The sequence below is a fragment of the Eschrichtius robustus genome, chromosome 20, assembly GCF_028021215.1.
Source record: "Eschrichtius robustus isolate mEscRob2 chromosome 20, mEscRob2.pri, whole genome shotgun sequence".
Classification (NCBI taxonomy): Eukaryota; Metazoa; Chordata; class Mammalia; order Artiodactyla; family Eschrichtiidae; genus Eschrichtius; species Eschrichtius robustus.
Window position 1 is genome coordinate 49,981,042 of NC_090843.1, and position 264,069 is coordinate 50,245,110.

General features: G+C 51.0%; 3 protein-coding genes across 8 annotated transcripts; 2 read left to right on the forward strand and 1 right to left on the reverse strand.

The window, feature by feature from the left end:
- Positions 1-13,593: 13,593 nt before the first annotated feature.
- On the forward strand, positions 13,594-161,494 carry KSR1 (kinase suppressor of ras 1). Of its 4 annotated transcripts, XM_068529954.1 has the most exons (21): positions 13,594-13,993; positions 96,225-96,365; positions 119,873-120,020; positions 124,141-124,600; positions 126,842-126,846; positions 129,393-129,453; positions 133,188-133,271; positions 134,873-134,934; positions 135,029-135,135; positions 136,824-136,992; positions 139,314-139,355; positions 141,851-141,902; positions 142,733-142,781; positions 143,579-143,958; positions 146,258-146,354; positions 149,479-149,612; positions 150,321-150,452; positions 151,698-151,833; positions 153,219-153,352; positions 156,158-156,238; positions 158,161-161,494. In XM_068529954.1, exons 1-21 carry the CDS (start codon positions 13,763-13,765, stop codon positions 158,237-158,239), a joined length of 2,784 nt encoding a protein of 927 aa, XP_068386055.1. In that variant the 5' UTR covers positions 13,594-13,762; the 3' UTR covers positions 158,240-161,494. The 4 variants fall into 4 exon arrangements, with proteins under 4 accessions (XP_068386055.1, XP_068386054.1, XP_068386053.1 ...); XM_068529953.1 differs by lacking the exon at positions 156,158-156,238; XM_068529952.1 differs by lacking the exons at positions 13,594-13,993; positions 96,225-96,365; positions 119,873-120,020; ... (1 more) ...; positions 126,842-126,846; positions 156,158-156,238 and adding an exon at positions 128,822-128,840.
- A 16,750-nt stretch (positions 161,495-178,244) lies between these two features.
- Positions 178,245-195,954, forward strand: LGALS9 (galectin 9). 3 transcript variants are annotated; one of them, XM_068529826.1, is made up of 11 exons: positions 178,245-178,333; positions 184,561-184,652; positions 187,312-187,513; positions 188,352-188,462; positions 189,836-189,931; positions 191,555-191,590; positions 192,150-192,200; positions 192,867-192,908; positions 193,376-193,464; positions 193,562-193,724; positions 195,491-195,954. In XM_068529826.1, the coding sequence occupies exons 1-11, from the start codon at positions 178,295-178,297 to the stop codon at positions 195,635-195,637; spliced, it is 1,068 nt and encodes a 355-aa protein (XP_068385927.1). In that variant the 5' UTR covers positions 178,245-178,294; the 3' UTR covers positions 195,638-195,954. The 3 variants fall into 3 exon arrangements, with proteins under 3 accessions (XP_068385927.1, XP_068385928.1, XP_068385929.1); XM_068529827.1 differs by lacking the exon at positions 189,836-189,931; XM_068529828.1 differs by lacking the exons at positions 189,836-189,931; positions 193,562-193,724.
- Positions 195,955-197,315: 1,361 nt separating this feature from the next.
- NOS2 (nitric oxide synthase 2) lies at positions 197,316-228,765 on the reverse strand. Its single transcript, XM_068529595.1, has 26 exons — positions 228,666-228,765; positions 225,801-225,885; positions 224,890-225,012; positions 223,685-223,833; positions 220,143-220,305; positions 219,257-219,348; positions 218,173-218,314; positions 217,942-218,081; positions 216,860-217,034; positions 216,665-216,766; positions 213,353-213,547; positions 212,201-212,283; positions 211,541-211,685; positions 210,567-210,671; positions 209,567-209,616; positions 209,067-209,241; positions 208,176-208,308; positions 207,215-207,293; positions 206,246-206,427; positions 203,927-204,090; positions 202,750-202,957; positions 201,017-201,104; positions 200,444-200,565; positions 199,979-200,127; positions 198,809-199,003; positions 197,316-197,878 (listed from the first exon to the last, which is right to left on the reverse strand). Exons 3-26 carry the CDS (start codon positions 224,926-224,928, stop codon positions 197,759-197,761), a joined length of 3,195 nt encoding a protein of 1,064 aa, XP_068385696.1. The 5' UTR covers positions 224,929-225,012; positions 225,801-225,885; positions 228,666-228,765; the 3' UTR covers positions 197,316-197,758.
- Positions 228,766-264,069: the final 35,304 nt, after the last annotated feature.

Below are 264,069 nucleotides of genomic sequence, written 5' to 3' on the forward strand. Positions count from 1 at the left end.
AAGACAAACTTGGAGCTGGATGATAGGAAACACCGGAGCAGTGGCTGAGAAAGTCCCACAGAGCTGAGCCAGGCTTGCTTGGAAGCTGGCTGGTTCTTTGGGGCCCTTAGCAGGAATGCTAACTGCCCATCCTCTCTATGTCTCTCTCCTGTGATTTGCAGAGGCCGGGAATATGAAATCTCAGAGTTGCAATGCAGATGACTGGGTCTGTGGGCCAACCCCTCCTCCTACAAGGCTAGAATATCCTCTGCAGCATTGCAACCTGTGATCTGGAAACAAGGTGGGTGGGAGGACCCAGTGCTAGTTGAGCATTGACTATGCAGCAGTTATCTTCATCCTAGGGGCTTGTGTATGTTATCTCATTCATTCATTCATTCCTTTGTTTCGTTTGCCCTACCACCTTACGAGAAAGATTCCTCCTAATTTTACAGATGAGGAAGCTGAAGTTCCAAGAGGTTAAGTATGTTTCCTAGGATTTCTCCACTCATAAGTGGGGGAGTTAAGATTCTCTTTTCCACTGTTCCCTCCACTGCAGCACATTTCCACTGTGCTCCAGCCCTTCCCAACCACTTGCTGCAAAGAAATCAGACCACTGCATGGCCACAGTCTTTCATCCTGAGGAACTTGCAAACAAGCAAAAAGAAATGCATATGGTGTATTCCCCATTGACGTTTACTCCCAAATAACCCCAGTTTCTTATGGCACCAAGAGCCTTTCAGGTCCAACGCAGGGATTTTGTTGTATCCAATAAAATCTAATATAAAATTATTTTGGACATTCCTTTGGGCTTAATTGACTCAACCAACCCTCTTGAGATGGTACTGAAGAATCAGCAAGCTCTTTGCACACTGCCATACGTCTTGGTCCATCTGGGCTGCTATAACAAAAAGACCATGGATTGGGTGGCTTAAACAGCAAACATTTAGGGAGGCCCCCATCTGTGCACATTCGCTCCAGAATAAGATCTGGTGTAACCTCTGGTCAGCCAAGGCCCATAGAAGTGTTTCTTCCAAAGGCAAGAGGGGCTGGTGCCCCAAAGTCTAATTTAAGACATTTCCTTCCCCAACACAGAGAACAAGGAAACTTTGAAGTTTATATTTCTTTTCCCCTAAGAAAAAGTTTCAAAAGTCTCAGATAAATGTTTTAGACAAGGCTCAAGGGTAAAGCACTGGGCTTCGGGCCCCCTTCCCCTCCTTTCCCCTCTAGGGATCTCTGCACGTGGAAAGTTGTCCACAAGCCCAGCACCCTTGGGGGGAAGGCAGAGGGGTAGGAGAGACTGCCCCCTCTCTGGGGCAAACCCCAGGGTGTAAGGTTTAAGTTCTTCTATTAGTCATTTTCCTGTTATACCCACTTCTGTGCCAGGCTTGGTAAAGGATTGTACTGCTTCTCAGATGACAATGGAGGCTCAGAAGGAAGTAATGCAGGGTCACACAGTTAGTGACAGGCTGAGCTGGGATTCCAACCCAGGCTGGCCGGCCCCGGAGCTTCGAGCTTTTATGTTGAACCAGCAGCCTTTCCTGTCCTAAGTCTTTTCATCCAGCCAGCCCAGGGCTCCCTCACTCTTGCCCTGAAGGAAGCTTCCTCTTGTCTACCCTGAGTCTCTCTTGCTGTCCCTCTTGCTTTGCTTCCTCTGCCTTAGGCGGAGACGCTCACTCCTCTGGCAGTCTCGCGCACTCCTGACCACAGCCATCTCTCAGCTTCTCTCTCCTTCCCCAAGCAAGAACTCCATCCTCAAGGCCAGCAGTTTCAGATAAACCCTTCATTCCAAGCCTCTCCCTGCTATCACTTTGTGTTTCAACACTGGCTTCCCTCCACCTCCTCCCAGAGTCCTCCTTGGCCCTGATTGGGTGCCGCCGTGCCCCCTACAATCTGTGTGGCTTTTTCCTCCATCTTAGCAATTACACAGGCTTCATCATCTAATGCTTTCAATCCTACTTATGGAAGTCATATAATTCAACCTGTTCTTTCCAACTGCTCTGTTCTAGTTCCCAGAGGCCCTGCATGGGCATGTCCTATAGAGGTGATATTTTCTCTCTGGCTAGGGTAATGGCAAGGATGCAAGTTCTCAGGCCTGAAAGGTGGGCATTGAATTCTGCTTTGGCCACTTACCAACTCTGTGGCTTTGAGGGAGTTTCTGACCCTCTTGGAGGGTCAGTTTCCTTGTCCCTAACTCTCTTCTCCTTGGACTCTTATGAGGAGTAATTGGTATAAGCGTTTCATTCATTCCAAAAATATTTCCCTTTTGAGCGAGTGACATGCATTGAGTATCAAGCACTGTGTCCCCACCTTCAGTTTAGTAGCTTACAAGTAAGCAGATAAGGTACCTCCTGGCTGTGTCTGACACGCACTAGGGACTTAGAAAATGTGTGGTCCCTCCTCCCTCTCCGGACCCGGAAAGGTCTCTTTACATTTATTTCACTGGAAAATTTCCCATTTCTCTGCAGTTTCCCAGGAACAAGCCATCTCTGGTGTGGTTTTGCAAATTAGTACATCCCTCTGCAGATGGCAGGCCTGAGATCAGAGAAGTACACCCCGGCTACGAAGTCACATGGCAGGCTGCTGGGTGGGTGTCAGGGATGGCACCAAATTGAGTTGGAAGACTTTGTTTCCCCTCCCCTCCCTGTCCCTCTCCGTCCTGCTTGGATAGTTCCAGGCCTTGCTGAGTTCCTGGTCTACCCTCTCATCTTCTCCATCCTGGTGTGCCTACTTTTTTCTCCAGCCTTAGTGAAAAAGAGAATTGATTAATTTGTGTATCTGGGAAGCCCAAGGGCAGGGCAGGCAAGGCTCAAACAAGGTCTTAGGGCACTCTCTGTCTTTTCTGCTGCCCTTCTACAGTCGCCAGCTGACCTTCATGTAGCAAGAAAGATGTTCCATGGCAGCCCCAATTCTGTTTCCTACTCACTTAACACCTCTGTGGGAAAGACCACCTTTCCCAGAAGATTCAGCACAAAACTCCAGGGACGGCCTCTGACTGCTCCATTTCAGCCTCCATAAAATGGGACTAATAGCTGCAGATCTGTAAATAAGTGTAAGGACTAGTATCTTTCAGTAGCCCCCTCCCCTCTTAGGCACTCACCCCCTCACCTGCCTCACTCTAGTACCATCTAGGGGAATAAGAATGTCAGTAGAGGACTCCCCTGGTGGTGCAGTGGTTAAGAATCTGCCTGCCAATGCCAGGGACATGGGTTCGAGCCCTGGTCCGGGAAGATCCCACATGCCGCGGAGCAACTAAGCCCGTGCGCCGCAACTACTGAACCTGCGCTCTAGAGTCCACGAGCCACAACTACTGAAGCCTGCGCACCTAGAGCTCGTGCTCCACAACAAGAGAAGCCACCGCAATGAGAAGCCCGTGCACTGCAACGAGAGTAGCCCCCGCTCGCCACAACTAGAGAAAGCCCACGCACAGCAACGAAGACCCAACGCAGCCATAAAATAAATAAATAAATAAATAAATAAATAAATAAATAAATTTATATTAAAAAAAAGCATGTCAGTAGAAAAAGACATAAACTCTTCTCAAATGGTGGCATTTCAGGGCCCACGGTTATCAGGGTGGGGGGTGTGCTTATGGGATGGAGGTGGCACAAGGGAACCTTTTCAAGTCTTTGCCTTCTGCCTGGGACTAGGTCAGTGTTGTCTCTACTTCCGGTAAAGCAAGTCCTCCCGGGATATTAAATCCAGCTTGAGAAAGATCTATCTATTAATTAAATTGGCTCATTTAATTCAACAAAGAATCACACACCTTGGGAGCACTGGGCTGTGAGGCCAGTCCAGTGCAGGAGGCAGATGAGGAAGCGAAGAGCTTCAAGGCTGGGATGTCTTAAGATGCCAGGGGCAAGTTCTGAGGACTTTAGCAGCTTGGAAGAAGTGAGCTGGACCAGTGAGGAGGTGAGGGAGGGCTTCCCGGAGGAGGTGGCACCCAAGTCCTGAGTGGTGAGTTGGATCGCATGAATAAAGGTGAGTTGGTTGGCCTCTGGGCAAAGGGTAATTTGAAGGTCGTTTGGCTTGTGATTTGATAGGTCCAGGGACTGAGGCTACATTTCTGGTTATTCTGTGAATGTGTGGGTGACCCCTGACAGTCACCCAATTTCTCTGGTTTTAAACCCATGGAGCTACTAACCACATCTGGGAAATGTGCAGTTCAAGCAAACTAACATAGGTCAAAGAACTCTGAAGAGTTCAAGAATGATGGGACAATAGAGACGCAATGCATTCTCATTACCATTAATTATATTAGAGGTGGGGGAAGTAGCTCTTGGCCCTCAGATCCCAGGAATTTTTGAAGCTGGAATCAGATGTTTGCTTGGTTACCTGGAAGCAGGCAACACAGCAGGGGCACTGGAAAAAGAAAGAGTTTGGCTTCAATGAACTTATCTAGAATTATGCAATCAGAAAATCTAGAAAGAAGCTGTTTTCATTTTAGCATACATCCAGATTTTGTGTTTTATGGTTTTGATTTTGATTTTGATTCATGTTTGTGGGAATGGGTACCATCATCTTTTTCAATGCTTTGACCCTGGAAAGGATAGTACAATATCTTAAATTTCTAGTCAGTTCCCACCCCTTTCCAAACAACCTTCCAGAAACAGCTCAACCTCAACTCAACTCTCTAACTATGTTCATCACTCTCTTTTGCAGGCTGTGATCATTGGGAAGCTTCTGGGGTCAAAAAATCATATCATAGCTCTGGAAATTATTGATACCAAACAGTGTCATGTGCCAGGCTCAGAGGTTAAAGGTTTTCTATGCATTGTCCCCTTAATCCCTTTGACAGCCCTACCCGGGCAGTTTACTCAGGAAAACCTTGAGCCTCAGAGAGACCAAGTGACTTGATTGAGGTCACATTGTGAATGAGGGTTAGAAATGGAATTTAAACCCGGTCTGCCTCACTCCACAGCGCTGACCCTTGACCATTCCTAATGCTAGCCTCCTGGAGGCTAGAACCGGAGGGGGCAGAGAGATGATCTCATTCTGAGTCTTCACTTAACAAAATTACCTGACATTAACATGGGACCTCATTTACTTCCAAATCCCTATGGCCAGATTCTCTGCTCATATGTGATATATGTGAGTATAAATTTAATAGGAAAGGAGGTTTCTTTCAAATGACCCAGTAGAATATTTAAGTGCCTATCAAGAAATTGTCTTGCAAAAGCAAAACAGTGTTCTTAAATTACTGACTTTATCTTGCTCTGTGACATTTGCAAGTTTCCTGACCATTCATTCAATAACGATTTATTTAGCGCCTGCTGAAACTGTGCAACTCAGACTGGGACTTGAACCCACAGGCTGGGACCTGAACTCGGCCAGAACCCAGACTGGGACTTGAACCCATGGTCTTTTAACTGAGACCACACATCTGATCTCAGGACTTAATGAAGCTCAGATTCTTGATGTCTCATCACAGAAAGAATTCAGTGAGAGACAAAGTGGTAGGTAAGAAGTGGATTTATTTAGAGAGAAACACACTCCATAGACAGAGTGTGGGCCATATCAGAAGGCGAGACGCTCTGAAATATGGGGTGGTTAATTTTTATGGGCTGGGTAATTTCATAGGTTAATGAGTGGGAGGATTATTCCAACTATTTCAGGGAAGGGGCAGGGATTTCCAGGAATTGGGCCACTGCGTGCTTTTGGCCTTTTATGGTTAGCCTCAGAACTCTCATGGCACTGGTAGGTGTGTCATTTAGTATGTTAGTGTATTACAATGAGCATAAAATGAGGCTCAAGGTCTACTGGAAGTTGACTCTTCCGCCATCTTGGATCTAGTTAGTTCTAACCAGTTTTTTTCATGTCCTATGGCTATGTCATTCTTTTAAATGTTGTGCCCTGCCCCCTTCCCTCCTGTTTTACTACTATATACCATGCAGTAAGTCCTAGGGATATAGGAACGGGCAAGGCTTCCGGATAACAAGTGCCTATATAAACAAGGAGACAAATCCCTAAATCAACCAGGTTGACAAATGGTGATAAAGTTGATGAAAGAAGCAAACAGGGCAGCATGACACAGTGACAGGGCAGGGAGTGGCTGCTCTGGAGAGTTTGGTCAAGGAAAGAAAGCCTCTCTCGGGAGGCGGCATCTGAGCTGAGAGCTGAAGGATGAGAAGGCCCTGTGCATCTGGTCAACCAGAGAGCAGACACAAAGGTGACGGTCCACATGAGAAGAGGGAAAGGCTCAGGGCTGGGCTCTGGATCGAGCCAGTGCAGAGGATGAGGGGACCGCAAGCAAGAGTAAGAAAGAGCAGCCTGAGGGGAGGAGGAAAACCAGAAGCAGCAGGGGCCAGGAAGCCAAGAGAATGGTTCCAACAAGGAGGGCGTGGCAGCTGTGCCGGAGAGGCTGTCTCTCAGATTTGGGAACGTGGAGGCCACTGGTGACCTTGAGAAGAGGAATTTCAGTGGAAAGTTTGTCAGGCTGAACAATGGAGACAAAAGCTGGACTAGGGAGTTGGAGAAAGCATGTGAAGTGAAGACAGCTCTTTTGTTTTGCTGTGAAGGTCGGCAGAGAAATGGGGCAGAAGCTGGAAGGGCGTTTGGGGTCAAGGGAGGGTGTGCTGGCCAAGCTCCCATCCAAGATCCCTTCTCTGCCTGTGTTCTGCTCTGGGTTCTGGGAGGACGACCCTTCTGTACCGCATCACCTGGGCTCTCCTGTTAGAATGTGCCCGGGTGGGGTCAGCCCAGGGGAGGCAAAGGCAGGAGAGCCGAAGGCTGGAAGAAAGGGAGGTCTGTGTTCTGCCCCTCCCCCCAACCCCCTCGCTGCTTCGGCACCTGGTCTCCGGGCAGGAGTTGTGTCCCCTGTGCCTGCAGGTCCTTCTGGGCTGCCCCTCCCCCATGGCTCTCAGAACACTATTTCTTCCCTTGGTCCTTTCTGAGCTAGGAGTTACCACCCCTACCGAGCTTGGCTTGTCTCTGGGTACCCAATATCCTTGTTTCTTCCCTTAACTTTGTAAGTAGCCCTCTCTTTGAGGTCGGTTGAATCATCTACGTGAATTCTGTTTCCCTGCTAGAACCCTAACTGAAGCAGAGGTGTGCTTTCCCTCCCTCCCTCCCTCTCTTCCTCCCTCCCTCCCCCCCCACCTCCCTCCCCCTCCCTCCCTCCCTTCCTTCCTTCCTACCTTCCTTCCTTCCTTCCTTCCCTCCTTTCTTCCCTACCTCTCTCTCCCTCCCTCTCCCACTCTCTCTGTCTTTCATGAAGTAAGTGACTAGAACATATCTGTGTACAAAAGAGAATAACAGGGCAGAAAGGGAGCAGATGCTGATGCAGAGGAAAGCAGGATACTTCCTGGAGTGGAGGCCACAGGCCTGCCGGAGGGGATGGATCCAGAGTCCAAGCAGAAGGTGGTAGGCCTTAGACTGGTTACAGGAGGAGAGGCAGGGAGCAGAGGCACAGGGCAGAGGGGCTGGTAGATTTGGTCTGATGGCTTCTAGCTTCTCAAGGAAGGATGAACCAAGTACATCCACTGAGGAGTGCAGGGTAGTTTGTGGAGACAGAGGAAAGCACGGAATAGCCATCTCTGAGAACAGGAAAATGAACTTTCTAGGAAAGGTTGGTAGGCTTGCCAGGCATGAAGAGTGCCAATTTGAGGTTTGTGGTCATGAATTTAAAGCGCACCCGTCAGCTGCTCTGGCACAGGCCTGGAGAAAGTGGAGCGTGGGGTTTTACGAGGGCTGGGACTTGGCCAGGTGCGTGTGGTGGGAAGGGGAGGGCAGTTTATGCAGGGGGTTCGCTGGGGAGCAATAGTCGTGGTGGAGTGTGGGATCTGCGTGGGGTGAGGAGGGAAGGAAGGCCATGAGCACGTGATAGTGGAAAAGGTGATCATGGAAGTGGACGGGGGTTATGCTGAAGCACAGGGGCGGAGAGGAAGCTGGGGCCCACAGCGGAAGACCTGAAGTGATGGGGAGATTTTGGTACAAGAAACCACAAGGTGGGGGAGCACACGGTGGACACTGATGGCTTCAGAAGGACAAGGATTGGAAGTGGAGGAGGATAAATGGCTTGGACAAGGTAACTGGGAGCCAGGAGGGCACCCACATCACCTCGGGGCCTTCCCTGGACTGGTTCCTCCCTGCATCTCCAGGAACAGCCCTCTCCTGCCAGGTGGCCTGAAAAGCCCATGACAACTTGGGTGTCTTCAGTTTCAGGGCTGAGAAGGCCATTTGTCAGCTTGGCTCCTTCCTGTGACCTGACCCAGAGCTGGTTCTGACCACACGGCGCAGGTGGTGGTGGTGTATCCTAGAACGAGCACCTAAGGCCACAGGGGTCAGCATCCCTGAACAGAGGCCCTGGTTTCTTCACCTGTAAAGTGCAATCCATCCTTTGTTTATTCAAACACATATTAAGCACCGCTGTGTGCCAGGCCTATCTGCTTTATTTCGTCTACCCCTCTCAGCCACCCTGGAGGGAGAGATTATTATCCTCATTTTTGCAGAAGAGGAAATAAAAGCTCAGGGAGATGAAAAACTCACCCAAGGTCATATAGAGTCTATTTGAGCCCAAGAAGGCTCACTATCCAGTCAGGGAAACAGGCAGAGAAAGAACCAAAGATATGTGAAGTTGCAAAGTTTGGTGGGAATACGGAAGTCAGAAAGATTGCTCCTACTGTGGGAGAGGGGTGGTGGGGCATGTGAGCTAGATCTACACGATGAACAGAAAGGTATCTGGGGACATGGAGAGAAAGGACTGTGGGCACAAGTGACAGCCTGAGCAAAGGCACGGTGACATGACTCTCCACGGTGTGACCCAAGATTGTTGAGTAAAGGCAGCAAGTATCAGCAGTTGAGCAGGGTTCCTAACCTCATCTGCAGCCCAGGGGTTCAAGGATACGCTTAGGGGGACCCACAAACCTCCTGAGGTTGTATCACAATTGTGAGTAGACATGTGTTACTCTTTTTTTAAAAAATTTATTTATTTATTTATTTATTTATTTATTTATATTTTTGGCTGCTTCGGGTCTTAGTTGCAAGGGATCTTTGTTGTGGCATGCTGGATCTTTCGTTGCGGCACGCTGGCTTCTCTCTAGTTGTGGTGCATGGGCTCTGTAGTTGTGGGGCGCAGGCTTAGTTGCCCTGTGGCATGTGGGATCTTAGTTCCCTCACCAGGGATCGAACCCACGTCCCCTGCATTGGAAGGTGGATTCTTTACCACTGGACCACCAGGGAAGTCCCCTTGTATTACTCTTTTCTGGAGAGACAATTTTATTTTCATCAGATTCTTAAGTTGGGGGACATTGACTCAAAAAAGCCTTGGGTAGCAGATGGGCTTGGAGAGGTCTGTAGGGCCTGGGAATAAAGGACCTCATAGGCCTTCTTTCAGGAATTCATACTTTGCTCTGAGGTCATCAGCGGCCCATGGGGAGCAACACGAGACGGGCCTCAGGAAGACAACACAGGCTACTATGAGCTCAAATCAAAGTCCTTTTATAAACGATAAAGGGATGTACTGTTTATTGCTCTATTCGCAGAGTCTGGCACAGTGCTGAACACATATTGGGGGCTCAGTAAATATCTGCTGAATGAATGAATGAATATGAGCACAGGAGTATGTAATAACAGAGTTCATCTCTCCAGGGCAACTCCACAAATGCCCTGGACAATTTGACTGAAGGTGAAATCCAGGAATCCAAAGTTCCCCCTGCACTGTTCTAGGTTCTAAGACAATACTGCCTGAGTCCTGAGCTGTGGGTAGAGGTGGGAAGGGGGGGTGGGCGTGGCACATGAGGGTGTGGCCGGACCTGACTGAAGGGTAGGGCTCCTCCCACCCTTCAGTGCCCCGGAGTATCTTTGGAGGAGCAGAGGATGGCCAGGACGGCCGAAATGATTTCTTTCCTCCTTCCACATTCAGCCCATCGGCTTGTGCTGTTGACTCTGTCTCCAAAACGTGTCCTCCATCCCCCCACCTCCCCCTGCACCTCACCTGGGCCGCTGCAGCAGTCTCAAATCTAGCATCTCTGCTTCTGACCCTGCCCCTTTACCATATCCACTCTCCTTGTGGTGGCCAGAGGAATCTTTTATTTCTTTTGGCTGCGCCGCGGGCTTGCAGGATCTTAGTTCCCCAACCAGGGATTAAACCCAGGCCACGGCAGGGAAATCCCGGAATCCCAATCACTAGGCCACCAGGGAACTCCCCAGAGGAATCTTTTAAAACACTTTGCAAGGAACGTGGTTTTCTTTCCATGTACTTAGAGAGCTATGCTTCCAAAAATTTAAAATACATTCAAGTTACGTGGAGATCTTGCTAAAATCCAGGTTGTGATTCAGTTGATATGGGTGGGGCTTGAGACTGCATTTCTAACAAGCTCCCGGCGATGCAGTAATCTTGGACCACATTAGGACTAACAAAGACTTAGAGAAAAATCCAAACTTCCTGTCCACGTCCTAATTTATCTGGCCTCTGCCCAGCATTCCCACGTCATCTCCAACCCGTTTTTCTCTTGCATCATGCTGTAGCAACACCAGCTGGCCTTCATTCTGTTCCTGGAGTGTGCCAACTTGCTCCTGCCTCAGGGCCTTTGCACGTGGTGTTCCCATTGCCTAGAATGCCCCTTTCCGAGAGCTCCAGACGGCTGGCTCCTTTTCTTTATTTAGATCTTAGTTCAATGATCAGTTAGACAGTACTTATTTGACCACTTCATCTAACGAAGCACCTCATCCCCTGCGAATTTGCTATCACTATTTGCTTTTTTCCCCCTTCATAGCACTTATCATTCTGTGAATTTATTTATTTTGGCAATATATTTGTATTGTTAGTTACCTGTTAACTTGTTAGTTACCTGTCTTCATTCTCACATTTGTTTCACGCGAATAAAAACTTGGTTTGTCATGTTTGTGGGTCTATTCATGAATGTGCTTGTATGGCTGCTGGGGTGTTGAGATGCAGGTAGGGGAGTCCAAGCTGGGGAAACTTAGAGTGATGCTAACAGAGGTGCCTGAAGCAGAGGGGAGGGAGGAAGGAAGAGGCGAACTTTCTGTACTGAGGGTGTCACAGAAAAAGTCTCAAGAGCTGAAGCCAAACCTAAGAATCATCACCTGATAGACGAATTCATCTCACTAGAGGAGACTCACTCTGGAAGGTGGGGAAGGAATTTATTATGAATTTATTTATTGAATAAATAAAAATAAATATGTGGAACCCTTACTTTGTGACCATCATTTGCATAACTATCTCTGTTCATCCTCACAACATATAATCTCCATCTTGCAAATGAGGATCAGGGCTATGAGTTAGGAGACTTGCCCAAGGTCATACAGTGATTCAGAGACCATGCTGAGAACCCCAGTCTCTAAAACAGCTCTGAAACGTCACACTCCCTGTCCCCTTGCAGGCTTTATGCTGTGCACAGCACCTGTTACCCCCTAACCCACTGTGCATTCTCTTTATTTATTTTCTGTCTTCTCACACCAGAATATAAATTCCCGGAGGGTAAGGATCTTTGTTTTGTTCACTACTGTTTCCCAGAGCCCAAAACAGGGCCTGCCACATAGGTAGACACTTAATGAATACTTATGGAATGTTAAAAGGATGAATGAAGGGATTATCTTAAAATCCTTGCTTTCTGTATCTCTAAGAGGCAGTTCTGTGAACGGGTGGCCGACAGGACACCCAAACCCAGTTGAGAAGGCTGGAGTGCGTCTGAGATGAAGCGGGAAGGCAAGCTGTGGCTTACTGAATGCTCTCCACCAACCAGAAGGAAGACTGTGTCCACAGAAGAGGGACCGGCTGCATGGCCTGGCGGGAGAGTAGCCAGGGATCTGGGGCTTGTCCAGTCTCCAGCCCTGACACCATTGCCATCACGGCATGGGTAGGTGTGGATGCCACAGGCTGGCAGTGGCCCTTCGCAGGATATGGCTTCCACGTAAAGTGGCCCTGCAGAAAAATGTGTTGACCAGGCCCCATTTACAAGCTTGCTGTAACTGCAGAGTAGGCATTTATCAGGAAAGCTCTTGTGAATTAAGTCAGAGTGAGCCAGTCACGCTAGCCTGGCAGCTCTGGCTGCTGAACAAACAGAGGTTCTGAACCAACCAGGCTGCAGCCTGGTTATGGATCGGCCCTTGAGATAGTTCTCCTGTTCTGTGACCTTTGTCTGCGCCAAAGATTCTCAAAGTTCAGCCCCCAGACCAGCAGCATAAGCATCACCTGAGAACCTGTTAGAATGCAAATTCTCCAGCCTCATCCTCAACCTACTGAGCGGGAGGGAACCTCTGTGAGTGGGGTTCATCATTCTGTGGATTAACAAGCCCTCCAGGAGATTTTGATCCACTCTCAAGTTTGAGAGCCACTGTTACACAGTTTCTCTTTCAGGGCAGAGGACCTGTCTTAAGAACTCATGAATTGGATTGCACAGCTTTCTGGAGCCCCTGCTGTGTGCCATGCTCTGTATTGGGCTCTGTGAAGAGGATACCAAGATAAATTAGCCAGCCGCTTCTGCACCCAAGGAGCTTAGGAGAGAGGTTTCTTCTGGTTGGCAGATGTTGGAAGTATGGATGTGTGGGACCTTTGATCAGAGTCTTGTCTATTCAGTTTAGGCAGATAATTGAGCTCAGGGGAAGTGGTAGGAGGTGGGAGGGGAGGGTGAGGGATGGGGTGGGTATTTCGCCCATGCCCACTGCTCACGTGTGGAGGCACGCTTAGGAGATCCGAGGCTGAACAGTAACAACTGCTAACGTTTTATCTAGTGCCTACACGTGGCAGTAATCAATCTAGGTGCTGTACACACATTAACTCATTCTTCACATGAACCCTATCAGATAGGTACTGTTATCACCCCATTTTGACTGATGGGGAAACTCAAGACACTCAGAGGTGAGCCAACTTTGCCTAAAGTCACAGCTAGGCAGTGGTAGAGACTGTTTGAACCCGGACCGTCGGTTTGCTCTAGAGCGCTCCCAAACACACGACAAATCAAGGCGTCACCCCAAGCGTCTGGGCTGGCATGCTGGGTTGAGGTGGCGGAGGGATGGGACCCTTACATTGGTGGGTAAATAGCATCTAGAAGAAAGCCCTACGTCTTTCCAAGCCCGAGCTTTTCCTCTGGCGTAGACAATCGGGAGTCCAGTACTTTGCGAACCACCTACAGGACAAGTACCTTAGGCCCCTTCCCACTAGATGGCGGCCCCTAAACCCACACAGAAATTCTGAAACCTCCACTGTCCCCGTCTTCCAGGGTTCCGCTGCGGTCGAGGAATTGCAGGATGCGAACCTTCCTCCCGTCCAAAGGGCCGCCGGCTCCTACCTCGCCCCATCCGGGGGGTCGTGGGAAGTCCCCAGCCGGGCGGAGGGATGGGGAGGAGGCGGGGGGCGGGCGGGGAGATGAGGCTCCCCAGGCTTCGGGCGCCGGGGGAGGAGCTGGCGCGAAGCAGCCACTCCCGGGGCGCAGAGGCGGGGCGCTCCCGCACGGCCTGTGCCCACAGCGGAAGGGAAGGCCGGGACCTAGGGGCGCGGGCGCCGCCTGGGACCCCGAGGGCGGGGGCGGCGGCAGGTGCGCGGCGGGGACTACAAGTCCCAGCATGCCCAGCTGCTCTGACCCGGCCCCCGCTGCCACTTAAAGGCTCCGGGAGCCTCAGCCGTCGGGTCGCGGCGGCTTTCGCTTTGGCGCCGCGGCTGGGCGGGAGGGAGTGGCGGGCTCGGCGGCCGGCGGGCTCGCGTCCTGGCTCCGGCAGCGTCGAGGGGCGCTCCTCGGCCAGCCCTCCCGGCTCAGGGCTTCCCTTCCGAGGCGCCCGCGCCCCCGGGCTCCCCGCCTCGGCCACCCCGCGGCCCCGATGCCGAGGCATGGATAGAGCGGCGCTGCGCGCGGCGGCGATGGGGGAGAAGAAGGAGGGCGGCGGCCGGGGGGACGCGGCGGCCGCGGATGGGGGCGCCGGGGCCGCGGCCAGCCGGGCGCTGCAGCAGTGCGGGCAGCTCCAGAAGCTCATCGACATCTCCATCGGCAGCCTGCGCGGGCTGCGCACCAAGTGCGCCGTGTCCAACGACCTCACCCAGCAGGAGATTCGGACCCTGGAGGTAAGGGGCCGCGGCGCCGGAGAAACGGGGGCCCGCGCTGGGTCTGAGGAGGCAGGGGTCGGCGGCCCGGGAAGCGCCCCAGCGCCTCCCTCGCTGCTCCAGGTCACTCCTTCCCCAGTTGCATCCTTGAGCCCGGTCACCTCCTTTGCGTCGGCCGGAGGACCCGGGACCAGCCCCTCACCTTGGGCGGGATTTGGGGGGAGGGGCGTAGTGGGACCTGGGAGGGAGGCTGGAGGAGCCCGCCGGCGGGATGAGCGGCGTACGGACATGCCCTGTCGCCCCCCCCTCCGCCCCCACCCCATTTCCAGCTCGCCCGGCTCCAGGACTCATTCTCCCACTGAGTCACGTGCTGGACTTTTCCCTGGGTGACTGAGCCCAGCAGCTGTGGACCGGGGTGACTGGGCGGGAGGAGGTCTCCCTGAAGTGTGAGCGCAGGCCCGTCGTTCTCTGCCTTCCCCTCACGCCCGAGACTTTGTCTTGTCTCTTCCTTTGCTCTCCTCCAGGTTCTTGTCTGCCGCTTATCAGTGTTTGATGAAACTGCATTTTTGCCTTTCAGACGTTGGGTGCTTCTCTTTCGCACTGCCACAGCGTTTCACTGCTCTACCCACCGACACCCCCTCGCCCCCCCCCCCCCCGCTTTGGACTTTGGTTTAGGAACAATTGTGCTGAGGACCAAAGGCTTTGATGGGAAGATGACACTATTTAAGGGGTTTTCTGGTGGAGACAGCCTCCAGCGTAAAGAAGAAATAAGATATGCGGGCCCTACTGTCTCAAATTATAGCTGGGAAGTGCAGTATTAAAAGGATTTGAAAGAATCAGCCGAAAGGGTTGTTGGGTTCTCCGAAGGGGGAGTCTCCCCCTCCCTCATACATAATAGAGGGAAACTAGTGCATTCCCAACTTGCTTTTGTCCAGAGGCTGGGAAGACTGTGAAATTCCAGGCACCACTTAGTAGCTGCTCTGCCTCTTTCCACCTGGCACTGTCACATCTGGCCTGCTGCAGATCTGGAGATGTTTTGTTTTATTAGAACCTTAACTCTTCATCCTAAACCCTCCACACCCTCTTATTGCTGATTGCCTCTGCTAGCCATCATAGGGCCAGCGGATGATTTGTGGCAGTTATTACAAGACCCAGTCCTCTGTGCACACCACACGCCTGAATCCCTGTTTGATCCAAAATGCTCGGGAGTGACTTCTTCTTTTTTATTAATTTATTTACTTTTGGCTGTGTTGGGTCCTCGTTGCTGCGCGCGGGCTTTCTCTAGTTGTGGCGAGCGGGGGCTACTCTTCGGGCTTCGCATTGCAGTAGCTTCTCTTGTTGGGGAGCACGGGCTCTAGGCGCACGGGCTTCAGTAGTTGTGACTCGCGGGCTCTAGAGCGCAGGCTCAGTAGTTCTGACACACGGGCTTAGTTACTCTGCGGGATGTGGGATGTGGGATGTGGGATCTTCCTGGACCAGGTCTCGAACCCATGTACCCTGCATTGGCAGGTGGATTCTTAGCCACTGCGCCATCAGGGAAGTCCCCTTGGGAGTGACTTCTGTCCTTCAGTTTTATTTTCTTAAAAGCTACAAAACCAGGGACATGGGAAGCATCTAATCAGTGCTGGCTATTATTATTTTTGTTACAGTCGCTATAGCAGTTTTGACCAGGGTTTTACTTAAAAAACAAACCAACCAGCAACCCCTCCACCCCGCCCCAGTCCCTCCTGCATGCATGCTGCTGTTTTCCAAGTGGCTAGAGAAACTGGTTTCTTGAACACAGCCGGGTGTGTTTGCCCAGCAAAGTTCAGTTTTTAAACTGACACAATAGGGGGCCTGTGTGGCTTCGTTCTGGGAGGAGGGTTCGTTGTCCGGCAGCATGTGTCTTGTTGGACCGCTGTGTTGTTGGGATGAGAGAACGTTCTCTGTTGGCCTCTCTTGGATTGTCCCCATGTCGCTCTGAAGTGCTCTTGGCTTGCAGATGGGACCCAGGAGAAAAAGTGTGGCTCTTTCTCTGGAAATGGCGCCTTGCCTTCTCCGTACGCTGCCTTCCAAAGTCTCTCATTTTTACCAAGGTGTGGCATCAGGACACTACAGAGCATCCCCTTATTTAGGTCTCTGACCTGGTTTATTTGGTGGCCTCCCTTCTGAGTGTTTTATTGGATGATCGGCTCTGGCAGCCAGAAACCCATCCAAAGGTCCAAAGGGGATTTGCAGTGGGAAGGGGAACAAGTACCCAGCTCCCTGTCCTCTCCACTATGCTGTAGGTTCAGGTCCACCCTACTCCCTGAAAAGGCAGGACCTGGGCTGTTTGGGGGAATGGGACTTTATACCCCAGGATCTAGTTCCCTAGGCCTCAGCCTCCTTACTTGAACAGGGGGGTTGGAGTGGGTCTCTGCGGGCTCTCGTGGCTCTAAATTCTGTGGTTTAGTGAAGGGGCCTCAGTTGGGTTGAATCAAATGTTTGTTATACACACCTCTGTGTAAGAATATCCATGATTAAGAATTGTTCTAAAATCCAGATTTACCAGACTGATAAAATAGGGGGAAAGTTTATTACTCAAAGAATCCTGACCTTTGGGGCAGTGTGGCAGGCGGAAAGCCCATGGCTTGGAAATCTGGCCCTGGTTCTATCTGTCTGACCTTGGTCAAGTCCCATGACTTCTGAATCTCAGGCTTCCCCATCTGTAAAATGGGCATGAGACTACTTAAGCCCGCAACCTTGTCGTGAGTCTGTAAGTCCGCATGCTTGCTACCAAGAGATTCTGCCCGTGAACTTTCCTAGTGAGGGTCCAATGCATTCATGCCACAGGCCACATTTAGGGGAAGGCACTTTGACAACTTGCTCTTATTTCCTAGAGGTGGGTGAGACAGGCCAGGAAACAATCCCAGCAGCCTGTGCTGAGGTCAGGCAGGGTAGTGGTGATGTCCATTCTAGCTTTCTTTCCTGTTCTGCAGGCTCCTCTCACATTCCAGGCCAGGGCCCCCAGAGACAGGACTTGCAACATTGGATTCCTGGCTTTTGAAGAAGGGGCTGACCAGAGGGCTTGGCTTACGCAAGCCCGCCAGACTTACAGAATCTGAGGAACCCCAGCCCACCCTGGTCCTCATTGAGTAAGCACTCAGTGAGGTGCCTCGGGAAGTCCCTGACCTCCGGCCCCACTGCTGGTGCCTGATTGTAGGTCGGATGATGTCTGGGGGTCAGCGTGTCCGGCTGCCCTTCCCTCCTCCACGCAGTGGTCCAGCTTGGATCCAAAAGAGTGGAAGGAGCCAGGGCTTAATGTCTGCCTCCTACCTGCCAGTCAGTGTGCTGGACCCTTCTCAGTCTCCGAAGGTTTCCTGGAAATCCGCCAACCTTCATCACACGTGTATTTTTTTCTCTCGACATGAGAAGCGGAGGGGGATAAAATCTGAACCCAGAGTCTGAATATGTAAACAGAAGTTGGGAGGCCACTCCATCCCAGCAGAACCTGCTGCCCTATCTCCATCAGGCCCTGAGAACTCCACCGAGGCAAGGTGGAATGTTCTCGTTCCCCAGATGTGCTCACACAGGGATACCCCGGCTGGCCTCACAGCTGGGCCTGGAGCCCCACGCCAGTTCATTCCCTCATTTGTGCATCCTCTTTGGGCTGACTCTGTGCCGGGCAGTGGGGAGATAGTGGTGCCTCACGAAGATGCACGTTTTGTGGGCACTGTAACTTTGCCTTATCCTGCCAGCCTCCTGGTACTTTCCAGAGACAGGCCTTGCCACACCGAGTCTTCCCATCTGGTGCTCTTATGGAGAAAAGTCCCTCCTAAGCAAGCTGACCTAGAGAAAGGGGTCCCCAAAGGGCCTTGACCTTCGCTCAGCTCTGCTGTGGCAGAGGTCAGAACCCTGTGGTGTGGAGGGCCTGAGCTCTGCCTGTGGTCCCCGCCCCTGCCCCTCGGAGCACCTGGATGGTGGAAGTGCTGGGAAAGGAGAGGGGTGCCGTGGGTCCTCACAGAGCAAGTACTTGGGGCGTGCATGGACGTGCATTCCCTCAACAAACCTGCAGTTATTACTGATTTGCCTGATGAGCTGCCCACTGCCACCCCCTTGGCAAGGATTCTGAGGCAGGTAGGATGCTTTCAGTCTAATGGGGGAGGGAGGCAGGCGAACAGTAGTGACTCCAGTACCATGGCCTGCTGAGAGCAGTTTGGAATTGGGAATATTACCGGATGGTTGTCCAGTCCAACTCCTGCTTTTCTGGGAAATATTCCCAGAGTCTTGGTGGCAACGTGTCCCACATCACACGCCCCTGGCAGAAATGAGAGTGAAGCCTGGGTTCCCTCTCCCCACCCAGCCCCTGCCTCGGAGTGGGGCTTTTCTCTGCTTTTGCTCTACCCCGTAGTTTTAACCTCCTGCTGGAGGCTTTCACTCCAGCTGTCCCCGGAGGGAGCCAGAGCTGGGGCACTGTTTCCCTTGGTGTCTGCTTTCGCCTTGGCAATTTTTTTCCTGGTGAAACTTGCCACCGGCGATCCTCGGAGGCAGTCTGGAGAGGGACCTGTAGTTCCCAAGACTGGGGAGGCCTGCGGGGCGCTGGAGGGAGGCCTTATCAGATCTGCAGCCCAGGTTAGCCTGAGTGCCAGGAGGCCTCTGGTTTGCTGCCTGGGGACAATGATGGGAATACCTCCTTCCCCGCCAGGTTAGCTCAAAATCCAGGAAAGCCGCATTCCCCACCGCAAGTGTTCTGGACCTGCCTGGCCGCTGTGGTCCCGAGAGGGACTGCAAAGGCCCTGGTCCTTGGTGGCTGTGTCTGCAGTGGTTGTGCTGGTGGTGGGAAGTAACAATGCCTGTGGCCAAGTCTCTCTCAGCTATGCTTTTTAAAAAGGACATCCTTTCAGAAAAGGCTGATTGGAATCTTTTTCTACGTTCAGTTCAAAGGGAAGGCTGCGTAGAGGTGCATTCGGGGTCATGGGAAGGCCCTTCGAGCATAGTGAGGGCAGACGTGGAAAGAGAAACCCTCTCGGTCACCTGTTCTGTGCTAGGCTTTTGGCATATGTTCCCCATTTAACGCTTACATGGACCCTGTGAGGTTTTCTCCCCATTCTGCGGATAAGGACGTTGCGGCTCAGAGGGACTGAGAGACTGAGTTAGTAGGTGGTGGAACCTGGGTTGACCGGTCTTCGGTACTCATGTTCTGAACTTCGCAACAGCTTCTAGAAACCATAGTGGAGGGGACGGTTTCTGGTCAGGATTGTGACGGCTGAGCCCAAGGAAGTGGCCGGTAACAAAAAGGGCTGGCCCAGGGCCACTTGGTGGCTCAGTTCCAGGTGACCGGGCCTTCTGGTGGCCACGCCAGGCTGTGCAGCCTCTGCGCTCGGGCTGGGGGCCGCTTCCCTAAAGTGCAGGCCAGCACGTCCTCAAAGATGCGTCCCTGTCAGCGAACTGTGATGCAATCGCTCTGGGTTGGTCTCATTCTGAGAAATGAGAAGCTGCCTAGAGATCATCTTACTCATAATTGTTTTAATGGATACCTGCCTTATCCTCTATGCGTCATTCCTCTGGTAAGCACTACATTCTTTAACTTTCCAGTTGTATTAAAATATTTTAAAATACACATAATGATATGTGCTCACTATTAAAAAGAAAATTCAGTTGAATAAAAGAATAAAAACCACCCATAATGCCACCTCTCAGAGTTAATTCTTGTTAACATTTGGCTATATAAATTCTTCTAGTGTTTTTATCCTCTGCATTTGCATACAAATGTAGATGGATGGGGACTTCCATGGTGGTCTAGTGGATAAGACTCCATGCTCCCAATGCAGGGGAACCAGGTTCCATCCCTGGTCAGGGAACTAGATCCCACATGCATGCTGCAACTAAAGAGCCTGCATGCCGCAGCTAAGACCCGGCATAGCCAAATTAAAAAAAAAAAAAAAGTACACGAATGTATTCGTGGAGCTCACCGTGCTCATTGCCTTGTAAATGTCTTCTGTCTGCACCAGTACCCACAGATATGCACCATCACTGGTCGTGGCTGCATCGTGTGGTCATATCATAAATTCATTGAACCTGTCCCCACTTGTCAGCCATTCAGGCTGTTTCCATGTCTTGCTGTTATAAACCTTGCTGCAGTGAGTGCATGAGTGCGTTCCTAGAAGTGGAATTTGCTGGGTCAAAGTGTATTAACACATTTAACGGCAGCCCTATTCTTCGAAATCTTTAGGGCCTGATATGTTTCCCCCACCCCGCTCCCCAGCAGGAGTGCCAGGATTTACAAAATGGCAGCCTTCACGCGTTTACCCCTTTGCCATTGGATCTGTGTCCACCTTGAGGGCGAGGAGTGTGAACAGGAGACAGGACGTGGGCCCTGTGGCTGAGGTTCTGGGTTCTGGGTCAAGGATTACGGATTCTAGTTTTGTGGTTACCCGTAGCAAGGGGGGGCCGTGCACTGACCATTTAGAAAAGGGATCTTTCCTTGCTCCCATGCAGCAAAGCGGGGGCTGCATGTCAGGGCTCTGTGTCCAGGGACTGGTCACCTCTGGGCAGTGCACAGCCATATGGTGAAGTTTCCGTCACTTGAGGCTCATGAAAGGCATCTCAGTGAACTGTAAGCTCGGTTTCATCACCAGCCACAAATATTGGTCAGAGTACTATTTGGGGTGCCTTGGCTTTGGGGTTGATTTAATAGAGTCATGGGTTCCTAAGGTAAGTGGGCTACTAAGGTCTTGGAATTCTCATCTGGTCCAGCCCTCTCATCTGCAGGTGAGGAAACAGTGCCCAAAGGGGAAGTGACTTGCCAGGAACACATATTCGGTTACTAACCTGAACAAAACAAAGAGTGGAGGAGAGACAGGTGCTTATAAAGGAGCACTGAGTGGGGAGTCAGACCTGAGAGCTCACGCCCTGGAGTGAGACATTATACCACCTTGACCAACGGCAAAACAGCAGCCTGCTATCCCACCCTGCTATGTTGGGGGAAGGGGGAGGGGGTCCTCAGCCTCAAGGCATTTCCTGCAGGAGGAAGCAAATGGATTTGTTTTCCCAGCCCCATTTCAGTGTCTTAGGGACCCTGGGGACTGGAGAGATTCTTGGGGAGTAGTCTGGGGTGTCCAGTGGGTGGGGCCTTTTTTGAAAGCCAGCTTGCCCAGTGGGCTGGCTCAGCCCAGGTGGCCTGTCTGAGTCTTTGAACCTGACCTGACCGTACTTTCAAGGGCTTCTCATCCTTCCAGTGAAAGATCCTCTGGGACTTGGGTGGGTGAACATCTTCTCCTATAAGGGTTGGGTTTATGTCCTAAATTTGTGCAGATTTTACATTCAATACCGTGATACATTATACAGTGTTTACCATTTTGCTTCCAGAAGATACAGCCTTTTAATCCAGTGCCTTTGTGTCCATATGACATTCTCCCCTGTTCCAGACCCCAGGTGGGCATGCAGAACCATACCCTGGGGACAGATGTTGGGATCAAAAATGCTTTGTCATTTATTCCCAGTTAACGATTGTTTCTCATCTGCATTGAAGAAGTTTTAATTCAAACTGCCACCACATACAAAACCTATATATTTATATATATCTGTATTTCTCTGTCATCCTGGCCTTGGTGGGAAACTGTGTGTTTTAACTGGGCGGATTGCCTTTGAAAATAATGGAGCTGAGGTCATCCTGTTTGCTTGCCGTTTTTCTCCCCCCTTTCATTTTTCCGCCTTCAGAATAATTGCAAGAATGAATTAAGAGTTGTGCTTAAAATTTAAAACAGGGCCAAGGGAGAAAACATAATGCATTATGTGGAATAGATCAGCCATGGTTAGGAAAAATAACTTTTCATACAGCATAAACTGTAGACATGAATCTGCAATATATTGATCATGAGGGTTTTGCTTTCTGCAAAGCTGATGAGATAAGCTGCTTATAGAGTGGTGGAGCTTTTCTTTGACAAGGCACCTGGAGGTATTGAGTCCCAATTGAGCCCATTCACTTGGGTTGGGTTTTGTTATGGATTAGCAGAACCAGCTTCATTCATGGTACGCAGAGTTTTGCTGGCCAGAAAAAGAAAGTTACAGGTCGTATTTAAAAAGTGACCTGAGTGTTCTCACGCATGGGGCACGATTCCCCCCTCCCAGTCTGGGACCCTTGAAAGGGCTTAATGCAGCCTTTCTTATACTGTATTCTGTGAGATGCTCTTGTGAAAGAAAGCTTCAGGTAGCTGAATCAGCTATTTCCCTCCTGGTGATTCCTGAAGATGAAGATTAGTGTTTTAAAGGCTCTGAGAAGTCCTGTAGCAAGGATTCCCAAACTTACTTGTCCAGGGCATCTTCTCTCCTCTGAACATAGTTGGGAAAACATGAACGGGGAAGAGACAAGAAATGGTAGGTGTAGTTTCAACTACTGTTGTTTTTATGATACTGAGGTTCCATTTGAGGTTCCAGTTAAAATCGGGTAGGTTGAGGAGAGGCTAGTGACCCCATACACTTATCTAGCTGTGCAAAGTTGCCTTTTGTCAAGGGAGGTACTTTCCAAAGGGAGACAGATTGTGTTCTGGGTACCACACTACCCACTTAGAGACAGATTTCACTTAATCCTCCCAACAAGATGAGGCAGACGTACCCAGAGAGGTTTATATGTCTGGGGTCCTCGCGTCCTACCTCTTCCTGGCCCCACTGGCCAGTTAGCCCGGTGCCAAGGGCACACTCACTCAGGGTCTGCCAGGAACCTCCTGACCCCATGGTGGGCAGCAAACAGTCCAGGAGAAGTGCAAATGTCTGTGGGTGTGTTTGAGGCTGGGGCTGCGGAGGGCAGGGGAAGGGCTGGGCTGCAGACGAGGAATGCTTTTTGAAACAAAAAAGGAAATACTGGCTCAGAATGGAAAGGAAAGGAAGCAGCTTCCTGTTTCTGGTGCTGGCTTTTGAAAGGAGGAGCTCTCTCTAGCTCCTTGGCCAGTGGAGGCCTGGGCTGGCTGGGACCACTCCGGGTGCACTAGACAGACACGCGGCTCCCACACTGCTGCCCGAGGGCTCAGAAATAGGGGCTGGGTCCACCCCTTTTCATTTTCCCCAGGTAACTGATCAAATGGATGTGTGGTTTTCAAAATGAATATCTATACATGTTATTAAGTAGGTGTGTCGCAATACGTGACCTTTCCCGAGAGCTTACTCCGTGCCTGGCCCCCTTCTTAGGAGTTTTATGTGACATTTACTCCTTGCAACGACCTTGTGAGGAAGGTTCTACTGTTATTCCCGTTTTACAGGTGAAGAAACTGAGGGTGCAGAGAGGTTGACTTGCCCAGAGTCATACAGCCAAGGAGAGACTAAGCTGTGACTTGAGCCCAGACCATTTTAATTACCCACTGGCATGGCCTGACTTGCATTTACAAACTCCTCATCCACCTAGAAAATCTGTTTGCACAGAATAATTTTTTTTAAAGACCCGTGGCTTTTGTCTGGCTCCAGAGGGCAAGCCCCAAAGCCTGGGTCAGACCCTTGGTGATTCTTAGGTGAAATGCCTGCGTCTGAGTTTTCATCTTTAAAAAAAACTTTATTATGGAAACGTTCAAACATGTACATTGTTGAGCCACAACTGCTAAGCCTGTGCTCTAGAACCCACGAGCCGCAACTACTGAAGCCCGTGCGCCTAGAGCCCGTGCTCTGCAACAAGAGAAGCCACCGCAGTGAGAAGCCCGCGCACTGCAACGAAGAGTAGCCCCCGCTCGCCGCAACTAGAGAGAAAGCCCGTGCGCAGCAACGAAGACCCAACGCAGACAAAAATAAATTAAAATAAATTAAAAAGATTAAAAACTAAAAAAAAAAAAATTCCCCTGAAGCTTACTGTGGCTTCTGGCAGCCCACACATTACAGGAAGGTCATCTGGTTCTGTAAGCTGACGCTCCCGCTGCACCGAAAGCTGTTCTCACGTGGCAGAGTCAGGGAATGTCCACGGCCTTGCTTATTCCCACAGCCCCGCCTGAGACCGACCCTACAGAGTCACACTGCGACAGTCCTGACCTCCAGGCCACTCTTCTCCATATTCTAGTATCTCCTCTTCTACTTTTCTTTCTTTTTTTTTTTAATATAAATTTATTTATAATTGTTTATTTTTGGCTGTGTTGGGTCTTCGTTGCTGCGAGCGGGCTTTCTCTAGCTGTGGCGAGCGGGAGCTACTCTTTGCTGTGGAGCACAGGCTGTAGGTGCGTGGGCTTCAGTAGTTGTGGCATGCAGGCTCAGTAGTTGTGGCTCACGGGCTCTAGAGCGCAGGCTCAGTAGTTGTGGCGCACTGGCTTAGTTGCTCCACGGCATGTGGGATCTTCCTGGACCAGGGCTCGAACCCGTGTCCCCTGCATTGGCAGGCGGATTCTTAACCACTGTACCACCAGGGAAGCGCCTCCTCTTCTACTTTTCCTCGTTGCTTTATCCACACGTCATGAGATGAGTGTATTTCAGCTAACATTTACCAAGCGCCACTGTGTGTGCGCCCTGGGAGGAGAGTCGGCGAGCACAGGCAGACCCTGTCTCCAAGGAGCTCCTGGCAAACCCTCATCTCTGCGATTCTGGCCTAAAAATGAGGTCCAGTACCCACGAAGGGGCTTCCTTGCCCTTCATGGTTCTTCTCACGGTTCTGCTCCGTCCTCCTGAAGCCTGGTCTTGCCCGCCACTCTTAACATTTCTTTCTTCTGTGGTCTCTTGCCCCCAGCAGGCACGGTTTTCTTTGTTGCTTTCTGTTTGTTTCATTTTGTTTTGTTTGGGCTGTATTCTCCCAAGTGTTTCTCAGCATGTTGCTTTTGGCCAGCTGCTTCAGATCTTTGAATTCGGCCTCTCAAACACAGTCATGATGTCATTATGGGAAAGGATGGTCTTGGGCACTTAGTAGGACATTGAGGGCTGCATCAGGACTTCAGGGTGTACCTGGGTTCTGTGGGGAGAAGGTCACAGTCACCTCCTGACTCTATTCCTTGCTAGCTCTGTGACCTGGGGCAAGTTCCTTAGCTCTCTGAGCCTCAGTTTTCTTGTTCGTTAAAAGGGGATAAGAATAGGTTTATTTTAGACTCTTGTAGGAGTTACTGAGATACAGAAAGTGTGCTGGATGGTACTTAGAAGGGATTCAGTACTTTTTTTAACCTCCTTTCACTTAGTATTATTCTAGAACACTTGTTCATGTTTCTCTGTTATCTTCCTTTTGGCCCTTTTAATCGCTGCATGATATCTCATCCAGTGGGTATGCTGTAATTTGCCAAAACATTTCCCCTGTTATTGGACATTTCGGTTGTTTCCAGATTTTTGCTGTTATAAACAATGTGACTGGAATCATCTTTGTACAGGCACCTCTTTATTTTTGTTCCTATTCTGAATTCATTTCCTTGGGATAATTCCCAGGAATGGAATTACGGGGTCAAAGAGCATGGATATTTTTTGTGATGGGAGTTGCAAAACTATCCTCCATTTTCTGTTTTTTGAATGATAGCTCTCTTAAAATTTGTACTCCTGGTTGACTAGCTCAGTTTTTTCTTTGTAATCCTTTTTGGTCTCTGTGCCTTTCCTCTCCTACCTGGCCTTTTTTGGGGGGCCTTGTTAAATCATTTCCCATCTTCCTTTTTTTAAAAAAACATCTTTATTGAGTTATAATTGCCAAATAAAATTGTAAGACATTTAAAGTGTGCAAATCATTCCCCATCTTGAATTTGCTATTTATTTCTATCTTCTGCCCATTCATTTATTGACTGTTTATTGAGCATGTACTGTGTGCCTGGTTTTAAGTACTGGGAAAAGAGCAGTGAAGAAGACAGAGCGGTTCCTTTAATGGAAAGAGAAGGATAAAAAACCAGCCAATAGATAGAGAAAAGTGGCCTGAGCAAAAGAACACTGCAAGTGGGTTAGTGATGGGGTGGGGAGAAGGCTGCTGCTTTAGATTGGGTCGTCAGGAAAGCTTCCTTCCGAGAGAAGGTTTGAGCTGAGTCTTAAAAGATGAGAGGGCAGTAGTAGCCTTGTGAAAACCCGGGTGAAGAATATTCCAGGCAGAGGGACCAGCATGTACAAGAGCCCTGAGGCAGAAATGAACTTGTTGTGTTCAAGGACCAGAAAGGAGGCCAGTATGCCTGCAACACAGTGGGAAGTGGTGGTCCATGAGGGCTGTGGTCCGCCGTGGCCTCAGGGAGGTTGCCTGGGGCTATGTCCCTCAAGTTGGGCCTCAAGAATTAATGCACTAATTCAACAAATAGTTGTTGCACCCCCCAGTTATGTGCCAGGCACTGTTGTGGGATATGAGAGTGAATGGGAAAGTCAGCTCAGCGGGGGCGTTTGTAGATGAGTGAACTCATGGAAGGCGCCGGTGAGGTGTGAATGGAGGCCCACTGTGCCGCCCGGCGGGCTCATCGCTGCATCCTGAGATGTGCGGGGACTCGGGAAATATTTCTTGATTTGAACCAAGCTGTGCTCTGCGCTGCCAGCCTTCACCGTGGCAGCTGAAACTCAGTTGTCTGCTGTTAGGTCTGGCAGTCTCAGCCTGCCAAGGAAGGGGCCCCAAGAACTGAGGTTGCCAGCTCAGAAGTGGGGCTGCCGATATCAGGTATGAGTATCTAGGCACCCCTTATGGGAAACTGAGCCTGTGAAATAGACGTGGGAAAGCCCCTGTTTACCATGCTGCTCTGCCCTGCCCCAATCTTCCCTGAAGGGGGGACTGATTTGTGACTCTCGTTGGAAATGTAGACTTGGGGACTTTGTGCTTGTCATCATTTTCTTCTCTTAGGGTGGGGCAAAGAGAGGGGGTTCCCAAACTTTGGGACAGCCTATACACCTAGTGAGCTGTGACCATGTGGCAGTTCCAGGAAATGGACCTGGTGGAAGACGTTGGCTGCCATTTTGTTTGGAGGTGACTCATGAGGACAGGTGCTCTGATGCCATTGAATTGGGGCCAACTTTAACCAGGCTCAACCTGCTCCTTGGGCTTCTTGCATGTGAACTTGTGGCCAGATGGGGAGGGAAGGCTGGATCCTAGGAATATAATAACTCGGGCTCCCCACGCCCTCCTCTCCCAGTCACGGCAAATATGAGATAGACTCGCCCAATTTTTATAGGAGATTTCTCAGTTGGCTCCTCGGTAATGGCAACCTTATTAGCCCACTCTGGCTGGGGAAGTAAGGCCCAAGGTCACAGTAATCTGTGGAGCTGGGGTTCAGATCTAGAATCGTCCGATTTGACACTTGCGTTCATTTCATTGCATCCCCTCAGAAACCCGCTTGACCTTGGGTCTTGTCTGGAGCAGAGAGAGGTCAGCTTTGGTAACGCTCAGCATTTTGGAAGAAATAATGCTATGTGGAAAAGGGTCTGAAAATCTCTCCATGTGCATGCCATTTGGACGGGATTACCTCAAAGTTGTAAAGAGGATGAGATGACCACAGCGTCAGAGTCCAGATTAGCAGGTGACCATTTGCAGAGGTGGACGCTCCTGAATGAGGAGGAAGATGGAGAGAAAAGCATCCTGGGTGGGGAGGAGGGGGAGGCAGGTTCAGAGCGAAGGCTCTTCGCGATTCCATCTCAGAGAACTTGGCTTCTGTTTTGAAGCGCTCTGGTTAGAAAGGATAACGTAGTTGTTAGCACTGGGCAGCACTGGGGCCTGAGGGCCAGGACGTGCAGGCACGGTTGTCTTTTAAATGTTGGCGAATCTTAGGAGAAAGAAGGTGACGAGTCCCTGGGGAGATTCCCCCTGGTGGCCGTGACTCATCCTGGCCGAGGGGACTGAACAGAGCAAGGAAGAATCCATCAGTGAATGGAAACTTGTCTTTTTGGGGGACTGGAAACCTTTTCTGTTGTGGTTGGCCTGGTGGTTTATGAGGAGAGGTGAGCATTTGAGACAGAGCGCTGGGCCACTCTTGCAGCTGCATCTTTGACAATTTTGAGAGTTTTAGGAAGTAGTTCTAAAAAAAAAAAAAAGAAAAGAAAAGAAAAGAAACCAAAAGCTAAATACATCGTTACTCGCAATACCTGTGTGCAGACTGCCATGTGGGCTGTGAGTTGCCATGTGATTAATGGAAACTGGCTCACTGGCACCAGTTCATTTGTACCCTCCCCCACCTTTTGTGGCCCCTGAGCTGGAGGGGGCTTCTGACTATTCTCAGAAAAAGACTTAGGTGGCCTCAAATGACCAGACCTTGTCTCGGGCATCTAACAGCTAAAACTAAACTTCCTCTCTGGACCTGTTTGCTTTAAGCAGTTTCCTGGCCTGGCAGGATTTGTTTTCTTAGCACCCGTCTTGTCAAAGTCCCAATCCCGCTTGTCACAGCAAACTGGCCCCAGTCACCCTGTGGCTGCCAGACGAGGCAGTCAGACACGCTGTTCCCCTGGGGAAATGGAGCTGAAGCGGTCCACTGTCTGGGCTCGCCGCTCCTGTCTTCTCTTCCCCATTTTGATCACAGGATGGGCGCTTGGCCTTATTCTAGAAAGCTCTGCTGGTTCATGGGCTGCTTCTATTTGGAGGAAAGGCCAGGTGGTTGAGCAGCACCTGGTAGTAGTAGGTGAGGGGACAGGTTCTGGTGCTTGATGACCTGAGTTCAAACTCTGCTCCCTTCCTGGCTAAGCTTGTGTGTCTTTGGGCAAATTGCTTGACCTGTCTGAGCAACAGTTTTCTCATCTGTAAAATGGAGATTATAATAGAATTGCTCATAGTAAGTGAGATGAGCCATGTAAGGCACAATGCCTGGCACAGAGTAAAAATCTTTTTATATATTATATTACTGTTTTTGTTTTTTCAACACGTATTTAATTAGCATCCACTCTGAGTTGGACACCCATTGTGGGGTGGCCACTCTTCTAAACGGGGAAGTAACTGAACAAAATTGACAAAAATGTCAGCTCTGTGGAACTTGGGTTTTGATGTTAGGAGGAGACGTTCAGACAATAAGTCAATGAGTGAAATATATTGTTTGTTAAATGGTGAATGTGCTATGGAAAAAAATGAAAGCAGGAAGAGGACCAAGGCGAGGAGTGGTTTGATTTTAAATGAGGGGTCAGGATGGCTTTGCAGAAAAGGTAATGTTTGAGTAAAGATCTCAGCAGGGTGAGAGGGACTCCCTGGGGAAGAGTTTTGGAAACTGAGGTCCAGAAAGTGCAGAGGTGGAGGGAGTTGCCTGCGGTGCTGGGGCTGGGTGAGGCCGAGAGGTGCCCCGGGTGAAACACCTAAGCGGTGCAGCCCTCAGGTGACCTTGAGCCAGGCATCTAGGAGCAACAGGGAAAGGGGGGGGATGATGAGAACAGAAGGTTGTGAAAGGTACCAGGGCTACATGTGGGCTCCTCAACGGGCCCAGCCTCCATCCAGTAGAATCCAAAGGGATTTTGAAACTCAACCCTCATTTCTTATTAAAAAATGGCGTTCAGGGGTTGCTACCCGCTCACCTGCTACCAAAAGCCCTGTCGCTGACTTACTGAAGGTGCACTGCTTCTGACCACATGGGCGGGTGGCAGGGCCCTGGCTGGGGCCCCCTGTGGCCCTGCCACCCATTAAGGACATCATCACGCAGGCGAGCTGCTTTCATTCATTTCACAGCATTTGCTGCGCAGCCATGGTGGTGGATCACGCCTGTACCTCCTGGTATTACCTTGCTCATTTGTAACCCCAGGACGACAGCTACTCCTGGAGTCAGTCCATCCTTCAAGGGAGCTTTCTTAAGGCAATCACAGCCATTAATTATGAAGACTGGGTAGAAACATGACCATATTTATATTACGTTAAGTGAAAACATAAAGAGTGCAGAACTACAAATGCAGCCTTTGTAGTTATGTAAATATGTAAAACTATGTCTGCAGATGGAAAAAACTAGAAGAGAAAAGAGTTGTGTGTGTGTGGAACTGTTTTTGGAAAAATTCCATTATTATCGTTATTATTTTCTCTTTTTAAAAAAAAATTTATTTATTTATTTATTTTATTTTATTTTATTTTTGGCCGCGTTGGGTCTTCGTTGCTGTGCGCAGGCTTTCTCTAGTTTCGGAGAGCGGGGTTACTCTTCGTTGTGGTGCGTGGGCTTCTCGTTGAGGTGGCTTCTCTTGTTGCAGAGCATGGGCCCTAGAACGCAGGCTCAGTAGTTGTGGCTCACGGGCTTAGTTGCTCCACGGCATGTGGGATCTTCCCGGACCAGGCCTCGAACCCGTGTCCCCTGCATTGGCAGGCGGATTCTCAACCACGAGTGCCTGCCACACTGGAAGCACTGAGCTGGTGCTCATATACCAGAGACCCCTGTCCCCAAGGTCACAGTCTGATGGCTCGGCCCCCTCCCTTCTCAGCGGTCAGGATCAAAAAAGCTAGCCACGTGCTGTGATGCAAAACTCACACCTTCTGGAATAAAAATGAGACTCGGTCCTGCAGCTTCTCCCCCAGGGCCTTTGTGCAGCTAGTGTTGGAGTTGGCTGAGAAGTAGAGAAGTTTCCAGAGCTGACATGCCTCCTGAGGGAAGAAGTGCTATTTCTAGCAAGCAGTCCTTGTGGGAGCAGAGCCTGCCTGGTACCCGGAGGGCTCCCCACATCTTGGCTGCCTGACTTGATCCCAAGTCGAGATCCAGCCTTCGAGGGAGCACCCAGTCCTGGCTGCGAGGCCCTCTGGGTGAGGGACCATCCCAGAAAGGAGAACCCCAGCTGTGGGCTTTATCTTCTGGGTGCCACACACTCAGCACAAACACGGCCCGTGAAGCTGCCCAGGAAGCCGGTGGATGGCTCAGAGAGACCCGGGTGGCGATGTTGACAACCACTGACGACCTCACCGCCCGCCCACTGAGAAAAGTCCTCTGGGTGTCTGGAGGATCATGGTGGTGGTGAGGGGGACATTTGTGACCGGAGCAAACATTTACTGAGCGCTGTCTGTTCTGGGCTCTCAGACAGCACCGAGCATGCCGTATCCACCAGTCCTTGCAGGGCCCCCAGGGTTGGTGTAGGTCTCACCTCTGCTGCATGGGGGGAACTGAGGCCCAGAGAGGTGAGTAGAGGTGTGTGAGCCTCCTGAGGTCACACCCATGGGTTCAGAGGTCTAGCTGGTTACAGAGCCCAGGCCTTGGCGTTTTCTGTGTCACCGCACACTCATCTGGGGAGAAGTGCCAAATCTGACTACGCAGTGAAAAATGCCACCAGCGCAGTGGTTAAGAATCCGCCTGCCAGTGCGGAGGACACGGGTTCAGTCCCTGGTCCCGTGGGAAGATCCCACATACCGCGGATCAACTAAGCCTGTGCACCACAACTACTGAAGCCTGTGCGCCTAGAGCCCGTGAGCCACAACTACTGAGCCCGCATGCCTAGAGCCCGTGCTCCGCAACAAGAGAAGCCACTGCGATGAGAAGCCCGCGCACCGCAACGAAGAGTAGCCCCTGCTTGCCGCAACCAGAGAAAGCCCACGCGCAGCAACGAAGACCCAACACAGCCAAAGATAAATAAATAAATAAATAAATAAATTTATATATAAAAAGAAATGCCACCAGGACACCCCTCTGCCTCCCCCTCCCCCTCCCCGCCCATCCCTCCCGGAATGCCCTCACCTCTCTGCTAGGCAGCCCCTCCACTTGCCCACACCAAATGCTCTGGGACAGCCTCCGGTTCTGCAAGAAGGGTGAGTAGCGCGCTTTTGCTTTAAAGGAAGGATTTCCTGTCTCTTTAAGGACAAAGACTGCGTGACCTCTTTTTCCAGAAGCTTCGGGACCTCATACAGTGCTTGGCACAGAGTAAGTGCTGAGGAATTAATGAGGGTGTATTGTGATCGGCGCTAAATTAACCTCACAACATTCCTAGAGAAATAATGTGAATCAATGGAAAAGGCCGTCTAGTGCAGGAGATGGGAATATGGCCTCTGGGGTCAGACAGCCTGGGTTTGAATGCCTGTGCCATGGACTGTTTCTAACTGTGGGCAAGTTATTTTGCTTTTCTGGGTGTCAGTGTCCCCACCTGTTCCGTGGGGACAATCAGAAGAGCCTGTGAGGGCTGCTGCGAGGATTAAATGAGTCGTCAGGTAAAGTGCGTGGAGCGGAGCTTTGCCCACAGTAAGCGCTTGATAAAAGCGAGCCATCGTTGTTGCCTGCTCTTATGTTATTGTCATGCATGAGAGTAAGGAGAGCCCCTCAGCTGGGGGTTTGGGTTCTTACCCTTCTCTGTGGCTTCAGGTTCCAGACCGAAGGCCACCAACCTCCCCGCCCTTCTCCGCCCCGTCATGGGGTTCTGCTGGTAGCGTGGATGGGGGTTATCTCTCCAGGGAGATTAGGTGCATGGGGGGGCGGGAGAGTCTTGGGAGAGCCAGACCCGAGTCCCGGCTGTGTTGTCACTCTGTGACCCTGGACGGGTCCCCTCGCCTTCAGGGAGCCATTTCCTAACGTGGGAGATGAGAACATTATGGGGTCATTCCCAGGGTGACGAGAGTGAGATCAATGCCCTAAGACGTGGGGTACCGCAGGCGCTCAGCAGACGTCCCCCCCCCCCATCCTGGAGGGCAAGGGCCCCTCACACTGGCCTGAGTTCCCCAGAGCCTGCATCCATGGGGACAGGATGAGTGGATGGCTGGTTTCTCTCTGCCCGATCCACCCACCTCTCTGTGCTCTGTCTCCGCCCCTCCTGAGGCAGGTGTGGCGAGGTCAGAACGGCCCTCTCTGAGTGCAGGTGACAGAGATGGCTGCTCTGAGCCGCGCTGGTCCTCACCCGGCTTTCCCTGTTCAGACCCCCTCCTTTCCCTCACAAACGCCCTGTCCTCGGGCTTCCCTGCAAAGGGGGTCGCCCCAGGCCTCTGCTGGGGCTTCTCCTGCTGGGTTCCGCTCGGAAGGAGGAAGGGCTTCAGGGGGACGTGAGCTGCAAGCCCGGGAGAGAATGGCAACCCTGGTTTCCGAGGCCTCTGCAAGCGCAGGTGCGGTGAGAGCCCCGCGCCGTCGGGGTGTGAGGGTCACTGTGTGACGGAGGGGGCAGCCACACGGCGCAGCCAGCCGCCTGATGTGGGGCAACTGCCGGCGTTTGGGGTGAGCTGTGCCGCTGGGAGCATCAGGGTCCGGCGACATTCTCTATAGGACACTGGCCGTGCAGGCAGGCTTGGAGGGTGTCGCGGAGAGGCATCCAGAGACTGGGAGCCTCTTTGCCTTCCTTGGTGTGCGCGCGTGTGTGTGTGTGTGTGTGTGTGCGTGCGTGCACACGTGTGCACCTGTGTGGGGGTAGGTCTCAACATAAATAAGACCTTGGTGTGAAGTTCAGGGAAAGATTTAATGATAAAAGATTCCTTTAAAAGATGTTTAAGTCAGCTCTTGTCAGCCCTCTGCTGAGACCCCTCCAGAGACTGTCCCCTTCTACTTGGTGTAAAAGCCGAAGTCAAGGTCCTGGTTTCTATCCTTCTTCCCATCGCTCTCTCTGCCCCAGCCCCATTGGCCTCCTTTGTGTTCCTTGAACACGCTAGGCACATCCAGCGTTGCCCTGCAGCCTTTGTCCCTCTTGGAATGCTCTTCCTCAGTTGCCCATAGGGCACGCTTCCCCCCGCCCCCCCGAGTGAGTGAGGTCTTCTCTGACCACCCTCCCATCTGTCTGTCCCCTGCCCAATTTCATTTTCCCCATCCACACACACTGTGTGGTTTTACCTGTTGATTGCTGTCTCCCCTGTCTAGAACGAAAGTTCCAGAAGAGTAGGGACTTTTATCTGCTTTATTCACTGATGTTTCCTAATACCTAAATAAAGTAGACTGGAATCATAGTATTCAAATGAATGAAAGAAAGAACAAAGTAAGTTATAAAGAAAACTGCCAAAGCCTAGTGCAGTTCGGCCATCAGAGCCCAATAGGATCCCTTGAGTAATTTTCCAGTTTTGGAAAATTGGAGTCGTTGTACCACCAGTCAAGGACTCGAATCATCTCTTAGTGTGTGTGTGTGTATGTGTGTTCTTCTTTTGTGTCTACCAGGTTAATGCTGGGTGTGCCCCAGGCTTCTGTGATTACATTTGTGTTAATCCTCTGATGTCGATTTACAAAACAAAACAAGCTTTGAAACAGTTTTCATCACCTCTTTAGCTGTTGTTGCGGACATAATATCTCTTGGCTTTTTTGTTTTGTTTTATTTTGGTCAGATATACCAGAGGTATTGGACTGAATCCTTGACCAAAGTCCTGTAGATTAGACACTCAGTTTTGTTTAAAATCCAAGTAGGTTTTTTCTTAAACTAGATATTTTCTTTTGAGGTCTTTAATGGAATTCTCACACATTTTGTGTTCAATGTGCTGCTGTGAGTTACTTCTTGGACCACTGAGCTGGGAGGCTGGAGACCTGGGTCTGCCATTACTGGCTTTGTGATCTAGCATCCTTGAGACTCAGTTTCTTCATGTGTGTGACTGAGGGGCTTGGACTGGCTGATTTCCTCTGAGATCCCTTTCAACTCTAATGCTATGTCTCATGGACCAAACTAATAGAGATTATAATGTAAGTTCATAGCACATATGCAGCTTATGTTAGCCAATCAAAGCACGCTGCACTTGGTATACATGATACTACCTATGTCCTGGGGCCCCTTAATCTTGGATCAGCCTCATGCTTTGCTGTCCACGTGGTTGGGGCCTGTGTGGCCACCATCCTCCTGCCTGGCTCCCTGGTAACCGGCAGCATGATGTACTGAGGCCATGAGCATTTGCAAGGCTGGTGTACCCCGTCCCACCCTAACTCACCCATGTGAGGGTTTACCTTCAGCCTCCTGCTTCATCCAAACTGTAGATTTTATCGCCAAAGCTGATTTGGTTTGGATCCTGAGTGCTGCCTGTGTGCATTGATTGAATTCCTTATGTTGAGCCTCAGTTTTCTCGTCTGTCAAATGGGGTCAGTAATTTCTCTCAGAATGGTTTTGAGGGTTCAGTGTGACAATACAGGTCAACTGCATAGTTGAAAGTGTAAATATCACTGATGGTGATGATGATAAAGAAGAACTACTCTGATGTGGGAGTAAAGACTATCTGCAAAGGCGGAAAAGATAACAGAAGCTTGGGAAATCTGTAATCTACAAAACTAATTTTTTGAGTCAGAGCTGCGTTAATGCTACTTGGCTATAAAGCAGGTCAAAAGTCAGATGGGATGCCAAGGAAACCTGGGGAAAGCCAGGATTCATTTGTGTACGCAGGTGCCTCAGGGTACATGTGGGTAGCAGGCGGGGAGACACTGGCCTGGGGTGGTGTGGCCCCTCAGCCCCTCCTGGGTTTGCAGGAGGAGGTCCTGCTGCCATACACCAGCAAAGAGAAGGCTCATCTGTCTCTCTGGGTTGCTGAGGCCGAGAGGGGCCGGGCACTTCCTTCTGGGCTGGTTGCTCTAGGCTGCAGGCACAAGGAACCTGTTATTTAGGTTCCTCAGATGCAAGTTCAGTAAAGTTCTGTGAGTGTAGGCACAGGGATTTGGGGTTAAGGACCAATGAGGATTTTAAAAGAATTTGGCCCCAAGGATGTTAATTGCAACATTATATATACTGATGAAGAATTACAAATAACTTAAAACATCCATCATCCTAAACATACAATCTCGGGATATTGTGTAAGTGAAACCAGAGTACATTTAGTTAGATCTGTTGGCCTTTAATAACACCGAAAACTTGCTGTGAGGAATTACTGCTTGAAAAAGCATTCACAATATACCATTAACAGAAAAAAACAGGTTACTAAACAATATGACTCAAATTAATTATTAAGAATGAAATACGTGAAGGAAAGAGAAGGCTGTGCACATGCTTGTTAATGGTGGGTGGCTTCCCTCTGAATAGTGGGATAATAATTAACCTAATTTCTTCCTGGTGCTTTTCTTTTCTTTCCCATCTTTTTTTTTTTTTCAGTAAACGTGCATTTCTCACGTATGGGGGAGGGGAAATCATGTTACAAATATAAAAATGTTTTAGTTGGATTTTCATGTACTTTTAAATGTGACAAAAATTTCTCATGTTTTATTTTTACGCCCACTGTAAAGTTTTAACCGTTTGGTTACCCAGACCTTGTCCCCAACTTAATACAAATATCTGCTCAGATGATGTGGCTTGAGCCTACAGATCAAGAAATAGTTTTTTTTTTTTTCAAATGTGTGAACTAGGAGCTTGAGAATGATGAGGGATACATGGAAAAGTTCACAGAGCAGCTCGTTGATGGGTTCTTTGAAGTGAAATGATGGGTTCTTAAAAATAATCTAAAACCAGGAAAGAGAACGTTAGATCCTATCAGCTCAGTTATGAGTGACATAAAAATAACAGACAAGTGCTTTTCCCCTGTGAGTTTACGTGTCATTTCATTCTGAAATCATTGGAATGATCTGGTTTAGGCGAAATTCTTCTTAAGGGAACCATTTTCGAAGGTTGAGATGCATCAAAAAGGCTGAGTTGCCCAAACCCCCCGCAGAGCTCACTCCCGCATCCCAGTGGTCATGAGTGATGGCTGCTGATGGCGTATAGTCCGGTTCCTCCCCAGGAATTGCCTTCAGCCGAAGGGAGCGTCCTCTCTCAGGGTACCGCCGCCCATCCAAAGATGGGCTACAGAGGCTGGCCCCTTGCCTCCATCTGGGACAATTCCGATGGTTCAGCTCCAGAGTTCCCGAGTTCCCCACGGGTCTGGCTGGGGCCTCTGTTGCAGCCGAGTCATACAGAGCCCAACTGCCCCGGCCTGCCTCCCTGCAGGCAGACCTCCATTTCCGAGTCTGCTTCTCGAGAAACCCTACCTCAGAGCCCCGATTTTACAGTGAGTAGGTCGTGGAGAAGGAAGTAGGATGCTTCTCCCAAGCGCTCCTGGCTGGCATTGCCTCTCAGGATTGTAGTCTGGTATCTCCTTGCCCTCTTGCCCCGTTTAGAGCAAGTGGCTTAGATTCTCGGGGTCCCCAGTGAAAACTGAAGGCTGCAGACATGGGTGGGGGCCGGGGAATCTGCTCACCTCTCCCGGTGCGCCTCCACCCACATCTACCTCCTGGGCCTGTTGACAGTGGCTGCTCCCAGAGGCTGGGACAAGCTGCCTGGCTCCCCCTCCAAGGGCTTGTGGGTCTGGACCTGAAGGGCGTCCACCTGTGCCCGGAGCAGATCTGTGCTTCTGCTGAGGCCAGAATCTTTGGCAGCTCTTTGCCTGGGGCTGTCCAAGCACCAACCTTTCCTGCTGCATAGATCTCAAAAATGTTACCAAATCAAGTGGCCTTCTCTTGATAAGCAGACGGACAAAAGGAGGACTGTTGCTTCCTTAGCGTTTGGTTGGGGGCCACTCCTCCTTCCTGCAGGACCCAGTCCCACCTCTTCAGCATGGCATTGCCTGCCTCTTGAGCCTCCTGTCTGTTCCCTGTCCCCACCCCTGGAATCGTAGTGCACACTGACCTGGGATCTCCCTGAGTGCCTCACTGTTTCATGCCTTTCAGCCTCTTCTCCCTGGAATGCCCGGAATTCCCCTTGTCTCTGATGGCCCCTCTCATCTGTTTCCTCTTTCCTGTCCTATCTTCCCCAACAGGGAATGTGCTGGGCCCTGAGCAGCTCCTTTTCGAGACTTCCCCTGTCTTTGTTGCTTCGTGGCCCCCTGCCCTAGGAATGCTGGAAACTTCTCTCCTGCCCTTTCCTTGCTGTATTGGCATGGCCCATTTCCTGGCTGGATCTCTGGTCTCCAGACTTGCTCTGGCATACGTACCAGGAAAGAAATATTGATCATGGGTTCCCAACATAGGTATTTTCACGTACAAACTATATGCACATACTCTGTGCTATTATAGCATGTCTATTACAATAATACATCTACAAAAATAGACAATTGAAAGGATGAGATACAGAAAGTTCTGTTTCCTTCATGCAGCCCCCTCTGGGGGCCTCTGGCCTGGAATTCTAGATTGAGAACTCCTTGGTTGGCGGAGGGAGGGTCAGGGATTGTGTCTTCCCTGCATCCGCAGTGCCTGGTACAGATGGGGCGGGCTTTACTTCACGGAGAGAAGGTAGTCTTTGGGTATGGGAAGCAGACAGTGCAGGGAGGTTTGGACCTTCTGATGGTCCTGGTCGGTCCCAGTGTTGGAGGTCTTTGTGGGGAGCTGCCGCCCCTCCCCCGCCCCTGAGGGTTCTGTCCTGTTCACAGATTCCAGAGGGTGATAATAACAATACTGATACCTCTCATTTATTTGGTAAACATTTATTGAGCACCTAATGTATGCCAGACGGTGTAGTTGTTTCTCCTGCTGTACTGGGAGTGGTTCCTCGCATGTGTAAACTATGTCTCGTGTTCTCAAGATTTTTTAAGAAGTTTATGTGACAAAGTCCCTTTAATAATACTCCCCTCCCTGTGGGATTTAGGGGTTTACCCCACTTTGACAGATGTGCAGACATCCCAGAGAGGATAGAGAATTTCCCAAAGAGGGCTAGTGGCAGAGCCTAGATTAGAACCTGCTTTCCATGGCCAGCCCACTTTCCTAGCCCCGTAGCACCGCCCCTGCCTGCTGGAAGGGCTGGCTTGGCCTCCACAGCAAGGTGAGGGGGGAGAGGGTCCACGGCTCCTCTGGGCCCTTGAGGAGCTGGCTCTCCATCAGTGGGGGTGAGTGTGCCGGGTCTCTTCTTGCGTGAATCCTCCTGGCCCAGGCTGTCACCCTGGCTTGGTGTCAGCATGTGGGTCACCGGGGCCCTTGGTCTGGAGCTGAAGCAGAGAGAGAAACTTCTTGGGTGGATCCTGGGCTCTTGATTTATTTGGAGCTCCTGGGGAGATTCTCCCCCTTCTGAGGTGGGGAGGGAGCAGGAAGTAACAGGCCTGATTGCCCCCTTACAGGAAGAGGAGATTTAGAAGAAAAGCCCAGATACCCCCATCCCTACCCCATCCCCACCTGCTCTAGGGGTCGCTCCTGTGGACAGGGCTGTGTCTCACTCAGTGCGTGGTGAATGGGCTTTGGAGCCTCCAGACCTCAGTTTGCCGTTTGCTAGCTCTGAGACCTTGGACAAGTTACTCCCCCGCAAAGCCTTGACTTCCTCCTCAGTAAAATGGGCTAACAACAGACTCTCCCACAGAACCTCTATGAGGGCTAAATGAGGTCCTGTGTGCAAAGAGTTTAGCAGCATGCCGGGTGTGTACATTAAGCTATGGAGTAAACATGCTCGGGTTGTTAGCTGTTCTAATTACCTTCCGTGCTCCCAGCGTGCCTGGCTCGCGGTGGGGAACTATTTGTGGAACAGAATATGTGAACTCAGGTTTGTTAGCATTTGTTAAATAAGGAAGTATTAAAATTTGGTTGGAGTTGTTTCTGGCCTTCAATAAGTGAAGCAGGCATGGTGGATTTTAGGATCCAGTTTTCTTAACTCCCCCTGGCTCTGAGGTTTTATGATTCTTCCGCATAGCCCTTAAGATTTCCTTCAATGTAAACACACTGACAAGGGTGGTATTTTTACAACCGGCGTCTGGTTTGGCTCCTGGTGTCCACCGCTGGCTTGGGTCTGGGATCTAAGGCTGTTGAGCTGGTCGGTCTGGTGCCTGGCTGCTGGCATGAAGACATCAGGGTAAGTGCTTTTTCCCTCCAGATGCGGTTATGACTGCAAAGTGGCCAGAATGTGGAACTCCCCCAGCGGCTTTGCTGGGGGGTGGTTTTCCAGGAGGTTGACTGCTGAAGACACAGGAGAGGCCATGCAGCTGACAGTGCCTGGAGTGTCAGGACGGGAGATGGGAGCCTGGAAGCCTGCCCGTCTGTGTGCCCACAGGCTGCAGGCAGCGGCCTAGGGGACACGGGGTCGGGAGGCTCCAGAGCTGGAGGCTCCCACGCTGACTGTGTCCATCACTCCCATCCCGGGCCCCTCCCCTGATCCTCCCTGCCCTGTCTGTGACTGAGGTGGGGAAGGGGCTGCAGGAGGGTGTGACCAGGCCAGGCAGGTGGTCCTTGGGTTGGAGCAGCCTGGGAGCCCCTGGCTGAGAGAGCAGGGGTGGAAAACACTGACCTGCACCTGGAGACTTGGCTTGGCTTCCTGAGTCTGCCACTCCCATGCTGTGTGACCGTGGACCGGAGCTCTGAGCTTCTGAGTTGCAGCTTCTTCAGCTGTAAAATGGGGAAACTGGCCCCTTGGGTACTTTCCCGATCTGTGATGCTGAAACACCCTGGAGAATTGCCAGTGACTGGTATGGGTTTTTTTTTTTTTTTTTTTTTTTGATAGGCAATTCATGCCTGTGGTAAAAGATACTGAAAAGTTATAAAAGGATAGAGAGTCAAAGTAAACCTCCCTTGTGCCCTACCCCACTGGCTCCCTCACCCCCAGTTTCCCTTCTCAGAGGCATTCACTTTGAAGTTTTTAGAGATTTTCTGTGCATATGCACCCATAAGTGTACACACATGTTCCCACCTTTAAAATTTTTAGTTTTGAAACAGCATACATCCAAAAACATGTACACGATGTATGTACGGTCTCAAGAATGAACACCTGTGTACCCACCACTCAGGTTGAGAAATAGAGCATTCCCAGTGCCTTAGGTGGGAATCATTCCATTTACTGTGTTCCTCATCCCATTTACTCAAATGAGCGTGCTATTTATGTTCTTCTGTACCTTTTTTTTTTTTTACTTATTTTATCTGGGGTATTGCTGGACCACCAGGGAAGTCCCTATCTTCTTCTTTTTAATAGCTGTATAACATTCCTTCTATATGGATGTGCCATTATTTTATTTTATTTGTTTAACAATCCCTCTTGATGGATATTCAGGGTGTTTCCAATCTTTTGCCATTACCAACAATGCTGCAATAATTCTTCCGGCTTCCAGGAACTGACATTAATCAAAATATGCTGTAAGAGGTCCCATTGCGTCAGCCTCCCTGACCTGTCACTCGTTTACAAAACAACATGGAAATACTCAAAGCAGGGAAGCTCTGCGTGGATGGCTCTGGTCTCCTCACACCTGGATGGCCTGTGCCCCTCTCCCTGCACCTTCCAGGAGCCAGCGTTGCCTGTCTGCTGCCACGCTTTCCCGGAAGCCCCTCGGGGCCGGGTCTCTGGGAGAGCACGGGACCCCCCCGCTGGCGGCTGCCACGGGCGCTGGAGAAGTGTGCTGATGAGAACTCATCTGCAGGCTTCTCCCCAAGCAGAAAAGTTCCTTTTCTTTTGATTAGGCAAAGTCGCTGCGAGGGGCCAGGGTCTGCGCTTCTGCTTTTCTCCGTCTTTCTGCAGATGGGAATGAAGCAGGGGAGCTGGTTTGGGGGTTCAAGGCCAGGCCACTTGTGTTTTTGAGGCGATCCTTTGCCCTTTCCTGCTCCATCTGCCTCTCCCTCCTTTCTTCTTTCCCATTTCTCTCTCCCTTTTTGCTCTTTTTCCTTTTTCTGCATCCCCACACCTCCCGCTTTGGACCAAAATTCCTGGTAAGTGAGCGCGTGCTGTCATCCACACGTGCAAACGTTCTGGCTCTTCTTTCCTTTCTCTCCCAGTTCTGAATGTGGACGGGCCACAGCGTAGAAATTGAGGGGTAGTAGATGCTAAGGTCAGAGGTCACTGAATTGGGGGTAGCAGGCTTTGGCTCCTTTCTGCTGCTTCTCTCTCCTGTTGAGCACATCTTCTGCCCCTGGTCTCTTTACTTCCTCCTTCTTCAGGGTGTGCGGCTGTGAAACGGGGAGGGCAGACCTGCCCAGGAGGAGGCCCCAGAGAGTCAGGAATATGGATGATGATGGCCTTTGGGTTTGGGGGGCGAGGGGCTGGGAGGCGGCAGTGTCCTCAGGGAGAAGAGGAGGTGCAGGCACCTTCTCAGTGACACCGTTCCCTGGGCAGAAAGGCGACGACCCAGAAGCTTCTCAAATAAAGTTGGTTCAAAGAGGCCAATAGGCCTAGTTCTGGAAGCACATTTGTATTTGTGGGTCCGTGTGCATCTGTGTGTTCAGTCCCCTCTCTGGAAAGTAGTAAAAGTGCTGATCAGGTGTGTGGATTCCAGAATCTGGTCACCTAGGTCTGTCCAGGCTCCACCTCTTGTCAGCACACTGGAGGGACCTTATAAAAATCTTTTCTACGCCTCAGTTTCCGCATCCATAAAATGGGGCTGTTGAAGCATTAAATGAGGTTTTCCTTGTAAAGCATTCAGCACATAGTAAATGCTGCATCAGTGTTAGCAGTTATGAATATCTTTTAGGTGGTTTTCAAACATTTCAGGCAAAGCAATCCTCCTTTCTTTCCCTAGTGAAATCTTCTGTGGAAAACCAATTTATAAAGAAAATGGAACGGAGTGGTAGTGGTTGAACGGGTGGGATGGGGGTGGTGGAAGGTGGGCAGCAGAGGCCCCAGGGTCTTTCTTCTGGGCCCCTGAGCCTCTTTCCTGTGATCCAGGGAGCGGCTTGCAACTCTTGGACATAATCAAGTTGTGCACATTGGTACTACCTTTTTGGATGGTACTTTGACAGTACTTATTAAAACTGAAAATTCCTCAGGATTCAGCAATCCAAGTCCTGGGAATCTGACACCTATAGAAACCATGGCCTGTACACATACAGGTATATGCACAAGGCTGTTCAAAGTAGCACTGTGATTACAAGTAAAAGTTTAGAGACACCTAAGTCTAGTAGTAAGGGAAAGAGTGAATCAATTATGAAATCCTATGTAACTGTAAAATAGACTGTCTCGGAAAGAGTTTCATGACATGTTAAGTGTAAAAAACATCAGATGCAGAATGATATATCTGGTGTATTCCTATTTTTTAAAAGCATGTGTGTATGTATTTATACCTCTAGCTGTAGATACACACAAGTGCATAAGAACCCCATCATTCACTGGTATAGGAGCCAACTGGGAAGGGTACCCACCAAACTGTGAACCTGACATTCAGGGGATGAAGGGGAGGCTGGTATTTCTTACTTTATGGAGCTCTTCCCGGTCCCCCAGAAGACTAGTACTTTGGGTAAGTTTGCTTTGTAGTTGGTGTCTTCCTCAGAATTAAAAAGAGGTCACCTTGGAGGTACGAAAACAGCTCCATGCTAGGTGGTGGGTTTGCCCAGCATCACACAGGTCTTTGCAGGAGGAGCTGGGCTGCAGGTGCGGGCTCTGATGCTACGAAAGCTGGCCTGCTGAACGGGGGCTCCTGGCTCCTGCTTGTTTTTCCCCTCGGCAGGCTGGCTCTGTGGGCTGCGTTCCTGATGCACTCTGCTCGCCATCTGTTGAGGAAGCAGTTGTGAAGCTGCTGGCATTGCCTCCCCACCATGCCTAATTTAACAAGCCACCCTTCTCTCAGTAGGCCTCTCCCAGGCTAGGGGATCACCTTCAATTATTCACGGGGGTCAGCCACCTGATGAAACTCCTTTGCTGGAGACAGATGGTACAGACAAGCAGATGCGTGGTAGTTGGGAGGAGAGGAGAGACTCCTCGCGTGCAACAGCAAGGAGGGGGTGGCCTCAAAAGAGAATTTCATGAAGCATCTAGGAAGGTAATTTTAAACACTGATAATCTTGAGGCCGTGGTTCAGAGGTGAACCAAGCTGAAGACAGCTGGCCCAGCACACGGCAGGCACGCTTTGCTTTCCTGTTAGTCTGAGGAGGGAGAGGTCAGTTTAGCTCACCTTTACATTGCTCTGAGATCTGTTCAGAGCTACGCCTGCTTGTTCCTGGTGCCGGCTTACTACCCTAGGAACCATCTGGCGTCCATTGGCCAGCTCCTTCTCCAGAGTCACTGGACCTGAAGCCGAACACTGGCCCTTCCTCTGACCCATCATGTAACCTTGGACAAGCCACTTCTCCTACCTTGGGCTGAATTTCTAACACTCCTATGATCTCTCATAGCTCTAGAACATTCAGCGAGTAATGTGCTGTACATGTCGTTTGCAGGGAGAGTGTCATGATCTGGACAAAAGGCCCTGAAGTTGAGGCACCGCGCTTTAGTGGATCTGCCAGGCGGATCCTGAGCGGCCACGTCTGCACTGAGACTGGCCTGGAATCGGGAGGAGGTGGGACACGTTTTGAGCCTGAGTTCCCCACCTGAAAAATAGAGCTTACAGTACTTGCCTTGCAGGATGATGAGGATTTGTGAAAATATGGTTAAATTCCTGGCACGTGGTGGGTGCTCATTAAATGGTATTATGCACTTAGCACTTGGCATTCTCAACCCTGCTTTTTCTCTTAGCTGGAAAATATATTCCATGGGGGGTGGGGTGGGCATTGTCTTGCTTTATAGATGCCACTTCATAGAAAGCATTGGCCTCACTAACCTTTCCCAAAGCAACGTGTGTTCCTCCATCACTCTGATTATGGCTCCCATTGAGCATCTACTGTGTGCAATGCACATGACGACTCTGATCGCCTTTAATCTTCGTGAAACCCTGTGAAGTAATAGGGAATATTATCCCCATTTTGTAAATAAACAAATCGACGCTCTGGGAAGTTAACTGATGTACCCAAGGTCACACAGTCAGTAAAATGGTGAGGCTGGGAATGGAGCCATATCTTTCAGATCTTAGAGTCCTCGTCCTTAACCATTATGTGTGCTTTTCAGAACAGGGGGAGCATTAAGGGATCAAGAAAAAGCTCTTGGACTGTCAGACGGGAAGTCATACCCTTGAATCCCTTAAGGTGGTAGATTTTCTTTTGTTATTTATTAATTTATTTATTTATGGCTGTGTTGGGTCTTCGTTTCTGTGCGAGGGCTTTCTCCAGTTGCGGCGAGCAGGGGCCACTCCTCATCGTGGTGCGCGGGCCTCTCACTATTGCGGCCTCTCTTGTTGCGGAGCACAGGCTCCAGACGCGCAGGCTCGGCAATTGTGGCTCACGGGCCTAGTCGCTCCGCGGCATGTGGGATCTTCCCAGACCAGGGCTCGAACCCGTGTCCCCTGCATTGGCAGGCAGATTCTCAACCACTGCGCCACCAGGGAAGCCCGGTGGTAGACTTTCTAATCACAGACGTTAACGATCAGCTCCACGCAGTGCTTCTGGCTTGTCAGACCCTGCGGTGGCGGAGCCCGTGTCCCACATGGGCCAGATGATTCAGTTTTGTCTTGTTTATTTGCAAGTGACCTTGAATTCCCTAAACCCCAGAGAAATGTGTTCTTAATTTGCCCTGTTCACAATGCTGTTTTTTTCCCCCTCTAACTCAGATTTAAATAACCCTTCCTTCTGTGTTGTCATGCAGTTAAAAAGCAGCATCATAAAAAATCCCAACCCTCAACTCTCTGTAATTATGGGGTACAGTGGTGAGGGAGGGGCACTGAATAGGAAATAATGGGATCTCCAGAGCATTGTAAGTTGCACTGGGTGTATTCAGTAGCAGGGTTGAAGACTCTTGCCTGCTGCTGGGACAGTTAAAAAGCAAAGCAGCCCCTGCTTCAGCCAAGATGGTTGCCTGTTGAATTTTTGCCCTTTAATTTGGGACACCTGAGGGTCCCATTCTGGGTACCATGGACGGGGGCTCTCACCGCCTCTTCTGTTGCCTGGCCGAGGCGAAACTTGGGGTTCTTGGGGAGGTTTGGTTTTGTCCCCACCATTCGAGGCGGCTGCCGTCAGTCTCAGGCTTTGATGTCTGCCAGGGTTTGGAGCAGCGGCCCGGAAGCGCTCATGGGTCTCTGTGGAGTGGAAGCCACGCTCCCTTTCCCCCTCCTCTGTCTGACTGTGCGGTGGGGTACAAAGAGCTACCCCGAACAAGTAGGGATTTTTTTTTTTAAGGCCCTCAAACAAAGACCTACATTTTGAGAGTGAAATTGCCACGGGGGTTATGTGGGGAGTATAGAGAATCATTCCTGGGGAGGTGGGCTGGTGGGGATGAGGGATGTAGACAGCGCGTTTGCCTGGCTGTCCAGGTACGTAGGCCTGTGGGAAGGGAGGAAGGGAAGGCAAAGGCAGGTGGCAGTAATTTGGACGCCCGCCTCTGAGTGAGGTTAACAGAATGCATCTATCCCAAGTGTTAAAAAAATGAGTGAGAGGGATGGGTTTCACCTGCCTGGGGTCGCTGTGCCTGGTCAGCGGCCTTAACTGGACCTGGGATTGCCACGCGTCCAGCCGGCCTCGACTCTACAGGGTTAATGTTTTCTTAGAGACCTGTTCAGGGACCAATAGATTAGATTCCGGAGTGCTTTTGACTTACATTTAAAAGCAATCAAGAGCGGGAAGGAGATTTCTGGCATTTGCGTGCTGTTTAAAAGCTGAATGGATAACAAATCCTGATGGAGCTGTTCTCTCTCGAGGTCGATGGCCTCGTTATGGAGACTGCCCTGCGCGCACCAGTGGGCGGTGTCCCTTCCAGGTCATCCAGGAAGCCAATTTTGGACCCTGGCTGCTGACTCAGTGTGGCCTGCTGGGTGGCTCCCTGCTCCTGGGAGGCGGCCCTGGCAGTGTCCCTGGGCCCAGCCCATGAGCAGGTGCCCCAGGTGATCCTGCCTAGACACGGCAGCAGGAGGGACAGAGGGAAGGAGCTCCGGGCAGAGCGGGACCAAGGAGGGCGCCGCGGGTAAGCGGGTGGCCGGCGGGGAGTGAGTGGTGCAGTTGTGAGTTGTCTCCAAGTTGGGGAGGCCTAGTTGTTTCCTTTATCTGTGGGGCAGGGAAAGAAGTTGGAAAAGCTGAGCTTGGTTTTGGAGAAGGTGTCTGCCGGGAGCTCGGTCTCAGCAGAGCAGAAGCTTCTGGCCTTTTGAAAAGAATGCGCAGCTTAGAGGCGGAGAGGATGGGGTGTAATCAGGGGCCGATCCTCTTACCCCCGCCGGCCTGCCCCCGCCCAGGTCTCTTACTCCCCTGGCCTTATCCAGTGTCTCGTTGGTAGAAAAACAGTCTATATGTGTCTGTGTATCTAACTCAGGAGGCCAGGGAGCCCCTCACACAGAGTGGGTGAGGTGCAGCAGTCAGCCTGGACCAGGAGTTCGAGGACGTGGGGCCTCGTGTCTACCTGGATGATGACTTAGGCCTGGTTCCTTGGTCTCCCTGGGACACAGCCCCCTTCTCTGCCCTCAAGGGTAGAGATGGGCAATGAGAGGACGGCTTGGTGATTCTTTCCTTCATTTTTTTTTTTTTTAATAATAAATGTACTTAATGTTTGGCTGCGTTGGGTCTTCGTTGCTGCGCACGGGCTTTCTCTAGTTGCGGCGAGCGGGGGCTACTCTCCGTTGCAGCGCGCAGGCTTCTCATCGCGGTGGCTTCTCTTGTTGCGGAGCACGGGCTCTAGGTGCGCGGGCTTCAGTAGTTGTGGCACGTGGGCTGTAGAGCACAGGCTCAGTAGTGGTGGCGCACGGGCTTAGTTGCTCCGCGGCATGTGGGATCTTTAGGGACCAGGGCTCGAACCCGTGTCCCCTGCATTGCCAGGCGGATTCTTAACCACCGCGCCACCAGGGAAGTCCCTTGGTGATTATTTCTAACCACCCTTCTAGCTCTGACATCCTATGAACAATGCTGTCCAGTAAGACTGCCTCCACCAGGTAACACATGACTGCCAAGTGGGTATTTTAATCAGTGTGACTTCAGAATAACAGGGCCAGTTCTCACAGAGCGTTCATTGCTTCGTCGATCATGCGATCCCCGTGGAACCTGAGTTGATGGCGGGGCTGCAGTCGGTTCGGTTTTCTTGGAGCTGTCTGACAGTGATCACGCACAGACATTCTCTTCAAAGCCTAGAATCATCTTATTTATTTATTTATTTATTTATTATACTTTTTTTGGCCGCACCGCACGGCATGTGGGATCTTAGTTCCCCTACCAGGGATTGAATCGGCAGCCCTTGCATTGGAAACGTGGAGTCTTAACCACTGGACCGCCAGGGAAGTCCCTAGAATCATCTTATTTTTTCAGGTGGGCTCATATTCGCCCGTTATGGTTGGTGAAATTTTGTTTCCCTGTGTTGCCCCTGGAAGCCCAGAGGGAAGAGTTTGGAAAAATGTGTCCTTTTTGGAATGGGATACCGTTGCCTGTAAGGCTAATTTATGGCTGGGTCTTATGTGGGCAGATAGTAAATGTTTCTGGAGCCTTCTGGGCTCTGCGCACTGTCCTGTGAGGAGCCCCAGGCTCTGGCTTACGGGGACCTCATGGACCAGTGGTCAGGCTTTGCATTTTGCTCTCAGGGTGGGCCTGTAGCATGAACAAGTCTTATCCTGAGCAAGAGACTGAGGCCCAAGGGTGGTGTTTTAGGTTTGTCCAAGGGGATGCCTCATCTCTAACCACCCAGATATGACCGGAAAGAGACAGCCATGATGCTTTTGTTTGTCTCCAATTCTGTTTAATAAGATGTGGGGGGGAGAAGGATACATATGAGATACTTCTGGTTAATGAAACCCCAATTTCTCCCAAAATAAGAAAACCTGATGCCTTCTTTCTCTGTTTTGTTGAGGCTTGTGGCTGATTCTGCTGGATTTAAATCTGTCACAGCCAGATTTCCTGGTCCTCCTTCCTTGTCCCCCTGGATGGAGGGGAGGGCCCCGGCATGGTTTGGGTGCTGCCCAGCTGGGCCTCTGGCTGACAGGGCCCGAGAGCAGGAATTCAGGTGGAGACCTTGTGGGTGCCATGGTAACCAGCACGCGAGGCTTGGGGGACCTGAGATTAATGATTAAGCCCTTCATGCTATTTCAGATGAGTCAGTGGCCCTCAGCATTCCCAACCCCCAGCCAAACTTGGGTACCTTTTACTTTTGATAGCCTTTCCCACGGAGTGAAGATGAAAAATGTCTTAGAAGAATACTGAGGGTCTAGTAGGGTGGAGGTCGGGAGCGTAGCTGTCTATGGGGCTGGTGAGTGTGCTGGTAGCCACAGGCACGATGGGTCATCTTCTAAAGGTTGAGAACGCTGGACGCGGCCACCCAGGCCTGCCCTGAATTTTAGCTTCTGTTCAGAAAGTTTTAAAAGCCCAGGTGTGTTTTCATTTTTCTGTAAGCAGGAAGCATCGGATGCTGACTGATCTGGTATTTTCTAGGGGGGGCAGTAATTTTTTTAAAAGTGAATAGATTTAATAAAAGAAAATCAAATAAATAATAGCACTGGTGGTATATGCCAAAAGTGAACAACATTTGAGAAACCCTGCTTGACTATAGCAGCGTTTATGCCAGGAGGAAACTTAGTGACCAAGAGGGAAGTGCACCTTTCTGGAAAGTCAGGCACAGTTAACGCATGCATACACACAAGACTGTCAGGGTGGCAGTTTCTTTCAGGGATGGGCAGACAAGTTTGTACAGGTTTTGCTGCAAGAAAAGGGGAGTGTGTGTGTGTGTGTGTGTGTGTGTGTGTGTGTGTGTGTGTGTGTGTGTGTGTGTGTATGTGCTGTTTTTCCCTTCAGCAATAGTATTACTTTCCCCTCAAAGATGCCTCCTGACCGGCAGGCTCTACTTACACGCAGCTTGGTGTGACAGTTCTGTCTGGGTGATTTTTAACCACAGGGAAGCAGTCCGGGAGTTTCCAAGGAAAAAGCCCAGTTGGCCAAACCCCATTTTTAAACTGTGTCTGATGTCCAGTTTTCCAGACAGTCTGGTGGTTCTCAAATTTTAGTCATTACCAGTGTCACTTGGAGACCTTGGTGGGAGACAAAGGCTCCGGACCTGCCCTACCCACCCAGCGGGGTCTCTGTGTGCCCCAAGTAATCCCAATACACACCAGTGTCTGAGCTCGTGGTCTGGTCACAGGCTGCGGGTCCCAGCTCTGGCTGCCTGTGAGAGTCACCTGGAGAGCTCTTGAGGATTTGAGGCCTGGACCCCACCCCAGAGAAGCCCAACCAGAATCTGTGGGGCTGGGGCCTGGCATTAGGAATTTTTAAATGCTTCCCAGGTGCTTCTGCTGTGTGGACCGGTGGAGTCCCACTGGCCTCAGTAGAGACTTTGGGGGCAACTTTTTTGTTGTTTTTTGTAATTAATTAATTTATTTTTGGCTGCGTTGGGTGTTCGTTGCGGTGCGTGGGCTTCTCGCTGCAGTGGCTTCTCTTGCTGCGGAGCACGGGCTCTAGGCACGTGGGCTTCCGTAGTTGTGGTACGTGGGCTTCAGCAGTTGTGGCTCACGGGCTTAGTTGCTCCGCGGCATGTGGGATCTTCCCGGACCAGGGCTCGAACCCGTGTCCCCTGCATTGGCAGGCAGATTCTTAACTACTGCACCACCAGGGAAGTCCTGGGGGCCACTTTTAAACCACACCTGGGAATGCTCATGATGAGGAAGCAAAGGGCTGCATGAAGCCTTTACAGAAATTAGTGTGTCTGCAGAGAAAACCCACAGGTCTGAGTTCAGGTTTTGGAGGACTTCTGCGAAAAAATGGAGATAGGAGGCCAGTAACCCAGGGTGAGAGGGAACACACATCAACCTGTTAGAACTGGGTCAGGGGGGCTAACAGCTTCAAAAAATGGGACAGGCATCGAAAGGGCTCTTGAGGATTTGTTCAGAGCGAGAAGAGCAAGGGCACGGTAAGCTGCAGCTCGGCCAAGGCAATGCAGCGGGGAGCCCCGGGGGTGGAGGGGAGCAGGGCGCCAGCTCACGTGGCCTCTCTGTTCTGTTAGGTCCCTGGGCAGCAAGGGTGCCCCAACCAGGAGTAAGAGAACTGAGGCTGAGATTGGATTGGAGACGGCCAGAGAGCACCGGCTGCTTTCTTTTTTTTTTCTTTTGGCCACACCTTGCGGCCTGCGGGATCTTAATTCCTGGACCAGGGATTGAACTGTGAACCCGTGCCCCCTGCAGTGGAAGCCCAGGGTCCCAGTCGCTGGACAGCCAGGGAAGACACCCCTCTTTTTTTTTTTTTCCCAGCTGCTTTCAATGAGGCTACCCCGTCTCATCCTGGGCACTTGGGGACCTGGTCATCCATCATTGTTGGTCAATGTAAGGAGCTTTAAAGGGAGAGCCAGGCTCCTGAAGACTGGGTTGGGGGTTGGGGAGATTGTCCCTGCTTTTAAGAAGTTAGGAAAAAGTGAATTCTAGAAACCATAGTCTGGTGAGCTTGGGCTCCATTTCCAAGAAACTTTCCAAAAGCATGACTAAGCAGCTGTTTTGTGAGCAGGTATAGAGCCCAGTCTGGGTCAAGGTGATAGACACTTTTTTTTTTTCAGAACAAGACATGCCAGGCTGGCCTTTCCTGTTCTGGTAGGTAGCCGACTGTCAGGTCGGGGAGCGCCTGAGGCCTCTCGACAAAGCATTTGGCCAAGCACTGGTGATGTCTTCTTCATGGGCTGCCGGCGTCTAATGCATCAGTGAAAATCTTCGTGGAGAGATGCGGAAATAGGAACTGGAGGGGGTGCAGCTGTATGTATGGCTTCAGAGTCAATTCATCAGCCACCGCTCAGAGCAGAGGGGGCCCCTGAAATTCGACGTAGAAGGGGTCTGGTGAGGCTTTCTCCTTGGAAGGGGGGGCAAGGGGGATTTGAGAGTGTGACAAGCATCCAGTTCATTTAAGTTACCTGTTATTTGAGGGTAGTCTGGGGGGGTTGGTGGAGATGGAAGAGGCTGAAGTCATCTGCCGTGTCTGTACCACCTCTGCCCTCACCTTGCTGGTGGATCTGGGTCAGTCTGGAGGAAGGCACATTCTGCATCTTTGTAGCACTTGGATAAAGGCATGATTCCTAAAGGCCCCAGGCGGGGAGCAATGAGCCAGCATGGGTGACCATCCAGCTTATAAGGAGTACAGCGGGCCTTCCATAGATGTGGGTTCCATGTCCATGGATTCAACCAACCACAGATGGTGTCCTGTGTTTTCCATCCCCGGTTGGTTGAATCCATAGATGCGGAAGCTGCGGATTCGGAGGGCTGAGTCCGGGACTTGAGCATCCATGGATGGAGGGCTGAGTCTGGGACTTGAGCATCCATGGATTTTGGTACCCACAGTGGGTTCTGGAGCCAATCCCCCGTGGATACTGAGGGATGACTGTATAGGGTCAGTAGGCTGACCTGCCTGAAGGAGGTTTCCTGTAGTGCTGTGGGTGTAAAGCTTTGCACTGTGTCAGAAGGCTCCTAGAAATGGTACCCTTGAAGCCTGCCCTTTAGCATGAGAGTCAGAAGTGGCCCTGGTGATCTTGGAGATGATGAAAGTTGAGGCTGGAGAGGTTAAGTGACATTCCCAAGGCCACCCAGCCAGTAAGTGACGGCTGTGCAAGTGCACATGGAGCAGTCTAGGTCTGACAGTGTGAACAAGACGGATTTCAGTTGCCGTTGTGCTCCAGAGGCGAGGAGTGCCTGCCTGCCAGCAAAGCAAAGGTGGGGGGGCTTGGGCCACGCCAATCAAGGTTTGATGTTCAGACATCATCAAAGCTCCATCCACCTGGACCAGCTCGGCCTCATCTGACATTCATGTTCTATTTTGGGTACCACACTTTAATTTATTTGGTTCCAAGTTAGAAATTGTTTTTAAAAGAATATTGTAAAGTTATAGTAGTACCATTGTAACAACTGAAAAGTTAGGAAAAATTGAGAGCTACATTTTGGAAGGATGTTGACAGACCGGATGATTAGGGTTATGGAGGTATGAGAAACGGGAAGAAAAGGCCTAGATTGTCCTTCTGCAAGGAGGAGGGGAAAGGGGGCTGCTGGGTGGTGGTTCTGACCCTGCCAGGTCTTGGCACCAGCCTCTTCACGTGGCTTAACTCTGAATCCCTGACACGACCTTACTGAGAGATCACACTTAATGAACCTCCAGGATGCAGAATTCAAACCAGAGGGTATACATGTTATGTAATAATAGTCGCTGACATTTTTTTGAGTCCTTCCGATGTGCCAGGCATTGTGCTAAGATTACAACTTGTGTGAGCTCCAAGATGCAGAATTCAGACCAAAGGCTGTGCAAGTCTATAATAATCATTGCTGATGTTTGCAGAGCCATTCCTATTATGCTAAGCAACTCTTGTACATTATCTCATTTAATCCTCATCGCAGCCCCACAAGGCAGCATTTAGGTTTGTTCTGGTTGCTTTGGAGGCAGGGCATTGACCAAGGCTATAAAGTACATCATCATCATCATTGGGAGTTATTGTAATTTTCATGCAATGATCACTGAGCACTCTCTATATGCCAGGCACTGCAAAACACTTTGCATCATTGTCATTAATCCGCATAATAACTCTATGGAGATTAGGGGATTATTATCCCCATCTCAAAGTGGAGGAACTGAGTATCAGGTTGGCCCCTATGGCATTTCCATGCTAATTTCATGCAGATTACTAAAAGATGTCCCTCAAGTGGACCAGGCCAGGGCGCATGGTTTGGTGAGGATAAGTGGGCTGGTTTCCTCCCACCAGCCTGCCTCCTGGTCTGGTGCCTTTAGTGCAGGGCTCAGACCGCACAGCTGTAGGCAAGGGCCCTGAGGATGGCCAAGGCTGAGGAGCTGGTTAAAGCCACATAGGAGGAAATGGCAGAGCTGGAATCCCAGGCCAGGTCTGCTGATTCTGGAGCTCATGCCCCTAACCAGTGCCGAGGAGAGAGACCCTTGTGCTCATCAGAGACTTCCAGTATGGATGGGACCATCCTTGGGCTGGTTCTTGGAAGTGATCCCAAGAGACAGGTGGCCATCTGTCAGGATGGAGGATGGTGGCCTCAGTGACTACGAAGGGCCCCTCTGCCAATTCTGAGAGCCTGTGATCCAAGTAAGGCATTCGTGTAAGCTTAACGTCTTCAAATCTGCCATTTCTCCTCCATGTTCCCTTCTTTTCCTTTTGCTTAAAATCAACTCCACCCTCTCCTCCCCTCTCCCCCCCACCCCACCCTCCAGCCTGGGGTGAAAAGGCTACCTGACTCTTGTGGGGGCTGGGTTGGGGATGCTGGCGGGGGTGGGGGTGGGGGGCGGAGGGGGTGTGGCTCGAGCTGTGTGCAGCCTCACAGTTGGTCAGTGCAGCCCGCAGGTGACCGCGTCGCTGGCCGTAGCCCTTCTCCAGGAAGACCCTCATTTATCATCTCTCAGTGCTTGCCCACACTTGAGCGTCAGCACATTCTACCTACACCATCTGGCATAATCATGACACAGATGTTGTTTGACTTTAGGCGTTGGGGGCTGGAGTGCAAATGGCAGGAATTCTGCAGCAGCCTCCCAGCCTAGTCTTGGACTCCTGCCACCGGGGAGGCAGGAATGACCTTGGGCCGAGCGACTGAGTGACTCCCTGCTTTCTTGGGAAGAAATCTATGCCTGGCTGTTCCCGTGTCTTCTCTTGGGCGGCGACGCTAGCAGCAGCGCTGGTGGTGATGGTCACGCAGCGAGTCTCTTCCACTCATAGGCAACATCGCTGCCGGCTGACCCTTCCCATGTGCCAGGCCCCGTGCTGAGGGCTTTACGAGCACTTGCTGGTTTGATCCTCACAATGACCCTTTGAGGTGAGTACAATGATTATTCCTGGCAAACAAGAAACCTGTCTCTTAAGTTAGTTCCGAGTAGTATATCTTATGGGAAGAGGATGTTATTTTCTCTTGAAGAGAGACTATGCTTCTTGTAAGTCTGAAGCAGAGGTTTTCAGCTGGGGGCCACTTGCCTTCTAGGGGACATTTGGCAATATCTGGAGACATTGTCGGTTGTCGGTTTGGGTAAGGGTTTGGTATTGGCATCTCATGGGTAGAGGCCAGGAATGTTGCTAAGCATCCTATAAATGCACAGGACAGTCCCCACAGCAAAGAATTATTCATCTCCAGTGTCATTAGTGGGAGGTTAAGAAATTCGGATCTAAAGAGAATAAGAGGGACTTCCCTGGCGGTCTAGTGGTTAAGACTCCACGCTTCCACTGCAGGGGGTGCGGGTTCCATCCCTGGTTGGGGAACTAAGATCCCACATGCCATGTGGCGCGGCCAAAAAAAAAGAAAAAAGAGAATAAGAAACAGTATTCATTCTTTCACCCAGTTTGAGATCATTAACTCCTGCTCAAACCCCAAACCCTGCTTGTGGTCATTGGTGCAGTTCACCGCCTCTTTCTGTTTTTCCCACTGATCACGTGGGAGGGTTGCACTTTCCTACCTTCTCTTAGGTGGAGATGTGACTTGCGTTGGCCAAAGAACTGTCAGCAGGAAATACGACGGTACTTTGATGTTGAAACCTTCAAGAGCTCAGGTGCCGTTTGCCACATTTCTTCCCCCTTACGATGGCAACCGTCAATGCTCCCAGCTTGTAGAGGCTCCATCAGCCTGTGTCCTGGAGTCAGGAGGCCCAGGGGAGAGCTCCTGGTCGACTCACATGGACGTGCAGGATGAATGAGAAATGATCTTTGTTATTTAAACCACTGAGATTTGGGGGTTGTTTTATTACCGTGGCATAGCCTATCTGATCCTGACTGATGTATTCTAAATAGAACAAAAATAAGGAGAAGTTAGGATTTGAATCGGGCAGGTGGTATGTGTTTTTGTTTCTATCTGGATACTGGTGCTGGCTACTCAAGCATCAGGTGTTTATGGATTGCTTACTCTAGTGAAGTTATTGTGTTCAGCCCTGTGGGAGATTTAGAGATGCTGGCAGGTTGATTGCTTCATAGAAGGAACGGGAGGGAGTTTAGAAGATCTGTCTGGCCCATCTAGACCTCTTTGATGTCTAAAGAGGTTAAGTGACTTACCCAATCGTCTGAGTCTCCTACTGGGATCAAGAAACCCTACCCAGACTGTGGCTCTGTGAAGCTGTGCTCACCCAACTCAGTGAGTGGTTTTCAATCAGTTACTGGTCTCTGAATGCTTGGAGGACAAAGTCCATCTATACTTGCCTAGGGCCTCGTGAAACATCTAGCACAGTGATGTTTTTGAGTGAGTTGGGTTGGGTGGGGGGGTGGATAGGGTAGGAAGTGAGCAGTGCCATGATGGGGCACAACTTGGAGGGCTCTGAGAGCTCCGGGGGAAGAGATGACCTGAAGTGGCCGGCGGGGACACAGAGCCTGCTTTCTGGGGCGGGTACCAAGTAGGATGGGGCCTGAGTGGAGAGGAGGGAAGAGCTGGGCGTTTCTTACTTTTCTCTGGGTTTCAGATATGCAGGAAGCACCCCAATCCTGGGGTCACCATGAAGAAGGAATACTTTAGGGTGGGGTGTCCTCCTTTAGCTGGTCCCGGAGAAGGCTTCTGGTCTCCCCGGCATTGCCTGGGCGGCTATCGCCTTACCTGCGCAGCACGTGCCCGGGGAGGGGGTGTCACCTCCAGGAATTGCTCTGAAGGCTCAGGAGTTGTGCTCATCTCCCTCAGAGGCTTGGGGAATGATCATTTAGTGCCAGGAGCCGGCTTATCCTGGCGCAGAGCCAGAGCCCTTCCCAGCAGCGCAAAACAAAGTCAGCTGGACTCCCGCTCCCAGACACCTCAGCGTTCCCGTCCACAAAAGGGGCATCGTCCGGAGAGCTCACCCGATCTGCCTTTTGCGGAGGTTGTCGTATTGGAGGGTTCTGCCCCGTCAAGCCAGTGAAATGCCCTTACGGTGAGAAAGGGGGGAATGACAGATTAGTCTCTTGCCGCTCAATTCAGATCTGCCAGGCACTCGAGCCTGGAGGGGGATGGGACAGGAGCCTTGGGACAGCTCTGACAGCCCCTGCGGGCTGCGCTGACACTTGTCGGTGGGAGTGTCCGTTTGTGATTGCTCTGGGTGCTGGCCGGAGGGGTCTGTCCTGCCTGCGGCAGACCTAGCCTCTCCACTCTGGGTGCTCCCGGCCACACAGGTCGATCCTAACTCGTGTGGTTTCCACAGCGCAGCCCCCTTGCCTGGCAAGACTGCCTTTCCCGCAGTGCCTGCAGGCGCACGGGTGTGTTTCCTGTAAGTCCGTCCCCTCCCCCTTCCACTGCCCTCATTAATCCGGGAGGGATTGGATCTTAATCTGCGAAGGTGCCAGCAGTCTCCACCTCAACTGTGTGATTCACACAGATTCAGGCAGCCAGGGGGTTATTATTATTGTTATAAGAGAGTCAATACAGCATAGAGGCTGAGAGTCCTGCTTGGAGCCAGACTGCCTGGGCTTGAATCCCAGCCTTGCCACTCCCTAGCTGTGCCGTCTTGAGCAAGTTATTCATTTCCCTGAGACTCAGTTGCCTTATCAGTATAACTGGGTGATCACTGCACCTAGCTCAGCTGGGTTGTTGCGGGTTTTGGATGAGCAAGTCTGTTTAGTATATGTGCAAAATGCTCCCAACAGGGCCAGGACACCATAAATGTGCTAGCTGTCGATATTTTTGTGCCAGGTATTGGTGTCACCAAGGGGTTGCCGTCAACCATGCCTCCGCCCAGTTCTTTGATGTAAACAATTGTGTTTACAGTCTTACTGGAAGCACCATGCAAATGTAGTTCAAGCCTCAGCCCCACCTACCGCGGGGGTGTGGGACTCCAGACCTGGGGGTGACCAGGACAGCCACCTGCATGGTTTTCTTGGTACTTCTCTCATTTTTTTCCTCTTTCCCAGAAGATAGCTGCCTTTAAAAGAAAAAATGCTGCATTGCACAAACAGCATAATAATGTTAAAACAAATAATTGCCTTACTGCCCCTGACCTAATTTGAACTGTTTTCATATCTCCAAGTCTCCCCCTGTCCTTGTCTGTAGCAGATATGCATCTAGTAATAGTTAATGGACTTAAAGAGCAGAGACACTTTTTGATGATGTTACACCCTGCACCCCCCAAAATAAAACACGCCGGGAGGCAGTAGAATAGTAATACATTTGGGGCCTGGGGTCTGGTGGGCTTTGGCTAGCGTGGCCTTGGCCCTTGCTGACTGGGCCATCTCGGGCAAGTTAATTTGACTCCGGGGAGCCGTGCTCTCTCTGTCCTGTAGCAGGGGAGTAATGCTAACCCAACGGACTTTGCCACAGTCATGGAAAGAAGCGGTATAGGTAAAAGTTCTAGCTTTGTGTGGTGGTTTAACAAAGCATCTTTTTTGTTAGAAAAGCTGTGCATGTTTAGAGTTTTAATGGCTGCCTGACGTTTGGTTGTCTAGTTAGAGCCGGATTTGTCCCCTCTGGAGGCAGCAATGTTGGGGGCTGGCAGCTGGGAGACCCTGGAGTCAGACCTCCCCCTTTGTAGTCGGTAACTTGGTGTTTGTTCAGCTAAGACGCGGCCCAGAGCCCTGCTGAGGGTCAGCCTTTATCAGCTGTCTCCCCTCCATGCCCCCCAACCTCTAGGCTGGATCTTTCTCTTCTGTGGGTCTGGGTGTTGGTTCAGCTCCCTGGGGGATGGTGTTTTGGGTTCTGCAGGTGTCATGGAAACCCCCAAGCCCGAGGAAGAAGGAGGGGAAAACTTTTTCATAGGCAGACAAACAGGTATTTCCTGTCAGCCCCCAGCTGTCCGAGAAATCAGCCCCCTTGGTAATTCAGAAAAAGGAGCCCCACCCAGGCCACTCCCCAGCCCTGAGGGCCTGCAACTCCCAGGATTTAATGAAGGAGGACAGCTGCACTGTCCAGTAGAACTTTCTGCGGTAATGGAAACGTTCACTCTGCTCTTTCCAATATGGCAGCCGTTAGCCACACATGACTGTTGAGCCCTAAAAATGGGGCTTAGTCCAAATTGGCATGTGTTCTAACTAAAAATACGTGGCAGACTTAGAAGACAGCACAAACAAAAGATCTGACAGCAGCTCATTCATTTTTATTATTGATTTTGTGTGTTTTATATTTTATGTGTTGAAGTGATGTGTTGGGTATGTTTGGTTCAATAAAATACTGTATCGTTAAAATTGATGCCATCTTTCTCTTTTTTCACGTGGCTACTAGAAAGTATAAAATTCTGTAGGGACTCGCGTTGTACTTTGGTTGGACAGTACTGTTCTAGAGTGTAGACTGGCAGCTGCCGTCCTGCCCGACGAAAGGCTGACTTGGCTTAGAGAGGGCAGAAGTGAAACCCACCTGGGCACCCACCTAGGCACCCACCTAGTCCCCCATGTGCCCAGTGCCTCCTGCTCCTGGACCTGCCAGGTGGGTGAGAAGGAGCAAGTGCCCTGGGGCAGAGAGTCCACTGTGGCAGCCACCCTGGTAACACCTCTGGGGTCTTGGCACAGGAAGTCAGGTCACTGAGGGAACTTCTCAGTGGGGCTGAGTGGCTGGCTTAGGGTGGACCTTGGGAGGTGTGGACATGGGCTCCAGGGTGTCATACTGGACATGACGTCATGAGCCCTGTTTGGAATCCTGGTTCTGGGCAGTGAGAATAACGGCTACCATTGACTGGTTGCCTGTGATGTGCCAAGCCCTGTGCTGGGCACTCTGCCATCCCACTGAATCCTCCCACCTGCTGGGAGGTGCCATGGTGCCCATTTTGCAGATGAGGATCACTGAGGACCTAAGCAGTAACACTGGGCCAGAGTCCTGCTGTTTGCTAAGTGCCAGAGCTTATAGTGACTCAGTGTCTTGCTCTTTGCCCCACACCACTGCTCTCTGGACTTGGTCCCTCTGTTTCCTCTGACCCTCAGTTTCATGACGAAGACAAAGGGGCAGATGCTTCCTCACAGGAGGTGCAGGAAGGGCAGGGGTAGACTTTCAATTTATGGTGCCCATCCTGGGAGAGGACATGTGTGCTTGTGTCCACTGGGCCCTTCTTTCCTGTGTTAACTGAGTTTGGGCCTGAACTTTGAACAGACCCATCAGACAACCCAGGTTCCCAGAGGCCGGGCAGCCAGACCTGAGGCCCCAACACATCTTCTGCAGAGCGAAGGGGGAAGGCCCAGGTTTCTGTGTTCCAGGCCCTTGGGTACAGCCCTGCTTCCTAGTCAAGTACCTTTTAAACACTGAATAAATATTGGCTTAAGAGGCCAGAGCCCTCTATTAGGTGTGTGTTGGGGAGAAGGGGCAAACCCCAGCCTTGGCCTCCACCCCACTGGTCCAGGGGCCGGGAGTAGGGGTCATATAATCTGAGCTTGGGGGCCTGAGGAGGCCAGCACCTCCCCCATCTTCCTCCTGGCAGCCAGGGAATTGGGCAGTCTGTCTCCACAAAAGTCCACCTGGGCCACTTCCTCACTGCCTGCTCCACCCTGACCAGAGATAACCTTTGTGGTTTTTCCTCTTTCCATGGACTTGCTGTCCTTCCTTCTGAGGGCTGTGAGTTGTGGCAGAACCAACAGTCTGGGAAGACCACCCCTGAGTAGCCTGTGAAGGTGGCAGAGGCTGCCCTCCTTGATCTCAGTGACCTTGTACAAGTCACTTCACCTCCCTGAGCCTCACTTTCCTCGTCTGTAAAATGGGAATGTTGGTGGTGACGAAACACACCCCAGAGAGTTGTAAGGATTAAGTGAGAACATGTAAGAGGGCATGGTGAAGCATGAGAGAACCACGTGAGGGGTCATTTTGTATAGTTTCATGGACATCTGCCAGACAAAATGGAATTGGAAAGAAAGAACATGGGAGCCTAGAGTAAATCTGAGCCCTAACACTGAACAGCTGAGTGGCCTTAGCTTAACATGACCTCCCCTCAGGCCTCAGTGTTCTGGTCTGTAATATGGGGTTGTTGAAGAAGGTTGGACTGTGACTCTGTGTGCCTGGCGTGTGCACGGTGGATGCTCCGTAGCCTCTCCGTTCTCCCAGATGCTTGGGCAGTGCTGTGATCTGCTTAGCTGAAGGCTGTCGAGAGAATGCTTGCTTAGCTTCTTTTTAAAGTGTACAAATACTGTTTTCTGCCTGGCTCATTTCTTTGCAGCAGATGAGTTTTAATCCTTTGAGCATCCCGCAGTGCCTCCCCGGCACACTCCTGGACCAGTGTTATCTCTGTATTGACAGCTGTTCTGTCCCAGTAACAACATGGCATCTTAATAAATGACAGAGCACCTTCACGTCCCTGATCTTCACAGCTGTCCTGACAGTGGGCAGGACTGCCATTGTCCCATCTTAGAAGACAGGGTCTCAGAAGGTGGGGGTGATCATACCTGTGTACACACAGCCCTTGGAAAAATAATCTAGAAGCTCTTAAAAGAGACCAAAAACCTTGCCATCAGCTTCTTTGCTGTTGGTTTCTTTCTTAGAAAAAGAGTGAGAAAGGAGGGATAGAGATTTTAGTACATCTTGCCGGTTCAGAATGGTTGGCTGTGAAGAGGTGGGCAAGAAGCATGGTGCGGGGATGGCTGGCTGGGGCTGGAAACTTGTCATCAATAGACCACCTTTAGGGCAGATACTTTAGGGTAGGTACTATTGAGGGTAGATGCCATCATGACGACTCAGCCCCAGGAAGGGTCTCTGCTTTTATTTCCCTCCCAGTCTGAGTGCTTTGAGGACTCTGGGGTGCTGGCAGGTAAGCACGTGGGAGTGGCTTTGCTGCGGGAAGGGGGTGGGGTGGGGAGTGGGGGGCAGTGGAGGGTGTGTGGGGGACCACAGGCTGCCTGTACTCTGCTGGGAAGAAGCTTAATGCCCATCAATGGGTGGAGGTGTCAGGAGGCACTTGGAGACTAGAACTCAGGAAGGAAAGTCAACAGCCTGCCCCCTGGAGCTCTCAGAGTCCACTCATCAGGGGCCTGTGGAGAGCTGGGCAAAGTCTCCAGCAGGACCCCACGGCGGGGTGGGGAGTAGTCCCTGGGCCAGCAGGGCTTGGCTGTGGCTCGGTTGAGGTATCTCAGTAGAGAGAATGTATGATTTAAAGATGGCTTGGTGGGCTTCCCTGGTGGTGCAGTGGTTGAGAAACCGCCTCCCAATGCAGGGGACACGGGTTCGAGCCCTGGTCTGGGAAGATCCCACATGCCACGGAGCAACTGGGCCCGTGAGCCACAACTACTGAGCCTGCGCTCCCCAACAAGAGGCCGCAATAGTGAGAGGCCCGCGCACCGCGATGAAGAGTGGCCCCCGCTTGCCGCAACTGGAGGAAGCCCTCGCACAGAAACGAAGACCCAGCACAGCCAAAAATTAAAAAAAAAAAAAAAAAAAAAAATAAAGATGGCTTGGTCATCCATGGAGGCTTAAGAAAGGGGAGGGGTCCTGAGTCAACCTTGGCAGTGCCCAACAAAGTTGCCCAGGGGAGAGGGCACCCCGGCCTTTAGACTTCTGTGCGTTCCATCGCTGTGCTGCTTAGCTGCAAGCATCCTTCCCCGCCCCCGACCCTTTTTTTCCCCTCGATGCCGCTAAATATGGCAGTTCTCAAGCTAGGTGCTAGGTAAGGACAATTCACCTAGGAGACATTTGCTTAAGTGTGTAAGCCTGCTCACCCAAGGGGAGAATACACTGATTTATGCAGACTTTCTAGGATAGTAGAACCCGAGGTGGCAATTTCTTACTATAAAACAATAAAGTGGCTTTATGCAGGGTATAACAATCTTGTGTGTATTCAGTTAGCTTGGGCCCCCTCTCAGGGCTGGGAGTGAGCCAGACCCTGGACCCCAGTCTCCTTGTTGAGGTGCTGACCACGGACTGGGCTGTAGCCTTTGCTCTGATGACCCAGCCACATGTCCATCTCCTCCTCCCGTAGTGACTTTTCTAGTACTTCCTTGTTTAGATAACCATCGCTAATCTGTGGAGTAAATGTGTGTCCCAAACTGTTTCCTTCCTCCAAGGAGCTTACAGTTCTGGTTTGAGGAGATAGAGATGAATATGCTGGAGACATCCAGGGAAGGATGAAATGCTGTATCTTTGTCACAGCACTGATAGGGGCACCCCTCCGTCTCTGAAGAGAAGACTGGGTTTGTTATCTAGACATCATTCCTTTTCACTTTTTAAACTGTTTCTATTGCACAGTATAACACAGATTCAGAAAAGTACACAAAACATAAATGCACAGCTCGATGAATTATCACGAGGTGAACACCCTTGTAACCACTGTCCAAATCAAGAAAGGAAACCCTGCCAGTGTCCTAGAAGTCTCCTGACCCTACCCCCTTCCTTTACTACCAACTGTCACACTGGCCTGACTTTTTTCTTTTTTTCAAAACAAACAACATTTTATTGAAGTATAGTTGATTTACAATGTTGCATTAATTTTTACTGTACAGCAAAGTGATCCAGTTATACATATATATTCTTTTTCAGTTTCTTTTCCATTATAGATTATTACAAGATATTGAGTAGAGTTCCCTGTGCTATACAGTAGGTCCTTGTTGTTAATCTATTTTATATATAGTAGTGTGTAACTGTTAATCCCAAACTCCTAATTTATCCCCACCCCGTTCCCCTTTGGTAACCGTAAGTTTGTTTTCTATGTCTGTGAGTCTATTTCTGTTTTGTAAATAACAATTTGTATCATATTTTAGATTCCACATGTAAGTGCGATCATATGATATTGGTCTTTCTCTGATTTACTTCACTTAGTATGATAATCTCTAGGTCCATCCATGTTGCTGCAAATGGCATTTTTATTCTTTTTTATGGCTGAATAATATATATATATATATATATATATATATGCCACATCTTCTTTATCCATTCATCTGTCGATGGACATTTAGGTTGCTTCTGTGTCTTGCCAACTGTAAATAGTGCTGCTATGAACATAGGGCTGCATGTATATTTTCTTTTTTTTTTTGTTAAAAATTTATTTATTTGGCTGTGTTGGGTCTTAGTTTCAGCATGCAGGATCTTCTTTGTGGCATGCGGGCTCTTCGTTGTGGCACACGGGCTTCCTTCCAGTTGTGGTGTGGAGGCTCCAGAGTGCGGGCTCAGTAGTTGCGGAGCACGGGCTTCGTTGCCCTGCGGCATGTGGGATCTTACTTCCCCGACTAGGGATAGAACCCGTGTCCCCTACATTGGAAGGCAGATTCTTAACCACTGGACCACCAGGAAAGTCCCCTGCATGTATATTTTTGAATTAGAGTTTTCGTCTTTTCTGGATATATGCCCAGGTGTGGGATTGCTGGATCATATGGTAGCTCTGTTTTTAGTTTTTTAAGGAACCTCCATACTGTTTTCCATAGTGGCTGCATCAGTTTACACTCCCACCAACAGTGTAGGGGGGTTCCCTTTTCTCCACACCCTCTCCAACATTTGTTATTTGTAGACTTTCAGATGATGGCCATTCTGACTGGTGTGAGGTGGTACCTCATTGTAGTTTTGATTTGCATTTCTCTAATAATTAGCGATGTTGAGTATCTTTTCATGTGCCTGTTGGGCCTGACTTTTATAGTAGTCACTTTCTTGCTTCTTAACATAATGACCTGAGCACTAAAACATACTGCTAAGCACTGTGATTTAGTTTTGCCTGTTTTTGAACTTTCAATAAGGAGAATCATTATGCAGTCTTTGGTTCCTGGCTTCTTTTGCACAGCACTATGTTTGTGAAATTCATGCATTTTTGCATGTAGCTGTCATTTATTCATGTCCATTGCTAGGTATCACTCCATTGAATGATTTGCACAATTTTTGTATCCATTTTATTGATGCACATTTGACTTGTTTACCATTTGGGAATGTCACCCAAAAATGCTTCTGTGGTCACTGTTGGACGTGTCTCTTGGTAAGCCTGTGTGTGTGCGCATGTGCGCGTCTACATGCTTTCTGGTGGTGGAATCACAGCATCTCGTTCTGTCCGCCCATCGACCTTCTCAGTGTATGGGGAGGGTTGGCTGAGCTCAGCAGTATGGGAAGCTTTGTTCACTGTCCTGCCTCTGTACCCCTTGGATTGCCTCTGGGCTTCTACTGGGGCCACATCACCTTTCCAGGCGTTGTGGGATCAGGGCACTAAAACTCGTGTGTGCTGCACATGGGTAACTCCACAGGTGGCCTGTGCGAGTGGCGTGTAGCAGCCTGGTCAGGGGGGCATGCAGGCAGTGTGTGGGCACAGCCTGTCCATCACAGTCCTCCAGGTGGACCTGAATGCCCAGCCCTGTAAGCTTTGGTGTCTGCAGGCCACGCTTCCTCCGGAGTGGCTTGGGCGCCCTTCCAGCGTATTGAGTGGAGAACAGTTAGGGAGGCTGAGGCCTCAGCCGAGTCTCCTGGCTGCTGCTTGCAGTGCAGCTAAGCTCTTAATGTTTTGTCATAATCAAAGCAGAAAGGTCCCATTGTGGCACTAACCCCTTTGCCATAAAGTGCTTTTTGTTTCCTAACAAAATTCCAAGTTGCAAAAGCAAGTCAGCTTAGCAAAGACACAATACCAGTTAATGGCCATTTGCCACTTGCAGCAGCTAGGCAAGCTCCTAGTAAGTAATGGTCAGCCAGCCTGTGTTTTATTGGGGCACCCCAATGACACAAAAACACTTTTTGGGCTTATTGGAGGAACACAGTAAGGTATTAGGAGTCATATTATCAACCTGGGATTATAATCTGATATTAATGTGTCACTTAGGGTTCACTTGGCTCCATGTTTAGAAAATCTAAATAACACTGGGTTGAACAAGGAAGGGAATTATTTTTCTCATGACACAAGAAATCCAGAGGCAGGCAGTCCTAGGGCTCCACGTTGACTCCTTACATGTTTTTGCTCTGTCATTCTCAGCACATGACATTTTCCCTCATGGTCTCAAAATGGCTGTTGTATCTCTAGGCGTCACATCTGCATTCCAGGCAAGAAGAAAGGAAGAGGGAAGCTGACTCTTACCCATTTTAATGAGGGAAACTAACTTCCTGGAAGTACCAAGCAATAGGCTTCCCCTTACATTTCATTGGCTAGAACTGGGTCTTGTGGCAACTGCTGGTTGCAAGGGTGTCTGGGAGCTGAGCACATTGTTACTCTGAACAAAATCAGGGATCCCCACAGTTCAGGAAGAACGGGGAGAATGGACATGGGAAGGCAGCTAACAGCAGGTGCCACAATTTCATAGATGCTGTAGGAAACAAGTTTCACATAAAGTAAAACTTTCCTTGGTTACAAACTTATTCCTGTGAGCACCAAAGTGTATTTTCATCATTTTAAATGGTTCAAGAAGGCACACACATTTTCTTCAAAACAGTCTAATGACACTTTTTCCCCGTGTGGCTGGGAGTCTAAGCACCTCTGTTGAGGTGTGGTTTGACAGGCTGCTTTGCCCCTCATATAATGGTCCCAGAAAATTATGCTTTTTAAATCTTGGGTCTGCTTTGTAGTTTTTTTCCATTTCTTCTGTTATTGCTATCATGTCTTGTGGTCTCTGTGCATTTACCTCTAGATACCATGGTTCTCACCTTTACATTTTCTGCTTTCTATATTCTGTGAATACACACCTGGTTACACCAGGTAACCAAACATGATAGAAGTACCCAGGGATGGAGGGAGGCAGCTCTGGGTGAGAGAATGAAAGACTCTAGGTTAGGTAGGCTATGGAGTCTATTTTATCAGCTCAGAGGCATTTGATCTCTTCTGGCCTACAAGATAAGAGAATTAATTTTTATTTATTTATTTTCTTTTTTAACTGTTTTTTTTGGCTGCGTCAGGTCTTAGTTGAAGCACGCGGGGTCTTCGTTGAGGCATGTGGGATCTTTCATTGCCACGCGGGCTCTTCGTTGTGGCGCTCGGGCTTCTCTCTAGATGTGGCACGTGGGCTCCAGGGTACGTGGGCTCTGTAGTTTGCAGCATGTGGGCTCTAGTTGAGGCGTGCAAGCTCAGTAGTTGTGGCGCATGGGCTTAGTTGTCCCTCAGCATGTGGGATCTTAGTTCCCCGACCAGGGATCGAACCCAAGTCCTCTGCATTGAAAGGCAGGTTCTTTACCACTGGACCACCAGGGAAGTCCTGAGAATTAATTCTTATACTTAAAAAACAACAACAACAAAGGGGCATTTCCAATCATATCCTCCAATCAAGGTGATATTGGACAGTTGGTTTTATGTGGCTGATTTAATGCTAATTTTCCTATCACTACTCAAAGTAACTCCCTCCTTGCCTCACCTGTCCCTGGGAATGTAAAGCCCCATTTTACAAGCACAACATCTGTAAAACCTGGTTTTATCTAACTAAGAGACCTGTCACATCCAGGCAGAAACCAAAGGAGAAAATCAAGGAAAGGTGGCTGTGTGACTTTGGGTAAGTTACCTAACCTCTCTGTGTCTATTTCCTCATCTGTAAAAGGAGGATAATAATAACTGCCTTGGAGTCATTGTACGAGTCAATTAGAATGAGTTAAAAAATGGACTAGTGCCTAACACACAGTAAATGCTCAATAAAAAGTAGTATCGTTAATATTGTCATCATCATCCTAGCTGGGTTATATTCAGTATGGGGTTGGGCCACCTGGGAAACTGTTTGGAAGGACACCAGTCTGAGCCATATTTACCTGATGACAGAGATAATTCTATTGTTTGGACAACACGGGGAACCAAGAACAGACATCTTGATGTGTCTTCCTGTTGTTCCCTTTCCACGACAGTGCAGAGTGCAGTTTCTTTCTTTTTCTTCCTTCCTTCCAATAATTATTTTTAATATCTGATTATAAAACTACTATGTGTTCATTGTGGAAAATTTGAGACACATAAAAGAAAAATTTTAAATCACTCTTACACATTTATGTGTGTGTGCGTGTGTGTGTGTGTGCCCGTGTGTGTGTGTAGACAGAGAGAGAGGGACATTTTTAAAAGGTGGGGGGCTTCCCTGGTGGTGCAGTGGTTAAGAATCCGCCTGCCAATGCAGGGGACACGGGTTCGAGCCCTGGTCCGGGAAGATCCCACATGCCGCGCAGCAACTAAGCCCGTGCGCCACAACTACTGAGCCTGCGCTCTAGAGCCCGCGAGCCGCAACTACTGAGCCTGCGCACCACAGCTACTGAAGCCCGCGTGCCTAGAGCCCATGCTCCGCAACGAGAAGCCACCGCAGTGAGAAACCTGTGCACTGCAACAACGAGTAGCCCCTGCTCCCCGCAACTAGAGAAAGCCCGTGCGCAGCAACGAAAACCCAACACAGCCCAAAATAAATAAATAAATAAATAAATAAATTTATTAAAAAAAAAAGAGAGAAGTAAACAAGACAGGGCCTGGGGCCCTCGAGGAACTTCCAGTCTCAGAGTCAGACTAGTCTCTGGGGGAAGACTTAGAAAATCAATTGTTAGCGACGCTCTCAAGGATGGGGAGGAGGTTGGTCTTGCTTAGGGGTGGGAGGGTGGGCTGGATATGGAGCCACAGAGGCTGTGTAGGGGGAGGGGCATTCCAGGTGAGGGGGCCTTGGGAGCAAGGCCCTGGTGGTGTGAAACAGCTTGGCTGGATTAAGTCAGCAGCAAGATGAAGCAATAGCTACACCTTTTCATTTCTCAAGCCATTTAATGCTGGGTGGGGAAGTTCCACTTGTGAAATTTGGCGTGAACTTTAATATTCTTCAAGTGAAAAGAAAAGGCCGAAGGTACTTGTTTTGAAAGCCCCTGAAGGTTTTCTTTCTGTACTTCCTCTGGGAAGCAGCAGAACATCAGAGAAGCCGTGTCTAGTAATTCTGGTGTTTGCAATCCACCCGCGCACCCATCCATCCATCACCCAAGCGCCTGGTCTGTACTAGGCCTTGTGCTGGGCACCCAGAGCCCGCCTTTGTTGGGCCCCCATAGTGTGTGGGGAGAGGTGGACGTCTAGGTGAACAGTTGACGTTCTGGGCTAAGTTCTGCAGGAGAGTGGAGGTGGGGCAAGAATTCTGTCATCAGGAGTGGGGCAAGCTCAAAGGTGTGATGCTCAACGGGGAGGAAAAGTGTACTGGGACCTCCTTTCCCCCCAAAAAGCATAGTCTTAGCAGTGCCGGGGAGTTTCCACATCCCTCAGCTGTGCAGCCCTTTGAGGGAGCTGCCATTCCTTGGAAGCAGCCCTGGCTGGGGGCTGTGGTGGGACACGTGTATCATTCACCCTGCATAACATTTCAGAGCCAGGACATCGGGGCTCAGGTGTGGGGTGGTTTGTTCAGGGTCACGTTGCCTAGAAGTGGCGGGACTGGCATTTCCCTCAGGCTTACTTGACCCTGAAGCCTTGGGCTGCAGATCTCGCTTCTGGGACCTGCAAGCTGCTGCTGGGGGTGGGGATGGGGTTGGTGAGAGTAATGGCCGACTAGGGGCCACCCCCCAGTAGTAGCTTGTGATGGTCAGCAAGTGGAAACCGGCCGGGGTTCCGCTGCAGAGGGCAGTCCTGATGACTTGGACATGAGGTTTTTGTTTAATCAAAATCATAACTTACCTGGACAGCCCCCCACCCCTTAACAATCCCCAGTATCCCCCCACCCTTCAGTTGTGGGAATGCGGAGCCTCTGCCCTCCTCCGTGCCCCGGTTTCCCACTCGCCAAACGCGGGTCCAGGCCTGCCCTGTGGCTCAAGCGTGAGGCAACGCTCGGGTTGAATCAACCACTCCCTTAGGGCTCCCAGAAGCAGGAAGACAGGAAATCCCTTCAAGGTTGTTTCGTTCAGCCCCCGTCCTCCCCACGCCCATCTTACAGCCGAGGAAACTGAGGCTCTTTTAACCCCAAGCGTTTGGCGCCTCTGTGGTGTCAGCACGATTTCCTCTCTGACTTCCCGGCCCAGGCAGGTGTGATGCCAGGAATGAGTAACTGGGATGGTGATAGTCTGGGCCACACGGAAAGTCACAAGACTCCAGCTGTCCCCAGACTGAGGCCTCCCTTCTCCGCACAGCCCTGCTTTGGACACCCGACCCAGGCAGGGACTGAGGTTCCTGCCCCTTGGGTCCCACAGTGGGAGCGGCCAGGTTGTGGGGGAATTTTTGACATGGTTCAAACCAAACCACACTGAACAAAAAAGCAGGAGTGCTACTGAGCTTTAGGATTGTTTAAACCCTAGGCCTGGGTGGGGGATGAGGACAGAGGGGAGGGACTCAGCGCAAGGGCCACAGGAACCTCCGTGGTACAGGCTTTGAATCTGGGCTCCACCGCCTCGGGAGAAGTTCTTTCTCCAGGGCAGCCTCAGTTTCCCCATCTGGAAATGGGGATAGTAACTCAGGTTCACAGGGCTGCCGTGAGATAAAGGAAATGAGGTCCAGTGATGATGGCGATGGTGCTTTGCAGGTGGGAGAAGGGAAGAACCCTCAGCTGATGTTAGGCCCTTTGCCGAGCTTGTCATATGCAGTTAATCCATTTCACCCTCACACCTCCTCTGAGGTCGGCGGCACTGTTCCCACAGTACAGACACGGAAGCCAGGTTCCGAGAAGTTACGATACTTGCCCGAGTTCACACAGCAAGTGGAGTTTGACTCCCCAGTCCTTTCCACCTTGCCACGACAAAATTTCCATTCCTACGGAAGATGGCCCTGCATTATGGCAGCAGAGGAATTTAGGTCACACCCTGGGACACAGTCCTGGATCCAAGTGGTATCTGTATCTCGTCGCGGGCCAGGCAGTGGCAGAATGCAGGAGGTAAATATTATCCTTGGATGGTTCGTGTACCTGTGGAGGAGGGAGAATTAGACTTTTCCCCCTTCCCTGGACATTGCGTTTGGAAAGCTTGAACCTCTGAATCTGTGGCCAACAGTGTGATCAGAAACTAAACAGGTTAATATTTGGAAGGGCTTTGGGCTGTGCCTGGCACATACTAAGTGTTTGTTAGATAAAATTAAGGTAAATAAATAAATAAGTAAAATGCTAATGCCACCTCCGTTGGCCCCCAAGTCTCCCTGTCTCAGCTGGCTTTTGCATCAGAACGTGCACAGTGAAGCTTTGTTCTCCTGCCCCTTTGTCTGAAAGCAGCCTCTCTGGCTGACTCACAGGCAGGAGGCTGTGCTGTGCTGGCCCAAGTTTCCCAGGCTCCGGGCTGTCTCCAGCTCCTGCTGTTTTCCACCAGGGGCTCCCTGAGGGGGAGGTGACCCCCTGTTCAGTGGACGGGAGGGGATGCCACCCGCGCCCTGGGAAGGCGACCTGTTTCTCCTAACCCGCCCCCGGGAGGGGGCATTCTTAGCTGGCTGAGAGCAGGTAGAGAGAGGGAGAGCTTTGGAAATAGTGGATTTCCCATTTGCCTGTCTTCCTAACTGGACTCTTAGAGAATTCTGCCTTAAATCATTACATCCCTGTGAGAAGAGAACAGGCACTTAGGGGCTACGTGGCCTCTGTCTGCTCCCTGACTTGGGCAAGTTCTGGGTCATACTGTGAAATGGGATACCCGGCCCCGAAGCACCACCACCAGAACAACGTTGACCACAGTGGTTCTTTTTTTTTTTTTTTTAATTTTATTTATTTATTTATTTATTTATTTATTTATTTATTTATTTATTTATGGCTGTGTTGGGTCTTTGTTTCTGTGCGAGGGCTTTCTCTAGCTGCGGCAAGTGGGGGCCACTCTTCATCGCAGTGCGCAGGCCTCTCACTATCGTGGCCTCTCCCGTTGCGGAGCACAGGCTCCAGACGCGCAGGCTCAGCAATTGTGGCTCACGGGCTTAGTCGCTCCGCGGCATGCGGGATCCTCCCAGACCAGGGCTCGAACCCGTGTCCCCTGCATCGGCAGGCAGACTCTCAACCACTGCGCCACCAGGGAAGCCCCCACAGTGGTTCTTAATCCTGTCTGCACATTTGAATCACCTAGGATGCTTTTAAAACTTATGGATGTTGGGGGCACGACCCCAGACCAGTTGACTTAATATCTCTGGGGTGGGTCCTGGGCATCTGTTCCTATTTTTCCTTCTGGTGAGGGAACCCACAGAGAGGGTTGAGAGCTTCGGCTTAGAACATGAGAAATGAACAGACTGTTCCGAGTCACTCATCACCCACAAGAAGGATGAATGAGTTGGCAAAGACAGCTCCAGTTGAGGCAGATTGGGTTAGAACCAGGTCTTCTGTTGTGGAACTCAGGGCTTTCCTCAAACACTGACTGCTCTGTGGTTATGGGAAAGGAAGGCAGTGGTTGGGATTATGATAACTGATAATAAGATATCTGCTCATCACCCAAGCTGGTTGGGAGACCACCTTAACGTCACCCCTTCCAGGAAGGCTTGCCAGAATTTCCCAGCTTGCGTTTTATCTTCCCCTCCTCCGTACTTCTTTTATCTCGCACGCTGCAGTCAGCCTTCCGTGTCCACGGGTTCAGCATCCGACTGAACCACATCATTTTATATAAGGGACTTGAGCATCCTCGGATTTTGGTATCTGGGGGTGGAGGGTGTCCTGGAACCAATCCTCCACAGGTACCGAGGGACGACTGTATTTACTATCGCCATCTTTTCACATGACATCACAATTATTTATTTGCTGGGCTGTGAGCTTCCTGGGGCAGGCTCTGCGTGATAGCCATCATTCTAAACCAGTGAATGGACAGAACAGGTGCTCAGTAGGTATTTGTGGAGCAGGAGGGTAGATTCCCACCTAGGAGCCTTCTGTCGCCCTTCGTGAGCCCCTGGGTTAAGTGAGTCGAAGCAACTGCTTTCTGTGTTTGAGACAAGTCCAGATAAAAGATGCACGGCCAGGCAGAGTTGGGAAAAACAAGACTGGGAGGGGGCGGGGGCTGTGTACTTGATCCCGACTTACCTAAAAATAAACAGCCACGGCTTGTCCTGTGCAGCCCCAGTTCTCCCTCCCCGCCGGCCCTCCCGCCCAGGTCCCTTTCGCAGTGGGCAGATCCAGTGTGTATGTCACAGCTGGAATCTGGCTTGTGTTTGGAAATAAACAAGTTGGCCCCTCTCTCTGCCTGGAACTTTCCTTTATCAGGAGATACAAGCCACTGCCCGAGAGATGAGAGGTTTCCTTCCAGCAGCTGGAGAACTCTGGGGAAAAGAGGGAGGGCTCAGAGTGGGCCAGGCACCTCTAAATTGTTGTCTTCTGTCTTCATGTTGGTATTTGGGGAAGGCTTGAGCGAGTGGGCTTGATATGAAATGGTTTTAGCGGGGAGGTGGATGCGGAGGACTCCCCCTACACCAAATGCTGCAGGAGGGAAGAGTCTGATTTCATCTTGCGAGGAGATGTGATACAGGGAGAGTAATGTATGCACCCACTCTGAATGTTGGCTGCCCAGCTAGATCCTTTTTGCAGGGTGACCCATCCTCACATAGCAGCCAGGCAGCCTTTTGGGAAGAGGAGCTCAGGCTGAGGGTCCTCCTGTGTTTCTGCTGTAACTCACTGAGAGTATTAGGACGCAGGCAGGCGAGGGCGAGGGGGTGGGGTGGGGGGATCGTTATGAATGAGAATGGGAATGAAAGTGTTTCCTGCCACTGTCGTGTAAGGTAGGAATCAGTGGTTCAGGGATAAATATGGCATGGCTGGGGGGAAAGACCCCACTCTCACACAGGGCCAGGGGGAGCATGAATTGGTACAGCTACTCTCAAAAGAAAGTTGACTATATGGTAAAGTTAAGGATACCCGTGTCCTACAACCAGAAATTTTACTTCTAGTGTCTGCATTAGAAAAACTATCACACAGATGCTGAAGAAGAAAAAGATAGGGATGTATACTTCAGCAGTTTTTATTATGAAAAGCTGGGAGCCTCCTCAAGGTCTATCAGGAGGGAAATATATCAACAAATGATGGTGTATTTACATAATGTATAGCAATGCAGAGGTTAAATCTAACATGAGTCAGCCTGGTTACATTTAAGAGAAGGATTGGTGGAAAGTCAAGTTACAGAATGTGTGTAGTCATCATAACCATTTCTGTAAGTTAAAACAATCAAAACGATGTACCAAAACTATAAAATCCTAAACAGGAAGAATACCCACCAGCTTCACCATAGTGGCTGCCTGTAGGGGCAGGAGAGAAGTTAAAAGGCTCTAGGAGGGAGCGTAAGGGGAATTTTAACCTCATTTATAATGTTTTGTTTCTGACTAAAAATGTCTGAAGCAAATGTGATAAAATGTTAACATTTGTTAAATCTGGTAGTGAATGTATATTATGTTGCACTCTAGTTTTTTTGGGTGTTTGAAATATTTTATTTAAAAAGTGAGAGACACGTTCCTGTCGTTTAGTTGCTTATAATCTAGTGGGGAAAATTGACAAATAAGCAGATATGAATGTTGATATTATTGATCGAGACTGCTTTGGAGGGAATATTAGTTAAAATTAAGTTCAGCTTCATTCACAACAACATCAGCAAAGTAAAATAATCATGACTCAAACAAGTGTTTCTTATACACAAAAGAAGTCTGGAGGTAGGTGGCCCAGGGTTGGTGTTGTGTATCCATAAAGTCATAAGGAAGTCAGACTCCGTCCAGCCTACCCCTCTCCCACTCCATGTCCTCATGATCCAAGATAGCTGCTAGAACTCCAGCTGTCATGTCAACTTTCCAGGCAGTAGGTTGGATTGAAGGGCTGGAGGAAGGATGTGTTCTTTAAATATGCTTTTTGAAATTACCACATGACTCTTTCATTTACATGTCATTGGCCAGACATTAGTCATACACCTACGCCTAGCTGTGAAGGAGGATGCAAATGGGCCAACTAAACCTCAGCACTCTGTTAGGAAGAATGGAGAATGGGAAGTGAGAGGCAACTAGATGATGAAAGGCAAGAGGGAATGAGAGTGGCTCAGACCTGCCTCTGGTTCAGGAGTTTCTGCTTTGGGAGGCGTCAGTGTGTACGTGGCGGTGGGAGTCCTGGGAAGGAGGCTGTTGAGCCATCAGAGGTAGAAGGACACCTGGGAAGCCAGAGGCAGGTGTCTGGGAGGAGGAAGGCCTCCCTGTGCCAGATGCCCTCGTGAGGTCAAGCAGGGTGAGCATGAAAATAAGAAGGCTGAGTCTGAGGGCTTCTGCAAGAGCAGTTTCAGCGCAGTGGGGACACTGAGCCAGATGGAGGGGTGAGAGAATGTTTCAAGGCCTTTGGGCCTGAAGGGAAGTGTTTTCTTAAGGCCAGAAAGACTTGAATGAAGTTTGGGGGCTGAAGGACAGCAAGACCCCCATCCCCAAACCCACAACTGCCTTCTTCAGGGGGAAGGAGGTGACCATGGGAGGTGATGAGTTCCAAGGGGGAGGAGAAGCAGGTTGAGGGAGTTCAGGCCGGGGCCCTCCACTGTCTCTGCATAGCGGCTTGTAGCACGTGAAACCAGTGAGACCCAAAGAGCAAGCAGTTAGGCAGGAGCAAGAACAGGAATTCTAAGCCATAGGAAGGAGGTTAAAACCCCAAACTTTGAATGGCCTCAACTCCCTTGCACGTTCAGTTTTCTTCAGTAGTAGCTATAGAAGCAGAGGAAGATGAATTACCCAGGATCAGGAGGCAAAGGCTGGGTCTCAGGAAAAGGCAGGAGGCTGGAGGGTCCCTGGGCAGGGAGTAGGGGTGATAGTGTGGAGTTCACTCGAGGTTAAATTATATTTGGGGCACTCCGTCCTAAACAGCAGAGAAGCATGGGACACATTGTAGGAATATTCCCATTAGCAAAGGTGAAAAAGCTAAAAAACCTTGGCCCGTAAAGTTGTAAATCTCTTAGCATTTTCCCACCATTGCTGACCAGCTGATCATCCAAGACACACAGAATTGGGTGCTCTCAGTCACCCAAATCTGTGCTTCTGAATATCTTGTTTTGCATTGATTGGCAGGCCCTTTATTTAATATCAAACAATACCCACTTGTTACTTGGGAGCCAGGGGAGCTGGGTTCAAATCTCAGCTCTGCGTCTCACTAGCTGCATGACTTTTGATGGGGCAACATAGAGTCACGCAGGTTGTGTGCTGCACAAGAAGATGAGAGGATGCTGAAATCCAGACTTTCCCCATCTGCCAGGCATGTACCCTGTGCAGGGCTGTGCCGTATCTCTCCAGAGGATGGGGCACCCTCTTCCAACTTGCACAAAGGCCCTATATGGGCTAGTTCTGGCCTTGACCTTGGGCGAGTTACTTAACCTCTGTATGCATGTCTCTTCTTCCGTTGTGAGGATAAATGAGTTACTGCATGTAAGGTGCTTGGAACTGTGCCTGGCACGTGGTAACCACTGTGTAAGGATTAGCTGCTGTGATTATACATGATTGGGAAGTGAGCTGAGCCTCCTGGGTCTCTTTCTCTGAAGGTGTGTCTTGTTGAGTTTGCCAAAGCCTGGCATTTGGGAGGGGTTGGGGCTCTGGATTGTTTATAGTTTGGTCACCGAGCTTACATTTCTTTCCAAAGGATTCTTTCCAAATCTTAAGCTTTTCCAGGCAGCTGACCTTGGCATTCTGGTGCCTTCATCATCTGAAAGAAGTTGGGGTATTCGGGGCCAGGGATACCCCAAGTAGGCTGACAAGAGAATTTTGCCTAAATTCTCTCCTTCATTGTTGAACTGGAGAAATATAGACGGGTTCCAGAGAGAATGGGAGCGGTGCTCTCCAATCCAGAACTGTTTCTGTGCAAGGTGGGGTCCTTACACCTGCTGCACACAGGTCTGCTTTGGAACTGGGATCTGACTTTCTTGTCCATTTCCTCATTTTGGACACAAATCAGACCATTTAAGCAGCATGAGAACAGCATTAATGCTTTAGCTATGACCAAAGTCTTCATCCTGGTCATCACCATCTTTAGAAGAGAGACATTTTCATATTTTCTTGATTTTAGGACAGATATTTTTTCATAGTTTACTGTTTCTGAAATTGGGATGCATTATACACTGGCTTTAATATAACACTTGTTTGTATTCCCCAAATGTTCTTATTACATAGATGACGTATCTTATAAATGAGCATTCCTATCTCACCTGTGTGCGTCCAAAATGGACTTTGTTTCCTAGTTGGTAGAAAGGGCTGTAAATTTATAAACTTCTGAGAGAGAGTTGATGGGGGCCCCTGGCCAGGGTATTAAGTAGGTGCTTTGTATAAGTTAACTCAGTTCATCTTGGGACTTCCCTGGCGGTCCAGTGGTTAAGACTCCGTGCTCCCAATGCAGGGGGTACCGGGTTCAATCCCTGGTTGGGGAACTAAGATTCTGCATGCCACACAGCATGGCCCAAAAGAAAAACAAACAAACAACAACAAAAACAGTTAACTCAGTTCGTCCTTGAAGGAGACTGAAGCTCAGAGGGGGTTCAGAACTTTGTTGAAAGTCACACAACTAGAAAATAATGGATCCAGGATTTAAACCGAGCTCTATCTCTAAAGTTCAGCTATTTTTTCCTCCACAGACAGACCTGTATTTCTTTACTTTTGACTTCTGCTATTTTCTAAGTCTGTAATGCCCCCTTCTCCTCCCACTGAAATCCCACCTAACATATAGTGTTATTCTTTCATTTGGAATAACATTATAAAAATGTCACATGTTCTTTGTAGCAAATACAAAAAAGTAAAAACATCAGAGTAAGAGCCTATGTTTCCAGTGTTAAAGTTTTGATATATTTATTTTGCTACAAAATATAAATTGACCTCAGTAAAGCTGAAAAAGCGACTTCCTTGGTGGTCCAGTGGTTAGGACTCTGCGCTTCCAATGTAGGGGTCACGGGTTTGATCCCTGGTTGGGGAAGTTCCACGTGCCTCGGGGGTACAGCCAACCCCCCCGCCCCGCAAAAAAAGAAAAACAGTAAAGCTGAAAAAAGAAAAATAACGCTTTAAAATTAAAAAAAGATAAATTGGGGTATTATACTGAAAATAGGTTTTCTTGAGTTGTTAACTTGCTATATCATGGACATTGCCTGTGTCCTTAAATGTTCTTTGAAAATGGGATTTTTTTTTTTTTTAGTTGCTGCATAGTTTTTTTGCTATATAAACATATCAGAATTTAGTTACCCACTTCCCCATGGTTGGCTATTTTAAGTTACACTTCCCTGAATAGCCTTCTGTTCAAGCTTAATTGTTTCTTTAGGATAAATTCCTAGAAGTGGCCTTGCTGGCTCAAAGCATGTATATGCCTGTTTGCAAAGCTGCTGCTGCAGTGTCGTATTTCTCGGCTGCCCTCCAGGAAGGCTGTACCGCTCAGAGCTCCCACTGCAGCTCAGCCATGGGGCCTTTTGGAGTCACTCTTCCAGCATCGCCAAAACCCCGTTTGTTTTCATTTTGTACTTCCTTGCTTATTATTAAGGTGGAGAGGTTTGTTATGATTGCCTGCATCTGTAACTTTCTTTTGAGATAAGCGTATATATTTCCTTGGCTTATCTTCCTGACCCTTTTCTGGACTCCCACTCATTCTCCAAGATCCAATTCAAAGCCCACTTTGGCCATGAACCCTTGCCTGCTACCTGTCGTTTCAATGAAGCTCGGAATTATTTTTATTTTCTCACCCCCAAATTCTCACAGCAGCTCGTATCTTAGAACAACTTGTCAAATACCCCTTTGCGTTGTAACTTGGTATCTTTGGCCCCTATTAGAATCTAGTCTTTAGGGTGGGAAATGGGTCTTACTCATTTCTGCATTACCTGTAGGGCTTGGCATAGTGCTGGATAACCAGTGGGTACTCAATATTCTTAAATGGATGGACGGACACACACTGTGTTTTTTTTAAAATTCTTATTGGAGTATAGTTGATTTACAATGTTGTGTTAGATTCAGCAAAGTGAATCAGTTATACTGTACATATACATATAGCCACTCTTTTTTTTTAGATTCTTTTCCCATATAGGCCATTACAGAGTATTGAGTAGAGTTTGCTGTGCTATACAGCAGGTTCTTATTAGTTATCTATTTTATATAGAGTAGTGTGTATATGTCAATCCCAACTCCCAGTTTATCCCTCCCCCCGCCATGCCCTGGTGACCATAAGTTTGTTTTCTACATTTTTGACTCTACTTCTGTTTTGTAAGTAAGTTCATTTGTACCCTTTTTTTTTAAGATTCTACGTATAAGTGATATTATACGATATTTGTCTTTCTGTGTCTGACTTACTTCACTCAATATGACAACCTCTAGGTCCATCCATGTTGCTGCATATGGCATTATTTTGTTCTTTCTTATGGTTGAGTAATATTCCATTGTATATATGTACACATCATCTTTATCCATTCCTCTATTGATGGACATTTCGGTTGCTTCCATGTCCTGCACACACTGTTCTTAAAAATTAAATTAAAAATTTCGCAATGAATGCGAAATAAATAAATGAATTTAATGCTATCTCATCAAATTGTTTTCTTCCCTTCCTCCTCTTTCCCTTTGGAATCAGTGAGGTTTTGCTCCATCTGAGACCCATCAGGGCAGGTGGAGTAACCAGCCATGCCAGCCTTTGTGGGAAGGCTGGGTGTGGCAGCCCTGAGCAGGGTTCTGTTTCAGATAGGACATCAACGTTGGCTACCTACCCAGACTTTTTCCTTTTGCTGGAAGAGAATCACCACCCGCCCCCTGCATTTTCCTCTTTTGACAATTTAAAATGTATTATTATTATCAATCGCCTTATAAAATTGGTACCTGGTAATTATAAAGAACATTTGGAAAACAGAAAAGCAGGAGAAAATGATTCCCTGTAGCCTCCCCACTCACACTCAACTCATTTGGCGGTTGACGTTTCTTTTAGATGCGTTTTCTAGGCAAAAATGTTTTGTGTTTTTTCCCCCTGCATCTATCATGCAGTTCTTTTTGTCCTGCCTTTGTCACTCAATAGAATAACACAAAAAACTTCCCATGTTTCTTGTAAACTTGTTCAATGGTTTTGTAATACTTTAAGTGGTTTTACCATAACCTACTCAGCCATGCTTCTGTTGTTAAGTCTTTGGGTTGTTCCCCTCGTGTCACTCTTGTGAACAGGGATGGACAAGATCAGCCACAGTGTCTCCCCGTGTTTCTTTAGGGTGCCCCCAGGCTCGCTGACCTATACCAGCCCCTCCCCCTTAGTCTCCTCCCTTTGGGGCTAGTGCCCCGTTTGCCTCTTGGTTTGGGTTTCTCAGTATCCGTGTGTAGCAACCTAATTGAGAAATGGCTTCCTTTTTCAGGAAGAAAACTCAAGTGCTTGAGCCTCGGGGAGACCGCACAAGAGTGCCGAGTCATGCCCAGTGAGGGTCAGGGCCTGGGCGCTGCGCGGCAGCCCTTCCTCTCCTCCTAGGCCCGGGGTTGCAGAGGGTGCAGGGGAGGGGAGGCTGAACCTTTCGAGGGGCCACTGGCCTCAGACCTGGCCAAGCTGCTCTCCCTGACTGTAAGTTCTGGTCCCCGCTCTCCAGGCCCCCTAGGAGTTAATAGTAAACAACTGGGTCCGTTCTCGGGCTGGTCCCAGACTTGCATCCCGCGTGGCAGATCTGCTCGCTGCATTCCCTGGGCCAGTCCAGGGGGGCTGCTGGGATGGGAACCGCCCTGGAGTCATCTTTGGGGCCCTGCTCCTCTGAAGAGCAGCTGTCCTAAAGCCAACCGTCCCTGCAAGGGGCTGCAGTCACAAAGGTGGCGTGGGCCAACGGTCCAGGGCCTGGACGCAGAGTAACACTGCCCGGGTTCACGTTCTGGCCCTGACAGTTACTTTATCTCTGTGTATTACTTTCATCCCCACGTGGGGATAGTAATAACATCTCCCTCCTCCCGTGAAATGAGTTAGCATGTATAAATTTCTTTAAATAGTCCCTGATTTGCTAAATAAAGATAGAGAACTGGAGGCCCAGCCAAGCTTGCTCATACAGCAGGTTGAACCCAGGCCTTCTATTGTCCAGTAAGCGGGCAAGAGCCCTGGACGGGAGCCCGGGGGCCTGGGTTCTGTCCTGGCACTGCCTTCTAACTTTCTGTGTGACTTCCGCCAAGTCACTGCCCCTACCTGGACCTCAGTTTTTCTGGTCAGGTATCCATCTGTATGTGTGAGATGATCTTGAAGGCCCTCCTCGTCATGGAACATTCTTGGATTTTGTGGTTTAAAAGGATTTGCGGTATCTCAAGAAGGGTCCGGTCCTGCCGGTAGCCCCTCCTGCTTGCTTCTCAGCCGGGCCTGGCTGCAAAGACTGGTGGGCAGAAGATCCAGAGCCCTTTAGGATTTTCCCCGAGTTTTCCCTGTGCAGGTGAGCTCTGCTCCATCTGGACGGGGAATGAGAATATCTGGGTCACCTGGAAACGGGCCATGGGAGAACCAGCCTCCTCGGGAACGTGAGCCGTGTGCCGTCCTGCCTGGCGTTGTGTCTGCCGCTGCCTCTGCTCTGTCGGGCTCCAGCACAGCCTGGCCCTCAGGGCTCACCCCTTGCCCCCCAGTTCTGTGTGTGAACAAAATCAGGCCTTAGGCAAGAGTCTGTGTGTACCGCTCTGCCTTGAGTGGTTACATCAGAAGGCCAGATACGCAGAGCTCCTGCGATCAGGGACCCAGCAGTAGGCTCTTGCTCTGGTTCTTTCTGTGCACAGGTAGGAAGGAGTAGGATATGGTGGGCCGGGCCCCTGAGGAGGGAGCTGTGTGCTGAGGAAGGGGGTTGAGGCTGTTGGATTCTCTCCTGGGTTCTGCTGGTTCCCCAGGCCTGCAGGCCAGGTGGCAGAGCCTCGCCTGGGTTGGTGTGCGGTGTGTCAGTGATGTGTCTCTCTGCACAGTGGGGAGGGTCCTTGTCTGAACTGTGGGTTTGGGCTGGGGTGTTCTACTGTAAAGTCAAGCCCAGCGTGGGGCATCGGGCCCCCCTCCCGGGTTTAAGTTGGCTCTGGCATGACCAGCTCGGTGACTTTGGGTTGGCTCCCTGAGCATCTGGGTCCTTGTGTAAATGAGAATCCTCCTACCAGGATGGCCGGCATTGGCCTGGCTCACAGGAGGTGCCCCAAACACCTCAGTCACTCGTGGAGGTAACGTAGCCAGGGGGCAGGGTGTGGACTCAGCAGCTGAAGTACCTGGGTTCACATCCTCGCTCTGCCACCTCCTAACTGTGTGACTTGGGACTGCTCCTTGTCCTCAGTTTACCCCTCTGTAAGATGGGGACAGTGTTAGGGCCTCTCTCGTCGCGTTTTTTGTTGTTGTTAATGTATTGAAGTCTAGTTGATTTCCAATGTTGTGTTAACGTCTGCTGTACAGCAAAGTGATTCAGTTACACACATATATATACTCTTCTTCATATTCTTTTCCATGATGGTTTATCACAGGATATTGAATATAGTTCCCTGTGCTATACAGTAGGACCTTGTTGTTTATCCATCCTATATCTCACCAATGTTTTTATGAGGATTAAGTGGCTTAATGTATATCTAAAGCACTTAAAGCAATGCCTGGCACATGATAAACCCCTTGTCAGTGTTAGCTATTATTATCTGATTTCTTCAATAAGTTGTGGTCAGTTGATTTCTTGGGCGGTTGGCAGCCCCCCTGCTCTGTTTATTTTGAAATGGGGCCCCTCTTTGTTCAGCCATAGCTCGTCCAGGGTGGCAGGTGTGCATGTGTGTGTGTCTTTGATCTGTGTCACCCCTGCCCCTGGCCTGGAGGACAGCTCCCATGACAGCCCGCGTGCCAAGCCCGGTGGCTGCCATGCCTGCCCCTCCCAGGCCCTCCCGGGCTTGCTGCCTCAGGTTGCATGCATCTCAACAGTTGTCCTGGTTTGCTTCACTCTGCTGTTCGGTCTGCTCACTGGGGTTCCTGTCACCCGGGCCCGCTTGTGTGTTACCTGCTCTTGACCTCTCAGGAATAGAACAAGGATCAGGAAGGCCAGCCGCTGGGGTGAGGGTGTCCCAGCCTCACCTGACCTCGTCTGCATTTGCCCCTTTCTGGGGAACACATGAGTGTAGCTTGGGATTTGCCATGTAAATGGACTCACTCGGGAACACGAGCAAGAATCTTAAAGGAATCAACGAGTCAGAATTTAACTACTTTCAAAGATAACAAGACACATTTTGTGATAAAAATGGCTGACCATGAGTATTAACAATCTACCAGGCCTCGTGCTAAGCGCTTTACATCTCCCACCCATGAAGGTAGTACTGTTATTCCCCCATTTTACAGATAAGGAAACTAAAGCATAGAATGGCTGAGGAACTTAAGGCAACTGGATGGCAATAGAGCTGGGATTTGAACCCAGGTCTGACCATCCCTCTCCCTACCGCCTCTGGCCGGCATTCCTGGGATAGCTCAACAGTGACATTCTGCTATCTGAGCCCTTTCTCACTCTCCACCAATGATAGTGTCGGTGATGTCAGCCCAGTTACAGCTGAGGGGACTGCACAGGGCTTAAGGGCAGAGATCCTGTATCTTTGGGCCTTTGTGTGCTGGAGAGGGTGGTCCCAGAGCTGCCGTCACCTCAACCCCACTGCAATTCCATTCCCGGGTTCCAGGTCTGATTTCTTTCTTATGTCATCTAAACCCCACATTTCCTTATCTTCCTCTGCCCAGATAAAATGGTCTCTTAAGAAGAGTGCTGGGAAGATTTTATGACAGAGAAGGCTGTGGGTAGTCGAATGGCCTTGGCAGATCCCTGGTGAAAAGAGGCGTGAATGCCCTTGCCAAGCGCCTCCCAGCCTTCCTTTCCCGACAGGCATCTGAGGGGTCCCAGCTGGGAGTGGCCCCAGTGGGACTCAGTGTTTCAGGAGTGCTTGGTTTTAATCTATTAACTTAAAATAATTTTGTCCGCTCTGGGGGCGTTGGGGGAGGGGTGAGAGCACTGACAATTGGACTCGAAAAGCCGGGGTGTGAAGATGGTGCCTTAACACAGTAAACATCCTGTGGCCTGAGGCACGTCACTTCACCTCTGAGCCTTGGTTTCTCATCTCTGTAAATGGAGGTGAGGATGGTCCTCATGGGTCTGTGGGGAGGGTCGGATGGGATGATGTCTGTAAACTGTGACGTGCCGTGACCAGGTGTGAGGCATCCGCACAAGTACCCATAAGCTACCAGGTCATCTCATTGGTGCCCTTCAAGCTAGAATGGACAGTCATGTCACTGGTGGGGCATCCTGGTCTCACCTGAAACTCAGCTTGGTAATTCAGTGTCAGAGGTGTTGCTTAGACCTTGATAGTACAGAATGGATTGTAAAAGCGGGGGTAGCGCTGACCCGCCTTCTCGCTCAGAGCTGTTTGTTTCTACAGTCGGTTCATAGCCCTGTTCCGTGGGAAGCCTGCAGACACGTCAGCAGATCAGTAATCGACCCCTGCCTTTGGACACTCGCGTTTTGAGGTATCCCCCAATCCCCTGTCCCGGGCTCCCTGTCAGCCATCAAAGCCACGGCCTTACCCACGATTAAGACCCCAGAGAAAGGAGATGGGAACAGATATTTGCTGGGTGCCTGCGGCACGCCAGCTGCTGAGCATGTCTTATCGTTTTGTCTTGACAGTGATCTTTGGAGGCCGATTCTTCCCCCTCATTTACAGTAGAGGAAATAAAGGCTCAGAGATATTGTCAATGGCCCACAGTCCCTTAGCTGGTAGGAGGTGGGGGTGAGGTTTGAACTTCAGTCTATCTGACTCTCCATCCCCATGACCTTTCCAAGAAAGATAGGGGAGAGCTCGCTCTTTCTCTGGCAGGAACATCTGGGCCTGCTCTCCTTTAAGGGGTGGCAGCTTCCTGCTCTGCATGCGGGCCGGAGGGGGCTGGCTGGAGAAGCTCCTCCTGGGCCTGGCCGCTCTGGCAAGTGCTGCCTCTTTCTATCTGACCCCCTTCTGGGGGCTTTGGGAGGAGCTGGAGCTGGAGCAGCTGGGGCAGTGACTTTTGCTCCTGGCAGGTGCAGGGCACCCCTCTGCCTGGGAGGTGGGGAAGGGGCAGAGCTCAAGCCGGGAGACACCTGGGCTGAGGTGCCTTTTCCAAGTCGGACCTTTGGGCCCGAAGGCTTCTGACAGGTAGCTGGCCCCTCCCCCATGAAGCACCAAGTTCAACTAAGTCAAACACATGTTGACTCATTTGCTGGAGAAACTCAGCTCTCAGGCTTCCTGCATTCCAGGGTGCTGGTATGCCAGAAATTCCCCAGACAGGCAAGCAGGGAAGTCTTGTCTTTATAGTAAAAATGCTAATAAAACATCTCTAGAATCTGCTCCTTCCTTTCCACCCACACTGCCACAGACTAAATTACCTTTTGTTCTCATTTGCTGAATTGCATTGGCTCCTGAATTGACTTTTCCTGTCTCTGGTTTCTCCACACCCACTTCAGTCTGTCCTCTACATGGTTTCCAGAATGATCATTCAAAAATCCAAATCTGACTACATTTCTTCCTTTGCATTCCTCCCCACGCCTGCAAGATTGATTGCAGATGCCTTAGTGTGGCCTTCCAGGACCTTCCAGAATCTTCTGGGACCTGCATGAGCTGGCCCTGCCCTCTGGCTGACTTTGCCCTCCCACCCTTCCCCATCCCTTCTAGTCTCTAGCTACTTGCTATATAGATCCGTCTTTTTAAAAGGTTCTCTTGTGACTCTGGCCCTTGCTCATGCTATGTCCCCCACCTGGGTGCCATCCCTGCCCCTTACCCTCTGTCCGTGTGCCACACCCCATGCTCCACCCTAACCTGTTGAACTCATCTCGGGGATTATTTCCTCTTTGGTGCTGCCCCACCCCACAGACCTAGTCCCCTTGGGATCCCACAAACCTCTGTGGCAGCACCCAGTGGCTGTCCTGGTCTGGAGGGCCCGAGGAAGCCCCGCCCGCACACCCGGACCTTGGTGAGGTTGGCTGGGCTCTGCCGGCACACCCTCCCTCTCCATGCGGGCTTGGGGCCTCTCCACAGGGTCTCTCCATCAGAGTGGTCAGGGCTGCAGGAGACCCGTCCTCTGTTCTGTCCGTCAAAGCACCACAGTCCTGCCCAGATTCAAGGCGAGAGGACGCAGATCTTGGGAGGAACAGGAACTTCTTGGCCATCTTTAATCCACTGTGGTGGTCTGCACTTGCCTCCTGGCCTCAAGTGATCCTGTGACTGTCAAACGGGGAGGAACAGCTCTCACCACGCCCGGCCAGAAGCAGGGCTTCTCCAGCCATTCTTTTTCTCTACAAATGCAAGACGCTGCACATCCTGCTTCACCCCACCCCCACAGTGTGCACCCCTGGAAATTGGATTGTCTTGTATCTTCTAGGGGCGGGGGGTGCAGCTGGGGGTTGTATTCCCAGGCACTCAGCATCCACTACCTCAGGCAGGTGATTAGAACAAGGATTCTTCATCTCTCTACCTCTCCCGTCAGGTTAAATGTCCATCGTTACTTCAGGTCCTGTGTAATGGATGTGAAGGTACGATAAGGTATCACATCTGGGGGTATAGTACACTAGGTTCCTTTTTCAAGTATAGGTAACTGTCTAAGCCTCAGTTTTCTCATTTGTAAAATGAGATTAATAATAGTACCAGAGGATTAATGTGGCTATTAGATGAGACAGGACCCATGAGGTTCATGGCACAGTGCCTCACACATAGGAATATCCAATTAAAAACACCAGTGGACAGTTGTGGTGAAAACGGTTCTGGAATACAAAAATTACCTCAAAGTCATTCATAGGCCTAAACCAAAAAAAAAAAGAAGGGATAAAACTTCTAGAACATAGAAGAACATCTTTGTGAAAGTGGGCTCGGCAAGGATATTTTTTAGCTAGGAAGTAAAAAGTACAGACCAAAAAAGAAAAAAAATTGATAAATTGGACTTCATAAAAATGTAGTTGCTCTTTAAAATTTGGAAAGACTTTTTTTTAATTTTATAAATTTATTTATTTATTTTTAATTTTGGCTGCGTTAGGTCTTTGTTGCTGCGCGCTGGCTTTTCTCTAGTTGCGGCGAGTGGGGGCTACTCTTCGTTGCGGTGTGTGGGCTTCTCATTGGGTGGCTTCTCTTGTTGCAGAGCACGGGCTCTAGGCACGCGGGCTTCAGTAGTTGTGGCACGCGGGCTTCAGTAGTTGTGGCTTGTGGGCTCTAGAGCGCAGGCTCAGTAGTTGTGGCGCACGGGCTTTGTTGCTCCGTGGCATGTGGGATCTTCCCGGAGCAGGGCTCGAACCCGTGTCCCCTGCAATGGCAAGCAGGTTCTTAACCACTGCACCACCAGGGAAGCGTTGGAAAGACTTTTGGAGGAATGCTTCTGGATGGCACATGGTCCCAAGAAGAATGGTGAGATACCTTCTTTTTCTTTTTGTAGATTTTCTGGAAGCAGACAGGAAGCCTTAGAAGGTTCAGAAGGAGGTTTGAGACAGTGCAGCCTTAATAAACGTTAGCAGAAAGGACTGCTTTCGGTGGCAAGTAACAGAAGGTGTGACTTCCACAAGCAGGCCCTTATGTCTCTCCTACAATAAGAAGTTTGGAGTAAGGTGGCTCATGTGTTTATCAGCTGAACAGTGGTGTCTGTGTGGTTCTCTGGATAACTCTTGGCAATTCTAATCTTCAAAGCAGGAAGGGGGGCTATGGGAAGCCCCGGAGACCGTCCCACTTGTGAGGAAAGCAAACACTTTGCCAGCATTTCCAGCAGACACGCCCTTGTGTCTCGTTGACCAGAACTGTTATACATAGCTAATTTCAAAGGAAGCTGGAAGTGGGGCCCAGATCATCACAAGAGCCGTGCTGGGACCCCATCCTAGGTCGATTACATGGACGTAAAGTGAGGGTTGAGAACCGCTGACTCAGACCAGTTCACCACCGGGCACAGTGCTGCCCCAAACAGAGTGGGCCTGTGAGTGCGGAAGAAGTCGGGCATGGGTATCAGATAGGTAACGAGCAGCACCTAACGCAGCGCCCGTCATGCCGGGGGAGTTCGCCATCACATTAGTCCACCCCTGGTATTCGAGGAGCTCACCTGTCCTTGCCCCTTACCCCTTGCGTAGTCCTCTATCCTTTTCCGTGATGGTCTCAGTTGCTAGGCAAACAGTCATGTTCCTGGAAAAGAAGACCTATCTCCCCAGTATATGGCACGACCTCCTACTCATAGCAGGTGCTTTCAGAGTTTGAAGTGTCTCACCTCCCCCCATCCCTCCCTAAGGGAGTAGGCCCATAGGCAGAAACCTACCTTTGTCATTAGGTGCAGCCTCTGCCTTTTTTCCAGGCCTCTGCTTGATAATTCACGCCCAGGCCCCCTATGGTGTGCAGTGTCAGGAATTCTCTGGGATTACGTCTTATAATTGAGGGGTTGAGAGCTAAGCCATGCTCTGTGGGCTGCTGAACTTCAGACAGGCACGTGGAGTAAGTGTTTGAACTGGGACAAAGGCTGTGTCTAGTTTGTGGGGGACACCACCCCTGTGTCTCCTGACACCTGCTCTCCCCCCGGTTTCCCAGCAGACACACCGAGCGTTGGGGCCATCAGGGATGCTCAGAGGGTGGGCATACTTGTTCCCCTTCGTTACCTCCCTCGGTCCGGTCAGATCTCTCTGTGGACACGTCTGTCACCCCCACTCGTGTGAGTTCCTCAAGCTTATGCACTAGGTTGCTTATGGCCATGGCACAGTGCCTCTCATTGCCAGGCGACGGGAACAGCTTTCCCAACGACGTGTTGAATGAGTAGATGATGCACAGAGGCTCTCCTTCCTTCCCGCGTGCCATCGCTCCAGGCCCAGGGCAGTCAAGGGTTTAAAGCGGGTGTCTGGCTTTCTAGTGATTTAGTCCAGTTTGTCCCCACAGGCCCTAAGGACCGCTAGTTCTAAAAAACCCATGGGGGTACTGGGGGCTCATAGGGTTGAACTGAGGCAGGAAGCAAACCTGCAAAGGCAGCCCTGAGACGGTTCCTTGACTGGCTTTTGAAAGCCAAGGTTGCTTTCTGAAGAGCACATTCATTTGGCCCACCCTTGGCTTTTCAGGTGGGAGCTGTCTTAGGATATTTAGGTCAGGGGAATGCCTTCCTCTTGAAAACCTTTCCTGCTGAGTCTCAAGACCCCAGTGGAGCTTGAGACGGGATGGCAGGTGTTGCCGAGGAAACTCGGGTCCTTGGCTGGTCACCCTGGCCGGGCTCAAGCTCCATCTTTCCCCAGAAGCCTGTTGAGTGCTTCTAGGCCACATCAGTCCCTCCTTTCCTGCCTACTCATAGTTAGCCCCAGGGCAATTAGAATGGGGGATGCTATCTAATGGGGATGCTAATTGCACAGAGGAAATTAACAAACTCATCAGTGCCTCTGGGCAGGGTCTCCTGCACCCACTGCTGTGCTGGCCCCTGGTACTGACACCCACCAGTGAGGCCAAAGTCTGATCCTGTTTTGTCTCAACCTGGGTTTGAAGCTCCCATCTGCAGCTGGTTGTCAGGCTCCAGAGTCTGCAGCCCCAGTGGAGCCGACGAAGGGGGTGGGAGGCCCTGAGTTCCCAGCTGTGGCCCTCTCACCCCCGGCCTCCTTGGGAATGGCTCCACTTGTGGTCTGGGGCGGACTTGTTTGTTTGTGCTTGAAGTTCCCCGACTCTGAGTTTAACGTCAGGGCAGGGTTGCTGGTGGGAGGCTTGGCGGGGAGATTGTCTCTGCACAAATGCACGCGTGTGGCGGCTTCCCCGGGAGGGCATGGGCGCGGGACAGAGGGCGTGAAGGATGGCTGGTTGCGAAATGCCCAGCTTGGGAATTGAGGTCACTTTCTCCTCTGCTCCCCCCACTTCCCCTGGCATGCTCGCTCGCTCTGCCCCTTGCCCACTAATGGCAGCCCCACTGGGTACCCTCGAGACCTCTGCGAGGCTCGGCGGTGCCAGGGCCGAGGGCTGCCGCTGACACTCTTGGAGCTGAGCGCCTGGCCTGGCCTGTGCGGGGAGCCATGAGCTGCGTCATGACCTCCAGAGGCCTCCTTACAATCTCACAAATCATTTTGCAACACGTTGGCCGTGGCAGCCAGACCAGGCTGCTTAGCTGGCTGGGTTGGCAGGAGGTCCCCAGAAGCCCACTCCAGCTTTGGGGAGGAGGTAAGAGAAGTGAGGGGAACAGCCCGAGGCCTGGGCAGAGCTGGCCGGTGCCGGGGAAGGAGGAGAAGCTTCAGGGACCGTACAGGGCAGGCTGGAGTAAGTCCCGAGAGCTTTGGCGACTTCCTGAAGTTTGGGATGGGTTAGACAGGGACCTGGCCCTCGCAAGGACTGCTGTGGACGTCCTCTTAAGAATATATAGTGTGGCCCACCTGGGACGAGGGATCAGGGTCCCATAGGTGTAGGTGAGCTGGAAGCTGGTCCAGAAACTGTCCTGCTGCCTGGAGGGCTGAGTGAGCCGAGGGGAAGAGGGTGGACGTGCGGAGGGGCCATCCAGGTGCATCTCCTCATTCTGCAAAGCATGCCGGGGTCTCCTCGAAAGGGGCGGCCCCTGGTAGCAGTCAGGGTGGTGGCTAGTTTTAAGGAATTCAGAGCTGGTTTGGAGCCAGGGATTGGGTGTAGCCCAAAGGGTGGATACTTGCACAACAGGACCAGAGGTGGTGGCCCATGATGGCTGGATACCTTTGGAGAGTGTAGGGCAGTCTGTGACTTTTATTCAGAGGACTCACTGCCTGGAACAGTCTGGACGTGGCTGGATCTGGGGCTTGGGGCCACAGGAGAGGCAGACCCTGCCCACTGCCATCCAGCTTGTGCTGGTCAGGACAGCTTAGATGAGCAGCGGGGCCAGGGAGTCGTTATTTGGGGAGATGGTGTGGAATATAGAAAGAGGGCATTGGGTTGAGGTCTGAGTCCCTTCATGATTCAAAAAAGTTACAGAGTTCTCAGAGCCTCAGCTTCCTCACCTGTAAGATGAGAATAATAAAATACACCTTTAAGTCTCCTGGGTTCATTAGCACGTGTGGTTTGACTATTGGTGAGTGACCCTGAGTGACAAGCTGCACGTGTCTTCGTGCTGAGGCTGGACTCAGAATTGCCTGCTGCTGTTTGTAGGCTGGGCGGGCGGGTGTCCCTCAGCCGGTGAGTGAGCCAGGCAGGCTGCCCAGCACCCACATCTCGACATAGTTCTTTTCTCCCATCAAGAGTCTGGAAAGATCTGTGACTTTTTTGGTTATACAGAACTATTTTGTGGGAAAAATGATATGCTTAGGAGCTTTGCGGTTGTGCGAAGGTTGGGACACCACTCTTGTACTGCAGTGCTTATTACCTCCTGGAATTTTCATTGAGAATCCAGGGAGAGAAGGGGATAAGGTATTACATAAATAGAAGAGATTATCATCACTACCAGGGTTGATAATGAAGTGTTGATGTGATTTCCATAATTGAGAGAGCCCACTGCTGTACCTGGGAGTCTGGTGTCCATCTCCGCCTGTGCCTGGGATTCATTGCCCATTTATATTTCACCATCTGTCACCTCTGACCCGCCTGCCCTGCTTGAGATGGGAAGTCCTGGAACCCTGAGAAGGCAGTGATCTGCTCAGGGTCCTGCAGCAGCCAGCGGGGTTAGGGTGACAACCGTCTTGGCATCTGGTCACTTCTATAGCCTGGATCACAGATCACCCATAGAAGAGACCTCCCCATCCCAGGCCCTGTGTTTTAGGGTACAGCTGACTTTGTTTGCAAAACCAGTTGTCTGGAAAGACGTGTTTTCTGCAAAGGTGCAAAACCCTGGGTGAGAAATCCTCCACGCACACAGCCGTCGCGTAAGGCCTCTCATGTTCCTGCGCCCTTACAGCTCTGGGAGCTGCTTCCTTTTCCCGGGGGAGTTTTTCTCTTTCAGTGGCATGTGCTTCGGGAGATCTGACTGCTGTCTGCTCTTCAGGGGTGTCTGACTGGCCTCATCTCCACGGAAGGGAGGCTCAGGGCAGCCTCCGTTTGGGAGGCCTGTTTGGGCGTCACGCCAGCGCAGCCAGGGCTGGCAGATGATATTTGAAGTTGATCGGGGTGCCAGGCTGGGGTACAGGTGCTTGTCTGGGCAGGCGGCATCCCCAGAGTCGACGCAGCTCCACTCCGGCCACGTCGTCTGGTGCTAATGGTGGAGGTGTGAGCGCTCCAAGGAGAAGGGGGGCTCAGCTTTCTTGGAGTCAACCTGGGAGCGGGGTCTTGGCCCTCAGACCTTAAAATAAACATCCCGGCTCTGTGAGTATCACCAGCGTTGTCCTGGAGGCCATCGCCAGCGTCTGGGTCTTCTTTAGCCCCATCTCTGAAATGGGCATGACCTCACCTGTGTTCTCCCTATCACCCAAGAAGGTTGTAAGAGAACCTGAAGACTTAACTGGATGAGGACACCACACACCCAGGCTTCCACTGAGCATGTGTTTCCTTGTGCCGGGCATTTTCTGAACATTTTACATCCATATTTTCTCATGTAAGTCTTCACAATAGCCCTTGGTGGGAGATCAACCCCATTTTAGAGGTGGGGAAACTGAGGCTGACAGATTAAATCTGTGTTCACCTGCTGAGGGAGGGTGGTGGCGAGGGGCTTTGAGGCCAGGTCCCTCTGTCTCGAGAGCCGGAGTTTTTCCTCAGAGGTACACTGAGTCTTGGATGTGCTTGGTGTAACCAAGGGTAATGTACTGGGCCTGTATTTTTGTCGGTGTTGTTCCAAGCACTTTCATATATATTTGGACCCCAACCTCCATAAAATGTTACCCTTTTTATAGTGAGATTGAAGCTGAGCTAGGGGGGATTTCCCCAAGAGCCTTGACCATAAATGTCAGGACTGGGACCAGAGCCTAGATCTTTCAGCCTTGGACACTTAGTGAGCGCCTGCTGTGTACCGTGTCTCGGTGATACCCACCGACCATTTGCAGGCTGACGTGACACTCTTCTGCTCCTTCTTTAAATCAGCCTGAGTGTCAGGGCAGGGACGGGACGCACACCCACGAAGCAAAAGAGTATCAGGGGTGGAGGAAGACTTTCGTTCCAGCCCCAGGTCCTCGCCTGTGGCCAGAGTGCTGATGACTCTTTCCCTCTTGCTGCTGGTCCCATCGCTGAAACCCCCAGGTGCTCTTCTTTCTGAAGAATTTATATCTTGCGGTTTTGTGGTTAAGAGAAAATGACGCTACCCATGAAAAGCCCTCACGGAGGCCCCTGGTGCTGGGCCGGCAGGCCCTGCTACGGCTTGCCTGGGAAAGTAGCCCCTGGGTGTTTCTGCAACTGCAACCAACTTTCTAAAAAGTGAGAGCAGCCTTATTTTTGCTCAGGTGGGAGCTGCTGCATGCCAGGCACCTCCTGCAGCAGAACCCAAATCTGCAGGCGTCGTTTCTTCTTCACGAGCTCTAGGACACCGGTCCCGTGGGCAGTTGGGTCGCAGTGCACCCCGACTCGTCCCCTTGCCTGGTCCCCGCACAGGTGGCCAGGCTTATGGGTTGTCAAGTACGTGCAGTGAGGAATCCCTTTAAATTCTGCATAGTCCTACCTAGGGGCCCCCTCTGGGCTGCCTAGTGGGGATCTCTAACAGCCTTTAAAAAAAGAAACCGCTCGCTCCGCTTTGGGGGAACTCCCCCTGGTTTTTGAGACTCTCAAGCTCCTGAGCCATCACTTGCCTGATTGGCATTTGTTTTCCACTGTCACTTTAATAAACATGTGTGCCCGTCGGGGCTCCAAAACGTATCGTGTGTTCATTTGTCCATTCATTCAACTAAGGTTTTACAATAGCAGACCGCATGCCAGGTGCTGTGCTGGCTCCTGGGGGTCTAGTGGTGATCAGGTGATCAAGAACATAGACCAGACCCCTGGCTTCAGGGAGTTTCCCGTCTAAAGAAGGAAGCAGACAAATAAAATACTAGAACTGTGCTGTGTGATCTGATGGAGGAGAAGGGCTGGGGCTGTGAAGAACAGGGCTGAAGGGCTTGGTGAAGTCTTCCTGGAGGAATGGGTATCTAAGCTGGGTTGTGGAGGCTGAGAGGTCATTGGGATGAGCCTTCCTGGTAGAGGGCCAAGGGCTGCGGGCCTTGAGGCTGAAAAGGGCGGGACATGTTGGCGGAGCTGAATGCAATAAAGCCCCCAGATACTGGCTCGTTGTCAAGGCCAGGCTGGCTGATCTTGATGTTGACCTGGGATGGCCAAAGTCTTAGCAGAATGGATGGGTTATTAATTGGCTCCTAGGGGTGCAGCCCTCGAAACACTTGGGCTGGTGACGGTCGGCCCTCTTTGCTGCTGATGTTAGTGCCAGCAGCCTGAGCTCTTTGGTTCATGCAGAAAAGAATGGTTTTGACTTCGCACAGTTATTTGATTTATCGCCTTGTCTTTGGTCAGCAATTGGACGCTGTGGTTTGAGAGCAGTTTGGAGTGGAAGGAAGCCCTGGCTGTGAGAAACCTTTCAACGTGGGGATAAGGCCCGTGTGTTTTCTTCCCTCCTTCCTTCCTCAGGCATCTTTGAGCCCATGTTACGTGCCAGATGCAGTAATAGGCATGTGGGGACAGTCAAATGAGGTGGGCACGGTCCCTGCCCTGATGTAGAATAATGGGGGACTAACCTATTCTTTGGGGATGGTTTCCATACTATAATTCAGTCCTCCCAACCAACTGCAAGCTGGTATCATCCTTGCTGTTGTACAGATGAGAGAACCGAGACTCAAGAGATGTTAATGCACTTCCCCGAGGTCACACGGCTGTTAAATGGCAGAAACCAGATTTGAACCCAGATTCTGCTCAACTCTGAAGCCTGTGCTGTGTCCACTGCCCTGGGAGCTCACATCTATTGGGGGAGACCCAGTCAGAAGCTCGAACATGAACCCCTCTGTGATAGGCGCTACCAGAGAGGTGTAGACAGTGCACTCGGAAGGGGAGATGAGGGATTCTAATTAGCCCGGGAGGTCTTGCCCAGGCCAAGGACATTGTGGCTGGAGGAGGGAAGGATTTCCTGCCAAAGCAGATTGAGCAGAGGCCTGGGAGTAGGGAAGTACAGAAGGTATTTATGGAATCCCTGGAGCACCCAGGTTGGGTGGAGTGAAGGTGAGCCTGGAAAAGAAAGTTGAAGCCCTGAACTTGGAATTGGCCTCTGGTCACATTGGGAGAGATGGGTCAGAGTGGGACATGAGTGCCTCTACTTAGCCCCGTAGAATGAAGGCAGCACCTGTATCTTCACATTTGTTAGCTTCATGCTCTAATGCTCCCAGGGGCCTAGGTTCCATAATAGGACAGCACATAGTACACTTCTTGTGTGGCAACCCAGAGTTGCCAGCCTCAGCAGAGAGCATTCCATTAGCAATGTCTGCTCAGAGGTAGAAAGCCTCAGCAGAGAATGTTCAATTAGCAATGTCTGCTCTGGGTACCTGAAGGGTATGTGGTGCAGGAATGCCACTGGGTTTGCCTTTGTCTAAGTTTCACTAAACATCAAAAGTGTACAATGAGTGGAATTATTTTTGTTCTGACTTACTGTTTCCTCTCTAGCAATTGTCCCCACTTGCCGCTGAGCTCTGTAGATAGCAGGACTTAACAGAGCTCAGGGCTGCAGGAGAGGGCCCGTGCCCCTGAGTCTAGCAGATTGTGAGCCTGGGACCAGATACATTTCTGGGGGAAACTTCAGAAAGACTGATGTAGAAACAATGGTTTTGTTGTCGTTATGGGTCTCATTTCACACCTCATATCCCTCTAGCCATAAGGGTTCTTTACCTGGGGTCTGTGGATAGAATTCAGGGGGTCCATGAATTTGGAGGGGAAAAGAATTGTACCTTCATTTTTTTTCATTAACCTTATCTGAAATTTAGTATGTTGTTCAATTTGAATGGAGGCAACAAGGCACAGCCATCTTAGCAAATATGTGCGGCTTGGTCACCAGTAGAAATCACAGCTGTTTTCATATCACATGACAGTTGTGGGGCTATCTGCAAAAGCAGTTTATACTTGTCACAACTTCAAAGGTATGAGACCCGTTGCTAGATATTGCTTGATGCTTTAATAAAGAAGCTTATAGTACTCTATCACAATTTTAAGTAATATTTTGGTAAGTATATTTAAATATAATAGATTTCATTTGTAATCCTAAGCGTTCTGTTTTATGGATTTAAAAGCATTATTCTTAGAAAGGGGTCAGGGACCTCCCCAGACTGCCAAAGGGGACCATGGTCCAAAAATGGTCAAGAGCTCCTGTTTGGAAATTGCGAGGCTTTCTAAATATTTGAAATTTTAAATTATTAAGTATCGGTAATTATTTTTTAGCATTGCAACTGTGCTAACAAAAAGAATCCTTACTCTATAGAGAAAATATACTGAGATATTTACAGATGAAAGAAAAAGGAATGAATTAACAAGGGCAAAAACCCTGAGGGGGGCAGCAGGTCCTGGGAAGTGGCTCCAATGGCAGGGTTCCTTTGTCCAAGACTTTGAAGGTGGTGCTTGCCTTTGGGGGAAGCTCTCAACGGGTGCCTGGGTCGCTGGGTCTCAGCGGAGCCTGGTCCTCTTTGGGTTGTGCGCTTATTTTCCATCTGTTCAAGTCCATTCCTCCTTCTCAATCAGCCCCCGCTGCGCCCGCGCTGCAGGTCTTGCCCCTCTGCATCCGTCAGCACCCGGTTGGTCGGGGCCCAGCGTTTGTCAAAGAGAATACTAGTCTGACTTTAATTTACCCTTATTTTTTTGAAGTTTTAGCCTTCTGAAAGTCTTTTGAGAGCTGTGGACACGCTTCCCTGGAAAATGCACAGATTCACATGTCTGAAATTTGCATACATTTCAGGGATGGGTCTTGGTGGACCCAAGTCAGAGACCTTTGCCAGCCATGCCACAGCCCACAGGCCTGGCCAGCACTCACGGTGTGTGTGCTATGTGCCAGGCACACACTGAGTGCTTCATTTCTTCTCTGCCCCCCCAGAGAGGGAGGTTCTATTATTACCCCCATTTTCTGGAGAAGGAAACTGAGACTTTCCTGGGGGCGGGGTGTTAAGTAGCTTGTCCAAGGTCACAGGGCTAGGGTGTGTCTGAGCCCCCGGATCCCAGCCCAGGCAATCTGATTCTAGGCTGGAAGCAGCCTAAGTGGAAGGTTACTCATCCTCCCCAAACCCCCATGTCTTCCACATCGTCAATCACTGACGCGCCCCTCCTCCTCCCCTTGCCCCAAGCAGGAAGCCCTGCTTCCATTTAACCCGGTTCTGTCTTCTGCCCAGTCTCGACAGTTACTCTCTGAAGAACGTGGTCCCGAGAGGGGAGGCCGTGCCAGCCAGCCTTGGGTGGGGTAAGAGGTGGTTCTCTAGGGTTTCCTGCTTCACCCTGTTTTAATGGCAGCAGAGGGGGCACCTGGCAGGACCCTGTCCTTATCACACGGCTCGTGTTTGCCAGAGCTCCCCATATCATGCTTGGGGCTGCCACGTACACGTGCCCCGAATGAACCCACTTTTCTTTTCCTGGACTTCCCGCAGGCAAAGCTGGTCCGGTACATCTGCAAGCAGCGGCAGTGCAAGCTGAGCGTGGCTCCCAGCGAGAGGACCCCGGAGCTCAACAGCTACCCTCGCTTCAGCGACTGGCTGTGCACCTTTAACGTGAGGCCGGAGGTGGTACAGGTACGTGGGCCAGGCTGTGGGGATTGGGGTCTGGGGGTGGGGTATGGGGGGGTAGTCAAGCAAAGGGACCACGCGCAAACCTGAGGACCAGCTCCACTGTGGCTAGTGCTCTATACTCAGGAAAGAGATGTGGGGAGATGGCAGCAACAGGAGGGACTCAGGGTACATGTGGCTCTAGTATGTGTCCTGGGTGCCATCGCTTAACGAGCCAGACAGCCTGACCACACCACTCATAGGTTCGCCGTGAGGACGGCAGCCGACATTTCTGGAAACGTCGGCTGTGCAACAGACACTGTGTTAAACACTCTGTGCAGAGAATCTCACTTCATTCTCACAAAACCCTGTGAAGGAGTTACTATCATTATTGCCATTTTATACTTGAGAAGATTAAAGCACAGAAGGGTCAAATAACTTGTTTAAAATCGTACAGCTAGTAAATGATAGCTTTGGAATTTGGAAGCAAGGGTCTGAGTTTAGTTTTCTCCTGTAACTGCAGTAATATATTATTTTCCTTCCTTTGTTCTCTCTTGCCATCCATCCAACCTACCCACCCACCTACCCACTAACTAATCAACCAGCTTGCATGGAAAGGGTCAGGGGTCCAGGACAGCTCTCACGGAACATCAATAAATCAATGCTTGGCAGGTGTGATTCACCCAGCCAGGTCTTTTAAATCCTTTATTTCTCTTCTAAAATTAAAAAGGTGGACTCTTGCTATTGTTTTAAAAGTAATATGAATTCATTTTATACTTTATTCATTTACACTTTGGAAAACAGAAAAGGGAGGGGAAAAATCACATACATATTCCCACTACTCAGAGAAAAATCTGTGATCATTAAGATTTTTGGTTTTTTCCTTCTAGTCTTTTTTTTTTTACCCTAATAGTTAAGTCTTTAAAAAATCTCTAGTGGGTTAGACCTGTGCTGTCTAGTAAGGTAGCTAATATTGTGACTTGGAATGTGGCAAGTCCACACTGAGATGTGTTATGATTTCAAAGATATAAATTCAAAGATGTGCTGAATGAAGACTTGATACAGAAAAAAGAAAAGGAAATATTAACAACTTTAAAATTTTAATCTGTTGAGATGACACTATTTTGGATATATTAAGCTAAATAAAATGTGATTAAAATTAATTTCATAGATATTTACTTTTTAAAATGTGGCTGCTCAAAAATTTAAATTTAAGTATGTGGCTTGCATTATATTTCTCTAGGGCAACACTGGTTTAAACCATCCTGAATAAACAATTTTATATTTTGCTCTTATCATTTGACCTGCTAACCAGCCTGTTTTTCCCGTATTTTCACACTTAGTAACCCCCAGCCTTTTTTTAAGTGGACGCATAATGTTGAAGTGTATGTGCTGTAGTTTACCAGGCAGAGATTAATTCCAGTTGTTGACTATTATATATAACAGGTGGTTAATATTATTTGGGAAGCTATTTGTGTATTTAAGAATTTTCCCTAGGAGAGATTCCAGGACAGGAGGTGACATGAGCATAACAGGTTTTGGGAAGGGGGTGGAAGAAGATGGGAATGAATGGGGGGGACCCACAGGGGCGCTCTCAGCACCTTACATGCTCCCGGCCCTGGCCCCGGCCCCAGTGGCCCTCATATTTGTGGCATATGCCGGCTTTTAAGAAACTGGCAGAAAAGAGTTGGTCCATGTGAAGGTTGAGGGAAACTGTTTTGTGAGCTGGAGGTACCTTGGGCATTATTAACAGTTCCGCGTACGTGTAACACATAATATGTATAATGTATATGTATAATAACACATAATATGTAATATGAACTTCACCTCTCTACATCTCTCCATCTGTCTCCCCACCCACCCATCCCCACCTGCCTAACAGTTTTCTGCCATACAGGAAGGAGATCCAAACATATAATGGTTAATCCATGGTGACAGATTTAAAATCATGGGCTTGGAGACTAGGAAGAACTGAATGGTCCCTCCAGCTCCCCAGGCCAACCCCTAAAATTTCTCTAGGGGCTCCCCACCCCTCCCTAAAATCTCAGGATGAAGCCGTTTCCCCTCACACTCATGTCTGTAGCTTAAGCTGGAGATACTGGAGCCCCACGAGGGCAGTGACTTGCCCAGCATCTCATCAGTGTTATCCCTACTTGGCTGTGAGGACCACCAGGTTCAGAGTGGCCGAGGGGCTCTATGAGGGTCCCAGAGCTAGTAACAGGGACACACTTGAGGTTCAGACCTGGGCCTGCTGGACTCCGAACTGTGCCTTCTAACTTCCTTTCTTGGGCCTGAGACATCTCTGGCAGATGGCTTTGCTCCTCAAGGGGTTTCCCTCAGATCTCCAGAGATGCGAAGTGTGCAGGAGACCCAGCCCCACCCATGTCAGTCTTTGAGACAGGAGCCAGCTGTGCCCAGGGCAGAAGCCAGTACCACGAAGGCTGGCTACAGAGGCTTTTTTGGCCTCTGGGGAGCACTCTGGTGGCAGCCGGTACAGGGGTCTCCCAGCCGGGCCCAGAGGTAAAGCAGATCCTGAGTCAGGTGATGTTTGAATCACAAAGTCATGCGTGATAGTCAGAGCTGGGTGGTAAATGAGGGGCGAGCTCCTTTGTGCTCATTGGTCAGGCAGGCAGGAGAGCCCAAGAGCCAGGTGTATTTGGGAGCCAGGATGCTACCTGGCGTGGAGCACTGGGGCAGAGTCTGAGCAGAGAGCTGTGTGGGGATGGCGGGCTCAGGGTGAGACGGCACGAGCGTCTCCAGTTGCTCAGTGACTCTTGCCCCAAGACATACTGCAGACCCGTCCACCTCCCTCCATGTCTCCCTTCCCCCGCCACCATGGTCCAGGCCCCCATCCTCTCTCGCCCAGACTCCTGCAGCAACCCTGGAACTGTCTCCCTGCTTTATCATTCACCTGCTTCATTGCATTTTCCACACAGCAGCCAGAGTGCCCGCGAAGAAACGTAAATTGGATCACGTCACTTTCCCGTGCTTCCCACTTCTTTCCGAATAAACACCAGATGCCTCACACACTTTGACCTCTGCCCGCCTCTCTCTGGCCTCATCTCGCTCCCCCTCCCCTTCGCTCCCTCTGGTTTGACCTTTGCACCCACTCTCCTGCTCCCTGGAGTGCTCTTTCCTAGGCTCAGCCCGTGGACATCATTCTAGTGTGTCAGGTCTGTTGTCACTCCCTCCAAGCAGTCTTCCCTGATGATGTGGCCTAAAGGTCACGCCTATCTTTCATTTTCTACCAATGCACTTTGGCTGATGTTCTCAAGGACACCAATCACTTTCTGGAGTTTCTGTAACTTATTTGTTGCTCGTGGTCTGTCTCCTCTCCCGCTGGAGTACAAGCTCCGTGAGACAGGGACCTGCCTGCTCTGGTTGTTGGTCACAGAATCCCCTTTGAGTATGGGGCCTGATGTGATGACTGTTTGAGAAGAAGGGAGGAAGGGTGGATCTCATCATGACATGGTGGATGTACCCTGAGTCAAGGGTTTGGTCCTGAGTGGGTGGTGACACGGGTTATTCCAGGGTCTGGCTTTTCAAGCCTGTAAGATAGGCCACCGTTGGGACTATAGCCCCACATAGTCATGCCCAGCTGCCCATGAGTCAGCCTCTGGAAAGGCCCCTGGGAGAGTTGGTGCTCCCAGGGGAGGGGGCCTTCTCCAGGAAGGCCGGAGCCCCAGGGAGCCCTTCTGACATACGGACCACCTTTCATTTATTAAGGGGTTGTGCTTCCAAAGGCCTGACCAGTCTCTTGCTGGGAGGCCTCTGTAGTGTGATTATGGGTCTGCACCATGACTAAGGGGCTCCTGGGACCCCGCAGGTTCTCCTGCTCAGTTTGCCTCAAAACTGACATATAGAGAGCACACCTGGCGTGTAGTACAAGTGCTGTGTATGCACTGAGTCCTCGCTCTCTGCCACGTCTCTCTCCTGCCTCTTAAAAATCCCTGGGTTCTTGGCCTGGCTCTGGGAACCTGGCCAAACCCTTAACCTCCCTAAGCCTCAGTTTCCTTCTCTGTAAAATGGGGGAGTAACCCATGTGCCATGTGTTCGCTGAGGCAGTTGTGAGGGTCAAGCACTTCGAGGCACTGTGGTGTTTGCTGGGGTGGAAGAGGGAAAATTAAGGCAGTTTCTTCACCTCATCCTCAGCTGCCATTATTTCTGAGTGAGAGTCAGACCCAACAGAGACTGTTGGAGGCTTGTACACCAGGCAGCTGTAAATAGCCATTAGGGGAGTGGATGGAAACAGGGGCTGGCTGGGGGGCAGCTTTCTGAATCAAGAGGCAGTGGGAGTTGGCCGAGGACTTAAGACAGAAGGCAGCACATGGGACCAACTGGAGCCGGGCCCAGTGTCCGCCTCCCACCTCCTGCTGCTCCCAAGGGCCACACATGGGCATCCTTACCACCATTGGCATCCTCACCGCCATCGTCACCATCACCGGTGGGCTGGAGGAAATGAGGCCAGAGGGGCTGGGGAGCAGGAGAAGGGCAGGCCAGGCTGCCTGGGTTTTAAGGACCACAAGGAAACACTGGCCAGGTGTCACTCCATCTTCCTCCAGACTCCCCAGACCCTTCTTCTCAAGATTAGTCTTTTTCTTCCCCCCAGATCTCATGTCAGTTCTTGGGCTATGGGCCAGAGTGTCCTGAAGGTTGGAAAGACGGCTGTTTCCTTTAGAAATCCCAGCCCCTTCTGACCGGGGAGGAGCTGCCTTCACTCGCTGTGCTCCTTAGAGTTTCTCCTTGCCATGGGGGGGGGGGGGGGCGGGGGCGGGGGCAGAGTTAGAGTAGCTCCGGACCTGGCCTCAAGGCCAGCCCTGGGGTGTTGGCCTGTCTTGTTCTGTTTCTTAACCCGGGCAGTTGTATGGACTCTGGCACCCACCCCACCCTGCCAGGCCTTGATGCATCCTGTGTGCTTTCAGCCAGAATTGGTTCTAGAATAGGTGCAAATTTCAGAAACCAAAGTTCCAAACAGCACGAAAGCCCCATGCCTTTCCAAAGTTGACCTCAGAGACAGAATCCTTTGACTTCCGAATGTCATTGAAATCATTGTTTATTTTCTTAAATAAATGTTTTCTTTTGGAATAGTTTTAGATTTACGGAAAAGTTGCAGAGAGAGAGCAGAGTTCCCGTATGTACCCCTTACCCAGCTTCCCCCATCATTAACATCATACGTTACCAGGGTACATTCGTGGAAACTCAGAACATGGCATTGGTACATGACGATTAATTAAACTCCAGACTCTATTCGGATTTCACCAGTTTTTCCATTACTGTCCTCTTCCTGTTCTAGGTTCCAATCCAGGGTACCACATTGTTTTTATTCACATCCAAATTTCCTTTTTTTTTTTTAGATGCTGAAATGGGATCATAGAATATATATCATCCCGTGGGTTTTTAGTCTGAATCTCATCTCTGTGTTAGTCCATGCAAACCCACCTCATTCTTCTTTAGCAATAGAGTAGGAAGAGGTTGGATTTCTCTGTGGTATCTTAGGAATGGCTGTGTTGGAGGGGTGCCCACCTGTGCACATAGAGGCCCACACAGAAGGCATCAGCTTATGCCCAGAAGAAGCCAGGTGCCCAGCAGCATGGCACCTGGCATATGGGAAGCCCTGGCAGATATTTGCTGGTGAAAAGTGACTGAGGAATGAGCGAAAGTCACAGTGGGATGGAGGCTGGGGTTGCCAGACTTGAAAACGGGGTCTCTACCTGTCCTTTTTCTGTCTGGCTTTTTGGGGAAGGGATCAAAATCCATGAAGTCTGGCAATTTCCTTGTGCTGAGCTATGGGGGTGCATTGGTGCAGTCAATACCCCCAAGGTGATTTGCCCCAGGGCTGCTCCCCGAGGCCTCTGGGGATGGTCTTTGTGTGATGGGACTTGTCTCTTCAGCCTCTTTCAGTTCTCTGCTGATCTTGAGGCTTCATGGCTTCGTGACCGGGGCTCTAATTTTTCCCCCAGGAAAATACCTGCATCATACGTGTGTGTAGCCATGTATCCATGTATAACCTCCTCCTTCCTTTTCAAAATCTCTTTCCCAGGATCTGGGCCTCTAGGGTTATCTAAATAGTATTTCAGCTTCATCCTTAGATTGTGGTCACCAGTTTGTGGCCATACCGTTTCCAGGAAAGAATGCCCTCCTGCTGGATGAAGAGAGGGGACGGACGTGGAAGTGGCCGCAGGGCGGTGTGGCACTTCTGGGTTTCTGGTGTGGACGAAGGGACTCTGCACTCTTCCTCCTCTTCCCACCGGGGACACATCTCAGCCCTCGGCGTCTCCAGAGCCTGCTGCAGGCACTCTGACCTGTGTGACACTGACTCCTCTTCTCCCTCCTCTGTGGATGCTGGAGACGGGCAGCTCTGGAGATGCCTTCCTCTATTCACCCAACCATCAGTCCTTTGTCTAGAGTGACACTGTCCAATAGAACTTTCTGTGATGCTAGAAACATTCTCTTCTGCCCTTTGCAGTGTTGTAGCCACCAGCCACATGTGGCCCGGCGGGGGACACTTGAAATATGTGTAGTGCGACGGAGAAAGTGAAATTAAAATTTGTTTCTATCATACGGAACTTTAATTTAAATAGCCATTTGGCAGTTGCTGTGATTGGGCAGCACAGGTCTGGAGCCCGTGCTGGTGGGGCCGTGTGCTGAGAGCCGGGATGCTAAACACGCTCTCCCCAGTGCCAGGAGCTCTCAGGCTGGCGGGAGATGCACGATCAACAGCTGGCACCGAGTGCCCTGACGGAAGCCAGCCTGGGGTCTGTGGAAGCAAGCGGGCAAACTCACCGTGGGTGCTAGCGGGGGGCTAGCCTGGCGGGAAGGGGAAGGACACACTAGACAGAGGGAGGGTACAGTAACTGCAAAGACCCCGGGGTCTGGGTCTCAAAAGCTGGTGCCGTCCTCACGGGAAGCGTTTGCAAAGGGCTGGTCCGGGAGGAGATCGGTGAGGAAACAGGGTTGGTTCGTGGATCTCTCCATGAGTGGAGCGTAGGGGTTGGGGTTTTATCTGGGAGATCATGGAAGAGTGTGTGCATGAGAGAGGAAGACAGAGAACATTAGGATTGTTTGAAGGAAAGTAGAACTCCTCCTAGTGAGAAGGCTGGATTCATCGGGGCTGGGGGTGGGTGGGTGGAAGGTGAGACAGTGCCCCTGGCTGGTGAGGAGTGGGGAGCAGGTCTGGAGGGTTGGGGGGCCTTCGGGACGAGGGAGTGAGCAGGAGACTGAGTTTAGAGGCAGGGCCCCTTCCCGGGGCATCTAGAGTCACACTCTGTGACTATTTCCATCCCCTTCCCCATCTATAGGTTAAAAACTAAAAATCACAGCTTCATGTTCTGGCTGCAGCTGGGGAAATGATTTCAGAGCCTGCTGGCATGGAGCCATGTTTTTTTTCTTCAGCAATTTCCCTGTTGGTAGTTGTTAAAGGAAGTGGCAAGCGCTGGCTGGGATCAGTGCTAGGAGGGAGCCTGGGTGATGCGGAGGCTGGATTCCACAGGCCGCAGGGTCCCCGAATAAGGTCTCGCTGGTGGCGTGTTTTGAACTGAAGATGCAGGCGGGTCCGGTAAGGGGTTTTTGTGGTGGCCCCGACTAGGCAGGTTTCTCTTTCCCCTTTCCTCTGTCCGTGCATTCCCATGTGTAAAAGTCAGGCCTTCTCTTGGGGATGGGGAAGAAAGCTGCCTGACCTCTGCCACCATCTTGGTTTCCCATTGGCTGGGAGTGGCTCTGGCTCTGTGGGCCCCGGGATGTAGGCCTTGTGGAGCGGGAGGCTGTGTAAGATTAGACCAGAAGAATGAACAGGTATTTGGCTCCCGGGTTCAGCTTTAATAGACATGAATCCTGCCACCCTCGCGCCTAGCGTCTCCTCACATCCCTCTTCCCGTCCCCACCCTCTCCCTTTGGGAGCCAGAGGCCCCGCCATCCTGACAGCCTGGCTCTTTGGCATCTGGAAGCCTCCTCGGAATGCAGCACACACCCTCACCCAGCCACATGCAGGGATCCAGGCCAACAATCGGCCCCACCGGCCTGGGGCTGCCGCCAAACTGAGGAATTGAGATCTTGGGCGCTGATCTCGGTACCAGCCCAGTGCGGCGGGGAGGTGGAGGCCTGGGTGGTGGACTGCCATGTGGGCATCACCCAACCAGTCGGGAGAAGACCTAAAGTCGGGATATGGGAGGAAGAGGGCAAACTACAAGGCAGCATTTTATAGATACCATCCTCTTTAATCCTTATACCTTGGGTGGGGGGTGGGGGCCGTGGGAGAAACACTATGATCCCCACTTTATAGCTGAGCAAACCGAGGCTCAGAGATGTTGAGTGACATGTTAGCGACACACAGCGAGCCGATAGGCAGGTCAGGATTCAAACTCACGTTCTTGTGACTCCAAATCCAGGCTTCCTTCCCCTGACAGATTTTGTCATCTGACGTCTTACCCAGAATAGCTCAGCCTGGGGCTATTGTATGTAGTTGTGTAATTGAATTGATCTTTATTTCTTCCAATCTTCCTCCCTCTCCCCTCCCCCTCCTGCTCCCCCACCCTCTCCCTCTCTCTCAATCTTTTTCTTTCTTTTCTTTTCTCCTGCCTTTCTCCCCTCCCCCATTTTTCCTTTCTCTTCCTCCCTCCCTCTATCCTTCCTCCTTTCCTCAATCCCTTCCTTCTTTCTTTCCTTTCCATCCATTTATTCTACATCCAATGATCACTTACCTTGTGCCAGGTACACGGATTAATTACCACAGGGGATTCATTGATGAGCAGAGTGCAGTCTGCCCCGGAGGGCTTACAGGGTGGTGGGATGTACACATCTCCAAATAACCACGGGGCAAAGCAGACTGACAGTCCCGAGGGAGGAAAGGATGAAACGTGGGGGGCGGGACACAGAGCTGAGGGCGTGCTCACGTTTTCTCCTATTTGTCCAATCATGCGTTCGCCCAGTGAACGTGCACTTACCTCCTGTTCTGTGCCAGGTGCTGCTCTAGGCATTGCCTGTGAGCTCCTGTCCTTACAGGACTTGCAGACATCACTCCCTCCCATTGATGAAGTGATTTATTTTTCTGATCGTGAACCAAAGTGCCCTCTTTTAAGCTTTGAGCGAGGAGGTGCGCCTGATTCCTAGAAATCTGAAAAATCATGAGATGACGGCTCTGCTTAGCCCGCACTGGTTGGCATTTTTGAATGGTGAGCCCATCTCCTCAATCCTTTCGACTTCTGGGCTGCCAAGCCCAGCGAAAACTGACGAGACCGAAAGTCCCATGTGGACAGGGACCTGGCTGTCTTGTTCACTGCTCTATCGCCAGTGCCTGGCGTGTAATAGGTGTTCTTGTTGAATGACTGAATCTAAATAAGATTATCCAAAGAGTTTTGGTCTCTTAGGTCTCAGGAACTCTCTCATCTGAGCTAGTGAAGGTTGAATTGCAAGGGTCTCTGGGGAGGATTTTGGGGGCTGCCGATGGCCTGCTGTAGCCTGGGGTTCCTGAGCTGCGTCTGGTTTCCACTGGCAACAGGCTGGACTTGAGCATGACTGTGTGCCTGTAGCCTCCTCTGGGGCCACTAGCTCCTGGGTTGTCAGCTGTCCACCTTCTCCAGGGACTGCCTCAAACGCAAAATTGCTCTAGAACAGATCTGCCCAGCTAGATATTGGGAAATCCTTGTGTCAACACCACACTGTTTTAATTATCTTAAAGCAAAAAGTCTCTTCTCTCATTACTCTTCTTTTTTTTTAAAAAATCAGCATATAAATTTCAGTGGTCCTTGCTTCCAGCTATATGCCTTTGGGCAGGCAGCAAGATTAGAAAGAAAGATCGCTTAAGAGCGTGACCTCTGGAATTAGACAGCCCAGACCCTGCTGTTGGGAGGCAGACATAAGCTTAACTCTGCCACTTGCCAGTGCTGTGACCTTGGATAAGTCCCTTACCTCTCTGAGCCTGTTAACTCATCTGTCAGCTGCTCTAGCTAGAAACTGAGGAGTCATTTCTGATTCCTTCTGCTTCCTCCACCTCGACATTCAGTTGACTAGCAAATCCCACCAGCTCTATTTCCAAATATATATCCCCAATCCATCTATGTTTCTTTTTCACCACTGCCACCTCCCTAGTCCTAGCTACTGCATGGACTCGTGCAGTAGCACCTACATCACTCTTTGTATCACTCTTGCCCCTCCCTCCATTTCATTGTTCATGAGCCAAGAGTGATTCTTCTTAAAACCGCAGTCCAACCACCTCACTTTCCTGAGTACAGTCCTTCACTGGTGTCTTGTTGCACTCAACATACAATCCAGACTCCTCACCATTACCTTCAAGGCTCTGGAGCATTCGGTATCTGCCTCCTTCTGTGTCGCCTCCTGCCCCTCCTCACTCTTCCCCTCATGTTAGGACAGGTCAGGTTGTTTCCTGTCATAGCCCAGGGCCTTTGTGTGTTCTGTTTCCTCTGCCTGGAAATTTCTATACTCTCATGGCTAGCACCTTCTCGTCCTCTGACAGGAGCCTAAAAGTCAGCTTTTCAGAGAAGCCATCCTGTCTAAAATTAGATGCCGCCCCCCAGCCATACCCACCACTTTGTCTCAGTATGCTGTTTCCTTTTAGCACTTATTCACAAATCTCAATTACGTATTTTAGTTACTTTTGAATTTGTTTTTTATTGTTTCCTAATAGGATATAAGCTCCCTAAGGAAAGAGACTATATTTTTTGTTCACTGCTGTATCCCCTGTGCTGAGTAAGGTGCCTGGCCCACCCTTGCTATTCAGTAGCTGTCTATTGATTGGATGGATGGATGGATGGATGGGTGGATAAATAGGTAGAGGATGACATGGTACCAGGGCACTTAGTAAGCACTTACTAAGTAAAAGCTATTATGTTCTCCTACTTCTAGTTAGAACTCTTCTGTAGCAAGTTCCAATATAAACCGGCTTAAAGAAAACAGGCTTTTATCAGCTTAGGTAATAAAAGTCCAGGGAAGTCTGGATGCAGGGGCTCAGATGATGCTATTAGAGCTCACTTCTCGGACAGGCCCACTCCACATGGCAGTTATGAAGGGCACAAGCAGCTAAGCTTCACTTTCTTTCAGCATAGTAGTGGTGTTTCCTATTGAGAGCTTCTTACCCTAGAACTGTAGCTGAAAAATCCCAGAGAAGGCTCTGATTGGCTTGGCTTTGGTCATGTGCTCATATCAGAACCAATCACAGAGCTAACAAGACAGAGAACTCCAGTTGGCCCAAACTAGGTCATAGGTTCAGCCCTTTGGCAGAAAGGTGGCGAGCCTGAAGGGTCAGGGCCACCTACACTTGGGAATTGGGTCTTGGAGGAAAGAGAGCCCCGCTGACAGAAGAAGGACGCACAGACACACACTCTCACTCCCTTAGATAACAATAACTGTTGCTACTGTAGCTCCCCATCCCCCACCCTCACCAGGGGCTCTCCATGGGGATGGGTCACCTGGCTTTCCCCTGGGGGGGGGACCTTGCGGTGACCGTTGTGCCCGCCTTTCCCAACAGTGAGCAGAACTCCTCTGTCTGTGTAGGAGGCAAAGGGCCTCAGGCTCAGAGGTGGTTCGTCAAAGGCCCAGACCCTGGCAGGGGTTCTGCAGGGATCATGTTTCTAGGATATAATAGGTGAGTCTATTCTTCAGTTTTTGTTTTTAATAACGCTTCTCATTTTCTTCACTATGATAGTAATAAAAATTTATTTTAGAAAGTATAGGAAAGCAAAGAAAACAGGTCATCTGTAATCCTGCACAGAGGTAATGATTGCTTCTTGGCTTTTCAGGGTGGTTTTTTTTTTTTTTTTTTTTTTTTTCTTAATATCCAGTAATTTATATGTATGTTCCTTTTCAAAATGTGAGAAGTATAGAAATTAAAGAAAACAATACTACTATTAATTGATGGTTTACCTCATAATCTTACTACTAAGAGGAAATGATGGAGACGTTGTGGTGCATTTCCTTCCAGTTGGCCTCTGTTGGTTGATTTTTCTTTTCTGTTTCTTCTTTTTTAAATGTCATTTGTTCGTGAGTTTATGCTGTGATTCTTTAGTGAGCGTTCCCAACGTGCCTGGGACTGAGCTGCGAGCTTTACGTGGAGCATCTCGTTCAGTCCTCCCGATAACCTTCTGGGGAGATGTCTTCCTCCATTCCATTCTGGCTGCTGTAACAGAAATACCGTAGAATGGGCTAGGTAGCTTAAAAACAACAGAAATTTATTTCTCACCGTTCTGGCAACTGGGAAAGAAGTCCAAGATCAAGGTGCCAGCAGATTCAGTGTCTGGTGAAGATCCACTTCCTGGTTCACAGATGACCGTCTTTCTGCTGTCTCTTCACATGGCGGAAGGGACCGGGCCGCTCTCTGGTGTCTCTTTTATAATCAGGGCACTAATCCCATCCTAAGGGCTCCACACTCATGACATCCCAAAGTCCCCACTAACATCATCACATTAGGATTAGGTCTCAACGTACTAATTTTGGGGAGAACACAAGTGTTTAGTCTGCAGCAGGAGGCAATGCTTTTATCCCCAGTATAGGATAGAGATAGAGAAACTGACAGTGTCACTTACCCGAGGTCACCTAGATGGTAAGTGGGGGAGCCAGGACTCATACCCAGGAAGTCTGGCTCCAAAGTTGGGGTCACAACACACACACTTTAAATTCACGTGGACGGGACCACGTTGTATGTTCCCTCTGTGATGCCTGAGCATCTTTTTTAAAATTTCATCGAAAGTAACATTTTCTAAAGCTAATTACAAGTGTTCATTGTAGGAAAATTTGAAAATGTAGAAAAGCTCAAAAAAGAAAATAACCCCCCCCCCACAACCCCACCAGTCACTGCTAGCAAGCCATATAACTTTGTACATTTCTTTTTTCCAACTACACATAGTCAAGTTCACTGTTTTTGGTGTACAGTTCTATGAGTTTTTGTTTTTTAAGTATATATTTTTTAATTAATTTATTTCATTTTTGGCTGCATTGGATCTTCGTTGCTGCGCGTGGGCTTTCTCTAGTTGCGGTGAGCGGGGACTACTCTTTGTTGCGGTGTGTGAGCTTCTCATTGCGGTGGCTTCTCTTGTTGTGGAGCACGGGCTCTAGGCACGCGGGCTCAGTAGTTGTGGCTCGCGGGCTTCAGTGGTTGTGGCTCGCGGGCTCAGTAGTTGTGGCGCATGGGCTTAGTTGCTCCGCGGCATGTGGGATCTTCCCGGACCAGGGCCCGAACCCGTGTCCCCTGCATTGGCAGGCAGATTCCCAACCACTGTGCAGCCAGTGAAGTCCCTTCTATGTGTTTTGATAGCTGGTAGTTTGTACGGCTCTTCCTTTGGGTGTCTAAACCACCCAGCCCCAAATCTGTGAGAGCAGCAGGGGCGTTGGAAGCAGTTGGAGTTCATGCGGGGGTGGGGTTTCCCCAGATGATTCACCGGGAGGAGGGAGATGATCGCGCTCCTCGTTGACTCAGGTCAGACGCTTTGGAGGGGGGCAGTGAGGCAGGGAACACCTCTCTGTCTGCAGCCTGGTCTCCCAGATACCCTGGGTGCCTGGCCCCCTGCCCCACACCCGGCCCCCTGCAGCGAGGCCCGCTGGAGTCTCCGTGTCTTACACCCAGCACCTGCTCCGGGAGGTATGTGCTGACTCCCCAGCTCCCCGGCACAGACTATTTTTGGCTGCAGTGACTGTTCACTACAGTCATGAAAACAGAAACTCCTCTCCCTACCTCCTTCCCTGGGACACTGCACCAGGGACCGGGACAGCTAGGGACCCTGGGCTTGGGCCCCTCGTCATGCATTGCCTGTGGAGCTGGGTGATGGCCAAGGCTACAAGGAGCACAGGGACCCCACCACCCGTGGTGCTGCGCGAAGCACAAAGCCTGGACCAGCGCGGGCTGGAGGGTTGCGAGGTAGGCACTGGGGGCTGGGATCAGGTGGCCTTTGCATGAGAGCCTGGAAGGAGTGTGTTTGGCTGGGCTCCGGGTCCTTGCTTTGCTGTCTATAGAACACATCTGGAGAGATCAGCATATTGGGGTAGCACATGCCTTCCACTTCATTATTTCATTCCCTTTCTTTTTTGCAGTTGGGTGGCTGGTGGGGACCCGTCGGAATCTTACTGAAATAGATCTTCCCCTTCTAGTGAATGGTTTTGGGCCCGTTTGTGCTTTTGGTCTGAACAGGGCACACACTTGTTTTGAGCCTACTTCTTCTGCCAGGAGCTTAAGAAACCAGCGTTGTATGGGCAGGCCCAGCCCTGTCTCAGTGCTTCTGGTCAACCAGATAAGGGGGGCCAAGCCCTATAGAGGCTATGAGTGCTAGCTTTGGAGGTACATGGACCAGGGTCCAGTCTAGCCTCCATCGCTCACTTGCTGTGTCTTAGGTGAGTAACCTAATCTCTCTGAACCTCAGTTCCCTTAGCAACTAAGCAGTTGTGCCCAGGCCACTTCACAAATGGCCGTAGTACCAGGAGTTGTTAATTTATGATTAGATTGGTTGTGAAAAGAGGAAGCATGTCAAGAAGCTGAGTGAGAATCAATGTGCCACAGCCCCGGGTGGGTCTTAACGCTCAGCTCAGAACCTGGGTGTTTGGGTGTAGCTGGTGATGTGCGATTTGCTTCTTTTTTACAAAAATAAGAAAGATGTGTCACTGAAGTGGGCATGGGTCGGGGTGGGCAAGAACATGGAGCCGAGGTTTTCTGCCCACCCACCATCTTTTGAGTCACCAAGACATTAGGGACTTGCCAGGCTCCAGGTGAGGCCATGAGCCCAGAACCCCACTGCTTCCAGATTCCAGAAGGCTCTGGACCCATGAGGTGAGCACATGGCATGGTGTCCCTTAGGCCAGCACCTTTGGAAAAGATCCTCAGGGCAGACCTCAGGGAAGTCTTCCCTTAGGCTCACCTCTTAGAGCAGCTCAGAAAACCTGTAAAGGAATGACACCTTTACATCTGGGTAAGGAATGCCCACCGTGGAAAATGGTGACTCTCCCAGGGGTCGGTACATCCTGGTGTTGGTCCCCGGTGTTGGTCAAGGTCACCAGGGCCTTGGTCCTGGTGCTGTTGTTCTGGGTGACACAGGCAGGTCCCCTCCCCTCTCTGGGCCTCGGTTTCCTCCTTTGTAAAATGAGTGTTGGACTAGAATGTCTCTAAGGGTCCTTTGAATTCTGCCATTGACCTTGGCAGAGAAAGGGTTTTTCTCCTCCTTTCTTCACCAGCCTCATGAATACCCATTGGCCCCTTCATACCCTCAGCCCCTGGTGGCTCTGGCGATGGCCTCCTTGGCTTGAGTCCTGGCTCCGTTGCTGCTCTGGGGCAGGAGTTGTTTACAGGGTTTCTGGAAAACTACAGAGAGGGGCTGCCTCCCTCCAGGGTCTCCCGAGAGATCTCAGTCTCCCGCTTGGCCATTGTGGGACAGCTCTGAAACAATGGGCCCCTGTCCTCAGCCAAGTAGCCTGCCTCTCAGGTGTCCAGCTCTGGGCTCATGTCCCGCAGCCTGGCTCATCCCCCCTCCCCGCCCTGGACAGACAGACTGATAAACAGCCCCAAAGGACAGACAGTGTGCTGAACACTGGGACGTGCCCCTCTGGTGGAGGGGTCTGTGATTTGTCTCCTGGCCCTGCAGGAGGGCCCACCAGACCACCGCTGGGACCAGGCATGTGCCAGGGCCCTGAGCGAAGTCGCTGTGCCCTGAGGCCCGTTTGCCAGTCTGGGTGCTCTGCCGTGGGGCCGGGCAGGGCGCCCTGACTGGCTGCGCTCAGAGCTCTCGTGCTGCGGACGCGGAGGAGACAGAGTAGACTTTCTGGGAATCCTCACTTGACTGGTATGTTTGTCCAGGGGAGAACTGGGAGCGGGAGACAGCAACAAAGCCGGCCGCAGACATGGTCACACCTGAGAGCCCCTGTTTATTTCTGTCGGTGCCTTTACCCCCAGGAGAGCTGGGGAGGTGCCCTGCTCCCTGCACCCTCTGCAGAGGATCACTGGGCATCCCAGTTCGCCAGGGCTGTCGTCCTGGGCAGCTCCTCACAGCGCTCCCGCTTCCCGTCTCAAAAGTGTCCCCGTCGGGATGGCCCATTGCACGCTCACCACCGCCCTCCGGAGGCCCTCCTCTTCACCCAGCTGCCGGCCCACTGCCACCCTGCTCGTCCGTCTGCTGTATCAACAAGGGACGCCACGAGGGCCTGCAGGTGTAGGGAAGCTGCTGCCCTGGAGCGGGGCTGAGGTGGTGACAGGCCCCTGACCCCTCCAGCTTCCCCCGCTCTGGCGCCTCCGCACTGCCCTGCTCGTACGGGGAGGGACTCCCCACCTGCCTGTTCCCTAGAAGCCAAGTGTCACCCAAGGGCTAGTGTAGCTCTTTGGCTGCCGTCAAACCCTCCCCCTTCCTACCCGGACCCCAGTCTTACGTTTGAATGTTCTCTTGTTTGTTTGTTTTAGAGTATTCCATTTTTGGTTTGAGTTTTACCGTGGAGTCTAGTGGAGAGTCTAGTGGGTTCTTTCCCACAGTGAGCAAGCATCCTGGGGGTAGAGAACCCCCTGCTACAGAAGCCCACCCATCTCCTCTGTCCATTTTGGGAGTAGCGTGTATTGGGGGAAGCACACAGCCCCGCACCTAGGGGGTGTGTGTGTGTGTCTGGTGTGTGTATGTTTCTCTAATCCTGGTCATCTGGCCGTTTTCAAACAGCATCCAGGAGGAGCAGTTTTGGAAATGTGTGTTGATGACACAGAGAAAGGTGACAAAATGTAGGCTGCCTAGATGGCAGATGTGGGCCTGCCTTGCCTTTCCACTGTGTTCCCCTTCTGCTGATTGTGTGCTGGGATTGGATGGGGAGAAGACACGTCAGCACGGGAGGAGGCAGGAAGAAAGGAGCAGTGAGACCCAGGGCCACCAGGGGATGGAGCCCAACATAGTTAACGTGTGTTTGTTGAGTGGCTGAATGACCCACGAGGTCAGGGGTTGCTAAATTACAGCCTGTGGGCCAAATCCAGCCCACCACTGGTTTTTACACAGCCTTTCGAACTAAAAAATGGTTTTCACATTTTCAACTGGTAGGAAAAACAAAACAAAGCAAAACAAGGCTGTTTTGTGACGTGTGAAAATTACATGAAATTCAAGGTTCTGCGTGCATACTTAAGGTTTTATTGGCACATAGCCACAACCATTTGTTTCCATATTGTCTATGGCTGTTTTGGTGCCCTGATGGCAGAATTGAGTAGTTGTGACAGAGACCATATGGCCTGCAAAGCTGAAAATACTCACTCTCTGGCCTGTTCAGAAAAAGTGTGCCAATTCCTGCACTAGGTACCTCGGGATTTATGGGAGGAAGAATGGGACCTGGGAGGCAGCCACAAGACAGGCTTTCCCGGAGGGTGGGCCCAGCCCCCTGGGGTGACGGTGGCGGCTGTGGTGAGAGCAGATGCCGCCAGAAGCTGGAGACCTGGTCCCGGGCAGAGTTGGAGAGCACCCGCCTCCTCCAGAGGGCAGGAGGGGGGCTGAGGGGGCCTGGCAGGCCCGCTGAGGGGATTGAAAAGGAACGTAGAGAGAAGACCCACTGGGAGGCCTCCTGCAGCTGCTTTTAACCCCGCAGCTGGAGCGCATCCCAGCTGGGCATAGGAATAGGGCACAGCGTGGAGTCTGGAAAGCCAGATGTGACCTGTGATGCCAGGTAGACTCTGGCCTGGGAAAAAGATCTCACTTTATAGAGCAAAGAAGTGGGCACCAGTGCAGGCAGAGCCAGCTGGCTGTGAAGAGGCAGAGGTGGCCGTGCCTCAGCCTCATCAATCAGGCTGTGTGGCCTTGAGCAAGTTACCCACCCTCTCTGAGCCTTAACATCCATCTCAGGCTGTTATGAGGACTGCATGTGCTGACCTCTATAGTTCATCTAACAGAGTGCCTGGCACCCAGGAGATGAGTAATAAATGCTCATCACTCACCCTTTCTTGATCCCCTTCTCCTGCATCCCTCCACCTCCGCACCACTTTCTGAGGCTTTTAAGCCCAGACATACTAATGCGTAGGCCAGAGACAGCCACTCCCTGAAGGGTCCACCAGGCTCCCCGCTCTGTGAGCCCCTACCCTGCCTAGGAAGGAGGGAGGCACCAGTGTACAGGAGAGCATACCTCCTGGGACATCTATGAGCTTGAGCTAGGCTAGGGTTGGGTTGAAGGACTGTGGGCCTCATGAGAGGACAGGTCTGCCTTCTCAGACCCTTTCTGCCCTGGGCTACTTTAGCCAGACTTAAGGCCCTGCAGCCTTTTTGCCCGCATGGTCCTCACCCCCAGAAATTTTGATTTGATTGGTCAGAGGCAGGGCCTGGGCATCAGGATCATTTTTTAAAGCCTCCCAGGTAATTCCAGGGTGCCACCAGGGTCAAGAGCCACTGATCTGATCTAGCCAAACCCACTCATTTTATAAATGATGAAACTGAAGCCCAGAGAAGGGGCAGGGACTGGCCCAAGGTCAAGAGGGTTCCAAGGACCAAATCTGATCCTTCTTTTGCTGTACTGGTCAGCTAGCTGGGAGGTGGTAGAGAGAAGCCCTCCCGGAAGGGGCTGACTTCTCCCAGGAGGGGTTTTTTCTCATTTTCTAGGGCTGGGATAGTGACTAGGTCCAGAACTGATCCACCGACAAAGCCAGTATCCCCAAGCTGTCCGCTGATCTCCATGGAAACCCCAGGAGGCGCCTGACCCAGGCGCCTACTGCCATAGCCCCTCCTGTGCCTCCCAGAATATCCAACTATTATTATCCAAGTCTCAGCCCTCCCTCTCCCTCAGCGCCAGCGGTGGTGCTCCACTGGTCCTGCCCTCTAGTTATTATCAGAAAGAATAACATAATGTCACCTGCCGGAGACGTTAAGTCGTGGCTCGAGGGAACGGGCAGAGGCGGGGAGCCAGTGTGCCCTGTCCTGTGGCCCCGCTGCCCGCCTCCACGCTCATATGCTGACCCGAGGCTGGGTGGACCCAGAGCATCTCCCGTAGCAGGCTGGGCAGCCATGTCTTCCCTTCCTGGTTTCCAGTTCACGTTTTCTTCTTTAGACAGAGAAGGCAGGAAGGAACCTCCGTCAGGTTCTCCTTTGCCAACTGGAGGCATGGGGGCTCCCGGCCTGGGCTGCCATAGGAACCCCTAGCTATTCTGCCTCTTCTGTCCTAGCCCTCCCACTGAGCCCTGGCCGCAGAAGGGTGTACAGGGTCCCACGTCACCATCCACACGGTTCTGGGGGTCCACCTCTGGCCTCTCTGGTGGGACCAGTTCCCAGGCAAGCATCTGTGGGGAAGGATCCTGGCCCTTGAATTAAGCCCCAGCCAGGGAAGCTGGCGGACACCTCTGCTCATGCACCAGAAATCCAGGTTCGGCCGATGGACCTTGTGTGCTGGCCGCACTGATTGAGACAGTTACTGCCGTGACTGATCCGTGCTGTGCTCTAGGACTAGACAGAATGTTAGACGGAGACACCAAGTGTGGGCTTGCGTCTCTGTCTTCCTTCAGCCCGGGCCTTCACCCGAGTTCCGTCCCGAGCTGCCACAGCTTCTTGCGGCACGTGGTCCACACACAGGCTGTGAAGCCCGTGGCATTTCCACGGCCCGCCTGACCGGCCACGGCTAGGGGGACGGCCTTCAGTGTCAGCCAGCACAGGTTGCTAAGTATAGACTCCAGGCAGCCCCGTGGCTGCTGGTAAGTCCTGGGACACCATTTGATACCCAGCCTGGCCTGTGACACCAGTTGCCGTCAGCAGCTGGGGTGGGTGGGGAAGGGCGCAGCGTGTCTGGCCCAGCCCATCCCCACCTTCTGCTGCAGAGAACGGAAGCAGCAGTCTCGTGATCACAGATTGGGAGTCATCTCCATGCTCCACTGGTCCTGCCCTCTAATTATTATCAGAAAGAATAACATAATGTCACCTGCCGGAGACGTAAGTCGTGGCTCGAGGGAACGGGCAGAGGCGGGGAGCCAGTGTGCCCTGTCCTGTGGCCCCGCTGCCCGCCTCCACGCTCATATGCTGACCCGAGGCTGGGTGGACCCAGAGCATCTCCCGTAGCAGGCTGGGCAGCCATGTCTTCCCTTCCTGGTTTCCAGTTCACATTTTCTTCTTTAGACAGAAGCTGGGGTGGGGTGGGCAATAATTCTCCCTGAAGCAGTGTGGACGCTCAGCCTTGGTCCCGTCTCCAGAATTCCAGGGTCTGGACGCCTGGCTTTGAGACAACTTGACATCTTCGTGTGACTCCAGGCAGGTGGAGGCCCTCCCACAGCCTTGGGGCCTCTCAGACCTGAGAGCATTTCAAGGCGGCTTCGCCTGCTGGGTTGTCGACAGGCCCGTGAGTTCACCGTCAGCAGGCGGTGAGGCTCGTTCCCTAATTTGCTTTCGTTTTTAAAAAAATACTTATTTATTTGGCTGCGTCGGATCTTCTTTGCGGCATGTGGGATCTTTATTGCAGTGCTCGTTGGGGGGGGTGCGTGGGCTTCTCTCTAGTTGTGGCATGCAGGTTTTCTCTTCTCTAGTTGTGGCCTGTGGGCTCCAGGGCGCACGGGCTCTGTAGTTTGTGGCACCTGGGCTCTCTCGTTGAGGCGCTCGGGCTCAGTAGTTGTGGCGCAGGGGCTTAGTTGCCCCAAGGCATGTGGGATCTTAGTTCCCCGACCAGGGTTCGAACCCGCGTACCCTGCATTGGAAGGTGGATTCTTTACCTCTGGACCACCAGGGAAGTCCCCCTAACTTGCTTTAGGTTTAGAGATTATCCAGAACAATTGTACCTGGATTACTCTGGTCTGAAATAACTTCCTAAATCCGACTTGGCTGTGCCTGTGACTGGGAGGGGGAGAATCGCACCCACGTGTGAGGTCTGGTGGAGTTCACAGGAGGGAGGGGAAAGCAGTCCCTGCTGCCTTATTCCCATGGGGTGGACTGATGCCTGAAGTCTCAGGGGAGTGAGAGAAACTTGCCAGCTCATTCGAAGCTGTAAGGAAATGCCTTTTTTTCCCTTTTTTTTTTTTTAAAGGGAATGGATTTGAACATATTCTTTCTCTTTGCTTGCTACAGACAAAGGACTTCCATTTTACAGTATATGTATATATATATATATTTTCCAGAAAGCAGGTAGAAATTAATTCCTTTAATTTACTATGAGAAAAATCATTTTCCCCAAGATAGCTGCTGCATCCCAAGGCTTTGCCCAAGTTCACGAGTGACAGTGGGGAACCGTTGAAAGAGCTTTGGGACCCAGCACACCGGGGTTTCAGTTGTGGCCTCGCCACTTATGAGGTTGCACTGAGTGAGGTCACTGAGCCTCAATAAAATGGGCTTAACAGCATCTCCTTGCTGAATTGTTTTGAGTGGAGACAGTATACAAAGCCCTGAACGTATTGTAAAGCACTAGCAAATAGTTTGTAATAATAAATGTAGTTGTTATGCTTGAGAAACTGAAACTTGGTGTGGGCAGAGAGGAAAGGAATATAAAAGAAAAAAAATCTGAATTTGCATTGTAGTTAGATTGGGGATTGGGTTCCTAGGCTTGTCTTTGTGGACATCAATCCACCTCCACCCCCAAATCAAGCAGATACTGGAATCCCCACTTTCCGGAGAACTGCTGAGTCATCACAGCCTTGGGGAAATGCACAAGTGTGGGTGAGAACTGAGGGCACCCCAGGGAAACGTGGAGGGTTGTTTTGTGAAGGTCAACATCACTTCCATTTGCTCTCCCCTGACAATATTGCCAAATAGCTTTTCATAGTGAAATGAGGGCAAAAGATGTCAAAATTGCATTTCAGTGAAGAGTGTTATTGAAGACAATAGAGGAAGACACGTTGATTGAACAAAAGCTTCTGCCCTGGGACCATTATCTAATCAGCCTGCTCTCTGTGCTGCTCTTATCAATGGTTTCCCGTTCTCATTTTATCATCTGGAAGGATTTCTGACAACCAGGGGTTTGTCCAAACCAATGATGAGCTTCTTGGTGCTTTGGGGTATCTGTTTATTTCTAATTTTTGGTGTGAGTCATTCTAAACAGCCATGAGATTCTTTCCCACAACCCTGGAGATTGAAGAATATACATACAAGACACAAAGGTGGGGAGAGGGGACACGGCCAGACACCAGGGGCCACATGCCAGGCCTCAGATGTGGCCCCACCCCCCCAGGCATCACAAAGCCCCCAAACCATTGCCCTAATGACTCATAGCCAGGATCTTCATCGGGTTCAGTTTTGACCCTTGAGTTTAAGATTTATAGCACCATGGATTGACTGACCATAACATTGCTCTCGTAAAATTAGGCACAGCTTGCTAATAAAATCAATGAAAATCAGCTTAGATCAAAAACTGCAAGCTTATATGAATCATTTGATGTGGGATGTTTGGCCTTCCCTGTTATAGAAAATCTGGACACTCCAGAAAGGGGACAACACCCGCCCCCCCCCCCCACCCCACCCCCACAAGCTCACCACTGGTCCCGTAGCTCTTTGAGCTTTCCCTCTGCTGGGCCATATCTTATTGCATTGCAGTAACTTATTTTCATGTCAGTCACTCCACAAGCCACTTGAGGCCAGGGACATGTCCCATTGTTCTGAGCTCCAGGCTCCGTATCACATGTGGCTCAAAGTAATCAGAGCCGGAGGGGTTTCCCCACTCCTTGATGCGTGGAAAGAGCATACGCTTTGGAGTTAGGCCTTGACTCAGATATTCTCTCTCTGTATTCATTTTCTTTGCTGTGTAACAAATTACCATGAACTTAGCTGCTTAAACCATCCGTCATGTGTTAGCTCACAATCCTGCAGGAGGAAGACTGGATGGAGAGGTCCCCACGGGCTCGGCCAGCTTCCCTGCTTAGCATCCTGCCCGGCCAAAGTCGGGGTGTCAGCCAGGCTGGCCTCTTACCTGGAAGCTTTGGGAAGAAGTCACATCCAAACGCGTTCAGGTCTTTGACAGAATCCACTTCCTTGTGGCCTCAGGCCTGAGGTTCCCTTCTTGCTGGTCAGCCAGGGGCCACTCTGTCTCCTCGAGGCCACCTCGTTCCTTCTGTGTGACCCCTCCATCCTCAGAGTCTGCACCAGTCCTTTCCATGCTTCGGGCATCTCACTTAATGTCCGCTACCTTGAAACCTTGGAAGGGTCCGACTGAGAATCAGATAAAGCCGGGTAGTAAGGACCTACGCAGTGCTTGGCGAGGGTTAATTCTTTGTAATCCTTCTCTCCATAAGCCAGTTTTATTTGAAACCTATTTTGTCTGGTTCAGAGACAGCAAAATTGTAAAGGGCTATCTTTATCTGAAGTACTTGTCATTCTAAAAAGTCGTGGTGATTCATCATTCTCCTGTGTAGAAGAATAAATAAAAAGAGACGAGAAGGGAACGCGCTCTCATCGGAACTTTTCTGGTATTTTTCTTCCTTTCCCCCCAACCCCAAGTTTTGGCATCTCTGCTTCAGCTGCTGTCTCAGAGCGCTGGGGGCGGGGGCCAGGGTTGACTGCTGGTGTCCTCAGACAAGTGGTGGCTCCGGGTCAGAGGCCAGCCCGCCAGCAGCTGGCCCCTGCCACTCAGCGGGAGGCTGGCCCCGGCTGGGAGGAGGATGACCGCTCACCCGGCTCTCCGCCTGTCCTGTGCTTCCTCAGGAGATCCTCTGCGAGCTCACGCTGGATGCCCTGCTGGACATGAACGAGGCTAAGGTGAAGGAGACGCTGCGGCGCTGCGGGGCCAGTGCCGAGGAGTGTGGCCGCCTGCAGTACGCCCTCACCTGCCTGCGGAAGGTGACAGGCCTGGGTAGGTAGGACCAGCCCCATCGTCTCCCTCTCCTTCTCCCTTGGCCTGGACACTGGACTTCTCTCCCAGGCTTGGCCTGGTTCCCTGGGTGCCAGGGCTTTTGCTGGGATGGATGACGGGGTGGGGCCAATGTGATCAGGGTCTCTGGGCCAGCTTGGAGTGGCCAGGGTCCACGCTCAGAAAGCGTGTGATGGACCTGACCTGAGGCAGAGGGCTCTCCCTGAGACAGAAGGCTCCCAGATCCCAACTGGGCTGGCCAGTATGAAGCTTTAGCCATTGTTAGGAACGCCGGGCTGGTCTGCTGGGCAGGGCTGTGTGATTTGCTCCCTGTGGAGCACCTCTGTCGGGCTCTGTGACTCTAATGCAGTTTCCTGCAGTCCAGCCCCCTCCCTACCCTCTCCCTGCCCTCTCCCTCCCCTCCCCCTCCTCTCTCCATCCCCGCCGGCCAGCCGGCTGGGCTGTGTGCTCAGAAGGCACAGGCTGGCGTGGGCTCAGCCTGAACCAAGCCTGAGGAGAGAAACTGTACCCCGTTTCAGCTGTGAGTATGGACATGGCTGCCTCAGGCGAAGTGTATAATCCTGGCATTATGAATAATGTTCCTCGGGAATTATTTGCAGGCTTTCTAAGTCATGCCCTGGAAACAGCTTCAAATGCCCTTACTTAACGCTCCCAATACTACCCAGATAAGCCTTTAAAATGAGCCTAATGAATGGAATTTGCTCCATTTTTTAATGCGCTGAGCCACTTGTCTTATTTCTGGCTGCCTGAAGCTTAAGGAAGGCGCTGAGGTTTATATTCTACTTGATTTTTTTTTTCCCAGAGAGGACTGTGCTTAATTTCTTCCCTGGCCCCATTGTACCAAGTCTTCCTCTGAACACAGAGCCCAGAGCTTCACTCAGTTAGGAAAACCTCAACACATCTGGCCTCTGGCAAGTGCCATGGAATAAACAGGACGGGGTCATGGTTAGCAGTCTCGTCCCCACATTTTACAGAGAAGGAGACTGAGCCCAGAGAGGGTAAGGGGCTTCACCAAGGACACACAGCAGTGGGTGGCAGAACTGTGATTTGAGCCTCAGCCTTTGCCACCTGTGCACATTTCACTGTCTTTTTTCTTTATGTCAAGAGAAAAGATATTTCTGATGGATTAATTTAGCCATTGCTGTCAGTCACCTTCAGACAACAGTCAGAAAAAAAAAAGAAAGAAAGAAAAAAAAGTGCCTGCCACCCAAGCTGGGAATCTGGGGGATCTTGTCAGCCCCCCCGCTCTATGCCTGCCTTGTAAACAGTTGTAGAGGAGCCAGCCATTGGGTGGTGGTGACCCCCGTGTGTTAAGGCTGCTGTCTGTCCGTCCTGGGTGCCAAGATAGGAAGATCACTAATTTACGAAGCACTTCTTATGTGCCAGGCACTTGACACACATGCGGCAACATCCTTTTAAGAGGTGGTGGTGAGCTCCTTTTGTAGCTAGAGCACTGGAGGCCCCGGATGAGTTGTCTGGGGTCCCGCACCTGACACGTGGCAGAGCTGGGCTTTGCACCCAGTTTTCTTCCTCAGAGGGTGCTTTTTCCACTCTGTCCCCGAGGAGGTCCTGGGCAGAGAGTCTCTTCCAGGTGCTTCTTTCTCATTCCAACTTGGCTTGTGATACCCCCACATCCCCAAGAGGGACCTGCCGCACCCCAGTCCAGGACACAGGCAGGCAGATGGGTCTGCCCGGCAGTGGCTGCACTTCGAGTGTACCTGCTGGGGGCTGGGTGGGTACCTGTGATCACCCTGTCTCTCAGGTCATGCGGTCAGAGTCTTCATGGCACCCGGCAGGGCTAGGCGAGAGCAGTCTGGCTGCAGTAAAGATAGACTGTGGAATTCGACTGCCTGGGCCTAGCACTCTGCTCAGCCGCTTAGAACCCACGGGACCCTGGCCAGTTACTTAACCTCGCTGTGCCTCATTTTCCTTATGAGTAAAATGGACATAACAACAACACTTCCTCTCATAGAATTGTTGTGAGGATTAAATGAGTTAAGGATAAGTACTTAGTCTAGAGCCTGGTGCATATTAGATGCTCTTTTCAGTATTAGGCCTGTGGGGTCATGGAAAATGTGGATGTCTCTGGTCTTAAGAAAGGTGATGAAGGATGTTTCTTTATGCCAGTGGCTGGTGAACAGGAGAAGATCATACTCCCCATCCTTCATCCATGGCAGACATCACTAATCAGTCCCTGAGCTCTTCCTACTTAGTGACTCCAGAGTCATTCTCAAGCAGCCACTGCCAGTTGACTGGTGTTGGCATGCACAACAAGAGCCATTTGCCATCCATGGGCTGGCTCAAAGCAGTGGTGATTAAATAGACAATTTGAAGAATTGAGGGCTTGTTTCCTTTGGTGGCAGACTTGCCCATGGATCCATGGAACTCATTCTTTCATCCCCTCAACAAGAGTGTGTTCAGTGCCTCCTACAGGCCAGTTTATAAATTAAAGTGTAGTTCTTGGCCACAGTTCTAAAAGAGCAAGCATAAAGGAATACACAGACTAACTCATTCTCCAAGTTGATCCATGAATAGAAAGTCAACCATGCAGTGAGGTAGGAGGAAGGGCGTTTGAGGAGGGGATGGAATGGACAAACCCTAAGAATTGCGAAGGATAATCCCTCTCCACCATCTCCAATAGATGGCTCTGTGGGCTAGGCTTGACCACCTCTGATGACAGAGAGCTCATTACCTCCAAAGGCTGTGCCGTTATAGGTTGTTCAGCATTGGTAGCCTTGGGGGAGGAGGCCCAGTGCTGTGGTTGAGATCGAGAGCTCGGTTCCCATCCCACCGCTTACTTAGCTGTGTGACATTGGCAGTGTACACAGCCTCTCTGAATCTCAGCAACCTCACTGTGCTGGGCGGATTTAGGAAGACAGGGTACGACTCGCAAAGTAGAAGGATTAGAGGGTGAAAGTTCATTTTGCCTTGAGTCAAAATCTGCCCTCCTATACTTTCCAGTCATTGATAAATATGAGGAGGGAGGTGTCTTCTTCCCCACAACAGAGTGTCTTTAGATGGGGGTCCTTTCTTCCTGCCCCTACCCCTTTACTATCTCCCCATTTCCTGTAAGGTCAAACCTCAAGCCCTTGGCAAGACATCCAAGGCCCCTCTGGAGCTGGCCCCAGGTGGGCTGACCCTCCAACTTCATCTCTTGCCTCTCCCTGGCTTGTCCTGACCTCTCAAGTCATGTGGCACTCAGAGTCGTTGCCGGAAAGTGCTGTGTGCTCCCTGCCTTTGCATGCACTGTTCCCTCTGCCTGGTACACCTTCTCCACTTCTTCCCTAGCTGGCCCAGCCCAGTTGCCACCTCCGCTGGGAAGCCCCCTGACCCCCAAGCTATTTAGGGTCCTCCTCCTCTGTACCCTCTCAGTCCCCATGCGTCTCTGCGTCAGCACACAGCACGCCGTGTTAAGTGTCCGTCACTCTTACTGGACTCCTCAGGCACCACGGATGTGTCTTTTTTTTATGCCTTGACACCCGGCATATACTCGAATGAATGGACAGGCCGTGTCATTGAGTTGGAACCCCTAGAGCCTCAAGGCCTCAGGGGCCTCAGGCAGGGAGTCACCACGAGGACAGCCAAAAGTCACTCACAGGCTCCTCTCAAAAGGAAGTGGCTGTTGATCTCTTTCTAGCTGGATCTCTTTTCTAGCAAATTCCCAGGGCAATTTGCTGTCGGAAGGTCGGTGCAGCCTCTTTTCCCGATGATTGAATTTTCTTGGAGGGGAGTTATCCCTTCACACAGCCCAGCTTCCCTTCCCTAACTCTTAGAGGTCAGTCACCGCTTCCCTCTCTGAGGTCACCCACTTTGGGGGTGGGTTTCCTCGCCCGCTCCCCACAGACCTGCCAGCAGGAGCCCTGCGCATTCCCCCTCTGGTCCTCATTTTCCTCTCTGTAAACTGGGGACAGTGATATCTACGCTGGCGCCCCCGCAGTCAGCCAGATAGTGTGGAGGATAGTGTGTGTGCACCAGCGGCCTTAAACAGGTGAAGGCTGGCAGTCGGAGCCTCCGCTAAGGAACTGTGCTCCTGGGCCCTGGCCACCTCACCTGTGAATCCCTCCAGCCCCGACCATCTGTGACTCGACTTCTTGGCCCGCAGGCGGGGAGCACAAAGAGGACTCGGGCTGGAGTTCGTCGGACGCCCGACGGGAAAGTGGCTCCGGGCCTCCCGCGGACACCCTCTCGTCAGCCAGCCTGCCCTGGTCCCCAGGGAGCTCCCTTCTGGGCAGAGTGGGCATCGGTGCCCAGGGCCCACGCTCCGTCTCCGTGTCCGCTTTGCCCACCTCGGACTCCCCAAACCCCGGCCCCGGCGAGGGCCTCGCGGACCCCTGTATCTCCCTGCACACCAGCGGCCGGCTGACGCCCCGCGCGCTGCCCAGCTTCGTCACTCCGCCGACCACGCCCCAGCTCCGACGGCACACCAAGCTGAAGCCGCCCAGGACGCCGCCCCCGCCCAGCCGCAAGGTCTTCCAGCTGCTGCCCAGCTTCCCCACGCTCACCCGGAGCAAGTCCCACGAGTCTCAGCTGGGGAACCGCATCGACGAGGTCTCCCCGATGAGGTAAGAGTTCCTGCCAGGCAGGTGCTGAGTTTGCCGTCTACTGAAAAGTTCTGACTACGGTTTTCTCATTGTAAAGGTAACACAGGCTCGGTTTAAAACGGATAAAAAACATAGAAGATGCAACATGAAAAGTGAAAGATGCTCCCATCTCTCAGTCCGTTCCCCAGACTACCTTATCAGTTTGGGCCGAATCCTACTTGATTTCTTTTTGAACACACACACACACACACACACACACACACACACACACACGCAAAATGATACCATGTGTCAGCCAGGTTAGATTGGGTTATGCTGCAATAACAAATACCCCCAGATCTTTGGGTCTTAAAATAACAAAGATTTATTTCTTGGTCTTGCTGCCTGTCCATCACGGTCAGCCTCATTTCAGATCCCCAGGCTGGAACATTGTCTAGAACATCCCACTGTGGCAGAGGAAAAAAGAACTTTAGATGTTACAACCGAGTAATTAAATGCTCTTTCCTGAAAGTTCCACTCACCATTTACGGCCCTACCCAAACAATGGAACCAAGAAATGTCATCCTCCCACGTGTGCAGAAGGGGGAATTAGAATATCATGCTGAAACCACTAATGATTATCAAATACTATGTACTCTGTTCTGTACCCTATTTTTTTCAACTTACCTTTATTTCTGAGAACTTCATGTCAGTACATCTTGAAATACCTTACTCTCTTATTTATTTATCAAAAAATTTTAATCTGTTTATTTTATAGGTAGTAACAGTCACATAGTCCAGTATCCAAAAGCTTTGTAGCTTGCGTAGAGCTTTGTAGAGTATAAAGTCACCCCCTACCATTTTTCCTTTTCCTTTCAGGAGCCAACCAGGTTGTCAGTTTTGTATATATCTATAATTATTCAAACTACCTCATCTTTTTAACTTTTTTTTTTACCTCTTTCCAGTGTATAGTTTAACTGATTCCTCCCCTCTTGATGGACGTTTAGGTCTTTGTCCTTTTGCTATTACAAAAATCGCCCTTGTCAATATACCCTTGCGGACAGGGCAGAAGGGAAGGAGGGAGTTTTCTTTGGGTGCCTCTTACCTTCTTGTACTTCTGAGGGTTGGAGACCTGGCCCCTCTCCTGATATGGTCTTTTTTGGTCTTGTGCGGGCTTGTTCCCCCATCCCAGTGCAGGCTATCTTGGGTCCCTTATGGGATGGACCCTGGACATCTCTGATGGTTTTGGGTGTATGTCACCCAAGGAGAGACATCTACCTGTGACCTACCTGCCACTCTCGACCAGGCTGTCCGGCTGGGGCCTGGATCCTCCCTCCTCCCCCCACCCCCACCAAAAGGGCTGAGCCTTCCTCCCCCTCTGGATCTTCTTCTCTCAGGAAGCACAGTGATAATGACCATGTGGGCACATGGACATGGGTCCATCAGAGGGCATCTCAGTGGGCAAAACCCAGTGCATCTCTTTCCTCATTTTTTTTCCTTAAAAGAGTGTTAGGAGGGCTCTGGTCTCATCCCCAGCTCTGGGTGGAGAACAGAGCCTCGGGCAGATGACACCACTTCCTCAGATCCCACCGTTGGTGAGCTGGGCCTTGGGCCCTGAAATTCTGAGTCAGGTCCCCACAAAGCCACCAAAACTGGCACTGACATGGGTGCTCAGGCCGCCCTGCTGCCCTCGATGAGCCGTGAGTGTGGACTGAGTGGCCTGGGTTCCCAGCTCTCTTCGTCCCTGGGACAGCGGCACCCCCAGGAGGCATCGCTCAGGGCACGTCCTGGCCTGGCCCTGCTTGGGGGCTGCCTCTCTGCTCTTACAACTGTCCTCCTCACCTCCTGCCCCAGCCACTTCCTCTCTGGCTGCCTGAGGCCCCCTCCTGCCTGGGCCGAGCACCCCTCCTCCCAGGGCCCTGGGCAGGGCTCCCACACCTACAGGCACATGACCTTGGGAGACTGTGAGCCTGTTTCCTCAGCTGTGAAATGGAGTGAACTCTAATTACCATGCAGGTGGCTGGCGAGGCTTAGAAAAGCTAATGTATTAAAGTGCAGGGTGTAGCTCCATTGTCCACCGGTGGGGGGCCGGGGGAGCCACCTCTAGCCCTTCTCATTGAGGAAACGTTCCCCGGTCACTCAGCCAGCCTGGCCCCATGCCCCAGGGGCTCAAAGTCCTCATCTGAGAACCTTGCCTGCCCCCGCCCAAGGGCTGATGTTCTGGGGAACACCAGGCCAGTGCGGTGACATAATCCTACTTTCTGTCTTTTTTGTCTCCTGCAGGTTTGGTAAGAGCGATTCATTTTCATCCCCTCTGCCACCCAGGAGTCCTGTTTGTGTCGCCGTCCCCATCAAGGGTGGATTTCTTCGACCCTCTCTTAGTCTGCTGGCCTTTCCATGGTCCAGAAGCAGAGATGCCGGGCAGGAAAATAGCTCTAGGACAGGGAACCTTCAGATGATGGGGTGGCTCAGCCCAGCCAGCAGCTGCTCTGAGAAGCTGAGACCTTGAGAACATCACAGTCCGCGGACAGCCCTATGGGGGGGCCCCACTTGCACCTTGCTGCCCCCCCCGCCCCCCCCCGCTGGTGACCTCTGGCAGGGAGTGTTTACTGGCTGGGCTGCCATGGTGATGCCTCGCACCCGGGAGAGAGGCACTGTCTGTCCGGTGTAGGTGGACGGTAGCCATCCGCAGAGCCTAGCTGACGTCTTGGGACCCCTCTGTTCAGGAGAGGAACTTCCCTGCTGGAGGCAGGAACGTGGTCGGCTCTGAATGAGGCCCTGAGAGATCGGAGGGTGCGAATATCCCCTTGGGAGGGGATGAGGCTGCCTAGGCAACCTCTGAGTCCCTTTTTTACCTCTGGGTTGAGAGCTGGTTCTTGCACATGGCTGTGCTGTGGGGCATCCCTCTCCAGAGTCAAAGCAGAGGGAAGTGACCTCTGGGGTCTGCTTTTGATGGTCTCAGTGGAAATGCAGAGACGTCTGGCTTTTGCCTGAGCAAAATAGAAGCTTATTTTTGTACTGTCCTGAGCTGGCTAAGCAGAGTGATGAGGCTGTCGGCAGGGTCTTAGACATGCGGAGGGGCAGTGACTTTGCCAAAATGGATCTGACTGCAGGATCACCAGGGTGAGGAAGGAGGGAGGGGGCACTTCCCTGTCCCCAGGGCACAGGCAGAAACTCGCAGGGCCCTTCACAGAGGCTTGGAGGAGAATCCAGCACTTGCATCCCTAGGACAGCCTGGCCCTGCCATCTTCCCAGTTGCTATAGTAATGCAGGGACCATAGCAGTGAGGCTGCTTCCCCAGTTTTCCAGGAAGGCAGGACGAGACCTTCAGGACCAGTATTTCGTCTCCATCAGGGACAGCCTCCTCTCACCTCCCTCCTATCCCAGGCCTGTGGCAGACATTGCAAATCAATCGTAGGTTGCATTCAGAGATCGATGGTTAAAATCTCATTTTCCCATAGTCTGTTTCTCCTAGACTGGCAACCTAACCCCTTTTAGACCCATGTGCTTTGATGGCTTTGGCTACTGACTGGGGTAGGGTGGCCCCCACCCCCAGGACGGAGTTGGGAAGAGGCAGTCCCATGGCAGATGTGCTGGCGAGATTGTGGGTTCAACTATCAGTGGGTGGCAGAGGCCTTTTGGTTCCGATCAGACTCCCCTTGGTGTAGGAGGAAAAGTCAGTACCTCCATCACGCCCTTCTCCTGTGGCTGGGTGTGTGGTACTTGGCCTTGAGTGGACCATCACTTATTGAGCACCAGCTGTGTGCCAGGCCAGCATGGGGTGGAAGGCTGACTCAGAGGGTGTGAGATGACCACGGATCACTGGAGCACTGTGTTCCTGACCTTTCTGGGTCACAGATCTATTTGATAATTGGATAAAAGTGTAGACTCTCTTTCTAGGGGAAAGCCCAGACCATTCCGCTTACCAGTCCAGAGGGTTCCCATCCATGGGCTCAGTTAAGAACCCCTGCTCTAGGAGGAGATAGGCAGTGTTGAGTATGGGCAGAAGGGAGGGTGGGGAGGAGGGGGGGTGCCCTGGTGGAGGAGGGGAGATGGGGTTAGACATGTGGGCTGCTGGTGGATGGACAGATTGCTTCCAGCTGCTCCTCTACTGCCTGACCTATTATACCACGAACACCAGGGATGCCTGTTCTTAGGAGGAAGCCAGGATTGGAGCGAGAGGCCAGGGTGCCCTCTAGGAAGGCAGGCAAAGCTCGTGGCCTGAGACTTCCCCAGAGGCTCAGACTGAGTGCCCGGCTGGGGCTGGACCACGTGGGAGCAGGTAAAGCTTCACCTCGTCTTCCCTCTACCTGCCGGGCTCTGGCAGTGGTGGCTCTCAGAGCAAAATTCCCAAGGTGCTTGTGACTGGAAAGCTAGGTAGGTATGCCACATGGCCGACCAGCCTCAAACCCTCTGCCAAGGGTCAGGCAGCTTCTACTCGCCTACCAAGAAGCAACCAGAATTGGTGGCCTGTGGGTGCATCCACAAGGAAGTGCAAGAGACGGGGGGGAGTGGAGCTGCTGTCCTCACCTTGGCTTTGCCTTCCGCCAATGCTAGAAACCTCACAGGGACCATTTCTGAACCGTCTGTGGAGGCTAAGTGGTACCATTTGTTTTCAGGGGGGCCCAAGCGTGAGGGTGACCACACTGGCCCTCCTTGGTCTCACCTGGCTGTCTCTGTCTTGATTAGATGCAGGTTCAGGGAACTGGCCCTCTGCCATATGGTGGGTCTCCGTACCGCCCTAGCCTGTGATGTCTGAGACAGAAGGTCACAGGCACACAGCGTCCCCAGCAGGGCCCCCTCAGCCTGCCTGACCTGGCCCCTTTCCCCGCAGATCTCCCGCACGGATCCCCACAGATGGTACGAAGGGACATCGGGCTCTCGGTGACACACAGGTAGGCCCAGCTGGGCTGGGGCGGGGAGAGGGGCACAGAGCTGGGCTAGGACCCATATAAGCCGAGCCTCCACCAGGGGGTCGCTCTTCATTGCATGGGGAGGGGCTGTCCTGACCCCCGTCTCTCAGGGCTCTTTGCCTCTGGTCTGTCTGTCCATGCCTCTGTGGACACGGCCCAGCACCCACCTGGAGCCCCTGCCTGTCACCAGCAGCCTTTGCGACTTGCTGGGCCCTTTCCTGCCCCTCCGTCTGCGGAGGGAAAACACAGGTCCCAGGAGACACAGGGTCAAAGGCCCCGGGAGGAGGAGCCAAGAGCGTCCTCTGGGTCCAGCACGACCTCAGTTACGTGGACATAACTGGCCACACATCAGAGCCCCGTGGGACTTGCTGAAACCCCAGACCCCATCCCTAAGGTTCTCGGGTTGCCAGTCTGGATTCCAGCAACTTCCGGTGACTCTGGCACTCACGCAGCTGGCGTGGCTGATGTGGACCCATAACGTGGACAGCCCAGAGGCCTCGGCCTCAGCGCTCGTGAGGCTGGCGTGTGCTGCCAACAGCAGCTCCGGGCGGCGTCTCGTTCCGTCCCCCGCTGTCCCCCACTGCCGATGGCCAGCAGGATGGTCCCTTGGGATGCCTGGTGCTCTGGCCGCCCCATTAAAGGATGCTGTGAATACAGCAGGGCCCACTCATTTCCCCCCGGAGCGTGAGCTGCACTCCAGCCTGTGCGGGAGGCCGGCCTCGGATCCTCACCCAGCGGTGCAGACTCGGCTCGCAGGGCTTGAGTAGTTTGCCCGAGGTCACGCGGCCACTGAGACGCTGCTTGAGCCCTGTGGCTGGTGCCCAGGCACCTCTGTTGAGAGCCTTGGCAGGGCCGGGATGCCTGTACCCCAGAGGCTCGGGGAGGAGAGTGTCCGGCACCAGGGGAAGCTGTCTGAGTGCCTCCCTCTGTCACACCCGGTGTCCAGTGCGATCTTCCCAGCCGTGAGGGAGCAGGACCTCTCCTGTTCCCTCTCTGGTTGGGACACCCCCCTCGCCCATCGGCAGGAATCCCTCCCAGCCTCAGTTTCCCCCTCTGCGGTTGGGACTTGCTCTCAGTCCTGTTGTGAGGATAAAATGGGGTGAGGTGCATGGGAGCCTCATGCGTCCAGCCCTGGGGAGCGCTGGGTATTTAACCTCTGGCTCTAGCCAGAGAGAGGCCGGCTTCTCCGAGGGACACCAGGATCAGTTTTGTTTCATTTTTGCCTTGGCTACACCTGGTTGCACAGAGGATTTGCCAGCTGGACCCCGAGTGTTTCCCAGGCTGCTGCTCCCTTCCACCCGGGCAGCCGTACCCCTCTTGTCTGGCACGGCCAGGCTGCCCTGCCTGCCTGGGTTCCGGGCGTGGGTATGGGACATCACGGTCATACCGTCTTGGTTTTTCTAAATTCATGATCCGGGCCTCTCTCGACAAGAAGCTCTGAAGGTTTTTGGTCTAATCGTGAGGGGAGAAAACTGTTCCATGACACTCACCCCAGCCCATCCACCTCCCTGGCACCTGCCCCTTCTCCGGCCGAGCCCTGACTCTCATTTCAACCTGCTTTCAGGATTTCCTAGTGGAGATCATCTCACGTACCACTGAGCTGCTCCCCTTCCCCCCATGTTGACATGAGAGGAGATTAAAGACCAGAGAGAAGGAGAGTGTGGATCCCAGGGTGGCCGGATCGGGGCTCCTTAAAAAGCGTTCCAAGGGGGTGGGCGTCTTTGTCCTTGCCCCACAGGCTCCCATCTTGGCTGAGTAGAAACAGTGACATTGACGCCCACAGTCCAGGCTCTGCACATTTATACAGCACGCGAGCGATCCTCCCCAGATCCCTGTGAGGGGAGAGTGTTGGCCTCATCTGCAAAGGCTTTGACCCATCCCACAGCCAGTAGTTGGCAGGATTCAAAGCCAGTGTGGTCGGACCCCAGAGCCCACGCTTTTCCCCTCATTTTCTGGCCCAGGGGTCTCTCATCGAGCCGTGCTCTGGTTCAGAGACCTGGGGTCCCGGGTCACACAGGGACTGTGTGACCTCGGGAAAGTCACCTAACCTCTCTGAGCTGGTTTCCTTGCCTGTGTACTAGGAATCCCAGGCCTGCCTAACTCCCAGGGGTGGTCACTCCCAGGAGTAAGCTAATGTTCACGGACGCGTTACAAACTGTTCCCCAAATACTGTTGCTGTTTGTTCTGTTGTTACTATGATATACAATGCTTTTAAAAATCTAGTCCTCCAAAAATGTGAGTTCTTTCTGCCCTTAGGCCTCCCCACCCTATGAATGGACCTTGGACTTTTTCTCTGGAGGATACCACCCACTCTATCCCCATCCTCCTTTCCAATATATCTTTTGTGGTTTTTTAAAAATTGATTTAGTTTGGATTGAAGTACATTTATAATTCAAACCTCAAGAGGTCTAGAAGGGTACATATGTGACAAAAGCCCTCCAGCTGCTGTCACCAGTCCCCAGGTCCCCCTATAGGCAGATCTTGGCAGTTTCTTTTTATAATTTTTTTTTTTAATTTTTATTTATTTATATTTATTTTTGGCTGTGTTGGGTCTTCGTTTCTGTGTGAGGGCTTTCTCTAGTTGCGGCGAGCGGGGGCCACTCTTCATCGCTGTGCGCGGGCCTCTCACTGTCACGGCCTCTCCTGTTGCGGAGCACAGGCTCCAGACGTGCAGGCTCAGTAGTTGTGGCTCACGGGCCCAGTTGCTCCGCGGCATGTGGGATCCTCCCAGACCAGGACTCGAACCCGTGTCCCCTGCATTGGCAGGCAGACTCTCAACCGCTGCGCCACCAGGGAAGCCCTTGGCAGTTTCTTGTGTGTCCTTCTGGAGATATTTTTACATAAGCAAAGACATATGTATATTCTTCTGCCTCCTTTTTTGTTTTCACACAAATATTGCATATATTATACACACTGTTCTATCCTTTGCTTTTTTTCTTTTTAAAATCGAGGCATAATTTATATAGAGCTAAGTACACAAATAAATTCTTACATATGCATACACCCACGCATACCACCCAGAGGAAGATTCAGAGAATCCACATCCCAGAAAGTTTTCTTTGGCTCTTCCCAGTCCGCAGTGCTACCACCCAGAGGTACTTTTCACTTCTGTCATCATAGGTTAGTTTTTCCTGTACTTGAACTTCATATAAGTGGAGTTGTGTTGCATTGTACCTTACTTTTTTCACTGACAACATGATTTAATTATCATTCCCTATTTGTGCAAAAAGAGCTTCCTTATTTTATTTTCCGGCTGCGTGGTATTCGGTTGTGGGCATGGATCATACTTTATGCAGTCAGTCACCTGTACACCTAAATGACACAGCTTGTTTCTCGTCTTTTCTGCCGCAAACATGCTGCAGTGAGTAACCTTTTCAGTACATCGTTTGACACCCGTGGGAGTATCTGTTGGATGAATTCCTGGGACTGGAATCGCTCTGTGTGCGCACTTATGATTTTGATTGCTTTTGCCAAATTGCCTGCCAGAGAGCTGGCATCGGTGACCACACCAGCTTTGGGGCTTTGGCAGTGAGGACTTTGTGATTAAGAAATCTGAATGCCTGGGGGAAGCAGTGGCCCCTGGGTGGCCCTGCCCTGCACGCGAGAGGGTGCCTGGGGCTCTGGGATGGAACCAAGTCTCCTGGTCTCTCTGCGGCTTTGTGGACCCTTCTCCATCCTGACCCCTCTGAGCAGTTCTGTGGGTCCACCCCCTGCAGGTTCTCCACCAAGTCCTGGCTGTCGCAGGTCTGCCACGTGTGCCAGAAGAGCATGATGTTCGGAGTGAAGTGCAAGCATTGCAGGTGATGGGTGGGGCGTGGCAGGGGTGGCAGAGGGGAGCAGACTCCATACTTTTAGTTTAGTAATAGTCTTGCTACTTGATTCTTGGCCTTAGGTCAAGTCGGAGTTCAAAGGAACTCCTTTGAGAGTTCCTAAACCTATTCATAATCTCAGCACACCAGGGAGTGATCAGCCCTCTCTAGGAAGATTAAGGGAGCATCAGGCACAGCACTCTTAGGAGAAGGGAATATTTGAGGTGGGCTCTGAAGGATGAATAGAAGTTTACCAGGTAGACTAAGGAGGAAAGAGAATTCCAGGCCAAGAGAGCATCTTGTACAAAGGCAGAGAGGAATGGCAGGACTGTTCTGGAAACTGTAAGGAGTTCTGAAGTTTAGCCTTACGTGTTAGCACGCAAGGAATGGGGAAATGGGGACAGGGAATGGTAGAAACAGAGAAGTGGCTCATGGTACTTACAGAAGAGAGTGAGGGGAGAATGTAGATTCTATACAAATTCAACCTCTTTTCCTGCTATTGTGGTTTTTGGTAGGAAAGAAAGGCAAGGATAGTGAACAATGTAGGGTGAGCAGAGTCTGTCCCCTGCTGTCTGGCTGCCCTCACCTTATAGAGGATGGACCTGGAGTCTGCTCCCAGTCTACTTCGCCCCTGTGTTGCTGTGTGACCTGGGGCAAGGTGCTTGCCCTTTCTGGGCCTCATTTTTGTCAGGTATACATCTGGGAAGATGATTCCAGGTCTCTCTGTCCATCAGGATTGCTCCAAGGATCTGAGCTAGTGTGTATAGTTAAAGCATTTGGGCTCCTGCCAGACTGTAGGTGATGGGTCTCATGTGTGTCAATTGGATAAATTGTGGTTAGGAGAGTCATCAGGAAAACGCAAAGGAGATGCCAGACCTTTCTCACCAGTCTAGGTCTTTTGTGGCTCCTGGCCATTTGGCTTTAAATTGGGGACCTCCAGCTCCCTTTCAAGTAATACCTTTCATGCGGAGAGCACAGGATAACCTCTGAGCCCCAGGCTGTCCTGCAACTGCAGTGAAGTTGGTAGAGCCCCAGCCATCAGCCCATTTGATCAACGAGAACCCCAAGAGGGGGTTCAGCAGGCAGAACCAAACCAAGAATCCAGCTCTTTCCACTCCTGCCACTCTGGTCCTCAGACCACGTGGCCTGTGTAGGAATGTAGCAGGAGGGGCTGCCCCTGGCTTCCCTGGGACCCTTTGGTAATGGAAACATTTTCCTTCTAATTCATCTCTTTTAAGTTCAGACTTGTCTCAAGCTTTCTGAACACGGGTAGAGGGTCTCCTTTTGTTTAGAAAAGAGAAATCGCTGTGTGACCCACAGCAAGTTAAAATGGGTGTAAACAAACCTGCTTTGACGTGAAGATTGGGTAGGTGATAGCAGGAACATGGTTGTACTCAACAGATAGTAGCTGCTAGTACTATTAACATCAGATGTTCTACACGCTTAAGCTAATGTTTGTTGAGACATTTGTGGGAATTGAGGCAGTCATGGTTGAGTGTTGCACAAAACTTCCAGGTGGTGCTTCTGAGCCCCTGTGTGTGTCCCAGGGTCCCGTGTGGCTTTTCGTGCACTGACCCTGCCTTCTTTACCAGGTTGAAGTGTCATAACAAGTGTACAAAAGAAGCCCCCGCCTGTAGAATATCCTTCCTTCCACGTGAGTGTTCTACCCTTCCCCCTACTGGATTTGGGGTGCATCTTTCTTGAACCTGTTTCCTGCTGATGGTTACAACGCCCCTCTTTTTAAACAGTACCCAGGCTTCGGAGGACAGAATCTGTCCCCTCGGATATCAACAATCCGGTGGACAGAGCAGCTGAACCCCATTTCGGAACCCTCCCCAAAGCACTGACAAAAAAGGTATGATGTTAGGCGAACCCTCACCCAGGGTTCCTTTCTGTGAAGCACCCCCAATGTGGAGGTCCAGCAGGGGAGCATGATACTGCAATCCGGGGTGTGTGGCCAGAGGGTGGCCTTTAGGGATCCCATATTTAGCCATTTCGTAGATTTCACATTTGTGTCCAAATCTTAGTTATGTGCCCATACGCCCCCTCCCCTATTTTGAGCTACCATTTCCTGAGTACTTACACTGAGTCGGGAGCTTTTTCCATTGATATCTCATTGGATCCCCACAATAGTTCTAAAAGTCACGTGCTGATATCACCTCCATTTTTTTCTTTCTACGGCTTACGGGATCTTAGTTCCCCGATCAGGGATCGAACCTGCGCCCTCGACAGTGAAAGCGCAGAGTCCTGACCACCGGACCGCCAGGGAATGTGATATCACCTCCATTTTACAGATGAGGAGATTGAGCACGGGGTCCCCCGTGAATGAGAGGCAGGCCCGTGGGGTTGTGCCCCCGTCGGGCCCCTGACGCCTGCCTTGGCGGCTGGCACACAACAGGCAGCGAGGAAACGTTTGTATTGGATGCTGAGTGAATAAGCAACCCCGTGAGGCAGCAGCTGATGCCCCTGCTGTATAGACAGTGCACCGTGTGGCTCAGAAGGGTGGGGTGATTCGTCCAAGGTCACACAGCTGCTGAGTCGGGGCTGGGATTCAAGCTGCCTCGAGCTAGCCCCCTGCCCTGGCTGGCCTGGCCTGACCGGGATGGAGGGTCCGGCCTTGACGTGTGAGCGGACAGAGTGAGGGCCAGTGGATGCAGCCCCCTCCCCCCTTTAGCTTGGCAGTAGGCAGTGTGGGTGGTCGCTGGACGGTGAGGCCCACTGCGTGGCTTTGGTGGGTTCCAGAGTCCACCGTGCATCCCAGAGCCTTGAGGGCCTGTACAGGAGAAACCGGTTGAGCTTAGCATTTAACCCAACTTGGCCCCAACTTTTTTGACCAGGAATCCCTCCCCAACCCCCTGAGGAATTGGTGTGTGGTCTGGGAAACACTGGTCAGGCCCAGGGTCCCCCCGTGATGTAGACTCAGTTCCCCCCAGTAGCCCTCCCTCAGGTGGTCCTCTGGCCTTGCTAGGGCCCACGCCACTGAATGTCCTAGCCGGCAGGTCCCCCTGCTGAGTGGAGGGAACACTTAGTAGGCACCCACTGTTACCACCCACTAAATAGAGGTTTGTTGGAGGCTGAATTTAATTCGTTAAAAGACCCTACTCTGTAGCCAGCCCAGAGCCAGGCCCTGGGTGTATGACGAGCAGGTGTGGTCCTTGCTCTCCTGGGACACACACAGCGTGGTGGAGAGAGAGTCTTCAGAAAGCCGCCCAAGACGCCTGCAGCTGACAAACCGTAGTTCAGGTGCCCTGATGAAAAGTGCTGGGAGCCATGGGAGGATAAAGGGGAGGAGCACGCCCCAGCCAGGACTGGGGAAGGACTTCGGGGAGGAAAGGGCGTTTGAGCTGAAATAAGAAAGATGAGAGGAGCCCTCCAGGGGATGGACGTTGAGGTGCGCGTCTCCCTGTCCTGTTCTTCCCTCAAATATTAGACCCATAAAGCGCCAGGATGCCCTGGCTGACCTCCTCCTTTTTAGGTGGGGAGGGGTGGGGGGCGGGCGGGACTGGGCGGTCCCTGCCACTGCCTGTGTCTCTGGTCCTGCAGGAGCATCCTCTGGCCATGAACCACCTGGACTCCAGCAGCAACCCGTCCTCCACCACGTCCTCCACGCCCTCCTCGCCAGCGCCCTTCCCGACGTCGTCCAACCCACCCAGTGCCACCACGCCCCCCAACCCCTCGCCCGGCCAGAGGGACGGCAGGTTCAACTTCCCAGGTACCACACCTTGGGGCTTTCTCGGGCCTCAGGGGTGGGGTTGCATGTCCCTTCTCTGCACACCCCGGCAGGCTCAAGGTCAAACACTGCCGCCACTAAGAGCACTTGCTGGGAGCCAGGCTCTGTGCTGAGCTCAAGAGCTTCACCGTATTTAAACTTGCTGTGATTGCACCCATTTTACAGATGGGGACACAGGTTCAGAGGGAGCAAGTGGCTTGCCCTGAGCTGTACAGCATGTAAGCTGCAGAGGTGGGATCAAAGCCAAGGCTGATGTAAAGCCTGGGTTTTTTTCTTTTTTAAATTTATTTAATTTATTTATTTTTGGCTGCGTTGGGTCTTTGTTGCTGTGCGCAGGCTTCCTCTAGTGGCGGCGCTACTCTTTGTTGCGGTGCGCCGGCTTCTCATTGTGGTGGCTTCTCTTGGTGCGGAGCGTGGGCTCCAGACGCGCAGGCTCAGTAGTTGTGGCGCACGGGCTTAGTTGCTCCATGGCACGTGGGCTCTTCCCGGACCAGGGCTCGAATCCGTGACCCCTGCCTTGGCAGGCGGATTCTTAACCACTGCACCACCAGGGAAGTCCCAAGCCTGGGTTCTTGACCTGATCCCAACGCTGCGCTCCCATGCATGGGGTGGCTTCTCCTGGCGTTGTTCACTCACTCGGGGCTTCTGAGCTCCCAGGAAGCAGGACAGGTGGCACGGGGGGCTGGGGCAGGCCCAGAAGGCTGGGGCGAGGGAATCCGGGGCTCTGTGGCTTACCTGCTCTGTGATCTGGACAAGCTGCTTAGAGGGGCGCTTTTGTTCCCTTTTCCATAAAACAAGAGACCGTGTGAGGCTGGAGTTAGGTCATCCCCCTTGTATGGATGAGGCCACGGAGTCCACCGGGGAGTGCGTGCCAGAGCAGAGCTGACCTCTGACCGTGGCCCCGGCTGCCCCGGGTCTATAGGGACAGGGACCCTGCCACTCGGCCAGGCCCGGGGTGTCCCACCTCCCCAAGGAGCAGAGCAAAGCCCACTCACCCATTCAGGACTGAACTCCGGCCCTGGCCTCCCAGGAGGCTCCTCGCAGTTGGTCTTGGCCCTCGGTGTGTTTCAGGTGGCAGCTCGGGGGAGGAGGGCAGCTGGGACATTCTAGTTTGCTCCGGACCCAGCCGGGCCCACTGCCAGCTTCAGCCCGGGGAGTGCCAGGCCAGGCCCCACCTGTCACTGGCTCCTGGGGCTCCAGGCTGAGGAGGACAGAGGCACAGCTCTCCTTGTGCCAGGGGAGCCCTGGCTGGGGCTGCTTGCAGCTGGCAGGAGGCCAGGCAGCCTCTCTGGGCCCATCTCCCTAGGGTCCCTGGGACTTCTTTTGGGGGGTGGTGAGATTTTTAAGAACCTTTCTTCTTTTTTCCCTGCCCCTTCACCTTAACACGCATGTGGCTGGACATCTCCCAACATTAGTGTGTCGTCCCGAGCCCACCTCTCCCTCCCGGGAGACCCAGCGATGGCCCCCGCGCTATCACCCTCCTCTCCTCTTCTGCTCTGTCATTGTTATGCTCTGAAACCGGGCCTTTTGCTGAACGTCCTAGTTTGGGTTTTTCTGAAAGGAAGGGCCTGTTTGAAAAACAACAGCCAGTGAAAAAGTCCTTTGTGTGATGTCAGCCAGAGCTTCTCAGCTTTCCCTGATGTCCCCAGGCTGGCCTCACATTGTCCCCTGCACAGAGCCCTCTCTCTCCAGGATCTGCTCTCTCTCTCTGGTCCTGGGCTGGGCTGGTCCGGCTGTTAAGGTGGGATGGGACCTCCTCCTACCGTCCACCCACTCTGTATTGTGGGGAGCATTTCTGTGTATCTCCGAGGCTAGCCCTGGGGCAGGGTTATTGTTTTGGATGGTGACTTCGAGTGACTGAAGCCTCAGCACCTCCAGGTGTGAATGCGGGCTGGGGGATGTTTCCCTTCTTCTGCACACAGCACTATTCAATATTTTCAGAATCTCAGTTTTTCTCCCCGTTGTATTTTGCCCTCCTGGGCTCATGCGCAGTTCACAGAGGAGAAGGGGGCCTGGGAGGTGAATGGAATTGGCCAGGGCTCTGCAGCAGGGTGTTTCCTGGGACTGGGTCTCCAAACCCCAGCCCTCCGGTGCAAGTTCCTTTACTCCTGGGGGCTCCTCCTAATAACCGCTTCCTCCCAGCTCTTTTCCTCCTTCCTGCATGGAAGCTGGGGCAGGGCAGGTGGGGAAGGGCTGCCGCAGCCCTATAACCAGCCCCTCTCCCCCAAGCCTGTGCCTCCGTCCCCTCTCCTGCTGCTGCATTTGCTGTTCTGTGTGTGACTTACCTGCTCTTCTGTTTAAAGCTGCCTACTATATTCATCATAGACAGCAGTTTATCTTCCCAGGTGAGTCCTTTGCATGGTTCCACTAACTGCCCCTTGACGTGACCCCCTCTGTCCAGCCCTCTCCCTGGGTGCCTTGGAGGTACCTGAGTCTCACACCCACCCATTTTGAGAGCTGCCTGTCTGTTGAGGCTGGGCAAGGGGGCAGAGGGAGTGGCCTTGAGGCTGGCCCTTCACAGGAGCACTGCCTTACTGGGAGGACCCTTGGCACCCATCCAGTCCTTCGTCTTACACAGACACTTCAGGCAACTTGTCCAGGGTCACACAGCTAGGAGGTGGCAGAAACCCAGTCTGCAGAATAAGGGGAGAGGATCTTTTGCTGATGTCTTATGAGCATCTAACCAGATATCTTCCTCTATATAATGGCAGGGAAACTACTACCCTATCTTAAAGAAGGGGACGCCAGTTTGGGAAGGTCTGCAGCCTTCACTTACTCAGTGGGCCTCACCTTCCAGAGCCTTGTCACACAGCGCTATCTGCTGGCAATTGTTGGAAGTGCCTCCAGTGCAGAAAGTTTAAAGAAGAAAACTTTCACTAAGACATTCTCATTGATTCCCTTTCACAGAAATTGTTTTGTACGCCTTCTGTGTGCCAACCTTTGCATTTGACCATATTCCTGCCCCTAAGGAGTTTATACAATTAGTACTTATTTCTCTAGCTGGAGATGACAAGCAATAGTACACATAATCTGCAACTTTAATTCTGAATTCAGCCGTATGAAGGTTCTGTGTGTTTTAGACAAAGACTGTAGCTAATTTTTTTTTTTTCCTGGATTAAACAGGTCTGTCTTGAAGTCCTGGTATTTTGGTTATTCCAGGCTTTCCTGTTCCCCAGCCCAGCTCCATTAGGGGAGTGGCTGGGAGCATCTGTTAGTTCTTACAGGCCCACCCCAGTGGTTTTGCAGGCTGTGCAGGCTGGCCGGGGTCAGGGCCAGGCTCCCTGAGCTGCTCTGTGGCTTCACACCCATTTTTTCTGTGGTTCCCCTCCAAGAGCCTCCCTGGCTACTGCTCTAGGGTGACGTACAGGGGAGCACCCTTGAAAGCATGGGGAAAACGTGTGGCTCTTCTTCCAGAAGGGTCCATCTTGCTCTGAAGATACGTCAGGAGGGAGAGAAGGGAAATATAGTTGTATTAAAACAAATGTGGACATATTTGGAGCAGAATGCAAAATGCACTCTTAATGTTTAAGGAAAAGTATGAAGCTTCAGAGACATTTTGCCTCCCCCCAACTTGGGGTGCGGTTTCTCCCCAGACCCCCACCTCCCCATGTTCCCCCGTCCCCGTGCATGTGTTTATCTTCTGTGGAAACATTTGAGCAGCGTTGGATGGGTGGAAACATCAGGCCGCCCTTGACAGTCTGCAGACACAGTGTAGTGGTGTCTGGAGGAGCCTTAGAAGAGGCTTCCGGGTCTAGGATTCCCCAGAAATTGTACACAGGATGTTGGGTACATGTGTGCATTTCCCTGATAGGAAGGCCCACGACCTCTGTCAGACTCTCCAAGTATGATCGAGATGTTGAGAAAGCTACAGGGGTAGTCTTGGAGAAAGCCCAGAGGGAGGTGAGGGAGGTTTGCTGGCTGATGGGGAGGCTCTTTGTCCTAGAGGACAGGGAGAGGCCCTGATTAGTTCAAGCCACTGCCACCTCCAGTCTCTTCTTTTGCTAAAAAGGGGAACAAGGGGCCCACCCAGCCCTGGGGCTGCCAGCCTCCCCGAGTGCGATTAGAAGGGACCAGAGAGAACAGAAAGAAGCCAGCAGCAGAAGCAGCCATAGGGCATTTGGCCTGTAACAGGTTGGCTCCACACTGGGGTGACCATCTGTCCTGTGTTCCCTGGACGTGGGGCTTTCAGTGCTGAAACGGGGAAAGCCCCAGGCTCAGGGGTCAGTGCCAGCTGCCCAATCCTGGGGCCCCCGGCGTGTGGACCGTGCATTTCTATCTGCCCAGAGGCTGCGCCACCAGCCACCCAAACCCTGAAGCTGAGGGCATGGGGCCCCTGCTTCCCACCAGCAGTCCCCGGCGGCTGTGCCAGGCACCAGGTGACACTAATGAGCCACCTGCGAGTCCGGCCTTTGGCCTCGGCTGGCCCGAGAGTCTCCCCACTCTCAAGGGGTGTTGAAACCAGCCCCTGCCTCGGAGCCGAGGAGGAGGGTCTGGCCCACACATCCGGGAAAGAGCAGCCCTGTTGCTTTTACCACTTGCTTGTCCGGGGCGGTTTGGCCACGGGGCGATGGTGGTGACTGAGAAGTCTCAGCCTCCTGCCCCACTGGAGTCCCTCCCCAGGGCAGAGCTGTGTGGGCAAAGCCGAGGGCCGTGGAGGCTGCGTCCGTGTTCTGCTTTAGGGAAAGCCCAGGGGAAGTGGCCCCGGAGCACGTGTGCAGCCCAGCGAGGGGCTGCTGGCGGAGCACGCTCGGCCCTGCGGGTGCTGGCTTTGCAAACACTGTGTCTTCCGGGGGAGTGGAAGGGGGTCTCATGCCTCATATTTGTTTTCTGTTTCCTCCAGACATTTCGGCATTTCCTCCCACAGTCCCATTCGCCGAGGCGGACAGTTCCCGGTAGGCAGCCCTGCGCGTTCTCCTCCTTGGGGACTTGTTAAAGCTGGACGCACGTCCCTGACCGCCTCCCACCTCCACCTTTAAATCTCTGACCCTCCCATTCCAGACCCTGCCATGTACCTGGGCAGCCAGATGGGACACTGCTTGGGCTAATTCACCCTGTAGATCCAGTGAACTCAGCCACAGGGTTTCAGTTGCCTCCTGTTGGTGCAGTCAGCATTGGGTGGGGCAGTCTGTGAGGCAGGAGCAGTCTTGTGACCCAGGAAGGCCGGGCAAAGGGCACTCAGCGTTAGAGAAACCTAATTATATGGCTCCTGTTTGTGGAGCCCTTTCTGTGTCAGGCCATGCTGAGTACTTGTCTCACATTTTTTTGTATAGTTCTCGGCCAGGTGTAAAGTAGGTGTCATCCTCAACATACAGATGAGGAAGCCAGCTCAGAGAGGTTAAGAAATTGCATCCAGTCACACAGCTTAGGGAGCAACAGAACCAGTTCTCAAGTAGAATTCCAAGTCCTGTGCGTGTGCTCAGAACCCCATACTGGTTGTCAGATTCGAAAGGGCCTTGATGGTCACTGCCCACCCGTCGGCCCCTACCACCCTCAGATTAAGTCTGGAGAAGGCCAAGGCCAGAGAAGGGAAACGGGGTCTGGTCCTCGGCCTCCTGTGTGTTTCCACAGCATCCTGACTGCCTTTCCCATGGCCAGGTGGGTCAAAGTAAGGATCCAGGCCTGGTGCCCCTTTCTCAGACCTCACATGGGGAGTCCCCTGCCCAGCTGGGAGCAGAATGGCCCGGCCTCGGGGTCCCTTTGACAAACGCTGTTTCACTCTTAGGCTTGAGAACCAACCAAAAGCAGATGTGTCGGAGGATCACGAAGTGGAGGTGAGTGATGGCGACCCGCAAGCTGTCGACGGTGCATCTCTCTCCTCTCTCCCCGGCTCAGCACGTGGAGGGGTCTGGGGAGCATGCGGGCACCGGGCCCTGTTGAGGGCCATCTCAGGTGCCCACCCGCCGCGGCAGACTCGAGCAGTACACGTGGCAGGGAGAGCAATGAGGGAATGCCACGAAGCAAGCTTCCTTCTGCTTTTCCGTTTTTTGAGGCTCAAGTAAACGCTTCATTCCCATGGTTTTCACCCCCAGCCAGGAGGCCTGGGCCCCAGCCCGGGAGGCTCTCCTTTTGTCTGTCCGGGGTGGGGCCGGGTGTGTGGACTTATCAAAGATCCCCAGGTGATTCTGACTCTAGCTGGGGCCAAGAATTGCTACCTTGACCCTTGAACCAGTGTCAACCGAACAGTGCAGTGGCTTAAAGATCCTGAGCAGACAGCAGACTGATTTATTCCTGTACAGAGGAGAGTCAGAAACTGTGTGTTTAAACAAAAGCATAGCCAGAAAGGGTGAATGCGGTCCAGTTCTTCATGCCAGGGGATGTTAATGCTCTTCCCCAGCGATTAGATGTCACTCATAGGTGGGTCTTGGAACATTAGCGGGAAAAAGGGCCAAGTGCCGTAGTCGGTGGATTAGGACATTGAGGCTGTGTGGTGCGAAGTGACCTGCCCGCTATCCACAGCAAGCCCCGCAGAGCTGCGGCTAGAGCCCAGGCTTGCTGACCCCGGGCCCCTCTGCTCCCCGCCTGCCCCCAGGTCTCCCGCCCCCTCTATCCCCTCCCCCTCTCCTTCCAGGCTGAGGAGCCCGAGGCCGGCAAGTCAGAGGTCGAAGACGACGAGGATGAGGTGGATGACTTGCCAAGCTCCCGCCGGCCCTGGCGAGGCCCCATCTCTCGCAAGGCCAGCCAGACCAGTGTGTACCTGCAGGAGTGGGACATCCCCTTCGAGCAGGTGGAGCTGGGCGAGCCCATCGGGCAGGGCCGCTGGGGCCGGGTGCACCGTGGCCGCTGGCACGGCGAGGTGGCCATCCGCCTGCTGGAGATGGATGGCCACAACCAGGACCACCTGAAGCTGTTCAAAAAGGAGGTGATGAACTACCGGCAGACGCGGCACGAGAACGTGGTGCTCTTCATGGGGGCCTGCATGAACCCGCCGCACCTGGCCATCATCACCAGGTAACCCGGTCCCACTCTCCCTGGGGTGGCCGCCTCCTCTTCCCCTTTCCCTGGGGGCCCTGTTATTTGTGTGGACACCCCGGAGGGCATGGAAGTTTTCATTCAGAGAGGTACAGAGAAGAAAACCAAAACTGAGGTGTAATTTCTCCATCGTATAACCCCATTGACATTAAATAAATAAATCAGTAAAACAATACCTAAGGATAGAGAAAATTCAAATGTTCCAGAAAAGTATAAAGTGAAAACCAGCCTCTTCCCACCCCACCCGGGTGCTTCTCCCCAAAGGTGGGTACTGTAAACAGTTCCTTATCACGCCTTCCATTAAAATAAAAAAATTTGTATACACTCATGTTTTTAAACTATTTATCTATTTGATTTGTAACTATTTATGTGTTTGTAAAAATACACACCAAAGAGCCTACTGGTTACCTTGCCTTCTTCACTGGAGTGCAGGTCTGAGGTCTGCTCTAATCTTCTTAATACCTGCATAGTGTTCCCGCCACGTCACGTAGCAGAACCTCCAGTGGGGTGCTGGTAGATGTTTAACAACCAGCTCTTGGGTGGTGGCGAGGGAAGCTCTAGTGTTGATACCTGGCATCTGTCAATTCCTGTGGTGTAAACACTCACCACAGTTGATTTCAAGTTACCAATATGGTGTCACTGAAAGTGGAGTGGAATTGGGTCGAGTCCCACAACTGGGCTCTGGGTTCTCTCTGGAACCCGATCGCTGGTCCTCCCCTAATTTATTTAACCAGCCCTCTTTTGCTGGACACTTTGTCATCATGAACATCTCTGTTTCCGTATCTTGGTGAACTTCTGGCAGTACGTGTGCGGGGCTGGGTCAGAGTGCACGTATGTCACGTTTTGATGTACGTTGTCCGTTTCTACTCCAGAAAGTGTCCACCAGTTTCCCCTCCCACCATCAGTGGATGAGTGACCATTCCCCCCCCCCGAGCACCAGAGGGGTGTGAAACTGAAACATTTTTGCCCATGGCACTGAGAAAGTTGTTGTTGGGTCTTTACTTCTAAAATCAGGAAAAGCAATATGAGGTTAGTGACGAATCTTTGGAATATACGTGGTGTCAAGAAAAAAGCTAAAAACCACTTTAATCCCATCAGCCAAAAGAATCCTCATTAATAGTCTGATGACATACTCTATAGTTGGACCCTGTGCTTTGAAAAAACACCTTCTCCTCAAACAAACTGTATTTATTTACTAAGTAAAAAATGATTTCCATCTTGCTTGCATATCAGAGATATAAGTAACTACCCACTAGAACTCCCGAGCAGTGTGAGATCATCAGGGCACCACGTGGACCTGGTGGGGTGGGGACAAAATTCCAGCCCAAGCATGACACCATGATGCTTCAGGGAGCCTTGCTGTGGTTACACCAGCCCAGCATCCCCCGGATCCCAGCCTCAGTGCCGTCCATCATTCATCCTCCCATCTCTCTCTCATCCACCCGGTCCCATGAGAGATCTGAGTCTCCTTAAAGGGAATACATATAGCAAAAGAATAAAAGAACATTAACAAAAAAGTTAACGTGTTTTAGAATCTGCTGAGGGGACTGGAACACAGAAAAGCAACCATCAGCCGATATTCCAGACCTTGAGGGTCCAAGAATCTTATCTCCTTGGAGATGATTCCTAAAAACTAGCCCCTTCCTCAGATGGCTTAAGTCAGCTTCTCCCTGGAGCAGGGGAATGAAGCTACACATTCTGTCTGGGTCCTTCCTCACTCCGGGTTTTAGGAGTCGGTACGGGTGGGGACCACGACATACAAGCCCCTTATCTAATAATCACTCTGACATGCCTGACAGCCACCCCTCCCCTCCTGCACACTCTGCACTGTAATAAAATCCCTGTGATCAGAAAATAACACGATCATGAAAATCATTACGGTGAGCCCGGAGCCCTGATGCTGCCTGGTAATAGCCTGAAAAGGCCAGATTCTTCCCTGGCTGCTGAGTTTGCGTGCGCGTGTTCCTGCCTCGAACTTCCACAAAGGTGGGCTGCTCTGAATTGCCAGGAGGCTTGGTGAACTGAGTTTCCTGTTCTGTGGTGGGCAGGCCCTAGGCCTCGGGGAGCCGGTGTTCTTGCCCACTCAGGCCAGGCCCCAGCAGGAATGGGCATCAGGCTGGTTAAGAACAAGGATTCGGACACCCAGGGTCTAGGGGACGGAGAGAGCCCTCCCGAGGCCGGTGGGCACAGCCCTGCCCCTGCTTCTCCCCGGCTCCAGAGGGGCTTGGGTTGGGCTGCACAGGCCCCAGATCTCTGCCTGACCCACCACTCCTCACAGCTTCTGCAAGGGACGGACGTTGCACTCGTTTGTGAGGGACCCCAAGACATCTGTGGACATCAACAAGACCAGGCAGATCGCCCAGGAGATCATTAAGGTGAAGGGGCATCCAGCTGGTTCCAGAGTTCCTGGCTGTCCCCCAGTCTGTCTGACCATGTCAGGGTAGTGGTGGTGGCTGCTCTGTCTTTCCCTTTAGGTGGGGCGCCTCAAGGGTGGGACCCCCATCTCCTTCCCTCTGTCCCTGTCTTGTCTGCTGGGAGCTGGACACCCTGGAGAAACTCGGTGGGTTTTAAAGACAGATGGCTTGAGTTTGAATCTTGGTCACACCAGCTGTGTGACTTCGGGCAGGTCGATTAGCCTCTCTGAGCCTTGGCTTCCTCCCCTGTGAAATGGAGATGCCAGTGTCGCCTCCTTCATTGGATTGGTGCAAAGGTAAACTGGGATAATCCATGGAGAGAGCGTTGGGTCCAGGGCCAGCGCTTGGTGAGAGTCTGTTAGAATTGATTAAGGTTTGGGACAGGGGTTCTGCCTTAAAGTTTCCAAATCCAAGTTTCATGAGGACAGCCTTCAGGCTCAACTCAGGCAGCCTTTTTTTTTTTTTTAATTAATTAATTAATTTTTGGCTGCGTTGGGGCTTCATTGCTGCACACGGGCTTTCTCTAGTTGCGGCGAGCGGGGGCTACTCTTCGTTGCAGCGCACGGGCTTCTCATTGCGGTGGCTTCTCTTGTTGCAGAGCACGGGCTCTAGGAGTGCGGGCTTCGGTAGTTGTGGCACGTGGGCTCAGTAGTTGTGGCTCATGGGCTCTAGAGCGCAGGCTCAGTAGTTGTGGCGCACAAGCTTAGTTGCTCCGCGGCATGTGGGATCTTCCAGGACCAGGGCTCGAACCCGTGTCCCCTGCATTGGCAGGCGGACTCTCAACCACTGCGCCACCAGGGAAGCCCCTCCTTTCATCTTTTTAAAGTAATTAAACAAAAATGAAAGAAAAGCTTATTTGTTGCTTTATTTAGCAACAGACAGGCCCAGAGAAAAACTAGATTAGTGCTGGATAGGGCTTCCTCTTTCCTGGTTCTTGTTTTTGTGGAAAAGCTTTCTCTTTCCAGCTCCCACCAAGTTTTTGTCCCTTTCCTGTTGTTAGTCTTGCCTTCTTTTCTTTTTTCTCCCTCCCTCCTTACATCCATTGTGTGTGTGTGTGTGTGTGTGTGTGTTGTTGGAAAGGAAAAGATAAAAATCTCAGTGACGTTTATGAACACCAAGATTTCCACGTGACATTTCCATGTGGCTAAACTAATGCATTAAACTTTTGCAGCCCCCAAAACACAAATATCACACTTACGCCTTCATTTGTAGTCTGTCTCATTGCAGAGAAGTTGGAGGGAGCTGCAGAGCGTCACACCTACTCTATGTTGGCCCCAAACCTGCTGGGCCCTGCTCCACACTCTGCCGGACTCTGCCCTCCTCCCCCAAACTGTTCTCTCTCCTTATCGTCAGGACACTGTGGGAGTCTGGTTGCTGAGTTAGGTTGAATGAGCCATCTGGAAGATTCCAGGGCAGAAGAGAAAAGTTCAAAGGTTTTGGAGCTGCAGAGCCGGAAGCTTCCTCTCTGCTGGCTTATTTATTTTCCCCATCCCCCTTCTTCTGAGAACTTCTAAGCCACTTCCTTTTGTACTCATCTCTGATATTTTGAGGCTCAAAATATAATAACTGGGGCTTGACCTTTGGTTAGAGGGCTTGGGGGCCACTCTAGAGGCATTGTGAAATTATGGGAAGGAAGGAGGGTTTGTGTTCCAGACCCGGGCACTTTCTATCTTGTCTCTGGCCATTTGAGGCTGTGACACCTATTTTATAAACAAGGCTCAGAGAGGTACAGGCACTTATCCTCAGTCACACAGCTGGTCCCTGTTCAACCCAAGATGGGGTCTTGGCTCTCTCTGGTCACTGGGGAAGGCTGTGCCTTGGTTTGGTTTGGGAAATGGGCAGACATTTTAAGAAGGATCGTTTTACGTTCAGGATGGCGTTTTGGGAAAGAGCAAGTCACTCTTTCCTGGAACTCCCTGCTTCCGTTGCAGGATGACAGCTCTCAGCAGGCCTGGGGGAAGTGGCCACAGTGGACCCCGAGCCCTCCCATCTCTTGCAGGAGAGCATCTGCCTTGTGTACATTCTTCTCTGACGCGCTCGAGCCCCACTTGGTCTGAGCTCTGGGCTCGGCCGAGTTCTGTCTGCTTCTGCCTCACAGCTCATTCTTCTATTTCCTAAATGTGGCTTGCTGTTTACCTCTCCCCTCCTCACCCCAAGATACCTTTAAAGTCAGGCGGAGTTCTCACGTATGAAGCACCCTTGATGTGGGAGATTGGGAGATGGGTTTACACGTGCCTCTTTCTGACCCGGCAGGGATGCCCATTTCAGTCATGCATCTTGTACAGCTCCCCCCTTCTCCCTCCCCGCTCCCCTTTCCCAAGAGCATCAGGGTACCTGGGAGTCCTGAGTTTGGCCTTGGATGAGATCATGCCTGCGTCAGGTCACCCACGTCCCATGCACCTGGCAGTGTTCAGTCCAAACAGAGCGTTGGTTAGAAATCACCCAGCCCTGACCTGTCACTTGGCAGGTTGAGGAAACTGAGGCTTCGAAGTCAAGTCCAAGGCCCCACAGTGAATTAGAATCTGGGCTGGATTTCAGTCTTAGTCCAGGACTTCTACCACAGCACAGGCAGTGGGACCACCTGAGCTCAGGGGCTCCCTCTGTGGGAATTCCTCTCTGTTCCCCAACCCTAGCCCTTGCCCAGCCTGAGGGGAGAGGCCAGCAAAGCCTGAGAGAGACCCCAGATCACTCGGGTCTTTTATGACTTAACACGGACAGTAGCATCACAGTGAACCTTTGTATACTTCCTGACCCCCAGCCCCTCACCCATCACCCTTTCCACACCTCATCTGAGTATAAGGTGGATGTTGGGCAGCGCGCTGACACAGCAGGAGCGCAGACTGGCCTGGCACCAGATCTCAGCAATGCTGCTTAACTGCAGTGTGGCCTGGGGCAGGTGACTTCCCATCTCTGAGGCTGGCTTTCCTCCTCTGTAAAAAGGAGACAGTTACACTGCACAGGGTTGTGAAGATGAAATGAGGGGGTGGGGTAGGGCGTCCCGCTCAGGGCCCGGCCCAGAGTAGGAGCTAAGTCATTCGTCATTCATCTTCCCTCCGCCCCTGACGTGAGGCTCGCTGTCTTCCAGGGAATGGGATATCTCCACGCCAAGGGCATCGTGCACAAAGATCTCAAATCCAAGAATGTCTTCTACGACAATGGCAAAGTGGTCATCACAGACTTCGGGCTGTTCGGGATCTCGGGCGTGGTCCGAGAGGGACGGTCAGTTGGCCTTGGGCATCTGGACAGACTAGGGAGGAACTGGGCGGTGCTGGTGGGCCTGAGGTCCAGCCGAGGTCTGGGCACTCGCTGTCTGTTACTGAGGGGCAGCCCTCCCTGCAGGAAAGGGCAGGTCTGCTCTGGTCCTGCTCTTGTGTTTCTGGTCCAGAATCAGGTTTGGGTGACACTTAGGTCACTCGTAGTGCTGAATTCTCAGGCTGGCCCCCGTGGTGGTTGGGTCCCCTCACTCACATTTTCCCTGTATGCTGACTGACTCGGGCAGGGGACCGGGGTTCACGTCCCCATTACGAGGAAGAGTGTCAGGTTCTAGTTCCACAAATCTTGAAGCGGGGGTGGGGATGGGGAGAAAGGCTGCTTCCCAAGCATCTGGACCAGGCCAGGTTGTAAGGCCCACAGGCAGATCTGATCTCCTGCTTGGAGATGCCCTCCACACTCCCAGGGCAGAGAATCAGCACCCTCAAGTGCAACTCGCTGCCGATGCCTGTTCTTCCCTGCTTTTCTGGAAAAGCCTGGTTATCACTCCTCTGTAACATTCCCCCAAAGCGCAGGTGCCTTGGCAAGTGCATGATGGCGTGCTGCTTTTCTGGGCCATGGTGGGTGGCGTGCCAGCCCTGGGGCAGATGTTTGCCCTGCGGGCCTCTTTGCTGCTGACTGAAGGCCATGTCCTTGCCCTGGTTTCTTGGCCTCCAGGCGTGAGAACCAGCTGAAGCTGTCACATGACTGGCTGTGCTACCTGGCCCCCGAGATTGTGAGGGAGATGACCCCCGGGAAGGACGAGGACCAGCTGCCCTTCTCCAAAGCGGCTGACGTCTATGCATTTGGGTGAGGAGGCCCCTGGCATCTCTCCGCCTGGGGCTCTGAGGCCAAGTGTGGCTCAAAGAGAGGGTCCTACTGGCCACGGGGGGCAGGGGGAGGTGTGCTTTGAGTCTGGATCAGCCACTTGTTTGGGCCAGTGACCACGTCCTTGACCTTCTGTTTCCCCACCTGTAAAATGGGAAGAATAAAGTACCTCCCTGGTAGAGCTGTTAAATGAGGACTAAATTAGCTAATTGTATAGAATGCTTAACTCTGGGTGTCATTCCCACCTGTTGCCCCATGAGGACACTCACCAGAGCTAATCAAGGACTGTCCCTCTGAGAGAACAGGGAGTCCTGCCAGCTGTGCCCCACAAAGAGCTGGGGTGCTGACCGATAGAAATATAGAAACATAATATGAGCCAGATGTGTAACGTCTTCTCTTAGCCACGTTAAAAAAGAAAAAGGGAATTCCCTGGCGGTCCAGTGGTTAGGACTCCGCGCTTCCACTGCAGGGGGCCTGGTTCGATCCCTGGTCAGGGAACTAAGATCCTGCATGCAGTGTGGCACGGCCAAAAAAAAAAAAAGAAACCGGTGAAATCAGTTTCAATAGATATTTAACTCAATATAGCCAAAATATTATCATTTCAACGTGTAATCAAAATAAGAAATTAAAATTTTACCCCACAAAGCTTTCAAAAGCTGGTGTGTGTTTTACACCTCAGTTCCCCTCCCCACATTTCGGTTACTCAGTAGCCCCACGTGGCCGCCAGGTTGGACAGGGTGTGTCTAACGGAGAAGGTCCCATCCAGGTAAGTCGAGAAACGCAAGGGGACTTGGAGGGTCTGAGTGACGGCCTCATCCCGTAATCTCTCGGGGGATCCTTCCCTCGCGGGTGGTCTCTTCCTGGCCTGACCTTTAACTATCATTTCCTGAGCACCTGCGTGTGCCAGGCCCAGGGCTGGGCATTCCTGTCACTCCTCACACAACCTTGGCCACGGGCAGCTACCCTACGGAGGTTGAACGGTTATACCGGGATCTCTGTCCAGAGCCCGTGCTGTCTGAGACCTCCTGCCACAATGGGAGCGCAGGGCCCCGGGAGGAGTCAAGGCGTTCCCGGAAGCCTGGTGGGTGAGGAAGGCAGGAAGGGGATGCTGGGTCCTCCTGCCGGGCTTCCGGCATCAGGGCAGCAGGCACCTCCGGGGTGTGAGCTGAGCTGAGCTGAGCCGTGCCGCCAGGGAGCTCAGGCCACGTGGGTGGGTGGTCTCCACAGGACCGTTTGGTATGAGCTGCAAGCCAGAGACTGGCCCTTGAAGAACCAAGCTGCGGAGGCCCTGATCTGGCAGATTGGAAGCGGAGAGGGAATGAAGCGAGTCCTGGCCTCCGTCAGCCTGGGGAAGGAAGTCACCGTAAGTAGCCCCCCAAGCCCCTGCACTGGGAGAGGAAGGTGGGGTAGAGGGCAGGCGGCTGGCTGCCCTTCCTTCACTCACCTGAGACGTGGGACCCAGAGGCGGATGGGTGGCAGGCAGGCCTCTTTGCTGCCTCTTTCACCACCCCACTGCTAACCTTTAAAAAGGAAAATCATCTTTAAAAAAAAAAGGACAGGAAGGAAATAAAGATAATGGTTTTGATTGAACTACGAGATAAGCTAATAAAGCCTGTATGTTACTTACTAGAAAGAAGATAATAACAAATTTCACTGCATAAAGTACAAACAGTAGGGTCGTTGTCGTGTCAGATCTTTCTCCTTAATGTTGTTCTCGACCGTTCGAGAACAAATCGAGGTTTCCACAGCAGATCTGTTTTCAAGATGCCAAATCATAATACGGTCGCTGCCCTCACATGACTGAATATCATTAATGGTGTCTCTGCACTGCAGTCTGTAAGTTCCCCCGCCTGGCACAGTGATACATGAACGAGCCCGGGGGGGCGGTGTTCTCAGCGCCGTCAGTGTTTACCACGTGCTCATGAGTCAGATAGGCCTGGAGCAGACAGATGCCAGCCAGGATGTTGATAAGTAGCCCCAGTAGGTACCTGGGCAGCATAGCATTGGAAACGTCTGGGGGGACCACCCGGCACTCATCCAGGTGAAGCACTAAGTAGGCTGTGAGTTTCCCGGCGGGGTCACCATCTGCCCTGTTGCATGAGCACCTTCTGTCTGGTCGTGCGTGCAGGCCTGTCTTCTGAATCGAAAGGCCGAGGGGTGTGCTGTGTGCACACGTGGATCCGGAGAGTAGGCAGCAGAAGGCCAGAGCGAGAAGGGCTTTGCCTCGACCCGGGGCTGTCAGGACAGCTGTTCCGTCGACTCTCGCTGCTGCCCTGTACTCAGTCCTTCTTGACCCTCGCAGCCTCCATTCCTGTGACGCCCCCAGGCTCCTCCTCCATCGCAGCCTGGCCAGCCCTGCACACCTTCCAAGCATCTTGCGTTTCACCTGTCAACACGCTGCCTTCCGCTTTCCGTTCCAAACATCCGTGACCCCGTTTCTGATCTCTTTCTTATGACCTTTCATTCGTCTTTGTAACTGTTATTCCAGGGAGGTCGAGGAAGGAAGGAGGGGAGGGAGGCCCATGCCCTTCATTTTAACTGGAAGTGTGAGAGCTCTTCTCAAATTCAGTTATTTCGCGGCCCCACTCCAGCCATGGCCAGTCACCTCAGTGTCGGCAGGAGAGTGAGGCGACCACCAGCCCGGGGGCGCTCGGGAACACGGAAGGGACCCTGGGCAGAGTGCCCCGGCCGCGCCCCGCCTCGCTCCCCGCCAGCTCTCACGTCCTCCAATGCCGGCTCGCTTTGCAGGAGATCCTGTCCACCTGCTGGGCCTTCGACCTGCAGGAGAGGCCCAGCTTCCCGCTGCTGATGGACATGCTGGAGAAGCTGCCCAAGCTGAACCGGAGGCTCTCGCACCCCGGGCACTTCTGGAAGTCTGCCGAGTAAGTGCCCCTCGGAGCCAAACCTGCAGCCAGGCGTCTCGGAGGGCACTGTCTGCTCTGTCTGCCCGAGCCTTTGATCCAGGGAACCCCCAGAGCTGGTTAGCCAGAGGTCACTGGTCCCCTTGCCCAAGGGATGTCGGCGTTCCGCTCATCACGTTTATTTAGGAGACTCTTTCATAGGCCAGTGTCTCCCGTTCTCCTCCGTGGAAACCACATCACTGTTACCAGCCCAGTGCTGACGCTGGGCCCAGGCTAGGCCCTGACAAGAGGGTTCTGCCTGCTGTACAGCCCCGCGTTAGCCTGGGTTCATAACAGCTGATTCATTTTGCTGTGCAGTAGAAACTAACACCACATTGTAACGCAACTATACTCCAATAAAAATTAATTTAAAACAATAAATAAAATTTCTGGGTTAAAAGGTTAAAAAAAAAAAAAAAAGAAAGGTTCTGCCTGGGAGGGGGCCAGACAGAGCTTCACCAAAACCAGCCGAGCAGCTGTTGCTTAAGATGGCACAGAGCTTTCTAGCCCCCAGATCAGCCACCTGTCACAGGGACCGCACCGCCCGGGTTTATGTGCTGCTTTGACACTGGGAGCCCGTCTCCTTTCTGTGTAATCACATAATCCTTTGCAGCCCTCTGTGCTGGGGTGGTCTCCACTCCTCTCTTCTGAGTTCTGCCTCATTCCCTTTTTCCTTTGTCCCTCTGGCTCTCTCTTCCAGAACACTCAAAAACAGACCTCTGCCCTGCCTCTGCGGGAATCTGGGCAAGTCCTTCCTTGCTCCCAGCCTCAGTTTCCACAGCTTTATAGAGTGGGAGCGTGGGCAAGCTTGTCAAGGGCCACGTGGGAAATAGTTTAGCTTTGCAGGCCGAGAGGGAACCTCGAGTGACGGCTCCTTGTCACTGGGATTTGCAGGGTGCCCAGTGGCGTGCAAAGCGATGACACCACCACGTACAGTCTCTGTCACGACGACCCAGCTCTGCTCTTTGGTTCAGGAGCAGCCACAGACCCACAAACTTGCGGGCTGGCTGGTTCTAGTAAAACATTATTTATGGATGCTGAAACTTGAATTTCATGTAATTTTCACAGGTCATGAAATAGTCTTCTTTTGATTTCTTTTCCCCCCCGATCATTTGGAAAGGTAAAAAACATTCTTAGTTTGTGGATCGTACAGAAACAAGAGGCAGGTCACACGTGGCTGGCCTCCTGGACAAGATGCATGGCTTTGAACTTTGAGGTGTAAGGCACTCTCTAGAAGTGTCGTCTCCCACAGGCCCAGGACATAGAACAGATAAAGTGGGTCTTCTCTTGGTGGGAGTCAGGCAGTGGCAGGGGGCAAGAGCCTGTCTAACCCCTACACCCAGCGTAGCCCCCGGAGAAGCTGCACCCGGATCTCACACCTGCCCAAGTGTGTGGTGGCAGTGGCACTCCTCTTGTTCTAGAAAGAGCCAGATTTTAAGTGTTTTAGGCTTGTAGGTCATATGGTCTCTGTCACACGTTCTTTGTTTTGGTTTTTTATTTTTTTTGACAGCTCTAAAATGGTCACAACTTTTTTGTAGCCAGATTTGACTTACACCTAGTTTGCCAGCTCGTTTTGAAAGTAAACCAGACCAGGCGTCGAGCCGCAGGTGAGGAGAGGCCCGGGCTGGGTCAGCCCAGCAGAGGGTGCAAGGAGGAGAGCTTGAAGAAATACAGCAAAGTTGGCAACTTAGGCCAGTTGGAGGGACAGTCTGAGGAATGACGATTTGGGGTGAGGGAATGCTGTACCTTATAATGTGAGATTAGATTCAGTATTTTGCACTTAAGATGGGTCAGAGTCTAATACAAATAGGGGGTAACAGGTGTTGCCATCAGAGGTGTGGGTTTTACCCAACTGTTGCTGACAGCTGTGCCACACCTGAGGCGACAGGCCGGGGCCGGGCCTCCACCAGCACGGAGTTGATAGTTTAATTAGGATAAAGACAAGCAGACGTACACTGTAAGCCCTCGGAGCAGGATGCTGCCTTATCACCTCTGTATTCTCAGCTCTAAGCACACTCCCAGGATGTAGTAATTGCTCAATGAATATTTGATGGGTGATGGGGATGAAGGAGGGGTTGATGACAATATGCTGAGTGCCAGGCAGAAACTCAGCTTCTGTGGGCACACTGCCCACCGGGGAGCTGGAGGAAGGGTCTCCAGAAGAGAAGGGTCATGGGAGCTGGGTTTTGGGTGGGAGCCCGGGCATCTCCTGGACTCTCAAGAAGTTCAAGGATCTGGTTTGTCAGACCTTGGGCAGCTCGTTTAGCACACCAGGCCCTGGTTTTCTCCTCCACAAAAGCGAAGGCTGCACTGGGGACGGGGCATGGAGTAGGGGCTGAGGAGTGGTGCGGGTATTCAGGAGAAGATGATTCCGGATTCCCGAAAGGCCCCAGAGCCCCACCTTCCCATTCCACATGTGGGACACTGAGTCAGAAATGGGGGTTGTTTCCTGCCCAAAGTGATCAGTTTTAGCCCCTTCTAGGAAGGAATGCCAGCATACCTCAGTGAGTCTGTATCAAAGCTTCCTGTTCATGATTTTTACTTCTACACACTCAAACCTCTAATTCTCATTTTCTCTTTTCTTTTCCATCGGTCTTGTCGCTTTTTTTTTTTTTTCCGGGGGGGGGGGCGGTGGCGGATCCGCTGGCCTGTCCTGTCGTCTCCCCCTCTCCCGCCACCCTGATTCCTGTGGCCCTTCCTCCACCCATCCACACTGGGTGCCCACCTCCATCACCTGCCGGACCGCACTCCTCCCACGCCTGGCAAAATGGTTGCGGGTGCTCCCAGGCGCTGGCGGAGCCGCTACTACGGGAAAGGACGTTACGGTCACCCTGACTTTAAGAACAACTGTCCAGTCCTGGAGGAATAGTGTGTCTTCTGCTGGTTCCCTGATTCTCTGCCTGTCTGCGGTTAACCCTTTGCACCTCCTGCCTCCTGTTCCGTCTCTGCATCCAGCTTCCCCTTCTTGGCATGTTGTATTCCCATAAACGAAAGTGAAACTCTGGCAGCTCACATGGCCACCGGCAAGGGCCCTGCAAGCTCATGTTTCTCTCACTGGGCTGAGAGCAGACCCACGGCATGTGGCAGGGCCTCTGTCCGCACACTGGCAGACGATGGCTTATCCGTGGTGGGGAGAGAACTCAGATCACTGGTCTGAGTCCCCAGGATCCCCTCTGGCCAGACTTTAAAGAAGAGAATGCAGGGAGCAGAAATAGTAAACTCCGAGACGTCGATTTTGATGGTCAGGGGCTGAGGGACAGTGGGCCTGCTGGTCGACCTCTGTACAGAATTCTGTGGCCATGTCCCAGGGCGAGCTTGGGGGAGGGTCTTTGTGCCAGGCTCCCTTCCAAGCTTGCTCTGCTGCCAAAGCCTGGAATGGAGTGGGGATGTCCCTTTCTCTGTCTGCAGGGAAAGAGGGGTCCCTGCCCTGTGCCCTGGCCAGGCCTCGGCTGCTCCCCTGCCCCCTCCCCGAGGGCTCGGGTTCTGACGCTGCTCTCCCCTCTTCTCTTTCCTTCTGTAGGTTGTAGGCCTGGCTGCCTTGCATGTACCGGGGCTTTCTTCCTCCTAATCCACGCTCGGCACCGTGACTTCTACTCGAGCTCAAACAGCAATGCGGGCACTAACCCAGGGGATGCGGTCGCTGCCACTCTGGCCTTCTCTGCTGAGACTTCTTCTTTTGCTTTGTTTGTTAAAACTGGCCCTCGCCCCGCTCCGCGGCCTGCGTGTGCCTGAGTAACTGCTCTCCATGGAGGGTCCCCCTAACAGCACCCCCAGAACCGCCTTCCTGGACTCAACTTCATCTCTCTCTAGCGCTTCTTCTGTGGGGTGGCCCTGTCTCCCTACTAACAGTTCAGTGAGAGAGATCCCCCCTCTCCCTGGTCCCCCAGCACACCGGCCCCCTGTGGGGTGTGTCCGCAGGACAGGGGTCGGGGTTTTGCTTGGCTTTTAACCCGCGGGGATCTTGTCCAACACGGAGTGGAATGATTTCAGAGCTGCCGGGTGGTCCCCTCTGGAGGGCTAGGGTTGTGACACCACAGGTTCTGTTGCCGTGAAAGGCACCAGCTCAGAAGGGCTGTGTCTTCGGCCACACACCGGGGAAAGCTGTCCTGAAGCAAGGGGGTGGGACCTGTCTCCAAACAGTTTCACTAGTGGAAATGTTTCTGCCCTCTCCCCCCTGCAGCATTACTCCCCTTCCATCTGCCCAGTGCAGACGGAAAGTACCAGACCCCGAGCCAGCGTTCGGCAAGAGTGTGGCTGACAGGTCACCCACAGGTCCTCCACTGCTTACCAAACGCAGATTCCTGGGTCTCCCCAAGACCTGAATCCGGGTGTCTGGAGGCAGATGCTGAGAACCCGCATCTCAGCCTGCTTCCCAGATGGCCCTGACGCACCCCAGCATTTGGGGACTGTTTCTGGAAGGAGACTGCAGTGCCACTCTTAGGACTGGTGGCTGGGTTTCTCTTCCCTCCCAGTTCCACTCGGAGCAAGAGCTTTCCCGGCTGCCAGTGAGAATGAGCCCACAGCGGTTACTGGGCGTGCGGGGTGCTGGGGGTTCCAAGACGAACAGACCCCTGCCCTCCAGGAGGGAGTGCAGCCGAGGCTTAACCCCCGGCCAGGTGGGACCAGGAGCAGCTCTGCCAAGGCTGTTGGCCTGTATCATCATTCCCACTTCTTGGTGGGGCTGGGTCCTCTGCTGAGCTTCTGGAACTGGCCCACTCATTAGCTAATGCTGCCCAAATTCTGATCAAGACCAGTGGGGCTATAACTCTTGTTTTTGTTCCTCTTTGCAGTATTAACAGCAACAAAGTTGTACCCCGGTTTGAAAGGTTTGGCTTGGGCGTCCTGGAGTCCAGTAATCCAAAGATGTAGCCAGCTCTGCCGTTTTTCTGACATTGTATTTCTTTCTTAAATGGGTTTCTAAAACATCCAAACAACCACCACAACAAAAAAACAACACTCTTCAAAACGCCAGCCATCCTCCTAAGTGCTGCGAACCAGGAGCACGAGTCCTCGGTTTAGACTGTTCTTCCATAAAAACACTTGGGTCCCGGAGATGGAGCCGCGCCTGCTGTTTCTTAAAATGACGTCACCAACAACCAGACCTGTCCCGACAGACGGCAAATGTTTACATGTATGTTTCTGCAGAGTTGGACTTGTTGTACAATAGGTGATAATAAAAACCGTCTGTGCAGAGGTCACTGGCACCGAGGGCAGAAGTGGCCATCCCCTCTGGAGGACCCTGTAGGAGTGAGGCACCCACACTGGTTCAGAGGAAGAAAAGCATCGTGTTTGTGGCTGTTCCCCAGGCAGGACGGTGGGGGGACCACAAGGTTTGACCCGGCCTCTGCGTTGGCCCCAAATCCCATCTCCCCTCGTCCTACTGAAGGGCCGCTGTCCCTTCCTCCTCTTGCAGAGGACACCCTGACCAGGAGCCGAGCTGGATTATGAGGGTCGGGAGTTCACAGAGAGCTTGGGTTCACCTTTGACCCTTGTAATCCAGTCCATACCTGCTGGAAAAAGCAGAGACATAAAATCCAAATAACATCTGGACTGATCCAGTGGTTCCCAGCCAGGGTTCCCAGTGCCTGGGAAGACGTTTCTTTCATGAAGCCCGCAGGGGAGGCACCAGAAGAAGGGACTAAGGGCTTCGGCTGTTTAGAAATATCCCAGTCCCTGACTGACATTTGACCCCAGAGCTAAGGCCTAGCCCAGCAGCTGCGTACACCATGAAGGCTTGATCCATGAGAACAGGGAAAGTAGGGGGAGGGAGAAGTGGCAAGCAGAGGGTCCCTGAGCCCACCCTCCTAGCCACAGGGTGCCCTGGCCCATCATCAGTCTTGCCAAGGTTCCGGAACTGCCCACCTCTTCCAGCCCTCAGTCCTGTTGAAACCCCTTAGCCCACTGCTGACTCCTCCACTGCCCGTGTTCAGAGCTCTCAGCCAAGGTGGGAGCCACGTGCCCCTCCCCGCTTTCACTTAGACCCAGCTAGCAAGCTCCCGACCTTCAGAGTCTTCCCAAGCGCCAAGTCAGGCCTCCTACTTGTGTCCCTTTGAACCAGAGGAGGGGCCGGGTTTGGGAAAGTCCAGGATGTGACAGTGTCCTGCCTGTCCTCATTAGAAGCTGACACCTAAAGAGAAAAGTTCCAAATGGCCAAGAAGCCCTTCAGTGAAGGTTACGTCATCGTATCCAGCTCCAAAGCCAGAAATGATCGAGGATGATGAAAGTGGAGAGGAGGTTGTCTTCAGACCCAGAACCTGCGTCCACGCTCAGAGCCGCCGAGACGGGGAGGCACGTGGCCCTCCTACCCCGTTTATGTAGACCCGTCGAGCCAGGCTCCCAGCCTGGAGTCTGGCGAAACATCATACGAGATGGGCCGCTTTGCCTGGAGGCTGTGGGGCTGCCTTCCTGGCTCTGGGCCAGGCACGCCTCAGCGGCCCTGCCAAGAGGGCACAGCCCGGCAGCCGTACAGGGTACCCGGGCCTCCACGGCCATCAGCACCTCAGCCCTTCCCGCTCAGGGTGTGGGGAGGAAGACGAAGGGGCTGTAAACCAACTGGGCTCAGCTCTGTGGGTCTTTTCTCCTCTGTGGGACTCTTCGCGTCTCCCCATCATTCCTCTGGCCTCTGGGTCAGCCGCTCCTGTGATCGCCCCACCCAAAGCCACGTGGGGTGTGACTCCGCCTCTGGTTGTCAGGCTCCTCCCCCCACCCCGACGTTGGCGCCTTCCCGGAGGTCACAGTTCATGCCTCTCACCTTTCCCCTCTGAACCCTTGGACGTGCAGGTGGATCAAGGGGTGGAATGGCAGCTAAGCAAGTCAGGCTCACCTCACGGCCCACTGAAAGTCAGTCTGGGTTTTGTTTTTTTTCCTCGGGGCTCTCACACTCTTGGGTCAGTTTAGAAAGCTTTCATGGAGCACCTACTGTGTGCAAGTGCGGGGGGCCCGGGATGGGAGCAGTCACAGTGCCTGCCCTTAGGGGACTCATGATCTGCCAGGAACCCTGAGGGTGGGACTGGGGCCACCCCCTTCCTCTCCCGGGCCCCGGGATGCCTTCCCACGCTCGGCCTGAGCCTCTGAATTGCCTGTCAGTTAAGAGAAGCACCTGAGGACCCCCCCCAGGTGGCCCCCCCTCTCCCTGTCTCTACTTAAGTGACTGTGAATTGAGGTTAGGAAGGCATGCCGCCCTTCCGTGTGCTCCCCACCATGCCCGTCTGCCTTGGAAACACATGAAGGACAGCAGATACTGTGAATTCAGCCCTCACAGCCAACTGTGAAAGGGATGGAGAAAGCCGGGAGGCCTCCTGGGCGAGAGCTCGGGGGCTGTGGAGGTCCCCACGGGGTCTGAGAGTGGAGCCCAAGCTTCAACCCTTCAGCTCCACCCCCCGCCACTTCCCAACCTCACCTCCAAAACCCTGGGATCTGTCCCTGCTGCCTTTAAACACGAGAGCCACAACCCCTGCCTCTCCATGCAACTCGAGGTCCTGAACCCTGAGTTCCCCACCAGTTGTGAGTGGCGTGTAGCTGACCGCTCCGTGTCACCAAATTGAAGATGTGTGCAGGGCCTGGAATCCCTCTGCCTTCTTATGGCATTTCTTTCTGTGATCGCCGAGGGGCGTGGCATGCCCTGTAAGCCCCTGGTGGTGGTGGCCTGTGTTGATCTGGGTGCCAGGTGGAGACAAATGTGAAGCTGGTTTGAGAGCTTGTGTGATGCTGCCTGGTCAGCCAGGATTTCATCCGTGTGTGCAAACCCAGGATCTTCTGTGGCCACGAGGCACATACTTGCTTTTTTGAATGTGATGTAAAATTTGTACAGTAAAATTTTTATATTTTCTATCGACTGCATTTGCCTTCCAGAAATGCTGTTAATTTAAATTAAAACGGTTAGTATTAACGGACGTGCGCTATCAGTTTTTTTGCCACTGGCAAGAACACTGTGCCACGCCCAGCCTGGGTGTCTGGAGTCTCTGAATAAAACTGTACCAAGGTGGGGCTTCCCTGGTGGCGCAGTGGTTAAGAATCCGCCTGCCCATCTAGGAGATACGGGTTCGAGCCCTGGCCCAGGAAGATCCCACGTGCTGCGGAGCAATTAAGCCCGTGCGCCACAACTACTGAGCCTGCACGCCTAGAGCCCACGAGCCACAACTACTGAAGCCCGCGCGCCTAGAGCCTGTGCTCCGCAACAAGAGAAGCCACTGCGATGAGAAGCCCGCGCACCGTAACGAAGAGTAGCCCCCGCTCGCCGCAACTAGAGAAAGACCGCGCGCAGCAACAAAGACCCAACACGGCCAAAAATAAATAAATTAATTAATTTAAAAAAAATACTTGTGCCAAGGTATCTGGGGCTTGTGTCTGCTTGGGTCGGTTCCAGGTGACTGTGTGGGGCGGGGTGTGTGTGCGGGGAACCGCTCAGATGGATGGCATGGGAGAGCAGGAGGGGAGGGGGCAGGGTGTTCAGACTCCCTCTGGGAGCTCCTTCCAAGGAGAGAAGTTGTGCCTGCACCTCAAAGGCAGATATCTCTAAACAGATGGAGGAACGGAGACAGAAGAGCATCAAAGCCCATGTCGCACGGAGGAAGGTCATCCAGCCCTCAATAGTGACAGCCCATGAGCACACTCAGACCAGTCGCTGTCTCCTCTGCTCGAAGGGCCTTTGCATTATGGAAGCCTTGTGGGGTGGGGAGTGGTCATTTATCTAAATCTTATTTCTAGGAGCCTCTCCTTGCCAGTTATAAAGAGAGACAGGTAAGCAGGAGGTCAGGGTAAGCAAAACAGATGGAGACGAAGGGGGACCAACATCCTCTGAGCCAGGGAGGCGCCTTCTACACATCATCTGACCTTAATCCTGTCCTCACAGCAGCACCATGGGGTAGGAACTGTTGCGATGTTTCAGCTGAGGAGGGTGAGGCACAGAGAAGTTAAGATATTTCCCCAAGTTGGCACAGCTGGTGGGGTGCTAGTCCGGGACTTGGGCCATGGCTTGACTCCAGAACTTCCTTCTCATAAGAAGTTGGGGAACGTACTGGCCAGACATTTATTGAGCACCTACTGTGTTCAAAAGATGGTGCAAAGTGCTGGGACACAGATAAAAAGTAGAGACCTTGCCTTCAGCCAGTGAGTGGCTCAAGGAAGGGGTCCCTCAGTCTGCCTGGCAGGCTTCATGGAGGAGGTGACCTTGGAGCGTAACATGCCTGGTGCATATAAGCAGGAGGAGACCATTTTACTTTGAGCAGAGGCTTAGAGGTCTGGGAATACAGGGTGTGCTTGGGAAATGAGGAGTATTTTGGCTGTTCGTTGTGAAATGGAACCTGGGGAGTAGAAGGAATCTGGAGAGGATCCTGTAAATGCCGAGCCAAGGAGTTTAGGCTTTAATGTGGCAGCCCTGGGGAGCTATCGAAAATTCTTGAGCAGGGGAGGGCCGTAATCAGATTTATGTTTTAGGTATATAGGTTGGATAGAGGCAGGAGAGAGAACGAACAGAACGTTGATCAGATGAGTGGGAGAGGTGAGCTTATAGGGTAATGTCCCAGATGTCTGCCTTTGCGGGTGATGGAGTCATTCACTGAGAAGGCGAGCCTGTGGGCGGGCAGCCAGGTTGTGCTCAGAGGGCATCCAGGTGAGATCTGAGCGGGCAGAGGGAAGCCAGGAGATAGAGCCTGGGACTGCTGGCTCTCACTGAAGCCCACGTGTCTTTTCTTCCAGCTTCTGTTCTTGGAAACAGGTGGACCCACTTCCCAGCCTCCCTTGCAGTTGGGTGGGAACGTGGGACTGAATCCTACCCAATGGAAAGTGAGTGCCTGGCCCATAAAACCCCCCACAAGCACCTCTCATCCTCTTTCCCTCTTGGTTGGCAGAGCGGAGACCTCCCGGGGCAACTTGGGAAGCCACGTGTCAGTGGATGGCAGCATCCCAGCAGTCTGGGTGTTTGCATGACTATGGAAGAGGCCACCTGCCATCTGCCTTACCTTTCCGGGACTGGAATGTAAGCAAGAAGAAAACGACTGGGGTTGAGCCACAGTACATTTTGGGGTCTGTTGTAGTTGGGTTACACTAAAATTATATTCTTTGGTAAAAGTAATTGCAAGCAAGTACTGAGACAATTCTGGACATTGTGCTTATCATAAGACACGTATCCGATTTAATCCTCATAATAACTCTAGGAGGTAGGTACTCTTATTAACCCATTTTATAGTTGAAGGGACAGGCCCATAGAGGTTATATCACATGCCCAAGTTAGTAAGTGGCAGAGGCAGGATTCAAACCCAGACTTACCTGATTAATACCTGGAATCTTAAAAAAAAAAAAAAGTGTATTTGTTAGATGTCTTTATATTAGAAAAGTCACTCAGACCCATTGCAATGTCAAAGCTTACTGAAATGACAGGAAAAATGTTAAACCTTCATTGCCTACCGCCTCCCCCCACCCCCCAACACCTCGTTCTAATCCCTATCCTGAGATGAGCAGTGTTAAACTTGGAGTCTTTTCTTCCTCTCTGCTGCATATAAACATGGTTTGGGGCTTGTGGTGGTTTTATTAAACAACGACATCACATACATGATATATATGACATATATATATTGGGTTGGCCAAAAAGTTCCTTTGGTTTTTAAGTAAAAATAAAAGACACATTTTTCGTTTTCACCAAGAACTTTATTGAACAACATATTCACCCTTTTGTTCCACTACCTTCTGCCATTTTTCAGGCCACCTCATAATTCCATCTTCCCAAAACTTTTTATCTTTTTGGGCAAAGAACTATTGCAGGTGCCTTTTACAGTCTTCCAGGGAATTGAAATTTTTTCCATTAAGGGAATTTTGTAAAGACCTAAATAAATGGAAATCCGAAGGTGCCATGTCTGGTGAATACGGCGGATGAATCAGAACTTCCCAGCCAAGCTGTAGCAGTTTTTGCCTGGTCATCAAAGAAACATTTGGTCTCGCGTTATCCTGATGGAAGATTTTGTGTTTTCTGTTGACTAATTCCGGACACTTTTCGTCGAGTGCCGCTTTCAGCTGGTCTAACTGGGAGCAGTACTTGTTGGAATTAATCGTTTGGTTTTCCAGAAGGAGCTCGTAATACAGGACTCCCTTCCAATCCCACCATATACACAACATCACCTTCTTTGGATAAAGTCCGGGCTTTGGTGTGGTTGGTGGTAGTTCATTTCACTCGCCCCACGATCTCTTCTGTTCCACATTATTGTACAATATCCACTTTTCATCGCCCATCACAATTTGTTTTAAAAACAGAACGTTTTCGTTACGTTTAAGTAGAGAATCGCATGCGGAAATACGGTCAAGAAGGTTTTTTTCGCTTAACTTACTTGGAAGCCAAACATCAAAGCGATGAACATAACCAAGCTGGTGCAAATGATTTTCAGCGCTTGATTTGGATATTCTGAGTATGTCGGCTATCTCCCGAGTGGTATAACATTGATTGTTCTCAGTTAATGTCTCGATTTGATCGCCGTCAACTTCAACTGGTCTACCTAACCGTGGAGCGTGGTCCAGCGAGAAATCTCCAGCACGAAACCTCGCAAACCACTTTTGACACGTTCGATCAGTCACAGCCCCTTCTCCATACACTGCACAAATCTTTTTTGTGTGTTTCAGTTACGTTTTTACCTTTCTTGAAATAATGAAGCGTATATGCCAAAAATGTTGCTTTTTTCCTTCCATCTTCAATATTAAAATGGCTACACAAAAATTCACCAGCTGTCACATACAATCTAACAAAATTGTTTTGAATGAAGTTAAAGACACCTAAGCGCTACTAGAGCCATCTTACGGAAAAAACTGAACGAACTCTTTGGCCAACCCAATACATAAATCTCATGTGATATACAGTGTCACATAAATATATTTTTCCGTGAAACTTATTTGTGAATAGATCAGGGGCAGCCCTCCCAGTTCACGCATGTAGATCTAACTTAGTCTTTTAATAGCTGCATGATAGCAACCAGCACACATAGCCCATGGTTTATGTAACTAGTCCCTTCTGAGAACCACTTTTCATTGAGATCATCTACTTAACTGCTGTTCGCATTAACCTGGTTTCCTCCCCGTGCCTCTGGCCCGCCTTCTCTCTCTTCGGCACACATATACCCAATATACCCAGGCCCAGGAAGGCTGAGGGCGGGCAGTTGGTGTTTCCATCCTGGCTGCTCCACGTGTTTGGACTCTGCCCTCGGGCTTCATGAGTTTTCTTCATAAAGTTTCTGGAGCCCGAGCATACTCTAGGTACAGTGGCTTCACCAATTTTAACTATTTCATGGACATTCTCAAGAGACCCAAACCTTGCCTGGGTTCCAAGGAGTCATCCCAGGAGGTAGGAGGGGTGAGGGACAGGAGACCCATGGGAGGCAGAAGCCCTGAGGCACAGAGGATATGGGGGCACGGGGGTGCTCCCGGAGGCCTTCCCTTCCCCCCTACCTAGTAAAGCTCCCTCCCCCCATGCCCTCTCCCTCCCCTGCTCTGCAACCTGCCCAAAGTCTCTGGGAAACATGGCAAAGGGGACAGTGTCAACCAGCATTTACATGGCGCTTTTCAATTTACGTGGCACTTTGATGCACACTATCTCATTCTATCCATTCAAGAGCCCCATGACTCGAGAATTGTCCTCTCTGTTTCCAGATGAGGGGACTGAACTTGGAAGTTGTTAGGACATTCAGCCTTCACTTCTCACAACTCAGAGGACTCCACCTGCAGGTGTATTTTGTTTGACCTGCCGAGTTTAAGAAATATGTTTCTAAATCAGTTGCTAGCATTTAAAAACAGGAAACATTCACAGAAAAATCTGAAGTTCTGCCTTCTTTGGGCAATACTGGGCTGGTCTTCCCAGAGGCAGCCATCAGCTGCGGCTGAGCACAGCTGCGGCTGAGCACAGCTGCCCCACACGGGGCTGAACAGCCTCTGTCCTGCTTAGTTCCTGCTCCTGCCGGTTGCTGGGGCCTGTGTTTCATTGCCTAGAGTGAAGACGACAGGGACACGTTTCCTATACCTATCAAAAGTGAGAAGGTGACATGCTAGACTGAGGGGCCCAGGCATTTCATCCAGCCCAGGTATACCCATTACCTCCCTGGTCCCTGTAGGCAAATGAGATATTCAAAATACGTAGACACCCACCAATCAGAGGCGACGACTGGTCGAAAATGACCGGGAAGTCCACAGGTGCGAACTGGCAGAATATCAGCCCTTTTCTGAAGGCCAGTGGTCCTCCAAGTGGGGTCTCAGGACCAGCAGCATAGCATCCCTTGGGAACTTGTTTGAAAGAGAAATTCTCTGCCCTCAACCAGCTATACAGCGTCAGGAACTTCGGGGGTGGAGCCCAGTGATGCGTTTTAAGTGTTTGTGACCCTGATCCTGGTCTGAGTGCAAGAGAGGGATTTTGGTTGATTTTGTTTTGCTTTGTTCATTTTAATATAAACTTCTGTTAAGTCAGGCTGGAGATACACCTCCACCTTCTCTTTGTTCTTTTATACTCCCAGGGACACAGATGCTAAAATGGCAGGAGGGCAGGGGACAGACTTTGGTAGTGTAGGGAAGGAATATCTTTACCCTCCTAGGTTCTTTTGGCTGATCTAATAATTAAATCAGTGTAAGACAAATTAACAGGAGAAAAGTTTAATCTCGTACGTATGGGAGCCTCACTTAGACACAAGAGGCTCAAAGACAGTTGGTCAACTGGGGCTTATATGCATCCTGAGGTGGGAGAAGCGGGTAGGGGTCTGGGGCGTCAAAGGGAATTCACTGGAAGATGGGAAGAACGTTCACCACGCCGCGCAGAGACAATGGGACCCCACCCATCTCCCCAGCTTCCCACCCCCAGCCCATCCTCTGCAGTTCTCTCTGTTGAGAGCTCTCTTCCTGGACCAGGCTTTCTGTCTAAATTCTTTTAGGCAGTTGAGCAGGAGGTGAAAAGGTCTTCCTGAGTCGTTTTAGGCCTTGATTATCTTCAGCTCAAAATAATCCATATGCCAAAGTGGATGCCTGCCCTGAACCGCATCAGTACCTCTAGCATCTTGGGGGGAAAACGCAGAGTTGGACACAAATAAGGCAGGCCAGGCCAGGACTGGGGCAGGAGGGCCAGCCAGACACCATGGCCCCCATGACAGCCTTGAACCTGCTGGGTCATGCTCAGCCTGGGTCCTTGGATACTGTCTTCTTCTTCTTTTTTTTTTTTTTTTTTTTTTGGCCACACCGTGCTGCTTGTGGGATCCTAGTTCCCCAGCCAGGGATTGAACCCACACCCTCAGTAGTGAAAGCACGGAGTCCCAACCACTGGACCACCAGGGAATTCCTGGATACTGTCTTCTTTTCAAGTAAATTTCTGGGTTATTTTATCCAAAATGCTACTTAAGGCCTGTTTTGGGGTAGAGCTGGGAGGTGTTAAGACCCTGACTCTCTTATGCCGAGCCATGAGCACAAAGGGGGAAGGGGAAGGTAATCCAGTGGTTACCATGGTTACCATGATTACCAAGAGCACAGCCAGGGTGGGAGGGGAGAGACACACTTGCTCTCCTGGCAGTAGCGGAGGGCTGTGTGGGGGAACAGGGAGAGACTTGTGAGAGGCAGAGGGGCTGGGAGGAAGGACAGAGGAGAGAGGATGAGTGAGGCTGGGTTGGGTGGGGAGAAAGAGGCTACAGGGTAAAGGGCAAAAGCAAAGGACAGGGTCTAAGGCCTGGTCCCCTGCTTCCTCACCCCCACCCCCAGCCCAGTGAGGACTGCCCACCTTAAGCAGAGACAGGATGCCGTGGTCAGCCTCCGTGTGCCCGACGGTGCTCAGTGAGGCCGAACAAACAGAAACATCAGAGTTTGGAACAGAAAAAGGTTTATTGCAGGACCAAGCAAGGAGAACAGGTGCCTTGTGCTCAAAACCCCCAACCTCCCGGGTGGCTTTTAAGGAAGAGTTTTTAAAGGTAACATTGGGGGTGAGGGCTGCAGGGGGCATGACTTTCTCCTGATTGGTTGGTGGTGAGGTAATGGTAGTGTTCCAGGAATCTCATTCATCAACCTTCTGGTTCCAACCAGAAGTCTGGGGTCTGAGCATGTTACCATCCCCCTCCTGGGTAGGGGTCTTAATTCCTGCAGAACAACTCAAAGATGGTATCAGATTGTTATGTATATCCCTTGAGGAGGAACTAGGATGCTGTATTATTGCTGAACTGTTGCAGGAAGGGGGACCCCTTCCAGGGCCTAAGAGTGGGCTCTTGTCTAACACTTGGAAATGAATTTTCCAAGGAGATACACGTGCTGACAAAGCAAGAGACTTTATTGGGAAGGGGAGCCCTGGCGGAGAGCAGCAGGGTAAGGGAAGCCAGGAGGATTGCTCTGCAGGGTAAGGGAAGCCAGGAGGATTGCTCTGCCACGTGGTTCGCAGTTTCGGGTTTTATGGTGATGAGATTAGTTTCCGGGTTGTCTCTGGCCAATCCTTCTGACTCAGGGTCCTTCCTGGTGGCAAGTGCATTGCTCAGCCAAGATGGATTCCAGGCAGGAGGATTCTGGGAGGTTGGTAGGATATATGAACTGGCGTCTGGTCTCTCCTTTTGACATTGCCCAAATTCTTCCTGTTGGTGGTGGCTTTTTAGTTTCCCGTTCCTTATCAGGACTTCCTGTCTCAAGATAACTCATGCAAATGGTTACTGTGGTGCCTGGCCAGGGTGGGTGGTTTCAGTCAGTGGCTCCCCTAACAGAACTATTGTTTCTTTTGGCCGTGGCACACAGCTTGCAGGATCTTAGTTCCCAGACTAGGGATCAAACCCATGCCCCCTGCAATGGAAGTGCGGAGTCCTAACCATTGGATTGCCAGGGAATTCCATGCACTATTGTTTTTTGATTGCTTTTCCTTTGTTTCTGCATTCCCTCACTTCCCTACTTAGTAACTGTTGAGTCTGCTCTTTGGAACCAAGGGAAAGCCTAGGAGACTAAAGTCTTTTTTTACAAACAAGAAACGGGATCAGTTTTTATGATGTAAATAAAATCAAGTGGTTGTTTAGAAAATAAAAAAATTTAAAAAAAAAAGAAAGAAAGAAACAGGAGTCACAGAGGGGCTTTTGTACCTAGGAGGGCCCCACAGAGTCCTGAACAGTTTCAGCGGGAGGTGCAGCCAGCTCAGGTGACACTGCCATGAGAAGCTGCCCCCAGGTAGAGCCAGAACGCAGGTTTCCAAAGTTTTCACCAGCAACAAAGACGCAAAAGGCTTGTTATCAATTTATCTTTCGAATTTGTTAAAGGTTTCCACCTGCAAGATTTAGAATATCTCACAGGGAAGGAGTAGCTTATCTGGGTGTGTCTGCTGCATTTCTCACTTGCCAGGTAGGAGGTGAAACTCAGGCCAGGGAAGCTGTCATCACCACCCATGCAGGTGGAGAAGAAACTGACCACGAGGAGCAAACGTGAGGAAGAGGGGCATGTCCCCGCCCCAAACAGAGCTGGATTGTTCAGCTGCGAAGGTCAGTGGCGGTCTGTGCCCCAGTGCCAGGTTTATTTGCGTGGCAGAGGCTAGTGAGTTTGTAAGCATTGCCTGGCTGCACACCTTCAAAATGTGTTTGCTCTAGAAATGAATGAGCAAGGGTGGGAACTAGGAAATTTAATCATCAACACTGGACATGCAAATCGCGCTTTGATTCCATTCTCACAGGACACGTTCCTCCACGCGGATGAAGGCTGGATTTGGCAAATTTAACTCAGATGAGAAGAAAATGTATTGCTGAATCTAACTATTTTGTGGGACTCAAAATGTTTAGGGGTTACTGTGGACAGATGTAGCGTTTGCAAAGATTTGTACGTTTTCCCTTAAGCTGCAGTGGGATGAACTAAGGTGAATCATTACCTTCTCACTGTAGTCTGTGCTTTCTGCTTCTGTGTCCGTGGTTTTGTGACCTCCAGGTTCCCCAGTTATGGGGACTTGGGGTGGGGGGTGGCTTGTTTATAACTGTGACATTCAGGATATTTTCCCTAATGATTTTTGATATGACATCTGGCTGCGGGACTTTTTGCCTTTCTTGATAGGCCATTTTTATCCTTTGAGGAAGTGCTAACCAGAGGCAATGGAAATCTGCTTACGCAGGGCCTGAGTGAAGGTGGGGGAAGTCGAAGATTAACCAGGGCAACTTGAGATCCTGGTGGGAGTCCCTCTGTCCTCCTGTTCATCGCTCATCGAAGCTTCCACGCTGACTCGAAAGCAGTAGGGGGAAGGAGCATTTTGCAAACAATGGCTGTGTCTTCAGCCCACTGTTTCATATCTGAAATCTCCTAATTATCTCTGTGCCCTGAAACCGCGTCTTTAAACGCTACTCCATTCAAGCAGGTGCATGGCCTCTGCAGGAGTAGATGTTTCCAGAGTTGGGCACCAGAGAGAGGACTTACCTGGGGTATCCTGGAAAGTGCTGGCAGGTGTTATAGGCTGGTTTGTGGAGAAGAAGGGAGACAGGGAACTGCAAGCTGCCAAGATGAAAATGACAGCTGTTAGAAAACCGAAATTCCACTGAGTAAAATTGAAGATCTAATTGGCTTTATTCAATGATTCATGAATCAGGCAGCATCCTCTGTTGTAAATAGAAAGAAACCAATGGGTTGTTAAAATAAATAAATAAATAAACAAAAGGAAGGTTTTTATAGGCAGAAGGAGTGTGGGGCAAGGGAGCTATTAACAAAAGCTAAGAAAAGACTGTTTCACACCCAGTCACATTCTTTTGGGAGCAGGGCAAGGGTCACTCATGCGGACTGCTTCCTCCTCCCAGGATGGAGAGGGCCCAGGAGACAGATTACCTCCTGGGTACTGACCAGAAAATTCCAGACTGGCTGATTAAGACTACATTCCTGGGGAAGGTCAAAACTACAGGTAGGTCAGGTATTACATCTAGGTTTGGTATCATGGGCTTTAGCAAAAGTGATGCCATTTTGAGCCTGTGGTTTTCTCTTTAACTATTCACCACTTCTGAGCAAACTCTCAGCCTAACCAAGAGATGAAATCAGAATTTAAGACATTATCATCACTCTCAGCTACCGATCTATAGTCCCCACGGCTTTGTTGACCCTTGGTGTGGTATCCAGAGGGCATGACGTCTTTGCTTAATGCTCATGACATTTGTAACTGAACAGGACCCTAGGGGGCTTCCGGGGACAGCTGCAACCACCTCATGTCTGTAGTAAAACTTTAGCCTCCTAGGCCTTCCCCAAGTTCCAAGGAATAAATTTAATCAGAGAAATGAGAAAAGGCAGAAACAAAGGAAAACAGTCAAGCAAGACAAAATAATAATAGTTTAGCCATTAAACACAGTCAAGGACTTTTAATTCCTCCTCAAGGGCTATAGATAATATTCTGAGCCATATCCTTTGAGCTGTTTTGCAGATATTGAAACCTGCACGGGGTGGAAGAAGTTAACTGTATGCTGCCCACAAGCACGTAGACCCCAGACTGGTTGGAACCAGAAGGTTGATGATGTTGACTCCAGATTACCTCACCACCAGCCAATCAGAAGATGTCCATGAGCTGATCACACACCCTGCAACCCTCTCCCTTATCCTGTCTTTAAAAACCTTTCCCTGAAAGCCATTGGGGAGTTTGGGTTTTTTAAGCACCAGCTGCCTGGTCTCCTTGCTTGGTGCCCTGTAGTAAACACTTTCTTTCACCACAACCCGGTGTCAGTAGATTGGCTTTACTGCAAGTAGACAAGCTCTTAGTGAAGGCAAATCTGATCTAGATAGTTATAGATAGATTGGAAACTTTGGTGATAAATTCAATTGAAAGATTACCTTCCTTAGCAGTGGCTTGGGGGATACAGATGAGGGCATTATCTTTCCAGGTCAATGCCGGAGGAAAGGAAAGGAAAAGAAGGAGAAAGGGTTTCATGTTTAGTTAAAGTATGAAGTCTTGATCCATCATCTCGGGCAGAAGCAGTCTTCCTGAATGTCAGCGACTTCTCTTCCTCATCAGTTTGATTTGGAGGTCTCCAGCCCTTGTACAGGACCGGGTGTTAGGTGGGTCTTCTTCAGCTGTGAGAGTTATATCCAAGGTTCAAGTCCCTGGGGCTTGACTGCCATCTGCATAGTTGGGAGGACCTGGTACAGTCCCTTCCTAGGAGATTTAAGGGCAGTCTTTGCTCTTAGTGATTCCAGATCAGATGGTGGAAGACCACTGGGAATGTTAATTTGTTGAGTCATAGCCAACTGTTTGAAGAAACTAGAAGAATTCAGGACCCAGTCCAGTTTACAGGTATATGACAAAACCTCAAAGACAGTTAACAGCACTAGAATCTAATGTCTACAAGGGTGCAAATAAAATTATTCCATGAATAATCCAGTTTTTCCCAGCTGTCCCAGCTTAGAAGTGGCTTCTGGAACACTCTTGCCCATTGTGCCAACTCACCTGGGTCCAGTACAAAGATGCAGGGTCTGAGGTGTGTCACAAAGGAATTTGTCCCACGTTGCCTGGGACCCAAAGTGGAGAAGAGCAGGTCATTGGAAAGACAGAATGATCTTTCTACACTCTCTGTAGAAAACATGTCAAATCTTCATCGCATGAAGAAGCAGAGTATGAGAGTATGCGGCCCAAAAGTCAGAAAGTATTATAGTGCCAGGATATTAATTAATAAAAATATTATTTTCCTGGATTTTGTGATGTTTGGGGTATTTGTCAACTGCTACGTTTCGAATATGGTGCCCCCCACAAAATTCACATGACCACCGTCACCCATTTCGGCCACCAGTAGTTTTTATTCATGGAAGTGGTAATGGTTTTCATTTATGATCATAACATAAAGTTTGCTTTTTAAATAAATGTTTATAAGTTTGTTTAAAGGAAATTGGGAAGTAAGGCTGGTCCCAGGCTAGTCACACAAAGACTGAAAGCAAAAGCAGCTGTGTGTTTGGTTAATTAGCTGATACAACACTGATCCTTTGCACGTCTGGTGCTAAATGTTTGCTCACATGGCTTCCCCAAGGAGGGAGTGTGACCAAACAGTGACTTTGAGTGCGCTGCATTCCATGGGGCTGCAAGTTCTTCTATTCCTTACCCCTGCCACCCATGGAAGGGATACCACCGACCCTTCACAACCCAGCACAAGGGCCACCTCCTCTCTGAATTCTCTCAGGGCCTCACCCCACGCAGGTCAGATACGCGAGGACACAGATGGAATCTACAGAGCGCTCATTGTGCGCCAGGCATTGACTAAGTGCCTTACAAGCCTTAGCTCATTCAATGCTCACAACAACCATGTAAAATAAGTTCTCTTATCAGCTACATCTCACAGATGAGGAAACACTGAAGCTTAGAGAGTGCTGAGGGGCAATATTTGCCACCCCAAATGTGTCACTTTGGCATGAGGATTCATTTAGGCTGATTCTTTTTAAGAAACATAAGACGCGAAGTTTTTGTTACCGCCCCTCAGCTGCCGCAGTTTGTAGAAAAAGGGCCTGTTCCAGGAAAAGAGCCGTGACCAGCGATATCTGCAGAAGAACGCGGACTAGGTGGGGCGAGGGAAACCTGGCAGGGCCTAGAGAACAGAGTCCACTCTGCGCCCAGCAAGCATTTATTTACCAAACAGTCACCCTCAACATCCTCTTCTGTCTTTAGCTGAAGGTGGTATTTAAGGTGAGAGCTTTGACCATTACGGTGAGTTAGTTCTCCTGGGTCTCCCCATGTATACGTGTTGTTAAACTTTTGTTAGATTTTTCTCCTGTTAGTCTGTCTCATCTCAATTTAATTCTTAGACCAGCCAGAAGAACCTAGAAGGGTAGAGGAAAATTTCTTCCTTCCTCAACATCCATGCTGTAACCTGTGTCAGAATTTCCTTCCACTTTAAGGCTGAATAATATTGCATTGTATGTAGAGACCACATATTGTTTACCTAGTCGTGCATCGATGGACACTTGGGTTGCTTCTATCCCTTGGCTATTGTAAATAATACCATGACCACGGGTGTACAAATATCTCTTCAAGTCCCTGCTTTCAATTCTTTAGGATATATACCCAGAAGTGGAATTGCTGGATCATACGGTAATTCTATGTTTAGTTTTTGAAGGAACCTCCATACTGTTTTGCGGTGTCGGTCTCAGCCGACGTAGTAATGCTGTTTGGGAACACCTGGGGGCACACACGTGGGCCTTTACCTCTCATGCGAGCCCCACAGGCCTTTCCCCAGCTGGAGCCAATGCTGTGGCTGCACATGCCCTTCTGCTTCTTGTTGCGACTGCAAGACCCAGCTCAGCAACAACTATCAGGGAGCTTTGAAAAAACAAGGATTATTACTCTCAGGTCCTGAGGGCCACACAGCGAGATCAGCCAGTGGGGAGGAGTGGGTGATAGTGGAGACCTGGGGGTCCACCTTTATTGTGGTCCAAGGGTGGGGTGGTTAGGCAGGAACTAGGGGGCAGGAAGAGAAATGTGGGGTCACTCACACAGTTATCTAGGTTCCCCAAGGCTTTCTACGAAGGGGAACTTCATGGGTGCGGCCGGCCTGGGTGCTTACCTAGAAGCTGTCATACAGCTGGCGATGTGTTTATTCAAGATGGGTGTTTGAGGGCTTCCCTGGCAGTGCAGTGGTTAAGAATCCGCCTGCCAGTGCAGGGGACACGGGTTCGATCCCTGGTCTGGGAAGATCCTACGTGCCGTGGAGCAACTAAGCCCGTGCGCCACAACTACTGAGTCTGCGCTCTAGAGCCCGTGAGCCACAACTACTGAAGCCCGCATGCCACAACTACTGAAGCCCGCGCACCTAGAGCCCGTGCTCCACAAGAGAAGCCACCGCAATGAGAAGCTCGCGCACTGCAACAAAGAGTAGCCCCCGCTCGCCACAACTAGAGAAAGCCTGCGCGCAGCAATGAAGAACCAGGGCAGCCACAAATAAATAAACAAATAAATTAGTTAATTAATTTAAAAAAAAGATGGGTGTTTGAAATGGATGCTTTGGCAATCAGAAGCTTAACGCCAGGCACTTAGGATCAGGCATGTACACTACGTTTCCCATCGCAGCCTCACCATTTTACTTTCCCACCAACAGCGCAAAAGGGCTCCTTTCTCCACATTCTCATCAACACTTGTCGTTTTCTGGTTTTTTGATAGTGTGAGGTAGCCGACTCATTTTGAACAGATCCTATGGTCTACAGTTCAGAGAATAGAGAGTCTCAGACAAGTGTCTGGGACTCTGACACTTAAGACCTTAACACCAGAGCCAGGCCCTGGGAACGGGTCGCGGTGATGGCACGGTGATGCCAGGCTGCTGAGGTCAACAGTGCCAGGCACTGGGTCTTGAAGACACCTCCCTACTTCTCCATTCGTCTGAAAACGCATTGGCCTTAGGGTTTGGCTGTTGCCTCTCCCTGCAGGGCAGGAGCAGAGGGCCCTGGGCCCTCCTCTTTGGGCTGGATTCACTGTGACTTACTTCCAAGGCGCGTGGTGATGCCAAAGTGTGTGTTTGCTGGAACTCTAGCTGTCCCTGTGTCTCCCTGGGCTCTGGGAGTTTGGGAGGGGTTATTTTTATTTTCTAATTAATTAATTAATTAATTGGCCGAGCAGGTCTTAGTTGCGGCATGCGGGATCTTCACTGTGGCACTCGGGACCTCTAGTTGCGGCACACGGGCTCTTAGTTGTAGTATGTAGGATCTAGTTCCCTGACCAGGGATCGAACCCAGGTACCCTGCATTGGGAGCGGGGAGTGTTAACCACTGGACCATCAGGGAAGTCCCTTGGGTTTTTTAAAAAAAAAAAAACCAGTACTTTATTCATGTAAACACACAGATCCTAGTCTGCTGGATGAGTTTTTACATTGTAAACAGCTGTGTGACCACCATCCAGATCAAGATCCAGGACGTTTCCAGCACCCACCCAGAAGACTCCTTCGGGACCCTCCCAGTTGGTGCCCCCCAAGGGTCATCACCTGTTGTTGGATTTTATGTAATCAGAATGCTCCCAGCCTGTGCTCACTTGTGTCTGGCTCCTCTGCTCAAATGTGAGGTTCATTGATGACCTTGCCTGTATCTGTGGTCCCTTCTTAACGCCGAGGTCTGGTCCATTGTAGGCATATCACCATTCGTTTTTCCTTTCTCCTGCTGGTGAACATTTGTGTTTTTTTCCAGTGCGGGGTTATGACGAGTAAAGCTGTTGTACACACTTGCATGTATTCTCACGTCTCTTGGGTAAATATCTAGGAGCAGAAAAGCTGGGACACAGGAGGGATAGATGTTTGACTTTACTATGTATGATCTGCCAAGTTTCCAACGCTGTAGTATTTTACACTCCCACCTGCAATGAATGAGAGTTCCAGTTGCTCCCTATCCCAGTCAATGAGGAAACGGTCCCCATGTCCCTGGTGTCAAAGAGGATTGCAAAGTATTTCCCCTTCTTTTCCTCCTTTCTGCTCCAACTGTGCCATCTGTCCCTTAAATCCGGTCAAATTCTGGTTGATCCAGGCATCTAACGGGGATGGAGGGTAGACAGAGGAGGCATGTGGCCTCAGTCTATGGGAACATCTCAAAGAAGTCAGTCTTTGCAAATTCTGGGGCACTCAGGCAAACACAAGAAGGGAGAGAGGTGCAGACACGTGCACGGCCCCGGGGCACCTGCTACCCACGTGGTGCCTGTAGGACCCTTAGCTGCTCATCCAGGCTTGACCGCGGGGCCCTGTCTCTAGCACATGGTGAGGACCTGCTTGACTTCAGGTAAGTCTATTGTCACTATGTCTTTCCTCCCTGCCCCCCTCCCCGACCCAGCTGATCCTGAGTCTGTTTCAGTCAATCATTTCCTTTAATAAGGTGCTGGAGCCAATTAAAGGCAGTTTATTCAATATATTGCCCCCACCTCCATGTCACTTGGAATGTTCTGTTATGTCCAAGACTTCCCCACTCCCCATTCTAAAGCCCAGAATCAAGGGAGAGAAGAGAAGAGAGAAATTCATAGAGAGGAGGGATCAGAAGCTCCCAGGGCATCATTATACACAAGAATAGGGTAACTCCATTACGAGGTTTTCTATTGGCAAAACATTTCTTTCTACGTGATTATGATTATTTTTTAAAGATTTATTTATTTATTTATTGGCTGCACCGTTTCTTAGTTGCGGTACACAGGATCTTTTAGTTGCAGCTTGTGAACTCTTAGCTGTGGCATGCATGCAGGATCTAGTTGCCTGACCAGGGATTGAACCCAGGTCCCCTGCATCGGGAGCGCGGAGTCTTACCCACTGGACCACCAGGGAAGTCCCGTTTTTTGTTTTTTTTTTTGCCGTGCCGGCGGCATGCAGGATCCTCATTCCCTGACCAGGGATCGAACCCATGCCCTCTGCAGTGGAAGAGCAGAGTCCTAACCACTGGACCACCAGGGAAGTCCCTACATGATTATGTTTTTATATGAGGGATAGAATTTTAAAGGGGAAGAATACCTTTTTGAGAACCTAAGTAGCCTCATATGGCTCAGGATGCCACTAGTGAGCTGTGCGACCTTGGGCATGACCCTTAAGACTCTCTGAGCCTCAGTTTCCCTGTCTGGAAAATGGGTATAACCAGGCCTTCCCAGCTCCACTGCCAACCCGTGCACAGGCAGCGCCGTTGTTGTCTGGACACTCATGACACAGCCACACGCTCACGGGCAGTGTCGTCTAGTAGCTTGCTGCAGTGTGAATGTGGTCAGGATCTCTGAGCCTGCATGAACCTCTGTGAACTATTCGGTCATGGGTGGAGCGCAGGAGGAGAGTGGAGGGAAAAGGCACTGGGTGAGGAGCACCCACTTCCCTCTCCCAAGTATCATCCTCCACCATCCTCCCTCTGCAACCTACCTCTCTCCCTTTCTCTAAACCCATTTCCTCTTGCTCCTGGCTCCTCCCCCATTGAATAACCGCCAAATTGCTTTGGTTTCTATTTCTTTGTTAAGTCCTCCCCAGTGCAGAGGACTGCCCTGTCAGTGTGCAAAGTGGCAGCGGCCACGGAGGCGGTGGAGAGATGGCCTTCGGCGGCGCCCAGCCTCCCTACCTGAGCCCAGTGAGTTCCGGGGCTGTGGGTAGCCTCAGCCAGGGGGAAACAGCTGTGGGGCTCTGAGGAAGCAGCTCTTGCAGGTGGAGGGGGGAGGCATCCCAAAGAGAACACCACAAGGGCAGAAAGGCCAGCTGGGGCAGCCCTGACACAACTTCTGCTCCACGCCCGTCTCCCTGGTGCTGTTCAGGGCTGGAGGGGGTGAGCATCCCAGGATTTGTGCGTCTGACAATCGTTTACTGAGCTCTTCCGGGTGCCTCTCCTGTTCTAGGTGCTCAGTGGGGGAAAGAAGGGCCTAAGTAACAACTAGAAAAGTGATGGCTTTTTTTGCTTGAAGGCAGTAGTAAACAGGGCTTCTGGGGAGATTAACAACCCAGCACGGCAGTGAAGGGCATTTACTTTGAAGATGGCCTCTCTGGGGTCAGCCATTTACTAGCTGGGTGACCTCAAGCAAGTTACTTTACCTCTCTGGGCCTCCGTTTCTGCATCTGTATAATGGGGATAATCCTTAAGTCACTGCCGAGGTGGGGGTAAGGATTAAGTGAGGCAGCACGTCAGGAGAGCTTGAATGGTGTCTGGCCCACTGTGGGCGCTCTGGAAGTGTTTAGAATTGTTACGAGTCTGGGGGCAGCAGGGAAGGGCTCCCAAGGAGGTGTCTGCTCCCTGAGGGGTGAGTGAACAAGGCAGCGCGGGTCAAGGGTGTCTGCGAGGGACCATCTCAGGAGTTAGCGGGGGAGCGGGGCTGCCCCTGCATTGTGGGGCGCAAAGGGCTGCCTTCTGTGCCTTTTTGCCTTCTCTGGGGAGCCCCTGTAGCAGGCGGCCTTTTTAAACCCTCATCATCCCCATGCCACACATGGAAAACTGAGGCTCAGAGAGGTGGAGGCCATTTGTCAAATGTCCCCAGATGGTAAGTGGCCGAGGAGGGAGGTGTCTTGATTTCCCCCCCGCCCCAGAGGAAGGAGGTGGTCCAGGGAGAGCACTGGGGGAGGACGTGGGCCGGCAGGCGGCAGCCCAGGCCCAGGAGGTTTCTGTGGTCACTGGGTCCTGGGCCGGGCCCTGCAGTAGGAGCCTCTCCCGGCCTCCGCTTCCCAAGAGGCCGGCAGGTGGGCTGACGGAGCCCTTCGTGGGGAGCGGGGGTGGGCGGAAATAGGTGTGGGGAGCTGCTGGGGGGCAAACAGGCCGAACCCACCTCTGCAGGGGCCCCGGCGTGGCCTGTTTGCTCTGGGGAGTGTCCAGTGCCCCTCCGTCCACCTCGTGAGGGCTCCCAGGGTGGGGCTGGAGGAAGCTGGGCCGCCCGGTGGGTGCCTCCACCGCGGCCTCGGGGTCAGAACGTGTCACCTGGGTCTCTTGCTCCATCAGATGGGCGACCCAGAGCCCCTTCCAGGCCCTGACGTTTTATTATTCTGGTGACGTGTTTTTACTTTTTAATCCTTGGATTCAAAAGGCAAAGATTTCAGATCAGAAGGAAACTCCTTCTACGGCAGCAGAGAGTCAAATCAGGGGCTTGGAAGTCCAGACCGGAAAGAGGCTGGGTGCAGCCCTCACAGGCACCCGGAGCACCGTCCAGCCCACGTAGCCACCCTCTCCCAGGCCACCCATTGGCCTGAGTACCTGGGACCTCACTTCCTCCGAAGTGCAGTGGGAAGGTCATCTGCCTGGCCTGTCTGCTGGGGAGGCCACGCCTCCAGGACCCGCCTCTGGAGCCCCCCCCATTCCTCGCCCACGCCCCGCCGGCCTCATCTGGCCCAGCCCCCAGAGGGCCAGGAGGGCAGCTGGTGTCACAGTCAGGACAGGACTCGCTGTTTGGCCCAGGGGAGCACTCGGTAAGCCAGGAGCGAGGGTGCTCTGGGCTTCATCGTGAGAAGCAGACCATGTGGTGGTTAAAAGCATGGGTGCTGGGGTTCAAACCCGGCTCTGTCTCTGCCCGGCTGTGTGGCTTTGGGCAAGTCATGCAGCCTTCCTGTGCCTGTTTCCTCATCTGTAAATGTGGCACTAATAATGACCAGGGTTGTTGTGAGGATAAGAAGATAACACAGACGGGGAAGGTTGGCCACCAGAAGGGCAGCAGTGCCCTCTGGCTAAAAGCTGGCCCCTCTGTGCCAGCTGTGGCTGGGTGGCCTCTGTGACACTGGGCCTCCAGAAGAGGGCGGCCCACCCTCTGGCCTGTAGGGCCTGACTCTGCTTTCCGGACTGGATAGGAAGAGGAGGAAAAAATCCTCAGCCTCCAGGCACAGCCCAGAGCTGAGAGCGAGTTCTGACCCAGCAGAAAGTTTAAGTCATCCTCATGCAGACAGCTGCCATTGTCAAGGCCTTCCAGCCAAGGGCTTTCCACTTAGCCTTTCACCTAATCCTCTTTAAGCACACTGCCAGGCTGGCAATGCTATTGTCTCACTGTTCCGAGGAGGGAATTGGGGTGCAGGCAGGTCAAATGACTTGTTCAACATCAGAGCTGCCAGCACAAGGAGCTGGGAGGCGAGCCCAAGCTGTGGGACCATAAATCCAGCATAAAAATCCATCCTCCTAAGTCATACAAAGCAAAAGCAGGTGCTGCTGTTTCCTGCTAAGGTCACACACACACACATACACACATACATGCACGGAGGGGTCCTTGGCCAGCCAGGCTTAAAACAATACAAATTTATTCTCTTACAGTTCTGGAGGTCAGAACTCTAAAATCAAAGTGTCAGCAAGGCTGTTTCCTTCTGGAGGCTTCAGGGGAGAATGTTTCCTTTTTATTTTTTTTTCTGCAACTGTTGAATCTCAAATATTTTCTTTTTTTTTTTTTTTTAGTGGTTGTTCCATTTTATTTTTTATTTTTTATTTTTTTGGCTGCATTGGGTCTTTGTTGCTGCGCGTGGGCTTTCTCTAATTGCTGCGAGCCGGGGGCTACTCTTCGTTGCAGTGCATGGGCTTCTCGGTGCACGGGCTTCTCATTGCGGTGGCTTCTCTTGTTGTGGAGCACAGGCCCTAGAGCACGCAGGCTTCAGTAGCTGTGGCACGTGGGCTCAGTAGTTGCGGCGCACGGGCTTAGTTGCTCCGCAGCATGTGGGATCTTCCCAGACCAGGGATGAAACCCGTGTCCCCTGCATTGGCAGGCAGATTCTTGACCACTGTGCCACCAGGGAAGCCCGAGAACATTTCCTTGCCTTTTCCAGCTTCCAGAGGCTGCCTGCTTGTGTTGGCTTGTGGCCCCTTCCTCCTCCTTTAAAGCCAGCAGCTTCTTGCTTCTGTTGTCACATCTCCTACTACCAATTCTCCTCTTCTGCCTCCCTCTTTGAGGACCCTGTGACTACACGGGGCCCACCGGGATAATCCAGGATAACCTCTACATCTCAAGATCCTCAACCTAATCACATATGCAAAATCCCTTTTGCCATGTAAAGCAACATATTCACGACTTCCAGGGATTAGAATGTAGACATTTTTGGTGGGGCAGAGGGGAGGGTGGTAATCATTCAGTCTACCATACCCTCCTTGGAGTCAACCAGTGTTAGCAGTTTCTTTGAATCCTTCCAGAAATGTTTTGTTCATGGTAAGTAAATATATGTATATAGCCTCCCCAACCCATTTTAAAAATAATACGTGTGGCATCATTCCGTATCAGTTCTCAAAGAGTCCCCTTCTTCCTCTTCTCTTCTTGTTAAGCCGCCATAGAATCCACTGTATGGAAAGAACATAATTAATTTCACCATTTTCTTCTTGGTGGACTTTTGGGCTCTTTCCAATTTTTTTGCAATTATAATGCGGCAGTGGATAATCTTGCCTTTAGGATTATACTCAATTTGAAATAATCTTGTGTTTCAGAATTTGAGGGCACCATTTAAGACAACGAAATCTCACAAAACTTTTTTTGGGGAAATCCTTCCTTAAGATTAACCTGTACTGCCTGCCCCCATTATCTACACATGGCTTCCTCCATCCTGCCTTCCTTCTGTGCCCTGATGACCCCATCCCAACACACTCTGCCTTCAGTTCTTTATACCTTCGTGTGAATATGCTTAAGGGAAGGGCCCATACTTGCCAGGAGTATGCATTTTAAGCCCTGTCTGTCATGATGGTGTGAAAGGCTCTTAAGAGAATTTCAGGCTTCAACAAACAAATGAGGGGATTCTTTTTCCAGGAAGTACGGCCTGCTGGTCTATAACTGTGTCAGGCTGATTCTACTTCTTCAAAATCACTGGCACGGACAGAAACAACAGAGAGATCTCAGAGATGTAGAGAAGCCATGATGTGCTTAAGGTCACCAAAGTATTTAATGGCAGAGTTCAGACCTAACCTGAGGTGCCACAAAAGACACCTTTCCCAAAGGTCCATGGAGAGCAGAGTCTGTCTGAATGGGATCCTGGCGTTACAGGTTATCTCCCAGGGTGAGCTGTGCACATGAGTTAGGAGGGGTTTCTCTGGATTCTGAGTGGCTGTACAGCTCAAGGACATAGGCTAGGACTGAACTGGGCTGGTGGGTGTTTTTTGTTTGCCTGCAGAGTGCTTATTTTAACTCGTTGCTAAAGAAAATTTTAAAATTTAGAGAGAATAGTATCATAAACAACACATACCCGTCATTCAGTTTCAACTCACGACCTGTCTTGCTTCATCTCTACCCAACCCTACTTCCCTTTGCACTCCTGGATGATTTTGAAGCAAATCTAGATATATCATTTCATTGCAAATATTTCATTATATGTCTCTATAACAAAGGAAATCTTCTACAATCCTTTTTAAAGGATTTTTCCCCCAGAAATTAGAAAGTTTTACAGAAAAAAAATTCCAGATTTTGGTCTTCTCCTAAAGACTTGGAAGCTCTGCCAACACTGGACCTGGATGGTAATCACTGGTTACAGCTGAGTGGACACTGCCTCTTTAGATAAGGAAGATGATGTCTACTTTGCCTCAGTCCCTACCAATCCCTATTGTACCCTACCTGGCCAGCTCACCTATACACATCACCTGCCTGGCTCCTGTACTCATTTAATTTTTTTTTTTAACATCTTTATTGGAGTATAATTGCTTTACAATGGTGTGTTAGTTTCTGCTTTATAACAAAGTGAATCCGTTATACTTATACATATGTCCCCATATCTCTTCCCACACATTTAATTTTTGTAAGGAATTGACTTAAAGGAAAAGGTAGAAAAGACTTGAACAACTTGAAAAATGTGAAAATTGACTAGGAGATAGAACTGTGTTTAAGGCAGTTTGTAGAACCACATTAGATAAAAGGCATTCAGGAACGAAGCTTTGAAAGCTGAGACATAAGCAATTTAGGAACTTTGATTAGAGAGACCCAGGTGGAAGGAAGCAGAGGGGCAGTAGAGAGATAACCTACCATGTACCAGTCTCTTCCACAGACTTTTTGTCACTCAATCATCAATCTCACTCAGAAGGTGGGATTTATCCCTGTTTCACAGATGAGGAAATTGAGGCAAAGAGAAGTTAAATAAACTTCCCAAGGCTGCTAAGGTAACAAGCAGCCAAATTAGGATTTAAATCTGGAGTATGCCTGGCTCTAAAATGAGGCATCCCTCACCGTAACCATGGATCCTTTAAAGAGGCTCAGGAAAGAGAACGTGACAAAGTGATGGGGCCCAGGAGGGGTGGAGATGTCACATTAGGACTTTGGAGGATGCCAAGGGCCTGGGGGAAGGAATGGGAGCCCAGGAGCAGGAGTAGAAGAGGGGGCTGCCCCGCGGTTGCAGAGAGCACCTGGGAAGAGGCACTTTCTGAGGCGGTGGAGGGCAAAGGTCATGGTCACGGTTGTTCTCGGGGTGGGATGGGCAGGAGAGGGGAGGATGCCTTCTTCTTGGCCTGCTCAGGTGAGCAGAGGGTTTATCCTCAAGAACAGGTTGGTGGGTCTCTTTGGTCCCTTGGGCCCCCTGAGTCCCCAGCCAGGGGACTTTGCTAAGAACCTGGCCTGGGGTCCAGCAGCCCCCTCCTCACTCCCCTGGTTCCTTCCCATCTCAGGGCTGTGGACATGCCACTTCTTCCTCTTGGCAGCTGCCACACTGTCCCTGACACATCCTCTCAGAGCCAGGGGGATCTCCTTCTCACAACCTCAGAATGTCTGTGTAACTTCCTCGCTGCAGGCCTGGAAGGCCCGTGGGGCAGAGCCTCTCTCTGTCCTGTTCACAGCTGCACCTGGCCCCTAGCCCAGTGCCCGACACCCAGGCCAGCCCCCAGCAAGTGCTGAAGGGGATGGAGAGAAGCAGTCCAGCCCACTGACCACCGTCTCCTCCCCGCAGGCCATTCCGTTCACTGGGATAATCCAAGGGGGTCTCCAGGACGGACTTCAGATCACCATCAATGGGACCGTTATATATTCCAACGGAAACAGGTACCTGGAATCGTTGTTTCTCTCAGCCTCGCCCCTGAGCGAGCCAGGGCGCTCTCAGCTCAGGTTGGTCCACCCAGCATCCTCCGAGCTGCCCGCACCTGGCTCAGGGGATGAGAAGGGCCCGGCCCCTGCCAACAATGCACGGCACTCCTGCCATCTGCCAGTAGCACCCAGGGCACCATTAACCAGACTCCCCAAAGACGGGGGAGGGGATAATGGGAGCTCCCAGTCTAAGGAGGGAAGCAGGCCAGCCTAGAGGCAGAAGTTCCAGGACTGAACACTGCATGCTGTGACCCAGAGTTGCAGAAACATCACCTTCCTTCATTTCCTGTAGCTGCCCTCATCTACTTCGGAGCCCTCCCTTGGTCTGACATGGAAATAGTTAAACTTGCCATCAAAGTTGTAATTTGGTCTCTTTCAGTTTCAAGCTCTTTCCCGGAAAATGCTAAGTCAATTCAAAAAATAAATATCTTAGCGCTGTTTCCAGCGCTCCTCCTAGTTCCCAAGGGGGCTTCCCAGGAGAAGAGCCTGCACGTATTCTCAGAGGCAGGAGGGTTCTCAGATGCTCACGCAGCCCTGGCTGACCTCTGCTGAGGTCCGGGTGGCTCGGAGGCCTGGGACCCGTGCCCAGTTTCGGTGGGGTCCACGTGGGCTGCACCCTGAGGTCCACAGTGCCCACGGAGGCCCCTCTGGACACGTGGCCCTCTCTCAGAAGCCTCTCTGTCCCAATCTCAGCTGGCTTCTGCCCCTACGTTTCCTCTCATCACTTTGCATGGGGCCCAGGGACCTTCTGGATTCCTTCAGGCCCCTCCCAGGCCCAGCCCTACCCCTGCATCTAGATTCTAGATGACTTCCTCTGCCATTGCTTCCCCTCCAGGTGGACACGGACACACTGACCATGGGACTTTGAGAGCCCTGAGTGCCCCCAGGGGACTCGGAGGGAAGTGAGGCACCCAGATCCCCCAAAACTCTGCCAGCATGGGAGTCCCAGACCTCGACTCTGAACTTCCATTGCTTTCTCTCTCCCCCTTCCTCTGCCTACCCTTTCTCCCAGCGCAGGAGGGCTTTCTACTCCCACCCTGTCTAATAGAATCTCTCCCTACCTCCGAGGGTCCCCCTTCCGATGGGAGCTTTTGCTCTCTCCCTTCCCTGGGGCAGGAATTTTCAAAGGAACACAGGAATGAAGCTGGAGGACCGCAAAAGGAAAACTACACCCAGAGGTATTTCAGAAACACTATTCTCCACTTTAAGAGGAATAGAGACTTAGATTTTCTCATTCCAGAGTCACTTGGAGCTTCCTTTCCCTTCGGTATTCCCAGAGGGAGGGCGGCTGGGCTCAGGGCCACGCCAGTTTCCCGCAGGCCCCGCTGGCTGAGGGTTCACAGAGAGCTCCGATGCTGAGGACGGCGTCCAGAACACACCCCCCTTAACCGAGAAAGAGAACAGGCTCTGGGGGCTGCCCTGGCGGTCCAGTGGTCAGAACTCCACACTTCCACTGCAGGGGGCACAGGCTTGATCCCTGGTTGGGGAACTAAGATCCTGCAAGCTGCTGTGCGGCCAAAAAAAAAAAAAAAAAACGTGGCGGGGCTCTGCAGGTAGGGGCTCTGTCCATCGAGGGCCACGCTTGGGTGCAGGGCAGTGCCTGGCTCTGAGGGGCATGACGTGGGAGCGAGGCATGCTCTCTGACCGCTGTGTGTTTGTTGGGGAGACCAAAGTGACCCCGAGAGGCAGGCTGCAAACCACACTGATGCTGAATCCAGGGAAGGCGGACCCTCAGAACCTCAGACTGGAACTTGGTTTGGGGACACGAGCGAGTTCCATCTGGGAAGAGGCAGAAGAAACATTTATTGCGCCCACTTTGTGAGCCAGGTCCCTCGGAAGATTCTTTTGTTTCTGTCCTCACCTTACAGTCAAGGCTGTACCCAAAGGAAGATGGGATGGCGAGGGGCTTCCTCCGAGGAGAGATGGGAACAAAGAGTTGCTTGCTTGGGGGCTTCCCCTGGCCGCCTTGTTAATCATCCTCGAAGGAAGGCAGTCACCCCCTTTCCCGGATGCGGCAGCTTGAGGGTAGCGAGGTGCGGGGTCATTGCAAATGACAAACAGTGCAGAGCTGGGGTCTGGGTCCAGGACTGCTGACCTCACTCAGGTCAGGTGGACACACGCCAACCTCTACAGGGGGACAGACGCGCACACTGAGGTCCCCACGCCCGGAGGGCTAGTGTTTATTCTATGCCTCCCCTTTAGACACCATCTCTGTAGGCGTCCCATCAATGTCACGTGTTCTTTCCGTTTGTCCTCTTCTCTCTCAACTGAGCAGATGTGGGCTGGCCCCCAACGAGCGACCACTTGGCACAAAAGGTTCTCACTCCTAGGCACATTTCTTGACTTCCATCTTGGATACAAATTTCTTTACCCATTTTCTACTTATTTTTAGAAAATCACACTGTAAGGGCAAAATGTGGTAACTGCACAAAAACATACTAAGTGCAAATTAGGTGAGCAAAAAAGATGGCAACAACTAAGGATGGGTACAAACCAGCCACGCAGGTTGTAGGCAGGATCCCAGATGGATGTCAGTCAAAGGCGTGAGACCCTCCTGTTCCCACCCTTGGCAGTAAGCCAGGATACCGAGAGCCCTGTCTGATTTCCCTCGGCCTAGGTTTGCTGTGAACTTTCAGAGCGGCTACAATGACAATGACATTGCCTTCCACTTCAACCCTCGGTTTGAAGAAGGCGGGTATGTGGTCTGCAACACGAAGCAGAAAGGAAGCTGGGGGCCTGAGGAAAGGAAGATGCAAATGCCCTTCCAGAGGGGGTGTCCCTTTGAGCTCTGCTTCCTGGTACAGAGCTCGGAGTTCAAGGTGAGCAGGAACTCTCCTCTCTTCCCTTCGGCTGTCTGTCCCCCAGCCTGATCAGGCGCGGTGAATAGCATTTAAATAGTCACGTGAGCAACACCTTTGTACAGAGAAGAGGACCATTTCCTTGTAAGGATGCAGTCTCCTTACACACCTTCACCTGCATCTACAAGTGCACTCGTTGCTTCTTTTACTCCGGAAATAAGCACTAGATAAGTCACCATGGTGCTTTTTGGCCTCCTGGGTCTTTAAAGTCCAAATTATTTCCGTTCCTCTGCCCTTCTTCCACTCCAGGTCCCTGGTAACATTTGTTTTTGTTACATTGGTGCAGCCTTTATCCAGGTGTTATTAATGGCTTAGTTTTGCAGGGCATTGCAAACTGCTTTTGCAAGCAGAGCAGTGTCTCTGGGCTTGTGGAGACGGGGGGGTGGGGTGAGTACATCTGTGTCTGTGCCCCTCTGTGTGAACATGGATGTTCCCAACCCCTCACCATGCAACCTGACGTCACCTCTCCTCTGCTCCCCACGAACCTTTGTATGCATATTTCAGTAACAGCCCAGGTGACCTAAGATTAGAAAGACAAACCTACTGCAATAAGCAGACAACCGTAAGAACTAAAAAGCCAACAACCAGAGCCACGCAGGGATTGTGTCCGGATGCACTTTGGATCACAAGCATGTTCCTGTAACTGGCACAGCTCTGAAGGCTGATGCCCCCGACCTACAGGGGATGGATGTGAAAACTAGACACAGGTCTAAACTTCTAGAAGCAGGGGTCCCAGAAGCTTGGGTGAGTTCCCACCTGGCCAGGGACCCCCTCCTGCAACATGCACTCATCTCGGCAGGTGATGGTGAATAAGAACCTCTTCACGCAGTACGCACACCGCGTGCCCTTCCACCGTGTCAACGCCATCTGTGTCACGGGCGCCGTGCAGCTGTCCTACATCAGCTTTCAGGTCAGACTGTCCACCCAGCACCCGCCCCCAGGGGCTGGGTGCAGGGCCCGGTCCATTGTGCCCAGGCCCTGCTGCGTGGGCCCAAAATTGCCAGCCAGTCTCCTTTCCAGGTGGCTCTGGGGACACACCTCTGGCTCCCCCGTCCTGTCCTTGTGTCGCTGTCTCTGTCTGGGACACCTGCTTCAGTCTCCCGGGCTCCTTGGCCACTCATCTCTGTCATTCCCACCCTGGTTAGGAGGCCGTGTGGTTGTAGAAAGACCCGAGGCTTGGGAATCAAACTGAATCCAGCTCAAATCTCCAGCTCTGCCATTCTCATCGGCTGGGGGATCTTAGACAAGTGACTTCGCCTCTCCCAGCCTCAGTTTCCTCACCTGTGGAAGGAGCAGGGTCTCTGCCACCCCATAGGTCCTTGTGTGAGTTCAATGAGGCGATACACATCAGAGGTCACAGAATAGCCTGCATGGGCCACACTTGGGTCTATTTGACCCTCTCTGTGCTTTAAAATTTTTGAACGTGTTACCAGCATCTAAAAGGTCAGCAGAAGTTTTTTGTTTTGTTTTGTTTTAATTAATAAGTAAGTAAGTAAGTAAGTAAGTAAGTAAGTAATGGCTGTGTTGGGTCTTTGTTGCTGCGCGTGGGCCTTCTCTAATTGCGTTGAGCGGGGCTCTAGAGCATGGGTTCTAGGCACGCGGGCTTCAGTAGTTGTGGCACATGGGCTTCAGTAGTTGTGGCACGTGGGCTTCAGCAGTTGTGGCACGTGGGCTTCAGTAGTTGTGGCATGCAGGCTCTAGGGCACAGGCTCAGTAGTTGTGGCGCATGGGCTTAGTTGCTCCACGGCACGTGGGATCTTCCACTTAAAAATAGTTAAGATGGTCAATTTTATGTGCATTTCACCACAGTTTAGAAAAAAAAAAAAGGTCAGGTGATAGCACATGGTAATCCGGATTTCTGGCTTTTTGTGAAAACTGGAAAGATTGGGGCATGCTGGGCCCACATTCTGCAGGGCCCCAGGCCGCTGGCTGGGAGCTGTCGGCACCACTTTGGTATTTGAATGTGTACCCTGAGATGGGAAGGCACACAGCAGGCCCTTGACAAATATGAGGCCCTTTCTCTTTGGTCCTCATCTCTCATACTCCTTCCCTCCCGAACTCCCCCTGTGGGGTTGGGGAGAGAGGAGAGAGAGATGGAGGTGGAGAGAGAGACGGCCAGCCTGCCGTCACTCCCTGGAGCCTAAGCTTCCCTCTGCCCGTCCTGGACACCCCGGCTCCCCCTGCTTGCCTGTCTGTCTCCCTCTTGCCTAGCCCCTGCTTTTCCCCTCTTCCTTGGTTCCGTTAATGCTTCTCTTCACCCCATGGCACCTTTTGTTTTAACAGAACACTGGCGCAGCTCTCATCCAGCCCGCCTTCTCCACGGTGCAGTGCTCCCAGGCTGCCTGTTTCCCACCCAAGCCCAGGGGGCGCAAACCGAAAGTGAGTTCAGTGGAGGCCTGGGCCGGCTGAGCTGTCAGCAGGAAGGACAGAGCGTCCGAGACGCTGGTCCAGCCAGCAGGCCAGCCAGGGTCTCCAGGCCCTGTCATGCCCAAAGGTTCCCTGCCGCCATCCACACCCCCGGGCCCAGAGCTGGGGACCTGGGGGTGTCCTTGGCTCTGCCTTCCTCTCATTATCTCTCCAGGGCACCAGTGACTCTCTTCCCAAAGCCACGGCCGTGGTCCAGGCCATCTGCCCCCTCAACACCCCGACCACGGCCTAGTTCCCCACGGCCCACTCACCCACCACAGTGACCTTCCTATGCACAAATCTGATCACGTCCTCCCCCTGCTTTAAAGTCCTAAAGGCCCCAAGTCCCTGTAGATAAAGTCCAGACAGCAGGACCTGCAGAATCCTCCCCAGTCTTGCCCCAGCCTCCCTCCCGGCCTCATCCCTCACCCAGGAAGTTCACGCAGCCCCCACTGCTCATTTGGGGCTCTCTCAGGCCACCGTGCTTTCTGCACATGCTATCCCAGTGCTGAAAGCACCCTTTGCCACCCTCCCCCAGCCAGTCCCGAGTGGCCCTTCACAGCTCGGCTACGTGTCACTCCTCTGGAGCACCGCCCCTGGAGTAGGTCACTGGCTGCCCTCCTGGGTCACCACAGACTTTGGACATGTCTGTGCTACACCGGTCACCACGTCCTGCCATAACTGTGTTTATGTGTGTCTCCTCATCACTCTCCTCCCTCCTTCCCTACACCCACCGGGCCCTTCGTGGGCTGGGATCGTAGGTGGTTTATTTGTGTATCCCTAGCATTTTGCACAGTGCCCGGCATGCCGTAGGGACTCAGTTAGCGAATGTGGAACAGGTTTGCAAGAGGAACAGTCTGCCGGGTGAAGGCAGGGTCCCGGACAGGAAGGGGAGCAGGGCCTGGCCCTTTCTTTGGCCACCTGAGCAGTGGGGACTGGGAGGAGGGCTGTCTCTCTGCTCAGCCTTCCCGGGCCCAGCACGGTGCAGCTGGGGCACCTGCCTTCTGCCATGCGGACACAGGACTGATGGAGCTGCAGGGAGCCTTTGCAGGGCAGCCCGCCTTTGGCCCTGGCCTGGGGAGGACAGGGTGTGGCGGATACAATCAGCAGAACTGGGTACCATTTGGATTTTATCTCTTGTTACCTGGGTGAGCTTGGGCAAGTTGCCTAATCTTTCTGAGACTAGTTGCCTCACCAGCGAAACAGGAGGCAAGGATGCCTCCCTCACTGTAAAGTCTTGAAGCCAGAGCCTGGCACACAGCAGGCCTTCAGCCAATGCAAGTTTTCACCTTATGGGTGAAATATGGCACCGGGAGTAATGGCTTTGCCTCTGGGAGCTAAGGGAAGCTAAACGGTCTGTATCAGACATATCCACCTCTCCTTCTGAAGGAGCCAATGGGAACGTTCCCCCTCCTCCACCCCAACCCCATTGCATAACCATAGTGTACCCGGGATGGTGGGTGAGAAGATGGGCGCCCAGAAGGCTCAGGAGGGAGGCCGCGTGTGAGGAGGCCTTTCTTACCACAGCTTCTGCCGCCACGTTACTCTCGTGTGGCACCAGTGTTAACCACCATTTTGGTTTCTCATCCCCTTCAGCCTCCAGGGATCTGGCCGGCCAGCTCGGCTCCCATTGTAAGTGTCTTGCTCTCTCTTCGGAATCTCTTCACTTCGGCTTTTCCTGTGGGTTAAAAGGAGGAGGCGGAGCCAAGCATGGAGCCTCTCCCGTTGGAGGGTAGGGCCGCCAAGGCCAGACCCTTGGGCCATCTGCCTCGCTGGGGTGGTGATGGTGCGAGGGAGTTCGGGGGGGGGGGGGGGGGAGGGGAGGGGTGGCTGGCCCTGATGAATCGGGAAGGAGCCCCAGTGGCCGCTGGTTTGCTCAAGGCCCTGCCACTCTGTGGGCAGACACAGGACACCAAGGCCCCACGTTCACTTCTTCCTTCTGCAAAGCGAGGCTGTGCTAGAGACATTCCCCTGAGAAGAAAGATGCAGGCCACAAATGCAACCATGTTTCTTCTCCAGAGAAGAAACACCTCTACCTGCCAGTTTCGGGGCGTCTGGTCAGGATGATTGGGCTGGTTACAAGCTCAAGATGACCTCACCTAAGAGGAGGGTGTTAAGTGGTGCCCTCTGGTGGCAGGTGGCCATCTTCACACCGGTGAGAGCCGGTTAAAATGGGGTTTCTTTCTTCCAGACTCAGACCATCATCCACACCGTGCAGAGCACCCCTGGACAGATGTTCCCTGTAAGTCTGAACGCTCTGGTCAGCTCACAGCCCCACCACGTGCCCCTTTCCCAAGGAGTGAATTCTCTCGGCCCAGAGTCAGGAAGAAAGCAGTTTAGCAAGGAAGGTGGGGACATTTGGGGCTGGGCCCTCTGCTTAGGAGAAACGCACGTAAAACTCTCCATGGGACAGTAGAGATTCTGGATCAGGCTGGATTTACCCAACGACCCAAGAAATAGGTCCCCTAGGGACCAACAGGAAAACTGGTCCTTCTGTCCCTGAGAGGGGAGTGCAGTGGTCCCAGTATCTGGATATGAGACCCTCCATCCTGAGGACAAGCCCCCAGGATGTCACTGCTGATCACAGGCTTAGGCTGCCTCTCCTCCTCCTCCTGCCAGTGCAAAGCACACGGGGGGCCTGGAGTCAGTGGGGCTGCCCCTGGAGGGGTTGAGGGGCAGGTGACCATGATGGGATCCAGGAACACGGCAGGAGTCCTGCCAAGGCTGACATGGGAAGGAAGGTGACTGGGAGAATCCAAGGCCTGAAGCCCCACGACCTCAGTCTCCCACTGGAGCATCCCCTCTAGAACGTGCGAGGGCGTGTGTGTGTGTGTGTGTGTGTGTGTGTGTGTGTGTGTGCGCGCGCGCGCGCACTCCCGTACTGAATTTCCCGATCTCTTTTCAACAGAATCCCATGATCCCACCCATGGCATATCCCAACCCAAGCTATGTAAGTGGTTTCCCTGGGAGGGGTGGAGGTCTGCTTTGTGTTGTGCAGGGTTGGGGTAGGGGGAGAGGGGAGGGCAGCTTACAAAATGAAAAGCAGTCCTTTAGTAAACTGAAGTTCTGGAAACTTCCAGGTAACTTAGAAGACTTAGGAAAGGGGCTTTCACCTTGAAAATCGTCCCTTCTCCATGAGCATATTATACGGTCTTCCCTTCTCAGCCCAAGCATCCTTTGCGTCCAACCAAAGCTCTTTTCATGATAGTAAATGCCCATTAATTTGAGGAATGCTGGAAAGTTCTCCTTTGCCATTTACTGAGCCAAGTAAAGATACCATGGAGTTCTTTCTTGAAGATACAGGCACAGTTAAATTGTCGACTGACAGTCCAAATGCACAGAAGTTGACATGAAGTTTCTCTTGCAGCGGCGGCTGCTCTGGCTGCTGCTGTCTGACCTGCCCCCTCCTCCCCACAGCCGATACCTTTCTTCACCTCTATCCCCGGTGGGCTGTACCCCTCCAAGAGCATCACGGTGTCGGGTACCATCCTGTCCAATGCTCAGAGGTAAGCCAGGGTTCCTGGGGAGAAGAGACACCCCAAGGTCATTCTGGCCATTCCCCCGGCTCGGGGCAGAGAGTCCATGGGAGCGGCCCATCCCCAGGTTCTACATCAACCTGTGCTCCGGGAGAGACATCGCCTTCCACCTGAACCCCCGCTTCGACGAGGATGCTGTGGTCCGCAACACGCAAATCAACAGCCGCTGGGGGTCTGAGGAGCGAAGCCTGTCCCGACAGATGCCCTTCTTCCGAGGCCAGAGCTTCTCGGTGAGATGCTGCAGCCCCGAGCTGGGAGGGGCTCTCAAGGGGCAGGTGGGGCAGCGGGTGGAGGTCATCTGGGGGCACCTTGATCGAGGCAGGAGCTGATGCCTCTGGGGTGAGGACTGGGCCCAGAAGAAGAGAAAGTGTTCACCAAATTACTGCTATTATCATTTTACTGTTGTGTCCCACATAAGGCAGGTGGCAGGTGCTACCTGCTGTTACAGGTGAGGAGACTCACTCACACGTGCAGGCTACTTGCTAAGGTCACACAGCCCATCAGTGCCCAATCGAACTCAAGAATGAGGTGTCATTCATTCACTCACTCACTCATTCATGCAACAGTCATTTATCAGCTATTTCATCCAGGCCCACTTTGAGCAGCAAGTACCCCAGGTACTGGGGGGACAATTAGGAAACAGACGGTCCAGGTCCTGCCCCCATGGAGTTTACAATCAAGGTGGGGGAGGAACAAGGAAACAAATATATGGACAGATCGCTGCAGAATAGCAACGGGTACTATGCAGAGGGCAAAGTAGAATAAGAAATAAGTGAGCCCCGGGCAGGGGCCATGCTTCCTTAGGCGGGGGCAGACCTTGGAGGAGGCCCCAGCACAGGCGGGACCTCAGTGGTAGGAGGAGCCCACCTTGCAAAAAATCTAAGGGGCAGCAGAGGGAGCTGATATCATCGCCGAGGCAGAGGCTCATGGTCGTGGCCTGTCTAGGAAGCAGGAGGGCCGGGGCTTCTGGGAGAGTGAGGATGGGGAGGTGGCGGGTGGCACTGCTGGAGGCCTGGATGACACAGAGCTGGGTTCTCGACCCTGACTACATACTCAAATCACCTGAGAGCTTGAAAAAGAAAAAGCAATGCCTGGCTCCACCCCAGGCCCACGAGAGGATGAGCCTGGACACCCGTATTTTTAAACATGCCCTAATACTCCTCACCCAGGGTTGAAAATGACCGACGTAGGGCCTTGTGGGTCATGGATTGTGGATCTTAGTCCAGGGTGTTGGTGTGTTTCAAGCCAGAGAGCAATATACTTTGATAGCTGTGTGACCTTGAGCAAGTGACTTAACAGCTCTGTGCCTCAGTTCCCTTATCTAAAATATGGGACTGCTAGCAATATTGATCTCACAGAGATGGAAGAAGGAAATGAAATCGAGTTCGTGACACGCTTAGGACAGTGCCCGGTCCTAAAATATGGGGACCATATTTTAACAGCTGTGCTGCCACCGCCTCTGGGAGAATGTCGGGGTGGAAGAGACAAGTTAGGAGGCTGCCGCAGCAGGAGTGCAGGCGCCGAGCACTCCTGTGTGCCGGGTCCTAGGGGCATGGATGACACAGGCCAGCATTTGTGTCCCTAGAGGCTCAGGGTCCAGCTAGAGGGTGAGGATAGGGGTGGGGGACACAGCCTGAGGGGGCGCCTGACTCGGCTAGGAGGGGCTCAGGAGGTGGGGAAAGGCCGGGAAGGTTGGCTGCAGGAGGGCGAGTCCTGAAGGGGGAGTAGCGGTGATCCACGCAGACAAGGTGTGCAGAGTGGGGAGCACGGGGGGAAGGGCATTCTGGGGGGAGGAACAGAATATGTAAAAGCACAGGGAAGGAGAGCATGAGGCGTGTTCGGGGAAGAGTGAATCCTTCGGTGTGGCTCGAATGCAGGTGTGGGTCTTGCTTAACTAACGTTTGGGGAAGGTGGGAAGGAGGGAGGGAGACGTGAGGCTGCCTTCGGCTTTGAGGACAGTCTAGGCGGGGTACAGATGCTGGGGCCTCTCATCCAGGTGTGGATCATGTGTGAAGCCTCCTTCCTCAAGTTGGCTGTGGATGGCCAGCACCTGTGTGAATACTACCACCGCCTGAAGAACCTGCCCGCCATCAACAGCCTGGAGGTGGGGGGCGACATCCAGCTGACCTACGTGCAGACATAGGCCAGCCCTGCCTTGGGCTGCCGTCTGGCTCTGCCCATCACCCCCACCTGCACCGCATCTGGGGCTTTGCTGGAGAGACCACGTCCTTGGCTGGCTCTGCTTCTGGCCACGTCCACCTCGCCCCAAGCCGCTAGCTGTCACTCCACGCGGGAGGCGGTATCCTCGGCCCCTCCCCTTCCTCCAGTCTTTAACCTCTCCTCCTCCCGGAAAGCTACCCTGATGACACCCCACTGGTCCCCACCAACGGGCAGGAGCCTTCTCAGCAGGGGGTTCTCCCCTTTCCCAGTGTCCTTGGAATAAAGAAAGAACAATGCTTGTCGGCACGTGTGCCTGGGATGATCGTGGTTTATTAACTGAGTTTGGAGGCCTTCTGGAGTCTCTGGAATCGGGGAGGTCCAGGCTGAGGGAAGAGGGAGGAGAGAGCACGGGCTCACTTTGATCAGGGGGTGGTTCCTGACATCCGGGCCTGCTCCCCGTGGGTCCTCCACGAACCCCACAAGGGTGTGGGAGAAAGCTCAGGCCTCTTGGACAGGCATGGCTGACGCAGGAAGCTTGGTGACGGAGGTGAACCCAGGAAATGTCCCCATGCTTCTGAGATGGGCCAAGGGCTGGGCTGGGCTCCCGAGAAGCCGACTCGGAAGAGAGGCCTGTTTGTGCGCTTCTGCTGTGGGTCCCCTGGTGTCGGGGGTCAGGGTGTGCGTGGGAGAAAGAGATTCAGTGTGCGAGGTTCTGCCAGTCACTGAGCCAGGGCATGGGGACCGCCTCTGTGTCCCCATGATGCCAGCGCATCCTGCTAGCTCCAAGAATCCTGTCCTCGGGAACCAGGGTGGGGCTCAGGGCATCCTCAGACCAGCAGTGCCAGCAGCACCTGGGAGCGTGAATCCCGGGCCCTGCCTCGGACCTCCTCAGCGTCTGCGACGTGACAAGATCCCAGGTGGTCTGCTGCACGCCGGAGTGTGAGAGGCACTGGTCTAGGGGACTGTCGTGCAGATGCGTCGCTGGGACACCGAGGTCGCATGCCCCTTTCTCCCCACTACCCCACCCGAGCAGGAGTGGTGGAAGGGAGAAGTGGGCCGGGGAGCCAGTGAGACAGAGGCCCGACCCAAGCTGGGAGCCAGATTTTGCCAAACCCTCACTTAGCCCCTGGCTGAGTTCTTTCCTTGTTCTCACCGGGCTCAGTCCCTTGAGAAGCCTTCCCCGTGAAAGATGTGTGTCCTTCCCTCACTGCCACGTCCTTGACGTGCGGCCCAGCCTCACCTGTGCTGTCACCCAGGGCCCAAATCATTACTGGCCACACTTTCACGAAACAGGCAGCCCCAGAGCAAAAGGCGGCGACTGCCTAAGACCGGGCTGTGGTCTAGGCCTTCGCTAAAGACTTGGCAGCCTCGCACCCCTGCCACGCCCCATGTGAGACGCCTCCTGTGTGAGATGCAGCTCATGCCCGCCGGCCGGCCTGTGCTTCCTCATCCCCATCACGGGTCTTCAGATGTGCACAGAACTCCGTGTGCTGTCCCCATACCCGGTGGGCATTTCAGAGGAGCAATGGGGCCAAGCTGATATGTCCCTTTGTGGGGGAATTTTTGTCCAGGCTGTGGCACCCCCCCCCAGCCCCCAACTCTGTAGAGCTTAAGGCTGCTTTCCCTACAAAACACCCACACACACACACAATGTGGTTAAAATAAAACGCATTTCGTATAAATATCTCCATCAAGGAGTCATACAAGGAAGGCTCAAGAGGCAGACTGGGGTTTGTTTTTTTACATACAGAGGCATAAATAACTGTACATGGGCAGCTAAATATGGAGTGACGTGACAGCGCCTCCTGGTGGTCACCCAAGTGGTGCAATCAAGGAAGTTCCATCCTTCTCACCCACTGGCCAGGCCTGGCACTGCAGATTTAGTCTCCAAGGGACCGGGGAGGCCCATCTCTCCATCACCCCGGGAAGGGGCTCACTCAGTCCAGGCTGCTACTGGTAGCAGGTCAAGTAAAGGGTTTGAGAGGGAAGGATATGGGGAAATAAGATGTGAGGCTTGGGGATATAATCTCCCTCCAATATCCCCAGTTCTGTGACCTCAGAAAATCGAGAGTTGGCGCCATCCTTAAATTCTACGGTGGCAGCTTTAACTTCTCCTGTGGGCGCTTGGAGCTCTGGTATTGCTGGGCAGCTCCGCTGCCCCATCCTTTTTCACCTCATAGGGAAATACAGCACCAAAGATATCTTCATGATAGCGCTTCTGGCTCTTTAAGGGAAAACAGAGACCAAGGTGTCAGGTCTGTTGGCGTAGCCACCTCTCACTCATCAGGTCCAAGCTGGGACAAGCCCCAGGGGTCCCCCTGCTTCCCCATCACACCTACACACATGAGCCATTTTCCTTCTCAACTGTCATGCTTAGATTATTCTTGAATCTCACTTAGACTATGTAACTCTCATGAACACCTGCTCTGGCGTGGACCACCAAAGCATCTCCCCAAGCTTTATGATGGACGCTAAAGCCTGTCCAGTGCTTGTCCTACAAGGTGCTCCAGGAAATGTGGGCTCTGAGATAAATATGGTTGGGAAATGCCGTGTACTTTCTCCCAGTCTTGAAGTGCCACGATGCACAGCAGCCTGTCAGGGGCCCTGAGAGTCTTGTAGAAAAATCAACATGGGGGCTTCCCTGGTGGCGCAGTGGTTGAGAATCTGCCTGCCGATGCAGGGGTCACGGGTTCGAGCCCTGGTCTGGGAAGATCCCACATGCCGCGGAGCAACTAGGCCCGTGAGCCACAACTACTGAGCCTGCGCGTCTGGAGCCTGTGCTCCGCAACAAGAGAGGCCACGATAGTGAGAGGCCTGCGCACCGCAGTGAAGAGTGGCCCCCGCTTGCCGCAACTGGAGAAAGCCCTCACACAGAAACGAAGACCCAACATAGCCAAAAATAAATAAATAAATAAATAATAATTAAAAATGAATATCTGCTTAAAAAAAAAAAATCAACATGTTTGCCTTGGTTTAACTGAGCAACCAGACCAGGATGTACAGTTAGGCCTTCTAACAGCCCGACCAGCTCTGACCTCCGGCCACCACTAGGATTCCTCTGAGCCCAGACTGTTCTGAGCCTGACTCCCCTGGCCCTGGCTCCCTGGCCCGTGTCCTTGACCTGCGGCCTGAGCCCACACAGCAGCGGCCCTACCTTAAGCTGGAAGAAGTAGTCCTCCACCTGCTCCTCAGTTAGGCTCAGCGCGGTGGCCACCAGCTGCTTCAGGGTGCGGGCCACATCCCGGGCCATGCGCACGTCCCCGCAGACATAGAGGTGGCCTCGCTCCTCGTGGAGCACGCGGAGCACCTCGTCCGCCAGCTGCTGCCGCAGGATGTCTTGAACGTAGACCTGAAACCAGAGGAGGTGGTGGGTCCAGGCCCCCACTGCTGGGGGCGAAGGCTGCGGTCAGGCCTGCTGGCCACGGGGAGGTGAGGAGGAGGTACGAGGGGCGGCGGGGTGAGCACCCTCCTGGCCAGGGCCCTGCACGGGGACCAGGCTCGGGATGAGGAGGTGCACTGGTGCCCTGCCCGGCCCAGGCCTGGGCTGGGGCTGGAGAGGCGAACGCTGGCCACAGCCATGCCCTGGAGGAGCTGACTCTCTAGTTGGGGCTCCCTGATTTGCTCTGAATTCACCGTGCCTCAAAGAGGCATCTATCAAGCCACTTACCCTGCCCGGAGCTCTGAGGCCCACCTGCCTACACCCCAGAAAAGGGAATCTCTGTCCCTGAGATCCCCCTGTAATTCAGAGCAGGGCTCCCCAGCTACACAGAAGTCCTGGAGTCAAGTGGGGACTCTCTGCTCTTGCTCCACCCAAGATGCCCAGTGACCCTGGCACTGGGCACGGAGTACCAGGTCTGGGAGGAGCCCAATGGGATCAGTTCACAAAGGCTGAGCCAACAGTCTTTTCCAACTCCCCGGGCTCATGGGGCAAAGTACTCCCCGGCACAGCAGAGCCGGTCAGCGGGCCGTGCCGGGAGCAGCGGCTGCCCCCCAGCCTTGCTGTGCTTGAGCGTGAAGCCGACCTGGACCACCTCTCCCCCCGACAGCTGTACATGCTGGGGGAGGACCTTCAGCAGGCTGGGCACTGGGGGTTGACCCACATGTGACTCTGACTTAGCGCTGAACGTCTCAGGGCCCGTCTCTTCTCCTGGAAGAGTGAACATAATCGCTTCACAGCGCCACTCTGGTGACTGTATAATCGCCTCCATTTTAGAGCTGAGGAGGTGAAGGCTCAGAGAAGTGAGGGGCTTGTGGGGAGCCAGGCACCCACCATAGTCTGTGCTTTTAAGGCTCCACCCACTGCACGGGCAGCTGCAGCATTTACCTTGGGCTGGTCAGGCAGGCGAGAATAGGCTGTGTGCACCTCATGCAGCACCCCCTTCCGGGTCATCTCCAACATCTCCTCCCGGTAGATGTGGTCCTCATCTGGGTGGCGGCACCCAAACACCAGGGTCATGCGGCCACTCTGGAGACCTGCAAGACCCAGCAGGCTGCAGTTACCAGGGTGGCCACCAGAGGGCGGGCGGGACATGCTTCAAGGCCTGCCGAGCTGCGCACCCAACTAGAATCCCATTTCATCCCCACGTGCTACCTAGTAGTGTCCCCACTTTACAGATGAGGAAACTGAGGCCCAGGGCATTCACATCCTTTGTCCATACAGGCTGAGGCAAACTTGGGAGAGGGGCCAGGAAACATCTGCGGGGTGGCTACAGCTTCAGTTCTACTCCCAGGCAGGTGCTGGGCACCACCTGGTACCCCCTCCGCACCCCCAAAAACCCTCCAGCTGTACCATTGTGCTCGGCATCATGCAGCCGCTGCTGCCAGAAACTGCGGAAGGGGGCGATGCCCGTGCCAGGCCCGATGAGGATGCAAGGGTGGGAGGGGTCCTCGGGGAGCTGGAAGCCGCTGGCACTGAAGGGGACAGAAGGAAAGAGGCCCCGTCCTCAGACACCCTGGGTCGGATGCACACGCAGGACAGGGGCTGGGGAGCTGGGGATGTGGCCGGGGGCGGTAGTGTTGCGGGGTGGAGAAGACAACGAGCTCAAAGTTGATTTCCCATGTCCTGCGGGCTGTTTCATGTCCCCGGTCCAGGCGCACCATCACCTTGCCCTGGGGTCCCTCTGAAAAAGGCTGAGCCTCATTGTCCTCTGGGCCCCAACACCGCTGCCACCTCTGTCCCTGCTAGAGACTTGGCCATGCTCTACCACAGGGGGTTAGAACAGAGAGGCCCAGTGTGACCCTAGTGCCTTCTTTACGGGCCAAGGGGCCCAGAGTGGCATCTAAACCCCAGATTCCTCCCTTTCAACCCAGTACTCCCCGGGGCCAGTGGTCCCGTGATGGACACAGTGGAGGGGGTGCTTACCTTCGCACGAAGCAGGGCACCAGGTCTTGGGGCTTCAGGTTGCTGAGCCATGTGCTGCAGACGCCGTGGTGCAGGGGACCCTGGCCGTCTGCAAGGACAGCGCACACCTGAATAGCATCGTCCCTCCCACCCCTGCGTGAACCTTCTCAGTGGCTCCTCCCACACTGACGCACCTCCCTGAACTGCCTGCTCAGGCACCCTGCAGGCTTTAATCAAGGGAATGTTTTTCTCCTGGTTCTGAGTTCCACCTTCTATTCGCCCAGAGTTGGCAAAAGCTGAAAGGGACTCAGAGAGTGTGCAAGGCTCTCCTTGTGCCACTGCAGAAACTGAGTCTCAGAGAGGGAAGGTCTGAGGGAAGGACTCGTACAAGGTCACTCGGGTAGCAGTAGAATCAGGTCACAGCTCAGCTTCCCTAACTCCTACTCCGATGCTCCTTCCAAGAGTTTCTCCAGGGACCCTCCCAGCCCATCACTTAGCTCCGATGACAGTAGCACAAAGTGGCCCCTCAGGGTGACCACAGTCACTTCCTCGCAGTGTCTTCAGGAGTACAGCCCTTGCTGGTAGGAACTCTGGGTGACGGACAAGCTGCTGAGCCTTCCGGTCTGCTCTTCCATCTCTGTCTCCCCCAGTGGCCCCTCCTGGGCTTGTGGAGACCCCAGGTTCCCTTCCCAATGGCCCAGCATTTGAGGGGACCTTCAACCAACTCGAGAAGTCCCGCTGGTTCTCCTCTGGATGGAACCTTGCTCTCACAGGATGTGCCTGCCTCTCCTCTCCTGGTCTGAGGATTGAGACTTGGCCTCTGCAGATGTTCTCTAGCAGAGCAAAGAGAGTCTCTGCCCAGTTTTCAGGAACTGTGTGATTGTGCTTCTCAGAGCACAAAGGGCTCTGAGGTGTGAGCCAGCTCCCCAGCTTTGCCAACCCAGGCAATGCTCAGTTACGGAGAGAGGGCAGGGGCATGTTTCATCCAGTGGAGGAGCCAAGCCCAGCTGGACAAGGTTTGGGACCTCCCCGTGTATGTTAGCCCATCCCCCATCCTCTGCCCTCACAGCACCCTGCACTTTCCTTCTTAGCACCTACACAATGACAACTGTCTATTTCTATGAGTCTCTCTTCATTGTTCCCTCTAGATGGGAAGCTCCATGGGGGCAGGGTCTATGTGTGCTGTATTTCCACACCCACCGTGGTGCCAGGCATAAAGAGGTATGAAATAAATCATGGCTGAATGAGTGAGTGAATGACTGAACAATCAAGGCAGACTCACCCCTGTATTCAGGCTGGACTATCAGGAAGACTAAGAATCGCTGGGCTCCCACTAAGTACTGGGTACTTCCCACATCTGATCTCATTAAATTGTCCCAACAGGAGTTGGACAGTAGAGAGGAGTATGGTGGTTAAGAGCTTGGACTCAGCAGTCAGACTACCTGGGTTTGCATCTCAGTTCTCTACCTGCTACCAGGGTGACTTTGAACCTGTGGCTTAACCTCTTTGTGCCTCAGTTTCCTCGCCCGTGAAATGCACACAGCTCCCGTCTCACATGGTTACCGATCACACGTACACAAAGATGTTAGCTCAGTGCCTGGTTCATGGTAGTCTCTCCCACACTCCTCCTATAGCTGTTAACAACTCTGGAAGGTGGGTGTTTAAGGATGAGGGGACCAAAGCTCAGAGATGTTGAACAGCTGCCCCGTAAGTAGCAGGCTTGGGCCACTCCACAGCCTCTGCCCCAGCCTTACCTCGGGTGCGGTACGTGAGCACGGCCACAGTGAGGTGGATCTCCGTGGGTGTGTGGTCCCTGGAGGAGCTGATGGAGTAGTACCGGGGCTTCAGGACAGGCAGCTGGGAGAGCAGGAAGCTGGCAGGCACCCGCAGGGACGGGAACTCCTCCAGCACCTCCAGGAAGGTGGGGCTGTTGGTGAACTTCCACGTGTTGTAATCAGACGGCTGAAAGCCAAGGGCAATATGAGTGTCTCAGGGCGTTTGCCCCACACAGAGGGAAGAGGCTGTCACAACCCGGTATTCATTCATTCACTCCCACAGCAAACACTTCAAAGAACCAGGTGCTGTCCACGGTGCTGAGAATACCGAGCTAGAGAGGAAAACGTTCCTGTGCTGGAGGAGCTCAGGCCAATGAGTAGCATTTCTCTAACTTGTCTGCTTAGAACTTTACTGTCAGCAACTTGTGGGCAGGTGTCAAATCTTTATTCTAATCTAATTTGGGGAAGGGCTTCAGAATCATACAGACCTGGGTTCAAATCTTGACCGAATGCCCTTACTATCTGTGGGATCTTGTCCTCATTACTTAACCTTTGTGGAATGAGGATAGCATCACCTACCTGATGGGGATGTTGTGAGAATTAAGTGAGAAAATGTGTGCCAGGTTAGTGCAGAGCAGCCACAGGATAATGGCAGTGGAGGTGGCTGGAATCAAGATAATTAGCGATAATGGTGACGGTAATAATGATATTCAGTGCCTTTTGCAAAGACTTGGGTCTAGAAAGTTGCAGGTGAGTTAATGCACTCTCTCATTCATTTATTAATTCAACTACCCATCTGTTACTATGTCCATTATCCATTCATCCACACCATCCATCCTCCAACACTTCCTAAATTCCAGGCTTGTTCCAGGTGTGGGGAATAAAAGACAGAGTGGCTCTCCTTTTCTAGCTCATTTCTGAGGAAGTGCACTTTGGTTGCATCCTGCAGACATTCAAAAAACTTCAGTTCACTTGACACAACTATGTCCTAGAGATGGGACAGGAGAGGGCGCCTGACTTCCTCCCAGCCTTTGACAAATCGCACTCTGGGAAGCTGGGGTGGATTCCCCTTGGAGGTTAAAGACCAGCTCTAGGCTCAGGATGCCCCCGACTCTGGGACCCTACTCCTGCCTCACCCACCAGCCCCGACCTTCACCTGGCACAGGGTCTCCAGCCTCTGCCTCTCAGCCTCGTCTGTGGCCAGCTGGGCCAGCTTTTGGAGCAGCAGCTGGGTTGGCGGGGTGGTGATGTCCAGGAAATAGGTGAGAGCCTGGCTGAGTGAGCAGGTGGGCAGCCGCTTGTCCTTGACCCAGTAGCTGCCTGGATAGGGAAGAAAGGAGTCAGGATGGAAAAAAGGCCCCATTTAGGTTTCCCAAAGAGTGATGAGGCATCCGGGACAGACACTCTCCACCTTCCAGCCGCAGGGGAGAGAAGACACTGAAAGTCTGGCTCCAGGAACAGCAAAAGGTTTCATGTGCCCAACTCAAGTGCAGGAAGATGGTGCCCAGAGATAGGGCTGCCAGGAAAGGCTGGTCAGCAGCCCTCCAAAGGGCACCCAAGTTGACACAATCCTGCAAAACTAACTATGTACCAGAGTCCAGTCCCTCTCTGGCCCAGACCTGAACTTTAGCAGGACACACACAGGTGAACTACAGACTCACCATGACTAAATTCACCAAAGACTGATGTACACCCCAGAGGCCAGTTCTTCATTTAGAGAAAAGCCCATAACTTCAGTCTCCAGGGGTGTTAGACCAAGAGGTGCTGGGTGAGCAGCACTCAGCCCAGAGCGAGGTGGCGGGTCTCAAGGAGTGCCAAGAGGCAGTATGCAGGGCGGCCACAGCATGGACGCTGGAGCCAGTAGACATGGGTTCAAACTCTGGCTCCCCACTCACTAGTAGGCTGACTGAACCCTCTGAACTTGGGTTCTGTCTCTGTGAAATGGACGTGATAATAAAACCTGTCCTGCTGAGTTTGCATGAGGACTGAATGAAACAGTACACGTATTAGGTAAAAATATTAGTATTACGTTATTTCATCTAGACCCAAGGCCTGAGGAACCACATCTGTCTCCCTACAGTCACAAGGATGTCTCTGTCCCCTTATCCCCGAGTTTCAGGCTCTCTCACGTTCTCCTGGACAGTGGGGAACAACGCCAGACTTTGCTTCTCAGACTCCTGCTGTCCTATTTTGGCCACTCTCTTTAGGGGGACACATGTTTTGGAGGTATCATGATCGCTGAGGAAGCTAAGGCCAGGGAGCTAGTCCAAAGGGCTGGAAGGCCCGTGATTACCGATTGCATTAGTTTCCCTCTCCTAGTGCCTGCCACCCAGCGCTGTGCTCACCACATAGGCTGACAGCCTCACCTTCGCACACAACCGGGACTCTGAACCCTCCCCAGGATAGCCTCATCTCTCCAGTGAGGATGGCCAGGAAGAGCCATGCTCTCCTGGTCACCCATGGCCTGGCCCTGCCCACTGCCCACAGAAGGTGGGGATAAATGAGACCCTCGGTGGGGAAGCAGTATGAAATTAGAATGCCATGAAAATGCAGTATAAATTCCAAAACATAAAATTTGGGATCCGAAGAGACTTTCAGGGTGTATTAAACTACCTTCCTCTGACCTTCTGGACAAATGTCGATTAGCCCATGGGAAATGGATATTCCTCCATTCCTGCATTTGTTTGGTGCCAGGAATTGTGGTGAAGGTTGTACACGTTATCTACTCATCTGTTCTTCACCACAGCCCTGCGAGGAAGGCTCTATTATCTCTGTTTTAGAGACAAAGAAACAAAGCCTCGGGAGGTTAACTCCTATGCCCAAGGTCACGTTGCTAGTAAGTGATGGATCAGGGACCTGAATCTTCAAAGCTCACCATTTTTATAGTTTCCACATTTCTCTATCATGTCACCAAGCAAGCTGCACATGTGTGTCTGTTGTGGGACTAAAGAGACAATGCATGTATTGATAAAATGCTGGCATCAAGTAACTACCCCGAAAATGGTGGCTGCTACTGTTACTATTATAATAATAATAATTATGACTATTTTTGCATATCTGCATCCTGTACTAGGTAGTGAGCTTTCTGAGGGCAGACATGGAGTCTCATTCATTTTTGTAGCCCAGGGCCTGCCTGGTGTATAGATGTGAGTAGTTAAAATTTTGATGGAAAAATGAATCAGTCAACCAACAAAAGTGGCCGGGTAAGCAAAGAATGAAGGGGAAAGATAGCCCAGCCTCTGGTGTTGGGCAGATAGTCCCAAAGAAGCAGCCCTTCTTGTTGGCCCAGCGGCCGGTCGAGGACTATTTACAAGGCTGCTCTGGCGCGGGCTTCAGGGGCCCACCACTCAGCAGGAAGGACAGGGTTAGCTGCCCGTTTGCAGCGCAGGTCCGGGCCCAGCCCATCAGTGGGGCTGGGGCTTGGTGGGAGGATGCTGGGGCGGCCTCAGCTGAGGCTTTTGTGCAGAGAGCTCACCGTTCTCGCAGAGGGTCTCCAAGCGCATGGGTTGGTCGGGGGCAGGGCCATCCACCACTCGCTCCAGGATGCCTTGGACCAGAGCTGGCTGGTTGCCTGGGAAAACTCCGAGGTGCTCTCCCGGCAGGTAGCTTGGACCTTGGCTGCCCTCACAGGACAGTTCCACCAGGAGGGTGGTACGGCTGCAGAAGGAAAAAGAAGCCTCTGGTTACGCCACCAGGATTTCCTCCAGCACTCCCTGATGGGTGGGCCAGTTTCCCCAGGAAACGTGCCCTCCTTTCATTTTCCTGCCCGGTTCCATGAACACGGGTTGCCGGCATCCCGAGGCTGGGGTGCTCAAGAGGGCCCGGGGCTGACCCGGCCTGTGGCTTCTCCGTGGGGAGAGGGTGGACAGCAATCGTCCCCTGCAGCCCTCCCAAGCCCTAGAGAGCGCAACCACAGACTCCGCCTAAAGAAAGCATCGCACTGGGAGGTATGTGGGCATTGAGACAAACCTTTCCTAGTGTCTAGCGCAAATCTGGTTCTTATTAGAACACAGCCCACTTTTGCTAATGAATGTAAGGACAGCACAGAAAAACTAAACCTACAGAGAATCCACACTGCTGGCTGACCTGGCGGGGAAAGGTCCTTCCCTGCCAAAACTTTTCCTGAGAGTTCTTAAGAAAGCCAAATAGTTTGAGTTTTTCTTGCCCTCCCCTTTTGGTGAAATAGTTAAGTCACAAAGGGCAGAAAGTGAAGCAGGTGCCTTGTTCCCAAGCTGGAAAACTGGCCCATGGTTAATGGAGACCCAATGTAAAGGTGCTGGTGGACACAGGGGTTAACAATCAAGCTGCTCCTACCAATGGCATCGTAGCTAATGCCAGTGGACACTTCCCTCCTCTCCTTTCTAAGACTGACTTGCTCTGGTCTTCCCTGGATTAAAATAAAATCTGTGGAACGTCACCCAAGAAGCCCTCTCCTTTGCCCTACCTGGATTTTGGACTCTGTAGATTCTGCCGCGATTTCAGCCTCATGGTGAACACATGCTTGGCGTGCATACTGCTGAGGGCTGTGGGACAGAGAGACAGTGAAGTGGCAACGTGGCTCTTAAGTGTTGGTGGGGCAGCCTCCGCGTGCTGAGTCAATCACACCCAGACGTTACCCTGGGGTGTCTCACTGTGGTGGTGCTGGGGTTTTCCTTCCCTTCCTTTTTTCCCCACTGTGTTTCTGAATCACAAATAAAGACCCTTGGTCTGACAGAGGATGCTTGTGCCGCTGCTAGGTATTGGGAAATGCAATGTAAATGCCCCAGTATGGGAATTTCTAGGACATCCCATGGCTTGGGATCCGCAGGAGAGCGTAGTTGAAGCTGGGGATATCCTAAACATGAGGAAACGTGTAGGACCTCTGTAGTCCTGGTATAGGAAAAGAGGAAGCACAGAAGCACAGCATCCAGAGGGGCCGTTCAGAGTTCCCAGACTGTAGCCTGGAATTGCTTCTGAAAAATGTTCTTCATAATACCTGGCTGCCATTAGAGTGGGAAGGCTGGGGCCCAGATCCCAACTTGGCCATCTGCTAGCAACTTGCTGCACCTCCCTGAACTTCAGTTTCTCTGTCTGTGCCTTTCTCGCAGGATGAGTGTAAGGGATCACTTAGAGCAGGTGGGCAAAGAGTCCAGCACAGTGCCTGGCACATAGGAGCGTCCTTCTCTCTCCACTGCCCTCCCAGGGTTTCCTCCTAAACCGCCTCTCTCAGAGACGAAGCACGCCCTCAAGTCTTGCATTCCAGCAGGCTCTTGGACCCAACAAGGGAGAGATGCCTGGTAGCCCTAGACTAGCTGCCTCTGTTCAGAGGGTCTTAGTGGTCTCCTTGACCCTAGGCTCAAGACTCACAGACACCCACCCCGGCAGGAAGGGCAAACAAGCTCCGTGTGGTGCAGGGAAGCAGGTACCTTTGTTGAGGTCCAAAGGCTGTGAGTCTTGCACGAGCCTGTAGTGGTGCAGGTCCCAGGTCACAGTGGCAGTGTAGAGCTTGGGGATCTGAATGTGGTGTTTGCCTCGGACATTGAACGTCTCACAGGCTGCCTGGACGAAGGTGGAGCCGACGGGTGTTAATAATCATCCCTGGCATCAGCGGCATCACCACTGCTGGGGCTACCATTTTTTAAGTCCTTGCAACTGAGCTGAGAGCTTTGTGTAATTACTAAGCACACTTATCTGGTTGGGCTGTTATGAGAACCCAAAAAACGGCTGGTCCTAGCACATAGTAGCTATTGCTATTATTATGAATATTAATAATGACAGCATCTCGTTTTACCCGCATGCCCACACTATGACACAGGTGTGATTACTCCCATTTTCCTGATGGGGAATCGTGTGGAGGAGACGTGGGCTTGGGAACCATGTCGGACCCACTCAAGGTGGTGCTCATAAGCCCCACTGCTGGGTGAAACGCTTTGCTTCAATGAGTTCTCTCAGTCAATGGGGTCAAGCCACAGGTGATAAAGACCTACTGAGATATCCCTGTCCCCAAGTTCTCTGTGGCTGGGACACTGAAACAAGACAAGGATGTCAGGAGGTGACCTGGATAATCAGAGGGGGAAAGATCTTAAACCACAGCTTCCCGAGGGCAGGGAAGTGTCAAGTGGAGCTCTTCTGGAGGCTGTGGGAAAGCAGCAGTGACTTGAGCCCTCAGGCCTGCGACCCTGGCCCACACCCGGGACCACGCCTATAGGACCCAGCAGGGGTCATGCCACCCAGGATGCCCGGCACAGGTGTCCTGGGCACGAGTGCACCGCAGCCTCCCTCCCGGTGCCGTGGGGCAGCTCCGGCTGTGAACTGACCTTGAAGGTTTGCACGGCCCAGGCACGGAAGGCCTCCTCCTGCCCGCTGAGCTCGTCCCCTTCCCCTGTTGGGGCGAGCTGAGAAGCCCCCAGCTGGGACAACTTCTGGTCGATGTCATGAGCAAAGGCGCAGAACTGAGGGTACATGCTGGAGCCAAGGCCAAACACGGCATACCTGCCCGAGGAGGACACGCACGGAGCCTGGGTGAGCTGACTCCGCCCACAGGCCAGCCTCTGACCCTCCCGCACCAGCTGGGCAAGGACCGCCAGTGCCCACCCCCTTCCTGCCCTCCCTGGCTCCCGAGCCTGGTCTCCAACTCCCACGACCAACCCCATGCCTGGCCTGCAGAAGTGTGAGCGGGACTCAGTGTCCCTGCTTTGACCCACAACACCTCTGAGGACAGGCTGTCCCTGGGCCTGGACATCCCAGGAAGTTCCCACTTATACACACCCAGCTCCGTCCCTGGAACCCAGACTCTGGGAGTGGGGAAGAGATTTACCTGAATTTGTTGGTGAGCTCTTTCAGCATGAAGAGGGACTTCTTCAGTTTCTAGAAAGAGAGAGAACCACAGAGTTCTCAGGACAGGATTAATAAAAGCACCGCTTTTCCCTTTCTTCTGGTGGCTCATTTAAAAACTGGACATATCTGGCAGGAGAAAATTCAAGATCCTCGCAGGGAAGTTGGTTTAGGTGGGGCCGCCTGGCTGGGACTCAGGGACAAGTTCAGCCTTAGCAACTCATGTGGGCCTGACCTTTGGTGTGGGGCGAGGACAGCCCAACCCCCAGCCCATCCAGCCCTGGCAGAGGGGGGCCTGCCTTGTAGCAGGGCATCTCCAGAGGGACTCCTGATGGGACATGAGCCTCTCTTCTTGTCGGAGTGACAACTGGTCCCGTATTCTCTGAAATAACCCTGATTTCCCAGGAACTCAAGATAACTTTAGGTGGAAAATGGTGTCAAATCACATGGTAAGAAAGTATTCTTTTTTTCTGTAATTTTTTATAGTTATTCCTGTTTCAATTATTTCATTCTTTTGTCCTGAACACTAGGGAGAAAATCTCAAACTGCTGCTAATGGAGACTTAACACTTCTCTCATACTTGCTTATTACTCTTTTTAAAAAACAAAGCAAGCCATGGTTAGGCAACAGTATCCAGCTAAAATTCAATAACTGCTTGGCTTTCATTGGATTTACCTGGGACCAATTTTTGCTGGCTTTCCATTTGTGAGAGTGATATAAAGTTTCCTTTAAACATGAATTTTTGAATTTAAAAAGGCAGGTCAATTTACTGAAATATATTAAGTACGTCACAGGAAAGGCAGCTCATGCATACAGAGGAAACCCCGAAGGAGGCAGGCCAATGGCTGACGTTAGGGCGACCCAGAGTGATCTGAGCTCTCACTCCCGAATGCCTTCCTTAGGACATGCTGAGTCCCCAGATCCTTTCCTTGGTCCTCTTAGGCTCTACCAGACCCCAGACCCCTGGGACTCGGGCCACCCACCTCTCCGTTGCCGGGGGAGTCTCCGTTCCCGAACGTGCTGGTCACCACCAGCAGCAGCTCTTCCTCCTCCAGATGGCTCAGCTTGTATTCGTCCATGCAGAGAACCTGCACGGCACCCAGGGTGGACATCAGCCCTTGTTTCCCAGGCTGGCGCCCTCCACGCCCTCCCCAGACACCCAGCGCTTCCCTCACCCTACTCAGGCCGGGAGTCCCCTTCGTCATCTCGGTCCCCTGGTGCCCGGCACAGAGGAGGTGAGTACTTAACAAATCCCTGTCTACTGAACCTATTTGAACACGGCATCCTCGATTCTTTGATTCTCCCACGCTAACACATCAGCAAGCCCTGGAGGGTTTGCCTCCAAAATACCGCGTGTCCCAAATCAGAGCACGTCTCACCGCTTCCATCACTACCTTGAATTCTGAGTGTGTGGACGTATTTTCCACAAAAACGGGATGGGCAGGTTACAAAAATGACAACACCTCTGGGGACCCAAATGCTTTGCCTGAAGCTAATCTCAGGTGAAATGTGTCACGGCCTCGCGGTTCTACCCAGGCCTACCTGACCCAGGAGGCCTTCAGTGATGGAGGATCAAATCCAACACTGGTGGAAGGAATTAGTCACCCTTGGGAGTTTTGTTTTATTTCTCTGCATCTTATTCATCCTCTGCCCCCTTCACATTTAGCACTGCACCCCGTATAGGAGGTGTTCTGTAAAGGCGAATAAAATCCATCTAGAACAGCTCATGTATATTGAGACTTAGCATCATTAAGAATGTGTTTCTCAAACTGTGTTCCCTGGAACACTATGAAAAGCTTATTTACTAGGTAAGTTTGGGAATCCCTGGACACACCTCTCTCCTTCTATCACAGATTTTCAATGTACATCAGCATGCCCAAGGCTCGGGGACATCCAGGAGCAGAGAAATCATTTTAACTTGCCCCAGACTTCTCCGTGCATAGGCTGAGTCGGCTACCTTAGGGTTGAAGGCGCAGCTGAACAAGGCCCCTAGGTCCCGGGCCAGCGTTTCTGATCTTCCCGTCTCTGTTGCAAAGAGGATCGTGGCTCTGACCCGGGATGCCATTCTCTCACGCATCAGCACTGAGGCAAAGAGCACGGCTCTGTGGGGACAGACACACTCGGTGTGCTGAGTCAGCCTTCCAGAGGAAGATGGGGGCCCCGCATTTAAAGTGCAGCAGATCGAGGAAAAAGAACCCAGGTTTCTCACCAGCTATCAACCCTGACTCACTGCCCTTCTCCTCCCCTCCCCCACTCAACCCACCACTCAGCCCCTTTGGGAAAATGGAGGAGAGAGAAAGCTGGGACAGAAGTGGCAGGTGACCCTGGGAATTGGTGTCTGGATTTCTGGGAGCCAAACCCTTTCTCTCTCTCTTTTTTATAGTTTTAATATACCTTTTAATTAATTAATTTATTTATTTGGCCACACTGTGCAGCATGCGGGATCTTAGTTCCCCAACGGGGGATCGAACCCATGCCCCCTGCAGTGGAAGTGCAGAGTCCTAACCACTGGACTACCAGGGAAGTCCCTCCAAACCCTTTCTCATTGTTCCCTGCCCTTCAAGGCCTAGAAGGAAGGGCTGAGGTTCAGATGTCCACACTGGCTGCTTCCACTTACTTGACCAAGACTTTGAATCGAATCTCTCTTCTCCGGGGTCTCCGCCTCTCATCCTGCCAGACGTGGGTTTTCCAGGCCGCCACCTTCAGAGAAGAGGGCAGGTATGTGGGCAAGGTGGGCCCTGGCTTGGCTTGGGCTTGGAGAGACAGAAGGCCCTTCATGGCCTTCGTGAGTTGGGGGGGTGAGCAGGCCCTGTCCCCACCCTTTCACTGAAAGCCCCACAGGGAAGGGCTGCACCTGTCTGTCTCCCTCCAAGTTGTAGCTCATGTCCGGCACAGAACCTGCACACGATCAGTTGATTGTCACTCACTAGTGTCCCCCTGGAAGGAAGAGGCTGCACATCTCTTTTCTTTTGGTGTCTGGTCACTAGGAAGGCTACACAGATTGTATATAATGCATAGTCTGCCCTGGGATATCTCTGAGAGTAGACGAAGGTGCTATGACCACAGGCGCAAACTATCCCAGGCAGTCAGTCACACTACTTATCACTTTTAGAGTAAGGAAGCTCTTCCCCAAATCTAACCAAAGAGCTTTTTGACAAAAAATGAAATCATTTCACTGGGTAACGGCTCCTGAGTGCACTCTGGGCTGGACACTGGGCTGAGCTGTTACGTGCACCAGCTCACGTGATCCACACAACCTCCTCCATCGCGGAGTTGATGACCCTCCTTTTAGAGATGAGAAAGTCAGGGCTTAGATGGGTGAAATGACCCACCCAAGATCATACAGCTAGGAAGTGGGAGAATCGCCCCCGGATGTATCTGACCTGGGAGCCAAGCTCTTCACCATTATGCCATGTGACTGTCTATAGCCCTCCCATGCAGGCGGGCACAGTGGTGGTCACCCTCAGGAGCTTAAACTCTGTCAGAGCAACGGGCTACTAAAGGTACCATAAAAGGTATTTCCTTCAGTCTCACTTCTGTAGAAATGGACAAAAGCATCCTTGAGTGAAGCCTGAAAAGCATTAAAAATATGCCTCTGTGTCCCCAGTCCTTCCTTGTATGTCCTGCACTAGTGAGCACACATGTGCACAGGCACATGCAAACACACACGCATGCACGCATGTGTACACGCATGCACACACGTGTAGACACACACTCTCTCCACCCCTGAGCTCCCAAGACAGAAAGGAGAGGAAGGCCCCTCTCTTACCTGGTAGTAGTAGAAAGGGGACAGGATATAATTTAACATCTCCTGGTGGAACACGGGAGTGATGCTTCCAGAAATTGGGGGGACCAGCCAAATCCAGTCAGCTGGGCAGCCCCCTCGGGACCGGTACTCATTCTGCATGTACTTCATGAAGGACTCTGCAGCTGAATGGTGGTCCGTGATGGTCACATTATGCTTCTAAATCAGAAGGAGGCAAGAAGGGGAGTTGAGGAGAGTGGTCGGTTGGCTGCAGGGCTCCCAGATGGACTACGGAAGGGCCTGGCAATCTGTAAAATGGGAGCGCAATCTCCTCTGGCCCCCTTCTTGCTGCTGAAAATAAATACCCAAATGCAAAGCACTTCCAGAGCCTCTGAGGAACCCAAGCAGTCACCATAGCCATGGTCAGCCCACAGGCCACATGCTGCCCCCGCTTGGCCCTCTGGGGGCGGTGTCCAGCTTCTCAGGCCCACAAGTCTCCCTGAACTCCCACAAATGGCTCTCTGGATGCTGATGAATCAAACCACAGTGGCTTTTTGTCACTTGTTGGTAGAGAGTTCCAGGAGTCACCTCCCCAAGGATGTGGCTGTCTCAGCCAAGGAGGAACTAGGTTCTTTGGAAGAGGACTGAAGCACTGCGGGGAACCACAGTGCATGGAAGACAAATCACCACAATGTCCCACATCCTAAAATTAGAAGCCAAGGGGTCTGAGCCTTCCTGGAATGATCCAACAAGGGCAGCCACATCGTCTGCAGCAACTCATGTAGTCAAGAGACATTGGTTTCATGGAGTGGTTCAAACCTTGGCCTCTTATTAGCCATGTTACTTTGAGCTATTAGTTCCTTAACCTCAGTTTCCTCATCTGTAAAATGGGGATGGTAATAGTTCCTACATCATGACGTTGTTGAAAGAATGCAATAAAATAATACAAGTAAAGCATAAAACGTGCTCAATGAATGTTAGCTGCTATTATTATTTCTATCTACCAGGTATTGCATACAGAGGTGAAAGACGTGGCCTCTTCTCTGTATTGGATCATACTCTAACTGGGGGAGGCAGAAAGACATCAGCCATTTCACATGGTCTGATAGAAGCTATGATGGAGGTGAGTGCAGGTGCTGATGGAGGGCCGAGGGAGGGCTTAGCTCATACAGCGGCCCAGAGGAGAGATGGGGGATTTTAGAGACAGTTTCTAAGAGGAAGTGAGTTTTGAGAGATGGGTAACAGTTAGGCAGCAGACGGGCAGTCCTGGAGGAGGACACTGCATGAGTCAAGGCCGGTAGGCAGGAGAGGAGCCAGTAGGCTTCAGTAGGACCAGCCATGCCTTCTAAAATTTTATACGTACACACACCGCAACTACTGGGTGCCAGACCAGTTTTAGGCTCAGGAGCTGATGATGAGAGCTGTGAGAATGGTTGTAACGGTAATAAATAATAAAAACAACAAAACTAATGTTTTTTGAGTGATGACTATGGGTCAGGCAGTGCAGCTAAATATTTTGCATTCATTTTCATTTAATTCTTACAGTAACCTAGTGAGGGAGGTACCATTATTATCTCCGTTTTACAGATGAGGAAATGAGGCCAAGTCTTTGAAGCTGACCCTGAAGGAGGGTCATGAGGAAGTCCTGGAGACTCTCAAGCAGTGGAGGGACGTGCTCAGCAATGGTCAGGAGACAGTTGAGATCAGCAGTTTCCTGGGACATATCCGCATCCTGCCAATATCAGAGCTGATGGTGGGAGCCTGCAGGAGTCAGGATGTGTGATCCACGGCCAGTGGGGTCTTCCCGAGCTGGGTCAGCCCCAGGGGGCTCTTCCTGTCCTGTCTCGGAGCTGACCCGTGCCCCTCCGACTCCCCAAAATCAGGCACAAGCTTGACATGCCTATAGCGTGACGAGCTCTGGGGAACAGTGTGTGATAATATGTATTTACTGGGTGTTTAATGTCAGCTCCCACTACATTCCACAAGGCCAGGGTTTCTGTCTATTTTGTTCACCACTCATACTCTTGGCCTGGCCTAGGGCCTGACACATGGAAAATGCACAATAAAGCTTTGCTGAATGAATGCATGGCTCTCTGCCCTGCGGTCTGGCCTCCAGGGCATCTGCCAACTTTGTGGACATGGTCCCAGCTTCTAAAGTAATAGCTTCACACGTCCATGGCTCCTTCCCCAAAGGAAGGGGAGTGTTTATATGAGTGAGAACAGCAGATGGACCCGAGGGCTCAGTCCCACACAGGAGCCAACCTGCTGTGTTTGGGGGCTGCTGCTGCCCAGGTAGGGAAGCAAGGGCAACAACCGCTCAGGTGGACGTGGCCTCTCGTTCATTCATCCAATACATATATTTTTTTTTAGCATCTGCCACGTGCCAGACACTCTTCTAGGCTCCAGGGGTAGAGCAGTGGACAAGAGAGACAAGGTCCCTGCCCCATGGAGCTTACATTCTAATGGGGGAAACAAAGAAAGAAGTAGATGGACTCCATAATGTCAGGAGCTAATAAGGATTATGGAGGAAAAGAAAGAAAAGGTTAAAGGAATAAGAAAGACAGGATGGAGGTGGGTAAGGATGCCATTGTTTATGGTGTCATCAGGGAGGGCTACTCTGAAGAGGTGACCGTTGAGACCTGGATGAAGGGAAGGAGCCGGTCACGGGATGATTTGTGGCAAGAGTGTTCTGGGCAGAGGAAAAAGCAAGTGCAAAGGCCCTTAGGTGGGAACCATCTTGGTGAGTTTGAACAACAGCCAGAATTCCAGTGTGACTGGCAGAGCTGTGGAGGATAAAAGCCTGACTGGAGTGGCTGAGGGATGAGGACGTGTAATGAGGTCTTTCAATGGTTTTGCCATAAAAGGGAAGCAGAGAAACAAGGTAGTAGCTGGGTAGGGGGAGTATTTGGTTAGCTAGCCATTTATCTCTTTGAGATGGGAATCATTACAGCTTCCTGATCATTGATGGGAATGATCCAGTGGATAAGGAGGTATCAATGTTCCGGGGCAGAGGGCGGGGAGGATTTTCAGAAGTAAAGTCCTTGAAAATTGAGAGAGGACAGGATTCAGTGCTCAAGCGCAGGAACTGACCAGCCTTGGGAGGTAAGGAGTTGCCTGTTGCTAGAAGCGTTCAAGTTTACACTAGCAGACTTGAGAGGGCTTGTCTCTCTATCCCCAGCACCTAGCACTGTGCCTGGCACAAACAGGGTGTTCAACATTGTTTGATGCGTGAATAAATGAGCGATGCCGTAAGGGGAAAATCAAGCGTGACATGGGCGGCTGGACCAGGTGACCTTCTAACCAGAAAGCCTTCAGACCCGCAAACACCAGACGTGCCTGGAAACTGTGGAGCACAGCGACGTTGATCTCAATGACAGCCCGGTCTTTCCAGAGTGAGGTCACCTTGTGTGTTTCCAGGCCCATCCTCCTGCCCACCTCCTGCAAAGGCAGAGAAATGGGGGTGAGTCAGTCTCTTGGATCCCAGCTGCAGGCCCGCACCTCCAGCCAGCCCAGCTAGACGGTCTTCGTTACCTCCAGGATGTTGTAGCGCTGGACGTCACAGAAGTCCCGGACTCCGATCTCCGTGCCCATATACCAACCGTTGAAGGGGCACCCGGGGAACTCAAGGCCGCCCACCTCGAGCAGCATGTTGGCTACGGCCGGCAGGGCATACCACTTCAGCTCCAGCTCCCGGAACCACTCATACCTGGTAGGGAGGCAGAGCTGGTGGCAATGGGGCCTTCACTTTGGCCCACACTCAACCCCCCCAAAAAAAGCTTCAGAGAAAGAGTGCACCAAGAAAACTCCTTTCCAAGTGCTGATCTCTAAGTTCATCCCACCTGGAGAGGTGAATTGACGCACCACGTGTCATTCGCTAATTATACATTCATTCACGAGTTCATTCACGCAAACATATTAAGCATCAAGTATATGACAGGCCCTGTGCTAAATGCTGAGGACCCAACATAACAAGGCACTTAAGGATTCCAGTGTCAGAAAGCCTGGGTTCAAGTTCTGCCTTACTGATTACTAGCTGTGTAACCTTGGGATACACCTTGGGATTATTTAGCCTCTTTGAGCCCTAGCATCCCCACCAACAAAATAGAGATAAGAGCATCAAACTCATGGCATTATTGTGAAAATAATAGTATCCTTTATTAGTATATTCATTCATTCCAGAAATATTTATAATTGAGCACTTACTATGAGCCAGGCACCCCGCTACGTGTTGGGGATATATTGCCGAACAAGAAAGACAACATCCCTAATTCTCAAGGACCTTACAGACTATAAATAGGTAAACAAATAAATAAATAGGAAAATAAAGACAAGGTGATGTGTCAGATGGAGGGTGAGGGTGCTTACTCTAGACTGGGTGTTCAGAAGAGGCTTCTCAGAACAGGTAACATTCAGGAAATACCTCATTGACAAGAAGAAATGAAGTCTGCAAAATTCTGAAGAAAGGGCACGTCAGGCAGAGGGAAGAGCAAGTGCAAAGGCCCTGAGGTAGGAGTAAGTTCAGTATATTCAAGGGACAAAAAGAAGAGCCCAGCCTAATGCCTGCTACATAGTGAGTGTCAATGTATGCCCCCCATCCCCCACAGCCTGCTTACTTGGGATGTTCCATGGGCACCTCAAACACAAGGTCGGGAGGGATTTCGAAGAGCTCAGGGTCCTGGCCATCAGCCTGCAGGACCAGAGGCACCACATCGAAGCGGCCGTACTTGGGCTTCCAGCCCAGGTCGATGCACAGCTGAAAACAAGACAGGCCAAGTGAGTCTGGACATCCAAGTCCCTTGACCCCTCTGGGCTCCACTCTCACCCACCAAAGCCGGATCTAGTACCTGGGTGAACTCCACGCTGGCAGGGTCCCCTCTGATGGTGCCATCAGGCATCTGGTAGCCGGCGTACTGGATGAGCTGGGCGTTCCAGACCCGGAAGTCATGTTTCCCGTCGCTCCGTTGGGGGAACACGGTGATGGCCAACCTTCCCCAAGGTGAGGACAGTGCTGTTTACCACCCAGCTTCAGTGGCCACTCCCAGCCATCCCCAGCAGGTCCCCTGCCCCCTCCTATCTTCCCACTCCCCAGCCCTCTGCACCCGAGCTAACTGAACCAAACCCCTGCAGCTCTGAGACATGCCAAGCTCTCGCTGGCCTTTGTAACCCGTCCACTTCCTGACATACCCTCTCCTTCCTTCTTCTCCCTCCAGCTCCTACCCTTCCTTCCAGACCGGCCCAGGGACCACCCCCTCCAGGGAACCCTCCCCACCCCTCGGGCGCGGTTAGCTGCTCCAACCCTTTCCCTAGCTGCGCCATAGTTCTCTTTGCCATTGAGTTAGCTGGACACTTGTCTAGTGCAAGGCGTAGGTTCATAGTGGGCTGGAGCCTCGTCTTAGGGTCCTAGTCACTTCCACCCCCATGCCTAGCCCTGTGCTGGGTCCTCATCAGGTGGGCACTGAGTGTTTGCTGAACAGAAAAATGAATGAATGACCGAATGAGTTGACCTTGACCTCCTTGGCTAGGGGAAGGGGAAGGTAAGGCAGGGGTGGCACTGATGGGCAGCCGCTCCCCCACCTCTAAGAAAATCACCACATTGGCTGCAAAACCAACTTCTCATCTCCTCTACAAAGTGGGGAGCCTTAACCTCGAAGAGTGGAGAAGTTGCTTCTTAAGGATCCCCCCATCACCTCCAAATGGCTACAAGTCAGAAAGAAACCAAGGAAACGGGCCACTGACGAGGCACTAAGCTCACGGAGGCCGGCTCACTGCGAGGGCTCCGTGAAGAAGCCGAATCTTTCTCCTTTCTTTCTCCCTGGTCTCTCCTGGAGCCCAGATGCCTCCCCTAAACTCATCTGCATCTCTTGGCTAAGACGTGGGGGCAGGGCGGGCCCCAGCGTAGCCTCGTAGCCTGGGGAAAAGCACACCCACCTGATGTTGCCGCTGTTGGTGGCATAACGCAGGTGTCTGCAGATGTGCTCGAACATCTCCTGGGCCGTGGAACAGCTCCGCGCGTCGAAGACCTGCACGCACACAGCCCACCCAGACCATGCGCGTCAAGGACCGTGAGGACAGAGGCCTTGGAGCTGATCTTAAAAGCTAAGTCACGGGGACTGAGGGAGTGGCCCCAAACCCCACGACCCGAATGCCTCGCCGAGGAGGGCATCCTCCTCTCTGCCCCTTCACCCTTCCTCTGCTCTCCTAGGCGAGCCCAGACGCCCTCACCTGGAAGACCCTATCAAAACCCAACCCCCAAGAAAACCTGGTTCTCAAGCACCGTGAGTCAGGATTCCCACAGCCGAGTTGCTTTATACATGTTACACACGGCCTCCAGAACATTTTATTACAGCCAGAGCTGGTTCCGTTGGCATTTCTTATCTCTTTATCTGTCCAAGTACTTTCACTATTATCCAGCAATAAAACGTAAAGACAGCTTAGGAGGCTAGGATAAAGGAAATGCTTTCTAAAAGCCAAGAATTCAGTCGAGGTAAACAACCAGGGCCTCAGCAATAATGAGAGCAAGGTCGTTTGGTTTCACGTTGGCGTTTAGTCTCCAAAATTTAATGCAAGAGAGAGAGATCGGCTAGGAATCCTGGTGCTGAGATCGGATTCTAGACTCTGGGGCGGCACGGCCACACATCTCAAGCTCAAGCTCTGGGGCGGTGGGGGTGGGTGGCCGTGAACCCCATCTCAAGCTCAGGGCTGGGGAGAGAGGACGCAGGGAGCCCCGGGCACAGCTCGGCGGGCTGCTGGGAGCCACTGCTCAGGGCCCGCCGGGCTCCCAGCTTCCTCTCCTGCTCTGTCTAAGGGAGTTCACCTGCAGGTTGGACCACTGGATCCTCCCGATGCAGCGGGGGGCGTTGCGCCAGGCCTGCTTGGTGGCGAAGATGAGCTCATCTCCCGTCAGCTGGTAGGTTCCTGTTGTTTCTATCTCCTTTGTTACCGCTTCCACCCTGGCCAGATGTTCCTCTATTTTTGCCCTGGGGGACGGGAAGACATCAGGAAGATCAACAATGAGATGGCCTTAAATGGAGATGATTCAATCCACAGAAGCAGGAACTGAACTAGGACACCAGGAGGGCAAGATGTCTCTCAGGGAGACCGTCCCCTCCAGAGCCAGCTTCATGGGCATGTGACCAGGGCCCTGAGCTCAGAAGGGCTCCATGCTGGGTTTAATGCTCTGCTGTCTTGAATTCTTAATCATCTGTGAACAGGAAGCCACGTTTTTATTTTCACACTGGCTCCTGCACGTTACATAGCGGGTCCTGGTCCCACCAGCACCCTTGTCGTTTCCAGGAGCTTTTTCTCGAATCATATTCATCTCAGCACGGAGTGCAGCGCTTCTCAGACACTTGGAGGAGCGTCCAGCAAGCCGCAGCCCCATCTTGCCCCTCAGCCAGGGGAGCACCCGTCCACCTTCCCTTGGTTAAGAGATGAATCAGTCCCCCCCACAGCAGATCCTGTGTACTGAGTACTCATTGTGAGCCAGGTACTGGGCGAAGCCACCACAGTCAGGGTCCCTCTGAGTCTGTGAGGGAGGCATTTTTGTGTCTTTTTTTATAGTCGGTGTATCCACAAGGTTAAGTACTGGCCCAGGGACAGAAGTGTGGTAAAGAACAAACTAAGGACTCAGACTCAGGTTCCCTGATGCCAAGCCCAGGCTCTTAACCTTCTACCTTCCACCCTGGGTGGGAGGGATTGCAAGCCCAGAGATGTGCAGGGCCTGCCCACGCTTCCCTGGTCAGGCCCAGATGGGGACCTGCTCTCAGGACTCAGCCTGCGGGGCCCCAGGGCCGCTCAAGGAGGAGCCCGCCACAGTGTGGTCCAACGTCACAGGCTCTCTACAGCGAGCTTTCTCAACCCCCGCGCCTCTCGGCCAGCTGTCCCATGTGAGATTTCCAAACTGGCTTCTCCCCTCCCCTTCCAGGCTTCAAAAATGTCCCACAGCCAGGAAGGTTTTGAAACACACACACACACACACACACACACACACAGAGCAACCTTGAGATTTCCAATCAGCACCAAAGACATTTCAAATTGCAACAAACAAAACTATTTAAGGAATGAACTCCTGATTAAGGAGAGTGGACAACTCAAGACAAAATGGCCTTTCTGTGGATGAAGAGTGTCTTGACAACTCTTCCCTGATTAAAGAAAGAAAGCTCAAAGACAAAACACTCGGTGCTATTTATCTTCAAGGACACTCCTGGCATAAAGACCTGCTGGGTGAGGTTGAGGCTGCCCCACCATCGGCAGCCCTCCTTCCCCAAACAAAGCTTCTAGCAGCATTCCCTGCTCTGCATCTGAGCATGAAAACAGTAGCGACCACCAGAACACAGATGCTTCCAACATACTTGGTAGTGTTAACATGGGACTACGTAAGAAAAGATTATTTTACGTTCTCACCCAATTCCTTTAGCGTTTTACATTTTACCACTGTTTTCAAATAGCCACATTTCTGAGGCACTAAAATGTTATGATGCCTATTAGTTCTGAAAAGAGGGAGTGGCTTTTGGCATCGGTGAACTGGCTTTGGACAGAACATTCAGCAAGTTACAATTTCTGACTATACAATCCTTCACTCACAAAAGACTGAACCGGCCCAGCTGTCCGTGCCTTTGGCTGCTAGTGTAATTGTGGGGATGGGCTGCCATCTGTCACTCACACCCCCAGGACCTCTTGGGGGGTCCAAGCCATGGATTTGTGACTGTGAAAAGTGGAACTTCTTCCCTCTGTGAAAAGTAAATGGGTTTTGAACAGCCAGCAAGAGCAGCCCTGTAGCTTCCTGGGGCTAACACCCACCCAGTTGCCTTCCAAACAGCAGCAGGAACCCCCAGGTCCAGCAGGGAGTCAGAACCTTCAAAGTCAAAGAGCTGGATGCTAGAACATTGAGGTTTAAAGCAGGGGCTCTGCCCCCAACTGCTTGGGCTCAAATCCCAGCTCTGGGACTTCAGAACGTGTGACTTTGAGCAAGTTACATCTCCTCCACAGGCTTTGGTTTCCTCGTCTGTACAGTGTGGGGAGGATAATAATGGTACGAGTCCCATAGAGTCATGGCGAGCCTTACATAAGGCAGAGCCCAGAACATACCTAGCGCTCAGTAAATGTCAGCTTCAATATAGTGGTCCAGTGAAGCCCATCAAGAAAACTCCTTGACCCTGAAAAGCTCGTAAGTCAACAACCGAGTTGAAAGCCTAAGGACCTTGGACCTCCTAGTGACAAAGCACTTCTGCAGAGGTTCTATTTATACAGCACACAGAGCAGCAAACCCCTGACAGGGTTCTCAGTCCCGTCGTACATTAGAATTGCCTTGGGAGCTTTTAAAGAACATGAGTATCCGCTCCCTCCACACTTCCCGAGAAGCTGATGCCCCCAGCCCAGGGGACCCTGGCACCAGTATTTTGCAAAGCCCTTAACAGCGACCACTGTGCAGCCAGGGTAGAGGATCACAGCCCCAGAAGTTAAGGGTCTCCTTCATAGACTCAAGGCCCCTTCCAGCTCAGACACTGCAGGTCAGAGCAGAGGGGACGTGGCATCACCAGGAGCCACTCTTTCTGCCATGGGGAGGGGGTGGCCCAGGTTACTTCTGTGGTTCACTTCGTGCAGTAAAGTGCCACGTGGGGCTGCACCATAAAAGCCAGACTCCCCTCCCAGCCCATAAAACAGCAAATCCATTCCCTTGGCCATTCTATCTTACAATCCCTTTGGGCATTTTTATTTTAAAGATATAAAAGGACCTAAATTAATAGCCATATATTTTATGAAACTCAGCAATATAGATCCCCACAGAGTACAGGGCAAAGAGATCTCTCCAAGTCAGGTGGCCTGAATTCTAGCTGGGACTGAACTCTAGCTGTCGCTGGGCTTCCCGGCTCACACTTGGAGGTGGAGGGCTTGGCTAGGTGGTCTCTGAGGTTCTTTCTATCCCAAACATTTCATAGTAAAAGGTTTTGTATATCAACTCATTACTTTGTGCCAGGACGCTGTTCCAAATTTATTTAATCCTCGCAACAATCTTATGAGCCAGGTTTTATCATGACCCTGCTTTGACCTGTGAGGAAGTTGAGGCACACAGAGGGTAAATAGATTTCCCAAGGATACAGGACCAGTTACTGGTGGAACAGGATTCAAACTCAAACGTTTAGTTACCCGACACGCACTTTCAACCATTACTGCCATGCCTCTTTGTCTTATGGTTTTGAGAACCTATCCAGGGTCTTTTCCCTGAAAAGCTATGTTTTAGCCCTCGGTCCATTGCAAACCTGGGAAGGAAAGGGGTCTGGGGTCCGAGGGAAAGGGCAGGAGACAGGAGAGCTCAGGGGATGGCGAGGCAGCGATGCTGCAGGAAGCAAGACTTACTCTTTGAAGGAGCCGTAATACTGGTTGACAAATTCAATAGCTTGAGGTAGAAGCTCTTCTGGGAGGGTAGGCTTGTCCCTGGGTCCTATGGTCAAACTTTTGGGGTTCATGATGGCTCCCAGGCAAGACCTGGACTTGCAAGCGAGATCCTGGAAAGAGAGAGGTGGCGGTGAGGCTGGCTGCCTGGCCCCTCAGCGCAGGCGTTGATGGCCATCCTCCTCCAGGGCCAGCTGCCCTGGCCACCTCCTTCCACTCTGGCTGCTCCAGCTCCCTGCCACCCCTCTCCACCTCTGTGGCACCTCCTCCTTGGGGTCCACCAGGCCTTCCCCCGACTCATATCTCCTCTCCTCTACTGGCTGAACCCCAGTGGCTATGGGCTGGGGCTGCTCCCACTACCCTGGGCTCAGTCTCTGGCCCTGCCCCCCAGCCAGCCCCAGACCCACAGCAAAGTCAGCAGCTCGATCCCTGGGAAGATCTCAACTACCATCTCATTTAAAGAGGCTGATATGACTCCTGGGGACAAACTATTGCTGTTCAGCCAAAATGAATTGAGAAGGTGCAAATCCCAAAGTCAGGGGATGGCACAGAAAAAAATACTGAAAGAAAATACACCCAAAGGTTAACAGTGGTCATTTCTGGAAGGTGTGGGAAATGACCCTGCTTTCATGGCCTTGAAATTTTCAATTCTTTCCCACTTTACAATCACAGAATACATTCTAAAGTTAGAATAAGAAACTTAGAAGATAATAAGGAGCTTTAAAGGACACTTAGTCCAGCTACTCACTGGATGCTTGAACCCCTTTCCAACCTCCCTATCAAATAGCACTTGAATCCTTCTAGTGATAGGGAGCTCACTACGGGACTGGACTGGATAGTTCAGTCCAGCTTTGGACAGTTCTGTTAGAAAATTCTCCCGAATGCAATGCTGAAATCTGTCTCTCTGAGAAAGAATTAATTTGTTCCTGTAATTGTTTATCTCACCTTCTGGATTATCCATCATCCATTGGGGAGTTAACAGGGAGTCAGCATCATATACTTCCTACTGTAATTTGTGAGAAACAAGCGTCTCTGTTCCCAGTACCCTTTGCCCAAGCTGATGCCTGTCTGGTTTGCCCAAGGGGACATCTGTTTGATCCATTAAGGGCCTTGATGGCTTCGCTGACTTGGGACGAAAGTGGTTCTCCCAGAAGCCCCAGACTTCTCACCCTTTTGGCCTTGTGGTGAAGTGTGTCTTGGAAAGTCATCCCACTGCCCCAGTTTTTGATCCTCACATGCCGTGGGCAGGCCGATGGGGGTGCAGCCGGCTTGACCAGGGATTCTGGAGACTGCTAAGAGGGAGCAAAAAAAAACAGGGATTTCCAAATGCCTCCAACCCCAGGACTCCATGGGTCTCTCCCAGGCCCTAGGCCCTGCTTGGGCTCTGGGTGGGTGAGGAGCTGTGGGTGGGTACACAGGTCCCGGTGTCGGTCCACGTCCCTCCTCCCTTTCCGGCAGCCTGGCCACCTGGGCCAGCGCCTGCTAAGAGCTCCAGGTGCCTGGGCCACTGGCCAGGCTTCTCTCCTCATCCAAGGGTCTGCCAAATGCTCCCTCGGGGGAACCGCAACAGGAGGGACTAAGGTTAGAAGTGACAGAGATTACTGTCACAGCCACTACTCCTGAGAACAGAAATCAGGACAGGGAGAACGTATCACTGCCTTCCATGAAGGCATTTAAGAATATGAAAGCCAGTTCTCTGCCCACCTCTCTGGAACACTAAGGGCCAAAGCACTTAGGGAAGGTGGAACCAGTGGGCTAGGGGCTGGGGCTGGGGCTGGGGCTGGGGCTGGAGGCTCAGCTGCTGAGTTCGGGATTATTTCTGAGCATCTTACTCTGGCTCCATGAGTAGTCTGCCCTCCCCCAGGCCTGCCAGCCCACACAGGCAAGTCACCCAGGTGCCTGCGCACCTGGGGGGCCACCACTCCCGATCACCATGGTTCATCCCGCTCTCCCAAAGCTCTTCCTCGTCCCCACCTGTGTCCCCGGGTCTCTACTCCCTGCCCCAGACCCCAGCTTCCACCAGGCTGCTGTGCCTGGGCGAGCGGGGAAGGGGCTTCCCACACCCGAGTGACTCACTGACCTTTGCTGTCCCCGTGAGGGGCTGGGAAGACTCATTCCGGTGCTTGCCAAGGCTGTGACATTTGGGGTCATCCTGTGTCACTGGACTGCAAAAGGAAACAGCTATCATGAGACGGAGTATCTGAAGGCAGAGAGGGATCTCAGAGTTCCCTCTGCCAGCCCCTCATTGAGGGAGGGGGGGTGAGGTCTAGAGGGTGGGAGTGAACGTCAGCGTTTCCAGTCAACGTGGTGAGGGAGGCAGCTGGCCCATCCAGTCTCTGCACCATCACCACCCTCCCTCCTCCTCTTCTTCCCTTGCCTGCCCCCTACAAAGCCAAAAAGTCACGAGGGGAGCCGAACCAAAGTGAACGGCCCAAAGGGTGACCCACAGAAGCTCTGCGAAGATGCCCCCTTCCAAAGCCGAGTACAAACATGGTATAAGGCTGAGCTGGCAGAGGATGGCTCCTTCAACCCTGTCCTCGCAGGCCAGCGGTACTGTCCACCAGCCACTCCCTCTTTGGGACTTAACGCTTTTTTATTTAAAGCACTTGATTTATCTTGGTTTATCTATTTATTCTAAATTTTTATTATGGAAAATGTTAAACATACACAATTAGAGAGAAGAGTGTAATAAACCCCCATGAGCCTTTCACCCAGATTCAACCCAATTGAACAATTATCAACCCACCGTCAATTTTATTTCAATGTTACTCTCCCAGCCCGCACTCTCATTTTAAAGCAAGTCTGAGACCTCACGTCACGCCTAAATATCTCAGTATTTCTGGAAGAGAAGAACGTTTTTAAAAAATATATGGGTCTATTTGCTTCACAACAACAGATTTAAAAGAATCCAGCCTATCCTTTGAAGAAGAAGAAGCCCTAATAGTCTGAAGTCATTCAGAAACCATTGGTTCTGGTTTGGGATTTCAGGTTCGCTCTCCCAGTAAATGCTACGGAGAACGGAAGCCACGTGAGCATCCATCCAAGAGTCACACCCCACACGTGCCTCCTCCTGGGGCATCTCAGTAAGAAAGCTTCTTGTGTCCCATGTTCTTTGCAGTATTTTCTGGGGTGTATACACATCCAAAGGGAAAGGCGGTTCGAGAGTACTACAAAGGTCGCTCATTTTCCACCTTACACACACCTGTGACGTCGGAAAATAACAAATGAGCGTGTGTTGCTTTTGTTATTGGAAAAAGTAATGACCATTTATACTCGCATTATATAATAAACTACATACATTATATAGTTGCATTATATGATTTATAACTATAAAGAGATAGTGTCCCTTTAAGAGAAAGTAACTATGTATCAGAAAGTAACTTCTATCTGAATCAAGTGATTCAGTGGCCCTGTAAGGCACCCTCCATGGGACTGGCCATCATCACCCAACTGGTCTGGTCTGGTGTGCCCCACCAGAAAAAAGCCAATATAGGGTCATCTGGACATTCAGAACAGGTAAGCCATGGCTGAGCAGTCATCATGGGGCTGCCTAAAGGGGAAGATGCTTTGAGGCTGGGGTCCTCAGGGAGGCAATGCTCTACTGCCCTTCTCAAGCTTTTACCATCACCCCTCACCCCCAAGCCCCACCATTCTTATTCATGTTTCCTCTCATTTACTTCTGGCCACAGAACTGGAGAATTTGAGAAGCTTACCAGTCCACAGTAACTTTTAGATTGAGAAACAATGTCTTTGTTCACTTAGCATAACTACTGCTCTCAGATATTAAAAAGCTACCTAAAAATCCACTCTACAGACGGACCATAGTGAGCCTGGCCCCACCGCTTAGGGCTGGATATTTAGATTGTGTCCAGTTTCTCCACTATTATAAATAATGCCTCAAACCGTATATACGTGGTCTGATGCCGGCTCCGTGCGTGTGTGTGTGTGTGTGTACAAAAGCATAGAAAAACACCTGGGGGAAATGCTAGCAGATATTAACAGTGACTAGCCTTAATTGATAAGATCACAGATGATTTGAATTTTCTTTATCCTTGTCTGCATTTTCCAACTTTTTTTCAGTGACCATGAATTCCTTTCATAATTGGGAAATATTTTTAAATTTGAAAAAAATGAATAGAAAGCTATGCACACAGTCCTCTCTCCCCTAGTGATTTCTTTGGGTTAGCTGCTGGAAGATAGGGTGCCCAGAAGCCCGGTGAGCATATTAAGGTTCTGGATACTTATTGCCAAATTATTGCGTCATCCATCCAGACACGTGCAATTTGGCTAAACCCACAGTTGTGCTTGGTCCTGCTTGGTCCTTCACGGCAACAGGGACCCTTAAGGACCTGCCATCAAAAGGAGAGCTGGAGCGTGGCTCTTGCTCAGACCCAGCACTGTCCACAAGCGCTCGAGGGAGAGGACGCTGAGGGCAGCGCTGCAGTCCGCGGCTCGTCCGGGGACTGATTCCCCCGCTGTTCCCACTCCTGCACATGCTCCCACCTCTCCATACACCAAGGGTCGGGGGCAGGGAGGCGCTCTGGAAAATGGATCTTATTTGTAAAACAAGAACCTCTTTGCTCTCTTAACCCTATCTATCCTAAAGGGTGTTGCAGCCCCAGGGCTGAAAAATCCAGAAAGCTCCCAAGTGCTGAAACATCCACAGTTCCTACTCCAGCCCGTACAGACGCCTCTTAGGGGTGCCTGTGGGGGGGCTTCTCTGGGTCTTAGTGGCTACTGAGTTGCAACCCCTTAAGCGTTCTAAACCAGGAAAACCCTTTAAGTAAATCCTCATCGGAATCCTACAGAGCGAACATTCCAATCCTCATATTTTCCCCGGAAACCCGAGGCTCAGAGAGGTGCAGTGCCCGCCGGGGTTCGAGCCGGGGCCCCGCGCGGTGCCGCCCGCCTCCCTCCCAGGGCGGATCCCGGCCGGGCGCAGTACCTGGCTCGACGGGGGCCGCAGGCTGGCTGCGGCCGGAGGATCCTGCGAAGGAGCCGGCAGAGTCGGGGCCGGGCAGCCTCGCACGCCGCGCCCAGCCCCTCGCGCATGGCCCCGGGCGTGGGCGCAGCTCGGAGGGCGCCCTGCGCCCTGCCGCGCGGCCCCTTTATCGCCGCCGGACCAAGCAGCCCCCTCCTCGGGGCGGAGCGAGCCGGAGAAGCGGCTTCACCCCGAGCCTGGACCCGGGCCAGAGCGTCCGCTCCGCAGGCGGCCGCCGCGTCCCGCGCCTCCGCTCCAGCTGGCGTCCGCAGGGAAGTCTGCCTTCTGGATGCCACTGGACTTTCTCTGGGCTGAGACCCAGGGGCAGGTATGGCCGGCCTTGGGTTTGTTGTTCCCCACGAAAAAACAGTAACGATCATAATAATAACTCCCACTGTACAGTGCTTTATAGTTTACGAAGCAAGCTTTCCTGTCATTTCATCTATCCCTTACTAAATCCAGTCAAGAAGGCACTTCGATATTGTTATCCCCACTTGACCGAGAAGGAAGCCAGACAGAGGTCCAGAGAAGTCAAGGATCTTGCTTAAGACCACACAGCAGCCCCAGGGCCACAGCCCAAGCTCTCTCACCTTACAGGGATGCCCTAGGAAGTGCTATTTCTTTCCTGCATGTTCAGTGCAATTCCAGGAAAGAAGCCCCAAAGAAGGTCGCAGCTGGGGGGGTGACTTTCAGTGGGAGACCGGGTGGCTGGGCAGTTGGACCAGGAGCCCCCTCGGGTCCCTTCAGGCTCCTGGTCCTTATTACTTGGAAGGCACAGGGCCACTGACCTTGCTGCATCTGTACGTTGCTTCTTACACTGGGAGCAGGAGAACTCCCAGGGTCCAGACGGGGACAGGGCAGCAGCCCTGACCCCAGAGTACAAGGAGCCCTCCTGCACATCCTCCAGCATATTTAATCCTAAACCCAAATTAACGTGGAATGAAAGAGGGTACTTGTTTATTCTGAGCCAACTGCCACCCAGCCTGACTTTGTCCCAAATTCCATTTACCTTCACCTAGCTGTTCCCAGCATTTGCCTTTGTCTCGAAAACACAGACACATGCCCCATGTTCGCCTCCTAATCATTTGTCTACACAAAATATGGAACCATTACTGCCATATAAAGTTCTTGGTCTTATTACACCTGAACGGGTTTTAAAATTACTTTTCAAGATCAAAACATATTAATTGGTTCCCGCTGCTTTCAGGATAAAATCCCCTTTGTGCTGCTGCTTCCTCTTCCAGTAACATCCTCCCCCCGCCCCCATCCCACTGTGGGTGCAGTCCAGCTGGGCCTACCTCCTTGCTAAAGCCCTCTCCCCACCCCCGCTCCACCCCCTACACACACTACAGCCAGGCCAGGCCCCCTCCAGTATTCCCAGAATAGATCCCAGTGCCCCCGAATTCTCCTGTAACCTCCTGTCTACCTCTCTGTCCCACCCCACCCTCACCCAATTTATAAGGCTCTTTAACATCCCGATTTCTGTGTATTCCTCCCCAAACTAGTGAGGAAGGTATCGTTTCCCCATTCCCTCCCTGACAGAGGGACCTGGGTCTCTTTTCTCTGTGCCTTTCTCAGCCCAGCACACAGCAGGCCCTCAGAGAGAGTCCACAGAGTGGAGAGGTTATGAGTTTAGACTTGGTTCAAACCTCAGCTCTACCACTTTCCAGATGTCAACCTCGAGTAAGTCACTCAACCTTGTAAAATAAGGCTAATAACAGTTCCTGCCTCATTACTGACACAGTAATAAGAACTTTATAAACATTACCTGTTCTTTTTAGCTGCTTTTTATGCAATGAATAAGTGAATCAATTTATTATTTACTTAACTGATAAACAGAAGGGCTTCACCCACAGCCCCATGACCCCCAGCACAGTGCCAGAGGAGTGGCCCTCAGCAAATCATTGTTAATGGGCTGGAACATGCCTAGGACTAAAAGCAGGGCAGCCAGTATAGTGGTCATCAGTCAGGCTGCCCGGGTTTGACTCCTGGCTCTGTCATTTGCTAACTGTGAGATCTCAAAAATTACTTAAACTTTCTAGCCTTCAGCATCCTCATTGCTACAGTAGGAGGATAACAAAAGTTCCTTCCTCACTGACTGTTGGGAGGACTGTTAAATAAATTGATGTGTGATATTTTCTCTCAGTCACCTCGAATATCTGATTTGAGCACTTCTGCCAGCCCAGCCCAGCTTAAAAATCTGGGGTAAGTCAGCTAGTTTGCCTCAGGTGAACCTACAGCTCAGGTGTCCTGAATGGTCCCAAAACACAAGACAGTGCTAGTAGAGGGTCTAGAACTCAAGGCTGAAGGCTGTAGGCCACCCTGTAAGGGTTAGGGGAGGAGAGGGATTCAGGATGATCTTGAAAGATAGGGGATGGATTGGGTCTGGATGAATCAAAGGAGGAATGGGCCGTGTACAGGCACTGGGAAACAGAGGAAGGCTGGGCTGGGCAGGTGGGATGGACCTTCTGTCTGGGAAGGGTGATCATACAGAACCCTGCAGTCAAGCCTCAGTGTGGTGACAGGCAATGGGGAGCCACTGCAGACTCTAGAGCAGGAGCATGACCTGCTAGAAGTCAAGTTGGGGTGAGAGAGGTCAGAACCAGCGTGGGGGCTGCAGCTGGGGGATGTCAGTCGGCCGGGCCTGCAGTCATGAGGTGAAGAGAAGGAAGGGGTGACCAAGAAGAGTCAAAGCAGATTCCTGGGGTTCAGGCCCTCCAGAGACCCCAGGAGGAGCGATGAAACTGCTGTCAGTCTGCAGCATTTGAGTCTGCAGTGCCGGGAGGGCATCTAGAGGCCATCCAACCCTGTGTTCTCATCTCTTGGTCTCTTGGCCACCTTGGCCACCACAGCCCAGACCGCCTGGTTACAAACGTTCTCTCCTCTAGTTCAACCCACACGCTATACCTGGACAATCTTGCTCAAGAATCTACAACGGCTCCCCGTGGCCAAGCAGAGAAAATCCAAATCCCCTGCTCTGCATTCAAGCCCCTACTTCTCCTACAAAGTGCAAGGGGGTGGAAGAAATTCCAACTCTGTAATTACCAGTCAGGTGACTTTGGGGGAAGTCACACCACTCTTACTTAAAGCTTCTGTTTCCTTAACTGTAAAATGAGACAATAACTTGTACTTCACAGAGCCCCAGTGAAGGTCAGTTGAGCAGTAAAACCTGTGAAGTGCCCTAGATGGCCCTGGCCCAGAGCGAGTGTTTGGTTACAATAAACCTTGAGTTTATTGAGCACCTGCTCTGTATGGGCACACTGCTAATTGCTCTACATGCCCACTCTCATTTCATCCTCAAAATGCTACAAGATGGGTCGCATTGGTTCCCCAGACCGCAGATGAGAACATCTGAGGCTCAGAGAGGTTCACCTGCCCTAGGTCACAGAGCCAGTGAGAGACAGCTCAGAGCCAATGAGTGAGGCCCAGCACAGGGCTTGGGTACAGTTTTTCTAACTTCCTGGCACCCTTCACCAGGTTGATATTCAGAATATCTAACCACCAGTGAGGCATGTGCACTGGTGAATCAGAGGGGACGTTGAGGGACTTCCCTGATGGTCCAATGTGCAGGTTTGATCCCTGGTTGGGGAGTTAAGATCCCACATGCCTCACGGCCAAAAAAACCAAAACGTAAAACAGAAGCAATAAACAAATTCAATAAAGACTTTAAAAAAAAAAAAGGTCCACATCAAAAAAAAAATCTTTAAAAAAAAAAAAAAAGGGACGTTGGCCAGGATACCACCCCGGTCCTAACCACTGGGCTCTACTGCCTTCCATTCTCAAGTCAGGTATTCCATATCCCCTTCCTATATTCTCCCCACAGGACTGTGCCATGGCCCTTCCTTCTTCACATAGTGTCAGGTGCAGTGAGGTGCCCAATAAACAGTGGCTGCATCCAATTCCAATAGGGACATCCAAGAAGCATCCAGTGAGAACAGACCTCCCGTGAGAAGCCAGGAGCAGAGAGGAATTCTGAGTTGGCAGAGCAGGGAATGGAAACCCAGAGGAGACCAGCAGAAGGTGGCAGCAGGGAAAAGCTTACCTGGAGAGAGGCTGGTGGGCTTTCTCCACATTGTTGTTGATGTCTATTTCCTCAGTCAAGTCAAACTTATAGGATTTGGCCTTGAATAGAAACTGCCAGGGACAGGCCATCTCTGCGGTTTTGCAAAGCACGTCTCTTCTCTGGATTTAAACTCAGAGGTTCTTCTCTGTGGGCTGAGGAAGGAGAAGGAGACCGAGATGGGAGGTTGAGGAAGAGTTTACAGAACTGGGCCTTCTCAATGTGGTTAGTTTACTGCAGAATCAGTACAGAGGCTAATGTAAGTCTTGAGCAGCCACTTCCTCAGGGCTTTGAAACCTCTGCTCCTATTTTGGTGTGGCATGTGGGGATCCTATGGACTTTAATTCTACAGAGCCACATAACTACCTAAAGGAAAAACACGTAGCCTAATGAGGACAAAGTACAAACCCTGTGAGCCTCCTGAATGGGACCTGACTGGGAAAACTTCATTGCTGACCCGAGGCAAGGTGGGCAGGAGCCTGCAGGTCATTGAAGTATGGGCACCTCTGCCTGTCCCTGCAGGATCTTAATCAGCACCTGTCACTGGGGAAAGCATTCAAGTCATAGCTGCCTTAAATCTTTTCAGATTTTGCAGTTGTTGTCAATGCTGTCATCTGCTCCTTTTTTATTATGGGGGAGGCATAATTATTTGTGGGGAAAAATGCACTTAATTCTCAATATTTGAGATCATCTCCTTGTAAAAAAAAAAAAGACCAAAAAAGAAGATGTAAGTGGAGGCCCAGGACCGGTCTGGGCTTGTCCCCAGCATGCCTCCTCCATGGAAAAAGGCTTTGTGTTGGGAGGCAGTGTGGTGATGTTGTGGCCCATGTAAGAATCTTAGGGCCTCCCAAATCTGGGTTCAAATCCTAGCTTTACTAGTTACATGACCTGGGTCAAGTTATTTAAAAGACGCATTTCTTCTTCCATAAAAGGGGCTTAATAACAGTTATCTTAACAAAATTTATTTGGGAGGGAAAAGGTGCATGTTATAAGGACTGGACAGTATCATCGATATAAAAATAGAATTCTCAGTAGATTACTCCCCACTCTCCAAAAAGTTTTGCCTTGAAATGTAGCAACTACAGCAAATTTTGCAGAAAAAAAAAATCTGAACAAGATGCCCTGTTCAAATGGCCAAACCTCATATTGGTGTTTCTTAGATTTTCTACCAATTTATCTCTGCAGGAAGAAAAGTCCCACAGTTTTCTGAGCCTTCCCAAACAGGAAGAAGCAAAACCCTCTCAAAACAGCAGCTTCCCCAGAAATGAAGACAACTCACCTTGCAGCTGGCTGTGCTGCCTCTGCAGGGTACCGACAAGCAAACGTGGGGGGACCTTCACCTTGAGAACTTCGGAACCGTCTATAACTGCCCAGTTCCCTCACTAACGGTGGCTGAGAGGTTTTAAACCAGCAATGCTGAATTCCCTGGGGCCAGAGAGCCTCAGTCCTCAACTCGCTGCCAAGTTATGATTATACCGGAGCTAGGAAGTATTTATACCCAACCCATGGCATCCAGGGAGCCGTTTTTGCATAGAAGTCTCTTTTTTTTGTTTCCGAAGGGAGTGTCCCCAGCTGGGTGTACAATTAGCTAATTTATGACTGGGAATCCTGACCTATGAGTGACTTGATCCTGCTGTTACATCACTCCGTGTGGTGAATCCTCAGTAAATGCACCACTTCCTGGTCCAGGGTCCAAGGCAGTGGCTCACCAGCAGGATGGTGGGTCCAATAAAGGAGTCATCGTGGAGCCAGGTTTTATTTAGCTAAACCATGTTGCCTCACTTTCAGACTCTGGGGGATTTTTTTTTTTTTTCCTCAGTAGGGAGTGCTCTGGTTAATTTCTGTGCAGACTCTCAATTTTCCAGTTCATGGCAGAAGTCCAGGAAGCTGAGAAATATTGACAATATGGAACACACTGGAAAATGCCCAGGTTACAGAAGGCCGGTGATGCTGGGTCATGTAGTGTTCCCAACAGGTCCCTGAATCATTCAGCTTGAGGTTTGTGGAAGGGAAGGAAAGCCCTTGGCACAGAGAGACCTCTCAGATGTTGGTGTCACTAATGTCTCACACTTCAGCTCTGAGTAAACTAGGGGAGCATGGCAGGTAGAGTTATTTTCTACAGGGGGAAAAAAAATCCTTTCTTATAACAGAAATTGCATTTTAACTTCTTTATCCTTTCTTATAATTCCATTTATTATAGTGCCTCGAATACAGTATTCCTATATGGGATGAATTGTTCCATTATAAAAGTAAAATAACAACTATGTTAGGTAAGAGTCAAAAATGCAGGGGAAAAAACCCACCCTTGATCTCACCATCCTAACACATCGCTGTCACAATCCATTCATTTCCTTCCCTCATTTTCCAAATTAAATGCAGAATTATAATCAATTGAATTTGCCTAAGATAGAAAAAACTGAATAAAGACATAAAGAGGAGCTCAAAGATCTCTGTTGAGTGAGTGAATGAATGAATGAAAAATAGGAGTAGACTGCGATGAGTTGCAATATATCAGAGCCATTCTTCATTTAGGCTTTAGCCAGTTCAGTTCAGGGAAACTAATACTGCTCGAGGAGAGATGCAGAGTCCCTGGGTTCAGGAAGTACAAAGCTTAGAGAAAAGAATGGATAATTATTGTATCGAGTGGTACATGCAGTGTTGGAGGGGTGGCATCCTGAAGAAGCTGAAACTGCATTGCTCAGGGAAGGTTCACAGGGGAGAGGACACCAGGGCAGGGTTTTGAGGGATGACTAGGAGTTTGCCTCACTCTAACCCTAGTCCCTGTAACTGCTTCCACATATTCTGACTATACCTGCAGCAAACACATGTATTAACTCCTTTAACTCCTCCACCAATCCTGTGAGATGGGTACTACTACTTGGCATTCATGGACTCCTCTAGAATCCCATCTGCTTGGCCTCAGAACACCTGGTTGGTTTTGCTTCAGAAAATGCAGTTATTCAGTTATTTAATCAATCAGACATATGACAGTTGGGCTTTGGATGCATGGGCAGTGGAATCCCAGGACGTGTCTTGCCCTTCATTTGAGGATGGTGCCCTGGCTCACTCTCTTAGATGCTCCCACCCTGATGAAGAGGACCGCTTCCAAATGCAGTCCCCGGAGAGTGTCCCTATGTACTCATTATCTTGTTGTCAGCTTACCTCTGCAAGGGGCCTCCCTTTACATGACCCCCTGAGGTGTGTCATGCTTATAACCAGCCAGCTGCCTGTGTGTCCACTGTCTTCTTTGATTCCTCCCTCTCTGGACAGGTATGGAAACCAAGGCATCTGGAGTCTCAGGTGAATCTGTGGCCGGTTCCAAGGCTGCTGTGGAGAAATATCCTCCCCCCTACCTTTCCAGCGCATCATGGGCACCACGCCGATAGCAACCAGCCCTGGAATTTCTCAGCCTCATCATCCTGGGACTGATTTTCCATCAAATAAAGTTCATCTGTCTCTACACCATGTTGTAGAGATGGTTCAGTCCAGTTGGCCAGTGGGAATTAGCAACTTTGAAGCTCCTTCTACAGAAACAATGATCAGGGAGAACGCTTACTAAGCAAGGTGCTTGTATACAGCGACTGTTTAATCCACACAACAGGCTGTGAGGTGAATATTATTACTAGCCCCATTTTATAGGTGGGAAATTGAGGTTCAGCGCGAAGTTAAATGACTTGTCCGAGATCACACAGGCAGGTGGTGGTGAGGCTAAAACCCTGGAGTCCCCCTTTCTACCCCCTCCATCCTGCCACCCCCTGTGAGGGACAGAGCCAGGACACAGCAATGGGGGAGCAAGGCTCCTGCACCATATCCCACTGCCTTTCTTGAAATGTTTTCTTCCCCACCCTCCTGTAATAATAATTCTCCGTGATAAGAATAATTGCAACTACCGTGGATGGAGCACTTGCTCATAACTATAGCTGGCCCGAGCTTTTCCAGTCCTCATCTCAGCCCATCCTCCAGCAGCCCTCTGCGATGGTACTATTCTTATGTCGATTTCACGAGTAAGGAAACGAGACACAGAAAGGTTGAGAAACCAGCTCCTTGTCACTCAGCTCGTAAGGGGCAGGGCTGAGGCTTGGCCCGGGGTCAGCGCTGGGTTCCAGATGACCCCCCACCTTGTGTGCCCCTGTGCGCGTGCCCGTTTTGCTGCAGGCGAGCACACCCCGGGAGCAAGGCGAAAAAGTAGCAGGAAGGAGGTGGGAAACAGGCCAAGGTAAGAGCTGAGGATCACCTGGGGTTGAATGTTCTTCTCCCCAACCCCGCCAGCAATACAAGGCTGGCACAGAGCCCCCAGGAAGGAGGAGTCCCTGCCATGTGCCTCTGCTTCACAGAAGCCCCCCTAGAATCCTCTCACCAGCTCCTTGAGGGAGTTACTGTAATCTGTAATTTGCACCCAGAACTGTCAGACCCCAAAAGTGGGTTCTCCCTGTGCCATGTGTTTATGGGGTGCCTGTTAGGCAGGATTCAGCATGCTGGTGGGCAAAGGGGTGATCCTCAAGACACAGCCCTCATTCTCCTCACTCCCAGGATAAAGGAAGGAGGGCCACCCTACAGCGTACCCTGAATTCCATAAGGACAGGAGAGCTCTGTCACATTTATTGCTGTATAACCTTGGTACACAGTAGGTGCTCAAACATCGATTGCATGGAGGATTTGTGCACGGCACTGTACCCAACCTCTTGACAACCCTGCAATGAAAGTGTCATTGTTCCCATTTTGCAGCAGGGCACTGAGGCTCAGAGAGGTGGCCCACCGGCCCAAGGACCCATGGATCAAAACTGGACAGCCAGAAATGCAGACTTGCCTCCTCCCAGCTCCGAAGCCAGGGAGCTCTACCCTGAGGGGCTTTGTGCTGACTCCAGTACTCTACAAAGTGCTCGGCTGTGCTGCTTAGATGCCGAGGGCACCAGGCTTTCAGGGATAGGGGCTCAAGGAGGCTAAAATTCTTCAGGCGAGGGGGTCACTTGAAGGACAGAAGGACTAGGTGGGTTGAAGGGACAGAGGAGGGCATCTTAGGCCAGGGGAAAAGCCTAAACTTCCATTGATGCTAAATGTCCGTTCTCCACAGTGGAGATGCCCTCTGGATCCCTCTGGATCCAGGGAACTCCCTTTCTCGTCCAGGAAGCTCCAGCTCAGCATCCTTGGCACCTGGCGTGTGCTGCCTGCCCTCAGGGTGGCCTGGAGGATTTAGGAGCAGCGCCCCAGCTTCAGCTGGGCCGGGCAGGCTCGGGCAAGCACTGCAACGGTTGATTTGCAAGGCTTGCGACAATCAGGCTTATCTTCACCCCCTGTACACATGGGTCTGTGAGGTCACCATGGGGCTGTGGGCTGTGTCCCAGTCCCAGCTCAGCCAGATGACCTTGGCCAGATCCCTTAACCCGACCCGCAACCTCAGTTCCTTTAGCTGCAAAAAGAGACCAGTAAGAGCTTCTCTGTAGGATTTTCCTGAGGATAAAATGAGATCCTGTCTTCAAAGTGCCAGGCACTCAGTGGATACTAGGAGTTCCTGTCCTGGCAGATGGGGAAACCGAGGCCAAGAGTAGCTCACTCCCAGGTCTCACAGCACTTCGTGCTGGACTGCTTCTTCTAGGCCAGCAGGCCCCTGACCTCCCTTATACCCAGCAGGCCCTTCTCCTCCTCCTTCTCCAGGTTCCCTGGTACCACCCCCCGCCTTTGAGGTGGTGACGTGGTTGCTCTCCCCCCGCATATAACCTCAGTGCTCTGCACACCGTAGGCGCTCAGTAGATGCCCTTGCTGACGATGCTAAAGGTCCATATATGCGTGACCTGGGGTCTCTTTTCAGTCAAATGACAGGGTTCCCAAAGTGTGGTCAATCCAGAGGGGATTTGGGGGCGGTACCGGGAATAACATTTTTTAACTTTAATAATTGAAGTACTTATTAATGTGGTTACTGTCTGTGGCCATTTACTGATGTTCCACTTGCGGGAAATGATAAAAATTGATTTTAGAATTACATTTATTTAAGTTAAAGAAGAGTCAATTTAAGGGGAAAATAAGCAAATAATAATGTAGGTGGTATGCAGGTGTGACAGAAATTATGAAAGTAGGATGCAAATAACTACAAGGGGTGTACACTAGAAGACAGGCGAGTTTGGCTCTTTCTCTGCACTTGTGCCTGTGTGTGACCTGTGATGTCACTTGCCCTATCTAGGCTTCATGCCCCTCACCTGTCACAGGAAGGCGTTGGGAAGGGGATTTCTAAGGATCCTCCAGTTCTGATACCCTACATCTCACACAGGACCCCTGTCCCTTAGCCCCATGTCATTGGTTGACTAACCACTGGAGGGCATGAGTCACACAACTTCCAGCAACTCAGTAGCTGAGGTCAATTGGGTTTGTCCCACCTTGAATGACTTGGAGGTGACAGAGCAGAGAGACTTTTGCTGGAAATGCCCCAGTTGTCACCTGAGGTGGACAGATCTACGGTGGACCAGGATATAGACGGCTTTGATGGCTGAGTCCCTGGAGCATGATTCACGCTGGCTGGCGCAGGCCTGGCACTTCACCGGCAGGGCGGGCACAGTGCGTGAGGACCTGACCAGCTCTCGGGGTCAGGCCAGCCAGGAATTTTCTTTAAGGGCCTAATTTCTTGTCAGTGCTTCCCAGAAATCCTCCCTTTTCTGCCCTTCCACACTACTTCCTGGGTTGAGGATTAATACTTGGCATGGCATCGGGTTAAGTCCTGAGGTGTGGTACTTCAAAGGTCAAGGATTCTGGGGCAAGTAGTGTCTTGGGACCGTGCAGGAGACATCAGTAGGGGAGTGAGGAAGGGCAGGAAGCCATGACGTGTGCGCTATTAAGCCAGTTACCGCAACAGGCAACTGGAATTCAACCCCACAGAGAAACCTAGGAAACAGTGTAGAACCCAGACCTCACCTGAGGGGCGAGGCTGCTGGCTGTTTGCCCAGCGGTTCTAGAGTATCGCTGTTTGCCCGAGGCTGCTCCTGGGAGCAGGGTAGTGAGTTAACTCCCCAAGGCCTACTGTGGGCAGGGTAGCCATCCTTCGCTCTGGAAAAGCTCTCAGGCCCAGAGATGCAGATGCTGGCAGCTGGAGTTCCCAGGGTGCACTGCAACGTAGGATGTGGGCAGAGCACCGGCTACACTGCTACAAGTGGGTTAGGGTTAGGCCAAATGGAGGAGGAAGAGAAGTGTCTGGTCACTTTCTCCCCAACTTCAGCCTCTGAGGATGTTGGATGTTGATCCAAAGAGAAGTTCTAAGTGCCTTCCCACAAGCTAAGCACGCCTTCTTGGATCCTTCCCTAAATAGCTGTGCATCTTTGGTTGGGCCATGTGAGCCCTTTGGGCCTCTGTTTTCTCAATTAAGTTTCTCTGGAGCCTTTTTAGCTCTGATATCTGGACTTTCTGAGTCTCTCCAGCTCATGCATGTCTTGTCTCTGGTGCGCTTGGGAGAGTCACCTTGTCGACCAGAGTGCCCGCCAAAAAAGCATGCAGCAATAACCATCACGTGTGACTCCAGGCTCTGGCCACAAAGATGTTTGGGGCATCATTGTGTGTAAGACTCAGAAACAACCTAAATGATCATCATTCGAGAAAGGCATGCTGGTCCAGCTTTAGGCTCCAGGGTTATGGTGGACCATTACACAGTCAAAGAAATGAAGTATTTTAAGAAGTTTTTTAAAGACAAGGAATAATGTTTATGTATCAGTAAAAACATCAGATTATAGTGCAGAATAATCCCCATCATGTAAAATAAAGTCATAAAAAACTGTGAGAAAAAATATTAAAATATTAACAGTGGTGGAAATAAGGGTGATAGTTGCTTTCTTGTTTACCCTTCTTTGTATTTTCCTTGTGGGAATTAATTACAGGCGCGGCAGGGGCACAGGCAGTTTGTTTGCTGTGTATGTAAATCAGACCTGGAGGAGTGCCCTCAGAGGAGGTTGATGCTTTATTTCCTCTTGCCTGGGGAGCATTCCTCCCACGTTACTGTAGGAGGGAAACTTGGCCTTTAGCATCTGACACCTCTGCCTCTCCTGCCTCATCCTGGTCCCAACCTCAAGGTTCTCCCCTTCTCTGGGAGCTCCCCAGCAAGCCACATCTTTTGCACACATTGTTCTCTCTGCTTGGAATATCCTTCCCAGCAGCTCCCCATCCCCAACCCTCTAATCCCTCTCAGACTCTGTTCCACTTCATGATACTGTCATCTCTAAAATGTTCCCCTGACCCTTTATCCCCAGGCTTCCCTGGGTTCCCCTCCAGCTCAACACTGATCCTACTCTTTTCATTGTGGGCTCACTCTTCTGTCTCCTTTACTAGATGCAAGCTCCCCAAGGCCAAGGCCACACCTCACACATCTCTGCAGCACCAGCACTGTCTGGCAAATAGTAGATGCTCAATAAAATTTGTAATTGAGATAAAATTCACATACCATAAAATCCACCCTTGAAAAGTGTACAGTTCAGTGGGTTTTATATTCACGAGGCTGTGCAACCATCACCAGAATCTAATTCCAGAACATTTCCATTCCTCCCAAAAGAAACCCCACACCCATTAGCAGTCACTCCCCATTTCCTCCTCCCCCTAGCGCTAGGAAACTGCTAATCTGCCCTTTGTCCCTATGGACTTGCCTATTCTATATATTTTATATAAATATTTTATATACATGGAATCATGAAATATGTGGCCTTTGTGTCTGGCTTCTTTCACTTAGCATGTTTTCAAGGTTTTTTCATGTGGTAGCATGTATTAGTACTTCATTCTTTTTATGACCAAATAATATTCTATTGTATGGACATAGCACATTTTGCTTATCCATTCATCAGTTGCTGGGCATCTGACTTGCCTTCACCATTTGGATATTATGAATAATGCTGCTATGAACATCTGAGTACAGGTTTTGTATGGAAAGATATTTTCAATTCTTACAAACAGGAGTGAATTGCTGGGTCATAGGATAACTTTATGTTTAACTTTTTGAGGAACTGCCCTAATGTTTTCCAAAGCGGCTGTGCCATTTTACATTCCACCCAGCAGTGCATGAGGGTTCCGATTTCTCTACATCCTTGTCAACCCTTGCTATTGCCTGTCTTTTTCATTATACAGTAGCTTCCTAATGGGTATGCAGCAGTCAATGGACTTTTTTTTGTTTTTAACATCTTTATTAGAGTATAATTGCTTTACAATGTTGTGTTAGTTTCTGCTGTATAACAAAGTGAATCAGCTATAAGTATACATATATCCCCATATCCCCTCCCTTTTGCATCTCCCTCCCACCCTCCCTATCCCACCCCTCTAGGTGGTCACAAACGAGCTGATCTCCCTGTGCGATCCAGCTGCTACCCACTAGATATCTATTTTACACTTGGTAGTGTATATATGTCAATGCTACTCTCTCACTTCGTCCCAGCATACCCTTCCCCCTCCCCACGTCCTCAACTCCATTCTCTACGTTTGCGTCTTTATTCCTGTCCCGCCCCTAGGCTCCTCAGAACCACTTTTTTTTTTTTTTTTTTTTTAGATTCCACATGTATGTGTTAGCATACGGTATTTGTTTTTCTCTTTCTGACTTACTTCACTCTGTATGACAGACTCTAGGTCCATCCACCTCACTACAAATAACTCAATTTTGTTTCTCTTTATGGCTGAATAATATTCCATTGTATAGATGTGCCACATCTTCTTTATCCATTCATCTGTCGATGGACACTTAGGTTGCTTCCATGTCCTGGCTATTGTAAATAGAGCTGCAATGAACATTGTGGTACATGAGTCTTTTTGAATTATGGTTTTCTCAGGGTATATGCCCAGTAGTGGGGTTGCTGGGTCATATGGTAGTTCTATTTTTAGTTTAAGGAACCTCCATACTGTTTTCCATAGTGGCTGTATCAATTTACATTCCCACTAACAGTGCAAGAGGGTACCCTTTTCTCCACACCCTCTCCAGCATTTACTGTTTGTAGATTTTTTGATGATGGCCGTTCTGACCGGTGTGAGGTGATACCTCATTGTAGTTTTGATTTGTATTTCTCTAATGATTAGTGATACTGAGCATCCTTTCATGTGTTTGTTGGCAATCTGTGTATGTTCTTTGGAGAAATGTCTGTTTAGGTCTTCTGCCCGTTTTTGGATTGGGTTGTTTGTTTTTTTGATATTGAGCTGCATGAGCTGCTTGTATATTTTGGAGATTAATCCTTTGTCAGTTACTTCATTTGCAAATATTTTCTCCCATTCTGAGGGTTGTCTTTTCGTCTTGTTTATGGTTTCCTTTGCTGTGCAAAAGCTTTTAAGTTTCATTAGGTCCCATTTCTTTATTTTTGTTTTTATTTCCATTTCTCTAGGAGGTGGGTCAAAAAGGATCTCGCTGTGATTTATGTCATAGTGTGTTCTGCCTACGTTTTCCTCTAAGAGTTTTATAGTGTCTGGCCTTACATTTAGGTCTTCAATCCATTTTGAGTTTATTTTTGTATATGGTGTTAGGGAGTGTTTTATTTCATTCTTCTACATGTAGCTGTCCAGTTTTCCCAGCACCACTTATTGAAGAGGCTGTCTTTTCTCCATTGTATATTCTTGCCTCCTTTATCAAAGATAAGGTGACCATGTGCGTGGGTTTATTTCTGGGCTTTCTGTCCTGTTCCATTGATCTGTATTTCTATTTTTGTGCCAGTACCATACTGTCTTGATTACTGTCGCTTTGTAGTATGGTCCGAAGTCAGGGAGCCTGATTCCTCCAGCTCTGTTTTTCTTTCTCAAGATTGCTTTGGCTATTTGGGGTCTTTTGTGTTTCCACACAAATTGTGAAATTTTTAGTTCTAGTTCTATGAAAAATGCCATTGGTAGTTTGATAGGGATTGCATTGAATCTATAGATTGCTTTGGGTAGTATAGTCGTTTTCACAATGTTGATTCTTCCAATCCAAGAACATGGTATATCCCTCCATCTGTTTGTACCATCTTTAATTTCTTTCATCAGTGTCTTATAGTTTTCTGCATAGAAAAGGTCTTTTGTCTTCTTAGGTAGGTTTATTCCTAGGTATTTTATTCTTTTTGTTGCAATGGTAAATGCAAGTGTTTCCTTAACTTCTCTTTCAGATTTTTCATCATTAGTATAGGAATGCAAGAGATTTCTGTGCATTAATTTTGTATTCTGCTACTTTACGAAATTCATTGGTTAGCTTTAGTAGTTTTCTGGTAGCATCTTTAGGATTCCCTAGGTATAGTATCATGTCATCTGCAAACAGTGACAGTTTTACTCCTTCTTTTCTGATTTGGATTCCTTTTATCTCTTTTTCTTTTCTGATTGCTGTGGCTAAAACTTCCAAAACTATGTTGAATAATAGCAGTGAGAGTGGGCAACCTTGTCTTGTTCCTGATCTTAAAGGAAATGGTTTCAGTTTTTTACCATTGAGGACAATGTTGGCTGTGGGTTTGTCATATATGGCCTTTATTATGTTGAGGTAGGTTCCCTCTATGCCTACTTCCTGGAGAGTTTTTATCATAAATCGGTGTTGGATTTTGTCAAAAGATTTTTCTGCATCTATTGAGATTATCATATGGCTTTTATCCTTCAGTTTGTTAATATGGTGTATCACATTGTTGATTTGCATATATTGAAGAATCCTTGCATTCCTGGGATAAACCCCACTTGATCATGGTGTATGATCCTTTTAATGTGCTGTTGGATTCCGTTTGCTAGTATTTTGTTGAGGATTTTGGCATCTATGTTCATCAGTGATATAGCCTGTAGTTTTCTTTTCTTGTAACATCTTTGTCTGGTTTTGGTATCAGGGTGATGGTGGCCTCGTAGAATGAGTTTGGGAGTGTTCCTCCCTCTGCTATATTTTGGAAGAGTTTGAGAAGGATAGGAGTTAGCTCTTCTCTAAATGTTTAATAGAATTCACCTGTGAAGCCATCTGGTCCTGGGCTTTTGTTTGTTGGAAGTTTTTTGTTTTTTTTTTTAAACATCTTTATTGAAGTATAATTGCCTTACAATGGTGTGTTAACTTCTGCTTTATAACAAAGTGAATCAGTTATACATATACAATATGTTCCCATTTCTCTTCCCTCTTGCATATCCCTCCCTCCCACCCTCCCCATCCCACCCCTCTAGGTGGTCACAAAGCACCGAGCTGATCTCCCTGTGCTATGCGGCTGCTTCCCACTAGTTATCTATTTTACATTTGGTAGTGTATATATGTCCATGACACTCTCTTACCCTGTCACATCTCACCCCACCCCCTCCCCATATCCTCAAGTCCATTCTCTAGTAGGTCTGTGTCTTTATTCCCGTCTTGCCACTAGGTTCTTCATGGCCTTTTTTTTTTTTTTTTCCCTTAGATTCCGTATATATGTGTTAGCATACTGTATTTGTTTTTCTCTTTCTGACTTACTTCACTCTGTATGACAGACTCTAACTCCATCCACCTCACTACAAATACCTCCATTTCATTTCTTTTTATGGCTGAGTAATATTCCATTGTATATATGTGCCACATCTTCTTTATCCATTCATCTGTCGATGGACATTTAGGTTGCTTCCATGTCCTGGCTATTGTAAATAGAGCTGCAATGAACATTTTGGTACATGACTCTTTTTGACCTACGGTTTTCTCAGGGTATATGCCCAGTAGTGGGATTGCTGGGTCGTATGGTAGTTCTATTTGTAGTTTTTTCAGGAACCTCCATACTGTTCTCCATAGTGGCTGTATCAATTTACATTCCCACCAACAGTGCAAGAGTGTTCCCTTTCCTCCACACCCTCTCCAGCATTTATTGTTTCTAGATTTTTTGATGATGGCCATTCTGACCGGTGTGAGATGATATCTCATTGTAGTTTTGATTTGCATTTCTCTAATGATTAATGATGTTGAGCATTCTTTCATGTGTCTGTAGGCCATCTGTATATCTTCTTTGGAGAAATGTCTATTTAGGTCTTCTGCCCATTTTTGGATTGGGTTGTTGGTTTTTTTGTTATTGAGCTGCATGAGCTGCTTGTAAATCTTGGAGATTAATCCTTTGTCAGTTGCTTCATTTGCAAATATTTTCTCCCATTCTGATGGTTGTCTTTTGGTCTTGTTTATGGTTTCCTTTGCTGTGCAAAAGCTTTTAAGTTTCATTAGGTCCCATTTGTTTATTTGTGTTCTTATTTCCATTTCTCTGGGAGCTGGGTCAAAAAGAATCTTGCTGTGATGTATGTCATAGAGTGTTCTGCCTATGTTTTCCTCTAAGAGTTTGATAGTGTCTGCCCTTACACTTAGGTCTTTAATCCATTTTGAGTTTATTTTTGTGCATGGTGTCAGGGAGTGTTCTAATTTCATACTTTTACATGTACCTGTCCAATTTTCCCAGCACCACTTATTGAAGAGGCTGTCTTTTCTCCACTGTATATGCTTGCCTCCTTTATCAAAGATAAGGTGACCATATGTGTGTGGGTTTATCTCTGGGCTTTCTATCCTGTTCCACTGATCTATATTTCTGTTTTTGTGCCAGTACTGTTGGAAGATTTTTAATCACAGTTTCAATTGCAGTGCTTGTGATTGGTCTGTTTATATCTTCTATTTCTTCCTGGTTCAGTCTCAGAAGGTTGTGCTTCTCTAAGAATCTGTCCATTTCCTCCAGGTTGTCCATTTTATTGGCATATTGTTGCTTGTAGTAATCTCTCATGATCCTTTGTATTTCTGCAGTGTCAGTTGTTACTTCTCCTTTTTCATTTCTAATTCTGTTGATTTGAGTCTTCTCCCATTTTTTCTTGATGAGTCTGGCTAATGGTTTATCAATTTTGTTTATCTTCTCAAAGAACCAGCTTTTAGTTTTATTGATCTTTGCTATTGTTTCCTTCATTTCTTTTTCATTTATTTCTGATCTGATCGTTATGATTTCCTTCCTTCTGCTAACTTTGGGGTTTTATTGTTCTTCTTTCTCTAATTGTTTTAGGAGTAAGGTTAGGTTGTTTATTTGATATGTTTCTTGTTTCTTGAGGTAGGACTGTACTGCTATAAACTTCCCTCTTAGAACTGCGTTTGCTGCATCTCATAGGTTTTGGGTCATCGTGTTTTCATTGTCATTTGTTTCTAGGTATTTTTTGATTTCCTCTTTGATTTCTTCAGTGATCTCTTGGTTATTTAGTAGCATATTGTTTAGCCTCCATGTGTTTGTATTTTTTACAGTTTTTTTCCTGTAATTGATATCTAGTCTCATAGCATTGTGGTCGGAAAAGATACTTGATATGATTTCAATTTTCTTAAATTTACCAAGGCTTGATTTGTGACCCAAGATATGGTCTATCCTGGAGAATGTTCCATGAGCACTTGAGAAGAAAGTGTATTCTGTTGTTTTTGGATGGAATGTCCTATAAATATCAACTAAGTATATCTTGTTTAATGTGTCATTTAAAGCTTGTGTTTCCTTATTTATTTTCATTTTGGATGATCTGTCCATTGGTGAAAGTGGGGTGTTAAAGTCCTCTACTATTATTGTGTTACTGTTGATTTCCCCTTTTATGGCTGTTAGCATTTGCCTTATGTATTGAGGTGCTCCTATGTTGGGTGCATAAATATTTACAATGGTTATATCTTCTTCTTGGTTTGATCCCTTGATCATTATGTAGTGTCCTTCTTTGTCTCTTGTAATAGTCTTTATTTTAAAGTCTGTTTTGTCTGATATGAGAATTGCTACTCCAGGTTTCTTTTGATTTCCATTTGCATGGAATATCTTTTTCCATCCCTTCACTTTCAGTCTGTATGTGTCCCTAGATCTGAAGTGGGCCTCTTGTAGACACCATATATACGGGTCTTGTTTTTGTATCCATTCAGCCAGTCTATGTCTTTTGGTTGGAGCATTTAATCCATTTACATTTAAGGTAATTATCGATATGTATGTTCCTATTACCATTTTCTTAATTGTTTTGGGTTTGTTAAGGTAGGTCTTTTCCTTCTCTTGTGTTTCCTGCCTAGAGAAGTTCCTTTAGCATTTGTTGTAGAGCTGGTTTGGTGGTGCTGAATTCTCTTAGCTTTTGCTTCTCTGTAAAGGTTTTAATTTCTCCATCAAACCTGAATGAGCTCCTTGCTGGGTACAGTAATCTTGGTTGTAGGTGTTTCCCTTTCATCACTTTAAATATGTCCTGCCATTCCCTTCTGGCTTGCAGAGTTTCTGCTGAAAGATCAGCTGTTAGGGACTTCCCTGGTGGCACAGTGGTTAGGAATTTGCCTGCCATTGCAGGGGACCTGGGTTTGAGCCCTGGTCTGGGAAGATCCCACGTGCTGCGGAGCAACGAAGCCCGTGTGCCACAACTACTGAGCCTGTACTCTAGAGCCTGTGAGCCACAACCACTGAGCCTATGTGCCACAACTACTGAAACCTGCATGCCTGGAGCCTGTGCTCCACAACAAGAGAAGCCACTGCAATGAGAAGCCCTCACACCACAACAAAGAGTAGCTCCTGCTTGTCGCAGCTAGAGAAAGCCCACGCGCAGCAACGAAGAGCCAATGCAGCCAAAAATAAATAAACAAGCTAATTAATTTTTTAAAAATCCTTAAGAAAAAAAAAGGTCAGCTGTTAATCTTATGGGGATTCCCTTGTATGTTATTTGTTGCTTTTCCCTTGCTGCTTTTAATATTTTTTCTTTGTATTTAATTTTTGATAGTTTGATTAATATGTGTCTTGGTGTGTTTCTCCTTGGATTTAACCTGTATGGGACTCTCTGTGCGTCCTGGACTTGATTGACTATTTCCTTTCCCATGCTAGGGAAGTTTTCAACTATAATCTCTTCAAATATTTTCTCAGACCCTTTCTTTTTCTCTTCTTATTCTGGGACCCCTATAATTCGAATGCTGGTGCATTTAATGTTGTCCCAGAGGTCTCTGAGACTGTCCTCAATTTTTTTCATTCTTTTTTCTTTATTCTGCTCTGCGGTAGTTATTTCCACTATTTCATCTTCCAGGTCACTTATCCGTTCTTCTGCCTCAGTTATTCTGCTATTGATTTCTTCTAGGAATTTTAAATTTCCTTTACTGTGTTGTTCATCATTGTTTATTTGCTCTTTAGTTCTTCTAGGTCCTTGTTAAACGTTTCTTGTATTTTCTCCATTCTATTTCCAAGATTTTGGATCATCTCTATTATCATTACTCTGAATTCTTTTCCAGGTAGACTGCCTATTTCCTCTTCATTTGTTTGGTCTGGTGGGTTTTTACATTGCTCCTTCATCTGCTGCATATTTCTCTGTCTTCTCATTTTGTTTAACTTACTGTGTTTGGGGTCTCTTTTTCACAGGCTGCAGGTTCATAGGTCCCGTTGTTTTTTGTGTCTGCCCCCAGTGGGTGAGGTTGGTTCAGTGGGTTGTGTAGGCTTCCTGGTGGAGGGGACTGGTGCCTGTGTTCTGGTGTGGGGCTGGATCTTGTCTTTCTTGTGGGCAGGACTGCATCCCGTGGTGTGTTTTGGGGTGTCTGTGAACTTAGTATGATTTTAGGCAGCCCTCTCTGCTAATGGGTGGGGTTGTGCTCCTGTCTTGCTAGTTGTTTGGCATGGGGTGTCCAGCACTGGAGTTTGCTGGCCGTTGGGTGGAGCTGGGTCTTAGCATTGAGATGGAGATCTCTGGGAGAGGTCTCGCCAATTGATATTACATGGGGCTGGGAGGTCTCTGGTGGTCCAATGTCCTGAACTCAGCTCTCCCACCTCAGAGGCTCAGGCCTGACACCAGGCCGGAGCACCAAGACCCTGTCAGCCACATGGCTCAGAAGAAAAGGGAGAAAGAAAGAAAGAAAAATATATTTAAAAATAATAAATTTAAAAATTATTAAAATAAAAAATAAAAAAATAATAATTTTTTTAAAAAGAAGAGAGCAACCAAACCAATAAACAAATCCACCAATGATAACAAGCGCTGAAAACTATACTAAGATAAACATAAAAATCAGAAACAAATCAGTCACAGACAGCAAACCCCAAGTCTACAGTTGCTCCCAAAGTCCACCGCCTCAATTTTGGGATGATTCGTTGTCTATTCAGGTATTCCACAGATGCAGGGTACATCAAGGTGATTGTGGAGATTTAATCCACTGCTCCTGAGGCTGCTGGGAGAGATTTCCCTTTCTCTTCTTTGTTCGCACAGCTCCCGGGGTTCAGCTTTGGATTTGGCCCCGCCTGTGCATGTAGGTCACCCTCAGGCTTCTGTTCCCACCCAGACAGGATGGGGTTAAAGCAGTGGCTGATTAGGGGGCTCTGGCTCACTCAGGCCAGGGGGAGGGAGGGGTAATGCAGGGCGAGCCTGTGGCGGGAGAGGTTGGTGCGACACTGCAACAGCCTGAGGCGCGCCGTGTGTTCTCCCCCGGGAAGTTGTCCCTGGGTCACAGGACCCTGGCAGTGGTGGGCTGCACAGGCTCCCGGGGGGTGTGGATCGTGACCCATGCTTGCACACGGGATTCTCAGTGGCTGCAGCAGCAATGTTAGCATTTCATGCCTGTCTCTGTTGTCCGCGCTGATAGCCGCGGCTCGTGCCTGTCCCTGGAGCTCGTTTAGGCAGTGCTCTGCCTTCTTTGGGCAGACAGGGAAGGAATCCCCTCTCCTCATGCACCCCGAAACAATGGTCTCTTGCCTCTAGGGCAGGTCCAGACCTTTTCCTGGACTCCCTCCCAGCTAGCCGTGGCGCACTAGCCCCTTCAGGCTGTGTTCACGCCGCCAACCCCAGTCCTCTCCCTGGGATCCGACCTCGAAGCCCGAGCCTCAGTTCCCAGCCCTCACCCGCCCCGGCAGGTGAGCAGACAAGCCTCTCGGGCTGGTGAGTGCTGCTCGGCACCGATCCTCTGTGCGGGAATCTCTCCGCTTTGCCCTCCGCACCCCTGTGGCTGCGCTCTCCTCCGTGGCTCCGAAGCATTCCCCCCGCCCACCCCCTGTCTCCGCCAGTGAAGGGGCTTCCTAGTGTGTGGAAACCTTTCCTCCTTCACAGCTCCCTCCCAGAGGTGCAGGGCCCATTCCTATTCTTTTGTCTCTGTTTTTTCTTTTTTCTTTTACCCTACCCAGGTACGTGGGGAGTTTCTTGCCTTTTGGGAGGTCTGAGGTCTTCTGCCAGCGTTCAGTAGGTGTTCTGTAGGAGTTGTTCCACATGTAGATGTATTTTTGATGTATTTGTGGGGAGGAAGGTGATCTCCACGTCTTACTCCTCCACCATCTTGAAGGTTTCCCAGTCAACAGACTTTCGAAGAGTGAATGAGTGACTAGCCAATGGATGGATGGATGGACATGTAGAAGTAGATGTCAGTCCCTGAGCGCCGAGATCTGAATTTGGTGGGAGAGCCTTTTCTCCACTAGCTGGGGGCCTGCACTGAGTGGAGACCCAGCAATCTGCAGCCTGCCCCCAACTGTGGTTCCAGACACCAAATCTGCCTCAGTCCTGGGTGGCTTAAAGCATGCAAGTGGCCTGGACTTCCCTAGGCCCATGTTTCTGGATGGGGCTAGCTCTGTAACCCCTCTGGGCCTCAGTTTCCTCTTCTGTGAAATGGAAATAATAAAGCCCAGCCTGTGGGATGACTGCAGGATGAGGGGCTGCACATAAATTGTCTGCACAGGGCACAGCACGTAATGGGTGTTGCCTTTTTCCAGTCTGTTTTCTCAGTGGTCTGCCCAATCTGTGCATAAATGTCACTTCACTAATTAACTACTGGAAAAGAGCTTGAGAAGAGGGGGACAGTGGAAAGGGTGGGGGAAAGGGAGAAAGGCAAGCGGTTTACAGATGGCAGGAAGCTACAGCGAGGGCAGCCGCCAGTCATGGAGTAGGTGGGTGGCGCAGACAATCCTGGGAGGATTATCACAGGCCTCCAAAGGGCATTTCCCCCCAGTCATTTGTATCCTCAAGCACTCTGACTCTTCAGATCCCTGAGCTTTCTGTTTCGGCCCTTGAAGGGCAGTGGCGCGGGAGGGCGGGAGGGGTGCTTGTGGCGGGAAGCATCTGAGCAGTGCTGATTCAAGCCCAACTGCAGGTCTACAGGCAAACCTCACGGAAGGGCAACCCAGATCCCGAGACCAAGGATGGCAAATGGGTTTTATCTGTTGTGCCAAAGTTAAGAGATAAGTAATGATTACTCGGAGCCTCACAGCAAGAAGGAGTTTAAGGTTCTGTACTTCGAGGCTCAGTAGGAAGAAGTAGCTGTACCTGCCCCCGGCACAGGTGTGGGGCGTGGTGAGAGCAATGACCCACGTTTGCTGTTCTAGTTCATAAGGTGAACTCTGTGCTGGACGGTTTCCATGTCACCTAAGTAATCTGTTGGTTGGGGAACTTTAAAAGCCAGGAGAGAAACAGGAGAGATTCAAATAAATTGATGAAGTGACGAAGGTGGTGGCAGCTACCGCTTCTGACTCATGGCTCTAGCTGCCCCACAGAGGCTCTAGCACGCCTCAGAATGGTATGTCTGGCTTACGGGAAACCTGGGCAGAGGCTGTCGCTACCGCACAGAGAGGCCATGAGTGCCTTTAGAGCCAGGCCTGGATCTGGGAGATTCTTGAGTCATCTGAGTGACTCCCAGTGAAGCTAGTTCCCTGGTTCTGTGTAACGTGGGATCACGCACCTCACAAGGCTGCTGGTTAAGTTGCCAGATGATCTGATGGACCCTGATCAAGAACGTAAAGGTGCATGTGGGGGAAATATATGTTCTCAGTTTTACCAGAAGAGAAAACTGAAGCATGCAATGGGTGGGAAGAGGTGGAGAAAATGCACAGAAACAGGGGCAGCTTTGTGACTGCAACTTGTTCCAGGTCCTTGTTTTGTCTGTAATTCTGTATTAATTGTTTTGTCATTAATACTTAATTCCCAGCTGGACAGACTCCTAGAAGCATCAGGACATCTGCCCTGGCCCAGCCACTTCTGAGGAACTTCCTGGGCCTGTTCCCCTGCTGTGTATCACGTGCCCCTCCCAGTCGATTGGACAAGGGTGGGCCCGTCACCCTGGGGCAGCCAGTGGCCTCGGAGGTGGACCCTCTGTCTCCGAGGGTTTGAACTGGAGACATAGGAGCAGCAGTTGATAGCAGGGTAGACCTCCAAAAGACCCCCAGAGACAAAGTAGAGGGTGGGAGCCAGAGGGCAGAGGAAGCCACGAGTAAGCAGGTACCTGAGGTGGGGAGTGGAGGGCAGATTGCCGGGGGAGGAGCAGGATACGCTGGCCGGGCAGTGGGGAGAAACTCCAGGTGCTGGACACAACCGTCTTCCGGGTCCCGAACTCTCCCCAGGCCATGTGGCCCAGCTTTCCACCTTCCTTATTGCCCAAAATATTCTCCAATAAACTCTTTATTCCCCAAAGGAGCCTGTGTGAGGGGCTTGCATTTTTGCAGCTCCCTAACAGAGCCTAACATGATTACTACTGCTTAATTGAGGAAGTCTCCTATTTCACAGTAAAAATGAAAACAAATTGTTTACCAGGGATTGAGGAAGGAGAGGAGCTAAACATTGATAAGGTGCAATGCTGGAAAGTACCCAGATACTGCTTTATCTGGGGCTCTGGGGTGCAGAGAGCTTTGTCGAAGCTCCTGGCGGAAAGCAATCAACCTTGCACAGCCTACTAGTGACTTTAATGAAGGCCAGTTTTATTATTGCCCGGTACACCCACCTGTCCCCGCTGGAAAATATGGAGGCTCGGACTTTCTCACTGTGAAGTTGAAGTCAAATGCTTGCCCGAAGTTACATGGCATTTACCACCTGACTTGTTGAAACAGTAAAAAATTAATGAACAGAAACCTCAATTAAACAGAGTCGGGAGACCAGATGGGGGAGCTCCCATGCCCTGTGCAGCTAGCAGAGACCAACAGGAAGAAGAAAGACTCCTCTTCTTTCCTGGTAAGAACTCAGCCAATGAAAAGCCATGGACACTTAGCTTATACAGCCCTCCCAACTTCCTTTGCCCTCTATAAAAGTGGTCTTCTTCCCTTGCCTTGCAGAGACTTGCACATGGCTCTTGGACCCCAAATTGCAATTCTATGTTGATCTCAAATAAACCCATCTTTGCTGGAGAAATATCTTGCAGCCTGTTGATTTCAAGTCAATAAAACCTACAGTGAGCTTCTCAGCTTCCACTCCACTTTCCACACACTAGATCTGCAGTCTGTCTGAAGATGCTTCTCCTATTGTAACTCAGAGTGATGAATCCAAGTGTCAGGAGAATCAGGGAGGATTCCCAGGACAGGTAATTCCTGAACAGAGCTTTGTTTTTTAATTAACATTGACTTTTTTTATTCTTTTGATGCACAGGTATATGACTTTTGACACTTGCGTGAATTCCTGTAACCACCACCATACTCAGGATACAGAACAGTTCCATCGCCTCCTTCCCCCAAACTCTCTCCTGCTGCCCCTTTGTGGTCACACCCTACTCCCAACCCTAACCCCTGGGAACTGTTAAGTTCTCCGTCTCTGTAGTCTTGTCTTTTCTAAACTGTCATATAATGGAATCATAAAGTGTGTAACATTTTGAGACTGATTTCTTTCTTTCACCCAGCATAATGCCTTTGAGCATCATCCGTGTTGTTGGGTATTGAACGTTTGTTCTGTTTTGTTGCTGAAGAGGAGCCCACTGGGGCTTCCCTGGTGGCGCAGTGGTTGGGAATCTGCCTGCCAGTCCAGGGGACACGGGTTCGAGCCCTGGTCTGGGAGGATCCCACATGCCGCGGAGCGACTAAGCCCGTGAGCCACAATTACTGAGCCTGTGCGTCTGGAGCCTGTGCTCCGCAACAAGAGAGGCCGCGACAGTGAGAGGCCCGCGCACCACGATGAAGAGTGGCCCCCGCTCGCCGCAACTAGAGAAAGCCCCCGCACAGAAACGAAGACCCAACACAGCCAAAAAATAAATATAAATAAATAAATAAATTTATATGAAAAAAAATGTATAAAGCAAAAAAGGTGGACAATTTAAAAAAAAAAAAAAAGGAGTCCACTGTATGGATGAACCACAGTTTAACTATTCACCCACTGAAAGATATTGGGTGGTTTCCAGTTTTGGACAATTATTAGGAGAGCTGCGATAAGCCTTTGTGTGTAGCTTCGTATGTGAACATAAGTTTCATTTCTCTAGGTTACACACCTAGAAGTGGGATTACTGGGTCATGTGGTAAGTGTATGAGAAACCACCAAACTGTTTTCCAGAATGGCTATACCGGGAATTCTCTGGTGGTCCAGCAGTTAGGACTCCGTGCTTCCACCTCAGGGGACATGTGTTCGACCCCTGGTCGGGGAACTAAGGTCCCACATGCCTCGACATGGCCTAAATAAATAAATAAATGTAAACTGCTTGTCACCTCTTTCTTAAAACAACAAACAAACAAACAAACAAACAGAATGGCTGTACCATATCACATTTTCACCAACAATTATGAGAGTTGCAGTTGCTCCACACACTAGCCAGGATTTGGTATTGTCAGGCTTTTGTTTGTTTAGCCATTCTAACAGGTGTGAGGGAGTATCTCACTGTGGTTTTGCATTTTGCTAATGACTAATGATGCTGAGCATCTTTTTATGTGCTTATTCGTCATTTGTATACCTTCTTTGGTGAAGTGTCTGTTCAAGTCTTTTGCTCTTTTAAAAAATTTGTTGTTTGTTTTCTTCCTGCTGAGTTTTGTGAGTTCTTTATATCCTCTGAGCACAAATTATTTGTCAGATATGTAGTTTGCAAATATGTTCTCCCAGTCTTTTCAATTTCTTAAAAGGGCCCTTGCAAAGCAAAAGTGTTATTGATTTTGTTTTTTATGGATCATTAAGCAGGGTTTTGATGAACATGTTCAGTGGACTGATAAGAGGAGAAAGGATTCTAGGCAAAGGGAATAGTGTGTGCAAAGTCATGGAGGCCTGAAAAAGTAGGCTGGGGTTGGGAATTCTAAGCAGTTCGATATGCTGGAGAGGAGCATGTGAGGTATGGGGTGGGCGGGAGGGAGTGACTGGATCATAGAGGGACCAGATCCCAAGTCTCTTGGATGCTACGCCGAGGAGTGTAGACTACTCATCCTATAGGTGAGGGAACTACCAAAGGACATGGCGATTGCTTACTTTTATTCCGGCTAACTTTTAAAAATGAGTTATTTATAATTTCTTGTAGAGGGACTTCCCTGGTGGCGCAGTGGTTAACGATCTGCCTGCCAATGCAGGGGACACGGGTTTGAGCCCTGGTCCGGGAAGATCCCACGTCCCGCAGAGCAACTAAGCCCGCGAGCCACAACTACTGAGCCCGCGTGCCACAACTACTGAAGCCCACACACCTAGAGCCCGTGCTCCACAATAAGAGAAGCCACCGCAATGAGAAGTCCGCACGCCACAACGAAGAGTAGCCCCCGCTCGCCACAACTAGAGGAAGCCCACGTGCAGCAACAAAGACCCAACACAGCCAATAAATAAATAAATTAATTATTTAATTAATTAATTTTTAAAAATTTCTCGTAGAAAAACATAGAGCAACAAAAAGACAGCTAGGGCTTCCCTGGTGGCGCAGTGGTTGAGAATCTGCCTGCTAATGCAGGGGACACGGGTTTGAGCCCTGGTCTGGGAAGATCCCACATGCCGCGGAGCAACTAGGCCCGCGAGCCACAACTACTGAGCCTCCGCGTCTGGAGCCTGTGCTCCGCAACAAGAGAGGCCGCGATAGTGAGAGGCCCGCTCACCGCGATGAAGAGTAGCCCCCGCTTGCCGCAACTAGAGAAAGCCCTCGCACAGAAACGAAGACCCAACACAGCAAAAAATAAATAAGTTAATTAATTAATTAAAAAAAAAAAAAAGACAGCTAAAACCCTATGTAATCCTATCACCCAGAGGGTGGTTACCCTAATTAACATTTGGGCTGGTTCTTCTATCCATACACACATATACACATAATTTTCTTTTTTACGAAAAGGAGATCATGTCATACATACTGTTTTATTACAGGCTATTTGTTTTTGCTTAACAATAATATCTGTGAACACTTTTCCATATCATTATTCTTTTACTGTATCATTTCTTCAGTTAAGATTAACTTTTTTCTTTTGTTATATTTTAATGTAATATTTCATGCATTCAAATTAAAACATGTAGCATTAAAAGCATGATAATATTATGAACTACCATCTGCTAAAGGATAAGAACATAAGCAAGAGGCTCATCTCTGTTGGCTAAATGTATCGAGTTCTTACTACGTGCCAGATGCTGTTCTTTATATGTATTAACTCCTGTTCTCTCCAAACAATCCCCTGAGGTAGTGCTATTATCGCCATGTTACAATGGGGAAAGGCACAGAGAGGTTAACCAGCTTACCCAAGGCCACACAGGTAGTGAGTGGCAGAGGTAGGACTGAAACTTTTGGCGATGGAAACAACAGGTCTCGCTGACTGATGGCCATGGAGGATGAGGGAGCACAGGTGTCAGGCGTGACTCCCAGGTTTCTAGCTGCTGTGACTGAGGGGCAGAGATGCCACTTACTGAGCCAGGAAAACAGGAGGAGGAGCTGGTCTAGGGGTGGGATAAGGTCAGGAACTCAAGGTTGAAATGCCTATGCAACAGGAAGGTAGAAATGAAAGAATGACTGCAAAATGGAAAAAAATGCATGAATGAATGGATGAAGGACCCACCCCAGGCAAGAACATTCACAGCAGAGCAGCGGAAAGCTCTGGCCAGTCATATCAGGGAAGCCATAAAGCTGAAGTGTCAAATTGAAGATGGTCACAACTGCTTATAATAGGCCAGAGCAGGGAGACACATAGACACACAGGGTTTGGGGGCAGGTTGTTTTCAACAGCGTTTAATCAAGTATTCAGGATCCGGCAATTGCTCCAACCACGAGTTACTGCCACTATCTCTACTCTGAACCTGAGAGTGGGGTTCAGGTGGAGACTGCATCCACAACTGGGTCCTGCCATCCCAACACCCTGCTGGGAACAAGGCACATTCCTCAGCAGTCAGGGTGGGAGGGAGGTGGTGGTATGGGGGGGGGGGGTTAAATCCTCCTTCTCAGGAGACAAAGGGCTCTTCATGATTTAATTAAAATGCCCATCAAAGGCCTCAGAAGATAGGGGTTAGTTGGAATGAAATAAAAATTGTTGGAGTGAACATATTACAAATTTAATTTCATTCTGGGCGCTTCTATGAGGTTCCAATATTAGAGAGACAATCCATCATTAAATTCCCATCTGTCCTGCCATATTGGGGCCATTTCTGAAGATGTCCAAGTTCTGTTTAAAGAGGCCTGGGGAGCTCTCAGCAACTGAGCACATCTATCCTTTGTTTCTCAGTGAGAGGAGAGCTATAGGGGATGAGAGAGTATCTGGAATACAGCAGGCACTCAATTAATGTGTGTGGAAGGGAGGAAGGGAGGAAGGGAGGGAGGGAGGAAGGAAGAAGGAAGGAAGGGAAGGAGGAAGCTTTGGATTTAGAATTTACCTAATCTGGGGGTGAGTCAAAGCCTTGCACGGACAACTTTTCCTCCAGATAACCCCATGACTCCCTTCCTGCCCTCCTTCAATTCTTTGTTCATATGTCACTTTTCATTGAGGCCAACCCTGCCACCCCTATTTAAAATTACAGCCCTTCCCCAACCTTGACCTTCCTGATCCCCCTTTTCCTGCTTAATCCATCTCCCCAGAACTTAACTTCACATCCTATATAATTTACTTATTTGTTTGTTCATTGTCTGTTTTTCCCCACTAGAATGAAGGCCACGTGAGAGCAAGAATTTTTGTCTGTTTTGTTCATTGATGTATATACCCAGTGCCTAGCATCATGCCTGCCTCGAGAAATATTTGTTGGGTGAATGCATCGACTAACATGGCAGAGAATAAGTTATTTGTTAATTGCAATCGCTATCACCTTCCAAGGAGAGTGAATCTCAAGAACAATCCTGGGTTGGTGGAGCCTACTGATCCAAAGGTGCCTTATCCCCAGGTGCAGCTGCACCCGCAGACTCCAGGTTCTCAGGTATAAACCATGAGTCAGGGAATGAAGTACTCTTCCAGCACCAACTCAGGGATCAAAGCCCTCACCCCCATGTCCACTCTCTGGCTCCGTGCTCACCAGCCAGATGCAAATCCCATACACTCTGAAAATGGTGAGAAATAACAAGCACCCTTGTGCCCCTGGCTCAGGGTGTCAGAGTGAAGTATACAACAGCAGCTTTCTTGTCCCTTGCAGATGGCAGAGTGGCTGCTGGGGCTCACGTAGCCAGGGAGAAGGCCCTGGGGAGTGGTCCAGGAAAGCTCTGGACAGTAGTCATCCGTCTGGGAAATATTAGTCCTCAGTCTGATGTTTGCAGAAACTTAGCCCGGGACACTTTCTCTTTCACTTACAGAAATAAACAGTTTGGGTCTCAAAATATGCAGGACTTTCCCTGATTACTGTTGCTGCCAGTACTGGTTTACTTAGTCTTTCGCAGTTTAAAGCCTGTTCTCCTCTGGAAGCAAAAATTTGGCCTGGGCACTATGAAGAGTAATGAAAATATTTAAAAATGCAAAGCCGGCTTCTTTTTTCCGAGGGTAATTTCTTGGAAATCTTGTTTGCCAGCAACACCTAAAAAAATCTTGGCCTGGTGCAACATCCTTCTAAGCATGATGGTGACAGAATTTCACAAGTGCAAATGACCAACCTTTTTCCCCTGTATGTCCTGTCCATTTTAGAGCTGATGGCTCCATACTATTCCAGCACAGAGCATCTAGACTCCCCGCCCCTTCATTTCTTTCTTCTGAGGCATAGTTCAGAGACCCTCCTCTGATCTGAACACTCTACAGGTGCCCAGATCCCTTCTAAAGACTAGATCTCCAGATTAAGTGCAGGTCTCCTACTCTGGGTGGAAAGTATGGTCTTTGCACTAACTGGTACTGGAACAGTTGGGTTTCCACATGGAATATAATGAACTTTGACTCCTACCTCATATCAAACACAAAAATTAATTCAACATGAATTGCAGGCCTATAGGTGAAAAGGTAAAACAATAAAGCTTCTAGAAGAAAACACAGGATGATATCTTCATGACCTTGGGGCAGGCAAAGATTTCTGAAGCAGAACACAAAAAGCACTAACTGTAAAAGGAAAAAGTTGATAAATTGGACCTCATTAAAATTTAAAACTTCTGTTCATCAAAAGACATTATTAAGAAAGTAGGGCTTCCCTGGTGGCGCAGTGGTTGAGAATCTGCCTGCCAATGCAGGGGACACGGGTTCGAGCCCTGGTCTGGGAAGATCCCACATGCCGCGGAGCAACTAGGCCCGTGAGCCACAACTACTGAGCCTGCGCGTCTGGAGCCTGTGCTCCGCAACAAGAGAGGCCGCGATAATGAGAGGCCCGCGCACCGCGATGAAGAGTGGTCCCCACTTGCCGCAACTAGAGAAAGCCCTCGCACAGAAACGAAGACCCAACACAACCATAAATAAATAAATAAATAAATAAATAAATAAATAAATAAATAAACCCAAAGTTTAAAAAAAAAAAGAAAGTAGGGCTTCCCTGGTGGCGCAGTGGTTGACAGTCTGCCTGCCAATGCAGGGGACACGGGTTCGAGCCCTGGTCTGGGAAGATCCCACATGCCGCGGAGCAACTAGGCCCGTGAGCCACAACTACTGAGCCTGTGCGTCTGGAGCCTGTGCTCCGCAAGAGGAGAGGCCGCGATAGTGAGAGGCTCGCGCGCCACGATGAAGAGTGGCCCTCGCTTGCCGCAACTGGAGAAAGCCCTCGCACAGAAACGAAGACCCAACACAGCCATAAATAAATAAATAAATATTTTTAAAAAAGAATTAAAAAGCAAAAAAAAAAAAAAAAGTAAAAAGGCTAGCCATAAACTAAAAGAAGATAGTTGCCATACTTATAACTAACAAAGGAGTTGTACCCAAAATATATAACAAACTTCTATAAATCAACAAGAAAAAAACAAATAATTCAATTATTAGAAATAGCAGAAAATTTTTACTTCACAAAAAAGAATATTCATATGGCCAAAAACACCATTTTAAAAGGTGCTCAACATCATTAGTCACCAAGGAAATGTAAATTAAAATCCGCAAGGAGATACCATGACATATCCACCCAACTGGCTGTAACTAAAAAAACCTGACAATATCAAGTGTTACTGAGGATGTAAAGAAACTCTACTGACCGAGTGCAAGTTGGTACAACAATGCTGGAACACTGTTTGGCGATATCCACCAAAGCTACATGGATGCCAGTCCTACGACCTAACAATTCCACTCCTTCCACTCCACAAAATGAGTGCATATGTTCACCAAACGGCAGTGCTAATCATTGTATCCCAAAGTAACCTAAATGCCCATAACAGGAGAATAAATAACGAAATAAATTGTGATATATTCATATAATGAAAGTTCACACAGCAAGGCTGGGCAGACTGTCACCCACAGGCCAACCTGTAGCCTGGTGTGTGGTGTGTGGTGTGTGTGTGTGTGTGTGTGTGTGTGTGTGTGTGTGTGTGTGTGTTGTCTATGACTGCATTTGAGTCACAATGGTGGAGCTGAGTAGTTGTAAAAGAGACTGTATGGTCTGCATAGCTGAAAATGCTTACTATCTGACCCTTTATAGAAACAGTTTGCTGACCCCTAGCACACAGCAATGAAAAAGACTACTACACGCAAAAACATGAATGAATCCCACAGACAAAATGTTGAGTAAAAGAAGCCAAACACAAGAGCGCACCCTGTACGATTCTGTTTAGATAAAGCTCAAAAACAGGCAAAATTAATCTCTGATGATGGAGGTCAATATCGTGGCTACCTCTGGGCAGAAGGGTACGAGGAAGGAAGCAGGAGGGAGCCTGTGCTCTATCTCTTGATGGGGTGGAGGTCCACAGGTGTGTCATTATGCAAAAACCCATCAAGCTGCACCATTCGATTTTGTGCACTTTACTACATATAACTTCTCTTCAATTTTCAAAAGGGAAAAAATGCTGGCCTCTAAGCAGGGTCTACTATGTGCAAAGCACATTGAGGGGGATTTCCTCCTTCATCCCAGAGACTGAATTCACTATTAGTGCGGCCACACCATGGCCCCTTGCTGACTGGAGCATGCCAGGATAGTGGCCTTTATAGCCACAGGCCACCATGCTTAGTACCACTGGATCTCATCAGCCTGGCTCCAACTACATGGATCCAACTGATGGTGCCAAAGGCAACCTTCCACATCTAGTCCTCAAACTTTAGGACAACTATCAATGAGCTGGGAGCTTGCTAGTGATGCCGATTCCTGGCCCTTCTTCCCCCAATTTCTAGTTCTTTCAGGTCCTGGGTGGCATTGTCAACAAGCCCTGCAGGTGAATCTGATACAGAAGACCTGGAGACCACACTTTGAGAAACTTTGCTGTGCAGGCTGAGGTAGGGGGTGTGGAGGTGTAAAGGGAAAGAGACAAATTGCTCTAGAAAGGGAAGAAAGAGAGCCTGAGAGGAAGAGGCAGTGGAAGAGGAAGTGAGTGAGATTGTGCAGGAACGGGGATGAGCGTCGGAAATGGAGTTGGGGACCCTTATGAAGCTGGCTGTGTGGCGTGTAGTGGAACACCTGTTCTCCATCTCTCCACCTAAGTGTTGTAAAGAACCCAGTTCTTATTACTAGGCTGTGATGTGCCCACCTCCGAGGCGTGTTGAAGTGCTGAGCCCAGCTTTCCAGGGTGAGAAAAGAGGCTGTCTACAGAGATTCGGTCACATCCAGATTTGATAACCACCCAGGAAAATATGTATCATCCTCCTTCCCGCACTTGGGGTCAGTCATTCCCCTCAGACCCTCTGGTGTCCTTCAAAAGGTCCAGGTTTGAAGCTGCCTCCCTCCACATTCAGGCAGGTATCTGCGAAGGTGAGCATGCAGACACCTGTGTAGACCCCTACCTGACTACCATGCACAAGGCCAAATAAGCCAGACAATGTGGCCAGACAAGTCTGCAGTAAATAGATTACATTAAGTAAACTGATGGAGTCCTCAGCAGCTGTTACAAAGAGCAAAGAAAGCAAGATGTAATAGTGTCATATGACTTGTGAAAAGACAACGGGGGAGCAATACATCCATACTTTCATGCGTTACATATTTTGGGAAGAAACTGGCACAGTGGTTGCCTCTGGGAAGGGAAACTGGGTGCGAGGGAGAATCAGGGTTGGGAGTAAGACTTAATTATTATTCTATATTCTTTGATACTGTTGGGTTTTTTTACCCTGCATGACTTTTGTCTAAAATTAAAAATTTAAAAAAAAATTAAATTAAGAAAGGAAGAGAGAGAGGGAAGGACGGAGGGAACAGAGTATTAGACGGGCATTGGTTCTTGAAAAGCCAGTTCAGAGTTCAGAGCTGTTCCAGAGCAAGAAGCAAGCACAGGCTCTAGAGGGTTCCTGCTGGCCAGACTGTGGTGCCCACAGGCAGCAAGCCAAGTCTGTTCACCGTGCCTGACGCTCCCTCCTCCATCACTTCTTCCAGAGGCTGTGGTGAGAACATGTTGTCTTTAGGTCGTGCCCACACCCTGGGTGGAAAAGCAGTGGTGTACCAACATGGGATTTCCAGCAGCTCTTCCAGTACGGTGTAGGAGTTCAGAGAAAGAACTCCAAGGCAGAAGCAAGACGTGCAGAAGGGGCAGAAGGTTAGAGAATACACTAAGAGCTGTCAAAGGGCCTCCTGGTCACTGTCAGAGCATAAGAGATGAGAGGCAGGACTGGGCAGTGGTTACCGGTCTGGGCCCAGGCTATCTGGGATCAAATCCTGGTTTTTCCACTTAGAGACTGTGAGACCCTCTAGAGCATCAATTCCCCCATGTACAATGACAGAATCTACCATATAGGATATAGTGAGAATTAAATGAATTAAGGTATTATTGTTTAAGCACAGAACAAACACATAGCAGATGTTAGCTATTACGGCTCCTGTATCTTATTTGAATTCTAATAGTACTGTGCAAGGCAGGATGTGACTATTGGCCTATTTTACTTTGATACACTAAAGTTTAGATAAATAGACTTTGTAAGGGTTAGACAATGGATTCTCTGACACCAAGCTTAGGGTTTGGTCCATTACATCAGCATTTCCCAAACTCTGTTCCAATGAACAATGTCTCACCAAAATTTTAATAAATGTTCCTCCAACACTGGGTTTTGTGACCAATAAGTTTGAGAAATGCTGATTACGTGAAATTAAGCAGGTTATTTGCTGCAGGCTTCATCAGAGCCTTTAAAGTGCCAATCCACCTGTGACTCTTAAGATGGAGTAGCATTTCCCAAGTCATTTGACCATTAAACAATTTTGTTTTTCATGGCATACATATTAACACCTAGAGAAACATTAGGGTTCCATGGAAAATAGCTCTGGACATGCTGTGCTACATTAAAGGCATGATTAGAAGAAAGTAGAACTATTCAACATCTGTTT

Coding starts and splice junctions, on each gene's coding strand:
- NOS2 (XM_068529595.1), bottom strand. CDS start 224,928: ATGACTTTCCAAGACACACTTCACCACAAGGCCAAAAGG. Junction 223,834..224,889: donor TTCACCACAAGGCCAAAAGG/GTGAGAAGTCTG, acceptor CTCTCTTTCCAG/GATCTCGCTTGCAAGTCCAG. Junction 213,548..216,664: donor CTGTGCTCCACAGTTTCCAG/GCACGTCTGGTG, acceptor CTTCTGATTTAG/AAGCATAATGTGACCATCAC.
- KSR1 (XM_068529954.1), top strand. CDS start 13,763: ATGGATAGAGCGGCGCTGCGCGCGGCGGCGATGGGGGAGAAGAAGGAG. Junction 96,366..119,872: donor TGAGGCCGGAGGTGGTACAG/GTACGTGGGCCA, acceptor GTGCTTCCTCAG/GAGATCCTCTGCGAGCTCAC. Junction 143,959..146,257: donor CACCTGGCCATCATCACCAG/GTAACCCGGTCC, acceptor CACTCCTCACAG/CTTCTGCAAGGGACGGACGT.
- LGALS9 (XM_068529826.1), top strand. CDS start 178,295: ATGGCCTTCGGCGGCGCCCAGCCTCCCTACCTGAGCCCA. Junction 178,334..184,560: donor AGCCTCCCTACCTGAGCCCA/GTGAGTTCCGGG, acceptor TCCTCCCCGCAG/GCCATTCCGTTCACTGGGAT. Junction 193,465..193,561: donor ATCCTGTCCAATGCTCAGAG/GTAAGCCAGGGT, acceptor GCCCATCCCCAG/GTTCTACATCAACCTGTGCT.